Genomic DNA, 236,378 nt, shown 5'->3' with positions numbered 1-236,378 from the left:
AGTGACCTTTACCACCAACTTCAAACAGTCAAGGCAGTTCTGACAAAAATCTGTTGCTTCTAGAATATTCAGTCACATTATCCCCGCAAGCTAAAATTATAGGCTTGAAAAACAAGGACAAAAAAAGGGAAACCTGTGACGCTGAAGAGCTGACATTCGGAAGTGAACTTCAGCCTGACTTATCACCTGTGAAACCGTCAAAGGGGAAAATGAATGATGACGAGCTTTATTCTCATGCTGGCAAACTGTCCTTGACTTAAACACTCGCTTTGCATTGTTGTCAAAGTCTGACGGATGAAGGCTGTTGCAGGAAATCAGGCCCAGCAACCTTTGTCTTTAACAATAAAATATATTAGTTATTATTCTTCCTACTTTCTGCTCATTGACTTTGCTTGATTATTTTGTCTACCTTCTCAGAGCTGGCCATTGAAATTGTTCCCTCCGGTGGTGCACCTGCAATCTATTTGCTAATTGACTCTGTTCCTCTGTATGCTAAATATCTGCTTGTTCCACTTCATGTCTGAAACTGTTTGTAGCTTAACAAACAAACAATCAAGACCATCAATCAAGGCATTTATTCTACATCACTTTTGTACAGTTAAATGAATCACATAATGCTTACAAAATAATATTTGAAAATATCACTTTAAAAAAACGGTTAGGACTGTTTTCCCTCCCCTCTGGAATGACCATTTTTTGATGTGGTGCAATTCTTCTGGTGGATATTCTGAACAACTGATATCTTGAACTGTGATAAGCCCCTGGGGGTTGGGCTGTTACAATTTAGTCTGACAAGAGTGTCTGTTCTTTGTCTTTTTGGATTCATGAAGATACTCAGGAAGTGGGATTTTTAGGAATCTAAAAGACAGTAAAGACATTTGTTATTCCTAAATTATGTCTATTCTAGACAGCAGTTGTTGCAGTTTATTTTAAAGTGAACAGAAAGTTTCAGCTCTCAGGGCTAACAAACCGTTTCATAAACAAAACTCTGCATAAAGACAGATTTGATCAGGAAACATTTTAACTGACTTCTGCATTTGTCTGTCTGTAACAGTGCATGCTAATTTCTGGTGGCAATGAATGCAAGTTAAAAAGTTAGTTTTGAGCAAAAAGAAGAACTTAAAAACACCTTTATGGTCCAATTTGTGTAGTTTTTCGAGCCAAATTCTATATATTCCCACAAAACCATGTTTTCTAACGAAAAAAACAGCTGCCAAGGGAAACAACTGTGTTGGCTTTTTTTGTACTGACCTATTATAAATATATATGTGACCGTATATAAAAATATATCTGCTGGATTCACAAAACGGAAAGACCTGCACCTGCAGAACATTTCAAAAACCCCAGCCTTTCTACATGCTCAAATAATGTGAAGACTTAAAGAAATGGAAATTAGAACGGCAGGTGTGACTTATGTTGTATGTTTAATGCTGCATGTGCGTGTGTGTGATGTTACTTCATGAAAACGTTGTGACAAATGGTTGTAGAAAGACAGGAAGTGATAAAATAAAATAGGTACAGTATGTTGACCTCTGAGCCATTTTAAATAAATAATATTGCTCTTAACCCTTGTGCTATCTTAGATGACCCCACCCTTGCATTGACGTGTTCTCCCTACCATGACAAAGGTGGATAAAGGTGGAAAGATTTCATGTAATCCATGAAAGAAGAAAGAAGAAAAAAGGTTCAGAGCACTGTCTAGTGGGTCTAGATGACCCAACAGCCAATGGTAAAGTGCCTAGGATAGCACAAGGGTTACGTTGAATTTTTAATGAAATCCACTTTTCTTATGTTTTTAACTCACACCTGGGGTTGAAATAGAATTAGATGACAAGCCATAACATATCGTTATGCAAAAATGAGGAAAGTGCGCACCAAAATCCCATTCAAACTCAAGGCAGGAGTTACATGAAGAACAGGAGTTTCTGTGAGGCATACTATTAAAAAAACACACGCACACGCAAATGATGCTGCATGCAGAGTCTCAATTTCGTGAGACTCAACTTATCAAATTTGTTTTCGATATTTTTAAAAAGTGCATGAAGTGCCTTGAGCAGACGACTGATTGCTTTTCTTTTTTAAGGGAGGAGAAGACTTAATGAGAGAAGCTGCTTCATTATGTGGAGGAATAAGCGGGAGCCGCATGAGTGGACTGTGTTGTTTTGAGCTGCACACTAAAGTTCTCGCTAAAGTGTCACATTATGTTCAAAACGTGTTCACAACTGATATGCCCAGAGCGTCCCATTTCATTTTACATTCCCCAGTCACTTCAATTAAAGAAAAACACTTTGCCATTACAAGTCCTTGTTATTATTCTTTTGTTTCTCTCTTTCCGTCATCAGTTTATTTCAAACATCCAATCTCCTTTTTATCCTCTTCTTGAGCCTCAGCTCACCTTATTAAAATGTATATTTTCAAATTATTCTTCAAAAGGCAAACACTTTTCCCAAAGAAAAAAAAATATCCCCATGTAACAGAAAATTGCATTTTGAATGAGCATGACCAGATAGAGCACACATGCTTTTTTTCATGATTTGTTTGAAAACTGTTGCACAACTGCAAATTAAACACTTTATTCATTACTTTATCGTTTTTCCTTGGTCTTTTTCCAGTTCTGAGACATTTATGCAACAAAATATTCAAGAAAGACATTCTCTGTCATTTTTAGAAACACTGATCTCTACACCTGGATCCAGAACAAAATGAATATTTCTACAAAAGACTGCTATTTGAACAACAAGAGTTTTGACAGGGAGACCCACTTAATGAAACTTTTTTGCTCCACACTTGGACTGTTTGTTTAAGACCCAAAGTCTGCTCTGTCGGCATGATAACTAACTCATTTGCAATGATAACACACTCAAGACCCCAAAACGAGGCCATTCGCTGCGGCTACGCTAATAGAGGACGAAGAACTCAGAGGCTGTAACTTGTTTGACTTTGATGTCCAATTAAGAGTCAACTCACCAAGGCCTGACACACATCAAAATGCCCCCCTGGGCCAAATCAGTGATTGACAGAGCGGGATAATCCTACGCAAGAAGTGCCGAGAAAATTGTTTGTGTTTAATCACAATTAGTCCCTCTAACTATGTCAAATATTCAAATGATCAAAGAAGTACAACAACACAAAACTGAAAATGTGTGGTTTTATTTTTTATAGGTTTTGGGTTTCATCCAGCTGTGTACCAAACGTAAATATGGCTTCAAAACACATGTGACCCAAGCCACTGATCATCATCAGCATCATCCGATCTCTTGTGCACCCCAAAAGAAAAGCAGCTTAAACGGTGGGACCTTGCTATAGTTTGACTGCAACAAAGGGGATGTGTGAAGTACCCAGTGGGCCTGTGCTTTTTGGCTCACAGCTTTACATATAAAACAGGCTGGCCTATCTGTCTCTGCACAGGCTGTGCCTGCAAAGTCTGCTTTGCTGGCTTTTAGCACTCTGAGGATCTTCACTCTGGAGTTCTGCACACGAAGAGATTAACAACAAACACTAAACATGAACCTTCTGTTCAGTTCTCACACAAGAAGGAATGTAAATCATCAAGAATTTGGGTTAGAGAAGGCAGAGCAAATCTGCAGGCACATTAGTCAAAGCTTTGGAAGAACCCTCCCTTAATCCTTCCCCAATGTTTGTGTGCATTTTTTGTTTATGCTAATCTAAATTCTTCTGCAACTATGTCACCAGTTATTGTGGCAGCCACCTATGCAGCAGAGGAAAATGTATACATTTAGGCAGAGCATCTGGACTTCATGAGGGGAAATGGTTTTCCAAAGGCTCTGACATGCGCACATACTGACATCTAGAGCATGCTCCAGGAAGTTACACTCTAAAAAGTCTTAAGTTTCCCCAAAAACAGGACATTGTTTGGCCAATCCTGAACAGTTCCCACATTGTTTTGCAACACCATCTTTCCTCCACATCAGCGGGTCATTTACCCTGCTTTATGCCTTCTCCTAACACTTTGGTTATGTCTAAATTTCTTCATTACTCAATACATAGTGCACTATATGGTGTGTTCACCATTTTGTCGGGGTGTCTGAATCTGCAATTCCAAAATCCAGTGCCCTAGAAATTCCCCAGAAGTCTCTGAAAAAACAGTGTGCATTAATGCGCATTAGATTGGCAAATGTAGACCACAATGCATTGATTTGTATGATTTTTGTGGAAAAAAATATTGTCATTTATTCTTTATGTACCATCCAAGCTTTCATTTTCAGTGGATTCTTAAGTAGTGTTCGTAAAATGTATTAGGATTTTACTTCGGTAAAGTGATGATGTCATATTTGCTGTTTCAAAAAAGTAGGTAACACCATGTCCAAATTGCTTTTAAAATCCAGGGCTGGCCTTGAGGGCCAGCCTCGTGCTGGTTTTACAGAAATCCTGCCTTACCTGCTGCTGATTACCTGGATCGTGTGTATTTTGCCAAGAAGAAGCTACAATGGCAGGTTAATTGGAAAACAGGTAGGCCCCGGTCTCTGAGGCAGTTTGACACTTTTACACTAGAAAGCCCCCCACTATAAAGTTTTTTTAGAATATAAGGAGTAAGAAGAGAATTCAGACATAGCCTTCATCTTTCTATTTATTTACTCTGTCCTATAAAGAATGAGAAAAAACACCCCCCCCCCCCCCCAGGCTGAGCCTCCATTCTTATTTCAGTTTCAAATTTCCTGAACAGCTATCTAATTAGTTCTTCACACAAATATTAGTCTACAATAAATCCTTTATTTCATTTGCATGGTATTGGCTGTATGTGGCAGCTATGTGGCTAGTCAACTGACACTGTTTGAAGTACTGTATACAGATAATTAATCTACCATAGTGATAACAAAACACTAATTTAATTGTGCATCTTTTTCTCAAGAGGTAAAGCTACCTGCTCCACTATTGCTGGTTTTAACGGTTTTTCCAAGTTGTGACCAAAGTTTTTTTGTTTTTCAAAGAAAGAAACTACATTTTCGCTTTTATGCCATCATATTTGTCCAATTTTCAACCACACACTTTGATACTAATACACTTCTTAGGCTAATGGTTACAATAAGTACAGACAAAGAGCGTGACAAAGGTCTTGGATTATTACAGACTTCTTTTAGCATTAATTGCCTTATTCTGTAACTGAATTTACTGAAACAGCCGGTTCCACAAAGTGGCAATTTTCTGAAATTACTGCTGTTTGAAGATAATTGCATTTAGAGAGTAATGATGCATTCCAATAACAAGTGCTTAAAAAAAAAAGCTCATAACAATGCTTCATTTGGACGAATGAACAATTTGCCTTTTTGTTAAATAAGACTTAATAATGACTGGTTGAAAAACAAAAGCTCTTATTTCTTCATTTGCTTCTGATTTAATGTTTTTTTTTCCTGTAGTAATTTCATCAAATAAATTGTTTTTATTTTTTTATTTTTTAATATCTTACACCAAGGTGCTTAAGAGTTAAGGCTTGGATATGATGGGCTATATAATTTTAAATAAGAAAAAAAGTTGCATATAGTTGAAGCTGGTAATGCATAAGAATCACCTTAACTTCTTGGCAGCAATGCATTTCTGGAGATTGGCATTTAGTCTGTTGCATAGTTAGGTAATAGCGCTCCAATTTCATTCACTGTTCTGACATCTAGTGGATATTTGAGTGCACTTCATGTCAGTCTAAATCAAATCAAACTTTATTTATATAGCACTTTTTCTATAAAACATAACACAAAGTGTTCTGGGCCTTTTGATTATTTGATTGATTGTTCACTGTTTTTAAATAGGAAAATGATCTCTACAGAAATTGATGTATGACAAAATGCACCGCTCAACTGAAAGTATCGTTTTAAAGATGCTTAGAGTCACGTTAAAACATCTCTGTCAAAAACTGTCTAAAGTGCTACAATGTGACTAGCTGTGTGCAAAATAAAGGGTGAGACTTAAACAACCTCAACTGTCTAAATCTGTGATAAGAACATTTACTGTTGTTCTAACTGATTTACATGTCAAAACTATATTTACAAAAGCAAATCAAATGACGTTAGGTCAAATAAAGAGTTTTATTATTGGCAATACTTTGATGATTCCTCTTGTCAGGATTTGAAATTTATAGAGCCTTATTGTCAAGTTCTGTCATGTGGGGAAAAACGTGTTCTCTTCTCTGAGGTTTTTTCGAATATGTTCTAAGTCAGGCAGCTACTTTAGAAACCTTCCAACATTACTTCCTCCAAAGATTATGTGATTATTTAACCCTTGTGCTATCTTAGATGACCCACCCTTACATTGTTGTGTTCTCCCTACCATGACAAAGGTGGATAAAGGTGGAAAGATTTCATGTAATCCATGGACACCAGTGAAAATCACAAATCATTGAAGAAAAAAGGTTCAGCGCACTGTCTAGTGGGTCTAGATGACCCAACTCCCAATGTTAAAGAACCCAGGATAGTACAAGGGTTTAACAAAGAACGTGTCCTCCTTTTGTCCATGGTAAATATGAAATAAGTAACAATTACAAAAAGAAGTATCACCACAAACGTAAAAAACCAACTCACTGTTTCAAAATAAAACAAACTCGTGACGCATGCATGTTATTAAAATTACAAAAACATTATTTACTAAGAAAGTGTATAATGGTTAAAGTGCAAAAGTAATGACTGCTAAATAAATGAACAAACTATTATATTCAGAACAGGAAGATAGATAATCAAATCCTTACACTTCAAAGACAAATGCGCATAACAATTTATGTTCTGTCTGGCTGTTATAGCTCACCTAGTTACTGGAATGTGTATATATCTATGCCAATATGTTAAGCAAGAAAGCAAAACGTAAAGAAAATGTTTTTTTTTCCTTAAATTGTGCACAGCTCTACCCTCCTGCATGGACAAGACATAACATTAGACTTAATGTGTCTTTGACTCACTTGATATTTTAGTCATTTTATATAACCACTAGATGGTGACAAAAATGTTAACCATAATCTATTACACTACAACCACCACAAGATTCAAATGTACATTTAGAATTCAGTCTCAGTCCAAAATTAAAAAATAAATGATCTTGTGATCACCAGTTGAAAGGGACAGCTGCTCAGCTACAAGATAGCAGGTTGTTGTGTAGCGTGTGCATTAATGTGTGTGGCTTGTAGTGTTGTTGTCAGGTGAATGATCACAGCCAAACAGAGGTGGTGAATCTCAGTGAGAGAAAGGTGAGAGAACAGAACAGATGGTGCTCAGGAGGGTAGAAGGAGATGGTGTAATAGTTGAGCAGGAGAGCCCAACATGAGCAAAATATTAGTTTGCTCATTATATACAAGACCTTGAAGGCAGACAATGTGACTTGTTATGCTGCCAGTGTCAGCACAAACCTGCAAACTTGTAATGCGATGTAATGATTGCTGCTTCAGTTTAGGGGAGCGGCTGTCTCATGCTGTTTCACTGTCATGGCTTTCTGGCTTTGGTTCAAACTGAGTCACCATGATCTCCAACTGTGCTTCACCCGCTGCAATGAGTCAAAAATGTCTGGTGTGGTCTAAACAAACACACACCTTGACGTGATGAAAATGAGAAAATGAGATCTCTTCGTACGCAGCAATTAAACATAAACACTGAACTTTTCATCAGAATATCATTTATTGTTCATTCTACATCCGCTGCTCATTAGACAAAACTGCCTCCAACCAATTCATAGTTTTTAGGATACATTTATGACCAAAAAACACATTTCACACTGCTACAGACTGACAGAACTGCCATATCGAATGTTAAGATATTTATTTACTGTCATGCTGATTGTTTTTATCAGTAGTATTCACTCACTGATGCTGTTGCTGCTGCTAGTGTGGCATCTGGCAAAAATAATGGCGTCTAAAAGCCCCAATGATTGAACATTCCGTATTATCGTCCCCCCATGGTAGGATTTAGCACTGTAATTTACAGTTTAATGAAACGGGACTTTTTTGATCCAGCTTTTAAGAATTTAATAATAAACAGTGTAACATGTTGACCATTTATTAAAAAAAAAATTAAAAAAATAAAGAAAGAAAGAAAAAAAAGCTCTATGCATTGACATGTTAAACAGTCTTCTTGTTGATTAGTTGTGCTGTTGTTTGGAAATAGTAAACAGCTATGATCCTACAGAGATTTCTATGCAAATATAGCGTTGTATATCCATGTGTTTATGAGAGTTATTATAGTCAACCTGTATCTAATTTCATGATTATACTGAATATAAAAAAAGACCTTTTTATGAATGACACATCTGTACATGGACATTTTTTGTTGTTCTTTTGTACATAGCTGTTACAATTATCTTTCTTTTTTTCACATTTCTCTCAGTCTCTCACCATATTTTATGGCAACTTCTTTGTAGCTTCACTTTGGCAGTCAGTTCCAGTGTTGTATGTGGAGGACCCCACTGCCCCCCTTGTTCAAGCAAGTGTCTCAGATGAGTCGTTGCATCCCGGAACCCGCATTCCTGCCGCGTCCTCAGACGGGCCGTCTTGTGCAGCATAGTTCCTTGTGTAGTCTCTTAGAGTCTGTTGTTAGTGCTTCTGCAGCTAACAAATGTTGTGCTAGTTTGTAAAACCCCTCCCTTTTGTCTGGCTACTCTCTAAAAGGCAATTTCACAGTAAAGTTGCAAGCAGCAGTCTTGTTCAGGGGTGGGGTGAGAGCCAGCACAGGGCCAGAAAGGTTAATCCATTCACTCCAGCCAAATGCTAGACCAGCGGTTCCACATATTTTTCTTGTTTTTCTTTTTCTTACTCCCAGAGGCCTCCAGCTTTCTTTACTTTGTGCCATGTCTGATTGCTAAAACCCAAGCAAAACCCCTTCTGATCATATTTGGAAACACCGTGCTAGCCCTTGTAGGCCAGCTTATCAGGGCATGCAGCTAATAAAGCTATCTCAGCTAAAAAACAGTGAGTTTGAAGTTTCAGTTTCTTGCAGCAGTATTGCACAAAGGGGACTGTATTGAAAGCTGGAGAGATGATGTTGACGATGGGTGCTTGTAATGGGACACTTGCGAGTCATGTGATACATACACAAGCTGGAGCGTCTGAGTTAGCCATATTAGCTACAGCTGCAGGCCTCTTTTTTTATTTTATTTTTTTAATGGCTGGCAGGGATAAAGACATCTATACACTTCAGGGCCCCAAGGCTGTCACTGACCTTTGAGGAAAGGTCAGTTAGCCTGCAGCGGGAGAGGCGTGGACATCCAATGAAGATGCATGTCAAGGGAAAAAGAAGAAAAAGTATCCAGCCACGGCTCTGCATTTACTTGAAGTAGTTAAGACTTAGGTTTTCACATGAACAGGCAAAGTTGTCATTTTGTAGAACGAAGATTCAGTGGAAGATACTTTCTCACTCTTGCGGTCACTTGCTCCCCCCTCCCCCCGTAGCCATGCTTCTCAGCTTTCATCTCTCCCCATTGTCCTCGGACTCCTCCTCCGTTACAGGCTGTTTTTGTCCGGCAACTCTGCCTCTGGACTGCGGGGAAAGTAGACGGTGGCTTTGTGTTCCTCGTAGCGGTCGATGTGCTTAAGGTGCACCACCATGTGGAGGGCATAGGCTAAAACCAGGAGCAAAATTAAAGATGTGACCAGGCCCATCAGGATGGCTGGTGTCAGGAATGTGGCACAGTCACTGGGCGATGCAAACTTGTCTGACTGCACATTGAAGGCCTGGATCTGGAAGGAGGCGGAAAGAAAAGATTAGGCTCAAGTAAATAGGACAAGTTGCTCTTAGTTAATAAAACAAATGCAAACACCAGACAGATGGACAGGTTGAGATGTCTCAACACATGGGTAAACAGAGACAGACAGACAGACTGCAGAACAGATGGCAGACAGACTGAAGGAGTGATAGGCAAACAGATCAGACACAAAAAGAAATACCTGCCAAGCAACCATGCACACACCTTCTAGATGTGTGCATGGAGAAACAGCAAACATGCAGAACTTTTAGGAGCTTTTACACTGCAAATTCTGTGCCCGGTGTACCTGGAAATCAGTGAACGTGATGTGCCAGTTAGCGGATGTGTCAGTGTGGGAGCTGGGCACGAGCAGGGTGTCATATTTGTGCAGGCTGCTGACGTGCTGGCAATGGTAGGATGAGGTGGCAGGAGCGTAGACCTTGCTGGCGTTGAAAATAGCCTCTTGAGTCCAGTTGTAGTGGATGTGAACGCTGTCTAGTGTGAACCAGTTTTGACCCGCTGCCTCATAAAAAGTGTTAGACATCTGAAGCCTGGTGGAGGGAAGAGTGCATTCAGTTACATGTGTGCAAGCTTCAGCATGTGCTGTAGGGTGATAAATGAAGGGTTTGGTGGCATGTGTATATCTTTTTTTTAAGACTGAATTGCCAGGTGAATTTTACCTGATTACTAGCCCACGCAAGTCTTCCACATCCCCAAACTTTAATGAAAGCCTGTAGCAAAAACAGAAATAGGACATTTCAAACATAAATAGAAAATAATGAGCTAATATTGCCTTTCATGGAACCAAGTTTATTATTTAAAGTGTTTTGTATTTAAAGTCCCACTCCGATCATCTTTTGATCTATTTTTAAAGCATTTCCAGTGGTCTTTTAAAAAAACATTATGACGTTTTCAGGCAAAATCTAAAAACCTGTGTCGTTTCATAGGACATAGTTTCTGAAGAGCGGCAGGAGTTCATTAGAAATTCACCTCTGACTTGTTGGCAGAACTGTTAGCACTGAGTAAACCCATTTCCCATCATCCATCTGTTTACACCCGCTCCTGCTAGCTTTCAGCCCATCACAAACTCAACCTAACATTACCAGTGCAAAATCGGAGCTATCCAGCTGTTTAGTTTTGAGCCTGATACCAGATCAGACGAGGAAAACAAAGATGTACACGAATCTAGTTGTGTACAAGTGAATGCATCAGAATGGAGCCGAGCAGGAAGCTTGGGGCCCACCATAGTGGCTTCTACGTCACACTTAAAAGTACTTTTAAAATTAATTTTCTTAAGATATGTCATTCATCATGAGAGAAATACTACAAGAACATGTTAAAAACACCAAAAACATGATTGTCATGGGAGAGGGTCTTAAACACAAAGCCAAAAATGTCACTTTTTACGTACGTAGCTTTCTCCTTGGTGCAGATTGAACCTTTGGTGTCCACAGGTGAGTTGGGGTTAAAGACCCTCTCAGTCAGATCAATAAATGTATGGTTTCTGTAACGGATAGCAAGGCGCTTTGCCTTGAACAGAATGCAAGTCTTCCCGTTGTAAGATACACTGAGAGGGCCATAAGGCCCCATCAAAGACTGGAGCAGCTTCCTTTTGCTGAGAGCCATCCCAGGATGATACCATTTGAAAGGCTGCAAACACACAAAGGCAGGATACAATTTGAAATACCAGACAAATACAGCAAAACTGAATGCAAGACAAGTGTGAGTTACGACAACTTAGTATTATATGACAGCAATAGAGTTTTTTATATCAAATTTAAATTTCTAAATTAGAAAGATGCATTGTTAAAATATCATATCCAGACAGGTTTCCTGACTCTAAAATCCTATCAACAATGTGTTCATGCTTTAAATTTTTGAGCATACATATCAAGTTATGTTCTCTTTTTGAATCAACTTAACATGTACCAATAATACTGTTATGAAATAAAATTGTATCCATCATATATTCATTATAAATTATTTGTAGCTTTTATTTATGTCTGTTCTTGAACAGAAACAATATTTATGGGTACTACTACAATTCCCATTTTTAACTAGAAATGTGTCATGATGAGCTTTGTATACCCATTTAAATTGTGCACGCGAAATAATTGTCTTTAGAAAGAGAGATAAAAGAATGACTCTGACGAGCATGAATCAGAATTTTACACCAAATGTTTTGTAGTTTTGAAATTTCAAACATTTAGTAAGCTCTCCACAGTGCCATTTTATGCACGCCGTGATATTTCATTTCAAAGGTCATTTTGTTTTAAGCCTTTGGTGGTGATCACAAAATCAGCTTTGTGTAAAGTTCAGTGTTCCACCGTCCATTTGAATCTCAAATGAGAAGAGAGAAGCAGAAAAAAAAGAGAGTTCAGAATTTGCACATACAGACTTTTTTCAAAAAAATGGAATGGTGATTGATTTGAAGGATTTGAATATTTATTGATTTGATGTGATCATAATCTCTGTCTAACAAAAACTGAGAAGTAATGTTGATTTTTCCAGAGTATTCCAATTTTCTAAAATCCTGTTTTCATGGGTTTTATGAGCTGAAACTCCAATTTATGTAGAAATAAACAAATAAATCGTTGAAATCAATGAAATAGTGTGCCCTGAATGTATGTATTGTATATAAGTGTTTCATTTTTTCAAAGAAATTATTCAAATGAATACAGTCTACCATGATATTCTATTTTTTTAAGTGGTGTGCGGTGACATCAGATACTGTTTGTCAAGGCAACGACTATACTTTAAGAGCTTGGTCTTGAGGATGTTTGCTGCTCATCCAAGAAGCCTTTTCTTGTGAGTTAACCACCACCTTTGAGCCACACCAAGATCCCCCACTAAATCAGACGTTAGTTTACCATGCTGGTAAGCACTGGATCGTAGATATTTGCATTTGCTCATGACAAGCTGCTGTCTAACTTTAGTTTTTTTTAAACACACTACTGAAGTATTTGTGGCCCATAAATAAAGTAAAGTCTCCATCAGCAATTAGATGATGGAGAATGAGCTACTGAGATAATCAGCTAAATGTCTCCAAGATCAAACTTTAAAGCCTGGGTGTCCTGAAGTATCTTGCATAGCCTGAACCGTGTGACAGCAGTAATAAATGTCCCTTTTTTATCCATTTTACTCTAAAACTGTAGTGTAAGCAACACCTTATAGGAGATTTTACAGCTGTAAAGTTTTAACATTTGTGTTTGTTATAAAAAACAGAATGAATAAAATAAATAAAAATGAAAAAATAAAGAAATAATGAAAATACTTGCTAAAATAATGCCAATAAATGATAAATAGTAGTTACACACAACAGTAATTGTGGCTGAGATCATACACACACAGAAATATTTACAAGTTAATAAAATAATAATGCAAGTAGTCATTATATCTGCTGGAAATAGATGCAACTCTGGCTGGTTGCTGATGAAGCATACTGCAGGGCACTTAATCTTCACTCACACCATGTGTGTATGCGCATGTGCATGCATGTGTGTGGGGGATGTTGCAAAGATGTTTTACCTCTGGTGAATCTGAGACCAATATTACTCCTCCATACAAGGTCATGCATTGTGGCTGAGTGAGCATGCTCAGTTTTATTTGTGTGTTTCTGTGTGCGTGCATTTGCCCTGGCTACAGGCTGGTGGCACATACAGCAAAGGAAGAACAGAGACACAGTACCTGCAGTATTCTCCTAAGTGGGTTTTCATCTTCAGGCGTCAAGATAACCTCCTCGCTTATCAAACCGTACTCGCCATCTTGCCCTGAGAACACATTTACAACGGATTAGTTTACATAAAAAGTAACCCGGCTGCAGGGTTGAAGTTCAGAGCATTGCAATGCATATGGACATAAACACGATGCACGAAGAGAGCGTGCACAAATCTTGCGTAGGCTCATATTTCCAGTAGTTCTGCGTCATCACACTGACTCATCTGCAGATTACTTTGCAGCCATGGTAGGTTTGTTCTTTGTTTACAAATTCTCATCTTCTCACTCTAGAAATTACACTGTGACAGTGTAGAAAATGTTCACTTAGAATGTTCCATGATGTTACCAATATGCACGTATGAAGTCACAGATCCTGTTAAAGTGTTTAAATGGCATGCCTGCAAGTCAGATCAAATTGAAAATACAGCAAAGATGTCTGACTTTTCAAAGTGAAATGTCTTCATCTGGTCCATCAAACACATTAGTGTCACAAATACTGTGACCGTTTTGATTGAATCAGGTCTTGTGTCACAGCAGATTTGTTACTTACGTGATGTGACTCTTGTTGCTTGATGGGGAGTTTCTTTGCTGTGGAAAGAACAGAACACGTAATTGGGATTGATGACCTTAAAGGTGCAGATAGAACACCATAAGCAATGGCATGTACACAAGGATATTAAATGTGCACCTGAAAATTAGAGAAATTATTCAACATCTACTATTAAACAGAAAAAGTGTTTTAAAACAATTTTCATATAATATTGTATTAAAAAAAATTTGAATTATTATTTTTTGCATGACAATCAGTTGGTTTTGACAGTGTAGGCTTTACATTGTGGTTGTAAACATCAAGCAAAAACGTCATACGTTAACCCCTTGATGCCAATTAATGCGAATATGCATCAAACTGCTTCCGCTCCAAGCTTAACTTTAGAATCCACTTGAAAGCAATATGATAACTGGATTTTTTTCTTTGGAAAAAAATTCCGGCATTAATGCAGTGCAGCAGAGGCAAAACAGAGACATGGGCAACATTTTGGAAATTTCTGAACAAGCTTTATACTTTACAGGCAATGCGACCTATTTTGTCAAAAACTGTGGTGAGAGAATATTTTAAAAAATAGATTTTTATTAAATCACACCTATGCTGTTAAGTAAGGGAATCACATGACAGATACATGAGAACATCTATCTGCCCTCAAAAGTACCATCAATAAAAAATATAAAAACAAATTCTGTAGACAAGACTGAGGTGTTGTTTACATTCCTTGATCCAAAAAAATTATACTATGGGCATGTTGCCATGAAATGACAGAAAATAGCATGGTAATAGTAATAAGGATATCATTGTCCAGTAGAGGTGGCACCACCTTAATGCGATAACAGCTCTAGACTGATCGTCATGGCAACACTATTTACATCCCCTGACAAGTCCTCTTGACTTGAAATAAGCAACCAGCCAATGAATGCTAATGAAACAATGCCTTACACAAAAACATGTCACAGAAAAACACCACTCTGTAGTCATGTCTGACTGAATCTATGAGGATTCTTAATGTTGACCTCTAATTAACAGAAGATAATTTCTTTAACTTACTGGCTCACAGTGAGAGTTTTCTCATATCTTAACGATTTTTGTTTGTTTTTTATCTTGAAACTGTGTCTTTGATTGTGCATCTGACCCACATTTGTGCACATGGGACAGAGGACAAACTGCTTCTACACATTTGTCTGGGTTGTCCTGGTCTTGGGCTAAACCATCTGTAGCCTTGAAGCTAATCTTAATCCTTTTTTAACTATCTAATCACATACACATGTGCAATTGGGCTTGCTGGGCAGAGCTAACAGAGTCAGTTTTCCATGTTTGGATGGTCCACTCCTTGCTCTGTCTGGGTAGCTTGCTCTGACCTGGCTTTCATGATCTAGGCCCGCTGCCTTATCCCCTCACAGCAGTCAGTTATAATGAGATTGTGAAGGGTAAACCCCTAAGACCGGTGGGACTGAGAATGACAATTAGGTTCTTGCTCACATGTCACCGCGCATCTCTAGAGTCTGATTCAGGCTTTGATGCAATGATTTCCTTTGGATCAACAATCCCCAATTTAGAGTTCATTTCAGAAACGTCTTTTGTGCTGACAGTGTAACCCTAATAATGAAATAATAGTTATAAAATTGCTTTTTCAAAAACTAACAAAAGAAGCTGTCTCAGATGGTACATCCAAACAAATTGGGATAACCCCGTTCACGGAAGTTCTGGTGTTTTTGAAGAACAAAAATAAACACAAAGACATAAATGGTTTTCTCTTTATTTTTTTGGTGCGGTGAATAAAAATAAAAGATCCATTACTCAAAATCTACATTATTTATTTATGTGCACTTGGAACAAACAGGTTCTGCATACATAGCTATGGAAGATTAAATAAACTGCCAGGGACAGCAGCCTGGACTATTTATCTGCCTGCATGGGGCAGTTTCCACCTGTGCAATATTGTGTAGTTTAATGCCAGATGGATTAGGATTACTGGTCAGGAAAGGACAGGTCCAACTGAAACCAAAGATGGAGCGACATTAGCCCTAAACAAGGAAGGAGATTAAAGCTTGATGTCAGAACCTACAATAGTCTAGACAGCTCAGGTGGTCATGCATCTGTTGTGGCGTTTGAATTCCCTGTTTGGAGGTCTGGTACATGTAAACCTTGACAATGACAATTAAGTTTCAGTCTATTTCAGATCTGTTTGTTTAAGTTTTGAACAATTTATTTGACTGGTTCTTTGCAATTTTGGGCTTAATCTAAGATTGATTTCTTGTTTATTGATACGATTAATATTAATTGAAACTTGGAGAAAAAAAGACCTGCCATGGGATCATTTAAAGGTGGATGACATAAAAGCGGTGCTCTTACAGCTGTATGCTAATAAGATGCCCCTTCACAGGGAATCAGGGCCATTACCATTTAGACTAAGTCCACTCAAACAGGTCATAGTGGCTTTATAATGACATTGCAAAGATGTGAATGGGTAAGTAATCATCTGGAAGGTAGTATGGCGTCATTCCCTGCATTTAAGCTCTTTGGCTCTCATTCCAGCATGCATGTGCCAACTTTAACGTCAGCGCCATGATTAGCTAAACACACGGCGTCCTGGGAGACGTGGGTCTAACTCATGTGTTCAGAGGGTTCTTTCTTTGCGCATTGGTTTCTTTAGGTTTTGATCAGATCAGTTCCAAAAAAAACTATTTTTTTGTACAATATTTGAATAATATTGCTATCAATCCACTTATAAAAATGTTTTTTGAAAAGATCAAAGCAACAATTCTATACTTTAAGGAATAGAAGGAATTTCAGAAAGAAAAATTAAGAACTGCATTTAAAAATTTAGCATAGCATTAATAGAAGTAAAAACTTGGAAAACACTTCACCTAAATATAAAGTCTAATCATCTATAAGTCTAAACATCAGTCACTTTAAAAATAGGTAAGCAACCAAAAGCAAGCAAAAAAAGGAAGAAAAAACATATTAATTAATATTTGATCATTCTATTATAGTAAATGACCACAGTAGCATCAGTAACTTTGGTATTTAAAGTGATAATAATGACAATAATTAACCCAAATGGGGATTTAAGTAATATGTATGACAATGATAACAAACAATCTTTTAATTGTTGTTTTTATGGACGTGCAGAGATGTGTTAAAACAGATGATAACAGCAACAAATATAGAAGAAGATATGTGATTAGTCTTATAAGTATGTTAACATGTGCATTTCCGTCAGTGCAAATAGTCACACGTCCTTTTTGTATTAAATATATGAATAAAATGATTAATTTTATACATGAGGGTTTGGCCTTTATAAGCTTTACAGCTGCCTGTTTATGATGGTGCATGGTTTATTAATAGTGCTGTTCATCTGTAGTAGATGTTTTCTCTTTTGTTTTCTTTTGTCTGTCTTTAAAGTTGTCCTTTTTTCTCATTCATTGCCATATTTACTTAAGATGTTTTTAAAAAATTACACATTAAAAAAACTTTAGGCAAATGTAATGCTAGTCATTTCACAAGTGAATTCTGGGTAAGAATGGAAACAAAAAGACGTGAGCCACTTCACTCATGTCGCAAGTTTGAAATACTGGGTTATTTTATGGATTCCATTTTCAGTTTAAACACTGATTTCATCAGAGATCAACAAAAAAACTGACAGCTATTATTATTTGACTGTCTTGAGCTTATTTGAGTGAATAAACACTGCAACCTGCGCACCGACTGGACCTCATCTGGTTGATATCAGCTACAGGACTCTGTGAGAGCATGACTCTGAGTGCTAACATAAAGCTCAGCCATTTGTTTCGTGCCAGTTTTGCGAGATCAGCAACCCAGGGCCTGCTGCGGCCCCATCATTGTTTTTTTTGCCTGTCACACGGGCCTTGAGTGCTGAGCATTCCCTGTGTAAAATCAAAGCCCAGCCAGAGCCACTCCTTGGCTCAACTCCCTGCTGCCACGTATATCCATAAATATGTATGCTTCTGTGCAGACATCACATGGCAAATGTCTACATAACAGAAATCATTGAAATCTAGGAAGTAGCACTAAGGAAATGTGATATACCAAGATTTTTGGGGTTTAGGATAGGACATAAGGCTATTCTTCACATCCTGGTCACCACATTTTGCGTTTTCTTTTACTCAACACATTCTCTGATGCACTCTGCGAAGGAGGATGAGTCAATCCTCTTCCCTGTGTGTTAACTATATCCCACAAAAAACCATTACATTGAGTTTCAATTGTTAGTTAATAAAAAGCAACTACAATTAAACTAATTCACGTTTCCATAGATCAAGCTAATGTACATTTTTAAGTCAAGCTATTAGAGGTTCAAAATGATTTTTTGAATTATGTTGATCTCCAGTTTTACTATTCTTATTATCTCATTTGATTAGTAGATCATCAAACAATTCAAATGATCAATAACATAACAGTGAGGCCTAACTTTGTTCAAACATGTGCAGGTAAGATTCTATAAATGGATTGATTAGTGCAGATTAAGCTTTAGGTGTTTTCTGAGGGCCCTGTCAGAGCCTTGCTTCCACTTCAGTATAGCTTTGATTGCAGCATCAAATTTGGCTTCGGCTTAAGCGCCTGACCTGTGCAAACCTTCCTGCTGCTTGGAACCCAAAGGGTTAAAGTCAGGTCACCTGAGCCGGCAGTTTAACATGACTGCAGTCTGACAGTCAGAACCAAACACATTGGTGTGCCTATTCCCTTTGACTTTAGCTTTTCTCATCTTTAATTTATGAAGAGAAATTTAGTAATATAAACCCAAATGAGTTGTTTGTCTTTTAACCCTTTAATCTCTCTGAAACAGAGATTACGGATCAATCTGACAAATGAAATCTGATACTTTGACCCACTTTTGGTGTCTATGTTTAGGTCACTTTGGTCAGAGATCACACGCAGCTGTGTAATGATTCCTTTAAGGAAACAATAGAATTCCTCAACAATTTCTTAACTTTTTCTTTCAACAACAACAACAGAGTATTTTAAGATGAACTGAATATTAAGCAACCAATCCGGATAATAAGCAATATACATAAGAAATGACAAACGTGATGAGCTTTTAGGCCTTTAACCCTTTAATCTTTCTTGAAATAGAAATCAAAGATCCATCTTCTCTGCAAATCCCACACCTTGACCTGTAATCCGTGTCTAAGTTTGTGAGAGTTTAACAGTTTTAAGATACTTTTAAGAGTGTGTTGACTATGTAATGCACTGGATTTAATGGTTTCCAAATAAGCTTTGGCACTTTGATGACACAATTTTACAATTCTATAGCAAAATGTGAGCAATGTCTGGATTTTTGGAGCAGTATTGTTATGCCCAGCCATATTTACCTCACTTGAATGTGTCAAAACTTGTTGTGTTCCTTAGCCCAATAATTCGGGTAAGAAATTGCAGACAATTGTGCAGTGGACAAAAAAATAGATGGCATAGCTTTATAGGAAGACTTGACATATAATCACTGAATTTTATGATGAGTACAACAGAGTTTGTACACATTAAATAACAGCTTGAAAAAAATTGTGTTTTTCTTCTAATTAAATTTACCTGCTGGTATGAAGTGAAATGTCTTTTTTTCCTTCTTTTCTCTATCTATGCTCAGAATGCACTCTACCCAAATGGATAAAGAAGTCGCGTCCGAAATGACAGCTTAGTCTTTTAGTCATTGCCCTGCAGGTTCCAAAAATGTGGACATCATTTTTTTTTCAGGGAAATGCATAATACTTTTTGAATGTTGCCAAGAAAATTTGCTAAATGCCTACTTATTTTTGCGGTTAGATTTCTGTTTTTTATTCTGACTGTAATATATGTATTTTTTATGCTCCTGAAGCTTTTGCAACTTTGTTTAGTAAAAGGTACATTTTTTTGGCATTTTACGGATTTAATGAATTTTTTTCAAGTTTTACAGTGTTGTTTTTTATTACTTGTGCTCACTTCACCTCAGTACATTTTCCCCTTACTACAACCCTTTAGCGCTCTGCACCCAATCAGTTTCCTGCAGCTTTTCATCACACAGCAGTAGAGGCCTGACACTCACAACCCTCCCAGCAACTGTTATGCTTCCTCCAAGGCTTCTGATTTTGAAGGCATGGAAGATCGGTATTATATAACAACGTGTTTGAGTGAGTCAGAGAGCAGAGACCGGAGCGGTGACTGGAGCTGTTACGCTGCAGAGTTACGCACAAAGTTTGATCCGGGGAATAAGCTCAGAACCCCAGGAGAAATCAGTGCAGCCTTACAGTGTCGGGGGGACCATGATCAGAGGTTGAGAGACCACTCTGTCAGAGTGTCACAAGCAGAAAACAAGCTGGAGTTTGTGCAAACTAATCAGAATTTGTGTATTGGGTTGTAATTTAGGTTAGTTGTGGGCTGAAAGTTTACACAAGTCTGCCGATGGGATTATTGAGACAGAAAAACTCATCGGTTTAAATTGATTGATGTTTAGAAGTTGAACCCCTTGGGAATTTTTTAACCAAAAAACCAGGAATCAGTGAGAAACTCCAGCGTATTATGGGTTTGAAGCATGTGGACACAGAGGATTGTGTGAGCCATCATGCATGGCATGGTTTCAAGAGCCTTACACAGCTTTGGCAGTGTTCTATAGCCATTTGCAGTGATGTCTCTGTAAACAGGCAGAAAGCCCCTGGCTGCCAGCTCAGACCTGTCCCTGCAAACTACCACAAGCATTGAACGTTTTATCCAGATTTGACCTGAAAGACTGGATGAGCATTACACAGATTTGGCCTGCTAGATTTACCTCCTAAGGACCACATCAGTAAACAGACCCTAACAGACCATCCTTTTCCTTTCCTCCCGCTCCTTGTTTACCTCCCTCTATTCTGCCTCCATCCTCTTTGCTTCCCCTCCACACCTCTACTCTGCAGACCCACTATCCCAGCCTTATTCAGCTCTTTCCTGCCAGACCAGCACTACTTTGTGGAAACAACGGCCCCATCTGTGATCAATGAGCAGCGTCTGATGCAGTCCCCAACATTGAGGCAAACCCTTTCTGCCCATCCCTCACTAACACACCAACACCACACGCATACACAATTTCAGACACATCCCAAGGTGAGCTGAGGGAAAAGAAGATGTCAGAGGAAGGAGGAAGAAAGCCACCCTAAGAGAGCGCATCAGCATCCCAGCATCCCTGCATCCGTCTCCCCGTACCCATCCCCCCGTCCCTACACCCCTCCTCTGTTCACTGGGTTAGAGAAGCTTGGGTTTACCTTCTGTCCAGGATCTCAGGCACTCCGTCATAGATAAGCCCAGGCTGAAATTCTTCATCGGACATAGACAGTCCGATCTGGCTGAGAGTGGACAGCAAGGCGAGGGAGCAGAGGAGGAATGCGTGTGCAGCCATGGAGACAACGAGAGGAGACTGCCGCTGGTTGAGCACCGCTTCATAATCTGCTCCTCCAGCAGAGCCTGAACCCCAGCTCCGCTGACTGGCAGTCGCTGTGGCAAATCAGCAGCGAGCAGAGGCGATCAGCGTGCGTCACACTGCAACCCTTCCTCCCCCTCTCCACTTCTCACCCTGCTCCATTCTCTGTCATCCTCAGTCTGCTCACCCTCCCACACCCACTCGTGTGCTGCTTTCCTCCCCTCTTTCATGCACACATAGCTACGGGTAAACCCCTAAGGGCGGACAATAGCTCATTCATTTCCATAAAGCATCCCATCATACCTGCACTGCCCGGAGACAAAGAGCGCATGGCCTACACATGCGCGCACTGAGCCTCTCAGCTATCACAGATACTCTCTCACACCTCTATGGAAAATCACCTGGGAATGTCAAGGTCAGACTGAGGAGGAGCCGGATGAGAGGCTGTTGTTGACAAGTCTTTAGGTGGCCGGAGAAAGAGGGAAAGAAAAAAAAATAGAGCAAGGACTACATGACCTAGATCTCCAATTTGCTGCCACAGGACCAGAATTAATTCAGCTGATGTGTTGTGAGCACTGAAAGGGCCCGCAGCTGAAGAAATTGTCCAGTGAGGCCGCAAATATGGATGACAGAAGCTGCTCTGCAGCCCAGGGTTAGGAAGAGACTGAGGGTTCAACTCTGACGACCATCACTGCCGATCCAGTTTCTTCCTCATTATTTAGCCTCTGTGCTGCCTGAGGATCTGGAGACAGCCTCTGAGATCAGTTATCAACTGATGTGATGGGTTTTTTTTTCCTTTTTTTTCGGAGCAGTGTAGGAAGAGCGGTTACATAACTAAATGTTGTTACCCACTATCATGTTCACATTGATGCGTGGTAATGAGTCATACCAACAGAGCGTAATTTTAGTAATATGTCTGTCTGCTTTCTCTCATTCAGCAGATAGCTGCACTAATTTGAAAAGTATTCAACCACCACTAGACCGGTAAACTTAGCCAGACGCTTAGAAGATGGATAATCTCCCAGCAAGTTATTACATTGGTGCAGTGACAAGCTTCTCATTCAATCATGTCTGAAGGCAAATCATGTGGGTGTAGAAACAGATTACTCTGTTTCAGAATAAAAGAATGTGCCCGAAGCAAACAAAATGCTTTCAACTAAACAACTTAGTGAAATGTAGCGATGTAGATGTTCTTGATTTTTTGGGTATTCTTTGTTAATTAAACAATGACAACAGCAAAACTATGTTTTTTTTAATTCTAAGACTATAACACCTACATAATATATTATAAAATATATTAAAATATGTTATAAAAGTTTTTCATGTGAGAAACTCCATCTATCCATCCATCCATCTATCTCCTTCCGCTCATCTGGGAACGGGTTGCAGTTGCAGCAATCTAAGCAAAGATGCCCTGATTTCCCTAGCCCCAGCCACTTCTTCCAGCTCCTCTGGGGAGACCCCGAGACTTTTCCAGTGAGAAAAGTTTTTCAAAATACTCTGGAATTTAACCCTCAGAAGTCCCTGACCACACCGGCGAGTTTGCCAATCACATCGGCTGTTAACGCAGGAATAAAACTGACCCTTTTAATAAGCATTGTCTTCATTAAAATTTAACGGAAGGTTTCTAAAAGTTTTTGGCTTTGAAACATTTAATTTAAAACAATCATAACAAGAGTTATGACACAAGTGCCAAAACCCTTGGAATAAATCATTGGAACTTCATAGTTCAGTGAAGTTTCACGTGTGTTTTTAGACATCGTTTAAAAGGTTTTGACATAGTCTATGCTTTGTTTGTGGATTTATACTTTTTTTGTCTCTACATGTTTGATCTTTTGTTCTAAAACTTAAAAACTGTTCACAAGTTTAATGATTTTTGCACCAAAAACATTAAAAATGTCCACTCAAAACTGAGATTTTGGACAGTTTCATGTTCTTGTGTATACTAACTACAAATATATACTGTATCTGTAAAAAAAAAAGAAGCTGTAAAACATTAAGCAAGTGAATGACATTAGCTTTACTAGGCAGAGAGCAATTAACTGAAACAGTAAAAGCTGCAGATGGTTGAAAAAGACATCTGGTGTGACTGAGGGAAAGCAAAGCATAACCTGAACACAAGACAAAGCATGACTTTAAAATCCCAGAAACTAAACAAAAGAAGCACAAATTCTCTTCAGATCAAACAAATTAATCTAATGCTAGACTTTTGGTTACTTATAAAGGCCCATATTTTAATACAATTATGACAAACTGACCTGTTTGGCATTGCCTGAAATGGACTATGCTGATCTAAAATGTTTATGACTTAGATCAGGGATCTGCAACCTGATGCTCTGCAGCCACATGCTTATCCCTCCATTGTGATTATTTGGCTTTAAAGAAAATGTTTTAACAAATTACATAGATAATGGGTTTGTAGTTTGGGTTAGTTTGCTTAGGTAAAGTTGTTATTTATGTTTAGATTTTTAAATAGTCTGATAAATGATGCACACAAAGATCTAATTCTGATTTTCTGCTAAACAAGTGTCCACTTGCTGTTCAGAGACAACTTTCTTAAAGTATATAATTGCATTTAAATGCACATATTAAGAAAAAAAGGATTTTGGACAGTAGCAGATCTGTGTCTGATTTTGACAAATTGTGTATTTTATCGTGAAAGGAACCTGTGGTAAAAGTAAATATGTTCCTTCAGCACTAAATTTATGTATCACTATCATTCAATGATTGTAAAAATTTTAAAAGATACATTTTAAATGAAAGGCTTAATGCTGAAGAAAACTTAAATAAAGTGTATTTTTCAAAATGGCTCTCACTGACTTTTGGTTTGTAGGTAGCTAGACCGAATGGCTCTTTTGTTGTGAAAGGTTGCAAACCTCTGACTTGAATGATAACATGTGCTTGACTAAATGTTATTTTTTTATTACTTTATAGAGAATCTGATCTTCTCAATATTTAATAAAGGAAAACCTGACATTAGTTATTGTAAATACCTCGTATGAATTATAACATTAAATTCTATTTAGTGTGTGTGTCTGCATTGAGTGTTGTGTGCTGTAAGGCCACAGAACTGCAGTGTGTGAAAGAGGTCAGCTGTGTCTCCTAAGCCAAACAGTAACAGGAGGTGACCAATGGCTGTATCAGCCATGTTCAGTGTGTCTGCCTGCAACGCCATCTTCAGCGGGCTGATGTGTCAGGCTGCTGGAGGAAAGGAAATTCTAGCCACTGCAGCCATCACTGTATGACAACATCCCAAAGGACGTGACCTCAAAAGATGATATTAGCCCTATCATGTCTTCTAACATTAGGTTTTTGTGGGAAGCAAAATATATCATGATCACAATTTTTTTTTACTTTTTTTTGTTTTTTTTATTAGGAGTTTTTGACACTGTGATCTTATGGAGAGTACACTTCAAATGTCATTTAAGTTGGTGTTTTTACCCTTTTTTAAAAGCCTTAGACCTGCAGTCTGAGGCTCCAGAGTCTCGTGTAGCTCCTAACCCCTCTATAGTGGCTCTCTGGTTTAAAAAAAATAAAATAACAATAGTTTTTACAAGAAGGGTTAGTTAATTAGCATTGATTGGTTATTAAATAGTTAGGTTTACAAATGTATGGGTAAGGTGCTACTAGAAGTAGGAGCTATGTAAAGGTTTTATACATCCCTGCTGACATCAAGAGGCCTTCCTTTCTCACTATATGCTTCCTACAATACAGAAATTTCAGATACTAAGCAAAACTATGGTAAAAAAAAAAAGTTTGATCTTTTCTGATTGCTCAGTTTATTTCATATATTTAATACACATTTCCTTATGCTACACAGTAAGGTAGCTGCTAAAACATTTCTCTTTATATGCTTTTATTCATGATAAATAAATCAGAATTGTAATTCCTATTTACTATAAAAATGAATTAATACAAAGCAGTATCAGATTTTCCTATGAGACTGCGGCCCTCGATAGCTTTTGATTAGTGAGAAACAGGCCCAAATGGCTCTTTACTGGTAAAGGTAGCAGACCCTGCATTAGATCATGTACTTCTTGTTGTCATCTGATGTTGCAGATTTGTCTAAAACTTCAGAAAGTTGAAAAAAACAAAAACAAAGAAACATGTAATGAGCATTTGAAACTTTTATAAGTACAGCCTTCACTTTACCCGTTTGTAATTTTGAACATCAGGGCCGTCGGTTGAGGTTGTTTGGCCCCCATCCGGGTGTCGTCACGGTAACTTCTTATCTGGTATGGGTAGTACTGTGCTGCGTTGGACCAGCCGTTACATAGGTTGACGTTTGCTTCCCTCCCTGTGAGTCATCCGGCATTTTGATTACGAAACACACTGAACACACAGAGCTGGGGGTTACAATCTCTTCGCAAAGAGGTCATATCCAACTTTCTAATCCAGCTCTGCGTCCACACAGAACATCAAGACCCGTAATGCTCAGTGTGACGTAACAGTGGAGCTGAAACTGCTGTATAGCATGTGTTTCTGCTAGTATATGGCTGCTAATCTATCAGCTTGGTGAGAGCATTTGATCTGTGCGCTGTTTGAACTGGAGCAGCACTAATCAGAATGCTAACCTACATTCATTAAGAGGCTTCAAGTGTTGTGAGAGGTGCATCCCGCATAAGCAAAGAGTATTTATAGAGCTGTGAGTGCTCATCATAGAAGGAATGCAAAGAAATGCGCATTTTTAGTACGTGTTTTATTGATATACAGTTATGTCACAACTTTGTCCTAAAGTGCATCATAACCCATAGCTGCTTTTTTTTTTTCGTTTTTTGCTGACTCGGTTCTGGACACACACGCAAAACGTCATCTTTAATTTTCAAGATATGCTCAGGAGATAAGGCGACCTAAAAAAAAAAGAAACTAAAAGAAAAAAGCAAACAAATCTAACATTTTATAAGCAAAGTGGTCTATTATTAGGATTTATGTGCCATGAAGTCGTTATGAGCAAATATCTCTGTCATCTTGGCGGATTTCCTGTCACATGCTAAATTAGTTTCAACAGAATATCATAACTTTAAACATTACAGTTGTAAAAGCTCCTTACAGATTTTGGATTTCACACCACATTATGCATCCAACACTCTGCAAGAGAATAAAAAGAAAAAAGGGACCTAATTATTAAATATGGAACAATTTCCAGGTAAGCAGAGGGTTTGCTGAATAATCTGCTCAGATTATATAAAGTTCTTAAAAGCTTTCAGTGTCACGTCATATAGGATTTGTCTCAGGCAATATCATAAATGAAGGAAATCTGTAAGCAATTAAATAATCACATTGCATAAAGCTTCAATATTAGGCTCTATCGTCTCTCTGAAAGTCATGTCATGACAATGTACACATCCCTCCATATTAATCAACATTTCTGAATAATCCTAGAATTTCTGAACTCCCCTGCTAACATTTCCATCAGAGGATAGAATTCTGAGATGTTCTATTCCTTTAAGCCGTCAGACTTAAGTCATGTGATACTGCGTTAGTGAGAAGCCCCCCCCCCTCAACGCAGTGCTGCAAAGAAGTGAGTGGCTGAATCCTGTGAATGGGGAATCTTTCTGCTTAGCATTCATGTCACAGCGCTGCAGCTTCATTCAGTCCTTGGCTCCTCTCAGCTCTGCCAGACTGTGTCAACCTGAGGCATCTGCAGAACATGTTTGACTCCCACGCTGATGTGGACCTGTGTTCACCAGGCACAACGCTGTACAAGAGAAATATAGAGATTAAAGTAAAGGGGAAAAAACAATCTGTTTCTGCAGTGGGTTTCAAAGTCTGCCTACTGAACTGCATCGGTGACACATTACACGGCCTCAATTCAAGTACATTCAAATGAAGCTCGTTTTGTACATTACCTATCAGTGTTACAGCGCTTCATTGTTGTTGTGCAGTTTCAGTCAGCAGGTCTAGTCTACAAGTGATCCAATTCAAGTCCTCAGCACTGATCAACCTATGTGCACAAACGCTGCTTAACATTAAACGATCCAAACAGCTGATTCTAACTCAGAAAGCTCATCTAGAAAAAAATGTTCATCAACTTAGTGTTTAATTAGACAGTTGGATCGAACAGCATATTTCATTCGATCTTTATTCCTAATCCCTTCTTGATCACTAAGACTGTCTTTAGTAAATGGGGAGGGACGCGATGAGGCAAACATTCAGCCACAGCTCTACATTGCACGTCGTCCGTCTAATTCGAAGCCACCAACAACCTAACACAGTGATTTTTTTTTTGCAACACCTCAGATATTAAAAAACTTTAAACTGGTTAATGAGTATTTGCATGCCTAAATATTACTTGCCCCTTAGCTTTTTTTTCTGTACCTGATATATCTCAAATTTAAAATAAATGAAATCAAACCACAGATAGAACATGTGTCAAGAATATAGTCAAACTAGACAACAAATATCATTCCAAGTTTATATCTGCCAGGCATGAATATTTTTCCTATGTGGTTGGATATTGAGTTAGCTCCCGTATAGTTTGATTGTCTATGAACTAAATGTCAGAGAGAGGCACCATACTGAAATGAAGAACAGTGAAACAAACTGGTACACAAATAAAGAAGTCTCTCTATATAAATATAAACTCTAAAATAGTCCAATAACTATGGAGTTGGTCAGTGATTGATCTGTGCATACATTAGAAAAACGGCAGTTCCTTCAGGTCTAGATTCATCATTAATGTTCCAACTTAATAACTCCGCCCACTCCCACCATCCCAGTGCAGATCTGCATCTAAAAGCAACTATACGGGTCTATAAAATGCGCATAAAAGACAGAAGGCACAGAAACACAAGCCCGCTGTAGACCGAGGTGGACTGACCACTGCAGCGCAGACGGGCGAAGCTGCGCGTCTGCAGGGGAGCAGCTAGAAACTTGCAATGCAGAGTTGGATTTATTCGCTGTATTGTCATTGATGCGTTCGTTAAGGGCTCCCGCAAACGAATGGCGGGGTTGTCCTTCACTCTCCCTGTGGGCCCCGTTACAGACGTAACCACAGACCTGTTCGGTCACAAGAGCCAGAGTCACATTCATGATGAGCTGGGAAGAGGGGGCTCAGCCGAGTTCCTGAGTGCACCCCCTGCAGGATAAACCTGCTTTCGCCCTTTTGATCTCAGGCCTAACTACCTTCAACGCAACTGATCTAAGCAGCTCTTTGATGTCACAGATGCCAGGCCTTCCTTCTTTCTTTCCGATATGCCTCTTCTTATTTCAGCTTTCCCTGTGTGGTCTGGTTTGTCGTCTTTGACGGAGGACTTTCCGCCTTTTGACCGATTTGCTTGGCCACAGTGTTATTTGTCATTGCGCTTCCTCCGGGCCTCTTCTCCTGTTCGCCCGCGGCTCTGGTCCTGCTGGTGCTGCGCTGGATAGAGAAGGTCGTTTTAATGGGGAGGAAGGCTTTGCCCCGCGGCGTACGGAGATCCTCTCCGATGTTAACAGTCAGGTTGGTGTAGAGAGGTTCCAGCTCTTTGGAGAGCAGCTCATAGGTCAGGGAGTTGAGGCCATCAGAGCGCCAGCTCAGCCTGGTCCTTTTCAGAAGGTCAAATCTAGAGCAGGAAATATATCGTGTCACATTTGTGAGCTTTTCAGCCATTAGACCTTAACATCAGAGATTTCCCCGGCAACGCCTATATAACGCATGCTCTTTGACACGCTGTAACTCTTCGACCATTTGTCGGCGTAAAAAACAAGTTTAAAAAGATTAAAGATAAAAGATTATAATGAATAAAATCAAAGACTAGGAAAAAAATTTGGTTAAATTAAGTTTGTTTGTTTATTACTGGAAAAATCCTCAGCAGCAAATCTCACAAAGTGTTTGTTTGTCAGTGTGAAAGGCCAAAAACATTTCTCAAAACATGGAAAATCCCCATCAGGTTCAGTTAAAAACAAACTCCAATGATTCTGAAGGTACCTGCGTGGATTCTGCTCATTGCCTTTGTCTCCTTTATGCTTTATCATCTTGTAATGACCAATGGCCACTGGGGGGCGCACAATCTTCATCCCAGACAGCCGGACTCTGAGTGATCAGCAACAGAAATGTCACAATAAACATCAACTATCAAGAATAAAAGCTGCAAAGCTTAATATACTGGAAACTGTTTGTGCTATTTTATGCCTGACCTAAAAGAAAAACAGACTACTCAGTCTATAAAGTAAGCAGAACAAGAAAAAAAGCAAACTTCTATTATCTTTCCATTCTTGCCCGTGCCCACATCTTTGATCCAAAGTACTCAAACATGATGCAACTGCATGGATTTAAAGAAGCAAACATTGTATGCAGACACGTTGAACTACTTGAGAAGGGTATACACTTTTTTAGGTGTATTTAGTTTCACAAAATATTTGCGAAATGTTACAGGAACCAAAAAATTATGAGATGGGAGCACAGAGAAGAAACGAGAAAAATGACAGAGATTGCAGTCTGTTTAGGAGGTGGCGTGAACCAAGCTGTGCAGACATACCCATGGAGCCCATTCCAACAGACTTAGAGCAAACTGATGGCGATGGAAGGAGATATGAAGATGACAGTTGACAGCAGAAAACGGGAATTAAAGTTCAAATTGAAAAAGAAGAAGTATGGAAAGTATGAGGATTAAAAAAGCGCAGAAAATGGAGATGAAAAGTGCAGGATGATAAAATAACATAGCAAGCCATTCGTGCAGACCTCTTGTGTTTATGATGCATTCTGTCATCTTGCAAGGCGTGCACCTTCGTCTGACTCTTCCACTTTACCTGGCAGCTATGTCGTCGTCTTCTCCGCCCCAGCCCCAGTACTGGTTAGGGAAGCCGTTCATCTTCATGTACTGGTCTGGGGTCACTGCAGACACCCCACCAAAATACTGTGGGTACGGCAGCCTGGCAGAGTCACATCATGTCCAATCTTGAAAATAATGTATTAGGGAAATGCATAGGAACTGAAGACCGCTCATGTGCTCTTTGGCCCGCCTGTCTTACCTGTATCTGAACTTATCCATGGCCACGGACAGATGCATGGGGAACTGCTTGTGACAGGTGTAGGTGTTGTGGTCGTTCTCAGGCAGCAAGTCAACATCGTGGAGGAAAATGCAGCTCCAGTCTTCATCTCGGAGAGCCTCCCGCACCCCGACGTTCAACAGTTTGGCCCGGTTAAAGGTACTGTTCCCCCACTGAAGACAGAGAAGCGTCGGCAGATTGAAAGATGGACACGCTCAGGTACTTCCACAGGAGCGAACACAATGCACTCTATGTAATCCCTTTAACACTTTATTTCATATCACCTTTGTTACACAACACTGGAGCAAGGTTTGACCCTAAATATGAACACCCTTTAGGATGATTGGTGGCTAAAGGCTTCCCTCCCCGCCAACAAAAGAGGATTATATCATTCTGCAGGATCCAACTGCTGATTAAAATCAAAATCGTCTTACTCAGTCTTACTAGTATCTTGCAAACACAGTAATTAAATAAGTAAAAAGTTTGCATTCAAATAATCTGGCTAAAAAATCTTTTTTTTATTTTTCAAAAAAATGTAAACACAGCATTTATAAATCAAAGCTTTATAAATGCTGTTGCAGCACAACTATGGAAGTTTTTTCTGTCATAATTTAAAGTAATATGCAATTCTCAATTGACAATTCTATATGCAATTCAGGTTTGGAATATGAAAATACACGTTGCAGTTCAGAATTCAGTATTAAGATTTACAATTCAATATGACAATAAAAAAATTAAATAAAAACAAAATCAATTATATTTTAAATGGGTCTTGGGTTTTTGATGTTATAATTCAAACAACAGTACATTTTGCAATTTACAATTCCACATTTAAAAAATGACATTTCCAAACATGGTTTGCTTTAAATTCATTTTAAAGTAACTTTAAGTCTATTTCATTGTAAAATGTCATGCTGTTTGTAAAACAGCGCCCCCTGCTGTAATGCATTTTCATTTGCAAAGCATTCCGCTTAATGTGTGTTCAACTTTCAAATTGAAATGCAAACTGTCAGACTCTCATCAGGGCGGGGCCTTCCACCCTCATTCATTTGCTAAATCCCTCCTCCACTTCTTTTGGTCGATCAATTAAAAAGACTCAACTAACCAATGAAATTATTCGGCATCTGAGGTTAGAGAAGAGAATCTGTATCTGCTAATGAATTAGCTTCTGTGTTTCTGACTACAACTGTGTTGCAGCTCTGAAGAGATTCTTTGCAGCACGTCTTTAGGGCTACTGTGTCCTTAAAGACACAGGTCCCCAACGCCCGGGTTGCAGACCAGGGGTCACCTGGTACCGGGCCACAAAACAGAAAAAACAAACAAATATGATAACAGATTCTTTCCGTATTGTTTATTTTCTGATCCTGAAGAAAGTTTTATTTTGAAAAAACTCCCAGATTCTGTTCAGCAAATCTGTCGGTCCAGTGACATGAAGCGGCTACTCCGCTAACTTAGTAGCCCAAAACTAAAAAGTTTACAAAAGCCAAACAATTAAAGGTTTTTAGAAAGTTTCTTTAGGAAGGAAGGATAGAGACAGAAAAAATAAAATCCCAGAAAAATAAAGCTGCTGTTTACAGACAAAACCCGGAGTCTTCCTCCTAATACGGATTTATTGAGACAAGCGCTCTCACGTAGCAGAAGCTGCTCAGTAATAATTTGTGTTGACTGATTCCACTGTTTCACACACGCAGAAAATAAAGTTGCAGACGAGGTGGATTCCCCAACTGCCTATCTAGTGCTGTTCAAATGCAATGCATTGTGGTCTATATTCACCAATCTAGTGAGCACAGACTTCTGTTTAGATCTAGATGGGTGACGGAAAAGGTTAGGTTTGTACAACAGACGTGTTTGGAGCTGAGAGGAGGAAAGCTCTTCTATCCTCAGCATTAGGATCTACATTTGAATTGTGACACCATAACAGCATAAAATGTATAATGCAATAGATTTTCAGGTACTTTAAAATGAATTTAAAGTGTCATTTTTAATATTGAACTGTAAAATGCAAAATGCATTGTTGTTTGAATTGAGACAATTTAAAATGCAATTGATTTTGTTTACATTTAATCCTTTTTATTGACATATATAATAGAAAATTTACATACTGAATTTCCAAATTGCAAAATATATTTTCATATTCCAAGCCTGAACTGCATTTTGAACTGTCAATTGAGAGTTACATCTTCTTCTTTCTCTTTCGGCTTTTCCCATCAGGGGTCGCCACAGCGAATCATCCTTTTCCACCTCACTCTATCATGGACATCTTCTACCCTAACATTAGCCAACTTCATGTCCTCTGTTAAGACATCCATATATCTCCTCTTTGGCCGTCCTCTTGCCCTCCGGCCAGGCAGCTCCATCTCCAACATCCTTCTACCAATATATCCACTATCCCTCCTCTGAACATGTCCAAACCATCTCAGTCTGGCTTCTCTGACTTTGTCGCTAACACAAGCAACATGAGCCGTCCCTCTGATGTACTCGTTCCTTATCCTGTCTAACCTGGTCACTCCTAAGGAGAACCTCAACATCTTCATCTCTGCTACCTCCATCTCAGCCTCTTGTCTCTGTCTCACTGCTACCGTCTCTAACCCATAGAGCAGAGCTGGTCTCACAACTGTCTTGTACACCTTTCCTTTGAGTCTTGCTGACACTCTTCTGTCACACAACACTCCTGACACTTTCCTCCACCCGCTCCAACCTGCCTGCACTCGCCTCTTCACCTCTTTTCCACACTCCCCATCACACTGAACTGTTGACCCCAAGTACTTAAACTCCTGCACCTTCTTCACCTCAGTCCCCTGTAACCTAACGCTTCTACCTTGATCCCTCTCGTTCAGACACATGTATTCTGTCTTACTACGACTGACCTTCATACCTCTTCTTTCCAGAGCAAACCTCCACCTCTCTAGCTGTTCCTCCACCTGCTCTCTACTCTCACTGCAAATTACAATGTCATCCGCAAACATCATTGTCCAGGGAGATTCCTGTCTTACCTCGTCTGTCAGCCTGTCCATCAGCATAGCAAACAAAAAAGGACTCAAAGCTGATCCTTGGTGTAGTCCCACCTCCACTTTGAACTCCTCTGTCTGACCTACAGCACATCTCACCACCGTCATACTTCTCTCATACATGTCCTGAACTACTCTGACATACTTCTCTGCCACTCCAGACGACCTCATACAGTACCACAGCTCCTCCCTCGGCACCCTGTCATACGCCTTCTCTAAATCTACGAACACACAATGCAGCTCCTTCCGACCTTCTCTGTACTTTTCCATCAACATTCTCAAAGCAAAAATGGCATCAGTGGTGCTCTTACGGGGCATGAAACCATACTGCTGCTCACAGATCTCCACCTTCTTCCTAAGCCTGGCTTCCACTACTCTTTCCCACAGCTTCATTGTGTGGCTCATCAACTTTATTCCTCTATAGTTGCTGCAGTTCTGCATGTCACCCTTGTTCTTAAAGATCGGGACCAGAACGCTTCTCCTCCATTCCTCAGGCATCTTCTCACTCTCTAGAATCCTATTGAACAACCTCGTTAGAAATTCCACTGCTGTCTCTCCTAAGCACTTCCATACCTCCACAGGTACGTCATCAGGACCAACGGCCTTTCCGCTCTTCATCCTTTTCAGAGCCTTCCTAACCTCATCCTTTCCAATCTCTGCTACTTCCTGCTCCACAACAACCACATCTTCCTCCCTTCTTTCCCTGTCATTTTCCTCGTTCATCAGCTCCTCAAAATACTCCTTCCATCTTTTCTGTACACTCTCTTGGGTTGTTAGCACCTTTCCATCTCTGTCCTTAATCACCCTTATCTGTTGCACGTCCTTCCCATCTCTGTCTCTCTGTCTGGCTAGTCTGTACAAGTCCTTCTCTCCTTCCTTTGTGTCTAACCTGTCATATAGCTCATCGTAAGCCTTCTGTTTGGCCTTTGCCACCTCTCTCTTCACTCTACGCTGCGCTTCCTTGTACTCCTGTCTGCCTTCCTCAGTCCTTTCTACATCCCACTTCCTTTTAGCCAACCTCTTCCTCTGGACGCATTCCTGTACTTCCTCATTCCACCACCAAGTCTCTTTACCGTCTTTCCTCTTTCCAGATGACACACCTAGCACCTTCCTACCTGTTTCCCTGATAATCTCTGCTGTAGTTTTCCAGTCCTCTGGAAGCTCATCCTGACCACCCAGGCCCTGCCTCAACTTCTGCCTAAATTCCTCACAAGTTTCTTCATTCTGTAGCTTCCACCACTTGGTCTTCTTTTCTGTTTTCCCTCTCTTCTTCTTCCTGACCTCGAGAGTCATCTTACACACCACCATGCGGTGCTGTCTGGCTACACTCTCTCCTACCACCACTTTGCAGTCATTAACCTCTCTCAAATGACCTCGTCTACATAGGATGTAGTCCACCTGAGTACTCCTACCTCCACTTCTGTATGTCACTCTATGTTCCTCTCTCTTCTGGAAGTAAGTGTTGACTACAGCCATTTCCATCCTCTTTGCAAAGTCCACCACCATCTGTCCCTCCAGATTCCTTTCCTTCACACCAAACCTGCCCATCACCTCCTCATCACCTCTGTTGCCCTCACCAACATGCCCATTAAAGTCTGCTCCAATAACAACTCTCTCTCCTCTGGGAAAACTCTCTATGACCTCATCCAACTCACTCCAGAATCTCTCCTTCACTTCTAACTCACAGCCAACCTGTGGCGCATACCCCCTGACTACATTCACCATCACCCCTTCAATTTCTAACTTTAGGCTCATCATCCTGTCTGAGACTCTTTTCACTTCTAGAACACTGTTTACAAACTCCCCCTTCAGAATCACTCCTACCCCGTTTCTCTTCCTATCAACACCATGATAGAACAGTTTGTATCCTCTTCCAATACTACGTGCCTTGCTGCCCTTCCACCTTGTCTCCTGCACACACAGTACATCTACCTTCCTTCTCTCCATCATGTCTGCCAGCTCTCTGCCTTTCCCTGTCATTGTGCCAACGTTAAGAGTCCCTATTCTCAAACCTATGTTCCTGCCTTTTCCCTTCTCTCTCTGGCCACGGACCCTTCTGCCTCCCCTCTTTCTTCGACCAACAGTAGTCAAATTTCCACCGACACCCTGTAGGTTAACAGCATCGGTGGCGGTCGTTGTTAACCCGGGCCTCGACCGATCCGGTATGTCTAAAGTGTTGTGGATGATTCGCATGGTTATTTTGGCAATTTTTACGCCGGATGCCCTTCCTGACGCAACCCTCTCTATTTATCCGGGCTTGGGACCGGCACAGAAGTAACTGGCTTGCAACCCCTGTGGCTAGATTAATTGAGAGTTACATATTACTTTGAATTATGACTACAAAAATAAAATTCCATACCCAACATTTTCATATTAAAATATATCATTTTAAAGCATATTAGAACAATAAAAACAAATTTTTTAGAATGCATCAAAATTCATTTATCTTTATAGTTTTTTTTCATATTTAGGCAAAAGATAATTATCTTTGTACAGTTGTTTTTTTTTCCTTTAGAAAACGTTCAGGATATGAAATGGACCTTGTTTGATTTTACTGCTGCTTCTGTCAGACATCCATTCATCTATAGTTCTCATTTTTACCTGCAACTGTGATTTCATTATAAAAGGTATGTCAGGGATTCTAGATGAAGAAACAAAATCACGTGAACTGTTTCTTTGAGGCCCATCAGACTTTCACTTTAAAGTGAAAAGCCGGGGGAAATTGTTTTCTTGTGGCCTTTTTATTACGATAGAGGACATTTATAAAGGAAATTAGGTTTAAATTGCATTTCTGAGTATTTCTTTATTCAAATTGTGAATCAGGAGCAGAGGAAACAAACGCAGTTGGGAAAAGCTTGTAGGTTTGACGTAGAAGTTACAGTCGCCGAGCCACAAGCTCTCTGCTCTGCCTTATTCTGTTGCATTCACTTGTAGACAAATAGATACATGTATGTCTTTGTTTTCCTCGTTTCCTCGGGGTGTGAGGGGCTGTAAGCTAGCGGGAGAGAGTGTAAACAGAGGGGCGATGGGGTTTGCTCCGTGCCAACAGTCACGCCCACAACTTGGAGGCAAATTTCTAATAACCTTCTGCCACTCTGTAGAAGCTATGTCCACGAAATCGACAAATGTTTAATTTATTTTGGTAAGAAACGGCATAATCATAATTAAAAGACTGCTGGAAATGCTTTTACAGAAGATCAAAAGATTATCAGAGTGGGACTTTAAGCAGATCCTTTACAGATTGACCTATGAACCAACAAATGGACCGACTACATTACTAGAATTTATTGCTTTTTTTTTCTGAAGCTAGGATGTTGTATCAGGCAAATCATGTCTAGTCTGGACTTCAGGTTCTCCACCCCTACTATAGCAGAAAGCACCCATGACATGAGCTGAAGAATCCTCTTTCAATGATCTTCAAATTAAGTTTCCTTTGAAAGTTCCAACTCCTTAATTATATCTTTGCAAAAAAAAAAAATGCCTAAGAAAATGCTCAAACCACAACAGAAGCATCCACATGACACGGATTTCACTCCAGCAAGAAACAAACTCAATGTAAAGATAATCTCATTGCTTGACTGAAAAGAGGAAAATCAAAACATTGTAAGGGATATTTAAAATGTTTTGATCATGCTGATTACAACTTGATGAGAGAAAAGAAAACCCTCCCACGCCATTTATTGATGGTCAAAACATCAATAAATGGCGTCATTTTACCATTATCTGAATGAATTCATCAGTATAACTTGCACATAACTCAACGATTCCTCCAAACAGGTAGTGTCTTTTATGTAGGTCAGTAATAACCTTAACATTTACATTTTAAGTCTTAATAATGATCCATTTTTGCTCATCTGCAGACACGCGCGCAGTCACTGACCTGCTGTACGATGTAGATGCTGTAGTGGATCTGCTGCCTCTGCAGGAAAGGGTGGAGGTGGTAGAGCAGGGCGCGGAGGTGGGTCTGCCGGTTTCGATAGGGCACAACTATCGCCGTGTGGTGTCGGGGTTCACAATCCGGAGGCCGATAGCGCCCCCCTGGCAGCACTAGTGGGTTTCTTAGTCGGATTTCCTCCAGCGATAGAGGAGAGGAAAGATGGACCGCAACAGGTCCAACTGCAACAGAGACGGAGAGGGAGGAAAAGCTTCAGGTTATGAATCTGTATAACATGCTATCGTCACGCATGTATGGGGCCTTTCTCTCACCCAGGAGGGGTGAAGGGATGGGGCAGTCTCTCAGTGGCGGCCCTGATGCAGAAATTCCAATGCCAGAGTTGCGAGGTGGGGGAGGAGGAACCCCTAGCTGGCTGAGGTTGGTGTAGACGTCATGAGGTCGAGAATAATCAAACTCAGGCTCTGTGCTGTGCACCAGAACAGACACTAAACCTCTGAAACCCCCGAGGGAAAAATACAGCACAAACGCAAACTGGAAGCTGATGAGCAGGGCGAGTGTGCACGGCGAGTCCAGGGAGCGCCCACAGCAAGCCATGCTAGGAAGACTGGAGAGGTTCAGTAGAACATCTGGTGAGGAAACTTGACGGAGGTGGAAGAGGAGGATCAGCTGACAGAGGGAGGTGCAGGGAGAGGAGTAAAACAGGCAGGGAAAGGCAGAAGGAGAGGAGGGGCCGGAGGCAGCCCAGAGTGCAGCTTCAGACACACAGGAGGTGAACATCCGTGTCCAGGTGTGAAGAGCAGTCGCAGGGATGCTCCATCAGCTCTGCCATCACCTTCAGACACTGTCAGAAGGAACAGAAGGCTGCGTTAGAGAATCCCTAGCGCTAAGACAATGATAGTCCTCAGCAAAAAGTAACCTGTAACTCTGGACGGTCTCTGCTCTACCGTCACCTGCTGTTCCAAAATCCAGCTGCCCTTCTTTTAACAGGGACCAGACGGTGTGAGCATATCTCTCCAATACTACGTTCTCTTCACTGGCTGCCTGTGTCTTTTAGATGTGTTTTGAAGATTTGACTTCTGGTTTTTACTGTGCTTGTCCAGCCCTGTGATGAAGATCAGAAGGTCTTGGTGGTTCCCAGGACTTGGCTTGTGTCTAAGGGTGACTTTAGAATGCTCTCCCCCTTTCTGTGAGGTCTGACAGACCCCTCAATGATTTGAAATCCCTTTAAGTAACGCATCCTCAGGCTTTTACCCCCGTGAGTAGATTTAGGAGGCCAGGGTGTTAGCTTTTTTATTGTATTTTATTGTTTTGTGTTTTTAACTTCATTTTTACTTACTTGTACAGCACTAATAACAAGTACACTATAGAGACCAAGTACACGGAGTTTAAGAATTTTACTAACTCCATGCTTTAAGTTTACGATATATTAATAGTAAATAAAAAGCTAACTTTAATTATACTGCGTCACTTTTAGTATAAACGAAGAATATTTGTATTATACTTAAAAATAAAACTTTTTGCTGAGGGACCCTCCAAAAACAAAAACATAAAAAAAAAAAAAAAAAAATGTTGTTGTTTTTTATCAATATTTTCGGAATCTGGTGTTTATTGATAAAGGTGGTCGAAACCCGCCATCACAGCAAAAAAAAGTAACTGCAAACAAACAAAAGAAACTTTGAAATGAAAGAAACGCTGCAAATGAAAAGAAATGCTGCTGCAAAAAAAAGCTACAAATAAAAAGAAATTACATTGCAAATAAAAGAAAAACTACAAATTAAAAGAACTGTTTCTACTGCAAAAAAAAGATGCAAATAGAAAAGCCACAACAAAAGCGGATTGTTGATGATTAATATTAGTATTACTGTGGTTGTTGTTTTTTCTATCAGTAATAATCATGCTAACAATAATCTAAGGTTAAGGTAACAGTTATTTGAATGAAGGTGAAGTTGTTGTTTTTTATTTGCAGAGTATTGCAGAGTTTTTTGTTGTTGTTGTTGTTGTTTGCAGTTACTTTTTTGCATGCGATGGCAGGTCTCAGTTGCCGTAATTTGAATATGTTTTGCCTGCATGTGATGGCTGCTTTGCTTCAAAACAAATCTTGGTAATGTGTTGTACTGTACAGAGTAAAAGCTCTTACGTGTAAATGATACCTTGTTTTGACTGGATCAGATTAAAATCTCTCCTTGATCAGAAAAAGGCTTCCTGCTCATCTCCATCTCTTCCTCCTTTCATCATCAGGCTTCCTGCTACAAAAAAAAAATGGAGAAGAAGAAAAGAAAAGAAAAGAGCAACTGAATGAGAACAGAATGTTAGCTAATGTCACTTGCCGTCTGTTGTGAGCTAAATTTGGTTTGGGAATGTCCGGCAGCTCAGATCAAAAGCGAATTGCTGCTTTGTTTAGAAAGGATATTTTAAGATGTGAAATTGATGTAGAAGTTTTATGCAAATGAGGTTTTTTTTTTTTTTAAAAAAAAAAAAGGTTCCCTCCTCTGCTCTAATTGCATTCCATGAAGATGCGTTCACTGCACTAGAAAAACTGGGAAACATGCTACATATTCTAATAAACGGCTACATCGTGTAAATAATTGTACTTGAAGAAACAGTAACGCTATCAGCACAGCAATCACTCAACTAGCTGATTAGCCTGTTTACCTTCATGATTTAGCCTTTGAGGGCTTTTGTGTGCGAAATGTAACGATAACAGAGAAAATAAGCAATTCGGCGATGAGGCTAACTACAAAACGTCTCACCCTGCCTGCTTTAGGTGTCTACAAATAAATATTAGCATTTTGGAGCTTCAGTGGCGTCCGGCTGTAGCGGCCGACTCACCAGCACATCCCTGCGACATGTCAAATCCAGCTCCCGGCTTCCGCGGAGAAAGGACGGGCCGCTCCTGCTGCCGAACACCACACAAAAATTGCCCAGAGGCAGATTTTTTTGCAGATGCTCGTCGATCCTCCCCCACCGAGCCACAGAACCTCTATTGTGCCGCTTATGTGGAGCTTCAAATGCTTTCACATGCAAGGGCATCGCCGCGTATCCGTCCTGTGTCAACACAGGCAAGGCAAGTGCACTCTCTCCCTGTGCCTCAAACGAACCACGGCCACGGATAGCGAGGCGCGCGGCGGTGACGCGCGCGGCGGCGCGTTTGAAAACGCAAAGAGAACGGCCTCTTTGCTGCCACGGATTTAGATTAAAAAAATGCTCAACTAACTCTTCATGAAAAAAATACCAAATTGTGATCTTTTTATATTTTAAAAAGGAGTCAAATTTGCAAGTCAAGATGAAAAAGGGTTGAAGTTGAGTCAATTAATTATTTTCCTAAAACATTTGGGGTGTTAAAGTTGATTCTCTTTTTTTACAGGTACATACCAATGTCAACATTTTTGTGTTTACTGAAATGCATTTGCTCATTTTGAATTAAGTTGTTTTTTAATCAACTTTATTTTATGTGGAGGCTGCATGTAGAGGCCAGGAAATCTTCAGCATCTAATTCTTCCATTTAGTCTGCAGTAGTGGTTCCCTCTAATTCACTTTGATCGACTGAAGGAGGCTCAGTCATGGTAATCAACATCAATCTGTACAATGTGAGCTGGAAAAACAAGCAGGGCAGAAGCTCCCGAGGAGCAGTTTGAGAGAGGTGGACTTAGCTGAAGCCATCCATTTATGATACTTCTTTTTGACATCAATTTTGTGTTTTCTTTTACTTTGGACAGGAATTATGATTTTTCATTGTGTCATGGTTAATCATTTTTCGTTTTAAGTAATTTTATGTCCAGATTCCATTTATCAGCTTGCAAGACATCCCTGCGTAGACATCAAGCTGAGCCAGTCTCAGCTGGAAACCAGCAATGGCACTAAAATGCATTGACGTTATTGTATATTCTGCTGAGGTGTTATTGTGAGCAGAGATCTCACCCCATCCCTGTAATGCCATTCATTGTTTGTCCAGAACTTATTGCTGAAGAAGCCACTTTTGTGACATAAAATCAAAAGATTAGGCTCACAGAGCATCCCCATAATGTGTAATTTCCGTGGATGTGTGATCTTGATAGGCTTATATTCAATATGATTGATATTTTGCTTATGTATGTGTATTTTTTTTATCTAAATTCTTCAATGAAATTGTACATTTCATGTTATGAAATGATATTACCAACCAACAGTTTCAGGAAAAAAAACTCAAAACTATTAAAAAGATTCAAATTATGACAAATGTATGGCTTCAGAACAGTGTTGTATTCAAAGATCATCAGCTAATAAAAATAAATATGTACAAGAGTTTAGGGATCATTCATTAAATGTTTTGCACTTGATTATACCATAAGGGCATCACCGGTCTCTGGCTGAATGCAGCAGGCTAAAATGTTTTATTCACATGCAGCAGCAGGATGCAAGATTACAGAAAAGAGACAGCACAACACAATAAAACTCAAAGTCGTTTTCTTTATGTCTATGTATGTAAACACGCAAATCCCTCACCCACCCACCTTTACTGAACCAGTAATGCACCCCTGAAGCAGAAAAACAACAGAAAAAACTGTGCAAAACAATGCAAATAAACTACTGCTGTGTGTAGCACATGTGTGAATGAAATACCTTCATTCTCTCCAAACACAGAGGATGTGTTCCAGGAGAGAATACATTATTAATGCAACAGATTACAGCTCAGGTGGCTAATATTTGCAAAGGCAGACAATAAACAGTAAGAATTTAACAAGAAAGTATGTTAGGCACCAAATGAGACAAAAAAAAAGGTAATTTTCTGAATTAACTGATAAAATGCCGAAGTGAGTATTCTATGATTTCTGTGATGTTGCAACAAAGCCCAGAGCAAAAGACCTTCCAAAAACCAGACTGCTTCTTATCCTCTGCTCATATTCTTAACCAAACTGTTTGCAGAAGAACAATTTCTGTCCAAAAAAATGAGTTCTAAGACACAAATCGGATAAAAGGCCTCACAAGTTGTTAGTCTACAGTTTTCATGAAGTAGAAAAAGAGGGGAAGAGGGGTCATAATCTTTCTTCTCAAACCTCTCCATGCTTCAGATTGAAAAACGTTTAAAATATTGATTTTAAAAATTGCTAAATCCCAGATAAAGTTCTACACAGGCTTTCATATCTGTTCACTTCAAGTTAAAATATTAGGTTTTCACTTTTTTTCAGTTTGTGGTCCTCATTGTGACTCATCATCTTCACAAAAAAACAATAAGAAAAAAATATCTCAAATATAAACTCCCTTTAAACCATCTCTAAAGTTTCAATTCTTTTTTTAAATTATTTATCTGCTCCCTTTTCTATTTATCAGCACTTTCTCCTCACTTTCATCTCCCAGTATCTCCCTTTTCTACTTCTTGTAGTTTCCAAACTGAATGGCATAGCGATCGTTGACGCAGCGGAAAGTTGCAGGCTGCACGTCCCAGTAGTTGACGGGGTTATCAAACAAGCTGATGCCGTTATAGAATGTCCTCTTCATCCCAAATCCTCGGGGGCAGAAGTCATCTACATCAACATGATTAATGCTGTTGGAATGAAGATACACCACCTAGAAAAAGACGTAGTAACATGACTCAGACACATTACTACATTACTGAGTGTGTTAAAATTCAACTAAAATCACTTGAAAATCGAAGGTTCATGGACTAACTTGTAAATATTTCATGGAAGGAAGGCCTTGCGGAATACGGGTGAGGCGGTTGTTCTCCAGGTGCAGCTCTCTCAGCATGGGCAGGTAGGACAGGCTGCCATTCTCTATGTTGCGGATGTTATTGAAGCCAAGCCCCAGTCTAACAAAAATAGAAACAGAATGTTAGAAAAAAGAAACACCTCATAAGTGATTCAAATTCAGATGAACGCCAAAGACATCTGACAATGTTCCTGTGACAATCAAGACAGAAAGGGAATGACCAGAGGATGTATAGGAAACCAAAAAAGTAGCAGTTTTCCTAATAAATTAAGATGCTGCTGACATTTGAGCTTGTAATGCAAAATAATATCTGTGTTGAGGATGACATGAGTGCATTTAGAATGACTTTTTTTAGAGCAAGCCAGCATTCCTGCTCCATCTACATGTGTGTAATTTGTATTCCTACCCTTGAGGGGCACTGCTGGCTGTAAAAAGGAGAGCTTAGAGGCAATGAACCCCAGAGCTTTTCCAGCATAATGTTTTAGAGAGGGGGCAGACCTGTAGAGATTTTTGTATCGACTCAGGTCCTCCAATTCCACCGCCTGGATCTGGTTGTGATCCAGATGAAGCTCGTGGAGACTGTCAGGGAGATCTACAAGCCAGAAAGCAAACACGTGAAGCCTCAGTTGAAATGGAAACTTGGATCATTTGCAGCAAACCATTTGGTGTTTTTACATCAAAGCTACACTTCAGTTTTTGGGTCATAAGTTTATTGCAATATTAATTAAAAAGCAAATAATATAGTTTTGTCAGAATTTTGAAAATAGAGAGAATCGTTTGATTCCTGTGCCTTAGTTATGTGGGTAAGCTCCTTTTAAAAAAGCTTCTATCCATTTTAGATCAGCAGAAAAAAGTGCATGATAGATAAAATAAGAAAACTCTTTATTTATTTCATAGTAGGGAAATTTCCATATCATACGGATAAAGAGAGAATAGAAGAAGGGGGGTAGATAATACGAACTTAATCTTAGTCTGTGATGTAACAGTTCCAGACAAATATAAATGCAACACTGCGTAACATATTTTCTAACCTGGGTGACCTTCAACAGGGTTTTGCTTGGTAATGAGGGGGTAAGGCAAATACATCCTTTATAAGCTCACAAAAGTATTGTTTTCCTCTTTGATTTATTTTGTTTCTATGTAAAACTAAAGAATGATACTGTTACATTGATAAAAAGCACAAAAAATGAAACATTCTGCTATTAATGGCCAGAAAACCTCACAAATATAATTCTTAGGTTTATATAACCACATTGCTCAGCTTCTTTTTTTACTGCAAGGTATCCCGCATTAAAACAGCTACATAAGTGAGCCTTTGGAATAAAATCTGACTCATCATACATTTAATTGCAAACATCTTAGCATTTTAGGCAGACAAGTGAGCTTTACCTTTTGGCACCCCGGTTAGTTTTGCCTCAGATAGGCGCAGAAAATTCAGTCTCAGGCCTTTAAATGCTCCTGGTTCAAAGCCACTGTTCTGGATGGGGTTTGCTCCCATTTCTGCAAAATAAAAATAAAACAAATAAAACAAACTTTTAGTGCCTACAAAATGTTCTTATTCTCTCCAGTTATTCACCTAAGTTATTCACAGTGGTAAAGACAATGTTAGCATGCAGCCTAGCATTTCTAACCTATGCAGTTCATGTTGGTCAGTCCTGAGAAGCTTCCAGCTCCAACTTTCCTGATGCGGTTCTCATGGATCCTCAATTCTATCAGAGATGCTGGCAAATTTTTTGGAATAGTTGAGAGCAGGTTCTTTGAAAAGTAGAGCTTCTGCATCCGTTTCAAAGGAACAAATGCTCTGGGGTGCACCTTGGAAATGATGTTATTCCTCACAGACAGAGCCTGAAAAAAATATGTACTTCAGAAAAATCAATACAATAGGCAAAATACAGTGAATACAGGTTCTTAATAGTTTCACTGTACATGTGTGAGTGGGTTAACAGTTCAAAGTTGGTCATCTCCCACCCTCGCACTAGATGGAGACACATGAAAGCAATGAACACCCTTTGAAAGAGACGTTTTATGTGTAATGTCCTGACATGGGTTTCCACAGATGCCAGACTTTATATTGCTTTCGGGTTAGTTCTCCTCAATGTGGGTCAGAGATGAGAACAGTTTTATTGCTAAGAGAGCTTGACCTCTCCCGTGTGGACTCCAGCTCAAACTGTAATACAATTAAAGCTCTCAGAGCAAGAAGGAGCCGAGTGAAAAAGAGAGGAAATGAAGCTCCCAACCCCAAAAGGAATCGTGGAATGAGATGACATCAGTAAAGCCAATGTCAGCTGCATGTGTGCCTTCTGCTTAGTTGATAGCGGGTGGAGCCTTCTATGTGTCTTCTGTGTTTCTTACATATAAGTCCGTAAGGCCTTTGAAGTCATTCTCTCTCAGCTCACTGATTTGGTTGTTCTGTAGGTCCAGGAACCTGGTGTCTGGGGGAATGTTTCTTGGCACCTCCGTCAAACCTGAATACAGCACCAAGAAATACAAAGGTTGGAGTCGTTCTCCACCCAAAGCCTCCAGGAGTGACAGTCAAGCAGCCCTTTAAAACCAGCTCATTTTCAGTTGGCAAGCTCTTAGGATATCCTCCTCAGACACAGACAAAATAAATAGTCACAGCTCCATCAGCCCTGAAAATCAAACCAGTGACCCTCCCACACAATCTCAAATTAGTACTTTGGTTCTCCTCATCTATTATTTCAATGAAAGGTGGAGGTAGACACAACTATGGAGGTTACACAGCGACGTCAATGTAGCATTAGAGGGAGGGGACACACACATATGCAAACTGTCAGAAATTCCTCTTAAACCAAATTGGGACACCAGATGTTTTCCCATCTGGTTACAATTGGACAGACGTCACAGAGGATGAGAAATATACCCTTACCAAATCACACATCAAGGAAAAAAGGAGGGCGTCATTTTGACACATACAAAAAATACAATCACAGTGTTTAAATATGAGTGGCAAAGCTGAGCTCAGTTTTGGATTCTTTGGGACTTGATACAGTTTTACTTTAGGAGAAATCTAAATCGGCTCCAACTAATAGTTTCAACCTTGTATTGTAGCAACCAGATATTAAAAGCTGACATGATGCCTCTTTTCAGAAACACCTGTGTTATGGCACTTGGTGAGGTTCAGGGAAATTACTCAAAACACTGAGCACAGTAGCCAACAGTTATTAACGGGTCCACATTATAGAGACGTGGTCAAGTGTGTCAGACGTGGTAAGTGGATGTGTAACTTGGTTCTGGACCAAGACCATAATTCAGCAAGACCCACTGGTAAGACAGCATCCGTTGTCCCACTGGGATCCAGTCAGCCGGCAACCACATCTAACCCTCTGAGCGCTGGAGCTGCACAGCAATAGTTAACCTTAGATGTGTGCTTTAGCCACCGCTGTGCCGCGCCCCACAGGAATAAACCCTCAGCAGTGTCTGACAGACCATAATGCTGAAAAAATGACAGCTTTGTTACAGAGATGATCAAGTTTGCCTGCAAATAAAAACCCAAAAAGATGATGGTAAAAAAATAAATTTTCCTTTTGGATATTTAGTCCTTATAATAAAATAAGCTTTTTTTCATGATTTTATTTTGTAAAAATTAAAAAAAAATTGCAGTGAAGTTCTTGAGTGTATAGAATATCAGCCAGTGGATTCATGGGGCAGGAAACATAGCCATCCAGTCTGCACCTGCACTGTTTGATGGGCCTCCTGCCTGCAGGAAACCTCCAAACCTGCACCTTGAGCCTTCATCACATCCAGGAGACGCCATGAACAATCTCGACAAAAGAAAGAGCTGTTCCTCAAGACTCTGATTAAGTAAATCCTTTAAATCCTCTAAACCCCAAGTCACAGTTCTTCACTCAAATCTGCCACAAATCTCACATTTTAACCACCAACTGACAACATTCGCACCCTCCAAAACCCCAGTTTGCTTCAATACAAATACTCAACATCATACTGGGATGCACACTACCAGGAGGCAGACGCCACTACCAAAATACATCTGTTCTAAATAGGCACTTGACATCTCCGAAATTATACGCTTCCACATTTGCCTGCCGCTAAAAGACCAGGGACAGTGAATATATAGAGCTAGTAGAATTATGATTTGACAGAATTATTATATCTAAACATAGGTCTCCTATTGGCGTCACACAGCACGTAAAACACTGAGAAACTTAAGACTTAAAGAGGAGTAATTTTAAGAGATTTAGTTTATATTCAATTCCTAAATTCTTTAAACATCATGGAAATTAAATCAGGTATGTTGCGTTATTATTATTAAGAAATGAGAAGTATATAATTGTCTTTTAAATTTTTAAACTTTGGTCGAAGGAAAACCATAAAAGTAGCAATCCTAATCCTGTATCCAAGTCCAGAAACTTTTTCATAATCTTTCCTGAGACTTTTTCCTGTGTTGCTACTTGACATTTTTTTGGGATTAAATGCATTTTTTCCTCTATCCTGGTTTCATAGTTTCTGTGTATGACTCGAAAGTAAAATAACCAATGAAATCCTCAGACTAAAAGCATAAGTGAATTTAGAATGGCCTCCCTAAAAATGATCCTATTGTACAAGTAGCTGTCACTTATACACCCATCTTTCTTTGTAGATTAAGCTCTTTCCTTCATCCTACTTTTCCCTCCTTGTATAGTTTCATTTTTCTCTCACACCATGTCTCCCACAAACAAAGTCTGGAACACAAAATCCCTCAAAGAGATTCTTCTCCTTGTCAAAACACACCAGCATTACCCCAAAGGAGAAGTTCCTCCCGTGGCTTACTTAGCAAAGGAGGACTTAACCCTCTCAGGCTACAAGGTTTGGGTTATCCGAGGTCTTCGGCCTACCTCCCACGCACTGTTACTAACCAAGGTCGGAGCACTGAACGACCTTCCGCTGGCAGTGGCAGCCAAAGGGGCACATGGGCATCCCGGGAGAGGGGGTTGGTTCCATGGCTGAACCTTCTTCCTCATCGTTCATCATTGCCATCTTCCCAATGTTCTCCATGCTGTCCAGAGAAAAATCCCAGAAGCCTCTCTGTTCAAAGGGCAAAGCAGAGGACGGAGCATGCAGCTGGAACAAACACAGCAGCAGCAGGGAGGAGCGAAGCAGCAACATCTTGGATGGAGACACCTAAGAAAACACCAGGACAGAGAAGCATCAGTTTCACCTCACAAAAATATCACATTCTATTAGATCTAACGGACAGTAATGCCCATGACCAAACAAATCACCAAGATTCTACATTGTTAGTGCTCTGAGTTATGAAAGACAACTGTATAGACATTTTTCATGGTTTGATTTGCATCTGCAGGATATTGAAGTTTGCTGTTATCTCCATGATATTTCAGTGCCTTATACAGTATCTGTGAAGTGGAGATGACTACAAATCTAGATGTTTTGTTTTTATTAAAGTAAGAAACACTGTGTCAAAGCAGGGCTAAGAGAACGAGAGCTAAGATTCAAACATCAAATAGAGGATACTCAACTGAAGCAACTATATGTGTCTCATTGGGAACTAGTATAAAAAAAGGAGAAAATGTAAACATAAAATGTCCTTTTATGAATCTCAGAGTCAAATTTTAAAAAGCATGCACAGAGCAGCAAAGTTGTTCATGAATGACAGTAGGCAATTTAATGGTTAATCTAACTATGTGGGTACAGTATTCAAAAAAAAATAATATGAAATGGTCTGCTTGTTCTTAATTACAAGGTCTTTCTGTTTATACCACACCTTAGAGGCAGACTGGAACTGGAGGCTGGTGAGGAGAAATGCACTCATTCCCCCGGTCACTTTTGCCAGGAATTGACTCTGAGAATAAAACCTCTTTAAACCACACCACAGTGTCCCCAAATGTGTGTCATATAACGATTTCTCAGAGTTGAGCAAAAAAGACATCACCTAAATGGGAAAAGTTTACTCCTGCAAAAAATCTTTGCAACAAAGCCACCATTGACATCTGAGTTTGCAAATGTAGCCACGAAGCACACGCACCATGATGTCACAGCCTTGCACAACACACACACACTTTTAGGTGTGTGCATGTGTTGTGTGGAGCTATCCTGACTGCACCAACCTGACAAATGGGTGCATAAACATCTTGATCCCCTCTAATTAACATCAATTCCAATAAAAATATCTACTTTTTTATATTGCAAGACTTTTGAGAAATTACATTTTTAAGTGATTTGGATTTCCTCATTCTCACTACAGATGTGCAAATAATTCCTTATCTTAAGTCAAATTCATTAAAAACATCCTTATAATGACATATTTATATATTTGCTGCAATAAGCTCATTCGGAAAGCACCTACATTTATAAAAATTGAAGTAATAATTTAAGGTTTATTAATAAAATTAATTTATTTATACATTTCATTCACAACTATGCATCTTAACAGATGCTTTTTTGAAGCAATCCACGGTGGTAGTTTAAATTATTTTTAAGCTTTAGTGGAAAAAAATAACACATCTATAGGTAACAAAACTGTCATTTTCCCCACACTTTTTAGTTTTAATTCGTGTGTCCTTAACATGCAGAACTGTTTTTTGTTGTTTTTTTTTGCTTTTCATTTTCGTGTTACGTAGTCTTCTCCTCATCAGGGGACATTTAAGACAGCACAGCTTGCTGTGTGCATGGTGTGAACCTGGCCTGGTATCTTAAAAACTGGCTTCAGCAGTCTGCTCCCTTTTACAAAAATAGCTGCAAAATTATACCATTTTGCAGTAAAGAAAAAAGCCCAGTTGGCCTTGGTTTGACCAGAAGAATGCAGCCGAAGGAGCAGAACTACAGCATATAGTGTCAGCATCACACAGTGACTGTCAACGCATGAAGAAACACAAAAAGACCCAGATTACACACAAAAGACACCACCAGACTTATTTATATACCTGTAATTGCTGCAGAATATACTTTGCATCGTTATGACAACTGTGCCAATCTAAAACTCCTGAGCTCTGACTTCAGATACTTTTTTACGTCTTTCTCTTTCAAAAAAATAACTCAGAACTGAAAGTGTGTCACCAGCAAAAGGTTTATCCAACATTAAGATGAAGCTAAATCCTACCACCAAGCAGCGTTTTACACAGTCCCAACCATGTTGATCAGGCTCTGCTGTTTGTATTCATGAATTCCTGTTTTTTCCCTTCAATTTAGCTCCAAGCTGTCAAACATCCGGGGCTGAGATAAAAACAAACCGAGAGCTTTGGTCTTAATTGTTGTTGTTTCTCCCACCCAAAGGCAAAGAGTGGTTTAATGGATGAATGAATGAATATGAGAATATTTTAGAGTGTCTGTGTCATTGTGAGTTCACAGGGTGCAGTAGGGCGTCAGACCAGGGGATGGAAAGAGAAAAAAAGATCGTAGAATGACAATTAAGAAGCAGACTCACAAAGATTGTGGGAGTTGGGTGTCAGCAGAGGCCAAAAGGTCCACATGGACAGTGACAGTGCATTTTCTGACACCTAGAGTCATCTTTATTCAGGTACTTTGTATTCTACCTTACTTAGTTTAGTAACTTAAGTACATTTTAGGAACTTTCATGGTAGTTTGTATTGTTGCCTGTCTGGAAAGGGATTAATCCATGCAAAGTAATGAGTTTACAAAACCTAATTATGTCTTGAAACTGATATTGTTCCTGTTTTAGTTCTAGAAAATATAGACAGCTACCTAAAACAGTAAAAAGTCAATCTGATGCCAAGGGTGTCAGTCCCTCTCACAGACACATTTCAAGATGGCTAAAACTGACAAAACCCACAACTTTAGGGGGCTTCATTTATGACTATTTTGTCTTCCTGCTTTACACAAGAACAATTAAAAACAGCATGCTACAGGCAAAAACAGAGACAATGAAGGCTATATAGGACTGACCAAACTACACAATAGTCTTTGTGAAGGCACCAACTTCAAAAAGAAACATTCTTCTCAAGTGTTTTTTTGTTCATGGGATTTCTGTGTGCACCATCCATCATGAACGCCCTGCATACACTAAGCTTCAGTGAAATGACGTAAAGGTTATAGTGAGACAGTTCAGACAACCTTTGTTAAGCTCGCCAAGTGCTAATTCAAACTATATAAACTATATAAAGTCTGCTCCTCCCAGATTGTGGTCAGAAGAAAGAAAACAAACCTTTGTTGTTGTTTTTTTTTTGTCTAAATGAACTGAGAATCAGAAAATAGTAAAATCATCTAAATCTTTATTAATCCTGCTTCATTGGTCCATGCCTCAATGCCTCACTGGGAGCGCTACAAACCCTCAAAGCTGCAGCTGACAAAATCCACCAGACCTGAAATTATTGATGAAGACATGCAAAGCTGCCTCGTTTTGTAGCAATTCGTACCACATGCTGTCTTCCTCACACTACTGGAAGAGTGTGGGCACAGCTGAGGTGGGGCAGGGAGCTTGCCACGTGCCAGCTGGCACCACAACACATATGTATTGGCAGCCGCCACGTCCACACTGACTCTGATCATCACGCGGGGCAAAGGCTGACTCTGCACAAAACACTGGACAATTCTTAATATAGTGTTGCAGGGATATGAAGACGTATTTGCACAAAATTCCAGGATGGAATAGTTTTGTTGCTCTGAGCTCAAAAAGTCCTGTAAGAAACTCTTATGAAAAAAGAAAAAAATGTATAAATCAGCTCAAATGTTACATCTGGAAGACATAATCTCATAAACAAGAAATGTGTCAATGGCCTAATAAACGTTTCTGCATGAAATTCTACCATCCCTTTCACAAAAGCATTTCTTTTTTGTGTGGGCCCTCTTCAGACTTAAAGACTGTTAGTGCTAGGCGGGTCCGGTAAGGGCACTCGGGTGGAGCTTAACTGCCCATACGGCTGTAATTTTGTGACTTGTCTCTAAAAAAAGGACCTGCTTGGCAGCCCCTGTTATGCCACTTAGCTTGGATGTGGTAACAAAGCGGCTCAGTGGTATCGAGATGAAACTGGACCAATGCTGAGCAGAGAAACAGACAAAGAGACGAAGTAAAAATCAAATCTTTTATAGAATCTGTGCCTACAGGTAGATGGGCCTCAGCCAAAAGATTTTAACGTTTGTTGACAGTTTGTGAGTAAAAAAAGAAAGAAACAATAGCATTTGATCAAGAATTTATTTTATTGGCACAGTGAAATTTGGGCAATAGTATAAAAATGCATCATTGTTAGGCTCCCACTTTAGCATTACCCAAAAATTCCTATGCCTGATCTAATGTGAAGTTGTTAGAACTGGCTGGAAAGGGTACCAGATAAAAAATAAGCCTCTCCAAAGGATCTGTTTGGGATCCAAAGCTAAATGCTCAAACCTGAAGTCACAACTAACCTGAACACTGCAGACTCTGAAGTGAACTTAGTAGCAAATTTTACTGAGATCATTTTCCAATTCTCTCCCCTGTAAATCATACTTGAGTGGCATTTGGACAGTATTACTGCCATCTAGTGTTCGTTTGGAAGAACACCATGCACGCAAGGATGCAACAAGTTAAATTAATATAAGATTACAGAATCATTATATGCAACCTTTTCATTCAGTGTCATGCTCGTGCATTATTTATGTCATTGCGCACCAAAACATTCATATCAATGTTTAAGCCAAATAAATATACCTAATCTTTTCTTTTCTCTCACATTTTTTTATTCTATGTACATAAGATGAGACAACAGAATTAAAATGTTTAATTCTTGCTCATTAGAATAAAAAATCACCAAAAAATGTTTTAAAGTTGCCTACCTTCTCAGTAGAAACAAGGTATTAATTCCAAAATCTTGCCCCCAAAAAAGTGAATTTCAGCGCCTTTTCCTGGATGGTCAGTTTATTTTTTGCACAACTGTCCTATAATCTCATTTAATTCAGGACAAAGTGGAATGAATCCCAGTGATCCCGGTACATCCACGCACAGCTCCTGCAGACCCGCGCTCTGCTCCGAAACGTGTCAGTGCGCGTCCCGGTCACGTCAAAGCCACGGCTGCGTGTCGTGGAGTTGAACCCACGAAGTTAACGATCCAGCTGCTCCTACTCTTTCTCGGATGGATGAAAAAGAGGAAGAGGAGGAGGTGGAGGAGAAGGAGGGGGAAACCGAAAAGCGCGTTTAATGAGTAAACAAATAGGCTAAATATTATGACAGTGACATATTTCCACTGCCTCACACATGTGTCTGGACTGAAACAACAAAACCAGTTCCAAAGTACAAAGATGGATGAATTCACTTCTATTTACCAAAAACTCAGACCAAAAAGCCATTTTCGGGTGTTTTTCGGATAAAACAGGCAAGAAAAGATCAAAACAGCAAATGATCATATAAAATCCATACAATTTGTGCATTTCCATTGAATAAATCCAAATCAGCTTAGTTAGTTTATCGTCTAATTCAGTTTTTTACATCTTAGCCCATTTAAAACCTTCAATTGTTATTTCTTATATGTACAAACAGTTAAACAAAAAGGTCATATTAAGTGACAGCCAATACAATATGCAGTAAAAGAGACTTATCTTTCCTTGATGATTTTTTATTTTTATTTTTTTTTACAAATGGTAGGCTCGGTAGACGTTTATCTACTTTTTGCTGCTATAAAAACAGAAATGTCCAGGCTAATAAAGTTCCGGCCTTAAGGACAAAAGGACATTATGCTCATTTTTGGGGTATTTTATTGTCATATTATCTTATTTTCTAAAAAATTTAAAGGCAAACATTTTGCAATGATTGCAGGCTTATCCTTTTAACCTGTCCTTCTTAGCTGTGCATTACTAAGCAAAAAGTGGGGAATTTAACAAACTTTCCATGTGTAGAGCACTGTTTTTCCTTGGTGAAGACTTTGAAATGCCTACTGTTTTTACAACTATATATTGCATAAAGAGCAAAATAACAAGAAAGCCACAAATCAAAATTCCAGGCATGTTTAAGCTTGAACCCTTCTCCGGAATTGTTGTTTTTGTCTTTTTATTTTCTGAGGGATTTTAAAAACATAAAATCTGTGTGTGTGTGTGTATTTCTAATTTGTTTTCTGCTAAGTCCTGTTCGGGCAGGATAAAGTGTTCTTTTCCAGTTACTGTCTTGCTTTTTCTCCTGCACTGCTGGCGAGCCACCTCATTTGGGAACAAGCTATTTAATATTTCTACAAATATTTAGAGATGTTCATGCTTTATCAATGGTACTGTGAGCACAAAATCCCATTAAATCACTTTAATTGCTGTTCAGATCAATATCATCTTCAACTTTATTTCTTTCTAAAAGTGCAGGATGACAGATGGGTAACACAGGACAAATAAATGTTCAGCAAGGGCAAAGATTTTGATATCATATTTTTTTTGCAGTTTTTATTGCCTTTTTCTCTGTTTCCTGTTTTTCTTTCATTTAGCGGATTCGATTTTTCTCTGTGTGCCCGTCTCCCTCTCGCTGTGGTTCACTTGATTATGGTGTTGGTCTGTAGCTCCAGGGCTTGGCATCCAAATTAAACTTTTTTTTCCCTACTTAAGTGTTGAGCTAACGTGTCTCAAGAGATTAGCACACCCACTTGCTTTTTTTATTTTTCAGTGACTGTGAGTATTCCCTGTGCCTGCATGTGAGCCAAAGAGAGGACACCAATCTGAACACGTGTTTCTTTAAGATCCTTATCAGGGTTCTAAGAGGAATCTCTTAGTACTTTTTCTTAATGGGATCTTAGTACTTTATATTTTATCAGTAAATTCCCAGCCCTCCAGTCCAATAACAAACACAGGAAGCTGCCGTCTCCGGGCAGAACAGACAGCACATGGGAGAAGTAAAGTTCGACATTAATTTAAGTTCAGCTGCTCATAAATGGGATCTGGCTAGGGTTTGTTGTGATGTAAAACATCTGCTGCGTGTGATGGGATGTCACTTTAACTGTTTATTCATGTCACAGACATTGTGATAGATGCCACTGAAGTGGCAGAGCTGCCAGATTGAAAATACCCCCTCTGATGAGCAGTTAAGAAGGGTTTTAGGGTGAAACATTAAGACTAATGCATCCATTTGTGCAGAAGTTGCAGAAAAAGAGACTGATGCAACTTGGAGGATTTTATTCGGAGTTTTAGCTTAACTCGTAACATGCCGGAACTCTGGAATCACTTTGACTGCAGAGCTTCTTAGACAGTAATGTGCTGTTTGCAAAATTACAGTACAATTATGGAGACTGCAAACTGCACCACATGCACAGGAATAAGAGCAGACAGCTAACACAAGATTACATCCCTGAGCACTTAGAGTGACACGAGTAAATCTCTTTGGATCTGTTCGAGCATTTTGTTTGAATTGTGCAAGCATGATGCAGCACATCATTCACTTGTGCTGCCACTTTTCCTCCTAATCTCTCAGCTTCACTGGATCTTCTGCATTTGTTCCTGAAACATTTGCAGGAGACCTCCTGTTCTTCACGTAGAGCTACAGAGATTCAACTCCCTGCAGAAACCTTGAGCCTTCAGTCAAACAGATTCTTGTCTGTAAATTTTGACTTTCTTCATAGTAATTATCATTTTAACAAACTGGTGAAGTGACACAACATGTAACTGTCTATTTTAGGGGATTCACTCCACCATTTAAGTTACCATTCAAGTAACTTGTACTTGCATGGGTACATTTAGTACTTTTGCCTTGATTTTAAATTCCCACTCTGATCATATTTTGATCTATTTTAAAAAGGTTCCCAGTGGCTTTTCGATTATGAATATGCTGTTTTTAAGCAAAATCAATAAACCTGTGTATTTTTTAAGACATTCTGCAAAGGAAGTAGTTCATTCAAAATTTGCCTCTGAGTTGGGGGCAGGACTGAGCGAAGTATGCCCACCCCCACTACCCATCACCCATCTGTTTACACTTTATCTTATAGCCCCTCACACCCCAAGCTAACATTAGCGGTGAAACAAAAATGGTGACCAATATTGGAACCTATCTAGCCATACGGTTTCAGCCAGATGCCAACTCAGACGAAAGCGTTTGTGGATCTATTTGTCTGCAAGTGGATGCTTCAGAATAGAGCAGAGCAGGGAGCTAGTGGCTTACCGATTGTAGCTTCTACAAACTTTGTCAAATGGTATTTATTTCGTCTACTCCTGATTCCCAACAATCTGAATTAAGTAATAATCAGAAATTCAATTTCAAGCTTAATGTTCTTATATATGTCCTACATCATGAGAAAAATGCCACAAGAACATGTTAAAAAAACAGTCTTTAACACCACACCATAACCAGATTCACATGTAAGCTATTTCTCAACAAATATCTGATAGCAAATACCACAATACATAGATAATCCCATGTTATACTGTGCTTTTGTCATGCTATATATGAATTGTTATAGGACATGCTCCTAATCATGTAGAAGACTTTACAGATCTATGCAATGTCAATGTCATTATAGATAGAGGAAGGTGCAAATTTCAGGTATGATGAGGGGGATCAACAACAACAAAGTGAAAAACATGTTAATCTACATTTAATTCCTGACATGGGACATGTTATAGGACTCTTTTTTTCTGGACATATTTCATTGAACTAAACTAAATGTCAACTGTATCTTTTTTTTAATGGTCAAGCCAGGGGACTTTCTGAGAACAATGGTTCACTTGTGCTGTGTTGTTCAACATGCAGCTCTACGTTTTCAGGAAATGTTCTTCATCTTTTTCTCATTTCCTCCACTGCAAGCCCGATTACTCTAAACAATCCTGCAGAGACTGATGTCACCTTTGAATGTTTGGAGGCCCTGACTGAGGCACTTTCACAGTCAGAGTCACAGTGTGTTTGCTAATGAGCTATTGGTGGATGTTTATGTTGGAGGTCATCTGGAGATAAAGCGCCAGCAGCATGTTTATGTTTCTCTTCCTCATGGAATCTTCAGATTCACATGTTTTTTTTTTCACAGATGTGTAAGGACGTCTGAGACTAGACTGCTTCATGACTCACTTGTGTATGTCACACCCCTAATTTATTTGACCTGATTAGAGGGCTCCTCCAGCAAACTCTGCAAGTACCTCAAATTTGGACTGAAGACATGCTAATTCTTTTCAGGAGTAAAATTCCCAACGTATCACTTGTTTCAACGAATAGACAGAGTAAAACCGTGTTTGAGCAGATGCAGATTCCACAGAGATGTAGCATTCTTTTGCATCTCCACCACAATTATTTGAAAATCCCAAATTTGTTTTATTGCACTAGAATGTACAACCACATAGTTACTCAAATATGACTTGTGTAGGGGAAAAAACGTTTAGTTTGCAGATTTAAAATAAAAATTCTGACTCACAAAGCAAGCATAATAAAAGTACTTCTTGCAAACAATAGTGATTACAAAAAAGGTCTAAAAACACAATTTCGAGAAAAAATGTTGTTTTATGTCATGTTCATGTAGAAATGCTGAGTTTGTTTGTTTGTTTGTTTGATCAAGTATTTTCATCCTTTTTGTACTGCTGTGGATAAAGGATCAGTCCCTTGGCATCAATGACACAGGAGAAAGCCTTTGGGGGAAGCGTCTCCACTTCAAGGAGATTATTTTCAAGGTGGACTGAAGCCAAAGATCCAGAATTACGAGGGTGGCACACTCCCCACGGTCTCATCAGCCTGAAACCACAGCATTTTTTACATTAAATGCAGGCAATGAACAGTGAACATCAATTAAGAAAAGGTTCTAGGAAGCTGTAGTACTAGATCTAATTTACATATACCTTATTTTATTGTTGTCCAGTCTGAGCATCTGCAGGTTCTTAAACTGCCTGATGCATGGAGGAACCTCTTCTAGGTAATTGTTGTCAAGCAGAAGCTCTTTCAGAGAGCGGTATGTTCCAACAAAAGCCCTTCGCCCTATCCCATTGTCTTTCAATGCGTTGTGAGATAGATGGAGGGCCTGCAGGCCCGGTTTTAGATGACGAAACGGGTATGCGGGGAGCTGACTGATGCGGTTATGTTGCAAGTTGAGTTTTCGAAGAGGACGTGGCAGATTAACTGGGATGGATGTCAGCTGGTTGTGGGACAAGTCCAAAGCTTCTAAAGACCTAAGGAAACGAAATAAATGAGATAAGAAAGTTGTGTTGGTTAATCAATAAGTCACTCTGTCATAGACTGACATGTCTTAAAGGCAGTCTGTAAAACTGCAATAACTTCTTTTTAATGCTAAAACAAAAAAAAATTCTAATTTTTGTAGTTGTCAACGTTATGAATTGCCCAACTCCTTAGAGTACGGCAGGGATGTGAGTACTTAATTATTTCCAGGTTTCCAGAATACAGTGCCTGAGCGTGTTCCTTGCAGATCCCAAGTTTTACAGTTGATGGACTCCTGCACAGCTCTGCTGGAGAGGTTGGAAAAACAATGCTGCTTGTATCAATATGGAGTAACAAAAAAAAAAAATAGAATCCAGGGGGGTGCAGTTAGAGTGCATGGTAGTTGGAGTGAGAGTTTGCAGCTAAGTGGCAGATAAGAACAATATAAATGTTTGGTTTGTAGCAAAAGTACATTGGGGATTGGGGGGATTGGTTCAGCGTTGTTGTTGGAGGATCCTGCACAGCTGTTGCGAGTTTCCAGAACAGTTCATAGCATGGGGGAATTCATAGTCTGTTCTCCTGCAGCATTAATAAGAAAGGCAAACCAATGTGTGACCCAAACTAATATAAAAAAAAGTAGGGATTATGGAAGATGGTAGTAAATTGCAAGATCTGTTTATCTTACATCCGATTTTCAGTCTATTATTGTTATATATTCTGGGAATACGATTTGCCTTTCAAGATGAAATATCTGTTTCGGGTCCCATATTTTGTTATATAAATTTCTTCCAAAAGTGTGACTCATATTTCAGTGTGACTTATATAATTGTTTTTTCTTTATTGTGTATTTTTTGAGCCCATAGTCTATTATAGTCCAAAAGATGAGGTAGTCAAAGCTAATACTCAGAGAGATCTTAGTAACAGAAGAAAAACATACCACAAAGCATAACAACACATTAGCAAGTGACCCAGAAAAACCTTTTGTTTTTTTCTTGCAGTGGCAGTTGGGAATTTCTGTTATAAGAAAATGTCAAAATGTCAGACTTGTGTGCTCGGGATTTGTACTTCTTCACTTTGCCAGGAACTCAGTGGCAGTTCTTCCCCGTGTAGATCTCCACGTGGTATTAATGAGCAGAGGGACACACAGTCCTCTCTTCTCAAAATCCCCCAACTTGTACACTCCCACTCCCACTGGCGCTTCAATGCAAATTCTCACTTTTGCACACAGGAATGACTGTGCATGTACGCAGGTTAATGTGATGCTCAGAAAGTATGGTCAATAAATGATCTCACATATAGTATTGTTAACACATATGTGGGGAAATACATCAATATAAAGAGCCTAACTTACCTTTAAAACTTTTATGTTTGGCAACAAATACTCTGTGATTAATTATAAAAGCTGCACCACCAGACATGACGCACTTACCCCTAATCAAATGCATCTGAGTCCTGTCTGTTTTGACCATGGCTTTATGCATCGAGTGGCCATCAAGCTGATGGCACAGCAACAATGATTAGAAACGCACAAAGCTCCATCTGTGCTGAGCCCACCTTGCCAGCACCACACATGCTGGATCAAGAACGTTGGCAGCCGAGTCAGAGTGTGCCAGACACAGGAGCCAAGCCAATGAGGCAGGAGAAACTACATTTGCCAGATTACCAAAGAAAGAAATTCTTTAACATCCAGCATGGATGGATGATGGTGGGTCATGCCTTTTCATTTATTAAAGCAACCTTTGCTTGTTCAGGCTCAATGAAATATTGATATTGACCAGCATCTGGAAGCCTTTTGGGCAATTTGTTAAATTTTTGGAAGCAGATTTGAATTCATGTAAAACTGGTGTCAGATCGTCAGTGCTGCTTATATAACTTGTATTTATTAAAAATAAATTGTGCCTTTTGTTTTTGTTGCGCTAACATGAGCCCATTTCGCCTGGGTTCTATGCAAAGTTTATTTCTGAGGGTTAAACTTATTTTTACGGTTCTACAGTGGGGGGGGGGGGGTATTCAATCCAATTGTGCAAGTTCTCCCACTTAAAAATCTGGTTTTAAATAATGTATTATTATATTATTATGGTGAAAAATAAATATTTTGCCATCTACAAACAAGCAAGATTTCGGCTCTCACAGACCTGTAACTTCATGTGCAAGAGGATGCTCCACTCATTTCCTGCATTAATGGCATCTGTTTGAACTGGTTAGCTATAGAAAAGACACCTGTCCACAACCTCTAACAGTCACACTCCAAACTCCACTATGGCCAAAACCAAAGACTTGCCTAAGGACACCAGAAACAAAATTGTTGACCTAAACCAGGCTGGGAATACTGAATCTGCAATCGGTAAGCAGCTTGGTGTGAAGAAATCAACAGTGGGTGCAATTAATAGAAAATGGAAGACATACTAGACCACTGATAATCTCCCTCCAAATGGGGGTCCTCACAAGATCTCAGCCTGTGGGGTCAAAATGATCACAAGATCGGTGAGCAAAATCAGTAACAAAGGAATGGCTTTGTAAGAAGCATTTCAAGATCCTGGAGAGGCCTAGCCAGTCTCCAGATCTCAACCCCAATGATCTAGAGGAGATCTGCATGGAAGAATGGGCCAAAAACACCAGCAACAGTTTGTGACAACCTTGTGAAGACTTACAGAAAATGTTTGAATGCTGTCATTGCCAACAAACGGTATATAACAAAGTATGGAGTTGAACTTTTGTTATTGACCAAATACCTATTTTCCACCATAATTTGAAAATAAATTCTTTCAAAATCAAAAATGTGATTTTGTGGATCTTTGTTTTCTCATTTTATCTCTCATACTTAAGGTATATCTATGATCAAAATTACAGGTCTTTCCCGTCTTTTTAAGTGGGAGAACCTGCACAATTGGTGGCTGACTAAATACTTTTTTGTCAGCCAGTTTTTTTTTTTTTGGCAGGAAAGAAATCCTTTCTGTCAATAGTAAACCCATAAAACCCTTACAAAGATAATAACTTAATGCTACAAGAGTGGCATTTACAGTACAGCTTGTTTTGCTGTCAGTAAAAACTAATCAAAGGAGCTTTGTGCTCTGCCATTTCATTACAGATTACAGAGAGACATGTCCCAACACACAAACACACATCTTGGGTGGGATGATCACCAAACCATTACTTTTATATCTTATAATTTATGAGTAATCTACACAGATGTCAAATGATGGCCTGTTTAGCTAAATTACATGATTAATCAAAGTAAAGAAGCAGAATGAGAATAAAATTAGTTCCTCCTACTCCATCACTCCCACGTACCCACGCGCACACTCACACATACACACACACATACAAAACATGATTTCATAGCAGTTATTCAGGAAAACGACTAGTGAACATTTTTCACAACAGACGGTCAGATTTAGAAATGAGGGCAAATGTGTGCACGTGGTCAGGTGTTTGCTTTATGAAGGTATACACAATACCCATGAGGAGAGCGACTGGATGGCTCAGTTGCCATGGGAAACCAGGGTTTGTTAACCAGGGGGCAAGATGAGCTTAATCCAGTGCGAGTACTTGGGCAAAACCCTTCACGCCACTGCCAAACTGTGTGGTCACAAGGGGATACAAGTCTGGGTCCCCCCGTGCCGGTCCCCAGCCCGGATAAATTACAGAGTTGTGTCTGTACCCTGATCATGACCTATCCACTTCTGTGATAACCAGTGAGGGGTTCTTCTGTTTCTAAAAAGGAAGGATGAAAATAAAATAAATAAATAAAACGGTAAAAACATGCATTGGTCAAATCTCTAAAATGGCTTCAGAAGAACAGATATGTCTTGCACATAGGTTCGTGAAACCACTGTCCTGGGTGCAAATTTATACTTTTTTTTATGCTATTAAATACCTCACAAAACTCGAAGATATATATAAAAACCTTTTTCTTTTAAACGGATCATCACTGGGAGAAAAACACAACCAATCAGCTGAGGCTCTGGTTAAGTCTTTCAGATGTTTTGATATCCGGTCAATTATTTTTAACCCTTTCATGTACTTGTTAAAATTACAATAAAATAATGAAAGAAAAAAGACATTTTTAAATGAAATACAAAATAGTGAGCAATAAAGCTAATTTTCATTGAGCCAGAAATTACCTCTTCCTGACATAGTAAGGAGGTACTTAAGCCCCACAGTACCTGCCAACTTTAAAACCCTCCAATAGAAAATAATAACACTGACTGTATCAAAGCAAAAAGAGGTAGTCAGTCCAATAATTACAACCGGCGCACCACATTAGGATGTTTACTTTCAGTCTTTGTTCTTCTGCGTTTCACTCTTTCACCACACACCTTGAATAAACTACTGGATGGAAATGGTTCTTTATAATGGCTACATGAGTTTTTATAAACTTTTTTTTTGTTCTATAAGTGGTTTCAAGTGCAACAAGTAAAAGACTTGGTTACGCTTATCAAATTGTAACTACAAGTTCTAAGAATTGTACAGGTTTTGTAGTCTGCATCTACCTAACTTTATTGCTGTGTCCTTTGTGTAGTTCACACAAATAATCCTCAAGTTATCTTGCACTGTTTCACAAAGTTTTCCTTCTTTCTTTTTTCCTATAAGCTTCCACTGTGGTTCACAGGGAGCACAAGGAGCAGAATAAAACCCAGAGCATTTACTATTTTTAAACACACAGACAAGCACACAGCCGCTTTGTAGCTCCCAATCATCTGCCTGCTGCTTGGTGTGCAGAGAAGCATAATTCAGTCAGAACATTTTATTTAAAAGGGACAGGCAGTATTAATCTAAGCTAAGCAATACCACCCTTGAAAAATTATAACAGGAACTGTACAAAGCTGTCAGAAAACGGTTTTGTCTTTCGGGGAAAATGTGATTTTATCAAAACCCAAAAGCTCCAAACATGAATTGATTTATCTCCCTATTGGAGCACACTGCTCTCTTGTGGTAAGCGGTGAAACTGCGGAACGTACTTCAGACGGATCCAGGCATCTGAAGCAATGGCTTGCTCGTAAATGTGGTTGTGACTCAGGTCCAGCTCTTTCAAATGAATGCAATCCCTCAGTGGTTCTCCTCTCACTTCATAGATCTGATTTTTCTTGATTTTGAGCACCTATGAAAATATGCAAGAACATGGGCAAAAAGCACAACTTGTTATTGTGGGTTAGCCATTGCACGTCTTGAAAAATGTGACTCTTTTAAGAGTATTCCAACTTTAAAAAGACATTCAAGTAAAAGCAACACACCCATTAAACAAGAGGAGAGCAGGGTTTTCAAATTCTTTAACTCTTTATTTTCATTGGCCAGCGTGCAGTTTATCGCAGCAAGTAACACATTTATCCATTAGTGGTGGTGGTTACACCTTATTTTCAGTGAGAAATTGTTTTCATGTGACTTTTTTTCAGAGGTCACACTAATAATAATAATAATTATTTATTATTAATAATAATTTATCTGCGCTTTTCAAGACACTCAAAGCGCTTACATTGTGTCCATTATTCATTCACTCCTCATTCATATCCTCATTCATACTTGGTGATGGTAAGCGCCTACGGCCCCTTTGACCATCACCGGGATCATCCATACACATTCACACACCAGTGGAGCCACACCGGAGGCAAGGAGGGTGAAGTGTCTTGCCCAAGGACACAACGACATTTTTTGGCTGGTGGGAGCGGGGATCGAACCGCCAACCCTTCGGTCATTGGACGACCCGCTCAACCACCTGAGCCACTGTCGCCCTAAAAACAACTGTTATATCCTGCCCCCTCTTCTCATAAGGTAACAGATTCTCTTAGCAAGATGTGACGGCAACACACCTGGAGAGAGGCTGGAAGGCCCCGTGGGATGGAACTGAAATGGTTTCTGTCCAGATGCAGGTACAAAAGGCTCTGCAGGGGACTGAATGCAGAAGGTGAAACACTGCCTTCATGAAGGATATTGTCCTGCAGCTCCAGATGCAACAGGTTTACAAGGCCTGAAATGAAACAATAAACATCAGTATCTTTACAGAAAACTGGCTTTTAGTTACTCACATTTGTGTTTTTACAAGAAAATCCTGTAATTCATTTTTAGCCTAAAAATAACATAACCTCTATCTAACACTTATAAAACCTTTTTTCACACAAAAGCTGAATTTATCCAGAGCCAAATGTCCTCGCAAAGCTTGTGGTCCTTGTTTGGTTAGAGATTCTACCTGAAATGGGCATGACAAGGACTATACAAATACACACACACATGCTTTAGATATACCTTTGAAGCAGTCAGGTGTGAGTCCACTGAGCTTGTTGTTGTTGATCCTGAGCTCCTCCAGGGACGGGGGTAGTGCAGGTACCCTAGTGATCCGATTGTCCGCTAGATTGAGTTTCTTCAAAGATGTCAGATTCTGTGAGATGAACATCACAAAATAAAGTTAATCAACAGAACAAGATTGAGTTCCCGTTTGTCTTATTTTTTTTATAATGACGTGTGTTTCAATACCGCCAGTATGGGCGGCTTTTCTATGACTTGCTGCATTGGACTCTGAATAAAAGCAGAGGACACGACGTTTGCTGTGTCCCTCTTGCCAGTCCACCAGTCCTCTATCATTATGTTCATGTTATGAGAAAAATTGAGAAAAAATATATATTCCTCCAAAAATAATTCCCTTTTATTCGTCACATCCTTGGTGCAGCTGTTTTCCAGCAGGCTCATCCAGCCGGCATGTGACAGTTTATCATCTGCGCCGCATGAGGGCTGGCCAGTGGCTGGTGGTTGCCTCAGAGTGGTCAAGATCTGACATTAGCCTGTGATCATTTAGATGTTATACCAGGGATATATTTAGCAGGGATTTGTTAATGCAGTTTTAGAACTTCTGTGTTATGCTTATAATTAAAGATTAAGTCCGCTATTTATTTTATTCAAAAACTTTTTTCCTAAGGAGGTCCATGTTGAACCAAAGTTTTTTGTATATGTTCCAAAAGACTGTGCTAAAGCTGGACTTAACTAGCAGTTACCGTCGATAAGACAAAGGCAGCCTAACTTTCAAAAACTAAAAGTTAATAATGTATATTAGATTAAAACATCTATAGAAACTACATGACTTTTTTCCTTTGTTGGGAAAAAGGGGAGAAGCTGTAATAACCAAAAGCCTTTTCTTTGTAAGACAATCTTTTTTTTCGCTTAAAGTATCAAGAAAGAAACCAAAGGTTACAGTTGCATTGTTCATAAACTGCAGGTAAAGCTGGCTGAACTGGAACTGCAGGTCTGAAACTGTCAGTTTAGAAAGCTGTGGGACTTACAAACAGCGGTTTTTGGCGGAATGACTCATCATCCAGATCATTCTGGCTCAGGTCCAATGTCTCCAGACGCGGCAGACCAAGGAAAGCTCGAGCAGTGACAATGCTGATGTTGTTCCCTTTGAAGAAAAAACGTAACAAATGACACAACTGTCCTGAAAGTCTAAGTGAAAGGATTGTAAAAGCGAATGTGATTTGTTTCTCCTTAAACTTGATGTGATTGCAGGTCAGTCTGTATTTAGCAGGTTTTTTGGGAGCAGGGATGTACAGTTACAGCTACAGTTAAAGATGGTTGATCTTTTATTGTTCCACTGAGCACAGACAAACTTCTTGATGCACACACCTGCAACATCCAGCTTTGTGGCCTCCGGGTTCTGGAGGACCGGCAGCTGAGTCAGGCCGACACCTCTGCAGCTGATTTCTTTTTCTGCAGTCTGACATTCAGCAGCAGGCCACGTCATGTTGGAGTTTGTCTCTGTTTGATTGCTGGGTGCTTCAGTTGCCTCCTCTTCTTCAGCCTCCTCTTCTTCTTCTCCCTCTCCTTCCTCCTCCTCTTCTTCTTCCTCCTGTTCCACACACACACACATAGCAGAAAATAAATCCATTCTATACATTTCTGCGTACTGAAAGGATAAATAGAAACGTTTGATAGTTGAAACCTCTTCTTCCTCCTCTTCGTCATCATCATCTTCTTCCTCTTCATCGTCATCATCTTCCTCTTCATCATCATCTTCTTCTTCCTCTTCCTTTTGGGTCATTCCAACATCCATTAGTGTTCTCTTGTGTGTGTGAAGCTCTTTCAGTGCAGCCATCAGCACACTCGTCTCCATCTCAGCTTTTCCGCGCTTTCTCCAGCCGCTCAGAGGTCGCCCCAGCCCTGCCTGCAAAGACAGTGATGTCATTAACCAAAGGCATGAACAAACAAAAATTAAAACAAAGTCATTACCCAAAAAGCTGTTTTCTTTTAATTCTATTTTTTTTTTTTGAGCCCTCACCATTCTGTATATGGCGCCCTCTACTGGAGCTGCATGGTATCTCCTGCCCCAAGCGCTTCTTCTCCCTCTGCTGGCCTCGGGACTTTTTAAATCTGTTTGCACCAGGTTCTCTGTATTTTCTGCATCATTTTGGAACTGCACATCTTCATTCTCTTCTTCTCCATGATGTCATCAGATTTTAGAAAACAATTGTAGATGTAGAAAATATAGTTATTATTATATTTGTAACCGGAAGGTTTTGTTCTTCTAAAATTGAGGAAAACATTTAAAAAACAAACCAAAGAAAAAATAAAAAACAGGATGAGAAAAAGCATCAATAAGAGAAATGTGTATTCTTCACAGGTTTTATGAAGATTGTAAGCAACAGAATAAATAAGAATATTTAAAAAATGTATAAAAACACAAGATAAAAATCATAAATATTCACCAAGTTTGTCCACTAGTTCCACTCTTGTATCAATCCCAGAGAAGAGAGCGTCGGCTTTTTCCACTTCAGGAGGCTTGGAGATTTCCAAGTTCATGTTCACATCATTTAAGGAGCCTAGCGTTACTAAAATGTGGCCACTAAGGCACAAAAGTAAAAACCAAATCTGCTGCATTTGTATTTTTTCCTTAGAGATATCTCAAACCTGAGGACTGTGACATTAAAGTAATCTAAAAAGTGCGGAGTATTAGTCCAAAAAAGCTGAAAAATAAGCTTTCACCGAAAACTGACAAAATAAAAGTGATGGTTGTCCTGCTCCTGGTCTATGACAGTGATCCTTCAGCTTATGTTACAGACTACTTTGAGGAAAAAGGATCCAATGAGGAAGAGGGTTGAGGAATATGTAGGAGGTGGAGAGGTGCAAAAAAATAAACTCTCAGTGCTAATAAAGGCCTTCGATCATCATAGCGTGAAATCCACAGACACGCCCCAACATTTCTCGTCTCCTTTCCCTGTCATGAGTGTCTGCTGAACTTGAATGGAAAGCCCTATTTTTGAGGGGATGATGAGATGCTGACAAAAAAGGGGAAAAGTAGAGGACAGTCGGTTCATGCTCATGTGAAAAATTCTAGTTGAGCATGTGTGTGTGGTAAGAACCATTAAGACTTTACTGATACTTTTTTTTTTTGACCTGACTGAGTCATGATGTTGCAAGTTTACATGGATCTTCTTCAGGAGGAGACAGGGTTGACAGTTCAGGTCAGAGTCAGGCATGTTTGGCATCTACATATGAAGATAAACATGAACTTGAGGGGAGAACAAAGGCGCCATTTCTACACTCTGTAGACATAAGATGATCCTGAACAGAATGCATGTCATGTGGAGCAAAAATGCGATTTCTTTTTTAATAAAACCAGCTAGACCCCTTTGTTCACTCAGAATACGCAGACTATTATGTCCAAAGCCACCATGCACTTTCATTTTCAGCCGAAGTACCAACCGAGACCTAAATCGACGATGTTTGTGAATGAAACTGCGGCCCAAAGAAGGGATTTGTTTTTCTGCACCTGACGTTGACAGAGACGGCACCTGAATCCAGACGTGCTCCAAATGGTGTACTGGACAACTTCACACCAAACACAGAAACCGTCAGCTCCTGATGTGCCCCTGCGAGGTGAACAGTCATATGTCCAAAGGTGATATATTTAACTGTTGACAGGAACGTGCAATTAACCGCTGAGCACATTCAACACACGCTGAAACCTCAGCCTGACAGCATTCGAATCCAGAGTCTAGGATTTTCCAAACACGTCTGACATTCTTGATTTTTCTGTCGGAATGTTAAGGGGGGAAAAAAAAAAAAGTTTTTTCAGGAAATTTCCCATGAATTGATGGAGTTTATTTGGACCACAGCAACCATCTGTGAGCAACAGCTCTACATTTAAAGACCACCAAGACGACAAATATCACCAAACTTGTTTTTTTATTCAGCACGTCACACAGCAACACAATGACTCTGGACACAAATGGAAATGTAAAACGGTTGGTTCGGTTTAAGCTGACCCTAAATGTTTTTCATCAGTTTTCTAGGAATGACAGGGAAGTGCTGGGAAAAGAAAAATGGAAAAGAAGGAATGTTGCAGACAGGGTGGCCTTTAAGTTTACTTAAGATAAAAGTTGAACTGTAATCCAGTGATGCTATAGTGCACACCTCCAGCAAAACTGGATGTTAGCATTTTAAAACAAAACTTAAAGAAGTGCAATCACCTCGGCAAAAGTAAAACTGGGTTAGTACACTACAGGTTTACGGTCACTGGGTGGCAGCGTAGAGGTGAGCGGGTATCGGGATTGTGAAAGGGTCATTTGCAGGGGAACTGGAATGAAAGCATGAAGGGGTCTTTAGTTTGCGAAGGTCTGGCGGACGGCGGCGACGATGTGTTTGGCGCTGATCCCAAATATGTCCAAGAGCTCTTGGGGCTTTCCACTGCGGGGAAGGCCTGTCACTGCCAGACGGGTCACAACAATTCCAGGCTCCTGACCCACTGCAGATAAGACTGCTTCACCCAGACCACCTTAAAAACAAAAAAACACAGAGGACACACTGACTTCCATGTGACAGTTTTGGCATCGTCAGCCATTTAGCTCAATTTAAAAATGAAAATATACAAAGAGTTTGCTGGTTTTCATGAAATCTACATAAGTAAATTACCCTATTTGAACTACTCAATGCCGTTCAACAGCAGTGTTTGTCAAACCGATTTTGTTCATGCATTTAACTTTGAACAGCTTTTGAAACTGTAATGTTGAGGCTAAAAGACTTTTTTTATAAAGTTCAAAGGAGACTTGAGATGAAGCCAAGATTGCAGGTGAAAGCTAGTAAAACAGGTGTGTAGGAAACCCTCCCGCAGTGAACCACAAAGACTACATCTGCTTACAACCTCATCTTTAAATGCTATTTATTTTACTTACAATTCATCAAAATGAACAAGGAAAAGGTGCATTCATTTTAAGGGTTGCAAACATCACAATAACATTCTATCATGATATTTTCAGTGATTAGAAACCGTAAAGCGCATAGGCCTACCCTCCTTGTAGTGATCCTCCACAGTGATGATCTGTCCGCCGGTGGCTCTGGCGCTGGCCAGAACAGTAGCTGCATCCAGGGGTTTGATGGTGAAGGGGTCAATCACACGGATGCTTTTTCCTATAGGAGAAAGAATCAAATGTAAACATGAATAAAGGAAATGTCCTCCACTCACACTACTACCAGCAGGGGGCAGTGCAGGCATACCTTCTTTCTTGAGCATCTCGGCAGCAGTCAGAGCTTCATGCAGAGTCACACCTGCACCAATGACAGTCGCCACGTCATTGTCAGACTGAAGCACCACCTATGGAATTAACAGAACAGTTCATAGCATATACTGGAACTCTACAGTCTTTACCAATAAAAGCATAACTTGAGAGAAAACAACAGTTGAACAGTTGTTACCTTGGCTTCTCCCACTTCAAACTTCTCATCTGGAGAGTAGATGATGGGAGTATCTGGTCTGCTGGTTCGAATAAAACAAATTCCCTGACGGTAGAGAAAGATGCACGTTACTTCATGACTTCTGTTGCAACATTTACTGGTTCCGCACAAGGCTGGTGCCTAACCTTTGTGTTGGCTGCCAGTTCAACGGCCTTCTCGGTTGACACGCCATCACAGGGATAAAAGACTGTGCACGATGGTATGGCGCGGAAAATGGCCAAGTCCTCCAGAGCCATCTGTGATGGGCCGTCCTCACCTGGAGGCACAATGACAAGCTGGGTTCCCTCTCTAATAGTCTACGGTTACTTCTAACATTATTTATTAGGGAACAGCCAAACAAACATTTTTCTCTCCCTTCTTTTGGACTAAATTGTGATTTTCATACTTCTTTTACACTCTTTATTTTTTTAAACAAACTTTACTATGAAGTTTCTGTAAAATGTTGGAATACTAAAAACAATCAGCAATGGCCCAATCCGAATAGTAGGGACATTTGGAAGGGTAAGCCTGTCCCAAATAGTTTCTTTTAGGGGCTAATAACCCTTGTGGCGGAGGGATGCCGACCCCTCTGCCGAGAGGGGATTCCGCATGTGCTGTGAAGGAGAAGCGCTTTTCTTCATGTGGTCGTGCTCTGATGCACTAAAGTTTACATTTAAAAGTAATGACTTTTTGTTTTAGCATGACCCTTTTAAAGTTATAAAATAAAACCGATGTTATGCACTTTCCAAGCCCCGACAGCTCCGCGCTAATGTAGCTGACCGGCAACTATTGATGATGTCCTCCAGTGGGAGTAACGTCCCAATTCGAATACACTATTTTTCCATAACTAACTAAATGTAAGGATTCGACCAATGTGTCCACTCAGTGTGGTGAAGAAGGGAAATTTTACCAATGGAGACTCCGCAGTGAGACCCCACCAGGTTGACATTGGTCTGAGAAATGGCTCCCATACGGATCTGATCATAGGCTCTGGAGAAGAACGCTGCAAAGGTGCTGGCAAATGCAACAGTGCGATCACGCGTAGCACAGCCGATAGCAACTCCTACCTGTAATGGAGACCGTATACAGTTCTATAGGTTAGAGTGGGAACAACAGAAGTAAAGCAGCCGGCTCAGTCTAGAGACTTAACTGTCACAAGTAAAAAAGGAAGCTGGAGACTCCAAAGCAGTTCAATGAACAGTGCCAGGTTGGATCAGATTCTGGCTGTTGACAGTGATGGGTAGGAGGCCAAGCACCGCGATGCTTACCATGTTCTGTTCAGCAATGAAACATTCGATGTAACGGTCAGGAAACTTCTTCTTAAAGAGCTCAGAGAAGGTGGAGTTCTTGGTGTCTCCATCGAGGGCGACCACTCTCTGGCTTGCCTGACCCAGTTTGGCCAGTGCATCGCCATATGCTCGCCTTGTTGCCACCTAGTACAAAACAGACATGTTAGTGAAATAAAATAAATAACATTTGTAGGACTACTTTTGTGATATAACTGCACCTTGTCTCCTTTTTTGTAAGAAGGGACAGACGGCATGACGATGGTGCTGAGGTCTGCAGGAGCTGCATCGTTATTGGGCGGTTTAGGACTAAGAGTCTTGTTGGGGACCTGGATTTGGGACTGGAGGTCCTTCAGGACATCATCCAACTTGTCTTTGGGAATGGGCTTTCCGTGCCAGTTTTCTTTGTCCTCAATGTCTAAAGACACAGACTGGAATTGTATAAATCCGATAAAACGTGAAGATATGAAAGTAACTGATGGTAAAATTATGTTTGGACTCACTTTTTAATCCTTTGCCTTTCAAAGTCCTAGCAACAATACAGGTGGGTTTATCTTTGACCTGCTGAGCTTGCCAGAAAGCTTTGCACAGCTCTTCTACATCGTGTCCCTCCACGACGTACGTGTTCCACCTGATGAATGAAGATGAATCAGATCACCTATTAATACAAAGTCTAAAGAAAAAAACGGACAAAGACCATCACGGTTAAGCTAAAGGAAAGGGATGTTAAGCACAACAGCCGCTAGAGCCTTTTGAGCATGATTCCAATATTGACCCCATTGATCTAAAATTCAATTAAAACTTTGGAAGACTCTTCCCAAATCCTACAATAAGTGATGATGTCATCAATAAAATCATTTTTTCATGTGGCTTCAACAGTGCAGAGGTGGAAGATGACGACATGTTACCGACCCGAAGGCCTCGCAGCGCTTGCGGTACGTCTCCATGTCATGCTGCAGAGGGGCAGGCTCGCTCTGTCCCAGTCGGTTAATGTCCAGGATCGCCACCAGGTTATCCAGCTTGTAGTAGGAGGCAAAGGCCATGGCCTCCCACACGGAGCCTTCTGAGCACTCCCCATCGCCCAGCATGCAGTACACACGGTAACTGCAGTGCAGAAAAAGACAGCTGATGAGCCATGAAGGCTTTATCCTCATCGATAGAATATGTGTATCGCAAAAGACTGCAAGAAATGGTTACTTTTAGTGTTTATACACATGCCAAAACAATCTCATGGCAGCTTGAAGCCCTTCACTCATTTGACCAATCGGATGGACCCCTTTCCATCGCTAACCAATGGACTCCTTTTATGTTAGATACCCACCTCCTATGTAGACCTGGGTCAATCGGAGTTTCCTTTAAGTTGATTTGACTTTTAGTTAAACAAAACGGTTGCCGTGAAATGGAAATGATGCATTAGCTATTTTTTTTTTGCCATTTGTTCATGTATCCCAAGTCATATTATCATAATATTGATCAATAATATTCCTCATACCATGCAGCCTGAGTGTGGAGTCTAAGGAAATGAAAGTGAAGATGCAGGTCTGGAGAATTGTTAGGTCACAAATGTTTAATTAAGGAACAAAACCACTTCTTATAATAGCCACAAAAGATTTACACTGACAGAAAACTAAAAGCAGTTTGTTCTGGTATTATACATCTCAAAAGTGCAGCCTTAGATTATCAGAACAATGATACTGTTGAATGAGCTCATTTAAAGAAATGTTTAGAGGTCGGATAACACCTCTGCACAGTGCTCCAAACCAAATATACACCTCAAAGAATCAAAAATGTCTCAATCAAACTTTTGCACATAGGTTTGGGATGTGAAATATGTTGGGAAAACTGGATGACGGCCCTGAAAACCCCAGAACATTCAAACAAACAACTAACCTTGATTTGTCAAAGTATTTGCCAGTGTAGGCCATTCCACACGCAGCACTAAGACCCTGTCCGAGGGACCCGGTTGCCACGTCAACAAACTCCAGTTTCTGTGTGAAAATGCCATGAATTATACGAGGAAGCCATCACAAATGAAAGCGGACAGCAGAAAGATCAAACTTACAGGGGTGGGGTGTCCCTCCAGGTCACTGTCAATCTTGCGCAGGTTAACCAGATCAGACTCTTTGACAAAACCTGCTTCTGCCCAGACAGCATACAGGATGGGCGCAGCGTGACCCTAACAGAAGTAAAAAAAAGAGCTTCAGGTCAGCTGCATGACAAGTATTTATAAAAAATGACGAAAAAAAACGAATTTTTCAAAACCTTGGAGAGAACAAAGCGGTCATTGCACTGGTTACGAGGATCGTCTGCTTTGTAGCGCATGGCGTGGAAGAAGAGCACAGACATAAGCTCTGCTGCACTGCAGCATGATGTTGGATGCCTGTGCAAAAAAATAAAATAAAGACAAAAAGACCATAAGTAACGGCTGAGAAAAAAACATTGGTACATTAGTAAAAAAAAAAAAAAGAGGAAAAAAAACATGCAAATACATGCCATAATGCATTGAAAACCTTTAAACGCTGCAATAAAACCTCTCGCTGTTCATCAAAAGCTTTTATTTTGCTGAACTGTTAGAGATTCAAGGTGACCAAGACAGTTTGACAAAGGACTACATCAGATAAAACTTTTGAAAAAGATTTCTTCTCTTTTGGGATTAGAAATATCACTTAGTATCAATAACTTGTTAATGTGTCGTACAATCACTTCAAGTTTCAACACTGGAAACAGAAAATCAGTCTTGTGAAAATGTTAGTTGCTGCATAAGTGATGTAACAAACACTTTAAGAAACCTTACTTCACCATTTCACGCTTCCCTCTGAGGTTAAATTACAAATAGCAGCATTTCAACCATGCTGGGAGGACATACGGTTACTATGCACACATTCGTCACAGTTTGTTTGCTTTTTCTTTCTACTTTTGACCAAAACCCTAGTTTACCACTACTTCTTCTGTGGAGGGATAAATTCCTGCAAAACAAAAATAAAGTTAATTCAGTCAATGAAAAAAAAGGGAGGTACAGGTGTAAGACACTGTTCTGCATTCCTCACAGATTCAGGAACAAAGGGTTGTGTATTTGCCGTCAAAACCATGTCACAACAGGTGTTTGACTTCCCAGACTTTCACAATACATTTACCCAATTTCCTTGTAAGAAAACATGAGGAAGTGATTAAAAAAAAAAGAAAAGTTGATTGAAAGCTTTGTTTCCTCTATTTGCCTCTCTAGAAAATCCATTTGAGTCCAATTGCAATCAACAGAAAACTGTTTCATTGATCATGAATGGAGTCAATCACAGGGTCAGAGTTTGCATGTCCTGGCTTATTGCAGGAGTTTGCTGATGAATGGGGTCGATAACTAGCAGCGTGTCTTCTGGCTGGACTTTCATTTCTGAACGTGCCGACAGGCAGTCGAGCAAAATCCACGTGAAAGCTCTGAAGGACAACCGGCATAAAAAAGCACTTCTATAAAATGAAGATTTCCGTTTGGACTTGGATCCATCTATAAACTCAAGTGGTTTATTATGAAAACACGATGTTTGAGTTGGTTTTTGACGCTGATCGGAAAACCCGATAAGGCTAAAGTCGGAGATAAAACAATGGCACAAGTGCTCGTTTTTAAACTTGACACATTGAACATTACATACATTTTAGAACAATAAAAAATAATTTAAAAACAAATAATCACAGCTGTAGAATCTACCGTGTTGTACTAACCACGGGACTCACCACAAGCATGTGATCTATTTGCTAATAAATAGCAATGGCGACTCGAAATGTCAGTATCATGCCTTCTATAGGTTTTTTATTGTCTGCATAGTAAAAAAATGTTAGCTGCATTGAGTTGAAATGTACGGCAAGTAAAAGCAGACAAACTGCATTCATTGAAACTTCACGCTAGCTTCTGCGAAGTTGCGCCGCGTGAAACTAATCCACCGCACGTGCAAACAGGCCCTCGCAGTTAAACGCCTTTACTCGGTAGTCACTTTTTCTTTCAAACGCAATACTTCATTAAACTCCAGAATTATTATTTTAAAAAAACTTACCCAGAGTTAGAGGCGCATGTTGCCTTAATGGAGTTGATCCGTAGCTTGTTAGCGACGTCTTTCAGCCCCTGCAGGGTCTTCTCGTCGGGCTTGTGATAGTTAGCCATGTTTATTTGGACTTGAAAGGGACGTTAATGAAAGTGAATTTAATGTGAGTTGTTTTAACTGCAGTGCGTCTCGGGTGTCGTGGGTTCAGTGCTACTCCACGCCGATGCTAGCTGCCCCAATGCGAGCCTGAGAGGAGGGGAGGGGACGACTGAAGGGGAGGGAGCAGAAAAAGGCAATCCTATTACGTCAAATCGCGCTTTATTTGAGAGGCTGTTACTTAACTCCTTAACTGTTCATCTTCAAAGACGTATTTAAAGTTTTATCGTTAAATTTCATGTTAGGAAATCTCAATAAATTCCACAGATAACAATAAGACCGGTGACAGATATACCATATGTACACAAATGCATCACGGTGCAGCGTGAAAATGTTATTGAAAACTGTCAAAACTGCAACAAATTAAACATATATATTATAATATAGCTGACATCCATTAAACAGTTAATTAGAACATGCAGGTTATGCATTAATAATGTTTCACATACGTTTTTTTTATGTTACTGTCCCTTTAAGGTCGCAGGTGGACGTCAGCCAACTAGGAAGTGCGGTCAGATTTTGCCCTCTCATTCTTACTCAGGGAAAAATGTATGACAATGCATGGATTATAAACCAGCCCCACCTTTAATCCTGCAACTACATGTTGTGTATGTGATTGTTCTTGTTAAGACAAAAAAAAAAAAAAAACACTTCACAAGGCAATTTTTTTATTGTAACAATTTGGAAAGAAAGCTTTTCTAAAATCAAACTTGATGTGCAATCACGATCATCATCTCTTGAAAGACCTGCTTTTTATGCCCAGCACTTCCTCTCACAAAGATCTTATGAAATCTTATGGCTCAGGTACTTCCTCTTCCTCGAGTTCCTGAAAAGATAGAAATGTCCTTTTTTTAAAAAAAAAAAAAAAAAAGGCCAGAATATGTGATCTGATCACACCACAAAAATATTAAGCATTTACTCTGATTCTCATCTGATTGTCACCCCTCTCCGCAGGTGTCACAGGCTCCTTGTCGAGTCTTTTCAGCTGCGGTAAAAGTGTCAACACATTGGGGCGATAGTCTGCTGTTGCCACCAGCGGGTTCTCAGAAAGAACCAATGCTTGCAGGCTTTTTGCCACAAGGCCAATGCTTTGCAAAGCTTTTTCCTCTGCAATTAAATTGCCTCTAAAAGATGGAAACAAACAGAAAATATGAACTCTTAGAATTTTTGTAGGTACCACAATGGGTCTCTCACCTTCTTACACATACCTGACATTTAGATACTGAAGACACTTCATGTTGGGACTGAGGCCTTCTAGAGTTTCTAATTTATTATCTCGAATATGAAGGATGGCGAGAGACTCTAACTTGTCTAGACCTTCAAGATGCTTGATCCCATTATCAGCCTATGAAAAAGGGGAAAAAAAGGTAATAGCAATTCTAATCAATATTTTGATATATTGTTGTAAGGAATAGTGGTACGGTATTGGAAGAGCATAATTTTAGTGATAAGAACTTTCACAGATATTAGTCATTTTAATAAAATAACAGCTTTTATGTACCAGATATAATCGTTGCAGATTTGGAAGGTTGAGGCCATCAGTGGTTTCCAAATGGTTTCCTCTCAGCTCCAGAGTAAGCAGATTTCCAAAGCAGCTAGTTTGAAAACAATGCAGCGACTGAATTTTGTTTCCTGAAAAAGAGGTCACTGTGTCACTTAAAATCTATACTAGGCTTTAAATGTTTAATATTTCCAAAAATGTGAGATAGAAAGTATTTTACATCGTAAATATAATTTTAAAATATATATATATATATATATAATTTTAAAAATTAGATTATTTTAAATTTTGGAATACAGATTAATCAATAACCTGTAAGATTGAGGCTCTCCAGGGCGGGCCCAACCAGGCCATCGGCATCATTTAACTGATTTGCTGCCATATTTAGCCTTTGCAGATAGATCAGCTCAGCAAACGGTTGTCCTCGGAAGCTCGCCACATCATTTTTGTCAACCTGCAGTTTGTCGATCATTAAGAATGTACAGACAACCCATTATAACTATTGGTGCTGTTTGAAGGACCATTTTAAAACCAGAGGCTCACCACTAAATCCTTTTACCTCTCAATCATAGAGGAAATTAGAAACAATTCAGCAATTAATGTCATTTCAAATGAATGAATCTGCCACAGAAATGATCAAGACAAATCTAAATAAAGTAGGCTACCTTCAGCCACAGGAGCTGCTTTAGGGAGGCCAGAGGAGAAAGATCAGTAAGGCTGTTGTTGGATAAATCCAATAAACGTATGTGAATGTAGCCGCTGATCGCAGCTAGATCATTTAATTTCCTGTGAAGTAGGTAGTAAAGAAAAATCCATTAGAAGCTGATTGGGTTAGTCAGTCCAGTTAAAATGTGTTTTGTCTGCTTACATGTTATTGAGGTTTAATTTAATAAAAGCATGTCCAAGTCTGTCTACTGTCCTGCACAATAATGAAAGTCCCTCTTTTATTATGTCTTTGGTCAATGTGTGTGCTTGAGCCTTTAAAAAAACAAAACAAAAAAGCTTTATTTTAATGAACAGAAGTTTTGAAATTCATTTCAGTAGCTGTCAATGCATTACTGTAGTTTACGAATGAACTTTTTTTTCCTCAGTTTCTGTAAAAATCAATGTGTGTTTTTTTTTTTTAACGGATTTTTGTGTACCTTATCGCCTTCTCCTTTCGCATTAGTTGTTTCCTCCTCATCTTCCAAGTCCGACAGTAGAATTTCTTCCTCCATAGCGGGATTGAACCGACTTTAAGCTAGCCAACAGGCTTCCAGCATTCGGTACGACGATAAGCAATAGTGCAGTTTTACGCGGAAATGAGTGGAAACACGAGCAATTCAAAGGCTCTATTTTCCGATAATATTTAACAAGGATTATGGTTAATTTGGGTATGGATGGTACGAGCTACACCGAACATACCAAATTCTAATAGCGTTACCATGGAAACTCCACAGCAACAACTAACCCCAACTTCGGGTAGGGCCAAACTTAATGACAAAAATTGTGAAATACTAGTAAACAAAAGTAGACGTTGGTCAAAATGTAACATTTTTTTTAATCTATTTTACACTTGCAGTATTTAATTTTTTGTAAGTGAAATTAAAAAGTTAGTTTAGCAACTGCGACTACCAAAAATATGAAATAAAAAAAGTATGTTCATATGTAACCAAAAAAAGAAAACATTGTTTGTAGAAAGCGACTTTTGCAGATACTCAACTTCTGCAAAAGAACGTTTTTTTTTCTGCACAACCAATTAAGTAAGTGATCATATTAAAAAAAAAAAAAAAAAAAAACAACAACACAGACACACAAAAGTGTTTCCGTAAAAACTTCTGAAATATACACAGTTTATGCTGGGACCCATCATTTATTAAATGACAGCATATTCTTAAAAAACAAATAAAACTATATGGTACAGTGACTGAAAATTCTCATTTCATGACATTTAGACCTGTGTAGAACTTTCCTTTTTCTGAAAGTAAGTGATTCTGAATTCACATGTTTAATTCACACAAACTGAAGCAAGAGGAAATCCTAAATCACACAAAAAACAAGCAAAAAGGTGCAATTTGTGCAATATCTTGACATGTACTGCTACAGGATCAGTCCAAAGAGGTGCTATGTTCTTCAGACTCTAGTATCGTCAGACCAAAATATATTTTTCTCTGTCTATGTAATGGGGAAGAGTGAAGTGTTTTGCAGGTGAGCTTGTCCTTTCTGGATCAGGAAATTTACATGTGAGAGGTCACTCTATTTCTGTATTATGCAGTAGAAGACTTCTTTTCACTCCTCCTTGCAACATTCGTGCTCCAAGACTAATGCCGGTGATGCCTTCACTATACAGACAAGGAAAGGATATAAAAAATTAGGCAACACACCTTAAAAAAGTTACATTATTTGTATTAAGTATTGAGCATCACTGACTTACAGAGGGTTAAACTTTCGCTTCCTAGAATCTGGAGGTTCAAGTCTCTGCAATGTCAAAACACAAGTAGAAACTGCATAAAACCACTCAATATTGAATGCATGTATTGTTGTACAATCCATGCACATGAACTGACCAACCTCTCTGCTTACAGCATCCAATTGTTTTTTTCTCTGCTCCAAATTTTGCTGTAAACAAAGATACAGACGCAGGACAAAATGTTCAAACGTGAAAATAAAGATTTTGGTCAATTTCTTTTTCTCATTTAGTACACGAAGACACGTGTAACAGACCAACGCTTTTTGTTGACTGTCTAAAATCTTTTGTTTCACATCTTTATTGGCATTAAAATGGAATAAACGTACCTTATGCAGTTCTGAGAGCTGCTGATGCCTTATGAGCGCCTCTTTGCTTGGAAACTGCCTCCTACATAGCAGACAGGCAAGTTTAACCCAGTCTGTCATTTTTCCCTCCTTATCTTCTTTATCTCCTTCTTCTTCGCTGTCAGTTTCTGCGCTGTAGGCTGGGACCAGGCCGTGCTGTTGAGGAGGCGATTGCTACACAAAGAGTCAAAATCAAGACTTTACGATGATGATGAAGTGCAAAGCAAATACATTGAATCTCTTAACTGTAAAAAACAAAATGACGTTATAAAAAGTATGATTAAACACTAGCAAATATTCTACATCATTGCTCTTACTTCTGTGCTTTGTCGCAGTTGGTCCAGAAAACTTTGAGGCCTTTCTGACAGTGCCCCCTGTAGGACAAAAAAGAAAATGTAAATAACCATCCAGTCTTAAGTCCAAATGCATTGTGACAGACATATCCCCTTAAGCCAAGTGTGTACGTTGGCCTCGTGCACCTTTTTCTCTAGTACAGCGTATCCTGCATCTGCACTTGCAGACTCCCTCTGATCATCCAAGCGACTGTGGCCTGGAGCCCGAGTGTATCCAGGTGGGAGAGAAGTGGACCCAACGGCAGACGAAGAACCAGATCGCATGTTCTCCTTTTGTCTATTGAGGCTTTTGGCCCAGCGTTCCATATCTTTTGCAATCTAAAAATGCAGACCACAAATACGTCAAAATCTTCTAAGATGTGTACGTCAGTTTGTATGTGATCTTATTGACGATATCATAAATAGATCGTTAAAAAGTAAAGGGAAGATAGAATATAAAAAGGAGTAAAATCTCCGAGCTAGTTCCATTTCTCCACAGTTGTGACTGGTCTTGAATGTACAGTACCTGTTGAGCAGTTTTGCTCTTTGGCTTTTCTTTCTTTTCCTTGCTTCCAGAGGTGGAAGACTGTGACTCTGCAGAAGCTGCATTCTCATTTTCAGTGTTTGACTGGTTAGCAGCAAGAACGTAGGTGTGTTTCTCCCCATCCCAGTACATGTACTGCTGAGAGTGGGGGTTGTAGTAGTACTGTCAAGAGAGGAGAGGCGTGCAGTAATGAATGAATGGAAAGGAATGGACATGCAAAATCAGCTACGGCCCAGTCTACCTGAGAATTTGGGTCATAGTAGAGTCCTGTGAATGGGTCATAATAGAAGCCAGAGCTGTCGTCATAATGATATGTAGACACATCTGGCACAGCTGGAATGATAGGCAACATCATGATTAGATAGAAATCCTAAGTCATCAATTGATAAAATAATTTTTTGAAAAAAATCATTTATTTTAAAAGCACTTCAATTGTTTGTTTATTCCTAATCATTACAAAGCTCCGGTGGCCGAAAGGGCTCAGACTACATACAACAGAAGCAACGCAACGGTATTACCTGAAGCACAACAAAATTACCGGCAACACAACGACATAAACCGCAGCAACAACATAGACTGCAGAACAATGGAAACAGAGGATATGAGGACTTTTTTTTTTTCCTACCCGCGGAAAAAAAATAATTCAGTTTCAAACTAATCGGTTCGAATGAGTTTTAGGGCCACCAAAAAAAAAAAAAAAAAGTACAATTACGAGATTTGAAAACAAAAAATTACGAGAAAAAAACTTGTAATTTTACAAGATTAAAGTGGAGGTGAGCATACACAGCAGCAGGTGGACGCCGCGCAGCACGCAGCAGAGCAGACCGAATGAACCCAACTGAACAGGTAAGCTGTTCATTGATAATGTTCCAAATGTTTGGAAGCTCATGTGCTTGATTTACGATTTATTAATGTTTTATTAATTGATGGGTGGTTTGCAGGGTCTCTACAGCCCATTGAAGGCGTCTGTGTCCCTGCAGATGTTCACCTGAATCCTTTCTTCCTCCACCAAAGACAAGATCTTTACGTTTGTGTGACGATTCTGTCTGAGGAAGAGGAGCACTTTTTTTGGGGGCATTTTCAACGTTCTAATGCTAATATAACAGACTATTTTCATTCATCTTTGTTGCTTTATGTTGAAACGGGACATTTCATCTGGAGGAGGGGGCATCTGTAACACTGTTTACTTCCGCATTGGTGTTGGGATGACAGGTTCATGACGTAATGAGACAGATGAACTTCAGGTTATTTGAATGAAAAGGAGAATATTTTCTCTTTTTCCGGTTTATGCTGTTGCTGCGGTTAATGTTGTTGTGTTGCGGGTAATGCCGTTGCGTTGTTTCTTTTGTGTGTAGTGTGAGCCCTGTCGGCCACCGTACAAAGCAGTTCAACTACCCAGAAGAACACTTGATGCATGAAGTCTTACGGTATTGCTTGAGTTCATGCTCTGTGCCCGGGGTGGCGGGTTGACTAGGAGTGGCTGGCTGCGGTTTTCCCACGATCTCAACCTGAAAAGAAGCAGGGTTCTTGTAAACAGGCCATTGGATATCGGCAGAAAGTATGAAAATCAAAGCACCTGTGTGATCAGCGCGGTGGCAGCTGGGGTGGACACGGTCGGTTTGTAAGGAAGAGTGTGCTGCGCAGCTGCTGGCCCAGATTTCACTGCCGCAGAGATGACAGCTTGAGGTGAACAGGAACACACATTTTAATACCAACGCAAAACTTCTAAAAACTCTGAATATGTTCACATTTAACCCGGGACTAGTCCTCAGGTGTACGCACCAGTCAACGGTGGTACGGTACTTGACAGGCTGGCAGCTCTTGCGTCTGCCTGGGACTTAAAAGTCGTGCCATCGAGTCCGGCGTACTCTTTCGCATCATGACTGTATGTTATTGCTGCCCCCTGCTGATATACAGCTGCATCTACATTTCCACCCAGTCCTTGTTGAATATTCTGGAAAATAATTCAATTCAAAACTACCGTATTTATCTAACAGGAAATGTGAGGAACAAACTAATAATAAGAGAAAAATGTTAGTTTACATGCATTTACTCTCCATTTTAGGAATCAGCAGCAGTTACCTGTGAGACAGCCCACTGTGCCGCAGCTATGGCCGTGCTGGCCACTGTCGCAGCGCTCACTCTGCTACCATCCGCCACAAACACATCACTAGTGTGAACAACAGACACAAAGACAAAATAAGGGATTTGGTGAAACGTGAAGTGTTCTGACTGCAGACAAATTTGGCTGGTGTCTTACCGTTTGGAACCTTTGGCAAACTCCACTACAATAGTCTTTCCTTCAATAGACAGAGGGGGTTGGAGCGCCTGCAGAATCTGAAGCAGCTGAGATGCTTCCTATTGCCAGAACACAGATCTTTGGGTTAATTATGAGTACATTCAGGAAAAACAAGGGAAACAAATATTTTTTTCTGTCACTCCATTCAAAAACTCTATTTTTATAGATGTTTTATTTTTTCACATGGATCGAAACAAATTCAAGGTTTTTTCTCTTTGTAATTTTGATGCTTATAACTTGCAGGTCTACCCTTGAACACTGTGAAAAAATTGAATGTTGAAAACTTATAGGCTGTGTCCAAATTCCCACCCTAAATCTTAACTACTAAAAAACTATATAATGCGGGGCTATCTAGTGCCCTGGATTTTAAAAGACATTTGGACACCATGCTCACTACTATTTTTTTTTAACAGTAAATATGACCATCGATTTCAGAAAGCAGAAATCTCATTGATATGAGCGTTTCGGACGACTGTGTTCTGAAGATAAAAAGGTTTATATTTTATTTAAAAATTACATTTGAATACATTTACTTTGCAAAATATGTTCAAATGCAATGCATTGGGGTCTATATTCGCCAATCTAGTGAGCATCAATGCACACTGGTTTTTCGCAGAGACTTCTGGGAAATTTCTAGGGCACTCAATTTTGAAATTCGGACAGCACAACAAAATGGCGACTGCACTATCTAGTCAGTAGGGAAGGAATTTGGTCAGAGCCGTAGTGTCCCACTAAATCATTGATTTTAACTGAAAACACCTGCAATGGTTTCCTCTGGTAATGGTAGATGCTTGTGGATCTATGAGGCCATGAAATCATGAATAAGAAGGCTGACTAGTCAAATGTCCAGAAGAAAGTGACTGACAGGTCAGTGCTGTATTCAATACTATCAACAGAAAACTGCGAGAAAGTCGACAGTGTGGCAGAAATAGGGAGAACTGCAGCTTTGAGAAGATTGTCAAGCAAAATTCCTTCCAGAATTTGTTGGAGCATCATAAGGAATGAACTAATGCAGGATACGCTGCAATATGGAGCTGTAACTTCCCCTGACATAGATAGCAAATGTCGCATTTCCCTCACGTTAAATCCCTCCTGAACCAAAATTACCATCAGAAATGAACAAATTAACATCATGGACAAAGGAGGAAAAGAACTGGACTGTTGCTTAATGGTTCCATTTCTTTTCAAATAAAAGTACATTTCTTCATTTCATTTAGAAATTGAGGTTCCAGAGTCTGGAGGAAGAGGGCAGAGGCTCAGAGTCCACATTGTTAGAAGTCCAGTGTGAAGTTCCCACAGTCATCGATGCTTTGTTGTCTGCTGGTTTTGGTCCACTGGCTTTCCTGAAGTCAATCCAGACATCTTCCTGGAAACTCTGAAGCCCTGCATGCTGCCTTCTGACAAACTCTATAGAACTGCTTTATTTACAAGCAGGACTTTGGACCAGTCCACACTGTCAAAGGTACCAAACGCTGCTTTAATGACCATAAATGGTCTTACTGTGCTTGATTTGCCAGCTAACTCGCCTGACCCGAGCTCTCTAGAAAATCCATTGGGTGTTGTCAGGAAAAAGATGAGACACCAGACCCAGCAATGCAGAAGACCTGACGGTAGCTGTCAAAGCAACCATTACATTTATCCAGGCTAATGCCCTCCGTGTCCCAGCGCACGAGGCAGAAATTCATGCAACAGGAAGACTGATCAAGTTCAGAGAAAGCAGAATGGTTTTCAGAAACCTAACATTTGGCTTGAAAACCTTTTTCTTTTTAAATAGTCAGATGTGATTTTCTAATTTCTTAAATGTTTGGTTTTCCTCATCTATAAGCCAAAATCACCAAAATTACAAAAACACCTATGCTTTAAATATATAGTACATATTTTATGAAAGATATTCCTATTTTTTTACTTAAACAATTTGAGTTGTATCTAAATAATCTAATTTTGTTTTAGAAATATATCTATCTCTTTACGACAAAGACAATTTATACTTTGTGAATTCCTATTATTAAAATTGGTCTGGTAGTGTGTGCGTACGTTTGGATTCTTACCACTATGGTGGAAAGCTGCAGAAAGGCAAAGCCCCTGTTGAGGTGTGTGTGCTTGTCCTTTATTAGGCGAATGTTGGAAGGAGTGAGAGTGGCAAAGGGGGCCAAAGCAGCCAGAATGCTTTCCAGTGAGGTATGCGGTCCAAGATTTCTAAGTATGAGTGCTGTTGGAAAACATATTTAGAAATTAACAAATACATAGACGGAAAAATTCTATTGACTTCTATTCATTGCATGATGTTTTCCATTGTTCAAGGCTTCAAGCATTAAAAAGGTATATTTTATACATAAAAACTCAAAAATATGCCATGGTATCATTAGAATAGGACTAGCCGGTACTTAGTGGTTCACCGTGGAATGGCAACATATCTTGATATGAATTTTAAACCAAAACTATGGGATAAGACTTATGATTTCAGATCTCAGATGCCAAATTCTTAGCTAAAACGTGCAAAACAAGCTGGATGTCGCTGAACAGCAGTTTTGCAACTTCCTTGTTTTGTTTTATTCATTTTTCCAGAATTTATAGTGGAATACCACCACAAAAAAGTACTACGTACTCGCTATAAATACATGTAAAATCATATTTAAGGTCTAGCAAGGCGATTCAGTCATTATTAGGGGGACAAAAGAGCCTTACTGTCATTGGCAACATCGGTTTGCTGTATCGCCTGCCCTGGGGTCACACTAACACCAGATGAGTGATAAGGAACTGGGAGGGGCAATAACCCTTGCCCCCCCTCCTTTTGAAGGCCAGCAGGCAGATCCCTCTGCATCTGTGGCAGCTTCAACTCAGCCTCTGCAAAAAGACCACCGCTTCTGTGTTAGCAATACAAAAGAAACATATTTTGGGTATTTATAGTCACCCCACTCCTTCTTACCCGATTTAGGTACACTGCATTTGAAGCACTTCTCCCTCCTTTTGAAGTTTTGCACACCACACTGTGAAGACAGTTACTGTTAGGAGATTTTGACCTGGAATAGAACTTCACATATAGACCAGACTGGATCCTTTAGGTGATGCACCTTGTTGCAGAGCCAGTCCTCATTGGCACGCGGTTTGGGGTTGCTGTAGTGCATCGACACTTTGTGTCCCAGAATCGACAGCGTTCCCTGAAGGAACAAGAGGGAGAGGGAAAAAAAAGAAAGAACAAAGAATAACTATCAGAGATAACTGGATCACAAAAGTCACAGGAGAGATGAGAGAAAAGGACAAAGACAGAGAGAGAGAGAGAACAGCTGGAGATGGAAAGAAAGATAACACCAGAGAATTGAAACCTTCAGCTTTAGGAAAATTCGGACGGACTGAGATGGTGTGTGTGTGTTGTTGTTTTAGTGGGCGTCCATTTTTTGTTCATTTGCATCAACCCTCCCCCCTTAAGGGGAAACCATCAAAGTTTTCCACACATCCCAAGCAAATGTCGGTTCCTTTCATCCCCTCAAAGAAACAATGGGTTTGTTTTAAAGGGCCAAAAGAAAATGTCATCAACAAAAAAAGTTAAGCATGGTGTAATTTCTGATGAAACACAGAGGTTGTGACACACTTTCCCAGAAGTGGGGCTGTAAACTTGGGACACAGATTGAGACAAATCCATTGGGAAGATTGATCCTTCTCGTAAAAGAGCAGGTCATACTGGAGATTGATGATCAAATGTGTGTCTACCAGGGTTCACTGAGGCTTTACACCTCCACCTTGGACAAACTGACTGCAGCATGAAGTCTGTTTGCTGTATATTTGCAGGAAAAAAAAAAAAAGATCTTACCTACCTCAAGCACAAATATGTTTTGTGCTGTACGTCCCATTACCCTATGCATCCCAACTGAGTGAATCTATATGTGTATTTGTGTCTGTGTAGGGGAGAGTGACCTGATTGGTCTCCATCCAGCTGGTGGCCTCCTGTATGAGATTAAACTCGACGAAGGCGAATCCTCGGCTCTGACCTGGACACCACCCAGCGCCATGGCAACCGAACAACAACAACATAACAACAACGCAGTGTTGGGGTTAGTGCTTCATGTACAGAGGAGAGAGAGGCCCTGTATCAGCACTAGAAGAACTTCATTGCATCTCCTTTCCTTCTTCAGCTAGCCGGCATGGGTGAGAGGATGCAATGTCAACGTCTCAACAGAGTCAAGGAAAGCGGAAGAGAGGAAGAACCCTACGGGCCCTTCCGTTTGAGCTCTTGAATTGAATAACGAAGCACCCAAGCACAAACGTATGCACAGCCACACACACATACAAAAAAAAAGCATACAACCATTGATAGGATTGTAGTTTGGGAACTGAACTTTTGTCATTGTAAATAAGAAAATATCCACTCCATTAGCTTCGTTTGGTGAATAGAAATACACAATGTAACCAGAGATTTTTAGCTCTCAACAATCTGTATGCTCTGCACTTAACACTTGAAGATCTAACCAAAATTACAGATTTAAAGTAAAAAACGTAATACAAGACAGAGAAGGGCAGCATAATGTTGAGATGTTTAAGGGTGAAAATACACATCTGGCAGAAAACAAGGCGTTTGACAAACTGATCGCAAAGAGAAGACCCGTGAAAAAATGACCTTGCTAAAGATGACGCACAGAAAACACAAATCTTTTTTGTTTTTTCCTAAAGGACACAAAGATGCTTCTATAGCTAAGCAACCGCTGATGCCTGTAAGCCCTGTCACTTTTAAAAACCCTTTTTCTGAAAATGTCCATTCAATTTAAACACTAGTGTGTTTCAACACAACCCCCTGCTCCAGATCAATGAAGCAGATTCACAAGAGTAAAGAAACTTTATAAAAGAAAGAATAGAGGGTAGAATTACTTGGTACCTTAGCTAAGAATAAACTGTTATAAGTATTAAAAATCAATGGTGACAATATAGGGAATAAAACTACAAGTGAACAAACGTGTTGCAGTAACAGCAAAAGTGAAATTTGATAAGAATTGAATTCACAGACAACTGATATAACTGATACAAAGACTCGCCGTTAAACATCTTCAACTTTAAAGTGTCCTTTTTGTAACTATAACTCCACATTTTAAGCTAAATGTTAAATATTTGTGGTTGTTATAAGTTTAGTTACTCAAAGTCAAGCATCATGAAAAACAGTCCCACAAACAGGAAGGAAATGGACGTTTAAACATCTCTTAAAGACAAAACAAAGCCCTTTTAAAGATCACAGAAATGGCTAAAGCTCCTAGTGGATGAGACCAATAAGAGAGCAGACGAGGTGAGGTACGACTAAGGCAAAACCTAAAAACATAGTGGACAGGATCTCACCTGAAGATTTGTTTCTCATTAGGCGCACCTCTCTTGGCTGGACCCCTTGTTCCAAAAGTTGAGCTCGAATCTGTAATTAGAGAAATAAAAAATGAATATTTTGTTTCAACTACATCCCGGCAAGGTCCATAAATCATCCCATTAGTGGTCTGTCTGAACATACTTCACTGGCAGTGGCAGTGGGTGGCAGCATTCGAAGCATGATGATGTTGCTTGGCCTCTGGTTCTGGTCCAAATCTACACGGTAGTCCTGATCCCTTGGATCAAACTCTTCAATGTCTGGGCCAGAGTTTCCTTGCTCTTCTATCCTCACGGGGAACGTCTGTATAAACCAAGCAGAAATTAACAACTAATGAAGTTTTCTTTTTTCTTCTGAGAAATGTGTAGGAAGTCACTCACTCTCCTCTTTGCTCCTCCACTTGAGAACCTGTCCTCTTCTCTCTGTCTACCCATTCCAAACTCCACCGATTCAGAGTGGGGAGCAGCATGATGCCAGCCCCCCTCCCGAAGTCCTAAATGTGAGGCACCGCTGTGAGGAAAACCTCTTCCACATCTTCCCCGACCTCTTTCCTGCAGACCAATTTGGAAGTGGTCAAACTCCTGCCTTGATCCGTCAACCTCTCTTTGCAGAATGGGCTCTGGAAACTCAGAGTGTGGCTGGGAGCAAGGGGACCACAGGAGACCTTTCCCCTCATGGCTCGGCTCCCCTCTGCCACCCCTTCTGTGGTGAAAGCCCGGTCGACTTTGGGGGAAACCCGGAGAGATGTCACGGACGCTTAGTGGCTGCTCGCCGCTGCTGTAGAAACTCTCTCCATCCATTCCAATGTCATGTTCTGCTTCCTCCTCCTCTTGTCCACAATCACGGTAGTCCACGTCCTGGAAGTTGTGATCATTGGGAAAGTTGCCATAACGACCGATGCGATCGCCTCTCCCACCTCTGCAGAGCATACAAAACAGATAAAAGCCCAGTGTAAGAAGAAAACACAGAGGGAAGGGTAAACATTTTAGGTTTACTCACCTCCGCTCATATTCCATGCTGACCAAGATTCTCTGCTCCAACTATTTTGTCTTTTGTCTCTGCACTTTTGGATGGGAAAGTTAGGAGAAAATTATCAAGTTAAAGAAGAGGACCCAAATATTCTTTCAAGTTCAACCACGCATTAAATATGACGTATAAGGAAACGTCAGTGAGAGTTCAACTACAGAGGCAGACTTCTTCAACTTTCAAACAAGAGATTAAAGTCAAAACAATAAACTGTACAACAAACCAAAAGTAGAAAAGAGCAGCAACGATAAAGAACTAATGAACCTAACTTAAGTAAAGCACGTGCACATCAAATATCAACATCCAACAATGACGTGTAGCGGTCATATCAGTTAGCAGCCAAGCTAACTCTTAGCTGCATGGTTGGCTAGCCACAACGCTGCACACAGCTGTCAGCCTTTAATCTAGCAAGCGAGGAAATGTTTTGTTTTTTCTAAAGCAAGGAAAAACACATACAAATACCTCATAAGCAAACTAGCAACACGTCTTTACATGGTAAGCTAAAATCCAGGCAAGAGGGGCGTTTTATTTGCAGTTAACCAAAGTGTAAAATGGCCACACCAAAACATGTCAGAAGGGGCGGGACCAAACTCCAGCCTTAGTCCTGATTGGTGCATGGAAAGCGGAAATATGACTCTAAACGATGATTGGACGAAACGAAGAGGTCACCTACCGGAGTCTTGAATTTTATTACTTTATTCACAAATCCTAACAAGGTGACAGTAAAAGCTCGCGATTCTTATATTTTCTTCAATTATTAATGTAAAATATGGGAATATGAACAATTAAATTATTACTTAGACACATTTCTGATTGAAAACCTTTAAAAAAACACTGGCATGAGAATTTTTAAAGGACTGCAGTTTTCATAAAAAAGCACAAGATAATTCAATGTTACAATTTTATAAATTTGTTATTTTCTTTTTTACCAACCTGTAAAGTGAAAATTTTAAGAAAACAGACTGCAATGGAAACTAACATTTTTTTCTGCATACAATTGCTCCCCATCAGATTAGTCTGTTATTTATGACCCCCCACCTAAAAAAAAAAGGCGACACAAAAACCGTTTTTCTGACAAGGGTTGTAGGAAGTAACGTAATTTAATGCTGAGTGAATGTGGAACATGATGTATGCAATCATTTTTGAGTATAGAACACATAAAAACACAAAACATTAATACAATTAAAGCCCCTGATGCCAGTTTCATTGAAGGAAAAATTATATCGATCTCTTTATGTCACTGCCCCCCACACACACAAAAGAAAGCTCTAACGACCACCTATATACCGTGATCAAACAAGGACAATACAATGATTAGTTTATATTTGAACTGGCACAAGATTGTAACAGCAGGACTAGCTAAAATAATAAAATATGATAGCAAAGAAATGAACCAAAATAGAAAAGTCAAGACATCATGAATCCTTAGAGCTTATACAAAGGTAACTGAACTCTTGTCATTTATAAGGCATTTGTATTTTAAACCTGCTCCAGTAATCCTAATTTGTGGGTCTACAAAGTATTAAAACCCAGTTAATTGAAAATTGAGAACATACACCATCATTCTGGATTTAAAAACAAAAAGACTATAATTTACAGGGGGGGGGGGGGGGGTACAGGTCAGGATAAGAAGCCAACCTAAAATACAAAGTTAACATCGAATTACAAGGTTCTGTCTGACATACAGCAAGTACATAATGGACAGAAATGACATCTACTGAAGATCTACATGAAAGAATACTTGATTGCATCATATATGTCCTAAAGAATTAACATAAATGAACGTAATATATGCACAATAATAAGGTCCCTAAAACATATTGAATCTGATTGTGCCTCAGGCTATAGTACATCTTCTAGTAAAATGAAGGTTTCTCTGTCACGCTTAAGTAACTGCAAATTCCATTACCCTCCAGAGCCAGGAAATGTGGCCATTGGGGGGGCAACTTTGGCATGGAGACAAAAGGTTACGTCCTTTTCAGGAGTACAGTACATGACACATTTGATAATACAAACAACCCCACAGATATACACACATTCAGGGCTGCATACACACTCTAAATACAGCTCAGTTGGTCAGTATGGGAAAAACAAAAATCATACAATGTAGTAGTTAGCCATGCCCCTGCATAGTGCCTGAGTCCTAAACAAAAGAGTCTAAAGGACAAGGACAGGAAAAGAGCTTTCAGAAGTTCATGGAAAACACATGAAAATGAAACAAAATAACTTATCAGAGGGATGATTTCTTGATTTTTAACTAACTTTTCTTGACCCCTGCTTTCAAGGCACTAAATGTAGGCATTGCTGTGTAAGAACCCACTTAAACATAACTCAAACCTGTGACATCTTTGACTTTTTTTATTTCTTTCTCATGCTTTCATTGTCTTTGGGACAATTAAAAAAAAAGCATTTTATTTTCTGTCTCTACTCCCTCATGTCAGAAAAATGAACCTCACCTCATTAAACACTCTTCTAAAATCAGATCTCTTTTTGATAATTGTCAGGCGAATAGCATAGAGCTTACTCCTTATAACCAAGAAGCAAAATGCAGAAGCTTGTGGACTCATTTCCAATTTGATTTGATTCAAAGACTATACACACACTCCCAGCTTCCCACCTCAAAAATCAATAGAAGCAGCCTGCTTCATCTGTGCTTAACAACAGCTCCCTCTTTACCAGGAGCCTATAACAGGATGCAGGCAGCCTTCTTTCTGTTTCGCTTAGCCTGCAGGGCTGCTCGTGTTGCCATCTCAAAAACTTCCCTCACCCCATCTTTGGTTTTGGCGGAACACTCCTGGTAGCCGTAGGCACTGATGCGGTTTGCCATTTCTCTTCCATCTTCAAATTTAACCGGCTCCTGGAGGGCAGATGAAGAGGAAGTTAGAGGCTTAACTGTTTTGCTAACAAGTGCATTTTAGGGAATATGTGAAATAAACCTGTTTCATTTTGGCGAGCTCTCGTCGGGCGTGCTCATCGTGGCGCAGATCTTTTTTGTTGCCCACCAGGATGATGGGAACATTGGGACAAAAATGTTTCACTTCAGGAGTCCACTTTTCGGGAATATTCTCTGCAGCGAGTAGAAGAGGAGAAGCCATGATAAACAACAGATTTCCAATGTGCAACTCAATGACAATTTAAGTGTTGCTCTTACCTAAACTGTCAGGACTGTCCACAGAGAAACACATTAGGATAACGTCAGTGTCTGGGTAGGACAGAGGCCTCAGTCGGTCATAGTCTTCTTGACCTGCTGTATCCCAAAGTGCCAGTTCAACCTAAGAAGATATATAAAAAAAAATTAGAAAATGACGGCCTTTTAAGAGTGACTTTTATTCTTCTTCTTTCTCTTTCGGCTTTTCCCATCAGGGGTCGCCACAGCGAATCATCCTTTTCCACCTCACTCTATCATGAACATCTTCTACCCTAACATTAGCCAACTTCATGTCCTCTGTCAAGACATCCATGTATCTCCTCTTTGGCCGTCCTCTTGCCCTCCTGCCAGGCAGCTCCATCTCCAACATCCTTCTACCAATATATCCACTATCCCTCCTCTGAACATGTCCAAACCATCTCAGTCTGGCTTCTCTGACTTTGTCGCTAACACAGGCAACATGAGCCGTCCCTCTGATGTACTCGTTCCTTATCCTGTCTAACCTGGTCACTCCTAAGGAGAACCTCAACATCTTCATCTCCGCTACCTCCATCTCAGCCTCTTGTCTCTGTCTCACTGCTACCGTCTCTAACCCATAGAGCAGAGCTGGTCTCACCACTGTCTTGTACACCTTTCCTTTGAGTCTTGCTGGCACTCTTCTGTCACACAACACTCCTGACACTTTCCTCCACCCGCTCCAACCTGCCTGCACTCGCCTCTTCACCTCTTTTCCACACTCCCCATCACACTGAACTGTTGACCCCAAGTACTTAAACTCCTGCACCTTCTTCACCTCAGCCCCCTGTAACCTAACGCTTCTACCTTGATCCCTCTCGTTCAGACACATGTATTCTGTCTTACTACGACTGACCTTCATGCCTCTTCTTTCCAGAGCAAACCTCCACCTCTCTAGCTGTTCCTCCACCTGCTCTCTACTCTCACTGCAAATTACAATGTCATCCGCAAACATCATTGTCCAGGGAGATTCCTGTCTTACCTCATCTGTCAGCCTGTCCATCAGCATAGCAAACAAAAAAGGACTCAAAGCTGATCCTTGGTGTAGTCCCACCTCCACCTTGAACTCCTCTGTCTGACCAACAGCACATCTCACCACCGTCATACTTCTCTCATACATGTCCTGAACTACTCTGACATACTTCTCTGCCACTCCAGACGACCTCATACAGTACCACAGCTCCTCCCTCGGCACCCTGTCATACGCCTTCTCTAAATCTACGAACACACAATGCAGCTCCTTCTGACCTTCTCTGTACTTTTCCATCAACATTCTCAAAGCAAAAATGGCATCAGTGGTGCTCTTACGGGGCATGAAACCATACTGCTGCTCACAAATCTCCACCTCTTTCCTAAGCCTGGCTTCCACTACTCTTTCCCACAGCTTCATTGTGTGGCTCATCAACTTTATTCCTCTATAGTTGCTGCAGTTCTGCATGTCACCCTTGTTCTTAAAGATCGGAACCAGAACGCTTCTCCTCCATTCCTCAGGCATCTTCTCACTCTCTAGAATCCTATTGAAAAAACTCGTTAGAAATTCCACTGCTGTCTCTCCTAAGCACTTCCATACCTCCACAGGTACGTCATCAGGACCAACGGCCTTTCCGCTCTTCATCCTTTTCAGAGCCTCCTAACCTCATCCTTTCCAATCTCTGCTACTTCCTGCTCCACAACAACCACATCTTCCTCCCTTCTTTCCCTGTCATTTTCCTCGTTCATCAGCTCCTCAAAATACTCCTTCCATCTTTTCTGTACACTCTCCTGGGTTGTTAGCACCTTTCCGTCTCTGTCCTTAATCACCCTTATCTGTTGCACGTCCTTCCCATCTCTGTCTCTCTGTCTGGCTAGCCTGTACAAGTCCTTCTCTCCTTCCTTTGTGTCTAACCTGTCATATAGCTCATCGTAAGCTTTCTGTTTGGCCTTTGCCACCTCTCTCTTCACTCTACGCTGCGCTTCCTTGTACTCCTGTCTACCTTCCTCAGTCCTTTCTACATCCCACTTCCTTTTAGCCAACCTCTTCCTCTGGACGCATTCCTGTACTTCCTCATTCCACCACCAAGTCTCTTTACCGTCTTTCCTCTTTCCAGATGACACACCTAGCACCTTCCTACCTGTTTCCCTGATAATCTCTGCTGTAGTTTCCCAGTCCTCTGGAAGCTCATCCTGACCACCCAGGACCTGCCTCAACTTCTGCCTAAATTCCTCACAAGTTTCTTCATTCTGTAGCTTCCACCACTTGGTCTTCTTTTCTGTTTTCCCTCTCTTCTTCTTCCTGACCTCCAGAGTCATCTTACACACCACCATGCGGTGCTGTCTGGCTACACTCTCTCCTACCACCACTTTGCAGTCATTAACCTCTCTCAAATGACCTCGTCTACATAGGATGTAGTCCACCTGAGTACTCCTACCTCCACTTCTGTATGTCACTCTATGTTCCTCTCTCTTCTGGAAGTAAGTGTTGACTACAGCCATTTCCATCCTCTTCGCAAAGTCCACCACCATCTGTCCCTCCAGATTCCTTTCCTTCACACCAAACCTGCCCATCACCTCCCCATCACCTCTGTTGCCCTCACCAACATGCCCATTAAAGTCTGCTCCAATAACAACTCTCTCTCCTCTGGGGATACCCTCTATGACCTCATCCAACTCACTCCAGAATCTCTCCTTCACTTCTAACTCACAGCCAACCTGTGGCGCATACCCACTGACTACATTCACCATCACCCCTTCAATTTCTAACTTTAGGCTCATCATCCTGTCTGAGACTCTTTTCACCTCTAGAACACTGTTTACAAACTCCCCCTTCAGAATCACACCTACCCCGTTTCTCTTCCTATCAACACCATGATAGAACAGTTTGTTTCCTCCTCCAATACTACGTGCCTTGCTGCCCTTCCACCTTGTCTCCTGCACACACAGTACATCTACCTTCCTTCTCTCCATCATGTCTGCCAGCTCTCTGCCTTTCCCTGTCATTGTGCCAACGTTAAGAGTCCCTATTCTCAAACCTATGTTCCTGCCTTTTCCCTTCTCTCTCTGGCCACGGACCCTTCTGCCTCCCCTCTTTCTTCGACCAACAGTAGTCAAATTTCCACCGACACCCTGTAGGTTAACAGCATCGGTGGCGGTCGTTGTTAACCCGGGCCTCGACCGATCCGGTATGTCAAAAGTGTTGTGGATGATTCGCATGGTTATTTTGGCAATTTTTACGCCGGATGCCCTTCCTGACGCAACCCTCTCTATTTATCCGGGCTTGGGACCGGCACAGAGGCAACTGGCTTGCAACCCCTGTGGCTAGATTTGTGACTTTTATTTTACTTTTACTTTTATGTGACTTTTATTACTTCATCACTTTAAAAAAAGGCAAATCAGAAAAACATGTTGTGGATTTTATTTATAATCATTAAAAAAGGTTTAACATACCTTCTGATTACAGTTTTCAATATGTATTATGCACATTAAACTTTATGATTTGTTTAAATGAAGCTTTACACACACGTATTCTAATCTTCTGCTGCACAGCAGTATCTAGTTGGTGTGCAGCAGACGATACTCAAGTTGGGAATTGATTTTACATGTATAAATAGATTTTAAAAAAGAACCAACCTTTTATGTTTAAGTTAAATAGTACAAGGAGAAACAGGACAATGGTGCTCCAAAGTCATAATGATAAAAAATATCGTGTTTGACTTGACTTTCTTGCTTTTTTAATCCGAGTAAATAAGCTCCAGATTAGGCCTGCACAATAAATCGCAAATGTATCGTTATCGGGATGTCAAGCTTTGCAATATGCATATCCCAAAAGTCGGCGAAAATTGCAATAAATGGTTACCTTAAATTTGCCAAAACAATCTTATGGCAGCTTGAAGTATTTAGCGAATCAAATAAATCCATTTATCCATTTGACCAGTCGGATGGACCCCTTTATATCATTAACCAGTCGGATGGACGCCTTTTATGCTAGATGCTCGTCTCCTATGTAGACAAGGGTCATTTGACTCTTATTTAAATTAAACAGTTGCAGTGAAATGGAAAAGATGTTTTTGATTGTTTTGCTATTTGGTCGTTTATCGTTAGTTATATATTGTCACCGCTATATTGATCAGTAATATGGGAAATTGCAAGTTTTCCTCATACCGAGCAGCCCTACTGCAGATGGAGGATCTTATTCGACAAAGGATATGTTTTATTTTTGAAAAGGAATATTTATGTGCTTCTGTCAAAAGTGAAAGAAGTTAAAATGGGTATTTATTTAAAAAAAATATATAACACTGTTATATATCAGTTGTTTAAATTATTTAAAGGCTTTATTTCATAAATAAATTGATTAAGGGCCACAAAAAGATTATTTTTTCCTAATGGTAAAGGGGTTTGTGGTGCATTTTGTTGAGTTTTGGTCAGTAAACAATTGGACCACTAGGCTCTTTTACTGTTAAAGGTTGCAGACTAAACAGAAACACAACTGATTGTTGTTGTTGTTATTATTATTATTTGGTATCTCTCACCTGTCTTCCATCCACCTCGATGTCTGCGACATAGTTCTCGAACACAGTGGGCACGTAGACTTCTGGAAATTGATCCTTGCTGAAAACAATGAGCAAACAAGTCTTCCCACAAGCACCATCCCCGACGATCACCAACTTCTTCCTGATTGCAGACATCCCTGGAAAAAGACAACATAACCTCAAGTCTCCAGACAGTCAGGTTTACTTTCAGATGATGCTGCCCATATTATTATTATGGCAACAGCCTTTGCTGCCTGAATTTCATTGTAGCCTTTAACACATCATTAATCTACGACGGAGTATTAGGGCCACCAAAAAAAAAAATTTAGAGCCACCAAAAAAAAAAAAGTAAAATTACGAGATTTTATCTCGTAAATTTAGGAGATAAAAACTCGTAAATTTAGGAGAAAAAAACTCGTAATTTTAGGAGATTACAGTGGAAGTTAGCATGCAGAGCAGCAGGTGAACGCCGTGCAGCCGCAGAGAAGACCGAGTAAACTTTGTTGAACAGGTGAGCTGAATGTTTATTGATAACGTTACAAATGTCTGGAAGGTCATTTGTTTGATTTACGATTCATTAAAGTTTTATTTATTGATGGTTGGTTTGCAGGATCTCTGCAGCCCGATGAAGCCGTCGTCGGTGTCCCTGCAGCTGTTCGCTTGAATCCTTTCTTCCTCCACCAAAGACAAGACTCTACGTCTGTGTGACGCTTCCGTCACACAAAAGGAGGAGCACTTTTTTTGGCATTTTCAACGTTCCAAAGCTAATATAAAACACTATTTTCATTCCTCTTTATTGTTTTATGCTGAAACGGGACATTTCATCTGCAGGAGGGGGCGTTTGTAACACTGTTTACTTCCGCATTGGTGTTGGGATGACAGGTTCATGACGTAATGAGACAAATGAACTTCAGGATATGTGAATGAAAAGGAGAATAAAGGCTGCAGCGATCATCTGCACCCAAACGTGTCTCTGAGCTCCTTATTTTACATATTAAACTCCGCTTTACTGACACTGAACCCCGGAAAGACTGCTACACGGAAAATAATCTGATTTTGAGTCGCCAAAAGGTTCAGAATCTCTTTGTTTTAAACCTATAATAATCCGGAAATGAAGCTTCACAAAAGGCTCCACATACTTCATCTTCAAGCTAGGTTCCGATAAACGGACAACTTCGGTGTTTTTTCCTTAATCTACGACTTTTTTCTCGTAAATTTATGAGATTTTAAGTCGTAAATTTATGAGATAAAAAGTCGTAAATTTACGAGTTTTTATCTCCTAAATTTACGAGATAAAATCTCGTAATTTTTTTTTTTTTTTTTTTTGATGGCTCTAATTTTTTTTTTTGGTGGCCCTAATACTCCGTCGTATTAATCCAACATAAGTTAAAACATGGAGACTACTATGCCGGGTTTTGGTCCGAGGCATTGATTGACATATGTCGGAGGTGAAACCCGTACAGCCTCATTTTCCCGTGTTTCGTTCCCACTCCTTGTGGGAGGCTGTACACTGCAGCTCGGGCCTGTCAAACCGGTAGGGGGGGTGTTGGCTAGCACAAAAGCTAACAGTTTCCATGTTTCACAACAGTGCCAAACAATGTATTTCTTTTTAAAATCATATACGCAGCATTCATCCCACAATCGTCAAGACTTTTTAGACAAACAAAGACCGACCGCTAGGTTTATAAGTTCTTAGTTTGCATTAAATTACCCGTTTCTCTGTCCGCCTTTCTCTCTTCCTGACCGACAGGACAATCTCCGCCCACCACGTTCACGCATGTGCAATCTCCTTCGTTTGTCAACACGCAGCGGCCAATGACTACGTAGAGGCACGTAGACAGCACGTGCCCACCATTTAAAAATGAAATGTTCGCGCGGAATAGAAGTTTTAAAACTAAATCAAGTTTAGCTAAACATTCTGTATGTGCATGCACATGCCCGAAAGAACTTTGGTCAGCTTGAGGATAACTTTATTTGTGAGCTCCAAGTTCTTGTTTGGTTCCACCTGCTGTAGTTTTTTTTTTAACGTTTATTTAAATTGGGAAAAGGCTAATACTACCGATCATAAATGCTGTTTTAATAATCAAATAGTTTCATTTAAACTGTTAAATCAAATTTATTCAGTTAACATAAAATAATTAAAATAAATACATGTTTTTTTTGTTGTTGTTTTTTTTTTGCTAAGAAGACACATTTTCATTTATTTGATAACTTTGCACACTAAGACATTTTGGTCTGTTTTGGAAGAATTTCTAATCACAAAATTGAATATAGATATCCAAATTAATATTTTTGATGTCATGTTATACTTTGAATTCCAGATTGAATAACATCTTTTTTTGTTCATATTAAATTACACAGTCACAAGTCTAAATGGTCCAATTCACAACCTTGGTTTAACTCATTCCATCTGGATTTCATCTGGGCAATCACATGAAAAAACAATGTAAAATTTTAAGGCTTTAAGAACATTTTATCTTTTAAAGGATCTTAAAAAATAGTTTTTCCATTTTATATTTAATAAAGTAAACCAAAGCTGTGGAGTGTAAATGCAGATTGTTGATCTGCAGGTATTTGTAGTTTTGTCTTTGCCTTTTGTCTTGTGTCTAGTTCTTTTTGAATTGCTATAAAGAAATTAAAAACACTTCTGATTTGGTCACGTGTCACTTTTCTTTTCATTTAATAGATTTGGAGACTAAAAAAATGTTTGTTTAGACTGGACTCTACGGTTTTCTTCCAAAAATCCAATAAGGGCAATTAAAAGATTATTTGATGTACTATGATCAATAGAAGTAAACATATGACACTTCTGGAAGTGCATTTAGATTATTTTAATTTGATCCAATCTACCAGATTTAGTGGAGAAGTTGGAATATCACAACTCTGATTGTGGGACTTATCAAACACAAAACATAAACAATAAAAAGTACATAAAAAAGAAAATAGCATTTTATTATTTGACTGCTGAAAGATTGTCATACATTAAAAAAAACATCACAAAGAAGTTTCATTTGAATCCTTTGCATCCAGTCATCCATCAAATGCATCCAGTCAAAACTTTTTTTTTCCAGCCCCTTTTTTTTTTAACATGAATTAGAAAGTAAAACACAGGCTCTATTGCCTGAGCATAACATTACTCTCTCCAGCCTGAGATCTATAGGGTAACTCCTTTGGCTACAGTTTTAACCGTCTCACTGAGCGGGTTCAAAAGCATTGTCAAAATTCAGTCCCACTTTAAGCGAGCATAGCTTCTCTTATATAATGTTCCCTGTGGTGAGATGGTGTTTCGTTAAGATTAAGAAGTTTCTTGTTTTTTTTCTGTTTTGCAGCTTCGAATTTGTTTCTGTGGACACTAAATCCAAGGTTGCTCTGATTGGCTGCCTGCCTGAGCCAGCAGCAGGTCTTGTTTCATTTTGTGGTGGTAGAGGTTTTCTTGCTGCGCTGGTAAAACAGTACATAGGCTTGATTGGTCTGAAGCTGGTTCTCTGAAAGTGCAGTCACACTGTAAGAAGGGGTAAATGTATAGACTCATTAGAAGATGTCACTGGCCTCTGTATACAAAGCTGTATCTGCATGAACAATACATTTTGTGACATGCAGTGCAATATTTGTTGATTGGTATAAATTGAGAAACTCACCTGCAATCATTGTAGAAACACCAGCCATTTTCATCTAAACAGCAGGCGGTGTAATGGCCCATGTTCACCGTCCCAGCATGATTACATATAGCATACAAATCATACAGAACCGGACCTGTAGAGTCAAATATAGATATGCAATTAAAAAAAACACCAGATAGAACTATTTACATTTGTTTTTTTAGAGCTTAACCGAAGACTCAAGCTCTTTTAGGGCTTCACAATCGGCAAATGCACATGCTACAAGGTCGAGGTAGGGGTTGTGATTTTTAGATGAAAGAAAGTTTTTGGGATTTATTCTAGCAAAAGAAAAATATTTGCCGACCAATTATGCCATTTTATCTTTGCTAAAAATCATGTCACAGGTATATATAGTCTTTTTTAACCCCTTGATCCCTGTAATTATTTCCAGCTATGCAATATATATATATATGAAAATGGTAAATCTTGTTATCTATTCTTTCATAAAAAATACCCTGCTGCTGCTAGCTTACAAGATTTTACATCTACTTCCATAACAATAAATAACTTTAAGCCTTTGAGCAACATTAACTTGATATATTGTTTCCACAATGTCTCATTCTCGTTCTTGTTTTCATTTATTTTAAAAAGTCCTAAGTATCTGAAAAACTACTACAATTCCACTTTGAACTGAAATTTATGTTCTAACAATTTGGTCTAAATAAATAAAAAAGAGATTTAACCATAACGGGTGATTTAAACTGAACAAAGGTAAAAGTTTCATGTAGATGTAAATTCTTAAGTCAAAAGGAACAACTGAAGGGATTTTTTGGACTGAAAGTCAGTTATTTAATGAACATTGAATGGCTTCCAGTAACCACATTTTTGAACCCATAACCCATTTTTAACCCATAATAATTAATCAGAATAACCAGAAAATAAAATCAAGCTTGTGTTACCACAGTCAGCTGGTCCATAAGGTCCAAGGTCCAGGTTAGTGATTGGGAAAGAGACATGCACTGTGCTCTTACTGATGGACCATCGGGATGTTGTGAAGCGATTCAGGTCTGATTCAGATTGTTAAGCGTGATCATCCAGCAGTTTTTATCCTATAAATACTATGTTTCTTTTTCTAGTTCATCTATGTAGGCTCAGTCGTTGCCAAGGATACGAATCACTAGAACCTGAGGGAACCTCTGGATGCTCAGCCGCTTGGTGCACTCCGTATGCCGGTTACATCTCTCACACATCTGGAAGACGTGAGAAAACACAAAGAGCAGAATTTGTTCAACAGATCCGATATGGACTAAATTCTGTAAAATATTATCTGGAAATTTCAACTTTGTTAAAAAATGACTTTATGACATCTAATAGATTCCAGATATGAAGAAAAGTGATTAAAAAGAATTTAGAAGGTGCTTTAATCCAAAGCCAATAGGGACAATGTAGGCTTGAGTATTTTTGTCAAGGACGTAGGTGTTGGTGGAGCATGGCAGTTTACCTTTAAACTAAACTAATTATGAAGAAAAATATATTTCCGTTTGATTTATACAGCCACATGCTTTGCAATGGGCTAGTACTAATTAATTGTTATGTTGCAAAATGATAAAGTCATCAACGTGCATTGAATATAGTTGGAGAAAAAAACTTGCAGCATTGCCAGCAGTATTCTTGAGCCACAAAGCATGTGCGCTCCGTGGTAACTCACTGGGGAATTCTCCTTGTCCAGTTTCTCCTCCTGGGAGAAGAGATCCAAACACTCCCACAGTGTGACCTCCCTTCCAGAGCTCCTCTTTGGGATGGGCAATGACAGATCACAGAACACGTCAAATGTGTTGGAGTAGTGAGAGCAGACCGAGCAATGCAGCGAGCTCCGCAGCTGGCCCGAGAAAAGCTCTGTTCGGAGGATGACACATGTTATTGTCGGTGGCACTCTGTCATCCAGTGAGGATGTCACCGATGAAGCAGTGTGGCTGGTTCTTCTTCTCACCTACTATTATGCTGTCATCTCTCTCCAAGTGCTTTTTCCACATGGCAGCTGCCTCCTCAGCAATCCTATTGGTGGTCAGAAAATGAAGAAACATCGAGGTCAAATTAGAAAGGAAAGGTTTCAAGGATGCATTTTTTAGATTTCTGCTTGCCGACCTGAATCTGGCATATTTCTGCTCAGGCTCCTTCCCTGTTTTTCTTACATTGGGTCTGCGGTTTATTTCAGTGTGCAGCTTGTCTAGTAGGAATCTGAGAAACTCCTGAGCATCCTGTTGACTGGAAGACATAAAAGAGTTGTGTTTTTTTATCTGCTTTTGTGTGTCTTCATAATAGAAACTATAAGTTTTACCTGTATCCACTGAAGTAAGGCACTGCATCTTTGAAAATACTGTAGAACTTGCGAGGATGTACAACAGTGTCTCCATCATTTACATCCCACAGACCTGACAGTACCTTAGAGAAAGCTGATGCAAAATAAAAAGCAAAAAACAACCCGTAATGAGACAAAGTGAAAAAAACAGGACATGGGAGAAGAGGGTAGCAGAGAAATAATACCTTCCATGAGCTTTGCATCCTCTTTGGAGAACTTCTCATGCTTGTAAGACTTTAGGAGGCTGTAGTTCCTCAGAGCACGTGTGTGAGACAGACACTGGACCACAGCATTCAGGAAACACTGAGGAACGATAATGATGAGTTTGTCGACGCTAAAGCAACTCAACACATCAGTATTCGAAAGATTTCTTGACACTCACTGTGTTGCCTATGTTCCTAAGACCGACCCTTCCACTTCCTAAGGCGAGTGGGTCTTTCTGGAAATTGAAAAGCACAATTGGAAATCAGCACCAATTCAATATTTACATTTTTAGTTTTTTTTATATGGGTCCTTGTATTTTCTCCTGTAGTCATGCTGGATGTGACTGTCTGAACCTTGCCCTGTTACAGTGTCTCTAACTTTGACAGGACAGATTTAGCCGTCTTATCTTGTTAGCATTACAAGAGAAGCTAAATTTAGGTCAGTCCTAAGCATTCATCCTATTAGAGAGCCACAGGGAGCGCTGACAGGTGTGTAAACACCTGAGTTGATGTGCACCATTTTAGAACTACCTTCATTTACATTTATGCCTTGAAAATCCAATTAAAGTCACATGAAGAAAAAAACAAGTAACATCTTAAAGGTTGGTTTAAGATGTTAATGGTTACCTCATTGTCAGTAACCAGCAGCAGACCCATCAGCGATGTGTAGAGAACAGACTGGGAGATGTCGGCTGTCTCTCTCTGAAGGCCTTTTTGAGACACGAGGGTTCGACAAAGAGCCTCGCAAGAGCCTTCCACATTGACACCACTGGAACCTGGCATCCTATTGAACCTAAAAACCTCTGAAGGAGCGATCAGAAGGGCTTTCTGAGGAAATGGGAGCCCTTGAGGTTTGCACCTGTGACCAAATGGGGCAAATCTTCTACTTTGCTTGTCATATACTCCAAAAGGTTAGCCGAATTGACAAGTGGAAGTTATCGGCAAAAGAATCAGTCCAACTTTTTAGGTACTTCTCTTCTGGTGCAGGAGAACCATGGAATGACACATCTGCAGACAAAACAAGTGCATCTTTGGATGAGGTTCTATTTGGGCAGATTCTGGTTGTTTACTTTAAATGATGACGTTGCACTTTACACTTCTCAGGGAAAACATTTTTGCATGAAGGAAATCGCTAAATTACGCCCTAGTGGAGGAACGTTTGCTTCAGGAGGCTCTTTACAGTTACATAACAAATATAGTTCATTTTAATTATTCAATTCATATCATAATTAGTGGTTGAGGATATGATTTATAGTTGATATTGTTTCATTTTGAACGATCAGATTCACTGACCTAAAATCGATCCAGGACATCTCTAGCCAAAAGTTCAACCAGTGTGACTCAGAGATACCAGAGTACTGAACAGTGCAGGTGAAGTTTTCCAGATTCCTTGTATTTTCTTACAAGATAATCAAGTGTAAATTAAATATTTGTACAAACAAACAAGTATACAAGAATTATTGCCAAATCCGTTTTTTTCTCATAAAGTTCCACCCACTGTCGTTTCTCCACATCATAATAATACAAACAGGACATTATTAGAACATTCTAGCACACTGTATGGTCACGTCTTTGCTAAATTCAAAGCGTTTCCACACATTCGACTGGAATGATGACTTGATCATTTTTTGCTGGTATCACGTGTGTGTTGTCCACTATGATGCACTTGGTCATTTTATGTTCTAGTCTTCCTCAATCCAAATGGTATTTTTCCATCATCAATCCTTATCGATTTACTTCATTATGAAACAATTTTATAATTATATATATAAAGAACTTTGCCCAGACAGATTCATCTGGTTAGATCATAGGAATATAATTATTACACCCCTAATAACAAAGTTTTCTCAGCTAACCTTCAGGAACGCATCTTCTCATCAAACTCGGTTACGTAAACCACTACAAATGACATGCTGCCAAAGTCAACTCAATGCTATTAAAGGTAAGCTCTTAAAAACCATAAAAGAATGTGAAGTATAAAGGAATTTGCAGAGTTTTGAACTCACCTCCTCTCTCTGTGGACAAACTGTCCCTATCAAACTGTTCCCATCATTTGCTGAGCTGTTAAAAATGCATAAGGAGAGGTCTACTGTTTCACAGTGTCCGTGGGCTAGAACTGAAAGTCTACCTCTCACTCTGTTGCCCTGCCACCAGTGTCAAAAGAGAGAGAGCTGGAGCCAGAGAAAGAGGGGAGGATAATCACCCCTAATCTTTTCTGTGCACTGTAGATCTCATTGTCTATACATAGCCTGGGGTTTTCATGCACTTTCTCCACAAGCAATTTGCCTCTTTTTTTGAGTGTCAGTTTATTGAAAAAAAAAAAAAGTTTTTCACAAAGAATTCACCACAAACTCTAATTCTTAACAAGTATATTAGTCAAATTTCTAGTCAAAATAGGCTTTTCACCAAATGTAAGATGCAGTAACTTCAATTGCAGCATTTCACAATAACACAATGGCTTTTTTTGTCTTAAAACCTTTAATATTCTGTTATAATAAAAAAAACTAGCAATATCTATAGTACAGTCCAAAAATAACAACTGTCTTCCTTAGTCAAATATTATTTGGAAAGTTATTACAGTTTACATCAAGTGTAAACATGCATTTGACTAGAAATTGGAAAAATATCAGTAAGACTATTTTTTCTTTTTTTACATTTCACATTAAGTGTGTTGCGACCAAAAAAAGCAAGAAAAGAAGCAACAGTGTGTGTTCGTATCAAATATCTTTTATAAAAAAAGTCCATATGACCGCTGCCTTTCCCGCCAACCCCAAAATGTCTTTGGTAAGTCCAGGTAATCCACCCAAAAGTCAGCGACTGGTGTGGTCTGCCATGTCTGTGTCTGAGCTAAGGCTGAGCTCAGCTATGTGACACAGGCCAGATTCAGGGTGAAGAGAGAGCTGCGACTGGCTGGTCTGAGCCGTTCTATCTCGCGACTGCACAATGGCTTGGCGCAGGCAAGTGATCCATTGCTGCTTGCAGAAGGAGTCATTGGCCTGCAGGATGTAAGGGTTGAATTTGGAGCGCCCCCTGCTGCTGACTCGGAAACAGTTCTTCACTATGGGAGAAAAAGAGAAAGGGGAAGAAAGGACACTGAGTGAAAGTTGTAGGACTCACTTCTGTGAATGTGGTATGAATGGTTTGCGGAATTCTTTTTTTTTTTTTTTTTTAAACAGCATGCTAAGTTTGAAGCTACAGGCATAAATAAATGCCAAAATAAATATTAAAGTATTCACTCAGCAAAATAACAGCTAAGAAATAAAGTAATTGAATCTCAAAGTAATCCAAAACAAAAATTTAAAATAAATTGAAATTTTCTATGACTATTTACAGGCATCTCTTTTAAATTAAAATCCAAATTTATTTTTTTAAATTTTTCTAAATCATCCAAAAAAATCATTTTTTTCAGATAAACAGGCTTTTTTTTAAAAATGTATTTCACTTAATCTATAAAACAGCTGTTAATCTGAAATCATCATGTGTGATACCTTTATCATTTCCTCCAGTGAATGCACCTCTGAATGTGCCTCCTCCACCTGCTTCCCCATCTGGAATCTCCTCCAGATTTATCAAAGCGTTGGGCAGCGGCTGTCTGTACACATTGAAGACGTGTCCGCCGTCTTTTTCCTCCCCTGGTTTCGTGAGCACCAGAGCCAGTTCAAACAGGAATACATGCAACCGCTGACACAGAGACACAAAACACAGGACAAACGTTTGTCAGGAAAAGTTCAAACAGCGAGATGGCACTTGGTTACTAAGTTGGTAGCAGATGAGGCCACAATAAATGTCAGATAGTGGCAAAAACAATTATTTGATAGTCACCTGTCCTTTGTTGTTCTTGAGCTCTCCGTGGCAGTAGATGAAGCGGGACTGTTGAATCTCAGGTAACCTTTGGCTGTCTTCAAGGTAGTGGAGACCTCGCCGATAAAACTGGCACTCTGCCTCTCCGGTCTTTTTGTTTACCTCAGCAACAATGTTCTGAATCAATTCCAACTGAAAATACAACAACCATGTTGTGCATATTTTATTAAAACCGAAAATATGACACATACTTAGATTCCATTTTGTATTTAAATTTGGATCTGACAGTTGTAATTGTAATGAATTGAAGCAAATAGCTGAACACACACTATTTTGTGAACAGAGGACAAAATGTCAGTGTGAATGTGCATAAACACACAACAGATGAACATACACTCACCGCGTCTGGTAAGTAGTCCTCATCGGGGTGCTCCGGAGGAGTGCACTTCTGTATTTCTTTCAGTAATAGAGGGTATTTGACCAAACGGGATCGAGGGAGATCCAGAAAGTTCCATAAGTCCAGTTTCCTGCTGAAGGAAGATTCCTGACAAAGCCGAAGAAAGTGTTCCACTCTTTTCTCGTTCTTCTTCTGATCCAGCAGAGCTTTGGCTCCCACCTGGTTACAGCAGTACGTAACATAGGCCTCGAGGCAAGGAAACTATGGAGAAAAGGACTAATAAGGGAAAATATCAAATAAATAAATACTGGGAACCCAGAGAATAAGGAGAAACTTACCCAGTTAAGCAGAGTGGGACCCACTTCTCCAACTGTCTTTTCTGATCCCCTCAAGCGTTCAAGGCGACTTAGAAGATCTAGTAGGATATTTGAAAAAAAGGTACACAAATCTTGGCAAATTGATCATCAGTGTTGCTACAACCCGATAGCATAAAGAGACACATAAATAACAAACTTCCTAAAAAAGTTTATTTTCTATTATTTATTAAATGAGCACAAACTTGTTTTAAAATGTATAACCCTGTGAAGACCACTGAATCTAAGAATTCAGTAATTTTTCCCCTTTCTAATTCAGATGTTTTTGATGATATCCTCTAAAAAATGTGCAATATAATTTTTTCTGCTAGATATGGATCGTATCAATTATGATACATTGAGTGATTTGGTAAGTTTTTGCCCACAACAATGTTAGTCTAAGATGAAATAATATTGACACTAGTGTATAAAAAGCACCCTATTTACCCACTGTCTCAAATATTTTCTAACATGGTGTAAATGTATTATAAAAAGTAGTTATCAACAAATTTTATAAAAAATCATATAAAAAGTAAATAACACTAGAGGACTTGTTCTCACCATAAAGTTTTGAAAACTAGCAAAACCTTTCCTACCAAAAGTGTTTTAGAGATGTAAAGCAGCAATCTTGAAATGATCACAAAAAACCTTTCTACTGCCCCTAGTGGAATGATGATGAACTACAGGCCAGAAAACATGAACCAAGTTAAAAATACAAAGGGTTTTTAAGGAACGTTTGGATCATACTGGTAAAATAGGGGGCTCAGAAAAGCTTGTACAAAATATGAATGTTTATATAAGGACAATTTTCCCCCCGAAAAAGAAAAAAGCTTCTATTGTGTCTTGGCAAGAATTCATGCCGAAAGATAATTTAGCAAGAATGCAATTTCAGCTTTTCTGGTTTGTATAGGTGTATTGGAAGACATTTTTACGCCAGATGCCCTTCCTGACACAACCCTGTATTTTCTACAGGCTAGGGACCAGCACTAGATCTGGGCTCCCTTGTGAATACATAGTTAGGCAGTAGCACAAAGGGTCTTGCCCAAGGGTCAACACTGGATGAAGCTCATCGTGGCCCCTGGGAAATGAACCCTGGTTTCCCACGCACCAGTTCTACACACAGCCAACTGAGCCATCCAGCCACTACCATAAATACTCATTTATGGTAGTGGCTGGTGGGTGTTAACACAACGTTAAGGAGGACAACCAGAAATAACGTGAGAGAAGCAAATATCACTGCCTGCCAATTTTGATCAATTTATTATAGATAATTATTTTTAATTATTGTTAATAATTAAAATTATATTTTTCAGAAGTAGGTAACCAATGCTATCCATAAAGATCTGTGTAATCTGCGGAGAAACTGACAAAAACAGTCTGAATTAGCCCTTATAAATGGTAAATGTAAGCCCTTAAGAGCATAGAAGCATAGCTCAGGTTTGAAAAGCATCCTTTGAATAAATCAAAGGATCTTTGAAACAATGTCCTTCACACAGACATGTTTGGTTATAACACTCCAACATCTGATACCAGAAGGAAGACAAAGTGGGGGAGGGCTATGAGGGTTGCTTTGCAGCCATCTGAGTTAAAGGTGAAAGTTAAATGTTAGGGCCTTAATCTAAACTAAACTGGGAACAGGGAAAAAACAAAACTCAACAACCAGCCAACAGAAAAGTCGACAGACAATTTAAAAAAGACTTAAGATGAAGATGTTTTTGGTGCCCAAAGTCCCAGCCATAACCCCCAATGAAGCAATTTAAAGCCTTTGCAGAGACGAATACCCACAAACCTCAATGACCTGTACCTACTTACCTACTTCATGAGACAAAAAGGCCCAAAAACCTAAAATAAATAGCCCTCAAGTATTTTTAAAAGATTGGAGAAGAGGATTTGCCTCAGATGGGATCGAGATGGGTGCAAATATGCTAATAATGAGAGAAATGTTACTTGGAAGATACCAATTGAGAGAATTTAACAGAGAATTTACCTGTATGGAGGGGAATGAGGGATTCCAGAGTCCCAAAGATCTGTCCAAGCTCACTCTCAGACATGATGTCCAACTTCAGCATGGGATCATAGTACACCTGACACCAAGGTCATATACAGATGAATATGTGTGAGGGAAAGTTTAAAGACTGCAACGTGCAAGTGTTTCCATGTTTAGCAACACAGGTGCAGCAATATGATGTACAAGTACCTTTTTCACTAAACTGAGGTCCTCTATAAGCTGCCTTTCTCCCTGAGTCAGCTCATAAATCACCTGCAGAGAAGTAAACCGTTCCATGACTGCAAACAGCCACTCAGACAAGTCAAAACACGTATGGAGTTGCATAAGAGGTTAATGGTGTACACAGCCAGCATCAGCTTTTCACAGCTGATGGTTTGGCAAAGGAAGTAGAGCCTCTAGTGCCAGCTCACATCCTCTTTCACAATACCCCACTGCGAAGCAGCTTCAGAGAAATGAAGAGAAGGTGCAGGGCACATCATACTCTGTTTTTAAGCACATATTCCACAGCGGTTTCAGAAATTCTTCTGGTTTCTGCAGCTGAACTAGAAAACGACCGTGCCTCACACCTCTTGGCGTTTGATTTCCTTGGCTGTGAGGTCGTGGCTCTCCACTGTGTCGCTCCAGCACTGGCTGTTGCGCCGACGTGGAAACGAAGAGGGTTTCTGGCGAGAACGGGGGAGAGCCGGGGGCAGAGGTCGAGCATCTGTACGAAAGCTAATAGATCGCTGTGAAAAGAAAAGATGGTGTTGACTGTCTGAACGGAAATGTAAGTGGTAAAAGCATGGGTGTATCTGAGCATCCTTACTGAAATAGACTGACTTAAGCGTTTCAGAGCCGGCGTCTTCATTTGGGGTAGGACGCCCGTGAGGCTGTTTGATTTCCCCACAGGTTTGACTCGTTTATTACTGGGCTCCTGAAAACCACATGAACTGAGCTTAAGCAGCTCAAAAAAAACATAAACAACATAAATATAAAATCTCCAAGAGCTGCAACTGACCTCTGAATCTTTCATGTGGTCAGGTGACATTTCCTCCTCCTCTTCTTCCTCTTCATCCTATTGGAAGTCATAATTGGGACTGAGTTAGAAAAAAAATGGAGTGGAAAAAGTTGAGGAAAACAGAGAGAAGGCAATGTTGAGAGGGTTAAAATGTTGCATGGTGCAGCCTTCTCATTTCCTGTGTGAGTCTTTCGAAGAGGAAGAAGGTTCAAAGCGTGCCTCTGTAGTTAAACAATAAAAATGACTGCCTTTTAACCTCCACATTTGCAGTGCAGCAGTGGTGAAATGCAGTTGGTCAAATAGGGATTTTTAAGGAAAGCAAATATGACGCAAGACAATAAAGTGGACAGACCACAAAAGCTCAAAGTGGGTTTTATATTTAAAAAAAAAAAAAAAAGTTCTGCTGAACACAATGCGCATTTCTTTGTCAGTTCAGCAGTCAGCATTGTGGTCACAAAGGTAAAGTTGACTAACTTCCGCCTCTTACTGAGAAACAGAGACGATTATGATAGGAAGCTGCTCGGCTTATTTCTCACCTCAATGATTCTTATCACAGCTTCGGGATCTTGTTTTCTCTTTTTCTGAAAGAAAAAAATATGATCAGCTTTTTCCCCCCCTTTTAATTTATAACTCAAATGAATGAATAAAGGCAGATTCTTACCCCAGCATGATCACAAACAAATGTGTGACTGTCGCCTGACATGTCAGACCTAAAAAGGAAAAAAGGTTCCCAAAGAAAAATAAAATTATTCAATCAAAAAGATTTAAAATAATCTAAAAGATCTCATTTCACCCTAAATTAGTTTGTGATTATACAACAAGAAACTGGTTCACTGATGATGCAGCAAGTATAGACTAAAAAAATAAATAAAATTACCCAAAAAACTCAAGTCACCCTGTTTTATCAATTAACAGATGGAACACAGAAGGAAAAAAAGTTGATCGTACCAGGAAGTCCTCGATTCATCAGTCGCCTCCACTTCCATGTTAGTTTCTTCAAAGCATCTTCACAATATCACTGGACATTTTGAACACGAGTGGCAATAATCCAGATTTGAGGTAGTTTCTGTGCAGGCCCGAACGCAACCTGTTTGCATTCGGGGTGTTAAAAGCTCAACACACTCCTTCCTCTTCACTTTCTTCCTCATCTTACAGCTTACCACATCCTTTAGGGGTTGCACAGAACTCGCATATCCGCTCTTCTCAGGGAGGAGTGCTCAAGCTTCACGCTAAGCTCATCACCGAAATCTCATTTCTCCTCCAAATGTTCACAAAAATTTGTTGTGGAAAAATTGTAAATTGCTGAAGTGAAATAATATTTGACGTAGAGTGTCATATTAGACTGTGGTTACCAACTGATCTAGTTTTAGAAAACTTAAATATCACATAACCTACAGACATTTTTTCCACAGTAAATAGTCAACCAGTCTTTTAGCTGGTGAAGCTTATTTCCTGCATGTGATGCTCCACTTCACTGCTGAGCAGCATAAACCAGACTAGACTCAATAACCAAAGCAGACAACACACATAATTAAAATCAACGTCACACATTTTTACTGAATCAACTGAAAAGAAAAGACAGACACACAGGCGAGTTTTTCCATGTTTATTCACTATAACACTAAGTGCTCCCATTCAAGATACATCTCAACGCTTCGCTCTTAGATTTAATTAATTTTGGAGTTAACAAAGTAGAAAGACAGTTTGATGATCTACCAACTGTGTGCCAAAACTCCTTCCAAACACCCCCCCCTCCCAGAAAATAAAATAAAATGGAACAAAACACATGACATGGAGAGCATCAAGAGAAAACTATTGTGGTGTGCAGCAGCCTGAAGAAAGCCAGAGTGCTGAAACGAGGCTTTGAGGGTGCTTCAAAGTGAAGGAAGGGAAGGAAATTCATCAGTTTGATGCTGTAATTCCATTTCCAGTTGAGGAACAAAAAATAAAGGGAGAATTGGGTTTTTACGTTGTTGAATAGCCTTGATTTAAAAAAAAAAAATCATGTATTAAAAAGTAACAGTATGAGGGGACAGATCTATTAGAAATGGGCTCCAGAAGAGAGGAGAGCAAGCAGGGTGTGTTTGAAAGCTCTGCTTCAGAATGATAGTTAGGTGTTATTGTACATACAGACTAGTTGGGCTTTGCAATGAGGGCACCGAGGCTTTTGAAGTTTAAAGGTTCTACTACAGAAAAACATTAGGATGTCCAATTTACATGCTCCCTCCCTCTCTCCAACAAATCTCCTCTTCCCACAGTCAAGCACAGAGTGGAACTGTAACACACAGACAGGTATCCTTCTGTCAGCTTACTGGGGCTATGTACAGTCAGGCACAGGTTTAAACAAACCACGGGCCTAAAAAAGGAAACCAATTGATCCAATAGAGCCGATCTGGATCAATCCACCCACCCTTTGTCACACCACTATTTCCCCACTAAGAACACCCCCATTCCTTGCATCCCCCCCTAGCAACTACCACCCTCCTGTGGGTGGTCTCCGGGTGAGGCTCAGCGAATGGTGTATCTGACGTAGGGCACTTCCACATCTTCATCTGAAGTATCGTTACAGCAGAGCTCGAACACCAGAGCTTTAACGTGCTTGCCCAGCTTCTTTTTGGACACCTTGGTCACAATCTCAGTCATCCTGCAGAAATCAGAACAGGAAAAACTCAGTTTGTGGAAGGAAAACGTAAAGAGGCTGGACTCTCGCGTATGCAGTTACTTACGGTAGGTCAAGCCTCTCTTTAAGCTTGGCAGCGGGCATGAAAAATGAATAGAGCATGGACACTCCCTGAGAAAGCATGGTGATCTCCAGCTGATGCTCGTTCTGCCAAACAGGGGAGAAAAAACAAAGTTACTCATTGCAAAAACAAAAAAAGTTGGAGAAGAAGCACCTAAATTTGCTGAACATACTTTAAAGTAATCCAGAAACTGGCGGAGTGTCATCTCTTCACCGTTGGCCTGCATTCCTGTTACTTCAAAGCGATCCCACAGACTCCATTCAGTTTCATAGTACTGGAAATAAATGAAAAATAAAGTTACAGCTACTGTAGGTAAAAAAAATAGACATCACACAGAGCTGCAACAATGCTATAAGCGCATATTTGGTAAACACGTCTCCTCAGCACACACTGATCACACCAGTGTGAGAAGGTGAGTTGAACTCACTTGCATCCAGTCAGAGTTAATGCAGCTGACTGATGCATCAGTATTAGCATGGCTGAATCATCACAGGAGCCAGAAGCAGACTAAAACTTTATCACTGTGTCACAATCGTCACACGTTTTATAATCTTTACAAACTTGTGGGATAAAACAGCAACACCTCACCTTATGTTTTGGAGCAGCAATGGGCTCAGAGTAGGCAAAGAAAGGCAGGGCTAAGTTCATGAAACCATTCTTGTACGTCTCAAGCTTCTTGTGTCCTTGCACGACCTTGATGAGCTCCAGGCAGACCAGGCCAACAACTGCAGCGGTGGTGGTGGCAATGGCAGGAATGATCTTGCCGGCAATCAGTTTGCTCTGGAAAGAACAGTAAACCAAAAGAGAAATTCACAATCGATCAGCTAATGAACGGAGGTTAAACAATGAATGAAAAACACTCACTTTGGTTTGCTTAACATTTCTAATTTATAAAAAACATACAGACCAAGTTTGAGGACGTTTTATATGTCACAATCACTCCTTCCAAGGTTAATTGGTTACTCTAAATTGTCTCTCACATAAGTGTGAATGTGAGAGTGCATGGGTGTGATTGGGGCCCTGCGACAGACTGGCGACCTGTCCAGAATGTCCCCAGCCTTCACCCGCAAGTGGCGGGATAGGCTCTGGCATCGCCGTGACCACAAAAGGGAATAAACAAATTAGAAGATGACCGAATGACTCCTCCCTTCACCAGTCCAGAAAAATTCAGACAGATACATTATTGAAAGAGAAAGAACAGGGGAAAAAAACTTAAAGTATTTCTGCCCAGAGGTTTTGCTATGCGAGAATCAAAAAAACAAAAAGACGCCCTTGTTAGTTGGCCAAATGAGGTCATGTGAATGTTTAGCCCACCTTGTGTCTGTCTGCAGGCGGAATGTCATAGTTCTCTGCTCTAAGGTTGGATGCGGCCACAATAAAGTCCATGTGGAAGTTGGTGTCATCATCCTGGAGGGGCAGAAATAAAACCATTTTTAAAACATTTCTTCTCGGGTGATCCATGTTCTTCCTACACTACAAAATAAATGAGGCTGTAGCAAGTAAAAGGGGGTAATTTAGTGATAAATAGAATGACATTTTCTAAATACAAACACACAACGGGGTTCATTTGCATAGAGAATCACGTTATTACGACATACAAACTAATAATGACATTCACGTTTCATTCATCTAGTAAATCGATTTTTACTTCTACGTTCCTGTATTATTTTGATGACAACAAAAAAATATACAGAATTACTTTTTACATTTTTTTTTAGAAATGACAAACATTTGTAACATGACGATCAAAGAAAGACTGATTATGTCTGACGTGAAAGAAATTGAGTACCTTTTCAAACTCGATGGGGTTTAATTTGAACTGGAAAGACTCTGGTGACGGCAATTTGGTTTTTAGTTCTTCCAGTTTAGAGTCATCTGCATTAAAGAGATCCATGTCACAATAGGCCTTCAGCAAAGACAATTATACACAAACATTTCTGAAAGATTTTCAATGCTGTCTTGTGCATAAATACGGTCTTACCAACAGAAGAGTTGCTCGATTGCAGCTCCTGGTCTGAGACGTGAATTTTAACCCCAGAACGGGGGGTAAAAGTGGGCACCTTGACCTCTTGCAAAATCTTGACCAGTCCTGCACGGTCGGTGCTACCTGGCAGACCATACATCTGCGCAAACAGGTTAGCAGCTGCCAAAACATAATCCATGTGCAAGTCCTGGAGACAAAGGCTAAATGTTAATAATTTGAATCTTTTTTTGAGGAGGAATACTTTTGAAGACGGTGAAAAGCGCATATTTACATTGCTAGTGCTGAATTCTAGGGGATGAGGACACCTCTTTGGGCCAGACCAGAAAGGTGCACCTGAGCTGGTGAGCTGCAAGACAAATATCTTCTTTAGACATATGGGACTCAAGATACATCTGAAAAAGTTTAGGAGCTCAATGTTTAGATTGGGTGCAACTTCATGAAGTAAAATGTAAACAGAAAAACAAGAAAATATAAAAAGAAGTCCCTGTAAAAGCATTTCCAGATATTTTTTCAGTCCGATTATGCGGTTTTTAGACAAAAATCAAGAAAACGGTTGTTTTCTAGGGCAGTTTCTGCAGAGCGGCAGGAGTTCAGTAGAAATTCACCTCTAAGCTGCGGACAGGGCTGTTGACGCGGAGTGAGCCTGACTCATTTCCCATCAACCCTTTGTTTACACCCTCTCCTGCTAGCTTACAACCTCTCACAACCCCAACCTAACATTACCAGTGCAACAAAATGGGGGCGCTTTATTAAGTCAGACTTTATTTATCCTCATTGAAATGTATTCACAACTCAAGTCCTTTCATTGATGACATATGTAATTCTGCCACAGAATGGTTAAAGATCTAGGGTCCAGATTGTTGTTTGCCTTTTATTTTAATTTATGCTGAAAGTTGTTTTTAATATTTTTTTATATATGTATAAATTTTTGTTTTCTTTTGTTCTTTGTTTTTGTGAAAAGCAGTGCCTTGCATCATTGTGTGGTTGTGTCTCCAAGAGTTTTGTAATGGTTATATTTTAATTAAAAAAAATAAAAAAATGTGGGCGCTTTTTAGAGCTATCCAGCCATACAGTTTTGCGCCAGACGCCAGCTGAGGAAAATGAGGACATTTGTCTGCATCAGAATGGGAGGGAACTTGTGGCCTGCCGACTGTATTTTGTATGGAACAACTGCGAGCTTTTTCAAATAGCAATTGTTAATCTGCTCATGATTCACTACAATTTAAATAAGGAAAAACTCAGGAATGCAGTTTTAAGCTTAATTTTCTTCATATACGTCCTTCACCATGACAAACATGCTACAAGAACACGTTAAACAACAACACAATTTTCATTTGGATGGCTGTGGTTTAAATAGGACATGAAAATATCAAGACAAAAAAAACCTCATAGTGTAGAAATGTTCTTCCATTTCCTACCATCTGTGAATAAAATTAAAAGTGCCCACAACAGGGGCGTTTACCTGATCAGGGGGGAAGTTGTGCAATAGCTGACGGATGTTGTTGCTGTACTGGCACTGCCAGTGGTTGCGCGCCCAAGCTACGCAGTCAGCCCAGCTGTGTGGACAGTCTGTGACAACGCACTTGTAAACTGCATCCAGTACTTCCAGTGGCTGAGCCCCAGGAAGCTTCAGTGTACGCTCCATGAACTTAGGATCTCTGCAGGAATCAGAAAAAACAAATACATGAAGTATTGAATTCCATAAAACATTCTTAAACTAAATAATGCTTTGCTCCCCCCCCCATTCTTTATAGTTTAATACATCAGAGTTTTTATGGACCTCATGACACTGTGGTAGATTAAATTTGAGTTCCAGTTAAAGAAATCTCTCTGCTGAATTGAAGTTAAGTTCTAGAGAACCAACTGTATTCTAACTTTGACCCTAACGTCATCAAACCACTGAGATACCATCATGTTTCACATTTATGTACACAAATATGGTCTGAAATGTAGTTCATGGTCAACTGCAAGCAGGGACAGAAGCAAAATCTCCTTAGCTGTGGTTGTGGTGTGCTTACACATGGTGTTTTCTCGTACAGTGCGGGCATGTTTTAGTTTGGGCTACGGGTATCGTTCTCAAGGTCTTGCAGAGTGAAATTAATGTATACAAGTTAAAGCTCCATAACCATGACGTTCTTTTTCTTGTAAACACTAACATTTTTGATAGGAAGGAATGTTTTCTTTGCCATGTATGATGTACATTTTAGTCTGCAGAAGGACTGAGTTTAGCTTTTAGTGGTTGTTTTATCATTCTTACATTCCCCTTCAGTGTTTTAGCACAAAAACAAATGCCATTTGGCAACTGGGCAAAACCTCTGGGACACCACAGCTTTAAAAACATTATACTTGCAGATGGACCAATAGGTTCAAGGGAGGAAGAGTGTCTAGCTTTCACAAAAGACTTCACTGTTCACCACTACATCTACGGTTTAGATTAACTATAGTTGCCTGCGGGGACAGCACTTTCATTTACAAGCTTTAAAAGACTGAAATGGTTCAGTATTCCCTCAAGGGGCAAATATTTTACTTAAAGTTAATTGTGTTTTGGACATTTTTTCTATTTCGTTTACTCTTTTCTTTGTAATTATTTTTGAGGTTTAAATACTTAAAACATCAACATTCAAGCATCTCATTAGAAAATCTATGTAAATATTTCAAAGAGGCTCGATCTTGTTAACATGGCCGGCTGCATGGGGAAAAAATTGTAGATTTTCTGTCTGAGGACTTAAGACAACTACTGTGTTTGACTGACAGGTAAAGTTATCAGCAGAAATTCAGACTTACGTGAGATACTGCATGGCGTTCTCTGGTGGCTGCTTGAACAGTCCCTCAAACTCATCACGAGCCCACTAAACAGAATATTGACAGAGTAAGTGGACATGCTCAAAAGACATTTTACACTATTAAATCAAGAACCATTTCAGAGCTTTTTAGTCATAAAAATTCTGCATGCTTAATGTAATTTTTTCACAACAACAATCACACATGTGTAGATTCTCATTCCAGGTGGATTCCAGTAGGTAAGAAAACTGGACTTGTTTTATTTTTTGAACAAATAAGACATTTCACCTCTTAAAAACTTTGCAGAGAAAAAGGGGAAAATGTGTTCTATAATAAAAGATAAACCAAGTCAAATTCGGTGCTTTTTAGACAAAAAAAACACAACATGTTTTTTACCAAAGACGTACTAATCCACTCATTTTGCACCACCAGATAAACAATTTAATGCTCGGCACTTGTAACAGCTTAATAATACCCAATATTACCAACTAGGGGTGTACTAATTGCAGTTTTCTGCCCTTTTTTTTTTGCCCTTTTTTTTTTCAAATTCTCCAAATTCTGCCAACACTAATTTATAAAGATACTTGCAGGCCATAAACTCCATAAGCTTCCCGATTGTAGCTTTGCTGTTTTTACAGCTCATAAAAGTCAACAGCGGCCCACTGTCTGCACCTGGACTTCTGCTAGCTTTAGCCTTTGCTTGATCACTAGCTTCAAATGTTGCATTCTAGGCTTTGTGGTAGTTTTTCACAAGATAAATACATTTTTGTGTAGTTGCAGGCCCTCCGAAACTTATTCGTATACTTTATTTATCCCTCAATGGGGAAATTCTTCTCCGCATTTGACCCATCCCCTGGGGGAGCGGTGAGCTGCAACTGAACTGCGCTCGGGAGGCGGTAGCGTTAAGGGCCTTGCCTAAGGACCCTCACTGAGTGATGTTAACTGCTCGTCATTGATATGGTAATTGCCCCCAGTACCATTGTTTCTTCCCCTCCGGGAATCGAACCCTGGATTCCTGCATGGTAGTTGCTCACCTTACCAACCGATTTCTTTGCTTAATATTTTGCTTAATATTTTTCGACAATTACCAAACCTACAAACATCACTGATAGAAACAGACGGTTGCTGTCCCTGTGCAGAAGGACACACAAAAATGGACACATGACCCCGTCAGTCGACCTTTCCTCAGGAAGGCTGGCTGATTTTAAGGTCTTTGAGTAAGCAGATCCGATTGGAGGACACGTGCGATTTCACGTGCAAGTATCTCGAAAATAAGAAAATAATCGATTGGTGCATTCCTACTAACAACTTCTATTAGTCTAAAGACGGTTACTTCATTTATACAGATGCAACATTTTTAGGATTATTAAAATAAAAATATTTTTGCAGCAGATGGGATTCAATAATTTTTTATGAACCTAATAAGTGATTCACCTTCTACTGCTGGCAAATATAGCCTGAAAGTTCAGTTTATCTGTGTTACTTTATGGGCACTCGCTAAATAAACAATGGACTCAAGCCTCAGAGCACATGTAGTTTTTTTTATTATCTTTGTAATAAGGCTTATAAAAACCATTCCTGTAGTAATTAAGTAGGAATTTAAACATTAATAAAAATGATCTACTGTACTACATCAGAGAAATTCACTTGTCTGGTCTTACTAACCTGCAATGTGTGTTCGATTGCATTTGGGAAGTTCTTGAGGGTACAGATGGGGATAGACTTCTCAGGTGGGTCTTGACTGGAGCTGTACGATTCTGTGAGGAAGGGGATCACAACCTGGACATTGCCTTTGGTACCTAAGGTACCGGACTCCAGTAGGGGTTTACGGTAGTAAACACAACGCCGGTCCATGTACATACCTAGGGATTAAAAACACAAAAATACCACAGATTTGAACAAGAAAAGCTCTAAAAAAAAAAACCAACATTATTTTTTCCCCTTTATTTAAACATGTTTCTTACGTGCATCAACGTTATCCAAAGCATTGGCAACTCCATCTAGGCTTTCAAAGAAGTCATCATCATAAACTCTCTCCGTTTCAGGGCCCACTCTGTTTTGATGGCCTGTGATCCTGATGGAGGGGTTCATCTGTTTCACTGCTGCAGCAGCTGTGTCACTCTTCATTTTCTGTCACGACAAACACAAAATCAATTACTAAATTGTTTCAGGAGAAAATTTTCTTGGTTTAAAAACATTTTTTAATAGCGAGATATGTTTTTTTTTAATTGAAAGACGTCATTAAGGAGATGCAAACACACAAGCATAAGCCCACAAGCATAAGACCCACAAGCATGACCGTCAACCGTGGGGTTTACTCTGGTTTATAGTTGATTAAAAACAGCAGATCTATTAGTTGGCCATAAAATCTGTAAGCACATTAAAGCACTTATAGCCTTTAATGTTGGTACAAGTAGTTCAGTTTGACATTAGAAATGTAAATTTACAAAAGGGGTCACAAAATATAAAACAAATCAATAAATAGAGAAGATGCATGTCTGCCTACTATTTGCTTGAAGCAAAGTTGGTAGTGCCTACCGTGACATCAGAAGGTCTGAACAAAAACTGTCTGTTGAGGTTAGATTTTTCAATGGTGTCCATGTCGGTCACAATGACCTCACCCTCTCCACTTGCCAGTCCTATCATAGCAAAGTTTTTTAACAGCTCACAGCCGATGGCGCCAGCTCCAACCTGGAAGGATTGCAGGATTTTTAGTCATTTTAATGGGTGGTGACACAATTTGCAATCATACTCTACTATATGACAGAATAAACATTAGATTTCAAATACATGTCAGGAATAGTCCAAACATACAGGATGCCAGACAGCTTAGAAGCTGATGAGTTTTGGTCCTCCGTATTCACAACACATCAACATTTTTTTGGTCCTACTCACCAGGAAGTAGCGCTGCCTGGCAAGCAGGTCTTGTAGTTTGGTACCAAACACTGCGATCTGCCCATCATACCGAGAGTTCCTCTAAAAGGAGAATACAGAAGATAAAAAGCCTTAGAGTTTGTGCCAATGGGAATTGGGATTAAGGAATCGTGTTTTGACTTGTTCGGAAACACCCACAGGAGCACACTCTTCCTCTGTGAGCTGGACTCCAGCATCTTCTGACAGGCACTCCAGCGCGTCAAAGTACAGCCACTGCATTATAGGCATGAATTTCCCTGTGCACGCCTGCAGGATTTAAGATCAAATAAGATTTTTAATGTATAAAAAATGGACGGTGAAATCTACAATACGTGTTATCACAGCAACCAAACTGCTCTTCATATTAAAACTCTCTAAACTTTTTTTTAAAAATCAAAGATTTCAGAAGTAAACAAAGTTCAAGATTTATTTTAGAGTCAAACAGCTGACATTTGTTAAATGTTTCCACTGACCTTCATCACTTCTTGTGCAGCCACACCCCCAATGAAGGCATTGATAGGAGAAAGATCCCCCGCAGCCAGAAACGAAACCTTTTTGATAAGATCTTCGTCCAGCTCCTCCACTTTGGCAGAACCTGTCTGAGCAGAGTTCACCTCTTTGGCCAAATTAAGCAGCTCATCCCCATCAGCCTGGAACAAAGGTCACCATTTAAAACCAAATGCAAACGTTAACATTTCAGAATTTATGGTTTATACTATATTAAATATTTATACCATTACACAACAAGAAAAAGGTGTGTGACAACAGTAACTGGTTACAGGCTTGACAAAGTTTAACTGTCATTCTGGATAATTTAAAAATGAGAAAAAAAAAAAGAAAATCTGGAAGAATATAGTTTAAAAAAATACCCTGTTCCAAGGTGCAGGAAGCCGGTTGTGCTTTTTCTGGAAGGTGTGAATAGCCTGGAAGCCCACATGCAGCTGTCCTGGACGATCAAACTTAGCAAAATCCGTCAACACAAACTCCGGCTCAGCCATGGAGGAGGACATGGATTTCTGTAACAGATGACATTTTATTGTCAGGTTGATTATATGCTCCATTGCTCCACATTGTAACAGAAATGACAAGACTTTAGGCATCTTTTCAAGAGACCTTTTGATTACTGGTATGTTATAGTTTCATATCAACAATATTGGCTACTTACAAATCCAATCTTCTTGGGCATCTTAACCTGAGAAACTATCCCTCCTCTAACATAGTCTGAAAAGCCAGTGGTGTCACAGATGCTGAATGTGTATGGACCTGTGGAACAGGGAGATGCCCCATTAACTCGAAGATACTTTAAAGCAAACAAAACATAGGGAAAAAAAGAGAAAGCCTTACCTAGAACTTTAATTTCCACTGGCTGACAGCCGTTGAGTTCTACCATGCCCTGAACCTCTGTGAAGGTGACGTAATCACCACTCTCAAAGCCATGACGAGCCTCATCCAGACACGTAACAACTCCTGCAGTATCCTACAGAAACCAGAAAACCTCATTCCCTCAGGAGAATGCTTAAAATGAAGAACAAACTTCTGAGGAGAACAATTCTGGATAAAACTAACCTTGGTGATCATGGAAATCATGGCACTAAGAGGCTGCTCTCCATTGGAGTCATACACAACCATTTCCTCTCCAAAGTCACAGAAAAGTTGACTTAAAAAACAAAACAAAAAAAGTATTAAAAAAACTCACCAAAAAACATATTTGTGAACATATATCAAAGTGTAAACAACAGGTCAGTCTTACCCAAAGAGCCCACGTGTGTCTGCAATTATGATCTTGATTCCTTTACTGTGGCAGAAATCTCCAAAATGTTTTTGCTCATCAAGAGTTGAGTTAGTAAGAACTACCACCTGGGTTTCAAAAAGACAACAAAAATAACCACGGGTAATCACATCTTCTCTGGCATTTTTTCTGAATAATGCAGTGATGAGAAACAAGCTGCATTTGTAGTCTTACCTGGAACTTGGTCAGGTAGTCCTCGGTCAGCGCTCCGGTATAGGCCGTCACGGGAACATAGTTGTTCAGTTCAGCCAAGCGGAGCTGGCTCATCTCGGCCCTGTTCTTACCCAAATCCTCCTCCCGGAGGTAAAACTAATACAAATCAAACAAAAAATAGTTTCTGGCTCAAAAAACAGAAGCCTGCATTATGTTACAAAAATAAAGGTTAATGGCCAACTCTACAGGACCATTATTTAAGACACTAAGTATACAAGAATTCAGTGTTAAATCCAGAACTTTTTTTTAAGTTATGAAAGCTGGTGAAGACAGAGCATTGAAACACAGCAATTTGCTTGACCAATTGTAGAACCTGTTGTTTGACCAGATAAATGCTTTGATGGCAAGGCTCATTTTATCCTCTAAAAATATATGATTGATCTTTTTCTTTTAACTGAACAGCAAATCAATTGTCATCTCAACTAAATTTACTTTTAAATTTAATGTGTGTTTTATTGTATACAGTGCACATTTGACAGTAAATTGATCTACCAGATTTTTGTTTCTATCAAAAACTATAGAAAGAAAGGAAACATATCTTGGACTTCTTTGGCATTAAATTAGAATTTACACATTACCCTGTGATCCCATCCCATACCCAGAAAACTATACCAAAGAGCTAAACCTGTCACAAACCAGCTAATATGTGATCTTCTCCACACACCTGAGAAGAAAGGTCTCTCCATTCTGCAACTCCTTGGTCGTGCACAGTGACACTTCTTACTCCTCCCAGGATGACATTTTTAGCAACCTCAACACCAAGACCTCTCATGCCAGAAATGAGGACATTGGAGTTCTGCATGCGCTTCATTGCTTCATGGCCCAAAACATAGCTAGAAAATGGGAAACAGTAATTAACCTGATGCCACAGAAGCAGGCAAAAAAAAGAAAATACACCAAAATCACTATTATAACGTAAAAAAAAAGGCTTACAGTTGTCTGGAGTACAGGCCTTCATCAATCTCAGCATCATTGCCATTCTTAGCCATGCCCTGAAAGTAGACAACAGGAGGTGCACATCAGTTCATGTTGGAGGTTGTATCTATTGAAAAGCTACAAACAGCAGCACCTTTATTTGTAATAGATATTGGATTTGTGCCCTTCATGGTGTATAGCTAAATTAAGTCTGGCAAAACGATGTACCACTTTAACTTGGAACTGTGAGTGCTTGTATTTTCTTTAAATGTGCAACTTCAGCGAATGCATGTGCTGCTGTTTATGCATGTCAAAACGTGTGAATGAAGACAACTGGAAGAACCAACATACGCTTGTCAACAGTAGGTGTGAACAGTGCCTGATTTGCATTACCTCACTAAACATTGTTATACCCTTTACCCAATCAGAGTTTTTGGTGCTTTTGATGGTTCAGTGACTTCAAACATACTTTTCAGGAAACACCCAGCTTGTTGATATCTCTGCACCATAAAACCTAAATGTTGTCTTTCCTGAATGGTTAGATATTTTTATGGGCTCAGTCTTTTGCTGTTTTTTTTTTTTATGCTGAACTCTCAAAGTCTAAAATAACAGGAACTGAATGTTAAGGCCGTTTGTGCACCTGTAGTATTTAGGTTTTATAGTTGTGACATGCCTGCTGCTCCAGTTGTTGATGTGACACATGTAAAACAAAAATCCACTATGTTTTAAGGCAATAAAAAAAAAAAAAAACGTTTGTTCTCAAATGTTCTAGTATGGGGCCATGTATCCTCTTACACTGTGAATCAATATTTTATGACATTTAAATATGTTTTAATTTAAATCAGAAATGGTCTGTTTGCACCTTAATGGAAGCAAAAGGTTCAAAATTGCCATATGAATTTCAAAAGGATTATTATAAGAAAACACAAGTAAAGAAACTTGGGACAAAAATATAACAGGACTTGCATCTAATCAGACTTATCACAAATCCTGTCCAGTTAAAAAAAAAAAGCCTAAAAACCAGACAAATATAAACTGTTGAAACAAAGAATCAGATGAAAGGCCTTGTCCTGCTTAAAGGGTTTAAACTCACGTTGGCAGGTGTGTGGGACAGATCTGTTCTGACAGAGTTAGAGGAGGAGCAGTGGGATCCCGTCTTCGTCTCTGTTCCTGACAAGCGGCGCTTCTTGGACAGCGGCGAGCTGGACATCTGAGATTTAAAAGAAAATACAGTTTAGAAGAAAGAAAAAAAGGAGAGAGAAAAATCTGTCCTATTTTTCCCGATCTATGTTGTGTTTATGAATCTATTTGCTCACAGGATCAAGGTGTTACATTTCAGACAAAGGTTCATTTTCAGGTTAGCATTTCATAAGTCAAAGATTACTATTAACAAAAAAGAGGCGAGCGGAAACTCAGTGTTAAAATGAGCTGGACTGACTGCTAGCGACGATGGAGTATTTATTAGGGCCACCATAAAAATAAATAAATTTAAGAATAACTGTGCATAATTGACAAAAAAAATTCATCAGTTTACAAGGAAAATCAATCTGTTTTTATTTAAATATAGGCTAGTTGGTTCTGTAAGCCTCCATCCACATTGTGTGTCGACTAAATCTATCAATGCAGCCATTTATGTTTTTTTGATCCTAGGAATCTGTGTCATTTTGAATTTAGACCTCTGCTGCGATGCAGTTTACGGCGTGGCACACCCGCCAGAAATTCACTCCTTTTGGGTCAAGAATCCTCTACTGAAGAGGCCCAGTTCCCTGCAAATTGTCCTTATTCTTATAACAAAACAATGTTGACTCACTAAAAGACAATTATCTATTTGTGAAACCAAAAATGAAGTAACTGCTTATTATGTGCTCTCCATCTACAAAACAAAATATTGGTTTATTTTGTTGTTTTTAATGTTTTTAGTAAACAGACTATTGCCTCATAAATGTTTGACTTTAATTTCGTAAAATCTTAATTTATAAAACTATGACTTTATTATCCTAAAATATTGAACCTTTTACTCAATTCTACTTGTTTATTCTTGTAAAATTGAAACTCTTTTCTCATAATTTTACATAGTCCCATAAATGTTTGACCTTTTCTCTTTTATTTAAAACTTTGTTCTCATAGTTTTACGACTTTATTCTTTTAATTTCTTTTACATTTTCACGGTGACCCTAATACTCGGTTGTTGGTAGTCAAATGCCAATTGGTTAGAAAAACATACTGAGCTATGAAGAGGAATGAATGGCTCCTTTGAGTTCCTTTCATTCAGGAAGACAACGCTAGTTTTTGTACACTTCCATTGTTTAGTACAAGTGTTTAAGGACGGCCAGTGTCCTTTTAACAAAAACAGCTGAATCATTAGTTTACTGCAGCAGAGAGAGAGCAAGGTCCATGGTGTTCTGCTTCCTCTAAATTCAGACAAAAAATGATTTAACTACACCCTAATACTATGACTGACCAAACTGCTGTACTGTCCGCATCAGTCCATAGGTGGGTGGAAACAGACCGCAGTGTTTTAGAACGTACTGACCCCTGCAGACAACAGACGGCTACAATTTCCGCATGGAGCGACTTCTTAACTCAGCCTTCACACAAAAAACTTAACATTTATCCGACGTGGAACTTCAAAACGTTTACAATGAGATAGAAATCGTTTGAAAGTCCACGAAAAATAAATAAATAAATAAAACGTCGTTTTAATTGCCGTGAGTCGATACCGTAAAAGAAAATGAAGCCATCCGGCATGATACAGCAAAGTATTACTGTACGTTGCAAAGCCTAAAAGCAAAACAGCCCTAATGTCATTCGAAGCGTTTAAACGGTGTGCCGCAAACACTATAAGAACCCGATTAGGTAGCTTTCGATAGCTTAATCAGTTAAGTGTTTTTTGGCAAGAGGACAGAATAGCGACATCAATAAGTTAGAAGGAAAAAAAACAACATCCTACACATTAGCAGCCTGGCCTAGGCCTAAACCACCGACAGTGCGGAACACAACTTTACAAGCTAGCAAAGGTTGCTACGATAGACTAGAGCCAAAGGGCTTGTTTGACAGTCAAACACGACTGTCCACACATATGAGGAAAAACCCTCGACTAACTCGTATTGAAAACACATTTTGTATTCATCGCCTTGTGAAAATGTAAGAAAAAATTAGCGACTACACCCGTGCTTCATTGATTTCTCTGATCTCTTACCAATAATCCTTCTCGGTGCCTTCCCTAAGCAAACCCGCTCCTCTCCCGCAGTCCACAGATGTCGGCGTTCACAACGATGGACTAATTCGACGGTTCGTAGAAACAAATGAAACGGGGGTGCGGGGTTAGGGCTGTCAGTGCTATACTGTCGAGTCACTATGTCGTTGAGAAGAGTCTCGTGTAACTGCGCTGCTGGCTTTGCGACTGCAGACGGGAACAAAACCAAAATGGCAGATGGGGCGAAAGAGGCGGAGGATCTGTGACGCAGGGGCTGAAATATTCAACAGGAAAGGGTGGCTCTAAAGCCGCTGCTCGGCCTGGCTCTCATTCTATTGGCTTCCAGCGTGCGTTCATTCCGCCTCCGGTACGAGAGGATGCATGCCGTGCATAATACAGTACAAAATTCTGGAAACCCGTTGTTCACCTATAAAAAACAACTTGCTATTCTTGTAAAAAAGCGACCAAGCCTTCTCAAATCCAAAACAACCCATCTAACATACACATTAAAGGGTGAACCAATTATTAAACCCAAGCTTGGCAGTTTATTTGTTTAATTGTCATTTAGCTAGAGGTATAATGGATTAAGATGAAATCCCATGCACGTCTTACACCGGACCTGCTGCAGCCCGTCGTGCAAAAACAATAATATTGACAAAATGTACAGAATCCAAACTTGCACTCCAACAGCGCACACAGTGCTGAGATTGCCCTCTGCCTTCCCTTCGACTTCTGCGGTTATTGTTTCTGTCTGGCAGGGGGATGTAGCGATGAGCCATACATGTAAACATCCAGCATGAAGCCTGCACGGAGAATGTAGATCCAGGCGCTTTAGTCACATTTGGGGTGAGCCTTCCTTGCAAATGAGTAATGGGGGAGGGGGTGTCTTGCAAATGACAAAGGCCTCGGGAAAAACTGGGCCGCTAATTCTCGGATCCATGTGTTGAAAAGGATCTCCTTCAGTTTTCACGTTAATAATTTAAAATAATACGAACTACCATTGTCTCTTCCGCGCATGTTAGAATGTGTCGCTATCAAATTGAATGCATACTAGGATGCATAACCTGCCAAGCTCAAGACCACTATAACGTTACTGTGGTAACATAAATAGTTGTGCTACCGTAACGCAGACCGACAATAAATAGCTATAAGCGAGAAGCAGGCTGTAATTTGCGTAAGACGAGTTGGCTGTACAGCACACATTTTCACTTTGCTCAAAAATATACTATTTATTTGTTGCATCTAGTGCACAATTCACACCTCCGCATTCAATAACAATTGTCCCGTGCACGTAAAACGTGCAAACGTTAATTTAACGCTAACAAGTAAGTGACAATGCTTGCACGCGTCGGTTAGCTAAACGGGCAGTTGAAAAGACAAAGTTCGCACGCGACAACGGACGTTAAGTACTTTCAATAAAGCAGTCCAAAAGACTGCGTAGTTGTTAGCTTGTGTGCAGCTAGCTTTAGAGCTATCTAGCCACCCAACGATTTTTTCGTACTTGTGCCGCTATGTTAGCAACTCAGCTAACACTAGCCAACTAGCTGGGGCTAACATTACTAACACGAGAGCTTACACAAGTGTGCTGAACTTACCACATCCGATATTACTCGGCCTGGTCTTTACTATTAAAAATGCTTCTGTTTAGCAAGAAACAATATGATAACCAAACAGTGCCGCTGCAGGCAAACTGAAAAGTGTGTCAGGCTGGCGGGCTCTCTGTGACTTTTTCCACTGGACGGTTGCCTGCCCGGCTGTTCCCGAAACGTTTCCCTCACTCTATGTCAGGTTTAAGCAAACCAAAGCAGCAACATGTGCACGTTACAGACAGAACCATTAGTCGACCCCTAGGGTTCGCTGAAAAGCGACTGGGACAATTTTATCATTTGGACATATTTTTAAAATTCTACCGTCATTTCTATTTGAACCTATAATTAGTTATGCACCAGATTTCGTGATACTATAGTGTTTATCCCAATCATAACCGATTTTAAATAAAAGTTTTTTCGTACCTATTGACTACAGAGTATGGTTTAATCCAGGGCACACGCAATGCCACATGGGGCTTGTAGTAAGCCAGTAATAACAGTCTTACTGTTAAAGTACGTATAACGGTACTTTCAGAACGTAACACAAACAAACTAACTAACTAGGTAACTAACTTAAACAATTTTTTACGTCTTTTATTGAAAGATTTGACAACACAGTATACATAAGGGCAGAATGCTGTCAGTTGGGATAATAGCACACAAGCTTTTATACATACACTCAAAAAGCAGAATTAAATTTATAAATACATTGTTGGATGATAAAAAGGATGTAATAGAAAGGAATGGATAATTTATATTAGTCTAGCAAAATAAATATGTAAACAAAACAGAGGGAAAATATAAACAGAGTTTGTTGGCCATACATCTTTTAAATACAATGTAAATGGTTTGGTGTGCTTTTGTGATGCCTATTTACATAGTTTTGCCACAAATGCCTCTCTCTTGCTCTCTTAAAATTTTAGAGCAACTCAAAATTCTTTTAAATGACAGTTAAAGTTTAACATTTAATTAAGTTAAAATCCCACCTACCAGTTGATAATTGCTTTACCATTTCAGACGCTCATCCTTCTGTAAGGGCTACAACTCTTGACTTTAAGCCAAACAGTACATAGTACTTAAGGGTTGAAAAATAATGACACATCATGAGCTGCTTTAAACAAGTATATGGCAATTAGGGCATTATGAAGTTTACTTAATGAGAAAAAAGAAAGAACTTTTTTTTGAATATATTGTATTTGCAGTCTATGGTACACAGTGAAAAATCAAACATCCATTCTTTTTTTTTCTTTTTTTCAATATTGACTCTTATCAGTGAAAAACTTTGAAATCCTGGAAAACCCAACTGTATTTTATGTTGTTCTGATCCTCCACGAACAAGTCAAAGTTTTAGATACAAACAAGCTTTTGAAATCCCAGTGTTTGCAACTTTCACATGATGTTGTGCTTTACTACTCTGAACCCAGCTATTGGAGCAATGGAACAACAAGAGGGGTTTCTCCTTAACAGTCATTCGTTAAGAATTTACAACCAAACAATACAATTTTAGAGGGTTCTTTTCTTGTTTCAGTTTTACCTCTTGATGAGGTATTAATCCCTTTTTTTATTTGAGCTCTAAAGCCAATACTCCAGTAGAATTGCTCTTGTGTATTTTGTCATGGACACTTGTCTCAAAGCCCACGGCCAAATCCACCCTTGGGTGATTGGCTAGTTTGAGTGACACTTTTCTGTCCCTCACCTTCGTCCGATTCTCCACCAGCATGTGGTGAATCTTGTGTGGGTGGTGAGGGTGGAGGGTAGGAAGGAGGTGGGATGGCAAGGTGAGGGAGAGAGGGCAGAGCAGGTCTTGGAGATGTGGGAAGTGGTGGAGGAGTTGTGGATGCTGAAGTTGAGGAGCGCTGTGTGGAATGTGTGCGGGAAGTGGAAGGAGAGGCATGTGTGCTTCTGGTACATAAGGATTCAGCAGGACAGTCACTTATTTGCTCGAGCAGTGAGGGCATGTCTCCCTCAATCTTTTCAAGTACGGCGGCCATTTGTTTCTCTATCTGCTCAATCACACTGTCCATCTGCCAGTCGGTTGTGGCACTGCTTACCCCTCCTCCGTGGTGAAGACCTGTTCCATACATCCCAACTCCTCCTCCACTTCCGTACAAGTGGGTGTACGGGCTCCCATAACTTCCTCCCATCCCTAACCCCACACCTACACTCTCTGGATTGTATGGTGTGGCATGCCGGCCCAAACTTGCAGAGCTCCCTGCAGTGTAACAGCCCTGTCCTGGCACAGCTCCTGTCCGGGCCATGCTGAACTCAGCACTATATCTGTCTGCTCTCTTGGCATCCCTATCCCTTCTGCTTGCAGGACTAACATCACCTCTTAGCCTAACTCCCAAGCCAGTATCTGCCCCAGCCCCTGGCCCCACCAATGGGGTACTCGTTACGACCACTGATTTCTCTGCCACTGCTTCAGGCACTTGTGTCTGACACCAGCTTCCATCACCTTCATCTCTCTGTACGCTTTGGGTTGCTGGTCTTTTCTCTGGCGATATTGAGGCGGCAGCAGCTCCTGTAGGCTGTGTGCCATGAACCTTTGCAGCCATTTTACATTTGCTGTTGGGATCAGGCAAAGTGGATGCATGTTTTAGCTCAAGATTAATACCTGAAAAACTTTCTCCTTGCTTTTGTGGATCACTGGAAACTGTCGAGGTTTGTTTGACCTCGGTAACAACTTTATTTTGACCAAAGTTAGCAGCAATTTTCCTGGTTCCATCCCCTGCTCCCTTCTTTATGCCCGCCTTGCTAGGCTCTACCTGTGTAGTTTTTGGGATGGAACAAGTCTGAATGATAGGGTCCCGAACATCCGACGGGGAAGTTCCAACAGTAGGGCCAACAGATATATTCACTGTCTCCTGTTTTTCTTTGACTTTGACGGTGCCCTCATCTTGACTCATGGCCGTGGATGTGTTTTCAACTGTAACTTCCAAGGACACGCTGCTTGATGTCACCCCTCCATCACTCGTCAATTTTTCTCCGTCATCACTCGTGCCCTGGGAGATGCCCCCTTCACCTTCTCCTGCCTCTGCACTGCTTTCAACTCCAGCCGAACTGTCAGTTAGGGCCTCTGTGTTCTTCAGTCGTTGCATGAACGTGGTCACACGGATTGCTTTCTGAAAAAAAAAAAAACAGAATAAAAGAAAGTGAGCAAATGCTGGATTGTATAATTAGGATTAAAACTCCAAATCTACATCTGTCATTCTATATAAAATCAACAAGTCCTGGCAAAAGTTCCCTCATGACCCTTTCTGATTTAGCTGTAATACTTTTGCACAAAAACTTCAACATCTGACATGAATTCTTACTATATTTCTCTTTGATCGGGTAAAAACTATTTAAATTAATGACTTTTGAAGTAGAAAAACATTTGTTTATTTCTTTCAAAATGATCCATGTAGTACAAACAGATCAACAGCTCTGTTAAAGACATTACAAGAACACTGCCATTCATAATGTCTGGCATCTATTTCCTTGAAGTCCCACTCCGACAGTCTGTTAATTATGATTATGCCTTTTAATCCAAAATATAAAAACTTGTGTCGTTTTCTAGGACACATTTTCTGCAGAGCGGCATTAGTTCATTAGAAATTCACCTCTGAGTTGTGGACGGGACTGTTGGTGCAGAGTAAACCTTCCCTCATTTCCCATAATCCCTCTGTTAACACTCTCTCCCGCTGGCTTACAACCTCTCACAACCCCAATCTAACTTTACCGGTGCAATGAAAATGGCGAGCAATATTGACACTATCCAGCCGTACAGTTTTGAGGCAAATGCTAGCTCGTATGAGGAAAACAAAGACATACATTAATCTAGTCACCTACAAGTGGATGCGTCAGAACGGAGCAGAACAGGGAGCTTGTAACCCGCCGACTGTAGCACCTACATCAATGCTACAGGCTTTTTCCAAAAGCTTTTTTTTGTCTGCTACTGATTTCTAATTATTCGAATAAAGAAATATAATTTTATCTTAACTTTTTTTATATATGTCCTCCATCATGAGAAAAATACTACAAGAACATGTTAATACACCAAAAACACATTTTTTATCGGAGTGGGTCTTTCAAGTATGCATGTGTGACTAGTAGAAATATGATCAGTGTGAAGATACCATTTTGGACAGTCATTAACTACTCATTAAGGCATGAGGGATAACGTATTGGTTATTAAAGTTAGGCCTAATCAAAGATCTTTGCTTTGTTCACATCCTGATAAAAAATAAACGTGTAGCAGGGAATTCTTCTGTGTCAATTTCTCATATTTCAACACACATTCTGTGATGTTTTCAGGTTCTATAAAAGAAAAGGCAACATGAAGTTAACGCTATGAGTTAACAATATTTACACAACAACTTTTAATATGATCAATTCGAATATGATCCTATTGAAATATTTACGTCTATCATATCCAGTTTGATCATATTGTTTTATTTACACATCAACATTTAAATATGTGTTTTAGTTTTTTCTGATAATTTTACATACAGATTTATACCATATATCATATTCATATTATTAAGATGACCATAGAATTATTAACACATCACCATTCATTATGACTGAAAGCTGATGTGTAAATAAATATGATAACTTTATGCCACTTTCTCCTCTATAGTACCTGTAAACACAAATATTTCAGGAGTCTTAACTGAAAGGTTTTACTTAAAAAATAAGAGTATTTCGGTTCATAACATACATTGTAGTCATTGTACAAAAAAAATCAGTAGAATCAGAAAGGGTTGTGCAGGAGAAATTTGATGAAAGTCTATGCAATAAAAAGCACTACAATGTGGCACACGTGAGTAAATGTAGGTATTAGTTCATGTCAAGATTTCTATGTGCTATAATATCTCAGAGAAACTCCTTGATTTCTTGTTGACTTTTAACACAAAAATGAATGAAGCTTTTGCAAAAACTACATTCTTTATTTATAGTCCACAAACACCAAAGAGTTATTAATAAAGAGCAGACCTAGCTTTGCTAATTCCAAACAGTAGGGGGAAATCCTACAAAGTTACTGCAGGTAAAAAAAAGCAACTGAACCCAGTATGTTGTTAAAGAACAGGCCTTGAATGCAACAACAGTAAATGAGTTGATGAGGACTTGAGTAGGATGAAGACCTGAGGACCTCGCCGTTCCCTGTCTGTCAGCTGTCAACAGTGGCTAACATCCCCTATCTCCATCTTCTATTTATAAATGAAATACCACAATCACAAAAGGTTGCTATCTTTTTATTAGAAAATGTATTACACAAACTAGTGCAGATGAGGAGAAGGAAAGGTGCGGGCCACTTTGAACATTTGAGTCATATTAAGTGATGAAAAACAGGGCAGAGTGGATGGATTTCTTCTGGGACAGGCAGAGTAGTAATGGACAGGCTCAGAGCTTGAGAAGAGCTTCATCGGCCAATACATGATCAATACACCTCAAGGCTCTCTCAAAGGGAAAAAAATTACCTGTAACTCCCCAAACTTAACCACACACCAACGTAGCTTTTCGCAATTAGAAAGACCTTGAGCTATTGAATCATGTAAGGTTAAACATGAGTTTCTCTCCTTGCTCTGTCCTTCAGATCACACTCAAGATGACAAAAACAATACCTTTAGCTCCTTGGAACCACATGGGAGAAAGAAAGAAGAGTTTGTAACTGTTACTCATTCTGTTAGGTAAGCACTGCCATCTTCCCCCTTTTGTCCTCAGCATCAAAACCTCTGGATCTCACATGTTGACGCCATTTTCTAACTAATAATCATATCTCAGAAGGGTTTTGTTCTGAGCTGCTAAACACCCCACGAGCATCGCATCACCATCCTCCTCCATCTGCTCCTTTTGATGTAATATTTTCAAACTTTATTCTGTTCCTATAAATACGGGAAAGCAAGTTCATACCCGCCATTTGGCCTTTGCAAAGTTCTTCTCAAACTGGGCACAGACACCATCCTTTAGATTCTTCTCTGAGGCACCATTCCCTGCAATCCTGCACAGAAACGATTGTCAGTACAAGATTAAAGGTGAGTGCTGTGCGCGTCTGCAAATCCTCTCAGTGCTTTTACCATTCATGGCCAAGGGCATCTTGCGCTGTGATTCTCAGCATTTGGTCCACCTCCATTAGACGACAGACAAGTTCCTTTGCTGAAATTGAGAGAGCAACAAGAAGGTAAATAGTTGGGCATTTTTGATGAAAGATCTAAACAGATCACCTTTAAGGATTTTTTTAGAAAGGCAGAAAAAGGAAATAAGGTCACTTATTTGAGCTTAACATGTCAACTTAAAGTACTATGATACCATAACCATTTAAATGTACTTGTTTAGACAAAAACAGCTTAAGGCTTTTACTACGAATTGTGTGAGTGAGTGTTTAGTGCCATCGTGTGGTGGAGAAAGGCACCTGCAGGTGAAATGTCATCCCAGTAAGGGGAATCGAACTCGAAGTCCCCAGCAACGATCCGGCAGAAGATGATGCGGTTGTGCAGATCAGTGTTCTCCTCCTCTGTTTCATCATAAAAAGGTGGATTACCAGATAAACTGCAAAAAAGAAAGAAAAAAGTAATAATTTTGACCAAGTCTAAATAACAATTGCTTTAAACAATTGTTTGCCCTGTCAGCTCAGTTAAAGTTTCAAAAATGAGTGCGGGAACTCACAGTATGAACGTGATCACACCCACAGCCCAGCAGTCCACCGGACGGCCATATCTGTGCCGAGCCACCACTTCAGGGGCTGACATTGAAAAACAGAGGAGACACTGACAGTGAGTGAGCTTCAGTGATCCAATATATATTGGCACTCCAGCATAATAATTCTACAAAATGCAGACAGCCTACCAAGATTAGTTCTTGTTTTTAGCCCTTTTCCATGTCCTCTTCTATTAGCTCATCAATTTTTTATTTACTGGCTTAATTGACAAACACTGTTTTATGAAAGTTGGTTCTTTTTTAAAGCCCTCTGGGTTGTAAAAGCACAGAGCAAGGCCAAAGCACACATTTTGTGCTTCAAGTTAGCCCAACATAAACTTGAAACAGACGGCAAGCAGGGAGATTTTACATCGAATTGGATTAATAAATACTTTTTGACACGATGCAAAGCTTAGGGTTTTAGGTTATTTTTTGTGCCCCTCTATCTTTGAAGAGAAAACCCTGAGCATTTATACATAAATAATACGTTTTAGAGAGTTTAGGGAAGCTTTTAGAGCATTACACATAATAGACGAAGAATACAAATCATCTTTCTCCTAATAGCTTTACACGGTCTGTACTTATCCTGTTAAAGCTCTGCGTTGGAGCTGATACAGCTAATTCGTAATGTTCCATTATGAAGACTGGAACATGTAAGTGATATTGCAGGAAGCCCTTAAAGTTGGTTGAAGTCATCATCATTCATATTGATTTCAGTTTATTTTGTAAGTCTTTGTTTGACACCATAGCCAGCAACATAGTGAAGAACCTGATCTACTCTGTTCACTTCAAAAGTTGTGGGAGGCAACGTTTTCAGCCATCAGGCTCCTCTAATGCAGAGACAGATCGTTGCTTAAATTGTGGAGGCAGAAACACTCCCAACTTTCAAGAATATATATAAACACTCACAGTCTCTAACTTCTTTATCATGTGGCATTTGTTTTTAGCTGTCCTAATCCCAACTGAGGCAGATGGCAAATTTGACCAAGTCTGGTTCTACTGGAGGTTTCTTATTGTTAGAGGGGAGTTATTCCTCTTCACTTCCCTCCACGCATGCCGAGTACTTTGGATTATTTCCAAAAATGTTTATGAGGCAATCTGTTGGTTTCACAACTAGGCTATGAAGAAAACTGTAACAATTTTCCTGAACTGGAGTGAATTCGAATGGATTAGATAAAAGCATTATTACTGGTATTTGATTTCATTTTTTGGCCTGTTGCTTTCTCTGTAGACCCAACATAAATGTTGGTTGCCAAATGGTATTATATAGCCTAAATTCCTTACATATAGAAAATTTTGAAGGGGTTTCAAACCTAATGATCTATTTTACTGTTTTTTTAGTGGGATTCAAAAGATTATCATCATTAAAATATAATCTAGAACAAAATTTAATCCTTAGGTATGCTCAAAGTTTATACTCACAACAAAAAGTATTACTTGAGTCTCAAAGAAAGACAAATAACAAAGATTAAAAAGAAAGAAAAAAAAGAGCACAATTTAAAGACAACCAACCCAGGTATTCCGGAGTTCCACATGGCTCAGTGATGGGTCCATTCTCAAATCTGGACAGGTAGAAGTCTCGCAGGACAACCTTGTTATGGTTATTTTCTGTGTAGTACATCAGATTTTCCAACTACATGTAAAAGTAAGAGGGTCAAAAGATTCGTATTTTCACAAAAAACACAGCAACCAAAACATTAAATTTCAGAAATCCACAAAACAAAAAAACAAAAAAAGAAAACAATAGAGTCAGACCTGCAATACCCTGACATTATAAGTTCCTGGATTTGGAGAAAACACTCCTATTTAGCAAGAAATCAAATGCGATCTCAAAGATAATAAACCACAACACAAATTTAGAGATGACCTCTAGTATTCAAATTGTTCCAAATGCCTCTCTATGCAAATATATATTTCAACTTTTTTTATTATTTAATTTACTATTTTTCAGTGAATATTTATGATATAGCCTGCTTTGCAAAAACAGTTTATATTTACTGTAATCAACCCAGCTAAACAACGTACTCCTATTTTACTGCAAATCTAATCAGTAAAGATGAAAGTAATTGTCCTTTTATACAATACCAACAGTTATAAGACGCTGTACTTTTAAATTCAAATTCTACATGTTTCATTTTGCTCATAAAGATCTTTGTAATCAATTCTCTTTAAACTAATAATAGTAAAAAAAACACAGAAACATTATTTTTGTTTACAAATTTTAAAATCTTATTTGTGATGCTAAGAATTTAGAAAATTCCGTTTATTTTAATAATAATTAGTTACCAGATGAGAAATTATAATAAACCAAGAAAAGAAAATGCCACATTGTTTTACTACTAAAATATACAAAAAGGATAAAACAATCAGTTTTGTTTTGCATAGTTAAAAATGAGAAAATGAACAAATTATAATTAAAATACCCTCAGTTTTCTACCAGTAGGGGGGGACTAAAGACAAGAAGATGAGGAAGTCGCATCTTAATAAGCTCATAATGAAGGATCCAGAAATGTCTAGGCATTGCTGGAGATTGAGCCATTAAGTCAATGTTTAGTCCCATGATAGAAACATCATCATGTGCAGTCAATAATTGAAATGGCAGAGCAATCTTTTATGTGTCTCTGCAGATAGACTAATGACCAAATACTAAGTATTGCTTTCTAGTATGTCTTGCCCCTCCTCAAACTGGTAATTTGTTCATTAAGTGTTAATATGTTGTACTTTTTCAAGTATTTCTAGACATAAGTCACACATTTATTTAAAGTTTGTTAGTATTTGGGCATACATAAACAGTAGGACAAAAATGTTTTAGACACCCTGCTGCTTTTAGATAGTTTTCTAATTCTGAATGCATGACCAAAGTGTTGCTTTATGATTAGATAAGTTGGGAAAAATCTAAACCAGGAGTCTGCAACCTTTGATATTAAAAGAGCCATTTGGTCCAGTTTCTTACTGACTGAGAGCCACCCCATAACTTTTTAGAAAAAATAAACTTTATTTATGTTTATGTGGCCATTAAGCCATTCATTTATAAAAGGTAGTAGTTAAATATTTACAATAATTGAATTATAAAAGTAAAAGTAAAAACAAATTTTTTTTTTGACAAATTATAACTTTAACATCTTTACTTTTGACAGCAGCACATACCGGTTCATTTCAAAATAAAATATACCTTGTGTCAAAGAAGAAACTGTTGGTGCAGCAGATTTATTTTCACTTAAAAATGCAAGAAAACCAGGTCAAACATGACATTTTCTATCAGTGTGACAACAACTAGGTGCTTTTGAGCAGCATAGATTAGAATATGTGCTTAACTTCATAATATTTATTCAAAGTGTTAGCATTTTTCTTTAAAACTAAAGAGATACGATGAAGTGATAAAAGAGCTGTATTTGGCTCCAGAGCCTCAGGTTGCAGACCCCTGATCTAAACAAAGCTCCACCAGCTTGTTCAGAGAGTGTTTGCAAATGAAATAAATACAACATGTGTTTTCTTCATTTTGTGGCTTCATGTTTTTTTAAAATATTTCTTGATCATGAGAAGATTCAACCCAGAACTACTTATGAGGATCTTGTCAAAGACCTTAATGCAGTATTGTTGATGTGGAGCAACCCCTGCCCCACTTCCCATAATTCGTGTGTTTACACTCTCTCCTGCTGACTTACAGCCCCTTACAACCCCAACCTAACATTACTGTGGCAACAAAAATGGCGCGCAGCTTGGACGAGGAAAATGAAGTACATGGATCCAGTCGTCTATAAGTGGATGCATCAGAATGGAGTTGCCTGCTTATTTTAACTTTTATGTCACACGTGCAAGCTTTTTCCAACTCATTTTTTGCGTCTGCTTCTAATTCACAATGATTTGAATAAAGAAATACTCAGAAATGCAAATTTAAGCTTAATTTTCATCATATATGTCCTACATCATCAGAAAAATACCACAAGAACATGTTAAAAACACCAAAAAACAGTACTAAAAAACAGGGCTTATCTTATCTTATCTTGGATAAGATAAGATAAGATAAGATCCTCTATTGATCCCAGCTTGGGAAGTTCAGTTGTTGCAGCGACCATATACAGTCTAAATAACAACCACACAAACTGAGTGACAATAGGGGAAGGAATCAGTCAGACAACAGCTATTAGAAAAACAAATATCAAATGAGTTTATATATGGCAAAATGATGATGAGTTCTAAAGTCCAACAGAGTGAGGTAGGAATGTAGGAATGATCTCCTGTAGCGGCTGGTGTGACAGTGAAGCTGCCTTAGCCTCTTGGAAAAGGTGCTCCACTGACCATCAAGTACAGGATGGAGAGGTTGCTCAGGATTATCCATGATGGATATGATCTTATTCAAAGTCCTCCTCTCCATCACAGCTTTGAAGGTTTCCATTTTGCACCAGATTACAGAGCCAGCCTTTCTAATCAGAGGGTCAAGAAGTGGGTCTTAGAAACCTGACACTAAAAGATGAATCTAACCTTTGAGATTTTGTCTTCACTTTCTAAACATCTTTTTTTTAAACTATCTAAAAATTATTTCACTCTTTGAAACGAGCTAATACACACTTTTTCCCAATATTTATATATTTATATATATTATTTTTCTGTTATTCTGTCTTTCAAAGATCAAATAAATAATTTCTATTAACATTTCAGAGTGATCATTAGTTTGTCAGTGGGAAAATGTGTAAAAGCAGCAAGAAGAAAAATGTTCTTTTTACTGCACACCTGATTCTGGTATTAGATTTTGTGATACATTGCATTCCCCTGTCTCTCACCCAAAGTCTGAAACCACCTACATTCCATCCATGTAAATTATTCCTCATCTGCAGGGCATTGACATTTGCACCTGTGGAAATTTACCTTTATTGTGAGTGGGTGTGGAGTTGGTGAGGACACCCTCTGACCTGTCACATTAGTGTGCACCAGCTCACAAAAATCATCATGCGTGTGATGGAGCGTACCTTCAGGTTCCTGTGAACGATGTTGAGAGAGTGCAGGTACGCCACAGCCTCAAGGACCTGTCTGATGACATTGGAAGCGTCTCTCTCGGTGTAATTTCCCTGGTCCAGAATCCAGTCAAAAACATCACCTCCTGTGGCTCTGCATTCAATCACACACAGCAAAAGATAATGGTCAAAATAAATCTTCATTTTTTTAAAATAGCATAACATTTCAAACTGTTGTTCCTTTTGTGTGATAGGAGGTTATGTCGCCTTTGCCCCCTAAGCTGCTGCTGTGGAACAATTAAAGTTAAAGAACTGGCCATTCCTCTTAAAGACTTGGTTAACTTTAGAAATAAACAATGGCAGTGTTAACCCCCTATTGCCCTCAGCGGGGCAATTACTGCAGTTGAGCAAAAGTTTGACTAACTCACAAACAGCTGAATGCAGCTGTAAAAGCAGATTACATTTCTTCCTGCAGTTGCCTCTGCATTTAAAGGGACAGGATCACTTTTTGAACTCATGTTGGAGTTTTCAAATCAGGCTGCAGAAACCAAACTGCACATGTTAGAAGTGATGTCTATTGACTTGGTGCTAGTGAATTGACCCCAAGCTCCCTGTAGAGACTCCCGTGTAGCAAAGCAGTGCTTCAGGGCCGCTGCTTCATGTTGAGTGCTACTGAAAGCAAATATCTCATCAAACAACACTTTACTCTGTTGCTGAGGGAGGAACCAGGGCATGCAGCCCCCCCCCCTTGGACTGAGAGGCTTGTGTGTTTTATAATACTGTACACCAATGAAGAATAAGAACAGACAAATATGCCCTTTCTTGAAAAGAAACAAGAAAAAAACACTCACAGTTCCTGGATGATTAAGTATTCTTTGCGTGTTTCAAACGTATCTATCAACTGAAGGATATTTGGGTGATGGACCCTGAAACAGACAAAAAAATAAAATAAACACTGTTCTCAGGCTGCAGGGTCTCATTAGGAGGTGAGGGTGCAAACAACTTCTTTCGTCTTTTTCTTCAAGCAAAAACAGAATAGACATTTTACAGCACTCTTAATTATCAAAAAGACCGTTCAGGGTGTGTTTGACTTTAAATAATCGATCTTATTTTTAAACAGATACACATCTACTAGCTGGTTCTCTTTCTTAAACAGCACAATCACACATCTACTACATCTGCTGACGGACTATGTGCATACAATTTCAGAATCATGATTTCGTTCTTGGCAGCCTTGCGGACTTTCCTGCCATCTTTCTTGAGGAATTTCTTGCAGACAAACACCTTGTCTGTTTGTCTGTCCTTTGCCAGGCACAGCTCACAAAACTCCTTCCTACGCAACGACAGAAAAGACAGACAGATTGAGAAAAGAGGACAAGATTAAAATATTGAAAGGACGGGTGAAAGATGAGGCTGTTTGTCAGAGTGAAACACATAAAATTGTTGTCAGCTGTTTCATCTTTTTTTTTCTATCGCATCTAAGAATAATGGCACAAGTGAGACTCAGTTCAACATTCAAATTAGAGCCAGAAAGAACACTGGCTGTGCTGGTGAAACACAATAAAAGAATTTAATTAGCAGGTGAATTGCTGTGTTGAATAAGTGGTTGTGAAAAAGGGGTTTGCTATGGAGCTAATGCCACCATGAGTATTGTGTGGTTTTGAATCACACTTAAGGCAAGTGGGTTATAGAAATGAGTCTTAATGATAATTTATGAATTCTCAATATGCGAACATCCCTGTTTACACGTTGGCATGCCATTTTAAACCATAGACAAAATAAAGCAACCCTATATTTGCTTTGTGGGGAGGCAAGAATAAAATATAGATATCAACAAATAAAAACTCTCAATAAAATATGCGACAATTACACAGACGTATTCCTTAATAAATAAAATAATTATTCAGTGTATGTTTGTGTGGTGGGAGTGTGTGTTTGTGTGTTATGTAAAAGATGAGCAGAAATCTCTCAGGCCAGATGCTGATGTTGCCATATGGCCTCTTACACTGATTGGTAGTTGCATGCAGAGTTCATGCATGAATTTGTGTGTCTCCAGTATTTTAAACCAGAATGGCAGAAAATGAAAATAGTCAGTTTATGGTCAGGATATATTTTCACAGATCTCCTGAAGTTAAGGTAAATATGCTATTAATCAATTAAATGTATAAAAACCTTTAGACAGTTGGCTTCCCCTAAACTGAGATATTTATGAGTCAGCAACTCCTGAACACGTCATTTTGGAAGCGTTATATTTTAGTCAAAGTTGGTTAAATCGAATTAATTTTTTCATTAACAGAGAATAAAATAATTTGCAAAGGGTGATATAAAGGCACGGATAAAGCTTTATAGTACTCACGCTCGAAGGATTTGTCCAAACTCATATTTGTCAGTGACATCAGATATGTTGTCGTAAGTCCGCCCATCTCGCAGGGCAAGGCATCCAAATGGCATGACGGCATTCACCTGAAAAAGCACAAAAAACAAGACATTTTTATCAATACATTATATAAAAAAAAGGTTGAGAAACACAAAGACATCTGAAACACAGGGCTTAGACCTGATTTCTACTTTTTCTAGGCCTTTAGGCAACACTCAGATGAAAGTTATTACAAAGAAGCAGGGGCAAGCATTTTAAAGAGAAATGGGTTTACTGATGAAAAATTGTGAAAGCCTTTCCTAGTTGAAGTCAAATACACAGCATTTGTGCACTCACTATTAGTCCTGATAACATTTGCCGGACAACACTAGACACAGCCAAAGCAATCGGTCACTTAATCTGGATACTAACACCTCTGGCAGCCTGCTTGCGTGCCAGTCTTGTCCACAGATACTAAGCCTCTCTCTAAGCTTCTCTCTGTTCCTCTAAAGTCTGTAGATTCTGTGCAACATCTGCACAAGTTTCAGTAAAATGTGCTTGAAATTTGTTTGTTCCACACATCCCCAAGCACAGATCTTTTCTGTTGGAACAACACGACTCACACACATGAAAATAGTGTTTTGGGTGTTTTTAGCATGTTCTTGTGGCGTTTTGGGTCATATATAAAGAAAATTAAGTTTAAAAATTGCATTTCTAAGTATTTCCTTTTTCAAATTTTGGCTGATCAGGAGCAGAAGAAAAAAAATGCAGTTAGAAAAAGCTTGCAGCAGTGACGTAGGTGCTACAATCGGCGGACTACAAGCACTCTGCCCTGTTCCATTCTGATGCATCCGCCTGCAGACAAAACTGTCTGGCTCAAAAGTGTACGGCTGGATAGCGTCATTCCTGCTCACCATTTTTGGTGCAACGGTAATGTTGGGTTGGAGTTGTGAGGAGCTGTAAACTAGCAGGAGAACACAAACAGAAGGATGGCGGGAAGTAGGGGCGAGCTTACTCTGCGCCAACAATCTCGCCCACAACTCAGAGGGAAATTTCTGATGAACTCGTGCTGCTTTACAGAAACTACGTCCCAAAAAACAACACAAGTCATTAGATTTTGGCAAAAATTGCAAAATCATAATTAAAAGACCACTGGGAACACTTTAATCATAGATCAAAAGATGATTAGAGAGGGACTTTAAAGAACATTGCCATCATTGATGATGGCACGTTTGTCTCTTTATTCTTTACAACCTTTAAACTTGTCGCAAACATAGTTTAAGATAACTTTACTGTAAGAAATACAAACAGCACATAATCACTAAAAAAACATGTGTGGCCCACTTGTCTTGTCATGGTCCACAAACACCTTTTCTTTTATTATGACTGCCCTAAAATAGTTTGTGAACCCACAGGAGCCTCCAAACACACAGGTAAAAAAATCGAGGATCAAGATAGTGAATCAGCAATCAATAAACCATCTCACCATGGCCCTCAGGCAATCTTCACCCACATCTTTAAAGCTCTCCATCTACTGCTGTAGACAGATTTCATGTAGGATTCAGCCATCCATCCTGAAAGGCCATCTTTTTAAATACTCAACTGTAGACCATTTTTCTTGATGTTTTTTATTTTCAGGATGTCTTCTGAGATGCCCACAGTTTGTCTTATGCCTGCATCAGCTTCAAGGTCAGAAAAATACAGCTTGGTGCAAATAACTAAGTTAGGAAATCATGTGACAAGAGAAAAAGGAGTTTGAGGTCAAAGAGTAAATTGAAAAAAGTAATTCTAAATAGAAAGAAACACAAGCAAGAAACGGAAAAAAGGAGAAAAAAATTAAACAATTTATAAAGGTTAAGGACTTTTTAAGTGCCAATTATGAGAAAAATGAAATATATCAACATTTTTGTGAATATTTTTAAGTAGGCAAGGCTGTAGTGGAGAAAAGAGCCTTTCCTATGATGGAGGAGGGGGCAGAGAGTGCTACATAATCCAAATGCAAAACCTAATCTCTAATCTGTACCCCTAATCCAGAGTGCCATTAGACACTGTGTGAATGTGCATGATCACAAGATTGTGTGTCTGAGAAAGTGAAAAGGTTTGGGGTTTGTCACATGCAAAAAGAGAATGTGAGCAGAAGGTGGAGTTTCTCGTTCTTTATTCTCAAAGGAGGGAAAAATTTCCCTTTGAGAATGCAGGAAAGTTGGGCAGTGGACTGCAAAGACCACTTTTTGACAGAACATTATGTAAGTGTGATCACATTCCCATGGCAATGCCCAAAACGGTAAAGGGTGAAGTTGACATGATGTTAGAGCAGCACCTCCGTTCCTGCGGGAACAAAATGTAGCTACAAGGAAGTCTGGTGGGCACAAGAATTGACAGTGAACACCTACAACTTTTGGCCTGCTGCTCTTCAAATTTCACTTGGATTTTAAAAAAAGAATGCATCTTTCACTTTTGTGTATTTTTGAACATTGAAAGGTTTGGTTCAAAACCTTGGTATGTATGTTTTGGCATTTTAAAATAAAACTTTGAAGCAAATGTGGGAGACATTTTTTACACTGGATCAGACTTGTTTCAGTCAAGGTTTTCAGTAGAAAATGTGGTAGTCTAAAGGCAATAGTAAAACGTCATTATACATATTGTTTGAACAGTCAGTACTGATCAATTTAATTAAAGCAATAAATTGGTTTTGTTCCAACAGAAAACCATATTTGTCATTGTGAATGATACCATCTTATTTGTTTGTTTAACTTGACATAGGCCTACTTTTAGATTTACAGGAATCTAAGAAAATGAACATTATCTTTCAGTCCCTATTCTGATGGTACCAGAGTGAAATACAGTTTTGCACTGACGAATTTACCTTATGGGTTTTGGAAAATCTGGGTCACTGGCCAATAAAACAATTCTTTTCTGCGTGAGTGTTCCTTCACCTGATCTACATTACATCCTCCACTTAGTTTAATGCAATGGACTCAAAAAGAAACCAAGCAGAAAACAAAAGGACAAAAACACTGCAATGTTTTCTCATATTGACTTAGTTAACCAATAAATAATTACGTTTTAAAAAAAAAACGGATGAGTCAGTAAATTTCCTTCATGGCTTTTGCAGAATGCAGAAAGCTTTATCTCTGAACATTTACCTGGAAAAAAAAGGGCTAATGGTGTTTATAGTAAGAGCAGTTTGCTGAATTTTGGCTTCACATTTCATATTAAAAGTCTTTTGACAGCTAAATTAACTCAATATAAAATGTGTTGGATGTTCTTCTGTCTGTCAAAAAGACTATTTGAGTAAGTAAGTAGTTTTGCTCTCTTGTCTTTTTATATATTTAGCCTTTTTCTTTTTACTGCCAAGAGTTATTGCTCTTCAGTCAGATCTTAAAAATGTAAACCTGCAGAATACTGAGTCAGTGTGAGCCTTGAAGTTCCCAGAGAGTAGGAGGATGTATGGGAGGACAGGAGAGAGATTTTGAGGAGAGGAAAAGAGGAAATAAAGATGGGAAGATGAGGTAAGACGTGTGAAATGGGAGGGCTGAGGTGAAGCCAACAGAGGCTATCTGAAAAGGTAGTTTAAAAACTAAACAAAACCACTGTACATGAGACCAGAAAAATTATTTTCTTAGAGAGCATGAGAATAATCACAGATTCAATAATTTACAATGTTCCATCCTAATATGTGAAGCTATTTCTATAACTGTTCTTGAAAAAATATTTAAAGTAGTTGCTCATTCTAATTCAAATCACAGCTCTCATAGAAAACAACTAAACAAACAATATCGAAGGCACATTGTTATTTTCAAGCTTGTATAGTTAAAAAGAAAAAAATATATAGATCTGGATTAGAAAGAAATTACATATTTATGCAATTTCAAGTTTAGGGGAAGACCTAATAGGACACATGAAGTGAAATAGTCAGATTGAAGCGAATTGAAGTACAGGTAGCAGTACAATACTGCAATGATCAGACTGTTGCCTTGTCTGACTTGTGGCCAGACAAGTTTTTCTGAGTAGATCAGGATGTTTTCTTGAGATATGTGTGGTACTCCAGTTTCTGCCCCATTAAAAAAGAAATCCATGTTAAGTTGATTGATAATTCTAACTCATAAAGAGTTGATTGTGAGTTTAAAATGCTGTTTCCCTCAAGTTTGTAAAAGCAGGTCCCTTGTCAAAAATTCCTACCCCATTGGTAAATTTTCCTCAAATGATAAAAAAAATAATAATAAAAAGGCAATAAAAAAACTGCAGAGTTGAGAAAAATGGTCTTAGCAAGATTTCAGATTTGAAGAAAACAAAAAATCTAGCCCCCAAGAAATGTTTTCTCAAACTAGGATTATATTGCTATTGTAAAACGTTCAAATGCTACAGTCACAAATACCAATGACACTGCGCAACAGCCAGACATTGGCAGAAATTGTTGATTTTTTTGAAAATCGTTGGCGTGGTCATGAGTGCAGCAGCTTTGATTGGCAGCCGTCCATGCTACCACCTGCCAGCCGCTCGGTAGCCCCGGGGATGTATAAAAGTGGGGCATTCTGCCTCTCACTGGACTGCCACTGCGCAACCTCCAAATGTGCTTTGGCGGCCACTGACCGATGTCAACGTATAGAGAAAAATTGTCGGGTCGCTGTAAAATATTTACATTTTCTTAAAACATCCTCGGCCATCACCACCTGCCAAATTCGCTGAAAAACATGCGTTTGGGTCTTCGCACGGTGGCATTTTGGGATATGTGGCCGTAGCATTAATAGGATTTTTTTTCTTGCAAGACAGAGAATAAGACAATTTTTCTTAAGATTCAATTTTTGCAGCGTCTTATACACAAAAAATTCCAACTGTGTCAATTAGGTGTCAGCCTGAAAGTTTAAGAAAATAAATAGACCAGTTGAAAATTTATTGAACTGGTTAACACCATGATCTATTTGCAGCTGACATCTTGAAGTTGAAATCTCCCTTGGAGCGTCTCACATCCTCAGATGCTACTTGAGTGGTAAGACGTTCCAAGGAAGAGGATACAATTTAGCTGTGACACAAAATGATGTAACAGGTACAACCACAGTTTTGCAAAGGTGAGCTAAAAAAAGAACTATCATTGATGGTTCTGCCAGTGCTGCTCTTGTTAATTGGCTGCTGCGTCACAAAAAGGTGGAACCTGGGAGGTCATGAATTTCCTAGAAAATATTTGTCACTTTGGGAGTGGTTGCTCGTGCACACCATTCAGCACACTCAGCAGGAAATCTGGGTTATCAGCAGACATGTCAGTTTGTACCCTTATTTTAAAACTGTGAAATTGTGTTTAAAATAACTTGCATGTTGGCAGGAGTGTAGTAATATTTAAGGATAAGGAGGCTCTTTTACTGCTGGCATGCACATCTAAATTAATTACTTGCAGTTTCACACCCACGTGCATGCAATGATCATACAATGTGTTACTTTATTATTTAAACTGGCTACCAATGCCTATAAAATGATCTCATGTGCAGACTTCTTGCTTTTCTTTTTTTTCCCAGAGATCCTGTGACATGAGTGCTCTCCCACCATCCCCCCATATCCAGGAGCTGTCAAACAGCAAAATGTACGTTTTGGATGCCAGCAAAGATGATGTATGAGATATTTATTTATATAAAATAGAAATAGGGAAGTTTGCAGCCTAAATGAATGCTCCTTTTCAGTCATTTCAGTGTTTTTTTGTGAGAATATTTTGCTTTGCTTATAGCTTTCGTACAGTTCTGTGGATTAGCATGTGTACTGTCAGCGCCTGCGGTGTTTTACTTTGTTTGTCATTTTGTTTGCCAGAGAAATGAAATTTCCCCATTGTGGGATTAATAAAGTCATCTATCTATCTATCTATCTTTAATAGGAATAATTAATTATTTTACATTCCATGTGCGTTATACGTTTTGGAGGAGTGATAGGCATCAACTCTATGTTTCAAATGATGACAAAGGCAATTGGTTGGGCTGGATAGCAGCTTTATCCAGCAATAGTTTTTAAAACAGTTCTTGTCAAAACATAACCGCTACTGTCAGTAGTGTAGGATGGTGGAGGACAAAACGTAGTGGCTTGGAGGAGCAGAAAGGTTATTTAAAAATAGAACTTATACAAAATATTAATAAAAACATGGCTAAGGAGGAGCAGCATGATGAGACAACGGGAGCAATTAATAGTAATAATAAAAAAAAAAGTTAAATACCCAAGGGGTTCATTTACGAAAACTTGAGAAACAGCTTTGATAAATGAAACTCATCTAAATCTAAAAGCAGAACATACCTGAACACAAATCTTAACTGAAGACAATAAAACTAAACTTGAAAAAAGCACAAATCTTCACAAATACAAGCCACACTGCAAAAACCGGAATATAGGTAAATGTCCCTCCTTTCGAGAAAAATTGTATTGTTGTCAATAACGTTTTTTTATTGGGCAAAAAAAATCATAGTTTATGAAAACATGACTTAGTGACTAGAACTTTTTTCTTAAATCAAGAATTCTTGTTGAGACAAGTTTTCTCACCTCATTAGCTGATTGTTTTGCTTATTAAAAGAATATCTGCCAGTAAGGTAGGAATTTTTGACTTATTTCAAAAGGGTTTGTTTTTACAGAGTACTTACTATTGCTACCCATAGTTTATTTAGTTCTCAACATCTAAGGTAAAGCCGCTTATTTTACCACGACAACTGCAGAATTTTATTTATGATTTTGGGAGTATTTTTAACACACGTTGACCTAATCATAAAGGTTGTTTTTAATATAACTGAATCAATAGTTGTATGACATTTTTCAATTAAAGTGCTGTGAGCTCCTTTTGCCATCCCATTTTCCCAACAATATAAAGTCCACTGTTATAAACTGAGAAAAAAGATTTGCAAGAGGGAAACATGCAATTTGCTCACCACTTTATGTTGCAAGATGTCCCAGAAAGTATACTCAAGAGAGGAACGAAAGCAATGTTTAAAGAAATTCCCAAAATAAACCCTCACAAGATTCATCCCAGCCTTTTAGTTTTTGTGTTAAATGTAAATACTCTTGACATGCGCAATTTAAAAATAATGCATACATGGCTGACTTTGTCATGTAAGGCAGAATGTAGTGCTTTTAGTAAGAAAAGCCCATTTCTGCAAAGGTTTATTAAAAAATTAAGTCTGAAACATTGAACAATATATGTAGTTAGTATATCAACATGGTTTATATAAAGAGATTAATTTAGATAATGTTTTGAATATTGAGTGTACAGAAATAACATGTTTCTGAGCATAAGCTGCCTCGTGCTTGTAACTTTACGTCCATTAACGGAGGTTCTTCTGGAAAAAAGTGTGCACTGCATGTTCTCGTTCAGAGGCTTGTTGGTAATGCAAAAAGAGGTTTTTACTGACAAATTTAATCCAGATAAACTCAGTTTCTCCCCTGTTTTATCTTGAATATGAATTATTCAGAATAGGAGCTCATTTTGTAATAATACATGTGTGCTAAAAATGTGGTGCAGGAGAAGGCTTATTGGTCAACTCTGGCACAGGGCAATCCGTGCATAAACAATAGTGAAAACTGTAAAGGCTGTAAAGAAAAATGAATTATTGGGTGACTCAAGATTCAGGGTGAAAGATTGGACACCCCGGTGTGAGGCAATTTGATCAATAGTAACATATTAATATCAGGCTATGCAGTGAGATTTCGAATGTCTCATTTATAAATATTTCCTTCTTTAAAATGTGCTATTTTATTCATTTTTTTGACAACAAATATGAAAGTATCTGATGATTTTTTTATTGTCGCTTGGTAAATAAATCAAATTTACAAGTTGTTCATTTCACCGTTGAAGCCTAAAAAAGTGCAGCGCTACATTCTCATAAATAAAAGTAAGAAAGTCCTGCTGCGCATTAGAAACAAAAATGTGTGACATCAGTGATGTTGCTCTGTCATTGTGATGATGGCTTTTAAATGTAAACCCATTAACACACAGCCACACACAGACTGGGCTCACTCCAACATCACACTCTGCTTCAGCACCTCCAATAAAACAAGCAGTGCATAACTCTGCATCTGTGGGAGTGTGTCCTTTCTCACAAGTGTTATGTTTAGACTGGAGTGGGGTTCAAATATGAATCAAATGCACAAGATATCTTTTTATCATCTCAGAAGGGAAGTGTTTTTTTATTTTTAGATCGTTGGCATTGTGGTTGTTCTGAAAGAATCTGCTAGATACTGGAACTCAGTTCTTGAGCCACTCTATATAAAAGCCACAGTCAGTACAACTGTGCACAAATAATCAAAAACCTCCCAGTTTTACCTTCATTTTAGCAACTGCAGCTAATGGATAAACTGATCTGAATATGTAGAAAAGCAGGTGTAACTGAGAAAGTTGCACCCATAACAATTTTACCCTATTGTCAGTGTGTCCTTGTCACTGTCAGACACATGCTTCACACAAACCCAAATCATAAAAGGAAGAATATTCAGGAAAGTTTAGAAAGCTGAGAAAAATATGAAACTATTTCCACATACCTGATGGTTTTAATTTTGAATTGGAAAGCATCAACTATATTTCAATTACCTATTTTCCTATCACCCTAATTTATTTCCACTACAGTTTTTTATATAATCTAATTCCTGAAACAACTGATCAAGAAAGTGGAACAAAGGTAATGTAGAGGTAATCTTATGATTTTGGACAGTCTTTTCTCCGACCAACTTCGTCCCACATTGTGGAGATGAGTGGCATTGTCACATCAATCGATATTTCTTATTGAAAAAATAAGCTTAACTAAAAAAAAAGAGAAGTATGAGTTATAATATATAAAAAAGTCAGGGTTGTGATGGCAAACAATGCTGCATTTCTGATGCAGAGTTTGGTTGCAGTTGCTGTGCACATAGATTCCTATCTAGGCTATAACGAGAAGATCCATTTGAGAATGTCCTCATCTCTTAACAAATATACCAATATTTGCTTCTGGACAAAAACTAGGGACAGTTTTCACTTCTCAGTATTAGAGATGACAGTGTCATGGTTTGAGTTTGTTGTGTCGTGTTTTTTCATTTTAGTTCTTGTTCTGTCTTGTTTGGTTCTGTTTCCTGTTTTATTTTGAAAGGTTTCCTGTCTTGTCTTGTTTCTTGTGCTTTACTTCCTTTGGTCCCCATCTGCCCTGATCGTGTTCACCTGTGTCTTGTCTGCCCTGTCTGTATTTAAGTCTTGTCTCTGCCTTCCTCCTGTGCTGGTCCATTAACTTCTGGTCGTGTGTTTAACGTCTTCATGTGTCTTCGTCCGTTCATGCCATGTTTCATGCCACGCCACGCCACAGTGAGTTTTTGTTTTGTCATCCTGCTCTGCAGCGCCTTTTGTTTGTTGTTTATTAAACCCCCTGGCCTTGGAACTGTTTGCCTCCCGCCTCTGCTTCTGGGTCCAACCGGCTCTCAAGCCACCCCCCTCACATGACAGACAGTCCTCTCATAGCTGGCTTTATATCAGCACTAACAACCCGTGCATGCATGCATGCACTCAGAAACACAATGCACAGATCAGTGCACTACACCTCATCTGCTAAACATATCTGCATCTCATTATGATGTGTAACTCAGCATGTCTCACTGCTGTGGACACAGGCATGTCATTGCATAACCACACAAGTTGGTGTCTACACATATCTACATTGACTTTTCTTTTACATTTTCTCTGTTAGTCTTATCTTTGATTGCATTTTGCTTTGCTAGTCTATGTTCATATAAATAAAAGTTTTTTTTTGTCATTTTGTCAGTTGGGCTTTGGTCCTCAGGATTGGTAAAAGGTGTCTGTCCTCGATCAAACATGCATTTTGCATTGGTTAGCACTGCCACAAATCAGCAACACACAGATTGGAACAAAGCAGCTTCTATTTACAGGTTAAAGGCATAATGCACATTTTAGAATTTTAATCGGCACACGTGCAGACTAATACGTCATGTTTTAGGCTACGCCAGAATTACCTCACTACTCCCCAACTACTAAAAAACTATAGTACAGGCTTATCTAGTGCCCTGGATGTTAAAAGCAATTCGGACACTACGCTTACTGCTTTCTTAAAATTTTTAATGGCGAATATGATGTCCCCAATTTGCTGAAGTAAAAACCCAATAAATATGAATATTTTCCTAAAATTATTTATAAATCCATTGTGCTCTGAAGATGAAAACTTAGGTGATTTATAAAAAACAAAATAAATACATTCTTTTAATGAAAAGTTGTTCAAACGGAATGCATTGTGGTCTTTAATCGCCAATAGTGAGCATTGATGAACACTGGTTTTTCGCAGAGAAGTCTGGAAAATTTCTAAGACAGTGGATTTTGGAATTGTAAACTTGGAAATGTCTACCAAAAGAGCAAGTGGCCTACATAGTACGCTAAAAAGTGAAGAAATTTGGACACAACTGCATGCTTTCACCCAGGATAGTGATATATCCTGGGTGTTTTCTTGTTGCTCTCTTATACAGTGACAGATAATTTAAGGTCCAGTCCTCTGTGAAAAAGAATATGCAGGTATAAACACTGGATGATTTAATAGAAAAAAATAACTACTGTGTTTTATGCACTGTAAGGCGCACTGCACTGGGTTATAAGGTGGATTAGATTGCAGAAAACACAATAATGCTTCTTAAAGCTTAAATGACAGATTCCTGTAAAGACTATACTGTGTTGTGGCCTATTTAGTGTGGGGTTTCCCATAATATTGTGCTGTATTTAATTGAAAAACAAAATCATACAAATCAACATAAGTGAGTAAATTCTCTTTTTTAATGAAGTTTGTCAAAGTTAACAACTTTCACACTTGTAATAACCTAAGCGGAAGAAGGTGGATTGCTTTTTAGTAGCATCAGGAAGCTGCATACACTTCATGTGTAATTCTTGCGTGCAAACGCTATTCATCTGTGCATAACAGGATGTAACAGTTTCAGCCTGTGCTTTATTGATCAACAAAGACCTCCTACGATGTACTTCACTTGACACAAGGAAAAAATAAATTTCAAAAGACTTTAATCGAGTGCCAGGAGTGCCTGGGGTTCAAAATCCTTCAGAGTCAATTTTATTAGATTCACAACATTGAGCAAGAATTGCACTGAGTGTAATTAGGAAATAATAACACAATCGATATTGCAGATGAACCTTGAAGCTATTTTATATTATCATTAATATCCTTTCAGCCTACAGAACACATCTCCAGAAAAATTGCAATTGAATTAAATAGAACAACAAAAGTTCACAGATTGACTCTGAACTCATCATTTCTTATTGACGGAAGCAGCTAGGTTATCCCCATTCAGGCCTTATCAGGATAAAGTTGCATGAAAGTTGGATGAAGAACTGAGATGTCAGGTCATGGTGGATGACTTAGAAAGAAGGAAAAGATAAAAAAAATTAAAATGAAAAGCAATTTAGGGAATAATTATTAGCATTCTTTGCTCGATAAAATTGAAAACTTCAGGATGCAAGTGTAATGCATAATCAAGTACCATACTAATGGCCTGTGTGTTTGTGTGTGTATGTGTTCCATCTAGCTGTGTTTCCACTACATCATTTCCAGTACGGGGTCTTCTTCAAGCTTGTTATAGACGCTAATTCCCTCATTGCTCACAGAGTGGCTCTCATCTAAGGCTTGTGAATGCGAGTGTGTTGGGGTGTGTGAGTGTGTAGCACTTCTGTGGTCTTGTGTGTGATTGTGAGGCACATACATGGCCAGAAACAAGCTTAAAAAGGAAACGATTTAATGAAAAAGTACCACATCTGCCCACAGAGACACAAAGGGACAAAAACCCATTTTCAAATGTGGAAACAGATGAAATCCACAAAAGTTCACATGTTTCACTCCTCTCACACCTAACACCACTTGATTCTGAAGAATGGGATGTATCTGTTTCAAAACCCTGCAGAACCATAGGCAATACTCCCATGTCACCCTTTCCTTCCTGCTCCTGTCTCTATTCTCTTTTTCCTGTCCCCTCATTAGAGGCTGGATCTGTGCAGGTGCAGGACTTCCTCACTAAGTGCATCCTAAGGGAGAAGGGCCACAGAGTAAATTTTGACAAACGTACAAATGTGTGTATGTCTGCATGAGTGTGAAGGACACTGAGTGTTTGCCAGTAGCTGACACAGAATTAAGGAGCATCAGACTGTCAGACTTTTTCCTTCTGACAACAGAATAGCCTGAGGTAGGTCTCGCAGGCCTGTGCACACTCACTACATGCACACATTGACTGAATGATGGCTGGCTAACTTAAAGAATAAACCTGCAACTCCTTGGGTAAGTTGTTCACAAACTACAAAGAGCAGACTCATTGATTGTAACCAGAAAAAAAACCCTCAGAGTTTAAAAACAGCCTGAGGCCTTTGTCACAATAAAAGATCGTTTCAGCTCTAGATCTTTTGAATTTCCACTTAAGTCTAAGTCATATTTTATAATATATAATTTATATGTACCACTTTGCACTTTACATGTCAAAATTTGGACAAAGCTGTCAATCAAAGAAGTGGGGTGAGACTACATTAGGGCGGTTTCACACAGGGGAAGTCCTGGAGCCACGGTTCCAACAGGCATACAACACGGAAACATTTTCCCAATTTCCGTTGATTTGGTTGCTTTACTGACCAAACCACCTGGAAATGTCAAGGAGTTACAACAGCATGAAACAAGCACTGACCAGAGAGTTGGGGAAAAGAAGCCACAGGGGAGGAAGTTGAATAGTTCCACTAGTCCTCTGACCATCAAATATTGATGAGTACCCTGACTTCCTTGCCACATCTCATTTTTTTAAGTTTCATGTGATACATCCTACTTGGGGTTCAGGTAGTGGGCACTTTTTGCTAATTTAATTCACTATTGCTTTTTTGGTCTAATATATAATCCGCCTGTAATCACACTGCTACAGTGTTTAGGGTTTGTTTGCAAGCAAACAGATACCCTTGTTTTCAGGGGCACCAGAATGCACTTGTTTGGTCCACACCAAAGCAGACGTGAGCTTTCTTAGTTGCTGCCTATTTTAGAAAATAAACTGTTGTGCGGACGAAACGGTCCAGTGTGAATGTGTGATGTCTAATTTTCACCTGTAGTTAAAATGCTTTTAAACATGTTGTGAAAATATGAGAATAATAAAAATTTAAAAGTTTATTACAAATAAATTTTCCCTCCTAATACATGCTTAGTCTTTGGCATCTGCATTGAATATGGGTGGGGTCACAAAGGGGCTACCAGATTCTAGGTCATGATAATGTTTTCTGCAGCCAAACCCAGCTGATGTGAGCTCTTCCACAGCAGAGTAAACAAAGGCATGACAGAAAAAGTTCCAGCTGACAACAAGAGAGCAAAAGAGTGACAGGAAAGTGGGAAGAGGGTTGAAAGCAAAAGAAAAAGAAATGATAAATAGATAATACATATCTGTTGCATAGATGCATTTACATGTTTATGACATTTCTTTCCCCATAAGAGACAACAGTGAAAAATATTTATGAAGAAAAGCATAAAAATGCACTTTTAAAACACTGAACCGCCTTGTTTTAGTGTGACGCATATTATTCAGTGAAAACAAATGCTGAAGCTGGTAATCTGATCAAAGGGTAGAAAACTTACTAAGAATGGGAAAATTGTAAACAAGAAATGGATACTTGGAAAAATAACCCTCTTTTCTACAAATAAGTCAGGGTTGCACATGTTTGACGTTTTCACGTACTTATGCAAAGACGCAAAAATGGGTCTTTCAGAATAACATTAAAAAGTTATTTTAAACATACAGCTTAGTAGTTTTTGTTTTCCTTTTCTTGATTTTTTTTCTCCTTTTAAGGAAAAGACACGTGGATTTGAACTGAAACAGCTCAGTAATTTAATCATTTGATTTTCTTCCGTAACCAAATAAGGCAAAAGATTAGTTTTAACAAGAGTCAGTGCACCTTTTTAAAGGAGAACAGGTTAAATGTTCATATCAAACATGACCAACAGGTCAATGATACACATGAAAAACAAAATGTAGAACTCTAAAGTTTTTTGCGAATGAAATTGAAACAATTAAACACGTTTTTGAACATCTATATGTTTAATGCATCTTTGTATAGTTGTTAATTAATCTTTATCTTTTGGCTCCTCCCTTCAGGGGTGGGCACCGTGAATCCATGTACACTTGCTATTGTTACTTCTAAATACAATTTAGATCAGGGGTGTCAAACTCATTTTTACTGAGGGCCACATCAGCATAGTGGCTGTCCTCAAAGGGCCGGATATAACATACATGTAACTGAATGTAATAAAAAATAAATGTAACTTCTTCTTCATGTTGAATAACTCATTATTTATTTATTATAACTTTTTAAAGTGACAATTACAGTTGCATAGAAAACATATGTTTGCTTGTTACTCTAGAATAAATACTTTTAAATTTGATTCTGTCAGGTTAGGTTACATGGACTGTGTTTAATTCCTAATGTATAGTTGCCCAATCCGATAGTTTAAGTTTTATTCCCCCTAGATGCGAATAAATACACAGCAATTTTTATTTTTTATTTTAATAAATTAAAAACGTCTATGCTTTTGCAGGCCACATAAAATGACATGGAGGGCCACATTTGGCCCCCAGGCCTTAAGTTTGACACATGTGATTTAGATACCCTGAAATTGCAGCATCCTGTAAAGTGAGTTCATTCAAAGGACTTCCAAGTTCTATATTTTTTTCTATGTTTAAGCTTTAGTAAGACTGAATATTTAAAACACTTATTCTAAATATATTAAACTTGTTTAGAGTAACATAAATAGACATGGTCATTCTTCTAGCTAATATTGGATGCTACCTCTTAAAAAGACTGATCAAAGTTAGCAAAACAACAACCAACTCGAAGAAAAAAAGGATACAAGTTTTTCTCAGTTCAAACTTTTGCTAGGATTAATTGTAACTCTTTATATGTGCCTGCAAAAGTTAAAATTCTTCTATGATGCTGTTATCCTGTGGTTTATGTTTCTAAATGGTACAGGGTAAAAGTATCATCTAATCGCTTTTATTAGGTTTTAATATATGCAGTCTGCATAATAGGTTCTGTACCATCGTCTATAAAAAACCCAAATTCCAAAATTATTGATCGACAGTTTTAATGTCACAGTGAAGCATTTGCATACTTTCAGTAATAAATGCTGTTTCCTCCATCACATATAGTTGGGCTGCAGTCATTTTGCTGCTTTGGCCCACTTTGGATCAGTGTCTGTTTCCTCCCCTTTAAATTTCCTTACTGCCTTTCTCCCTGCCTTCCAGACCGTTAGGCAAAGCCTCCTCGTCCCCATTCTCCACCTTTTTCTGCCCTTGAAAAGCATCAATCCCACAGACAGCATTTAGACTCTGGGGTATCTTCACCTACTGGTTCTGCACCTGATCTTGAGTTTGCCAGTCCTCTGTTGGAAATTACTCTATATCATTTTGTTTATTATATCCTCACTCATGTTTTACTAAGGTCTCTCCCTATTTATATTTATTGTGTTTTGCACACATGAAATTAAGCAAGTAACTCTTGATCTGTAAACCAATGCACCCTCAGGGACATTGTGTTTTACTGTGAAGCAAGGTCACATCTTATCAAGGTGAAACTGTGACTTGAATAGCAACAGGGCGGAGCACCACAAAACAAAATGACATGTCAGTTTCATGGTCCAACTTGTTCTCTGTTTGGAATATATATAAAAAACACTTTATTTTGGTGTTCAGTGCTTGCAAATGTGACATTTCTGGTACTTAGCAATTGACAGTCTTCTATTTAGGAAAGTGTGGTGGGTTTGTGAGAATACTGACGCATCACACTCATTTTCGGACTTACCTGAGTGCAGCTAAAAAAAATACAATCAGAAATGTGAAGCCAAACAGGAGTTGTCTCTTTGCTTTTGGTGATTTGTCTAAGTGTGCAATCACAGCTTTGTAAAACTTCAAATCAGACTTCAAACCAGTGCGGCACATTCTAATAATGACAATCACCCTCTTTACGACCTTAATAAAGTCAGTTAATAAAGCAGCACTGAAAACATTGAGACAAAACATTCTGCTCATGCTCAAGAGGATGAAGTGGAATTCTGCAGTGACCAAGTGGAGTGTGGGTTTTCTTTGTTTGTCAGCTCTGAAGAGGAGTTATGATGTAACAAAAAAGAGTTCGACACATGCTTGAATGTTTTCTTTAGTGTTGCTATGCAACTCTGCAGACGTCTCTTAAAACTGCCTACTTCCTTTTGATGGTGTTGAATCTGCATTTTTTTTTTATCTTCCCAGCATCTTTCAAGGTAAGGTAAAAAAAAATGACAGTTCTATTATAGTTGTAGTGAAACATTTATTTCTAACAAACGTATAAATATAAGATATACTGTATACATGTTTTTCGTCTGTCACGCATTTGGCTGCACAGAAGTAGATTTCGTGCAAAAGCTTTGTGGAGTGTAATGGATTGCTTTGCCAGGCGGCCAACTGTGTCACAAATGGTTCCGATGACAAATATACAAACGAGCAAACTAAAATCTAAAATCTTACGCCTGCAACATTACCATCAAGCTAAGTAATCCAAAGGCTTTCGGCACTCGTGGACTCTTGATTTTTTTTTTTTTTTTCCTTCACAGTGTATCAATGAAATGCATCCCCCTCCATGGCCATGAGATGATTCTACTTTTCCCTGCAAATTTAATTTCTGTGTGTGTGTTTGGGGGCACTTCTGGTTACACTTAATCTATTTTGAATCCTCTAGTGATACTTATGTAGACAAAGCTCTTTTTTGCTCGCACACACCTCACTGTTTCTTGGTCTCTGGCACATGCAGACACACTAATGCATCTTCCCATGCACAATCAACAGCCACACGCAAGCAAGTGCACATGTTGAGCCTCTGGAATAATTTTAGTATTCACATCGGAATAAATAAAACCTTGTTTCTTGATGTCCATTTCTTTGCTTTTGTGTGTGTGTGTGCGGTGTATATGGATGTGTTTGCGTTAACCGCCACTGATCACGATTCTATTGTGGCCAAACATGGCCTTGAGACCCACTGTGGAGAGCCTCTCCAACAGTTCAGTTGTCTTCACTTGAGAGGCTCAATCCACACCTAAGCCTGTATGGATCCACACACACACCCACACACAAAATAGGACAGAGTGAAACAAAGATAAATGTTTTCCAAGATTTGTCTTTCTTACACTGCTTCCCTTACAGTAGTGACTTTCTGGCCTGTCCAGCTCACAGCAAACTGTATATTTGCAAGAATTGGATTTCTGAGGGAGGCTTGAACTATAGAAATGTTTTAAAAAGTTCTTCATTTACTCAAGAGTTGGTGAGTTTTATCCTTATGCTACATTCACACCGGGTTTCAAGGCTACGGACCACTTCCAATGAAATCCCACATTAATGCATGTTTCGGGCTTTCATGTTTAAAACTCTTCCATACACCTATTGCTATGCAAGTTTCCATGACTGTTTTCAGGCTCTACATACAAACCGCACGATGACCATTGAAGGCACTTTAAAACTTAAAACAGATGACAGGTACCTAGATTTGGATGATGATGATGGTGACAAGCACCCTTATCAAAGCACGGAAGTGACAACTGTATGAAAAGTGATCATGAAGGAGAAAATAATAACTGTTTGTGCCAAAATTATATGACACCAAGTCTTTCATTGTCAGAATGAAGCTGTGAAATTAAAAGCCTGGAGCAAAATTCGCAAGACTTGCACTACTTCAACATTTCGTACCAAGCCTCTTCCAACTGTGAGTACATGCAGTAGTATCAAGTAGCGAAAGTCTAGTGTGAAATCCATATAGTAAAAGTGCGTTTAGGAGCCCGCGTTTAGTAGGTTCCTGAACACGACACACACGCCCAGTGAGTTAGCATTAAATGAAAGTGAACATGTTGCAACATTAACAAATCAAATCAAATATTATGTTTGATTTGATGGCTGGTTTCTTGAAACATTTGAAAATTATTTTAAAATTTCTTCTCTTATTTTTTGTCTTTTGCAAGTCATTGCAAATAGTTTAAGACAACTTTGTAAGAAGCTTGTGATCTATGAAAATAAAGTGTGACTGATTAAAGATTAAAAGAAAAAAACGTTAAAAAAAAAGTACCTATACTGGAACAAATGTCTTGCATGGCATATTTGAAATAAGGAGCCCTCACAACCTTCATACATTAAAATGTGATTCCAAGTGACGCTAATTTGCTAGCCTCAGAGAAACCCACAAAGTTGCTGTAGACCTCAGCGTGCAATCAACTGTCTGCCACTCAAAAGGCTGCAACCTATTTGACATTTTAATACTGGTTATGTCGCTGGCGATACCTAAATATCACACGTTCTTTGACAAACCTTCCAACGTTTACGCAATCAACGTGAATCAGCTGATTCTGAGAAAAGCTGCTTATGTTCGTAAGGTGTGGCGTAAATGTGCAAAGCTGCTTTTCTATGTGACAGAATCAGCCGATTTGGATGGATTGCATAAGCAATAACTAAAAAGTGTTGAATATAAATGCAAGGCTGCTGTTCTGTTCTTCAGAATCTGCTGGTATGTTAATTGCATCAACAGTTGAAGAGTTATGGTAGTTGAAAGGATGTAAACACTGGAACTAAAGCTCTGGTGGGAAAGGTTTTTTTTTTTTTTTAAAGAAGAGGTTATGTATTTCATTACAGTAAAGATTCATGAATATAAATTGTGGCCAAAGAAGTGAAGAAAGGTTTTACATATCTTTTTTTTTCAAATGAGCAATCCTCTTGGTTGTGAGCTGTCAGAATACAGTGAAAAACTCCCCAAAACACACGTTCATGTAATGTGTAAAGCAAACTCTTTGTCATCTCTGCACTGTTTCACTTTATTGTAATTCAATTCACCCAGTACTCACAACCAACACCCTTTCCTTTTGCCATACTTGTGTCTTACATGTCCAAGACAGAAAAGTCAGATATGATTCACAGCTCAAAGCCGCTGGACCCAAATGACCGAGTGCATGAGTTTGCTCTTGAACAAAAACTCTTATCAAGTAGACTGACAAAATCTACAGGTCAATACTGCAGAGGAGAATGTGGAAGACATGTCATGAAAAAGACAAAGAGGCTTGGGCAGTGTTCCAATAGAGTGACTGCTTTTTATATCACGCTTATATAAAAGCGCAAGGACACTATGGGTGGTTAAAGTTTGTCACCATCCCCTGGAGAGCCTGCATGTGGGTCTATCTTCCCCTTACTTGCTCACAAGAAAATTTGAATTCAAGCCAGAGATACTAAATATTTACAGTGCTGATATAAAATGTCCTTTATCAGCTTTACAAGTAAAAATAAAATGAAACATTTTCACTGATTTATTTTCTACGAAAAGCACAAAGGATACTGGTAATACATTTGTCATATGCTATAAATGATCCCCTTGGTTAGTTTAAACATCAGCAAGCGATTGAGAGTTTTTGTGAATTTTTGCCTGAAACAGTTTTTGGTGACATTATGCTTCAACAATCTGGTCTCAGCTGTTATTTTCATACATCGCATTTAGCCTAATGACCAAAATGACAGATTTCAGTGGATTTGCTGTTTACTATTAACAGCTTGACCTGTGTTGCATTAATAATAAAAAAGCTTTTGACTGTCAAAAGCAATTTTTTGGACATGCATCTGATTTAATAGGTGCTCCCACCCGGATCAACCATGTCTCATAGGTTTTGGAGACGGTTTAATTCTGCAGTGGATGTTTCTTGTACTTTACATTCACAAGAAAATATGTAATCTTGCAAAGGGATGAATATAAATATGAGGATGGAATTGGACTGAATAACTCAGAGATCAAAGGCAGAAGGTGAAGCATCCCACTTCATGAAGAAACATTTCAGCAGCTAAGAAAAATTATATTTGTGAATGATTACAAACAGAAACAAGATAATTAATCAGAATGCAACAAAGACACAAAGGTTTAATTTTATATTTTAGCAAATTCTAATTAAATAACCCACCAGAATGCAAATGGCTAAATTCTTCTTAAGTACATTCACTTTACTCCTGTAGAACAGAGCTAACACATTTGATTTATTGACCAAAAACTAAGCCCTCTGGCTGTTTTAATAATAGGCTTCCATTGTGCAGCTATAGCTTTTAATTTTAAAAGTTGCAGGAAAACATATTTTTAGAAGTAATAGCTCGATAAACATACTTTAATCGGAGGAATTTACATAAATATTTATTACATTCTCCTTCACTACCTGTAACCTGGCATCTCTTGGGTCATGGGGTTATTAATTTATCTGATTGAGTACCCTGGTCATGTGGAGAATTTATATAACAATTTACCACCTATGTCTCAAAATAACCGGCAGTCCTCGGTAGAGGACTCCAATGAAATTTTTTTTAACATGTTCTTTTAGCATGATGGAGGACATAAATGAAATATTTTATGAATTAGGAAAAAAAAAACATCTAATGAGGACTACAAAATCACAAAGTTTTGGATTAAATAGAATTATAATTATTTTGAGATTCCTATGTGAAATGCAGCTTAAATGAACCCAATCTGCCATTGAATTAAGTAAATTTAGTAGTAGTAAAGTTTTATTGTGCTAAAAAACACATTTTATCTCTTAATCTGTCTTGGTAATGTAATTTCCAAAAAAATAAAAAAAAGCTGGCAAACCATGGCAGGTATGACTCAATTGAAAGCTTTTATTGTGATGATTCACCACCTGAAGTTCAGGATGACAGCTGTGGATCAGAAGAAGTTGCAGTTAAAAACAAAATCTTCTTTTTAATACTAATACTAATTTTGTAAAGTTATGTGCATTGTGTTTAAATATGGTGTAAAACTGTCAAAGCTCGATTGTCAACAACAACTTTCTTACAAGACGGCAGGAAGGTGAAATTGTACATTTGGTGTCTTGCTTATGTCAATCAGTCAGTCAAGAGTATTACAAAATGTGAAACTGTGACAACTATGGCAGATAAGAAAGAGAATGACAGAACAGCATGGAACTGGATTTAACCTGCTGCATACGTTTATGTTTGAGTCTGGATATATTTGCCCTGCGTATGCACACCTGTAACCACACGGTTTTTCTTTACATATCTGATCATTAAAGCCTGTCAAATTATTTTCCAACAGATAACACAAAGGTACTAGTTGAATTTCCTTGTCTTTAAAGCATCTGACAAGTTCAGGAGAAGCAGGGTGAGTGTGAATTCTGGTGTCATAGCCTGGGGCTGCTGCTGAGGCATCTGTACACTCTGGGCTGGTGCAGCATGTTTAAAATAGTACAGACATCTGAAATGGGACTTTGCCATCTCCATTCGCAAGGCACCGTAAATCATTTCTGACTTTTATGATTGTCATTACAAGCAGACAGAGATGACATAAAAGTAAAGAAATGAAGTGGAATGCCAGGCACCTCATTATGCAGAGTTTCTGTGCAAGGGTGTGTTTCCGTGTATTTAGAGAACTTAGAGAGGTAATTGTGTTTTGTTCTTTCCTGCACCAGCGCCTCAGAGGTACTTCAAAGCACATAGGTAATCAAAATTTTTTGACTAACATTAATCATAAAACAGGCTATCTCATTTTCAAGGTGCAAAGCAGATTATTAAAACTCCAGGGTTGGAAAAGAGAGCAAAAACACACACAACTTGTGTAAAGATTCCTGAAGAGATTCCTGTGTAAAATGCAAAAAAACTAATTGCACTTTTATTAGTAGATTTGTATCCTGTAGGTACGACGGAGTATTAGGGCCACCAAAAAAAAAAATTAAGTAAAATTACGACATTTTATCTCGTAAATTTACGAGAAAAAAACTCGTAAATTTACGAGTTTTTTTTCTCGTAAATTTACGAGATAAAATCTCGTTAACAAGGAGAAAACACCGAAGTTGTCCGTTTATCGGAGCATCGCTTGAAGGTGAAAGATGTGGAGCCTTTTGTGAAACTTTATTTCCAGGTTTATTATAGGTTTAAAACAAAGAGATTCTTACCCTTTGGCGACTCAAAATCAGATTATTGTCAGTGGAGCCGGTTTTCCGGGGTTCAGTCTCAGTAAAGCGGAGTTTCATATGTAAAATAAGGAGCTCAGAGACACGTTTGGGTGCAGAGGATCGTTGCAGCTTTTATTCTCCTTTTCATTCACAAACCCTGAAGTTCATCTGTCACCTTACGTCATGAACCTGTCATCAGATCCGAACACCAATGCGGAAGTAAACGTCCCGTTATATCATCAAACAACAAAGATGAATGAAAATAGTCTATTATATTAGCATTAGAACATTGAAAATGCCAAAAAAGTGATCCTCCTCCTCAGACGGAAGCGTCACAGAAACGGAGAGATCTTGTTTTTGGTGGAGGAAGAAAGGATTGAAGTGGAAAGCTGCAGGGGCACCGATGGCTTCATCGGGCTGCAGGGATCCTGCAAACCAACCATCAATAAATAAAACATTAATAAATTGTAAATCAAACAAATGAGCTTCCAGATATTTGGAACGTTCAAGCTCATTCAGCTCACCTGTTCAACAAAGTTTAGTCGGTCTGCTCTGTTGCTGCGCGGCGTTCACCTACTGCTCTGCATGCTCACTTCCACTTAATATTGTAAATTTACGAGTTTTTTTCTCATAAATTTACGACTTAAAATCTTGTAAAATTACGAGTTTTTTCTCATAAATTTACGAGTTTTTATGTCCTAAATTTACGAGATAAAAACTCGTAATTTTACTTTTTTTTTTTTGGTGGCTTTTTTTTTTTGGGTGGCCCTAATACTCCGTCGTATGTAGGAAATTCTAGCAATGGTTGAGGAAAAAAAAATCTTTTTATATCAATCTGTACACTCAAATAAATAAAGTTTGGTCTTAAATAGCTAATCATGAAGCAGTTGGCAGCAAAAACTCAAGTGATTTCATAAAATCTAAATAATATAAAGCCACACTCTAATCATCTTTTAATTAAAAAAAAAAAAGTTCTTTGTGGTCTTTTAATTGTGATTATGCCATTGTTAGGCAAAATCCCAAAAGCTGTCTTGTTTTCTAGGACAAAGTTTCTGCAGAGCAGAAGTAGTTAATCAGAAATTCACCCCTGAGTTGTGGGCGGGTCTTTAGGCGAGGAGTAAGGCTGCCCTCATTTCCCACCATCCCTTTGTTTACACTCTCTCCCACCATCTTACAGCCTCTCAAACCCCAAACTTAACATTACTGGTGCAACAAGAATGGTGAGCAATATTGAAGCTATTCATCTGCAAAGATTTGAAAAAAGTAGATGCCATCTTGGAGAATTAAAACAAAGACCTACACTATACACAAATCAAAGCAAATCAAACTTTATTTGCAAGGAACTTTTTCAATCAATGTAACTCGTAGTGTTTTGCATAAAAACATTTTCCTAATTTAAAATCCAAAAGCAAAACAAACGGCTGTTAAAAAAAAAGTATGAAAACACCCCCCACAGACACTCATGCACACACAACATAAAAAAGCATAAATTGATTCAGTAATAAGACACAGAGAAAAATCTGGCTTGTACTGGAGTGAGGAAAAAATAATTTGGGGGCCTGTCCCGACCAGTCTAGGCTCCATGGATCTTTTTAGTGGATGCGTCAGAATGGAGCGGGGCAGGGAGCTTTTGGCTTCCCCAATTGTAGCTTCTATGTCACAACTACAAGCTTTTTCAAATGGTAATTTCTCATCTGATCCTGATTCACAGCAATTTGAATTAAGAAAAAAATTAATTTGAAGCTTAATTTTCTTTACATGTGTCCTCCATCATTAGGACATGTTCCCCAAGAACATGTCAAAAACAGCGAAAACACATTTTCCATTGGAGTGGGCCTTTAAGAACAATTTAATATACTTCCTCTTATCCTACATTAGTAGGATTTAACAGTTGGAGGCTAAGGAAGAATTCAAGGAAGAAAAATACAGGAGGTACAATATTTTTAGGGTGAAAACATTCGGGAGGGAAAAAACGCAGTGATGAGAAAAAGAAAGTGAGCACTTGTGCCACGCCGACAAAGATTAGCATTCAGAGGAAAAGAAAAGACTGAAATGAGGATGACAAGTGAAAAAAGAAAAATGAGGTGGTAAGATAAAGCACAGAAGACGACAGGCGTGAAGACTGTGAGGGAATCAAAGTGAGAAGTATTCTGTGAAAAAGTCAGATGTGTGTACGTGCGCTGGGAGAGGGGAAAAAAATGCTTTTGTGAAATGCTGAGTGTGATGGAAGACTTATAGAAGCTAAATCCCTTCCCTGGAGAGGGTGAGAGGAGAAGAAGAGAAAAGAGGAAGGCCAGAGAAGAGGAGGAGAAGGGAACAGTGATTGTAGTTTTGGATGGGCGTGATAAGGCTGGAGACTATTTCAACCGATAGGTCTCTGCTGTGAAGCTGTGTGTAGGACTTTCAGGGCCTCCTCTATTTTTACACTGTGTGGGTACACAGCTCACACCTTAAACTTCCAGTTTACCTGCAGAGCTGATTGGTGGAGAGTTGCCGAGGGAATATTTTCCTCCTTACAATTTGAGGGAAAATGTGCCCACAAATGTCAAATGATAAAATTTGTACTCAGAAAATAAGAATATTACTGCCTAATTTATGTAGTACTTATGTAACCATCTTTTTTTAACTTAATTGAAAAATTGCAATTTCACAATATTTTTATTCCATAAAATATTTAGCAATCGTTACGTGCTGACATCAGTAGTATGACTGATCATGTTTGCAGAAGCTCAACATGCCAGGTAATTTTTGTTCATGGTTTGTCCTAACTTTTGTTTTTTTAATTTATGTAAGGAAAGATTCTTGTTTCATCAAACTAACATTTACTTCAAGTCTCACTCTAATCATCTTTTAAACTGTTGTAAAATATTTCCAGTGGTCTTTTAATTATGCTGTTTTTAGCTTAAGAATAAAAGTAAAATAAAGAAACTAATTTTCTTAGTTTCCGCAGAGCAGCAGGGACTGTACGGTGTGTCTCCCACTTCCCATCATCCCTTCGTTACACTCTCCTGATAACTCACACACCCTCACCACCCCAACCTAATCAGTGCAACACAAATCGCATCAGCTGTACATTTTTGAGCCAGATGCTAGCTTAGATGAGGAAGATAAAGGCAAACATGGATCAAGTTGTCTGCAAGATTTGAGCAGAGCAGGGACCTCGTGGTTTGCCATTGTTGTCAGGAACTGGTGGAGTGGGACCCAAAATGCAGGAGACAAGAAATGGTGGCAAAAACTAAAACAATAACAAAATTAAAACGGGCCAAAAAACCCCACAGAAAAACAAACCAACAAAAAGGCCAACCAAGGCAAAAAAATGCAGCAAAGCAGAGCAGATGACCTGACAATGAAGAACTCAAAACCAGACATTTAAATACACTGAGGATCATAACACAAATAAATACAGCTGGGAATGATCTGCAGCCAAACCTGGTGCGACAATCAGAGGGAAAACATGACCAAAACCAAGAGCACAACGGAAAAACCAAACTAAAGCGCAGAATCCATACAATTGTAGGTTATATGTCACTCCTACAGGCTTTTTCAAACTGCATTTTTTTGTCTGCTCTTGATCCACATCAATGTGAATAAAGAAAATACTCAGTGATGTTTTAATGTTAATTTTCTTTGTATGTGTTCTCCATCATGAGAATATAGCTACAAAAACATCATAACCCCCCCCCCAAAAAAAAAAAAAAAAAAAGAAAAGATTTTTCATTGGAGTCTTTAAAGGCTGTGGTGTAAACCAAAAGAATAAATCATGGAAAAACTGTTGAAGTCTGTAATCCTTGACAGTCAAAATAGCCTCAATACAAATTGGAAAAAGCTTTCCAATGTGCTCCGCAATAAGTTCAGAATGTCACCAGATGTGTGACTTGTACTGAGGAAAAAAAGTTGCCCTTGAACTTCCATGTTGTATGGGAAATAAAAACCTACATTGGTTTGCGGCAAATGTTATGAAAGCTCTTGGTGACCCTGACTTTTTCTTTTTTTGTTCAGTCTTTGTTGGCTACTTGTGCTCTCGCTTTACTGCATGTTGCAACAAAGACAGAATATGAAAAACCATTCAGTCTCAATCTGTTTTGCTGGCAGGAATTACCTGTGCTGTGAGCTAGGGATGCTGTGTTAAAAAAACATATTTTTACAAGGACACATTTTTGCAACATGCAGGGATCATTCTTAAGGAATGAAGCTTGCTGTAGAAGACCTCCAAACTCCTAAGGACTGAGATACAGTCAAAATAAAAATAAAACAATACATTTACACACCACTTTAGATAAAAAAAAACATACCAAAAGCCAATTATTGCCATTATTCTTTCTTATATTGTCTTCTGGTAGCTCTTTCTTTGATGAGTCAGCCTCACACAACCCTGTTTTCCAACTGCCTGTAGACTCTCAGCTCAGTGCCATTTTTTTTTTTTTTTTTTTTCAGAAATAAGCAAAGAGACCACCTGTCACTGTTTCCACAGTGGGTTTGGACTTTGTTAAAAGATTACCCACCACTTTCAGTATAATGATGTATTTAGTGTAGACAGTAGATAGTATTTATCATAGACTAATATATGTGTAGAGTGAGATAATTTATGTTTATCTAGAAAACAAGCAGGTGTGTTTTTCATTTCAGTTACTTCCCTCATGGTTGCCACATGTGTTTTGCAGGGCTCGACATAGCCATTTGTCCGCTGGCCCGGTCCTGTTTTTCGAGCAGTGCGGACCACAAGACTTTACTTTTCACTTTTCCGCTCGGGCCACTAAAATATCTAGCGGTTTATATATTCTTCACCTTTTTCAATAAAGTAAATTTTGCGAAAACGTGTAGATTTACCTCGTCTTTATAATGTAGTTTTTCTGCTAGTCCTGTGTTCAGACTTCAAGGGTTTCTATGGGAAACCTTTGATCACTTCTCCTTCTCTCCCGCCTGAGCGCGCGCGGCTTTCACTGCCGAGCACCACGCGGCACGCGCTCACTACTTTTTTTTTCAAACTTTATTGAATGTAACAATTCAATACAAAACAATGTTAAACAGCATCAACGAAGGCACAAGCCAGTGGGTTATTATTACATTTAATTATAAATCCGACACCGTCACTGAAGAGAGACTGAAGCATGTCAGAGATGTGGAAGACATGGCAGGAATAGATAGGAATATGTTGGATGGAGTAGTGGGTATAATTAGTAGTATGGACAGCAAGATATTTAATGAATGCATTGAAGATGAAACTGTATCCACTAAGCTTTAAGCTGAATGTCAAAGAATCAAAGGCAACTCCAAATACCGGAATCTCAGACTCAAATGCAGTAGAATGTTAAACTACTTAATTTTGTTTTTCTGTACAACACTGTAAGCAGTAAGTATTTCTAGTTAGCTGAATGATCTCAGTTAGACCTGCACAATATGAGGAAAACTCGCGATATGCGATATCAGAGATTAAAATTGCGATAACGATATAATTTGCGGTATATAAACAAACAGCAAAATAACCAAATAACCATTCCCAGTTTAAAAATTATACTCCAAATGACCCACGTTGATATAGGTTACAAACATCTAACATAACAGGGCTCCATCTGATTGGTCAACAATGTGAAGGCGTCCATCCGATTGGTCAAATGCATTGAGGGATTTATTTGATTCGTTAAATGGTTCAAGCTGCCATTAGATTGTTTTAACACATTTAAAGTTTATGATTTATTGCGATATTTGCCGTTAGAAGCACCATGAAAACTTCTGAACTAGTGTTAACTACTACACTGCAGTGCTCTCTTCAAAACATCTGAAACAGACTAGAGCAGATTTAAATTTGATATGGTCTATTTTCAGTCATTGAAAAGTGTAGAAATAAGTGATGTCACCAGAATGCACCAAATTGCACCATATTAAAAGTTTCCGGGGGGGCATGCCCCCGGACCCCCCTAAAGTTGCAAGCACCTGCGGAGCGGCGGGTCCCGCTATGCGCGGTGTCGGGCCAGTAACTTTCAGGCAGGGCCAGTAAGTTTCAAAAACTACTGGCCCTGTGGGCCAGTGCAAATTTCTGGGCTATGTCAACCCCTGTTTTGGCTTTAGTTTTAGGACAGATGCCCTTTCTGACCCAGCTCTTTGCATTTATCCCAACTTGGGAACAGGCATATATATAATGACTGAATAAATAAATAGATAAAACAGTGAATTTTTGAGAGAAAAGCACAAGTTACTGTATATACATTTAGTAACATTTTGAACCAGGAACTAAAATATTTTTTTCTAATTGATGTTGCTATCTATATTAAGACTTTGTTACTGCTTCTAATTATTTCTTTAACAATAAAGAGTGAAACACAGATACTATTAAAATTATATTTTAAAGACTCACTCCTCTGGAGCCATAAAGGGACACTAAAGAAAAAAAAATTAAAGTCGAAAAGAAAGAAAAATGGAAGTAAAAAAAACAAAACTATGTTCTAGAAAACCAGACAGGTTTTTTGGCAAAACAACATAATCAGAAATAAAAGACCACTGGGAACCTTTTAAAATAGCTGAAAAGATTTTCAGAGTGGGTCTTTAAGTGTTTAACATCATTTATACCTACAACTGGCTGTTTTCAACAACTAAAAATCCTTTGATTTTTAGTTGTCATTTGAGGACAGTCCATTCGTTTTTTTGTATTTTTACAATAGGATCAAAGACGTCTTTGTATCAATTTTGTGCCAAAGCCAGACCATTCCAGTTTGTGATGGCAAATAGCATAAGGTGTGTAAATCTACAAAATGCATGAGTGAACAACTTCATCAGTGCAGATTTCTATTACTGCTAGCATCTTTGAAAAATCTGCTGATCCAGCTAAAAGCATTCAATAACTATTGATTGAAAATTGTTTATAGAGCTGCATGGGAGGACATAATAAAGATGGAGGAGACAGGAAGTGAAGAGAAGGTAAAGAATTGGTCAAGATGAAGCCAAATAAGAAGCACAGACTTATTTTTTTTTAAGATGACATCTTAAACACACAAAAAGAACCATTATAAGGAAATTGCTTGTTTGTTCCTAACCCTCTCAATATTAAACCCATCCATCCTAAGAGAGCAAAACACACAGGAGGGGCAAGATGAGAGAGACTGAGAAAATGTCTGCAGAGCAGTCATATTTCACCTGAAGCTTGCAGAGATCTTTGACTGCATAATATGACGGGAGGATCGAGCATCTTTATGACCAGTTGAGGCGATAAATCCAAATCAGTCTTGACCCTTCAACTCTCCCCCACCCCTGCGATTATCTTAGCCGGAGCAAGCTGGGAGGTGGTAATTTTTTTTTTATTGAGGGAAGCTCTTCAGTTGTGTCAAAAGATGCATTATGAGGCACACATCAAAAACTTTAAGAGCCTCTGGCTTTTCTGGAGGATATAAATAAATATATCAGCTCAATGCCTGCAAAGCCTCACTGGTGCATGAGGGACAGGAAAATGAAGTCTTCTGAAGATTGTAGACATGGACTTTAGACATGGACAATATCTGCGTTAATTCTAGTCTGTTCTTGTTAAACATTTTATGAGCTTGTGGTTGGTTGTATTTTCACAATAGAGCAGCTGTCGTGAGAAAATACGAGATGTTTTTGTTGTTTATCATTATTTTTGTCTCAGATTCAATCCCCCTTTCCTGAATCGGCTCTCATTTCCAAGAACATGTGGGAAAGCACTCTTTCATCTCCATTCACAGCTCACGTTCCCGCTTGTGTGGGTTTGGGATGTTTTCTATGTTGGCCCCTGAGCATACGCACTATGAAATAATCACAGATTAACATTTTATTGCTCTGATTTCACTGCTTTCTTGTCTCAGTGGGAGCGCTCTCCCCTCAATCAGAGCGGCTGCATTTTCTTGGCCAGCGTGGCTCGCGGTGCTTGTGTTTTCTCAGCTGAATGAAGCAGATTGAGAATATGAGTTTGAATGTTTTGTTTGAAATAATAACAATTCCCATGGCGCATCTTAAAGTTAACATGCTTTATGAGCTGTTGTGGTTATTGCATTTTGCTGTACGGCAAAGAGAACACAACTGCTGCCTCGATGAAACCACCCTAACAAGGACTCTTTTCGTCGGTCTTTCTTTAATTGTTAAAAGAGGAAACATTATTCTCTTTTTTAAAGAGTGAGCTTTTCATCTTCAGATCAATAATCATTGTTATCACATGTCAATTATGTGACTAAAGCTTTTAAATGTTTTGTAGTTCCTCAACTTTTCTTTCTCAGATCACTTTTGGATTAAATTTCAGATTTGAAAACTTCTATAAACTTTGTTTTTTAAAAATATTTTCCATCACAGAGAACTGCTCTGGAACGATGATTAGTTTTCTTAATGTTCCTCTGATGGGGGATAGTACTATCTATCAGCAGCAATCCTTACGACCGAGTAGGGAACTACATTGAAAGACTGATAAGGCAGTATACCTTGTTGGATCTATCTTTACAGTAGCTTGGGCTGTTGTATAAGGAGTGATGTAGTCAGGGCTGGAGGAGGATGTAAGAATGATGAATCCCAGTATCAAAATAACAGGTAAGCAATAAATGGCATTTGTCCCTTCAGTTCTTCTCACCTGGCTTTGATCAAAAAGGCATCCACAAGTTTGAGTGCAGCATTTCGTCGGTTATGTTTGCACTCTTAATGTCATTTTCTGATCTGTGCCCCTGCTTCTGTATGCTGGCCCAGATTGTAGCCCAGTTTTGACTTTTTTTTTTTTGCTGAACTCAATGAAACACTGAGCCAGAACAGCCAAGCGCTCCAGGATTAGCTCTGTTCAGTCTGCACCAGCATGAGGAAAAACCCCAATTTATAGGTAAGTCAGGAAAACTGGGCCATGTTGTGTATGTACGGCTGTGTTGCTCTGCCTCTAGAGAACTATTGGGAGGAAGAAAAAATACACTTGTCCAGTTTCATTGTCTCTCCTCGCTGTTCCAAAAGGCCAAAGCAGTTGCTTGCGCAAGTCTAATGGTGGAAATAAATAAATAGAGAGTGTATGACAGGACAGAAGCAGAGAAAAGTATATCCAATACAGGCAAACATATGAAAAGGTAGTGGAAGAGAAAAGATGAAAAACAGATGGAGCTATTGAGTCATAAAAGAAAGCACACATGGAATGGGGATGATTCTAAGCTGAATACTTTCTCTGTCTGTCGAGCTACCATCCTTCTGAACTATCTTTACTTTTTCATGTTTTCATGGTTTCCACTCTCTTTTTTGTATTCTTTTAACCTTGAGAATAGAAAAAAACTCATTATGAATTAATTATATCTTCAGGTTTATCAGGCCTGAACTATATGCTGATTAAACATACTCCAAACAACCTGAAACAACTGTATTTTTATTCATATATTTTTAGGATTTTATTCTTTGTCTGACTCGCATGATCTTTAATTATCTTTACTTTAAAAAACAAAACAAAACATTGATGCTAAATGTCAGGTAAAAATGCTCTCTAAAAATAACTTTTGTCCTTCCCAAAAATCCCTAGTTTAGATTGGAGAGTATTGCTGCTATTTATCTTTGTGTGTGTGTATGTGTGTGTATGCTTGTGTATACAGACATGTTTGCCGGTGTGGAGCTGACAGAGACGAGTCATCTACTCCTCAGAGCTCACAGTTCTGAACGTTCTCTCTGACTTTCTGCTCAAACACACCTAGCGTTCATTGATCGTCATTGTCAGTCCTCTGTACACTGACGAAGAGCTGACCCGGGTGTGTCTGTGCTGGAGGAGCAGGAGAATGTTCAGGGAGGTGGACCCCGAGGAGCACAGTTGGGGAAACATAATGGGACATGCTCAAATCTGTGCTGCTCACTTGATTGATGCTTAAGAGGGTGCAGGGAAAGGCAAATTGTCTGGGCACACCAAGCGGAGCCGTGGCATATAGCATAAATCAGGGATAAGCTCCATCTACAGCAGCACTTCCAGTTGCAGCAGCAGCACAGTAAACAGACGAGATGTCTATCTTTAGCGCAGAAGCACTGTGCTGCTTCTGGGACATTTCAAAAATGGGACAGTATATGTCTGCTGTGACCACCACACTCATTGACTAGAATTCACTACTCCTGACACACACCTATATCAACTGTCCTGTAACTTTATTTTAAATTAAATCATGGTTTAATACAGAGAAAAGTGACCCAAAATGTAAAAACCTATCAGGAACATCTGCAGTGGAAATGCATTCCTTCTCTATCCTTTTAGGAGAGGTTGCAATGTTACGATCTAACTGAATCTTGATTTCTTTACCTTTTTATTTTCCACCTCTACTGGTGGGTCACTACTTTTATTGTAGATTGTGTAAAATGATGTGTGAAATTCATGCATTCATACAGCATTGATTAAAGAAAATTGAAAATAGGTTTTTCATAGTTAAAAGTCCTTTAACATACTTTCTATACTTTTACTGTCCAAATGTGAGTTGCAATTGCAGAAGGGAGCCTGGAACCCAGCTGGGAATTCAGGGAGCAGCTGAGATGTGAGTGCTTGAGTGAGGGAAGGCAGTGGATGAACAACCAGGGCAGGACTCGAGAAACCTCTGGCACCCAACTTGGCTATGGAATAAAATAAATAAACACAAACATATGCTGCCTGTGCAGTTTGTCCTGAAGCACGTTATGTAACCTAACATGTGTGAAAACAGGCATGATTTTGACTTGCTGCCCTGACAAACTGTACTGTGTACTGACTTTGAATTTCTATGGTTAGACCAGCGTTTCGCTACAAATAACTTTCAATTGCTGACAATTTTCCAATACACTGCTGCAAAAATGAACCATTACTGCCCAATAAATGGCCACAAACACCCTCGGCCAAACTGGTCGATTGAACACGGTCACATTACGCCGAGGGTTCATCAAAAAGACGGTTTGATGAATTGATGAGCCTCTTAATCTCCTCCAACCATCTGTAACCTACGCTGGCTGCTGCGATGGAGCCTCTCTATGGTTGAGGACATGTTGGTTGAGGACAGCAAGCCTGAGGAATCACAGCGGGAGACATTCTGACACAACTTAATCAGAGGGCGTATACTGCACTCACTGGTAAAATGTGAAACGGATTATCATGGTGATCCAGCATTGAGACTGGCTCTATCATTTAATGAAAAAAAAAAAAAAATAGAGTTAGCCTTTTAAACTAACAGGGGGGATTGAAAACCATGGAGGCTGTGCTTCCTCTTCATTCTAATATTTCTTTAAAAACATTTTTTGTTGTGATAATTTATTATTTCCTTTTCACTCAAAAGCTCTTCAACTGCTCTTCAAATGTAAGGGGAATTCTTTAAACCTATTTACACTGGATTAGTGCCAGAATAACTGTAGCTGCAAGAAGTGATTATAAAGTTTAACTTTCTGTTTGTGTGTTTGTGCATGCACACAAAATATTACATCACAGAATGCATCACATAGTAAACACATTTAGGGCTCCTTAGTGCATCTTGTCAACACGTTTTAGCATTTTCACATGCAATTTTACAGCTGTGAGCCTAGAAATTCTCTGTACACACAGTTTAATCCGAACATTTGACTACACTATTTGGATTTCACATTGGACGATGTGCTTTTTTTATTCTTTGACAATAACTTTATGAGTTTCAAAGTGTATTTTAATACTCTTACGAACAATTACCTTTTATATTGGAAAAAAGTCTTGCATATTTTTTCATCTCAGACTACTAAAAAGTGTTTGTGCTAGATTGTTTCCCTGCATCCATTTTTAAATCTTTAAATGCATCCTAATGCATTTTTTGTTGATACAAGCTGATGTACTGTTTAGAATTCAACCTAAATATATTAAAAAACTATTTCTTTTATATAATTGATTCCAAACCATGGAAATGTGCAGTAAATGGCTTTTTTGCATAAAATACTTGACATTACCTCAACCTTTTTTTCACTTTGACCATTATTAAAACTATGTGAACTAAAAAGCATTCGATATTGAGTGTCAATAAAAACTGTATACAAACTCAGAACACAGAGGAAATAAACATGAAAGCATCATATTCCTCTAAATGTAAAGCTTCAGAGAAAGAATGTTTGAAAATGGTTCTGCCTTTCTAAAAAAGCACACTGAAAAACAATCACTATGCTTTTGCACTCAAGTCATAGTTTAATCCGAGATGCTCAAAAGGTCAAATGGGCCAAAATTATTCTAATGCACTAAAAGTGTATTTCTCCTCTCATAGATCCAAATCCAACATCTGAAAAAATACGTTTTTCTTTTTCTAAGAAATTTGATGAATTGCTTTTCTATAAATCCAACCAAATAGATTTGATAAAACCATAAAAGGCTTAAAGGGTTAAAAGGCATCTGTTTGAAAATGAGTATGTTTACTCAACAACAGCCTCTTATTGCATAACCAGCCGCACAAATCTTACAGCAATGTTATGTCATAGTCATCATTTCAGTGTAAGATTATTTTGTTTTGCATAACTTCTCCAAAGGCATTTGCCAGATGATTCTGATTAGATTGAATGCTTTCATATAGCATATAAGATGAGCTGTTTTCGTTTTCACAAGACATTGAAGTTGGAAATGTGAACATGTTACTTTCAACCTGGCCGTGGTGCAGTGGTAGGGCGGTCGACTCATGATCGTAAGATTGCAGGTTCGATTCCCGCCTTGCACGCCCATGTGCTGAAGTGTCCTTGGGCAAGACACTGAACCCCACCTTGCCTCTGGTGGGAGGTTGGCGCCAGTGTTTGGCAGCGGAGCCGCCATCAGTGTGTGAATGTGTGTGTGCATGGGTGAATGGGACTGTGACTGTAAAGCGCTTTGGGCCTTCGTAAGAAGGTAGAAAGCGCTATATAAGTATACGCCATTTACCATTTACCATTTCAACCTAAAATGCACAGTAAAGATGAATATTCAGTCAGTTCAGAGATCACTTAAACAAGTTCAGACCCCGCAAACAATATTTCTTTGTTTACATTGTCCTCAACTTCAGTAAATCACTGTTAAAATCTGAATAACACTAGTGAACAGCAGAAAAAGAAGTAGAAGCCCCTCCCTGCATGTCCAGTTTGAACACATTTGGCTAAAAGCAAATCCAAGAATGCATGTTGTTGAACACGCGTCAAATGCCCAGTGTGTCATAGCTTCACAAGCCACCTATTGGCTACTTTGTGAACTGACTTGACTCCAGTTACTTTTGTTTTTAATTGTGCAAGAGATAAGAAGGAAGTGTTGCAATTCGGCTGAGACCATCAATAACCACCAATAATTTTAGTGTAACTCAAGAATCAAGCTAATGTGGGGAAAACATGCACACTGCACATTTTCATGGCTTGGAATGAAAGACACCAAAAATGATTTACTTATTTATTTAGGTTCAATTCTTAACAATACATCCAATTTTCTCAACAAACAAATGGTCTCTGTAACGACAGAGATTACACGTATTTAGTGTATCACAGAAATCAACCTTGATTTCAGTGTGGTGTGCTGAAATCTTTAGGACAGCTACATGTATAATAACCGTCAGCAGTGGGACTTGAAGTGAAGAACCTCAAGTTGTTTTTGTTGAAAGACTTTTGTTCTCAAGGCTGCAGCCTTTCCATGAACTCTAAATAAGATCGTAAGAGATGACTTCAAAAGCAAAATCCTGCAACTGATGCATGGGCCGCTTTAAAGACATCAGGTTGAAGGGACAGAGGACAGAACGACATTAATTATCCAGACAGACAGATAGACAGATAGATAGATAGATAGATAGATAGATAGATAGATAGATAGATAGATAGATAGATAGATAGATAGATAGATAGATAGATAGATAGATAGATAGATAGATAGATAGATAGATAGATAGATAGATAGATAGATAGATAGATAGATAGATATCCAGCTGAAAATGAGTGCATATTGGGAAGCTGACAGCTCAACATGAACTTGTTAACTGTGTGAACTTCAGTTGCTGAAATATTGTCTAACAGAAGGTTTTTTGGCACCTTTTTTTTGTGTGTGCATAAAATCGAGGTATAAAAAATCTACAGGTTAAAGCAACTGGGATGAGAAATACACCTCAATTTTTTCCTTTTTTACAGCTCGCTCGCCTCCCTGCTCTCTCTTTCTCAGGGGTGCAGTGTGGTGTGCATGCACTGGATTTACTCTGATGTTTTGAAGCCAGGTAATGAGGCCCGTAGCAGGTGGTATTTGTGATCATGGCTAAAATGAAACCTCATCTACTTCAGAGTGTGGATTTTAAAAAGGGAAATGATCATTTTTGACATGTCTAATTGGGCAGTTTAAACTTTTGAATTTGATGCCACTTTTTCCCTTGCAGCAAACATTGATCTAACAGGTTAAAACATTTGTCTCAAACATTTCTCCCGGCTATGACAACATTTCACACCAAGACATTATTGGATATTTCAAATTATCACATAAAACCTAATAAAGAGTCCTGGCTTATTTAATGCTGTCGAAGTGAGTAGAAAGTACGAGGAGCAGTGCATTTATGTAATTTAATAAAAAAAATAACCTGTGAATAGTGGTATGTCTGAAGCTGGAAACATCTGTGCGTTTCTTGTCTTTGATAATCAGAATACTAAACCAAATATATCATCTTAAATTAAAACATTCCAAAGTAGGTTCCACTTATTATTTAGAAATTAAACAACCTGTTGGAGGATTCGACTGTCCATGCTTCATTATGAGTACGCTAAAAACTGTCTGGTCACATTTACTTCAAATAATTTGCCAGCTTTTGTTTTTTCATTCTTCCCGGTATGTCTAATCGGTTAAAGCTTGAAACTTGAGACACTTTTTGCGCTCCGCGTTTATTTTTGTTTTTTTTTACTGCATCTTTTTTTACGCGCGCTGGATGCGCATCACCTTACAGTGGCGCGTCAGGAAACCGTCTTAAATCTCAATCAGCTGCAGTAGACGACCAGCACGAAATTCAAGTTGCCAATGGTCTTATCTATTAAGTTCCGACTTTTCTTACCTTGAGTTGTCGCGGTTTTGTGGGAGAAACTCGCAGGCGCGTGACTTTTGCAGCTCCTTATCCAAATCGGGAAGTGTGCTCCTGCTTGGTGCTGAGGAGACGAAGACTCGCCACTGATGGTTCGTCGGTGCAGCGTCAGAGGTGGACTAACCGCAGCTCCCGCTCTGGCACGACTTGCTCTCCAGTTAGTTTGCGTCTGACCACCACCCTCCCCTCCCACTCACTCCCTCATTTACTGTCTCCTACCCAAGAGAAATAAATCATCTTTAATCTCTCTGTCTCTCCCGCTGCTTCACATTCTCTTTTCCTTAACAGATGGGCACCTTTGAATGTCAGATGTGCTCTATAGGCTCTTGGAAGCTCGGAGGTGCGTCCTCCTCTACCCTTCACATCATCTGCCTGTGCTCAAGGTTGGACAAGTCTGGTCTCTCCTGCTGGAAGAGTTTCTCAGGCCGTCCGGTGTGTGCAGAGAGCAGATTGGGAGTGGTTGGGATTAAACTGCGGGATTATAACTCAACGCTCATTTCATCCCACACAGTGAAGGCACACTGGTGGACAATGACATCAGTGTTTGGCACACCGATTCACGTGGGCAGAAACAGAGAAAGAGACCCCCCCAAAAAAGGTGCAAAAACAGAACGAATCAGCAAATGAGCAAACTTAATTGGTCCAAAGACTTGAAGCAGAATCCTCCATCTTGCATTGTAGAAAAGATCAACAGGGTGACATTTTTGTGTGTGAATGAAAGGAAAATGTGACTGCAAGCAGCTTGGTGTGTATTTGTGTGTTCTGATCAGTGGATATATGCACAAAGCCAAATCTGTATGTGTGCAGGCATGCTGACAGATGGCAACTGTAGTGACGCAGGAACTAAATACTGGATTTCTATGCGTCTGTGAGGTTGCATGTCGGCTTGTGTGTATCTGTGTTTGAGTGGGACAGAAACACACACGTGCACGCACGTGCACACACACACAGGTCTGTGGTTTGTGGCATTATGTCTTTTTTTTTCAGGTTCTTGCAGCCTCTCCCTGCGGATATTCACAGGAGACCTTGAATCTGTGGCAACTTTTATTTGCTGAAAACAGCCATGTGGAGTTGTGTATGTGTGTGTGAAGAGAAAGGTAGGGTCAGAAGGCAAGGAGAAAGGAAAATGTCAGAAAACACAATGTCTCATTAGACACATTCAAAGAGCTTCCTATGGCCTTCAGGGAAAAAAAAAGTTTTGATACCAGTGAATTTGAGTAAAGCAAAAAATGTTTAGCCTCTAAAAACTTATTGGAGCCATTTTTTTGTCGGCCCACAACATTGAGCCAAAAGCCTCCTTTTGGCAATAAAAATCATAAATCTAAATTTGCAGCCTTGAGGTAAATTCACTGTCGTTAATTCTGGACAGCTTGCTGACATTCAGTCATTGGTTCAGCAATGAATTTTGCATGATGTGAAGGAGCCCTTCAAATGACTGCAAAGGAATTATATGTGATGGAGCTGAACCAGATGTAAGAAAACCTAAACACACCATCATATCCTCCTAAAGTCACAAATGAAGATATGGGTATTAGGTGCTGAAGTTTTAGTTTTGGTGTTGTGGAGGGAAAAAAACACCTGACAAAGCACAGGCTTATTTATAGAAAAAGAGCAGTCCAACATTTACACAGGCAGATGTTAGATTCTGATGCATCATTAGGTTCATTTGGCTTATGCACAGTGCATGTGACATATGAGCCATTTTGCCACTAATGTGGCTGAAAAATCCTCGTGCTAATATTTAAACACCTTTACTTTATCTGTTGCCAAAACAAACAAACAAAAAAAAAAACAACCTCTAATTTTTGAAAAAGTACGTTGACTTTTGTACATTAATGTGTTCTCCTCTTTGTTAAGTTTGATCAAACGATATTGTGCACAGCCATTTAGAGATTCAGGATTTAGTTTGCTAAATGGTTTGCACAGAATCGAGATATGCAGGATAGATTTAATTATTTATCATCTTTGTGACTCGTGCCATCAGAAGTGATGAGTACTGACCTCCACTTCCATGAGTTCAAGACCAAACTAAAAACACTTTTTTTTTCTACCAACTATTAGAAGAAGTAAGAAGGTCATTCCAATAATGTTAAAGCAGAGCTAGTGCTTTGACTGGGGTAACAGTAAAATGGGTAATAGCTTTGAGGACTTTGAGTTAGCGTTTCTGTGCCAAATGTGCCATTCGGAGCTGGCAGGCTTCAAGGCCAACAGCCTTCAAGAGGGAGAGCTGTGCTCTGGCTCTTCTTCCCTCTTTGTCACTTTCTGCTAGTCTTTTTTCTCTCACCACACGGTGTTAACGTCATTGCTTTGCTCTATTTCTGCTCTCACTCTTTGCCACACTTGGCCCCAATTTATAGAGCCCATATGTGTGTGTGCGTGAATATAGATTTGAAATCTCAGAAAGGATTTTTTAAAACTCTGCACTCTTGAATAGGAAAACTGTTTTAATAATTGCAAGCAAACATCGCCGTGCCCACGTCTGCTCATCCCGATGATTTCCTGTGTAACCATTTTAATTTTCTTAATTTTCTACTCCCAGTCCTATTTATTTTAGTGTGTGGAGTATTGATCTGGTGGATAAAAACCACAAACAGCCTCCAATCTTGCCCTTTATATTTGAATTGTCCAGTGCAGTTGGTGCTGTGATCATGGCAGTCCTTAACCATAACCAATGCTCAGATCCATGCAGAAATACACACACCAAGATGCACTCACTCACCATGTGTTTTACTGGACTGCTTCCCACTTCCTTCTGTCGGAAGCTCACCCTCCCTTTCTCCCTGTGCCATCCTGCTCAGCCCCTGTCCTTTCATCTTGTCTGCACCCTGTTCATATTTTTTTCCAGTTTTGCCCACTTGGTCAATCGCCTTTTTTTTTCTTTTAATCATCTGTGTAAAATTTCTGCCATTGTTTGAACATTGACGTGTCTTTTTTTTTCTTTCCTGTTTTTGTTCTTTGTGGCCCCTCGCAAGTCCTCCCTGTCAGGCTTAAGGCCAATGTGGGTCAAAGGCAGGTTGTAATTACTCCTCCTCTGAAGGCAAAAGGAAGAGATGGAAATAAAAGGAAAGAATTAAAAGCATGCTGCCAAACTATTCCTCCATCCAGGACTTAACTAAACAACAACTAAATGAGATCATTTTTTGTCATCTCGGTAGCTGTTTCCATAGGAATCAAGCTCATCATCCTCTGATAGGAGAAACAACACAGTCTGACATGATAAATACATTTTACAATTTTTTCTCCTTACAAACGTTAAGGTGGCGTTCCAGAGCTGGCCTTAATTGGGGCTTCTATATTTGTAATGTAGGGCGGGCATTGCCTTCTTGACTTAAGGATTGGGTTAGGACAAATTAGCACCCTATTAAAAATCAATAGCAGCCAAAGAAACAGAATTTAACAAAATCTCAACACAAGCAGCTTGTCTTTTCGGTGCAACCTGGGTTATTTTAAAGTTTTAAATTTCTCCTTAAAATGGCAACTTAACTGGCAGGAGAGCTCATTAGTTAAAGGTTGTTACAGACAAAAAAGACTGGCGAGGTTTTTTTTTTTAACTGTCAGCTGGGTGCCTTTTGTGTGAACAGTGTTGATAATAACTCAAAGTGGTAGTAAGAAAGTCTTATTGTTGATTCCTGGCCAAACTGCTGAGGTTCATTTTTATTCCAAAGTGATCAAATGCAGATTTTTTTTTTCTAATGTCAAGACGAGGTTCAACATTTATGTGCAGGAAACAAGCTTTGTGACTTTTTCTTGTTCATTAAAAACACAGCTTTAGACACACACACACACACACTCACACCCACACACACACAGGTGGGTGAGTCACCTTGCACTTTGATCAAATCAGGAGTCGTGTGCTCGAGTGAGTCAACATCTAAAACAAGCTGACCAAAATAAGTTAGGCTTGAATTATTTGTTGAAGTAGACTTTAATAATGAAACAATCTAAAATTAGAATTTAGGGGTGTAACGATTCATTTTAACAACGATTCAATTCATTTTATAATTTGTGGTTGATGATATAATTCATAATCGCTATTGGTTGATTTTGAATGATCCGCTTCATTGATTTAAAATCGATTTATTTTCCAATATTAATTTCATAATGGTTTAGGTCGACTGGATTGCCAACTTGCCTCAGACAGATTGTTCTGGTTGGATCATGTGAAAATAAATTGATTCAATCGATGAAATCCATTAATCGTTACACCCCTACAAGAAATTTTAACCTAAAGATCAACCTAAAATAATTCAAGAAAAATGCTACTAAGCTGTTTGGGAATTTTTCTGAAGTGCCCATCATAAATAACTCTTTTCTCTACAGTAACATGTTACTGGTAAGCCCTCCTCCGCAACTAGGTTGATTATTTTAAGCACTGTGAGATTGATTTTGAGGCCCCAGTGGGGGCCTTGCGGGTCTGAGTGAGTGAGTGAAGGTGCTTGCAGACCAAAAAAGAAGTTAGGATTGGAGTTAGGACAAAGAAGATCAGAGAGCGAAAAAAAGAGCAGAATAGAGAGAACTAAAGGGGGTCTCCAGATTCCAGAGGTTATTAATAAAAGAGAGTGTCTTCAAGGACATCTGTAATGATTTGGGTCAAACTGTTTCCTTTTCCTTCTGAGGAGACCCAATGTCACATAAAAATGGTCCCAAAAACAGTCATGTCTGGAGGCTTTTATTGTTTGTAGAAAGCAGGCGAACTGGTCTATATGTTCATGATTTTTAAAGTGTTTAAAAACTGTGTGAAACATCAAAAAGGATTTAAAATATATATAAATAAAAGCAGGCCTTGGATGCTACCTGCTGCCCTTTTATTTACATTCATCATAGAGTTAGACTTTTTAATCAGAGACATTTTTTGTGGAGCTTTTTTTTTCATTATTGATGCCTCTGAATGTGAAGATGATCTTGGCTTGATCATTTAGTGCATTACAAAAGCAGCAGGAAAATGCCTGCAGTGTTCCTTGTGTGCAGCCTCCTCATTATAGTCTGAATTTCCTACATTTCAAAAAGCCCCTGCATGTGGATTTGGGATCAATTTCATTTGTGTACTAACTAGAATCAGACCATTTCACATTTAACATCATTTGTTCTAATTTAACTGTATCTTTGGGTTTTCACAAAAGCCTTTTGTATTTTTAGGAGGAAAAAACAAACTGTTTTCACCAAGACAGCCTATTCAGTGTGATTGTTATGCATGTGATTGTTAGTTTGTTTTTGAATGCCATCTAGTGGTCTTTATAACTCATAGCTGCATGCCTGAATGTGTTTTTATGTTAGACATGTATGTGTTCAGCCCATTCAAAACCAACATGGATTCTAATAGGTATTTATCATCATTTTCCGTTGTTTTTGTCTTTTTTTCAATTAACTTAAGTTGTCACGAGCATTTAAACATTCTTTTTAATTTTATATGTAAAGTTATATCCGTACGGTGGCGCAGTGGTTAGCGCTCTTGCCTCACAGCAAGAAGGCCCCCGGTTCAAGTCCCGGCTGGGGGACATGAAAAACACAACATCAATGGGGGACCTTTCTGTGTGGAGTTTGCATGTTCTCCCCATGCATGCGTGGGTTTTCTCCAGGATCTCTGGCTTCCTCCCACCGTCCAAAAAACATGCTACATAGGTTAATTGGCAACTCTAAATTGTCCATAGGTGTGAGTGTGAGAGTGAATGGATGTGTGATTGAGGATATTCTACCCTGCGACAGACTGGCGACCAGTCCAGGGTATCCCTTGCCTACGCCCAAGTGGCCGGGATAGGCTCCGGCAACCCCGTGACCCCGAAAGGGAATAAACGGTTAAGAAGATGAAAAAATGAATGAATGAAAAAAATTTATGTCCGTATGATTTTTTTTAAGCACATTTATTTCTAATTGTAGTGCTAAAAACATAATTTCTAGATTTTTTTTTTTTACATTTTGTAAACTTAAAATAAAAAAAGCTTTTAGTTTCAAAGAAAAAGTTTTACTTAAAAATATATTATTGCAGTTTATTTGACAACTTTTCAGCATAAAATAATCAGTGCTGTGAAACATTAAAGGTCATCTAAAAATAAAAAAATGTACTGGTTATAGTTTTCATCAAAGGTACAGATTTGGTTTGACTATGTATCAGAAGTCTTTACCAAATAATGTCTCTATTCATGATGCACCATTTCTACTATCCTGCGGCAGAATTTGGTTGTATATTATCAACTTAAACAGCAGGCCAAATGGGACATGAAGCACACTAAAATTGACAGCCTTTTGGATAAGAGGTGAAACGTCTTCAACTTTAAAAACCAAGTCCAGATGACAACCTTTAAACCTACTACTATGATGGAATCTACCTGGATGAATGAGAGTCTCCATAGACACCTTAAAAGGTTAATGTTTCAAAACTTCCTTCGGGAACTGTTCTTTTTACTTTAACCTAACTTGAACGTTGGATTGAAAAAGGCTTACACGTTTCCTTCAAAACAAAGCGTGTTCACATATCCGCCTGACCCACTTTCAGAGCCTTATCTGGGAGACGCAATTAAAACCTCAAACATCCGGCTGCAGAAATCATTATGATAACAGGCAGGGACAGAGTTGAATGAAGGGACAATCAAATGATTTCAACTTTAAGCTTTCCCAAATCTAATGAGTTTGGGAAAGTTTCTTGATTGAAAACCACAGCAAACAAACCTGCTTAAAAGTTATTTTGAGATAGTCCAACATGAGTGGTGTTGGAAAACTCAAATATTTAATTGATTTAATGGTATGGACAATTGTCTTATATTTTCTGTGTGATCTACTTGGATTTTTCAGTTTCTGTTACTGCTATCTTTCTTTTAATTTAAATAATTCCCTTTGAATTAAGTGTCTCCAACAGTGCAACAAACATTATCCTTTGTCTGTTGCAAGGCTGATAAAAATATAATATAATTGGGAAATTAAAGAGTGAATATTAAAGATTTTCTGATTAATTTCAGTAAAAAAAGGGTTAGCAGGATTTTTCACCACATTTGGATTAACCGATGAGATTTCTGGAAATAACAATGCATGACTCAGTCAAGTTTTGTGCCACAATGGTCAGTTATCTGGTTTCATTTAATTCATATACGGGTTTTTAAAAGTTTTAAAGTCCTTTGACAGCATTGCTCTGATATTTCTTTTTCTCCTTGAAATGTAAGTTAGAAGCTGGAATATTACACAAAAGATGATTTTATCATAAGAACAAACACACATATTTGGTTTTGTTTTATTTTCCTGGTGAACGCCATGGGGCAAAAAACTAGTACTTTACAGGTTAAAACTATCAATAAGTGTGCCAGAGAAGATGATTGATAGACTGTCCATAACCCAGTTTACTGTGGTTATCTGATGGCTCTGTTTGTTTATTGTGACCCACTGTGAGAAATGTGGAGCAAAAACATAAAGACAAACAGAAGGGCCAGGTCAGAAACACAAACAAACAAAAAAATCCTAAAACTTGTAATAAATTAGATGAAAAATAATGATATTTAGACTGAATAGCATGTCATTTGATCAATTCTGTTATTAAAAAAAAACGTAAGAATCTTTTCTCCTCACTGCAGACATTTAAACCAAAAAGGAAACTATTAACAAGAGAAAGTTAATTACTGTAGAGTGACATTTGCATAAATTGATTTATGTATTATCAATTCAAGAGAGAGATACATCCATCTTAAACAGATGTACACATTTGAACAAATGTCCTTGAAAAGTAGGACAATAATTATTATTTTCTTAATTTTTTTAACATGCATTTTTTGTGTTTTTGCTAATCTATCTGCTGGTTTTACTAGAGCTGTGGAAACAAGGTAATTTCACCTTTATGGGATCAATAAAGCTTTATTCTATACTATCCTTAAAGGGTAAAAATCCTGTTCACTGTAGACCGGTCAGATACACAGAAACTCCTACTTTAGGTTGTCAAATATATAATTTTAACATTTCATTTGATCAATTTTGTAGCTTTACAACTAAAAAGACACTTTCAGTTTGTTTTATTGTCAAAATGTTTAATTAGCAGTTAATTTATGAGGCTTTTATCGGTTTCTGAGCAGGAAAAGATCAGGGTACTGGGCTTTTACTGTGAGGAACAGATGGGAATTAAAGGAGTATTAAGGGCTTAGATAAGGAGGCTACAACCTTTTTGCTCAGGTAGTAGGACACAACTAAGGGAGTAGGCTGCTGACCCAGCACCAGCCATATGATAATAATTCTAATGACCCTTAAAGCTGAAATGTTTTGTAAATATTTAGAGAAAAAAAAAGACCAAAAAAGGCCTCTTAGGGGGAAGAAAGACGCCAAAATCACAGTTTGATTGCTGATTGACTGATAGAAACCAATCGAAAATTATGTTAAATGATTTTTAATTGCAATTAAAAAAAATAGGTTATTTTTTGGTCTCAAATGCTAGAAACACTTGTGACTGTTTTGATTCTCATTTTGTTTGTTTGATTAAGAAAAAACAGAAAAGTGAGGTATTCTTGCTATGAAGGTGAGCTTAAATTTGAGGAAAAGTATTGCGTATAAAAAAGTTTACAAATCATAATTTGGAACTTTTTGTTTTTCTTTTGAATAAATGCCTTTGTTGATTGATTTAATTGAGGACATTTTTTGATTGCAGTATACTAGTAAAATGTTTTAACCTCAATTAAGCTGCTAGAGTTTTCAAAAAAACTAAACTGGGCTTAAATTTCATTTAGCTGATATGATGCACTCGTAAAAAAGCAGTCATTGCCACGGTTAAATGTAATGTTACACCAAACACTTAAAAAAAAAAAAAAAGTATTGTTTTTATTGTTTTTTGGCGTCTTTGGATGCCAGAAACTGTAGTGTGGAAAACTGCATGAGACATGGTTTTGGGCAATAACTTATAATGCGTAATAAATAAAATTGAACACAAGCAAACTAAAAAAAAAAAGTTAAGCAAAAGATTGAGAGAGTGGAAATCCTGACAATCAAACACCAATGTACAGGAGATTACCTTAATTAGGATAGCTGTGGGTAATTAGGAAATGAAACCAGGTGTGGCTGTGAAAGGGAGAACACAAAACATAACAACCAAGAAAACACAACTAAAGTATTTTCTGTTTAGACTTATTTTACTAAGTATGTTCACATATATGTTCTCATATTTTCAGATCAAGTGTTATCTGTGTCCATTGTTAGTTTCTTTTTCAGTTTAATTTATTTACCTTGTAAAAGATGTTTATTTTTAATCTTAGAAAAATGTATCCTCTCGTGTTTAAAAAATACTTCAAAAGAACCAGACTTGTTCTCATCCCTAAACATTGTGCATTAAATATAGCTGTAGATCAAATCAGAGCAGCCACACGTACACACACCCTCCTGACCCACAGTGACCTTATTCATGATCAGTATCCGCTCCATTCTGCTCACTGAATGGTGAAACCTGTTTTATTTAGTGTGACCTGTGACAATGAACATTCATGATAAACACACATGTTCAAACACTGAATCAGCTGACATGATGTCTGAAAGGATATTGTGGACTGAAGTTCAGTGGGACACTCAGGTGGATTAAGGCTCCCATAAAAAGAGCATGGATGTCCCTGATAAGTTCAGACTTTCACAGACAAGACCCAGCGAACACTGAGAGAGACAGAGTTACTTCTACTTAAGATTATATTTCAAGGTTCTCTAGGACTTTTTCAATGCATCTTGCTGCTTTTTTCTGTGTTTTATTATTTCAGGCAGTCTCATTTCACTTCCCCTTGTGTTGTGACTTTTTCCAGCATGTCCTTGTTTATGTTGAAGAGCGCTCTGGTGTTGGCAGTGATGGCTGGAACGGTGTGCGCCTGTGTGCTGAAGAATCACACCATATGGGTCGAGAAGCAAAACTGCACCCAGTGCATTGCTATCAACACAACCATCTGCAGTGGCTACTGCTACTCAAGGGTGACAACTGCCACACACGTTTACACTTTTCATAGGAAAGCAACTCACCAGTCAGTGTGGGAGGTCATATTTAGAGCAAAAAATTTCAGTGGTTGACAATGCATTTGCCATTTCACAGTGGTAAAATGGTATTTTGTTGTACTTTTAACCATGTCTTACAAGCCTTCTTCCTCTTCTCCAGGATACCAATTTTAGAGGCCGGTTTGGGAGGACTTTTTTGATCCAGCGTAGCTGCATGCCTCTGTCCTTGGTGTACCGGGTTGCTCATATTCCTGGCTGCCCTCCGGATGTGAACGCAGAGCTGTATTACCCTGTGGCACACTGCTGCAGCTGCAGATGCTGTGACACTCGCACATACCACTGCGTCCAACCGAGACGCTTCTCCTATGACCAGTGCTCTGTAAAACTTGGCAGTGGGGGCCATCAGAATGAAAACTGCTTTGGAAACATTACAAACTGTTAAAACTATTTCATGCAAAAGTGTGTCAAAATATTAGAAGCTAATCGAGCCAATCACAAGTTTTGTTTCACAAATGTTGCTTTTCTACTGAGTTGTACGCACAAAAATGTATGTTTACTTGTGATCATGCACACAGTTTTCATGCACAAAGCAGATTGGAGCATGATTTTTTTTGCACTTAGAGCCTCTTTCATGGAAAAAAAAGGATTTGTCTCAGAGAATCAGCCTATGCTGAAAGATGTCTCACTTTATTGGCCTGCGGTCTTGGGTTCCATTATGTTTTATTCTTAATTTTTCCTTTGAATTTTTTCGAACTGAAACCCTTTTATTCGGTGCTTCGTTCATCTATCCTTGGGCATTTAATAAATCATCACATATAAACCAAATGACTAGCTTGAACATTTAGCATCGGGTAATTTTTATTTTTTAATATTTTTGTTTATTCTCATAAAATGTAATTTTGGTGATTGTCTGTGTTTTTCATTATCAGTATGAATGTGTTTCCTTAGGCTGAAAGTAATCAGACCCTTTGTTATTGCCTTGTGATGTGAGGTCACGGGTCGTTACGATTTTGTGCAATCTTCATTGTCTGTCTTGCTGCTAAAGGTCTAAATAAAAATATGAAAAACCATCACTTGTGGTATTTCTCTGATAATCCCAAAGGCTATGAGCTTGCGACCTGCTTAAATGAAAATTGTTTCTGCACATTGTGGGCTGGTGTATCCTTAGAAAGTGATTCCGGTTTGGTAGAACTCACGCAGACTCTGTTTCCTGGCACTTAGGGCTGTGGGTGGAAAATGATACCCGCTTTTTCTTTTAGTCTAAAGGGTTGGGCTTTTCTGTCTCTATATAACTCAGCACTCCTTCCTACTCTCGCCTTTGCCAGTGTCTCTCAGGGACCCTCGGACTGCTCCCTCATCTGTGGCCTCTTCCTCCGTTGACTTTTGCACTTAACAACCAAGAAACATGGCCCAGCATCAGCAGATTAGGTATGAACCTCCCCAGCATGTTTAAAAAAAATAACACAAGCTTATTCAGACCTTAACCCCTTTTAAAAAAAGAAAAAAAGAAAATATGTGTATTTTACCACAAACCAAGTGGACCACAGAATCCACTTCTGATATTTTTCTGTTACCCTAATGTCACCATGGGTTCTTCTGGGTTAAGATTTAATTTAAATAATTTAAAGTACAGTAGAGTTAAAATGTTGCACTGAATGTGTGGAAAGAATCTGCAGTTTAATCAAAGTAAGAGTTGAATGCAGCTGTGTTGTTTCCCACTTGTGTATGTGTTTTTCACCTAGGTCACAAGTTATTTTTAGATGACATGATCCCCAGAAGCAGTTTTCACCTCACCCTACTGCCTTAAACCCTTACATAGATGTACCCGCAAACTAATGCATGACTTACACAAGCTAAAAGTTATCTTCTTCCAGGTTCAGTTAGTGAGTTTATTAGGCTGATATAACACTGTCCTACTTTATCCAGTTGTAAAAATATTGTTAAAAAAAATATCTTACACTAACGCCTGCTGTGGCTTCTTGTGTAGCTTGCCCGCCAAACTGATCAATGGAGGGATTGCCGGCATAGTCGGAGTCACCTGTGTTTTTCCAATTGACCTGGCCAAGACCCGACTGCAGAACCAACGCAGTGGGCAACAACTGTACAAAAACATGTAAGGAAGATAGAATTAGGCAAAAGAAATAAGATATGAAAGAAACAAAAAACTCTTTTTTTTCATTTTAGGATGGATTGTCTCATTAAGACAGTTAGATCTGAGGGTTACTTTGGCATATACAGAGGTAAGACACCACATACAGAAAGTTATCAATGGACTTTAGTTGAAAGAGTGCATGTCATTACAAATGAACTGGACAAAGCACAGCATTGTGTTTTAACTTACAGAATTCGTAGTTTAAATAATTAAATGAGAATGGCTTGAGTTCTTGTAGAAAGTTCTTCATCTGGTAATATTGTTAGTGATGTTCTGTTACCCTTCATTGCTCGATCAAATTTCACACACACCAAATTTGTCAGTGGGTCAGTACTTCAAAGTGTAAAAAGATCTTTTCCAAATTCCAAAAATACAATATTTCAAACAAATGGGCACCTAGAGGGCAGGAAATATATTTTCAGATAAGGTGTGCATATACCTGTTGCATTTATTTACATCAAGAATCTTTGTTTGCTTCAGGAGCCGCAGTAAATCTTACCTTGGTAACTCCAGAGAAAGCCATAAAACTGGCAGCTAATGATTTCTTTCGTCACCAACTGAGCCAAGATGGGTGAGTAACTTCTAAAACAACTTCCCTGAATTTTGTTTAAAAAAATCTGATAATACCTTATTGTACTTTCCTTACCCTCAGGGCTAGGCTTACTGTTTTTAAAGAAATGTTGGCAGGATGCTGTGCAGGAATGTGCCAGGTCATCATCACCACACCAATGGAGATGCTCAAGATCCAGATGCAAGATGCAGGAAGGCTGGGTAAGACCATGTTTGGTTCCAATCAGTCCAAATAAGGACTTTAGTGGATTTAATTTATAAAAAAAAAAAAAAAAAATTAAACGTTGTTCTTTAATGTTCCAGTGGCCCAGCAGAGGGTGATGCCCAGTGTAGTGCCAACAATGAAAATGGGAGGAACCAGTACCGTCCTCAGCCGTTCCTACAACACCATACATGCACCTCAAGTCGTCCGCATGTCTGCCCTGCAGATCACCAAGGAGCTGCTGAGGACCAAAGGAATAATGGGTCTCTATAGAGGACTCGGGGCAACACTTATGAGGTTAGATAGCATTTAAAATATTCTCTTTTTTGATTGACCTTAATCTATGTTAAATAACTGTGGACGGCTTTTGTAATTCTTGTTTATTTGGTCTTTAGGGACATCCCATTCTCCGTTGTGTACTTCCCTCTTTTTGCACATCTGCACCAGCTTGGCCAACATTCATCTGAACATCCATCTGTTCCCTTCTACTGGTCCTTTATGTCTGGCTGCTTGGCTGGATCCATTGCTGCTGTAGCTGTGAGCCCGTGTGATGGTATGTTGCAAATGGTTTTTGGTGTTTAGGAGACCAGGCAGTTGATGTAAACATGAATGAAACAGACATTTTGAGATCTTTTCAACTCATTCTTTTTCTGCACAGTGGTCAAGACAAGGCTTCAGTCGCTCAGAAAAGGAGCTAATGAGGAGACCTACAACGGAGTTGTTGACTGTATCAGGTAGTTACAGAGCAGCATCAAACAATGTGCTCCTTTCTGTTCTGGTTGATGGGATTTGTTATCTTACTCTAAACTGCCTTTTGATTTGCAGAAAGATTTGGAGAAAAGAGGGTCCCAGAGCATTTCTTAAGGGAGCCAGCTGCCGGGCCCTCGTTATTGCCCCACTGTTTGGCATTGCGCAGGTTGTGTACTTTGTGGGAGTTGGAGAGTTCTTGCTGGGCTACAGCCCCTACAACATCTACTCTGCATAAACAAGCTGTTTTCAGGCCTTTCTGCTGGTTCATTAAACTAAGACAGGTATGCCCTGAGAGTAGCAATGGATCCAGATGTCTGTCTGTGTACTCTCTTTAAATAATTCAATTTAAAAGCAAATGCTAAAGGGACCAGAAAGTATTTTTCTTATAGTGCTATGTTTACAAAAGAAGAGCATTGCCTCTCTCACTGAGAGTCTCTTGTCTAGTCCATCACTGCCCTTCAGTCTGTGAAAAGCAAGTCGACTTTCTTTTCTCCGTTTTAGACCTTTAGCTCCATTTGAATCCAAATTAGTAACCCCCCCTCCCCAATATGCATCCTCCTAACAGACACCAAGTAATGATGGTGGTTTTTCGAAAGAGAGCCCTTTAAAAGCATCCCATCTGATTAAAAACTTGAATAAAAATCTTTTTGTTTTTTGGGTTGAATGTGAAACCAGGGCTTGGAACTTTCTTCTAGTTTATGTATATACTGTATATTTCTTTCTATTTTGTATTATTGTAAGTGGTTTCAAATGCTCAAGATACAGACTAAGATTACAGAAAGAGTGAAATTACTTCCAAATGTGTAATCTCTGAACCAACTGACTGGAAAAGTAGTTGGAGAACAGGTTTAAGGTTTCAATTATCAAGATTTCTATGATCTCTAATTTAAGGCACATGTCCCCCACCCTCATAAGACAGTTTTCAGTTTGAATAATAACTGAAGAGCGGCTCCATTTAAATGTAAACTGTGAATTTCTTTTGTGGCCACTTGCACAACCTTTGTACTCTGTGATAAAATAGAGGAAGCTTATGAACCTCAGAAAACTGTGTCTTTGTCTTTGATAAAGCGTGATTGCGTGATTGCTGCATAGAGAAATGATGTCCCTAAGGTGCAAATACAAATCACTCAACACAAGAACAAATTAAATGTCACAACAAAAAAATGTAAGGAAACATTTTGTAAAAACAAAAAGTAATTTCCAGAAATCAAAATGAATTGTTAGAAAAATAATCAAAATAAGAAACTGGAACAGTTAAGTATCATGGGACGTCACTGATTGGATGAGAATGTTTGTTCAGCTTTTCAACCTAAAATTATTTGGTCCAGTTAGATCTTCCAACAGACGATATTTCTTTAAGATTCTGGCCACAGCCACTGCAAAAATTCGATGACTGCTCATTAAGCTTAAACATCTTCATTCAGTCAGCGATGTCCTATAATGCATTTTCCAGTTTCTTTTTTTGTTATGTTTTTTAACATTTCATTTTGATTTCTAGAAGTTACTTTTGCTTTTCTGAAATGTTTTTTTTATTTTGTTTCTATTTTTTTGGTAATTATGTTTTGATTTTATTTTAAGAATTCAATTTTGTTTTGATACCTAAAAGTAATGTTTTTTATCATCTGTTTTGCTTTTTCAATGATTGTTGGGATCATCATTATGTTTTTGCGTTAAGTGATTTTGTTGATGTGATTTGCTCTTCAGGGCCACCGTATTTTAGGGATCAAGTTTTCTGGGCAAAAAAGTAGGCCCAGACCCATTCTATTGTCAGGATCCCTTGTAATATGAAACTGAAGCACCATTTAATTCATTTTTAGAAAGATAAACAAGGAAGTTAAATATAGAAGTAATTCACAAAATAAAGCTTTCTAAATTCCGAATGTATGTTTATGTGCATGGAATTTAAGAGCTTCCTGTAACAGTCTCTCGAGGGGCCACCAAAGGGTTCACTGTAAAGAGGATACTTTTTTCCTGATGCAAGATTGAAAAGTGCCCTTCTGATCCCCTTTCCACGCGCTGCAGGCATGCCTGCATGTTTGGCGTTGAAAGTGCTCAGGCTGCAGTTGTTGGGGTAACTGTAGCTTGGGGAATCCTAGATCCTGTGTAACTATCCCTTCAACTGAGCATTCAGCTGTGCTTCAAGCTCAAGAGCAGAAAGGTGAACCTCTGACATGAATCTGATGCAACAGAAAGGTCACCCTTGTCTGGGATGACACTGTTTGAGGAAGAATCGTTGAAGGTTTCCAAACTAAATATCCCTTGTGCTATCTTAGATGACCTCACCCTTACATTGACAAGTTCTCCCTACCATGACAAAGGTGGATAGAGGTGGAAAGATTTCATGTAATCCATGGACACCAGTGAGGTTCACAAATCATTGAAGAAAAAAGGTTCAGAGCACTGTCTAGTGGGTCTAAATGACCCAACTCCCAATGTTAAAGTGCCTAGGATAGCACAAGGGTTACAGGAACATAATTGGATATTAATATGTTAACTCATTAACTTGACATTTATATTTGATATCACTGGGAGTCTAAATTCAAAATGAAATGTAATTGTTTTTAAAAGATATAACATAAATGACAATTTGTATTCTATAATCAGCCATCTGATGAACTAGAGAAATTGCATTTGGTATATTTATATTTTCAGTCCTAATTCTGAAACACAGTTGAATTAGGATAAGAAAAAAACCTCATGGCAGCTTCACAAGAAAAACACGTCTGTAAACAAAGTTGAAAATATTGCAAAAAAAGGTAAAAAATTAATAAACATCAAGACGACAAACTCTCAAACTTTTATTAAACTTCAATCATCTATATTTCTGGAAACCAGGAAAAGAAAACAAATAAGTTAACAACTCTCTAAAAACACTCTAAAAAAATGTCTGACGTCTACTGATTTTCCTCACACAAAACAACTGCAGGGATGCAGCAGCAGCTTTTGTTGGTAACCATGACAACTCCACTGAGTCTCCACATAGTTGGATAACTTTATAAAAAAAAAAAAAACTGCCAGATGCCATTAAGGACTACTTTCCAGATCTTTGTTGTTAGATAATTTAGGTCATACTTAACTATCATAAAAGGAAAAATCATATCATAATCAACAAATGCTTATACTAATATTTGGATGATGGCTTACAGAACTATATTTTTTGGGTGTCAAAAGGCTTTTTACAACAAGAAAGTTGCTGCTTGCACATTTTCAGTTGTTTTATCTGAGGAGATGCAGTCAAGTGTATACATTTAAAACCACAATAAACAACAATGGCAAGCTGTGCATACTCATCGCATGATAGTTATTTGGAGGCCAACTGTACAAACAACAAAAATACAGCTACATCTCATTTAAATGTTCAAACAGTCTGAAATTTAAAGAAAGAAAGGCACATTTAAAGGCTTCTGTTGTTGTTTAGGATTTTTGTGTGGATCAATGCAAAACTGTCATAAAAGCAACAGAGTACAACTACAGCAAACACCTGTTTACGTACAGCATGTTAAATATTAACTATCAGATCAGCCACAAATAATGTACAACTAAAAAAAGAATAAAAACTGTATTTACATATTCGAGTCTTGACTCTTTAAATGAATGATACAGCATCAACAGCATTCCGATTTAAGCTTTATCCATGACAAAATCATTAAATAGTCCTTTTTTCCATCATGCTATAGTGAGTTCATTGAAATAAGAAGCGTTCCCGAATGATAATGGCTGGATTTTATGGACAAAGGAGAAAAAAAATGAAAGTGGGCGGGGTTAAATGCTCAGGTTGGATAGCTTGGATTCCCCTCCACAGCTGATACATATTTAGCCTGTGAACGCAACCATGTAATCAGAGTCACACTATACAGTCAACACAGACTAAATAGTATCTTCTCTTATGTAAGAACAGATATCATATATCGAGGTTGCAATTATGATAGTATGAACAACACTTCGTCACAAAGTTTTTGGCCCATGTGATGTTGTTCCAAAGTAAAAAATTTTAAACTACACTTCTAACTTTTTACTCATCTTTTTTATAGATTAAACCCATTCTAACCCATTAAAAGTACATTTCCTGCATTAAGTAGCATTAAAATTACTTTAAACTATACAGAACATTTAATATTTCTCAACTACATCAGATTAGTTTCATTTTAAAAAAAGTAATTTAACCTGAACCTACTTTAAAATATGCAAATAAATTACATTGCCTTAAGCTGTCAAGTTTACTCAAGGTAATGAGCTACATAGATACTCTAAAAGATGAAAAATGCATCAATAACCAGTAATCAGTAAACTGAAGCCCACTATATGAACAGAAGGGTTGGGGTGAGGGACCATTAAACAAACAGACTGTACTATGGAATTGATCTGTCTTTGTCAGCTACAGCTATTTCAATGCATGTATTGAAAAAAAGGCTATTGTGACTTTATTTTTATTTTTGCATGCTAAGTTGGTCAGTAACAATATGCCCTCCTTTGTTTACACCAAACCTATGTAGTCATGCTTTCGCGTGCCATGCTGTGGATCCAGGGACACAATGATGCTTAAATAAAAGAACATCTTTTTGGGTTCAAAATAGATTTTACCAAAAACTTTTTTTTTAATTAAAGAGAAGTATGTGGTATTTAAGTATCTTTCAAAAAAAGCGAGAGGTGGTCCTTGAGTAACATTTGAAAAACTTACCAGAATGTCCAAGATCTAATCAAGGAACCCACAAAAATGTTTTGTTTAGTTCTGGGCTCTCAGGAAATTGACTGTGTTTGTGCACTACTGTGTGTTGCAAAAGCAAACCTTTTTTTTTCTTCTGTTTTTGTACCTAAGGTGCATTTTTCTCACAGACAAGAGGTCAGTGTCAAAGCTGTGTGAAAAAGCACTGACGCTGCTGTAACAGCATGTGGGTGAAGATTCTGGTGGTGTCCAAATGGCAGAGAGGAAGAATTATTTGACAGAATGTCAGGTTAAAATAAACTAAAATGTTCTGCTTCAGGAATGGGAAAATCCCACACAGTAACAGAAATGGACAATGACACTGAAAACAGGAGGAAAAATGGATTTAAGGAAACAGGACAAAGCAGTGCATTGTAAAAAAAGAATTCTTTTCTTAAATTTCCTTGGTCCCTGTTTTGATTTCTGACAAGAACTGATGTTATATTCCAACTGCTGAAAAGTCTATTGAGAGAAATGGGAGTTACAAAAACGGGCTTAGATGACCTCCCTGGTGTTGTGGATGGCACAGCAGAGCACCATGCTGAAAATCATCCCAATGGTCTGTTGAAGGGAAAGCAGAAGTCAATTAGAAAGTATTTCCAAGATGATGTGTCTTTTTTTAATCTCCTGACTCACCATGACTCCAGCAATCCCGATGCCCACACAGCCAATGATGAAGAGTTTATTGCTGAGGAACTCTTTAATTTCTGTCTCACAGTTCTGGATGTAGGTCATAAAAGCAAAGGTAAACCACAACATTTATTATGACAAAATGACTCCATAAGCAAGCAAAGCAGTCTTATTCAATTGTTGCTCTAAGAATGTACCTTAGTATCAGGTTCAGAGTCTGGGCATGGGCTCTGTGCTGTTCCGCAACATTTCAGCTAAAGATAAAACCATATCAAGTCAGAGCAGGTTGATTGACCATATTTTCCGTATAGGTCTTTATTGTTTGTGACCTACCATATCTTGATAGATGGAGATCAGTGTGCTGTTGTTGTTCTCACTGTACTCTTTTTTGTAGAAGTTCTGAGCATCGTCAATTATCTGGGTGGGAGATAATAAACGAGCCTTCGCATTAAAAATATAATGGGAAAGATCCTGTAAAACTGACAGCTTGATCGTACCTTGTCTTTACTGAGGAAAGCAAATACCCCTGCAGCCACTTCAGACCCAAAGATGATCAAAAGACAAGCAAAGAACTGAAAGGGGGGGGGGGGGGGGGGGGTAATGAGAACAAAATAATAAATCAGAACAAAATTAGATATTGATATGTGTGATACTGGTACTTACTGAGCCCAGAAGGCACTGAGACTCTCTAACAGCTCCACAACATCCAAAGAAACCAACCATCATCACCAAACTGCCAGCACCAATCAGAATGTACACACCTAGAAAAGAAGAAAAAGGTAAAGCAGTTCAAACCAAATTGTCAACCTATTAAATGACTGTTTACTGTTCTCTGCATGACTGGATCCTGTACGCTTCAATGAGACCTTAATTCACTGGCATTAGCACAAGAGGGCAGCATTGAGCTAAAATTGAACAATTGAACTCTGTTCAGAGGGTGGCATCAGCTCCAAGACTGAACCACTGATGCCAAACTTTATTGTTTTGGAAAAAAAAATTTCAAGAGAGATCTGTTGCAGCGACATCTATGAGTTAGTCAGAGTTTTAAATGGCATGAGTGTGTTGAATCCAGGGTTTAATGCAGTTATGAACTGCATGAAAATGCAAAGGATAGATTGCTAAGGTCCACATTTAAAATGACCTGTAGGCCAGTAAAAAAAGCCAAAATGTTGACATGATGAGCATACTTACGAATATTGAACAAAGTTCTTCTAACTAATGTTTAGTGATGCTGTCAAAACACAGTTTCTTAGTTTAGATGTAAAACAAAGTGGTTTCTGTTTTGATTTTGTTTTCTGGAGTTATTTCCAGTTTTTTTTTTTTTAATCACATAATAAAACACAAAAAGGAGGTCTGTGTGTGAGCAACTGTCAGGTCCTCCCGACTGTTTCAGTGGACAGGCCTTTCGCTGTAGCAGCCATCTGCTGTGCGGTTTTCTTAGAAGAGCTGACAAAAAAACAACAACTCACCCATCCTCCATGAAATCACATTTGTTTTTTAGGCTGATGTCACTCTAACATAAATAGAGGTGATGACATGTTTTTTGCACTGAAAAGTATTTCAGTTCAAAAACAAAAGGTCTCTCAGGTGGACAAGTCTACCATTTGAAAACTTTAAAAGTACCAATCAGACACAGGAGGACGGCCTCTAGGGACTGAAACAGCCAGTGTAGTAAGTTTTACATAAACCATGTGTGGGAGAGCATGCAGTCATGCAATATACACTGTTTCATTTTCTTAGAGTAATAACTGCTATTGACGGTTTGTTTACACCTAAACAATCCACCCTATTATTACATTATCACATCTCTGGTCTTTTGTTTGCCCCAAAAACTTTTCACGCATCACTTTTATTTTCAGTACCGGTACTGTGAGACTTGTTTCCTGTTTCCTTCCATCAGTTTGAAGTTTGAAAGGTTTAGATTTAATTTACTTCAAATCAATATGTTCAAGAGCATCTTCCTATTCCTTAAAAAATGCATTTAGCTGTAATGAAAGTAAATTAAACTAAAGGGTAAGAAGGCATAAAAACATTCTTGTACCTTATTTGACATGGTGCAGAAGCACACTTGTATAATTCTACCTACACTTTTACCTTAGAAACAAACAGAGCAGTGCAAAAGTCTATGGAAACTTCTCATTTATACTTTGCTTTCCAGGCCTACTTTCATTTAAGTGGTCTTGATGACTCTCCAAAGGTTTTCTAATGACATGTCTACTTTAAAAAAAAAGTCCTTTTCCTTTCTGTCATTGCACTTCACCATCTTCAGAGGATTGCAAATTGGATCTTTGCACAATTTTCTCTTTTGCATGGACACCTTATCAATCCATGTCATTTTTTTAACCTTTATATTATTGATTCATTCATAGGCTTGTAATGCTTTAATCACCAATAAAAAGCTTTTAAAAAAGGAAATCTTCTGAAAGTGATATATTTTTTTTGTTGATTTTTCTCTTTTAACATTTTTTGAAATTCAAATGCTTAATAGCCAGGCTAATTTAAATAAGACATAGTTTAAGCCCAGAGTCAACAAAAGCGTTTAAAGTAAAACAAAACACATCTAATCACCTTTTAAGTGACAATTATAAGCTTTTTTTGTAACAAAACTTATGTTGAGTGGATGAAAACATTTTTTCTGAAACAGAGTTATTTTGTCACAGTTTGCCAACCATGGCTGTAAAAATCCACGAAGGGGTGGGAGTTACAACCCACCAATGAAAAAGGTGTCTGGAGCTCCGTTTCCAGTGAGCAGAGCAGCTGTTTTTGGGTCAAAACGCAGCCACAGTCCAACTGCAAGCACGAAGGATCCCATTAACTGGACAGAAACAAGAAAAAAAAGTTATGTTCCAGTACATGTTTGTTTCACTCATGTGTTTTTGTTTGATTTGAGATGGGAACATAACTGGCTTTAGAAATCAGTTACAACAATATTATATATATTTTTCAGTTTTACAGTAAAACATCATTATCACATGGTCTGAACATTGCAAAGCTGCCATCATTGTGGTACACTTTATCCACCAATCTGCAAGGTTAATAATATTCACTTTGGCCAAAAGCTGAAGCGTGGATGCAAATGTTATCTTTAACCGTTAGATGAATCGTTTTGCCTGTTCAAATACTCTCTTCAATTCACAGAACAGGCTGACACTTTGTACTGATCTGAATGTATGGATCCTGTCAGACCTTTGACAGACAGTTCTCCTCAACTGAAACTTCCGTTTTAAACACATTTTTAGTCATATTCGGCTGAGAAAAGGATCAGAAAAGTGGTTCAAAGTGTCCTTTAATAGCCTCTTCGTAAGTGTCAAAAAAATACTCATAAGATTTTGATTTTATTTCCATCGGACAACACCTCTTTAAAAACAAAGTTCTTCCAAGTGCTGATCTCCCTTTGCTGTTTGCTTCAAAGCAGAGACGCATTTACATCTTAAGGAAACGGATGAATCAATTGGGAGAGGTTTTAATAATTACTTAGTTGAAGGCCTCTTGGGATAATCCAGTCTTAAAACCTTTGAGCTGAGCTTCACAACAACACATTGTATATCTAGTGTATGTGTGAATGTGAAATGAGGTTTGAAAGCTGATTTATCTTAGCAGTGAACATGTGGGATGTTCTGTTACATGGTTTTACTCCCTTGTCTTCTAACCATGCACTTGGAGAAGCAATGCTTGTCTCCAAATTCCATCAAAAATCTTTAGTAATCGTGTTTAGTGCTCTCTGTGTGCTGTATTTTATCTTGCTTCCTGCAACGTCTCCAAACAATGTTTTGTTTTTACATCAATTTATGTAGCCTGAATTTGCAAAGAAGTAGCTCAGCTGTAAAGCATTTGAATGGCACAGGTGTTGGGGACGCCAGCTTCCTCCTAAACCCTGGATCCAGTGTCATGTGCTGTGATGTATGGGACAGCTGAACTCTCAGGATTTGGGGATTAGCAGGTCCAAAGTGATAAATAATGGGGAAGATTTCAGTCCCACAGATTTACTGAGCTGGGCTTTCTTTGTGTTGACAGAGTCTATTCAGCAGTGGTCACCTAAAGGTGGAGCATGAGGGATGTGCATGAAGATCTGCAGGAGCTAAGCCTTCCCAAGGCACCACACACATTGTGCTTGAGTGGTGGAGGAGCATGTTATTAGTTCATGTAGGACAAGAGCTTTGCATTTAGCCAAAAATCAATACTTTTATGGTTGCATTTAAAAGCCTTTTCAAAGCTTGCGGTGCCTGACATCCTAAATGCATCAAGAACACCCACACTAATAGCTGGACTATCCCTGACGTCCAATTATCACCCTCTCTGCTTTCTTCCTGCCTGCTTTCTGCCCCTCCTAACCCCCCCCCCCCCCATCTCTTCTTCTGCAGATCCTTGAAACAGGCCGCCCCCTGATTTGTCCACATAAATCTCCGTCGTTGAACCCACCTCACATCAGCCCTTCCCTCAATCTCCCCCCAAAAGACAAAGACCCACTGTCTTTACTGTGACTGCACAATAGGAGGGAAACAAATACCACATGAGAATATGAGCAAAGAGGTAGGATAGGATGAGGTAGAGTAAGCTGTTACGCCCCTTTCTGTGTCTAGGGGTACCTAGGGGGGCATAACATAAAAGTAAATTGTTTTGGCCACCAAATTTAAATGAACAAAAAAAAAAAACAAGAATTGCCTCCATAAAAATATAACAAATTTAGTTACAAATTAATGAACAACAAACACGAATAACTAAAAGTGAAGCAAAAAGACTTCAGGGTGAACCAAGGCCAAAATAACAAACAAACCCATACCTAACTGAAATCTGTTTTCTTACATGAACCAAAAGAAAAGGGAAAACAAAGACAAACACTATCCTCCCTAGATTTACAAAAACAGGAGAAAACAAGTACTAAAAAAATCGCAGTTCACCCCTACAGCTTCACTTAAACAAAATTAGACCGAACAGAACTACAGCGTGCAACACAAACTAAAACAAGTGGAGAAGCGCAAAACAAAATGGAGAAGAGGGCCAAGCTGCAGTAGAGACTGGTTGCAGCCAAGCTCCCTTCTCCCCGACTGGAGGTCCAAAAGGTGCTCCTGAAGGCTGTCTCCATCAGCCCGGGTCCAATTGGAGCCACGCCTTCATGCACCACACCTGAAAAGAATCAGACACACAAACACACACAAAGATCCACAAAAATAACAAGGTCCCACTCTGATACAAAAATACCATACACAAAATACAGAAGAACAGAATGAACAAAACCAAATACGGCCACAGCTGTAACAAAGCTGCTCATCGACCTTTTTCCTGTGGCCGAAAGCACAAATATAGGCCTATCTTCTTCAAAAAAACAACAAACCAAAAAGATCTTAACAAGAGGTGGGGGCAAGAGCAACAAAACTCCCCTGCATCAATTTTTCTCATCCACTATTTCTAAAGATTCAGTCAAGACCTATTTCTAAAGCCTTTTCTCCTACCTGGGTGCTTTTGGGTGGGGATGGAAATATCTGTGCTGAGGCTATATTGAGGTTATTTTTAAGTTTAAGACTTACTTTCAATGCTCCAGTTAAAGAGGGCATTTGTGAGGGGAATTTCCATGAGAACAGAGGCTCCACGGCTGACACATGGCTGTGGTCTTGGTCAAAGACACTCTGTGGCACTTGCAAAGTTGCAAACAATACAAGCCGACTTTTACAGTAAATTAAAGTGACCAAAATGTATGTGAAAACCAAACTGTTTGAAACCTCTTTGAATCCAGCCAAGTGACAAATAAGTCCAAACATTGAGCTCAGTTTGGAACATGTTTGGGAGAACCTTTTGGAGGAGGCCGATTTTTTTTCTTTAATGGACAGAAGGAGACTGTTTAAAAAGAGTGAGATAATTATGGGTGGAGTAAATCCTATTGTGCTCACCATCAGGTGGGTGTGGTAGAGCTAGAGACTCAGTTTATCCTCCAGATTAACATTTCTTGTGCCAAGTGACAGAGCAAAAATAATCAATAACTTACGAAACTTTCCTCAGTACAAAAAATCCTCCACATTTTTTATTTTTACTATTAAAAAGTGAACCAAACATATAATGAAAAGATGTAGCAGCAGAAGCAAAAGGAGGAATGTTTGTACAATTCAACAAATGACTTAATCTCAAAACAATTGCAGAGTCTTTTGTTCTTAAACGTTTAACTTGGAATATTTTGTTTTAAACAGATGTTGGTCTCAAACTGCTCAGCGGTCTTTGTTGTCATGCCAGGCTTTTCTTGCTTTTCTTCATAAACTTACAATGAAACCCATTTGCATAACGCCTCATGCAAGTTTACTGTAGCACATCTCAGACAAAGAAACACCTGCCTTGCCTGTTACTGCGTCTGCTGACCAATCAGAGCAGACCCAGCCTTAAGAGATGTCGGTGGAAAGGAGGTCCCTTTGCAGCATTGATTTGAGAGATGAAATCTGATTTCTACCTTTAAGGCATTTGATAATTAAACTTCCTTAACACTGAAGTACAATTACTACCAAAAAAACACAATACTGAACGTTTAGCCGATTCGATTTTTTTTATATCCTCTCCTGAAAAACAAGATAAATTAGGTTGGTACAAACTCTAAACTTTGTGAACTCACTAAATATAATATGGAATATAAAATAAAACAATTTGATTTCTTTTTTTTTCTATTTATCTCACAGTCTGAATAAAATTACATTAAGGAGAAACATCTTCATCTTTCCTACAATATTGCCACAAAAAGATAGAATAAATAAAACTCCATAAAGTTATATCTCCTAAAAATCTTAAATTGTATTGGGTTTTCCTATCTATTTTTTAAATACAGTGTTTGATTGTGGTTTGTTTCATTCTATAATGCAGCCAGGATCTAGCAGTTGCATTACTAGCTCACAGTACTAAGATTTAACCGAACAAAGTTCATAGTTTGTGTAATTTTTAACCTGAACTTGCTTGGAGTTAAACTCATGCCATGAATCAACCTAGAGCATATATTAGAAGCATAAGAAAGGCTAAAATATATAATGCACTGTTTGCCACTCTGCAACTGTAGCACACAAAACAAGGCCAACTGAAATTTCCTGTTGAACCAATAAACTAGTTATTTATTAATAGCAAAGAAATTTCACCTTTGAGCTGATCACAGAGAGCTCTTTCATAGAACATGGAGTGTTTTCAGGACATTTGGGAATAAAGATGTTAAAGTTTCCCCTCACAAAAAATGGGTCAATTACAAGCTTCTTAAAGCAACAAAATCCCCATGTTTAGGTCAGAAATATATGGTTACCTTCTACCTTAGTGACAGAGCTTTGACACTTTGAAGTTTCAGTGTCTCATATTTGCTCTTGATGTGCCAACATGAACAAAATCTCTGCTGTCCACTGGGATCGCCTCAATGCTTAGGGGAAATCCTAACTTCCCTTTCTCCTCTGTTATTGGAGAGTGTTAGTGTTAAAACTGGCTGGAAGGGGTGGGGGGTCCAGACCTTTATGGGGTGCCCAAACTGAAAGTATTGTTGAAGCTCTTTGAAATAAACAGTGTTCTATTTTATTAGTATCTGGGTCAAATTCCAGCCAACTGTCTCTCTTCTGCCCTGTGAGCGCGCAAACGCGCACATGCGGGAATATCCCTCTCAATCTCCCGATGACCCTTTTATTTCCTCTGACTGACGCCAACAGTTTTTTTTCTGTCACGGCGGTGTCATCCAACCATCTCTGTCATGCCCATTTTTGCCAGATCAGCATCACTCTCCATATTTCTGTTGTATTTGCGCGCAGACGCATCACACCAAAGATGTTCCAAACGAAGACAGGTCAAGTCAAGTCAGGGGGTGATGAGGCTCTGAGAGGCGCTGCAGAGCGCAGCAGCAGACACCCTATTGTCCCGCCATCACAATGGACCCGTTCACAGTCCAATCAGCGCCTGATCCACTCCACGCAAGCTACTTTACAAAATGTTTTTTACCCTTTCACGCACACATGCGCCCAATGAAACTCCTCAAAGGATGGTTATGAAAAGTTGTGGACAGCATCAACACAGGAAGATGGTTTTTAATGAGTACAAGCAAAACAAATTTGAGTTTAAATAAAATGTATGTGAGCAAAACTGCCTTTTTCCTCCCCCTTCTGAAAAGAGATTTAATATTTAGAAGGGGGAAGCTGATGAGCAGCTTTACGCTTATTGCGTTACTTTTAGAACAAATTGGTGCGAGAAGCCACGAGGTCGCATTCCATGCAGACTATAGACTCAAGCTCTCCCTTTCTGTCTTTTCATTCAGTCTTCCTTTCAAAAACATGCTTCCCCGGCAACAAGGGGGCGGGTTTTTCCTCTGTGGAAAATGTGATTTGCGTTGGTTAAGGCAAAACTAAAAAAAAAGAAAAAAAAAAGTAAACCTTTGACTGTCACTCGTTCTGCGCCGCGCAGGACAACTTCTCCCCTCCAGACTGCAGCGACATGAGTGAAATGTAAAGCCCCCTTGCTAAAGTCCCACGCGGAAGCGGCTGTTCGTTTGGAACTGCACTTGTTCAGGGCTTCGTTCGGCCTTTTACGCACGTCCCTGCATCACATCTCGCGTGCAGCAACAAACGTGAACTCACCCAGAAGATGAAGTTGAACCCGAATAAAAGGTATTTCACACATTTCATCCCTCCTTCCACCTTCCCCATGTCGGATGATCGGCGCTGAGTTTGTCAATGTAATCCAGCAGAAAGCTTCAAAAAGCTGCGCGCTGTGACAATAACGGACTACCCAGTTGCGCGACAAGGAGCGCCGTCCTCTCTGTCTCTTTCTCACTCCCTCCTACACGCACGCACACACACACGCACAGCCACACAAAACACTGCAGGATCCGCTTAGAGTCTTTCCACACCGCCCCTTTTATTATTATAATGAGGGACTTCAGGGTACCTGGCATACACTTGTTAGGGAGTCCCCCCCCCCCCCACTCGTTTTGTGATAAAACCCAAATTGACCCAAAATTATTATTATTTTAATTCCAAGACACTGGTTTTGTGCACACATTTTTACACACACATTATCCAAAGATCTTGTGTTGTGATGTACGGGGAAACTGTTTGCTGCCGTTCAGTGCAACTTCCTCTGACTAAAACCAAAGTGAGGAAATGAGATAAGTCTTTAAAGCTACAGTACAGCTTTACATAGAAGTTAGCAGAAGTTGGCTGTTCACATTAGATTTTTTTTTATAGGCAGATGATGGTCTCTGTGTGTTTAAATTCTAATGGCATCCTACCATGTTGCAGAAAATGACCAATTTGCTCCTACAGCAATCATATGGTGGGGCTGAATTATTTCTTTACAGTAATAGAAGCTTTAAAATAATCTTACATATCTAAACTTTGCAGAAATAGGAATTTTAATTTACATTTTATTTAATTAAAAAAACCTTCTTTGATAAACTTGTTTTCTGAAATTAACAACCCACATAAAATGTACAACTGTGCTTATAGGTCAGTCATAAACAAGTGAAATGATTTAACATAAAATGTAACATTTATAAGAGACATACAAATCCTAAAAAAATAGATTTTTAAGAGACTTTTTTTTAAGTATGGTAGACTGCATTTACTTATGTCAAAATGCAAATATTCAAATAAATTAGAACTACATTACTCAATTTTAACTGTGAATTTATTGGTTAGTGTAAGGTTTTTGCACTTGGATTTTTGTGATGTTCTGTCAGTCACACCATGTTTAGGCTGATGGTCATCCACAGCTGTCTTGATTTGTGTGAAAAACTCCAGTGTAATTGTCTAGTTTTCAGTTCTTTGTGGTTTTGAGTTCTTTGCTTTTCACCTGTTGTGGGTTTTTGTCATGTCTAAGTTTATGTATTAAATGTTAACATTTTTGCTACCAAGGCTAGCCTCCTGTATTTTGGGCCCTAGACCGCCAGCTCCTTTTTTGAAAACAACAAATTTTTTTCTAGTTTCAGCTATTCGGTAAAGCTTTTTTGTTGTCTTTAAAGTTTACTGTGGTCTAACACATTAACTGATCTACTTGAAATAATGTGAAAGTGCTTTATTATCTGTAGTTGGATGCAAACAAGGCGCTAATTAAAACTGAAAGAGCTGTTGGATTTCTGTCATCAGTGATGGGGAGTGCTTCCATGTTCAACATAAATATTTTCCGCACAACCACATTGAGGCAAATATCCAAAGAGCACTTAAGTTTTATCATTGGAAATTACACTAGACCATGGTCAGAAGACGTCCTTATAGAGGAACAAAGTGCTCTGCCAAGCTAAGTGATGGGGAGGGGCGGTGGAAGGAGGGTGTGACACAATGCAGGACGGAGAGAAAAAAAAGATCAGACAGGCCGGAGAGAATGCTCACATGATGTACCGTGATTGATCACTGCGTCTTTGTGGCTTTGTGTCCTTACTCAATAATTTATCACAACTTCATCTCTTTGCTCTGAGAGCCATCAGCGGTTCTGACCACAGACAGAGAGCAGAACTGTTTTGCTTGGACGCCACCCAGAACAGTACCAAAAGAGGTCAGGCTGATAAGTCCCGGCCTGTTGTTGGTGCCCCCTGTTGCTATGTTGGTCCAAGCATGCCAGACTAGAAAAATATGTGATGTCACAACCTTCATGGGAAATGTAAATAGTCTGCTATACAATTTACAGCTCATAGTGATGACACACAGTCTTAAGTGTGAGCTATAGTCAAGCTTTGCTAAGTATGGCCTTCTATTACTTTTAATGAAATTTATCTTATAAAAAAACATCTGATCAAATGGACCAAAAAAAAAAGGATAAAAAAGCAATGAGAAGAAAATAAAAAACTCCTGTGTATCAATGTAAACTTAAAGCACACTAAAGGTGACGGATGGGATTTCTTATCTTTAACAGCGTAGCACCCTCTGCTGGTCAGTGAGGGGAGTTTTTTTTTGTTCAAGTGCCACATACATTAGAAGAAAGTATATATATATATGTCTTGCTTATTTTTTTAAATCTGGGTATGTTTCTACACAATTAAAGTAATATATTTTCCATCTTGACAAATTAAAAAAAGTATAATTGTAAACTGTGGTCAATTAGTATCACAGCTGCTCTGGCAAAATGCAGTGGAAACACACCATTCAACAGCTTTCTGTTTCTGCCAGCGGAAGAGGTTAAATGAAGCCATGAAGAAAAAGCCTTTGATCAGACAGCCTTGGTGTCATGTGGTTTCCTGACAGCACACCCACACAGGATCTATGAGGCTGCAGGATCAGTGAAGGTAAGAGAGCAGCCAGAGCAGCATTTTTTTTTACAAGAGACAGGGTGACTGAGGGCAGCTTCCCTCCTGCAAAACCAAATATGATGTGATTTACAGTATCACACATTACCACAAGAGGGAGTGGCAGCGCCAATAAAGCTTTCTCGTAAATATGGAAAACCAAATGTGTTGTGAAACTTTCTGTCCATCTGATGGAGGCTGTGATGCTGATCTGTTGTGCTTAGGACTGTGGAGATAAAGCCAGCAGATACTGTAGGTCCCTTAAAAACTCTTTTGGCTCCATAGTTATTACATCAGTATCTTTAAAGCCTGTAAGTCAATCCTATTTTCACAATATTATTATCTAGTAGTAGATTTTTGACATGAAACAAGTTGCTTATTTGTACTGAGATAAACCATGACTGTATTATAGATCTGCAGCTGCACCCTGTTCTGCTCTTCACCCATTCAAAGCCTTTTTTTCTGCTGTAGGCAGATGAAAGATTAGGTTTTAGCCCAAAGATATGTCAAAACAGTCGGACAAAGCCAAGGATAGAACCATCAACCTGCTGATTAGCGGACCCCCATACTCACTCGGATAACAATCATTTGGAGCGCATACTCGTGACAGTGTTTGGCTGTGTACAATGTGTGGAAAAAAATCTGAACATGGAGCTACTCCTAAAAAGTTGAATTCTCATAAAAAGAATTGCATTTGTTTGCTGCACTAAAGTGGTTTTAGCATTTCTACTGTTGGAAAGTTAATTAAAAAACAGTTGGCTTTAAAAAAAATTGAAGACTGTGCTTTAGGCATTAAATGTTTATAATTTACTGATATGGATAATTTTTTGGATGGCAGTATTGTGTAGTTATCACCATAGATTGTGAAAGCTAAAATGCTAAGATTTTGTGATGTTTGGAGAGTAAAAAATGTTTTTTTCAAACAATCCCATTTCATGGAGAAGGAACAGGAAGTATGTATATAAATTGCTGCCTTTTGTTTGCGCTGACTGAATGTTTTTACTCTAATTGTTTGACTACAACATCACAATATAATACAAAATGCAATATACTGATTGAAACCAGTGGATTAAACACAGGGCAGTCCTGAACAATGTTCTGTCTCAAATCAAACTGAACTTGTAACTTTCTTTTTAAGTGTCTTTAGAGCACCAGGCAGTGAATTGACTGCTCTCATTCAGGAGAAATTGTGATGTTTCAACAAAACATCACTTCTGTATTAAATCCTGAAATTTAACTCTTCTTTTAAAAAAATGTAATTATCCACGTAGGAGCTGGCGTCCACATGCATGAACATCACATTACCACATTAGTTAAGTCTGATGAGCTGACTGAGGGTTTGCTCAATTATTAACCTCTAAAGAGGTTAAACTGGTTTGTGACCAAGAAGAATACAAATACAAATTGAGGAGGAATTGGCTGGCCCGGAACCAGAATCACAAATGTTGTTTCACCTTGTGGTGCAATGACTAAAGCATTCTTAAATCCTAAATTTCTATTTCCACACAAAAGGCAGACTAAATTACTTTGCAAGGTTTTGTTTCATATTCAACTTGACAGCTTTCTAAAATTGTTATAATATGAAGAACAGGTCTGTTTAAGAAGTATGCCACAAACATCAGCATTTCAATTTAAGTTTAGATTTCTACATTTTAAGCTTTTTGAGGTTTTTAGTCATGTTTTATTATTGTGTCTGTGGTTTTTTAACCCTTGTGTTATCCTAGGCACTTTAACAATGGGAGTGGGGTCATCTAGACCCCACCAGACAGTACGCTAAACCTTTTTACTTCAATTATTTGTGATCTTCACTGGTGTCCATGGATTCAATTCAATTCAATTCAATTTTATTTGTATAGCCCAAATTCACAACAACAGTCGTCTCAATGGGCTTCATAGGTAAGTGAAAAAGTTAAACATAAAATCAAAAGGATTATGAGTACATAGGATTCAATAGGAAAATACTAAATTAACTAACTAAACAGTCTAAACTAAACTGGACATCCCTGCCCTTAGACCCTCCTTCACGGTAAGGAAAAACTCCTGAAAAAAACGGATTCTGGAAAAAACAAAGAAACCTCAGGGGTGCCCACATGAAGGAGGGATCCTCCCCCAGGACGGACAGGCGATTACCAGAACTCATAGAGAAGAATTAACTTATCTAAATCTACAACTATTTAAAGTCCAGCAGACGAGCTTCATCCAGAGCCGGAGACAGGATCCACAGCCAGGTATAGGAGCAGGAGCACGGACAAAGTACACGGCCAGTGTACACAGCCAGAGGCAGGATCCACAGCCATGTGTAGAAGCAGTAGTAGGCGAGCCAGAGAAGAGGTAAACGGTCAGGTACAGGAGCACGGATGAGCCAACTGGAATCTGGAAGAATTCTCACTCTCCAGGAGCGGAGAGGGAAAGAAGGACAGTACATGAATCGCACTGCACCAAAAAGAGGCATGGAGAACTAAATGATGAATAATAATCAAGACTAGAGGAGAGAATGAGGGTAGAAGTAGATGAGAAAAGAGGACAGAACCCCAGTGCACCATGGTTACCCCAGCTTCAAACTTCTAGCAGCCTACTAAAAACTAATTGTTATTGTTATTAAGTTTAATTTAAACACATTAACATTAAGTGTAGGTGCCATTAAGTAATCTCAGAATACTAACTAGTCTGACAATACGCCTGTCCAAAGAGGAATGTTTTCAGTCTAACTTTGAATGTAGAAACTGTGTTTTGCTTTTTCAGAAATGGTTTAACAACTGCATATTTAAAAGACTTTGGCACACAATCCATTTCCAGAGAGGTATTTATTATTGTTAATATGGATTCATTAATTAGGGGGAAGGTTTCTTTGAAAAGTCTAGTGGGAATTGGGTCTAAGAGACAAGTTGAGGATTTGGAGGACGTAATAATTGATGTTATTTCCGCTTAATCCACAATAGTGAAGAAGAAAGAGCGAATTATCAGAAAAATGTCCAAATGAACCTAACCTTAGAAGTGAAAGTAATAAGTCAAAGGATAATTAAAAAATAATTTCTGAAACCGTTACAGAAAATGTTACAGATGTTTCTATGGATGCCTCCATTTCTACCGCTTCAGCCTGCTCTGGGCTGATAGTAGGAATAACGTGATTCAATTTATGTCTAATATTTGAGATTTTACTACCGAAAAATGTAAGAAAATCATCAGAGCTGAGAGAAACATGTGGTTCTACTGAGCTCTGACTGCGAGTTAATCTAGCAATAGTATTAAAAAGAAATCTTGGATTATTTCCATTCTCTGATATTAAGGTTGAATAGTACTGGCTTCTAGCTCTACGCAGAGCTTTTTTATAATTTAATAAGCTATGTTTCCAGGTATTCAGAGACTGTTCTGAACTGGAGCGGCGCCATTCTCTTTCCAACTTACAGGTTTCTTGTTTAAGAGAACGAGTTTCAGCGTTAAACCACGGTGCTACTCGGTTTTGTCGAACAAACTTAGGTTTCAGAGGGGCAACAACATCGGGTGTACTCCTGAGGTCTTGTAAGGCATCATTAACAAATTGGTCATATATACCAAGACTGATGCTATGGTGGCTGGTCTCAGAGTATTTGCTCAGAATGTTACTAAGTATTCGTTTAACTGTGAGGTTAAACTCAGACACAGAACGGTCAGATAATGTTCTTCTTAGCTGTTTCTTCCTCACTGGGGCAGCAGCATGTTCTAATGTAAACTGGAAGGTAATCAGAAAGTGATCAGAAATGATGGAGTTATGAGGAAGGACACTCAGCTGGCCAATCTCTATACCATGGGTTAAAACAAGGTCCAGGGTGTGCTTGTGACAGTGAGTGGTCTCATTTACATTTTGGGTGAAACCAATATGATCTAATCTTCTTTCTCTTTTGGCTTTTCCCATCAGGGGCCACAGCGAAACAACCTCTCTTTCGAGGATGAGTCGCATGGTTGAAGCTGCAAAAGTTTTTCCTAAACAGTCACTGGGGTCATCAACATGAGCATTAAAATCCCCTAATAATATAGTTTGATCATAATCTAAAATAGTAGTCAATAAATTACATGAAATAACACGATTACATGAAATCCTCTTCACCTTTATCCACCTTTGTCATGGTAGGGATAACACGTCAATGTAAGGATCGGGTCATCTGGACCTCATAGGATAGCACAAGGGTTAAGCTGTCATTCTAAAATATGCTTGTTAGAGCATTTTTTTCCCTACTAACGACAGGAGAGTTCTGCACAGGACTGGTAACCTGTTCTCAGAACCCCACCTGCTACCTGATGACAGCTGGAATCCATTGGGCTTCAGCTCTTTTTCCCTCGTTTTCTTTCATCTCCAAATGCTCCCTTCAACCCCCTTTCTTTCATCCTACCTCTCTACTCTCCATCTGTTGTTCCTCTAGCTGCATTCCCTCACCCACACCAGTACCCATACTCTTTTATGAACATCACTTTTCCTACTCCCTCAGCTTTTTTCTGACTTTGACATTTTTTTGCCCCATGTACTTTATCTTCTTTCACTTATTGTTCATAACTTCGTTGGAGGTTATCGTGCAGAAAAATTTTGACGACAAAAACCACAAAAGCGTTTTTCCCCCCTAATTTATTCTTCATCAGAGTGATCTCCCATCTTCATCTCTTTTCTCCACAACCCCAATTCTGAATTTCATTTCCCTTTCAAGAACACAATAACTGCATTTAAGTGTATTTTAAATAGTCTCCATTTATGTCTTTTCTAAGTAAAATAAAAAAATGTCCACGTTTTAACTTTAAACGTCAAAAATCTTTTGTAAAAGAATAAGCCAGAAGCAGGCAGGGAAAAAAACACCTTTTTAAAATTTTATAACTGTTCTCATCATGACACAAATTAAAATAGTTTGTTTTAATAAATCAGCTCTGAAGTCAATAGACAAATAAATAACAGCGCAAAGAGGAGAACTGACTACAAGAGTCTTTCTTGTTTGATCGAAACTTAGCAAATTCACAAGCAGTGTATGAAATACACACAGTTCAATAGCTTTTTACCCTTGTCCTATCTTAGATGACCCCACCCTTACATTGATGTGTTCTCCCTACCATGACAAAGGTGGATAAAGGTGGAAAGATTTCATGTCATCCATGGACACCAGTGAAGATCACAAATCATTGAAGAAAAAAGGTTCAGCGCACTGTCTAGTGGGGGTCTAGATGACCCAACTCCCAATGTTAAAATGCCTAGGATAGCACAAGGGTTAAACACACTTGAAATCAATAACAAAGTTATTATCTTTTTATGAGACTGTTGGCCTGGAACATGTTCTTCTGTAGTGCAGTGGTGATGTAGATCTGTCATGTTTAATGCAGTTCCTGACAGCAAACTGCTCAATTAAGCTGCTTTATATTTTTGCTTTTTTCATGTTTTGCTTTAAACATGAACAGCTGTTCTTTCTCAAAGATTAGTCGGAAATTAAACTGGTATAATTGAGCCCAGAACAGTGAGAGAAGACCAAGATAAAAGTATCATTTGGAGTAAAATTGTATAATTCTGATTTATTCTGACTAGCATTAAAAAATGAATTCCGTGCTAAATAATTTCTTTGACTTTTTATCTTACATTTTGTCCACCTTAGTGTGCGCCTGTCCTAGACTAAAGCTTTGTGATTTCTGAAACACTGGTGTCGTCTAAAAAACATATTTTTTTTCTGTGATTTTAAAACATTCTTTTAACGATGCATTCGAAGAGCTTGAAATGCAGCTTTAAGTGATGTGTCATCATTTGTGATGAACAGAAATGCAAGCACAAAAGAAGGGCGAAGTATCAGAAAAATGTCCAAACAAACCTAACCTTAGAAGTGAAAGTAATCAGTCAAAAGTAAATAAAAAATAATTTCTGAAACCGTTTACTAATGCTGTCACTAAAATGACAGAAAAATTTAAATGGACACAAAAACCAGGCAAGTACTGAGGTGTTTAATAAATAACAGCATTAACAACACAACAAAGACATAAACAATAAAGCATGAATTCATTTTTATATACACATACTGTAAATATTTTCATATTAGACTGTATAAACCATAAATATGACATGCAGTCCTCATAACTTAAAAACAACCAGGACTTTTTGACTGAGGTAGGGCTGGGGAGGAGGGATGACAGTACGTGTTCTTGTTGAGAGAGTGTGTGAAGATGTATGATCGGAAGTGGGCACCAAGGACTACAGTATTGGCAATGAAATGGCTGTTATCTGAAGTATGTGTGTGTGATTGGTTCATAGTTCGGTGGTCAAAAGTCCTTCCTGGTCAGGGCTTCTTATTTTTATTCCAATTCTTCCGACTGAGGACACACACACATGCTGCATTGATGCGGATGTAGCGCCATGCTGTCCGCCCCTCATATGTGGTCAGGGCACTAACAAATATATGTGTGTTGGTGCAGTAGGAGTTCCAGTGGCGACTGTCAATGCCAAGGCAGTCAGAGTTGTCTGATTTGGAGACTTGTTTGCCATTCCGGCCCCCAGCACGGCCCCCAGGACGTCCCCCACTTGCAACCCTGTGCGTGGGCGACGCACACGTGGTCTGGTAGAAAAACTGCTTCTTCACTACATTGTTGATTGTAACATTGGGTAGGACCGTCACTTCCTTCCCTGTAAGGTCTGTGGCTTTTGTCAGATTCCCCACCCAGATATTTTTGCTCTCACATACTGAGAACTCTCCGCGGTGTTTGGTCTGAAACTCTGCTCTGCGTTTTACCCTGATGCCCCTAATGCCATCAATGCCATAGCCCTCATCGTCCAGAGCATCGTGCGATGGAGGCACCTCGCTGAAGACCACACGGGGTGAGGGTCGGTAACGTTTCTTAGAGAAGATCTTGGGGTCCACCACCGGGCTGAAAGGGTCGGGGGAGCTGATGATGGAGCTTCCATCCTGTGTGTGTGAAGCTGCTCGGTGGGGCTTCTTGGTCTTGTGGTGGCTGGTCCTGTGATGGTGCTGTGAAGTCCGGTCTTCTGAAAGTTGGTCCTTCGCTGCTCTCTCCAGTTGTTGCGCTCTGTGATTGGCTGCTCTCTGCTGTCCTGTTTTGTGGCTGGATGCCCTGGTGGTTCGGTCCAATCCATCTCCCATGTTCAATACAGCCTGAACGCCAATCAGGAGGAGCAGGACCAGTGGTGACGACCTCATGGGCACACGTCCTAAGGCAAGATAACAAAAAAAAGGAATGTTTTCCATTTAAAGTTAAAGGTTTCATTAAAAATATTAATATTTCAGATTGTAAAACCAAGACTATCCAATCCCAATAGTCCTGCTTTTTCAAATATTTATGCTGCTGATGACATTAATCAGATGAGCTTTCTCAAAAAGAAACGACAAGAAACAGCAAGGTCAGGAAGGATAGAAAAGAAGCAGGACACAAACCCTTGAGGACTGCATTTAAACACTGTTGTATGAATGCTATGAAATCTCTGGTTTCTTTTGAGCAATGACTTTTAGGAAATTAAAGTATATGAAATTCAATTGAAAAACGCAAAAAGTGAGGTCTTTTTCTAACTCCTAGTTGCCAGATAAATATCAGCTGTTATTGCAAAAAATCTATCAGAATAATTCTTATCTTTATTAACATGTTGGTTAAGCGAATAACCCCACCGCCACTAAAAAGGTGTTTAAAAACAGAATTCCGAGATGCTACTCTTAGAGAATAATTTGGAAAAATTATTTGGAAAAATAAATAATAATTAATCATTTTCTCACTATGAAAGAAATTGATTGAACTATTGAAAATTAATCAAACATTGGCTTTTTGAAAACGTTTTTATTCTGAAGAGAAAATCAGACAGATTTGATGCAATGCAAGTCAAAGTGACCTTAAATTTCAACAGTTCATTCCAGTTCATAAATTAATAAGTCAATAATAATATTGACCAACATGCATTTGTGTAAGATGGTAATACTTTACTATCTAGAAAGAGGAGTGTGAGAAGACAATAGCCTTCAGTGTGTAGAATTAAGCCACCATTAAAATACAACACATCGGAGCTAAATGTAACATTGACATATACATGTATTATAACTTATTCATGAAATTTCATGTAAACACTTAATGGTAGAGGATGAACATTTGAGGATTTGACATGTTTTTTGTTTATTGCTCAGTTGAGTTACAAATGTTTTCTTCATTTGCAGTGCTGCAGTAACATCTGTGTTTGTGTCTTGGCTCGTATGCTACAGCAGAGGCTGTTTAAAGGCTATGCACCTTTGGAATGTGTCCTGTTGAAGTGTGGGCCCCCCGCGGACTCTACAGCCAGACTCCAGTGCAGGGCAGGCCCCTGGTGCCTGCCATCTGGACCCCCTGAACCACGGCTCTGTGAAACACAGACAGGAAGACTAAATACAATTTCACTTTCATTTATTCATTTATTCTTTTTCATCTGTATTTCATAATTAAGTAAGTCCTGGGTTATACTGGCGAAAAACAAACATGAAACTTGCTATATGTTTGAATGGAAAACCTTTGATAAATTATTGATTGCTACTTTTAATATTCACAGGCATTGTAAATTATCTGATCACCTTTATTATGCTCTATGATTTTGATTGTCCATTTTGAATGTTGAAAGAATGCTTCATTATGGGGCGACAGTGGCTCAGGTGGTTGAGCGGGTCGTCCAATGACCGAAGGGTTGGCGGTTCGATCCCCGCTCCCACCAGCCAAAATGTCGCTGTGTCCTTGGGCAAGACACTTCACCCTCCTTGCCTCCAGTGTGGCTCCACTGGTGTGTGAATGTGCATGAATGGTCCCGGTGATGGTCAGAGGGGCCGTAGGCGCAAACTGGCAGCCACGCCTCTGTCAGTCTGCCCCAGGGCAGCTTACCGTCCCCAAGTATGAATGAGGAGTGAATGAATAATGGACACAATGTAAGCACTTTGAGTGTCATGAAAAGCGCAGATAAATCCAATTATCCATTATTCATTGTACTTTTATATTGTGCCATTTTTATTTTTCAGCTGTGTAGTTTTGAAACCAAATAACAGTGGATGTACTCACATATACGGCCTTTATCAAATTTGTTTTAGGAATAAGGACAGGCATGTGATGATGGACGTAAAGTTGTTTCTGAGAATATAAGTTGTGCTTTGATGCCTTTTGCGCATATGCGGACAAAACTTTTTTCCATGCCAACCTGCATAAAGTACTAGAATTTGTATGAAATTTTTACATTATCTTGCTTTCATTTCTTTGCTATATTTTCTTGTAACTCATGCCAAGAAATGTTTTCTCAAGTTTATAGATTTTCACCATGGGTCCTTTGGCTTGATTTGAGCAGTTTAATATACACCTAATTACATATGTACAATAAAATATGACAATTTAAAATCAAACCTCTGTGATTAAAAAAGAAAACTTTTTTTTCACTTAAGTAGTATAACAAATTATAACCACAAGAGGTCAGTGTTGTGGCTTTGCCCTGTAAACAAGAATGCAGGAACACATTCAAGCAGCTGACACATTTCAAAATCTCTCTGACACTGTTCCCTCCAGAAATATCAACCCAACGGCGATAGAAAAATGCAGCAACTTCAATTTATGTTCAGGTATTTTCCAACAAGCTAAGAAGCTTCAAGGCTATTTTTTTCCCGGCATTCCACACGTTTTGGCTTGGATTTTCTGAGGCATGAACAAATAACCAAAGAAGGATTTGCAAGTGCATATTTTTCTTTTTAGAAATGCAGATTTAAAATAAAAAAGACACATCAGATTTACAGCAAATCATTTATTTTGTCTTAATAGATTGGACTTCCCATAGATGTCTTTAAACTCCCACAAACACCAGCTAAATGCATTTATCCACTCCAGCACATATGGTGATGGTCTGAACAGGCAGCTGATCCTTGGGCAGCTCAGTATTTACATTTACATTTACTGAAGGATCCAAATCTTAAAATATGTGGCTTTTGTTTAATACAAGAGGAGCCAGCATAAACAGTTCGGTGCAGAGCACAGGGGTCACAACCGTAGAGTGGTTTAACTCGCACAAATGGCGTACGGGATTACTTCAGCTCTGAATCAGGACCATGGCTGCAACTTGTCTGCACAGAACATCAATGCAAGAAATGTACAGCCAGCAATAAATTTCTTGTCAGCTGGATTAAACGTTGTAAACTTAATGATAAGAGCTAGAAAAACATCCTTATTCAGTTTAAAGCATATGCAAAATCGTTATTTTCTATTGGTCAATACAAGACGGTGCAGATTTCTGGAGCAGAGCAGTTGTTAGGCAGCATAAGAGGTAAACACTTCAGACAGAAAGGAAGAAGCCAAGGGCGTTGGAGCCCAGCCACACTCTTACTGGTACTGACGATATTGTGTTAACCAATTGTGGTTTCTAATGTGGTGTGCTTTTAAGCATTTCCACTTTATGTGGTTTATATACAATGAAAGCAACACCAGTTGGCCAGACCATGAAAAAAAGAAAAAAAAAGTGTTGCCTGTCATCCGGGTGAGGTTGGTTTACAGCTAGCAAGGGTTTCTTCCTATCAGCGGGACGCATTAGTCATTAGTTACAAGTCCTTGTCAAAAGACGAGCAGGAGTGCCATGTCAACAGTTCACTCAAACAAACACACATCTCTTAGAGTGATGAAAAGCATATTAGATTATGAGGGGGTGAGAAAGAGACACTGACAGTGAGAGGAAGAAATGAAACGGAGGGAGCCTGATGCAGGGGAAAAGAGGGAAAGATAAACAGTTTTTCTGTGTCTCTCATCAGCTCCGTCTAGTGCAGTTCCTCCCGCTGTCAACCACTGGAAATAATTTTCAAGCCGCAATGACCGCAAGGTCAGCTTGCTTTCATTTACTTATGAGTCTCAATTTCAGGAACCCCCCCCTACTTTAATTAAACATAAAAATTATCACCAAAAAACTGTAACTGCAGCAGAATTCTGGCTTTCACTTTTTATGGCAGAAATAGCAACTCCAACAACTTTCTGCTCTCATTCATTATTTTATTCACAATTGGAATGAGAGCTTCTCATCTGTGCAAAAAATGGCTGCCAGTACTTTAAAAGACTTGCCACGTGAAACTAATGCAACAGCCAACATACTGTTGTGAATTAAGCTTCTGGCATGTGAAATGATGTCATGCAATGTCTTGAAAGCCTAGTTAAGTTGAATTCTCCATAATGTTTTCCTGAGAAGTTTTCACTTTGCAGCCTCCTCCCGGAAAACATGTTAAAACTCATACTTGGAATGTAAAGAAGAGGTCAAGGAGCAGAAAAGAAAAGCAAAACAAAAATTTTTTTTACCTAAAATGCAAACTCTGAATCCTCACCTCAAATGTTAAAACTATAAGTCGTTTTTTTTCCTTCTTTCTTTTTCAAAAGCTATTCCATGTACTGCAAAACACCAACATACAGGGGGGTCTGGACCAACAGCTACATCACAACCCCTGATATAAAAGGCACCCAAAGTAAGAAATGTACAGTAAAAACACTGTCAGTGGGAAACATATCCAACTAGCGAGTGATTATTTGCTGATAAAGAAAATGCACTCTTCAATCCTGCAATGATTGTAGATTTTGTTTCATTTCTTTGTGTTAAAATATCTATAGTCTTTTTTGATACTATCTTTGTTTAAAGTTTCCGAATTCCCATTCTGTTATAAGCTGCTCCCCGTGTTTTGTTTTCCTTTCCGCTTGACTCCTCTAACCTGGGTTAAGTTGTGACAGTCTAGTCTTGTTAATTCCTTCTTAGGGTAGCTTCTTGGGTTTCAGCTAGTCTAGACTTGAAACCGTCAAGTCTTACTTAAAAGTGCAGTTCTGACCCATTTGTATGTTCCTAATTTTTCTCATCCTTGAGCTTTTTTTTTATAATAACACATACTTATAATACAAAACATATAATTACATCATCCTGCTTTAATTCTCTACATTATAGACCTGCACTACCAAGCACCAATGGATCTTCAGAGTTAGGGGCGATAGGACTATTAGAATTCATAATTTTACGATTAAATTTTGAAAATAAAAATTAAAAACGATACTTTAAGTAAAAGTAAAAAAATATTTCACAATATCAGATGTAAACAGAATAAAACACATTAGATTGATTTCTAGCAAGAATAAGCAAAAGAAGCTTAAGAATTGATCATAATTTAATGTCTTTTTTTGCTCAAATGATGGCAAATTTCTTCCAATGTTCAGTGAGCCGAACATTGACAATGTTAAGTTAGTTAAATGTGACTTGGTTTGGGAATTAATGTTAATTATGTTCAAATCCAAAGAAGACAAACTGATGTTACAACATAGTGTTGCAAATGTTTTTGTGTTGATATACATTATCAACATACTTAATTTTCTTTACATAGGAAAAACAAAATTATTTCAAAGAGTAAAAAAGAAACAACTTCACATTCAACACAGCTGCCAACTCATATGACTGATTTTTTTTTCTGATTACGACTATTTGAAATAGAACAATTCTTTATGGAATTTTTTTTTAAACTTTAAAGTTGATAAAATAATTCCATCATGGAATGTGGAAGGAAATGTCATTTATTTTCCAAAAAACAAGCCATTATGGTGAAATACTAAATTTCACCTACCGAGCAGCCAATGAACCCTTTTCACGACACAAGTCTAAAAGGAACTGCTGTATGTCTGGATTTTAAGTGTGCGGTTGTGAAAAAACGGGTCTGCAATAAAACTGCAAAATAACTGTGTGGGCTTAGAAAAATACTTTTACTGTAACAAACTGTACCAGGTAAAACATTAGACACACCTGCTCCTTTAAAATGAATAGGTAGCTGTGTCCGAACTCCGGCACTGTATGCCCCTCCCAAAATCCTAAACACACCCCCTTGTATTAACAGTGCTTTTGAATTTGTAGGTTTTTCTTAACTTTTGAGTTATTACCCTCAATCTGTCATTTTGACTGACTGAACACATCTGTCTCTAAAAAAAAAGAGGAATCCAACAGCTGCTTTAAAAATGTAAGCACTGTATTATTAGGAAGCTTTAACATGACTACCTGATCGATGGAAACTTTTTAAAATGTTGCAGCAGAAATAGAGGCCTTCATGTCTCTGCCTGCTGTTCCAAACCTTCGTTCATCTTCATCAGGATAGTTTCAGGGGTACCAGTGGTATTTTTTTCTGTTCAAAACTAGCAACAGTACAGAAAGTTGGTAGCATTTCTGCACTGCACTGTGAAGGAATAAGGGATTTCAAAGTACATGTAGAATTTCCAGGATCAAATTGACAAGAGAATCCCCAACAATATACCTTTTTGTAATGAGATTTTCTCACATCTGTGTCCCTCAAACCAGTGGTCCCTAATTGCAAATCCAACGTTTCTGGGTGCAGACTGGCACTGGTCTATGAGTCAACTGGCACCAGGCCACACAAAAGGAATCCTTGACTTACATTTTTCTGTTTTATTTTAGATTTGACTTAGAACAATGTTTTATTTTGGAAAATTACCCAATTGTTTCCACCGCATCTTCCCATGACTCACCCGTGATGCATGTCAAAACGATTGTCTCAGTCACATATCTTAGCTACATCCACTGCCTCCTTAACCCTTGTGCTATCTTAGATGACCCCACCCTTACATTGACGTGTTCTCCCTACCATGACAAAGGTGGATAAAGGTGGAAAGATTTCATGTAATCCATGGACACCAGTGAGGTTCACAAATCATTGAAGAAAAAAGGTTCAGCGCACTGTCTAGTGGGTTTAGATGACCCAACTCCCAATGTTAAAGTGCCTAGGATAGCACAAGGGTTAAAGGGGCTGCTGTGGCTGATAATACATTCTACAAACTGAACAAAAAACTAACGTCATTAAAAGGTTTTTTTGAGTCAGTAAGGAGACAAAAGAACTACTTGTGAGCTCCTCACCAGCCTACAAGCATTTGGAATGAAGTAGGGTAAAAAAAATCAACCCAATGACTGGTCAGAGTTGTGCACTAAGGATATACCGTATTTGTCAAATTCGTAACAATCTTAGCATAGAGCTGTTTTGGCCATGGTAAACAGAATTCATGACCTTCACTTTTAACACATTTACAGTTCAGTGTGCTGCAGAGTCAAACGTAACAGAAAATGATTTGTTTGTGACATAAACATTTAGTTTGATTTCATCATCACTTATTGTGAAATCACACACACGCCTGTCAGGAGCATCTGAGCGGTGTCAAAGAAGCATGGAGCCATAATGTGGAGCACATCTTCTTGATCCTTGTGTTTCAAGTCTTTACAGGTCCTGGATCTTTCCGTCGGTCTATCAGTTCTGTCACTCGCTGTTTTTGCCTTCTGGAATTGTACCTGCTGTTCCAAGTTCTTTTGGTTCATCATGCATTGGTCCCTGTTTACATTTAAAGCTTTATTTTCTGATGGCTTCCTAATGATACTGTCTTGTGCCTTTGTTTCCATTGCGGCCTCTAAAGACGGCTCTCACTGCAACGGACAAAAGAATTTCAGTTTCCCTTCCAAGAAATTTCAGCCTTAGAACTGGAATGACTGTTAGGCTTGTGTCTGCTTGTGTTGTTAACTTTACTCTCAGGATAATGCAAATACCGTCTGCGCCAAGAGCGAACAAGTGTTCAAGTGTAGTTTTTTTTTTTTTTTTTTAACAAAAATACTTGCTGATAAACATGTGAAATGACAGGTGGCAGTGGAAAAGCACAAAGTTACACCAATCCACTAAAAGCAACATTTCTTTTTTTTTTCCTCTCTAGAAAAAACAAACAAACAAACAAATAAATAAATAAATAAAAGCAACATTTCTTTTCTGCCTAGAAAACTGACACACAGTCTCAGGAGGCCTTGAAATTCCTTGTAGCCCTCAAGGCTGTAAACCGTTATTATCAGCTTTTGGGTTTAGAGTTTCATGGACCTGTTATGACCTAGAATCATGTGAGACATTTTTATGTTTTACATTACAAGTGGCTAAACCGTGAATCCACAGGAGCACACCACCTTACCATGTGTCAAGATTTGCCAGGTGTGAAAGGATTCAATCTGAGAGAAAGGAAAAGTGTGACAGTGCAGCGAGGCTTACATTTTTTCAGCATCGATCGTTAAGATAAAAATAAATTAATCCTCGTGATGGAAGTGTAAACACTTCAATTTTAACAACCTTTTATTTAACTTTTACTTTAGGACAAATTTCTTTGAAAATAAATGTTAAATAAGGTTTTCTTCATTTGTAGCCTTACAGTCTGATTCCAGAAAGAAAATTGTATTTCCATAAATGGTTATTTCGGAATGCAAAAAAACTTCTATTGTATTTAGGCTAAAATTAAATGAATAAACTAAAAAAAACTTGTGTAGTTTGATACAATGACATCTGATTCAACCTGATTTTCATACAGATGTCAAAATATCATTTAAAAAATGTCTCAGTACTACTGAGTCCTACAGAGTACTTTTATATTCAAGATGATTGCTTAAAGCTAACAACAATTTATAATCACCAAGCCTGGACACAGGCATCAAATGTTTACCTTACAGTCTGGAAAGTAACAGAATTTAAAAAACAGAGCCAGTACGGTGCAATGCATCACTGAGCTTAAATGATAAGCATGACCTGTTATGTGTATCAGGACCACACGTGTGGTCTAGGCACTAAAAAAAGAGGCAAACTGTGTATCATTTCTTATAAGGGACAAAACACAAACTTCCGACCTAAAGTTGGTTTATTTAGCAGTTAGATGAAGCCTCAGAAGCACAGTCGGGTCAATGAAAGGCACTTTCCTACTTCTTCCTCTCTATAATTGGACCCAGCCTCAGTCTCTCCCCCTGCTGTGTAGTTGTGGATGTGGGGGTGAGGGGGTATGCAGTCCTCCAGGCATTGAAGACAGGATGAACAAAATGATTAACATGTTTTCCAGACCCCTGGTTTTTATGACCTTGACATTCAACAATCTTCTCATGACAAGTGGTTAATCTTTTGGCATGTCCTTAATACAGTAACTCCCCCCTTCCTGGTGAGAATCGAAAATCCCACAGCAGGGAAGAAAGACGAGGACGGGCCAGATGCAAGAATGCCTGCCTGGCAACGAACAGGGATGACGACAGAAGGATGAAGAGGAGGGAATCAGACATCAAGGGATGGGGAGGCATAATGGGTTCTGGATGTTGGTATACAGATGGATGATAGAAGGATGTATAAAAAATTGCACAACACAGTCGATGAACATTCAAAAAACAGGGTTTCAGTTCAAGGTTGGAGGAGGAATGAAAGACTAAAGGGAATACAAAGTATGGAGCAATTTATAAAAAGATGCAATGTTTTGGCTTTGTTTTTTTTCCATCATTTGCGTGAACTGAATCAGGAAAAGTTATTCATGCATGAAAAACTAAAAGACGATAGTTGTGGATTCTTTACCCAGTGAAACCAAGTGTAACTTCAATACGCTTTTACAGATCCCAATCCTCATGTGAAAAGATCAGTCTGTGTGTTATATAACCTAAATTAAAAACAGTGAAATGAATGTGAGATGCATCGCTGAAACAGATTCCTCACTAATGTGAGTGTGAGTCATTTAACGCCCCCCCATTTCCCTCATGCTGAGCCTAACTTGACTCGTTTAACAACCTGACGGTGCTTTTAAAACATTTTGCTGCTCCTGGCGTATACATTTTTGTGTGATACGTCACACAAAATAGGTGCAGGAGTTCCCACACGTAAATCTCCGTGAGGCGTTGTAAATAAAAAAGCAGAATAGTAATAAACAGAGAGTCGCCCACCAGAAACATTTGCCTAAATTAGAATAAACATAGGCAGATATGCCTTCAAATGCTCTAGTTTTCCATTACGTCATATTTAAGCTGCTGTTATTTGATACCACAAGCATGGGTGTTGGTGTGCTGATGTAACTTAAGCATAGGTTGGGACAGATGTTAGCATTGTTTTGCTGGTAACCACAAAAGAAACAGAAATAATCTTTCTTCACATTTATTCTTATGACGATCGAGCAACTCCACTTGATATATGGTTACTGACACTTTTGTAATTGTCATCTTCTTATAAGTTAAAGAAAATGTGCAAAGCCTTTATTTTGATGACAAAATCCCAAGAATATACCCGCTAAAAAAGTTGCAATTAAGATAGAAGTTCAAATTGCTTTAGTTTTTTAAATGGCAAGGTCTTTTGGGGAAAAAATGCAGCTCGATGGATATGACAAAATTACACAATGTTTTAACCCTTTTATGCTACCAAAGTAATGCTTTTTTTTGGCCAAGAAACTACAATTCTGTTTTAAACATCTACCACATAAAAAAATAACTTGACAAACACAGCAAAAAGTTGCAGAAACTCATAGTTTCTAAAGGATGAGTTAAATATTGAATACAATTTTTAAATCAATTAAAATAAACCATCAATTGGACTTTGCATGTCTTGATTTGAATAAAACTTTAAAATGCTAAGTTGATGAACAGCTAGGGCTGTGGCTAATTCATTAAAAACAAATTGAGTCTTTGGTTAGAACAATATGACAATTTTTGTAAGTTAAAAAAAATAGCTGAGTAAAAAATAAAAATCAATGATTTATCTGAAATTTGAATGTACTGAGTGGAACTGAGAGTTGAATGTTTGAATCCCCAGTTGGGTCATTTTAAAAAGACTAAGAATGGGACCTCAGCATAAAGAGCTGGATTGAGGTCTTAAAACCACTCAATGGTTCCTGAGCGTGACTGTGACTGCAGCTCACTGCTCCCTGAGGGGATGGGTCAAAAGTGGAAAAGAGTTTTCACACACTCAGTTGAACGGCAACTAACGGGACTTTAACTTTGATATTTATGTATTTCTGTAATAATTTTGCACGTTGGGATAGGAAATACTCTGATGTTGTTACATTTCAATACTGAACTGGTAAAACTGACAACATGATTGGATTTCAATCATGGGTGATATGTGCTGCTTTCTGGAATGTTAGTCTCTGAGTCACTCAAAGAATATGAGCAGTGCAGTTAGTCGCTCAGCAATGACTGGTAAATGGCGTAAAGCCCTTTACAGTCACAGTCCCATTCATACAAACTCACACACTGATGGCGGCTCTTCTGATGAACACTGGTGGAACCTGTGACCACCAGAGGCAGAGTGGGATACAGTGTATTGCCCAAAGAAACTTTGACACATGTGCGGGCTAGGCGGCAATCAAACCTACGATCTTCTAAATCAGAGAGAAATCAGAGGTTGACCCATAATTCAAAACAAGTTAGGATGGGGGGGGGGTTCTGATTCCGCCCTGGCCCTGGCTCCTGCCGCCACGTCAGTCCGAAAGGGATTCCATGGATTGTGAAAACAGATGGATGGATTTCTGATTCCTAACTGTTGTGACAAAGGTTGTAACAAACATAACAGCAGGTCCAGATAACAAACTGGAGGAAAATCTCCTATTTAGTATGTAAAGTAGGGGTTGGGTTGGGGGTTAAACCACCAAATTGTTCCTGAGCACAGCTGTCTTTGCAGCTCACCGCTGTATGGGTCAAATGCGGAGAAGACATTTACAACTAATGGGACTTTAACTTTAAAACTGCTCCATTATGAGCCCTAAAGCAAACGTGGAATTGTTCATTTGTCACTGGGGTTTACTTTTTCCCAGTTACTCTCTAAACCTCAGGGCATATTCACAACCTCCTTGCTGCTTTTGTAGCCTTATGTCCAATTGCAGGTATTTAAACCGTAGTTTGGGTACTTCTGCAAAGAAACACAGGGTTAGAAACACCACTTTAAACCAGATTAGACCTAGGACTAAGTAGTGGCACATCCAGTGTGTCTGATATTTTGTTTTTTGCAAAAAAAAAAAAAAAAAATCAATAAATTGTTATTAATAAATGTTAAATTAAATATATTCCTAGTCTGAGAAGTGTGGAAAAAAAAAACGTTCAATGTTTTGATTAATGATGGTCTCACACACAGAATACTAAAGACACGGCCCTGGCATTTTCTATGTGTGGTCTCCACATCACTCCATCATCAATCTCTCTGTCTTTGCTTCTCTGCCTCTTCACCCCCCCCCCCCCCCCCCCAAACATAACACACACAAATACCCCCACCCCCACCCTACCTCCTCCTATGGCTGATGTCAACCACCTGTCTGTGTGGGACCTCCCAGGCCCATCCTCTGTCTGTTAGCAGCATGCCATGTTAAGTGTGTGAGCAGAGCTATGGTGAAAGAGATAAAGTGGCTACTTTCCAGTGCAGCTCCATATGTTTTCATGTCTGAAGGTGACCTGCTGTGAGAGTTCAGTTAAAGTTGCATTTACTGCTGTAAAAACTGTCAAATCATTATTTTTACTCAAAAGTTCCATAAATATAATAATTTAGCTCCAAAATTGACCTTAAAATGAATCTTGACAACAAATAGAAAATTCAGTTTTGTAGTCAGAGGTGAATAAAAAGATGCTTTTAGTTTGACATTTTCTGAATTTGTCCTTCTGGAGTATTTAGTCAGAAGCTTATCCTTCAGCATTCTGAGCATTCTCCTTTTTATGTAAGTGGAATTACTTCTAACCTTGAGCTTAAGGCTTGTGGACGTGTTTGATGGGTATCCAACACAAACAAACCTAAACATACATCTACTTACGTGAACATTGTACATGCACATGTACAAACCACATTCCTCAAGTGATGGTATTTTTTTTTCTATCTTATATTGATCAAATTTGTCAAAAACTGACGTTTTTGGAGCCAATAAGGCATTTTAACAAGCAAAACCAAAACCGATCCTTTAGTGTAAACTTAATAAATACAAAGGAAAATCAACTATTTTGTGCGGTCGATGGCAATAAGATGACGGATCTTCATGTCCAGACAGGCTGCGGTTTAACTACTATTTGGTATAAAGGGCTAAAAAAGTGAGACAAGACAGTGTCATCAAAAAAGTCCAGACTCAGACAGACAAAATGACTGGCAGTGAAACAATTCAAAACAGCAGATGTGCACTAAGTCAACAGATTAGGATCACTATACTGTTTTTTTTTGCAGTAACATAGGCCTCAGTATTTGGATGATTTATCAGCTAGTGTGTTTGTCTTGCGTGCATATGCTTGAAAAGATAGATCAGCCATAGCTGAAAGTCATAGAAGCATTGAATGCAGAATGAGCAGGCATGTCTACACATTTGTCACTTCATAAAGTGCACATAAGAAAAGGAACACACAGATGCAGGTAGCCCTTTGAAGTAACAACTGTCAGACCCATATTTTCAGCAATCTAAGTCTGGCTCACACAAATGTCAGTTTTTCAACATTTGGAAAAGTCAACAAACAGAAATGTATCATTTGTGATTTTGTAAAGCGCACAAAGATGAAAGACTACACAAAGAATCCCGCACGTGTCTGTCAGGAGTTCTGGCCAAAAGTTATGAATGTCAAACAAGGTTTGCTGGTATTTCTGCTGAAAAGACTTTCCTTCAAACAACACGAGATGTTGTTTACAAAGCAACGTCAACTGGAGTTACTGAGGAATGGAGATATCGCACGTTATCAATCCAGCATTGTTCTTCGCTTATCTGCATTAGGAATCAAGATTCCTCCTTTGCAATATTCCACATAAAGCTGGAGTTTTAATTTTATTTTGTTATCAAGCTAAAGCACATGACAAAGATGAAGAAAATTTACAAAAAAAGAGCCCTTAAATTTCATCATACTCCTACATGATGGCAATATTCTATACTATTCAATAGCAACCATAAATACAAAGCAATTGAGTGTTTTGAACATTGATTGTATTTACCATTATGTTTACCTCTGCATTTATATTTCAAACCACTGACATGCAGTGACAGCAGAGACCTGTTTTCTCCTGCATGCAGACATAAAACCCTGAGGATGAACTCTGCCCTTTTTTGCCTTTCCCACAAATTTCAGACAGACCATTCAAATGGGTTTATGTCACCAGATGTTCTTACTGCAAACTGTGCACTGACCCAAAAAGATGAACACAGTCATGGGTTTGTATTTGAACCTTGAAATACTCTCTCACAGTTTCACACAGTCTGAGCCTCCATACTTTTTATTGATCTTATCTTATTGATCTTTTTTCCCCTTTAAATAAAAACAGTGTCCTTCATTTATCTGTTTTGCTTAAAAAACGATATTGTTTAGCTTAAAATAAAATAATCCAACATAAGAAGAAATTTGCAAGGTTATGGTGAAAAGATTTCCAGGGATTAGACAACTTCAGTTCAAAGAACAAAGATAAAACAAACAAAAAAAAGATTAAAAAAAAAAAGCTGATTATTGCAACAGATAAAGCCAGGTGGTCTCATTTTAAGTCACACATTTTACACTACTAAAACTGAAGAACAATATCCACTTTTGACACATCCTATGAAGCAGTCATGCTTGGAAAAGTTAGCAAATAAAGGAGCCAAACATGAAATTATGGGGTATGAAAAATTAGCTTAAAATATTTTTTACAAAGCTCAATTTTATGCACGACAAATGATTGGAAGTTATTGTATGTTTTTTTTTTGCTTTTATTTAACAATGGCATCTTAATTAAAACATTGCAAAGTCAAGTTGATGGTACTTTCTAAAATGTGCTGTTCCATTTTTTTCTTAGATATGAAATAAATACAAACTGATAAAGCAGCATGGGATGTTATATAAAATATTTTATTGTTAATTTTCTTTCATCATAAACATTTTTTAAAGTCAAAATATGAGTTTTAGATACACAAGTCAAAAAGACTAAATTGAGCATTTAAGTCAAATGAGATCCGCTCCTCTCACTCTCTACTTCACTTTAGTGTAGACGGCTAATTGCTGTCATAAATGAACAATCTATTCCAAGCAGACAGTTTTATGAAAAAAAAAAAGTCTTATTCTTGTTTAATTGTTATCAGATTCACGCATATGGTTACTAAACAATTTTGTATTGTTCCATTATTTTTAATACTTGAAGAAAAACAATTTATGAAATCAATCAATTCTTTTAGATGCATTCACAAATAACCGAATCCACCTCTCTTTTAAGTCTCTTTACTGAGTGCGTTTTCTTTCATCTTTGCGGATTTAGTCAATATACAGTCAGGACCATAAATATTTGGACAGAGACACACTTTTTCTAATTTAGTTTCTGTGCATTACCACAGTGAATTTTAAATAAAACAACTCTGATGCCATTGAAGTGCAGACTTTCAGCTTTTATTCCATGGGTTGAACAAAAGATTGCATAAAAATGTGAAAAACTAAAGCATTTTTTTTAAACACAATCCCTTCATTTCATGGGCTTGTAAGTAACTGGACAAATGAAATAACTGAAAACAAAATGGTCATTACTAATATTTGGTTGAAAACTCTTTGTTGGCAATGACAGCCTGAAGTCTTGAACTCATGGACATCACCAGATGCTGGGTTTTCTCCTTCTGAATGCTCTGCCAGTCCTTAACTGCAGCGGCTTTCAGTTGCTGTTGGTTTATGCGCCTTTCTGTCTGAAGTTTAGTCTTTAACAAGTGAAATGCATGCTCATTTGGGTTAAGACCAGGTGACTGACTTGGCCATTCAAGAATATTCCACTTCTTTGCTTTAATGAACTCCTGAGTTGCTTTGGCTGTATGTTTTGGGTCGTTGTCCATCGGTATTATGAACGCCACCCAATCAGTTTGGCTGCATTCACCTGGATCTGCGCAGACAGAATGTCTCTGAACACCTCAGAATTCATAGGGCTGCTTCTGTCCTGTGTCACATCATCAATAAACACCAGTGTCCCAGTGCCACTAGCAGCCATGCACGCCCAGACCATCACACTGCCTCCACAGTGTTTTACTGAGGATGTAGTGTGCTTTGGATCATGAGCTTCTCCATACTTTTCTCTTACCATCATTCTGGTAGAGGTTTATTTTGGTTTCATCTGTCTAAAGAATGTTTTTCCAGAACTGTGCTGGCTTTTTTAGAGGCTTTTTAGCAAAGTCCAATCTACCTTCCCATTCTTGAGGCTTATGAGTGGCTTACATCTTGCAGTGTACCCTCTGTATCTACTTTCATGCAGTCTTCTTTTTATGGTAGACTTGGATATTGATACGCCTACCTCCTGGAGAGTGTTGTTCACTTGGTTGGCTGTTGTGAACGGGTTCCTCTTCACCATGGAAAGGATTCTGGGATCATCCACCACTGTTGTCTTCCGTGGACGTCCAGGTCTTTTTGCGTTGCTGAGTTCACCAGTGCTTTCCTTCTTTCTCAGGATGTACCACACTGTTGATTTTGCCACTCCTAATACTGTAGAAATTTCTAGCATGTTTTTTTCTGTTTTCTCAGCTTATTGATGGCTCTTTTCACCTGCATGGAGAGCTCCTTTGACTGCATGTTGTCCGTTCACAGCAAAATCTTCAAAATGCAAGCACGAGTCCTCTAATCAACTCCAGGCCTTTTATCTGCTTTACTCATAATGACATAACTAGGGAACTGCCCACACCTGCCCATGCAATAGCATGGAAGTCAATTGTCCAATTACTTACGAGCCCATGAAATGAAGGGATTGTGTTAAAAAAATGCTTTAGTTTTTCACATTTTTATGCAATCTTTTTGTTCAACCCATGGAATAAAAGGTGACAGTCTGCACTTCAATGGCATCTGAGTTGTTTTGTTTTCTTTTCTTTCTTTTTCTCTATCCCATACTTACTCACACACACTATATACACAATTGTGCCTGCAAATACACTGGAGCTAACATAGGGAAAGCTGTAACTCAACTTCAAAGGGAAACCTGAGAGGGTCATGAATAATCACAGACATCTTTGTCTGCAGGGGAAAACAGCACTGTCCATCTGCCCCCCATTCACATAGGAACACTAGTTTATACATCTTTTTTTAGCACTGGCCCTGCAAACACTATTTCAAATTGATACCAGGTACAGACAGAACCCTTTCTGAATCAGAAACATATGAGTAGCAAAGTAACAAAGTTAATGATATTTGCTGTCAGAATGTGAAAAATATGTCATATTTGTTTGCTGTCAGAGAAACAACCCCTGAGGTTATGTGACAAATGTCGCACTGACAGTGAAGGCAGCGCACCAGCCACGGCACAATGTGAACGGATTCAAACTTAATTCTGACAAAGGGAGAGGTCTGAATGACAGCTGTGGTTTCAGGGGAATGCTTTTGTTTTGTGTGAGGTAAACTCTGTATGAAAGAATTTAACGTGTGGAAAAAACTAATCAAATAGAATAAGTACTGTGGCTGGTGCAACTTTGTTGTAAAAGTGGTTTTTGCACATGATGGTGGTACAAGCTGAAAGTTAATCTTTTAACATAGATTTCCCATACAGATTACTGCAGACGCAGAACTTATTTAAGTTTATTTTTCTTTTTTTATCATTTAAAAAGTTGGTTCAAGCTAAAGCCTGGGATGGTTGCACACATTTTTAAACATTTGCCTTTATATGTACTCTATTTCACAAACTGTTATGAAAGTACACATTTTATTTGTTGTGATGGTAAACCTTTTGTTCCTTGCTTGCTGCGATTATGATCCTTTTTCTTGGGTCATGATTGTAAATGTGAAAAGGTTCTCATCTGACTTACCTGAATCTATAGGGGAATATTAACTATATTCTATTTGCAGATTTGTGAAAATTGGTGTCTTAAATCATCAATCATGCTTCGATCCATCAGCATGTCCACATTTTCTTCTAAATGATCTCAAATCCTCTAAAAGCAGCAGGAGTTACATGAGCTAATTGAATGTTAGTTTGTGCGTGTAAATGTTTATTCATCGTCACATCCACCCCCCCCGTCAAAGCCCGAAAGGAATTCCCTTGTAGGAGTGGCAGGCATGAAGTCTGTGTTTAGTACACATGCATGACTGCACACCCACAAACACACAATTGCAAAGTGTCCGATTAAACTCAAAAATTGATCAGAAGCACACCCATGAAAACAAGAGGCCCCTCCCTCAGAAAACCCCACCAACTTTTTTACTTGGGACATTGGAGCTCATCACAATCTACACGTCTTTAGAGGGTTGTGTAACATGAGAGGAGAGAAAGACAGCTAGAAAAAGACAAGGGGGAGAGAAACACAAGGTAACCCGATGTCCCTGGACTTTGCTGAGTAGTAAACGAGTTCCCACTGAAATTTGTAGAAACCACTTTTTTTACATACTAAAATCTTGCCTCTACTTTCTGTTTTCCCTTTGACTGCAACTTGACTCATTCAGAGGATTCCATATGCCTGAAAAATAATCATAACTCACTAAAAATCTTGAAAACTCTTGGCATCACAGACAAACTTGACCAAAATGATCTAAATCCACTTTTCACACCACTTCCTGTGTGTCAAAGCCAGCTGGAATGTTTTCCTCTCTTCATAGGACTAACTGCCTCCTTTCTAGCCTCAATCTCAGTTCAAAGGCTTCACTTTCACTAAATGACAGGTTTGGGAGAAAAAGGCAGTATTACAAAGATTAGATCCCTTGCTCTCCATCAACACATGTCAAGAGCTTTTGGAAGATTGAGTCTGTTTGTTTAATTCCACTTTTGAAAGAAAACACTTACCCCTCTCTGTAGCTCCTTCACTTTTCCTAATGAGGACACACTTCCACAAAAGGTGTTTATTTATATTCCACCTCTCTCTTGGCCGCTTAAGTCAGAGTTATCCCAAACTCTGAATCCTGCTCCCAATTTTCAGAGCTGTGCATCCAGGTCCTGGGCCATCCACTTCAGTCTGTCTCCCTCACACTCTCTTTGGGAAATGGATTGTTCTAAAAGTTTAAGAGAGGAGTCCCAAAGCTGCTTCCTCCCTGCTATGTGGCTCATAGTAGGTCCTAGTGCCGACCTTTTCCGCACACACATGTGAGAATGAGAAGTGCAATTTGCTGCTGCCATTCATAATCACTACATCCAAAGGTATTTGTTGTCAGAGACACAACGATCTGTTGATGTGAAAATTCATGTGGGGTCGAGGGTCTAAGGGTCAAGGTCAAGTCATTTTTTTTCCTCATGCAGAAAGACACTGGTAAATCTAAATTTATTTAAACAATGACTTACTTAAAACATGTTCAATGAAAATAAAATAAATCTTTTTTTTTTTTAGAAAACTATCAAACTGACTCTTCTCAAAAGCCGGTTTAGTTCCTGTTATGTTCTTGTAGATTTAACTGAAAATATGTGAAGCCCAGAAACAAACGTTTGCAAGAATAGATCTTTGATGGTCTGTTGCAACCAGGAATTCAGTTCTGCTACTTGACAGTTGCAAATGAAAGGAAAAGAGTGAGAAAAACAGAAAAACTTTGACGAAAAAAGAAAAAAAAAGCAAACCTCACAACTGTGATATTGAGTCTCTCTGGTACTTGGCAGCCACACCCAGCATTCAGCAGAGCCTCCAGGCTCTGGTATCACAACAGGACCTCTCAGACTGGTCTTCCTCTTTTTTTGTTTATGCATCTTTATTATTATCTCTTTGATTTTGCGTTCTTACCCAGTTTCTGACGTGGTGTCGGTCCCTCGGACCTGAGCCATATCGTTGTCAGGCCCCCTGGCAGCGAGGGCACATCCCATCACTGCCCTCCAACAAACAGGAGGGAAAAAGGACAAAATCAGAGAAAGGCAGGATTGTGTATCAGTTTCATCCTTTCTTTATGGGTGGGGGGTTAAATTCCTTTATTCCTTGCGAAAGTCAAAGCAATGTTGTGTCTTTTGAGAAAGTTCTTAAATTAGATTAAAGAAGAAAAGAAAACAAGTATGTCACATTTTAGGAAGGATCTTCCGTTTCCCAAGAAGTGTGATTCTCAGTGGAACATTTCTTTGAGATTAAATGCCTGTCTGCGCGTTTCAGTCACTGTCAAAAATGCTTGGTCCTTGTTATCGTTAATCTGGACGGGAAAACCCCAGGCAGAGGACCACAGCCCTGCACCGCATGCTGGGGGTGGTTAAAGCTGAGAAATGCTGAGGAGGGGTGAGCCCTTTGAGTGAAAGGGTGAAAAGAAGGTCAAAAGGTCACCAACATCCTCAGATGTCAGGCATTTTGACGTTGGAG

General features: G+C 38.8%; 16 protein-coding genes and 1 non-coding gene across 24 annotated transcripts; 2 read left to right on the top strand and 15 right to left on the bottom strand.

Annotated features, from left to right (window-relative positions):
* Window positions 1-7,588: 7,588 nt before the first annotated feature.
* Window positions 7,589-21,395, bottom strand: LOC101159585 (V-type proton ATPase subunit S1). The gene is made up of 7 exons (XM_011477164.3): window positions 21,166-21,395; window positions 13,937-13,974; window positions 13,357-13,439; window positions 11,081-11,319; window positions 10,350-10,400; window positions 9,977-10,220; window positions 7,589-9,664 (listed from the first exon to the last, which is right to left on the bottom strand). Exons 1-7 carry the CDS (start codon window positions 21,297-21,299, stop codon window positions 9,428-9,430), a joined length of 1,026 nt encoding a protein of 341 aa, XP_011475466.1. The 5' UTR covers window positions 21,300-21,395; the 3' UTR covers window positions 7,589-9,427.
* Window positions 21,396-26,000: 4,605 nt separating this feature from the next.
* On the bottom strand, window positions 26,001-40,334 carry b4galt3 (beta-1,4-galactosyltransferase 3). Of its 3 annotated transcripts, none has more exons than XM_011477163.3 (8): window positions 40,023-40,334; window positions 39,331-39,439; window positions 37,505-38,034; window positions 37,179-37,414; window positions 30,273-30,463; window positions 30,051-30,173; window positions 29,230-29,334; window positions 26,001-28,864 (listed from the first exon to the last, which is right to left on the bottom strand). In XM_011477163.3, exons 3-8 carry the CDS (start codon window positions 37,968-37,970, stop codon window positions 28,525-28,527), a joined length of 1,461 nt encoding a protein of 486 aa, XP_011475465.1. In that variant the 5' UTR covers window positions 37,971-38,034; window positions 39,331-39,439; window positions 40,023-40,334; the 3' UTR covers window positions 26,001-28,524. The 3 variants fall into 3 exon arrangements, with proteins under 3 accessions (XP_011475465.1, XP_011475464.1, XP_004070786.1); XM_011477162.3 differs by having other exon boundaries at window positions 39,344-39,439; XM_004070738.4 differs by having other exon boundaries at window positions 39,344-39,436.
* A 1,198-nt stretch (window positions 40,335-41,532) lies between these two features.
* On the bottom strand, window positions 41,533-52,915 carry bgn (biglycan). Its single transcript, XM_004070489.4, has 8 exons — window positions 52,620-52,915; window positions 47,753-48,017; window positions 45,231-45,343; window positions 44,510-44,723; window positions 44,268-44,378; window positions 43,377-43,470; window positions 42,840-42,978; window positions 41,533-42,737 (listed from the first exon to the last, which is right to left on the bottom strand). Exons 2-8 carry the CDS (start codon window positions 48,000-48,002, stop codon window positions 42,540-42,542), a joined length of 1,119 nt encoding a protein of 372 aa, XP_004070537.1. The 5' UTR covers window positions 48,003-48,017; window positions 52,620-52,915; the 3' UTR covers window positions 41,533-42,539.
* Window positions 52,916-57,259: 4,344 nt separating this feature from the next.
* On the bottom strand, window positions 57,260-67,312 carry LOC101159101 (extracellular matrix protein 2-like). Of its 2 annotated transcripts, XM_023956643.1 has the most exons (9): window positions 66,564-67,312; window positions 66,137-66,291; window positions 65,485-66,022; window positions 65,145-65,260; window positions 64,117-64,249; window positions 63,684-63,841; window positions 62,838-62,977; window positions 57,564-57,890; window positions 57,260-57,459 (listed from the first exon to the last, which is right to left on the bottom strand). In XM_023956643.1, exons 1-9 carry the CDS (start codon window positions 66,733-66,735, stop codon window positions 57,282-57,284), a joined length of 1,917 nt encoding a protein of 638 aa, XP_023812411.1. In that variant the 5' UTR covers window positions 66,736-67,312; the 3' UTR covers window positions 57,260-57,281. The 2 variants fall into 2 exon arrangements, with proteins under 2 accessions (XP_023812411.1, XP_004070785.3); XM_004070737.4 differs by having other exon boundaries at window positions 65,485-66,291.
* Window positions 67,313-68,024: 712 nt separating this feature from the next.
* On the bottom strand, window positions 68,025-75,170 carry LOC101158764 (transketolase). Its single transcript, XM_004070488.3, has 14 exons — window positions 74,894-75,170; window positions 73,116-73,233; window positions 72,916-73,029; window positions 72,744-72,841; window positions 71,766-71,957; window positions 71,357-71,484; window positions 71,075-71,271; window positions 70,836-71,000; window positions 70,478-70,634; window positions 69,714-69,844; window positions 69,550-69,633; window positions 69,352-69,448; window positions 69,145-69,264; window positions 68,025-68,632 (listed from the first exon to the last, which is right to left on the bottom strand). Exons 1-14 carry the CDS (start codon window positions 74,998-75,000, stop codon window positions 68,460-68,462), a joined length of 1,881 nt encoding a protein of 626 aa, XP_004070536.1. The 5' UTR covers window positions 75,001-75,170; the 3' UTR covers window positions 68,025-68,459.
* Window positions 75,171-75,688: 518 nt separating this feature from the next.
* On the bottom strand, window positions 75,689-78,020 carry lrrc23 (leucine rich repeat containing 23). 2 transcript variants are annotated; one of them, XM_023956635.1, is made up of 8 exons: window positions 77,681-78,020; window positions 77,407-77,516; window positions 77,204-77,324; window positions 76,851-76,992; window positions 76,539-76,669; window positions 76,246-76,382; window positions 75,957-76,161; window positions 75,689-75,863 (listed from the first exon to the last, which is right to left on the bottom strand). In XM_023956635.1, the coding sequence occupies exons 1-8, from the start codon at window positions 77,753-77,755 to the stop codon at window positions 75,831-75,833; spliced, it is 954 nt and encodes a 317-aa protein (XP_023812403.1). In that variant the 5' UTR covers window positions 77,756-78,020; the 3' UTR covers window positions 75,689-75,830. The 2 variants fall into 2 exon arrangements, with proteins under 2 accessions (XP_023812403.1, XP_023812404.1); XM_023956636.1 differs by lacking the exon at window positions 77,407-77,516 and having other exon boundaries at window positions 77,681-78,019.
* A 350-nt stretch (window positions 78,021-78,370) lies between these two features.
* Window positions 78,371-89,458, bottom strand: LOC101158854 (RNA-binding protein 10). Its single transcript, XM_011477160.3, has 23 exons — window positions 89,333-89,458; window positions 88,844-88,907; window positions 88,225-88,762; window positions 87,989-88,147; window positions 87,826-87,895; window positions 86,419-86,492; window positions 85,578-85,664; window positions 85,433-85,493; window positions 85,192-85,350; window positions 84,555-84,715; window positions 82,468-82,565; window positions 82,290-82,377; window positions 81,990-82,161; window positions 81,784-81,887; window positions 81,634-81,715; window positions 80,449-80,540; window positions 80,190-80,369; window positions 79,811-80,002; window positions 79,649-79,705; window positions 79,314-79,505; window positions 79,089-79,136; window positions 78,952-78,995; window positions 78,371-78,859 (listed from the first exon to the last, which is right to left on the bottom strand). The coding sequence occupies exons 2-23, from the start codon at window positions 88,858-88,860 to the stop codon at window positions 78,769-78,771; spliced, it is 2,766 nt and encodes a 921-aa protein (XP_011475462.2). The 5' UTR covers window positions 88,861-88,907; window positions 89,333-89,458; the 3' UTR covers window positions 78,371-78,768.
* A 493-nt stretch (window positions 89,459-89,951) lies between these two features.
* LOC101158607 (transforming protein RhoA-like) lies at window positions 89,952-98,357 on the bottom strand. Its single transcript, XM_023956640.1, has 5 exons — window positions 98,250-98,357; window positions 96,539-96,696; window positions 92,022-92,142; window positions 91,807-91,937; window positions 89,952-91,727 (listed from the first exon to the last, which is right to left on the bottom strand). The coding sequence occupies exons 2-5, from the start codon at window positions 96,692-96,694 to the stop codon at window positions 91,554-91,556; spliced, it is 582 nt and encodes a 193-aa protein (XP_023812408.1). The 5' UTR covers window positions 96,695-96,696; window positions 98,250-98,357; the 3' UTR covers window positions 89,952-91,553.
* Window positions 98,358-99,465: 1,108 nt separating this feature from the next.
* On the bottom strand, window positions 99,466-104,871 carry LOC101158356 (ubiquitin carboxyl-terminal hydrolase 21). 2 transcript variants are annotated; one of them, XM_004070734.4, is made up of 12 exons: window positions 104,706-104,870; window positions 103,327-103,707; window positions 102,879-102,935; window positions 102,682-102,799; window positions 102,476-102,590; window positions 102,283-102,402; window positions 102,128-102,192; window positions 101,846-102,033; window positions 101,309-101,387; window positions 101,097-101,204; window positions 100,177-100,291; window positions 99,466-100,040 (listed from the first exon to the last, which is right to left on the bottom strand). In XM_004070734.4, exons 2-12 carry the CDS (start codon window positions 103,480-103,482, stop codon window positions 99,947-99,949), a joined length of 1,215 nt encoding a protein of 404 aa, XP_004070782.1. In that variant the 5' UTR covers window positions 103,483-103,707; window positions 104,706-104,870; the 3' UTR covers window positions 99,466-99,946. The 2 variants fall into 2 exon arrangements, with proteins under 2 accessions (XP_004070782.1, XP_020560359.1); XM_020704700.2 differs by having other exon boundaries at window positions 102,128-102,402; window positions 104,706-104,871.
* A 117-nt stretch (window positions 104,872-104,988) lies between these two features.
* On the bottom strand, window positions 104,989-111,492 carry LOC101158107 (rho guanine nucleotide exchange factor 3). Its single transcript, XM_004070733.4, has 13 exons — window positions 111,204-111,492; window positions 110,917-110,965; window positions 110,792-110,836; window positions 110,256-110,312; window positions 110,064-110,171; window positions 109,825-109,983; window positions 109,448-109,510; window positions 109,238-109,334; window positions 107,236-107,312; window positions 106,901-107,158; window positions 106,522-106,692; window positions 106,188-106,380; window positions 104,989-105,757 (listed from the first exon to the last, which is right to left on the bottom strand). Exons 1-13 carry the CDS (start codon window positions 111,239-111,241, stop codon window positions 105,510-105,512), a joined length of 1,563 nt encoding a protein of 520 aa, XP_004070781.2. The 5' UTR covers window positions 111,242-111,492; the 3' UTR covers window positions 104,989-105,509.
* Window positions 111,493-111,846: 354 nt separating this feature from the next.
* uba1 (ubiquitin like modifier activating enzyme 1) lies at window positions 111,847-128,572 on the bottom strand. 2 transcript variants are annotated; one of them, XM_011477158.3, is made up of 26 exons: window positions 128,383-128,572; window positions 124,685-124,801; window positions 123,610-123,668; window positions 123,341-123,509; window positions 122,638-122,772; window positions 122,425-122,531; window positions 122,241-122,331; window positions 122,019-122,151; window positions 121,840-121,937; window positions 121,544-121,690; window positions 121,148-121,324; window positions 120,834-120,941; window positions 120,657-120,737; window positions 120,300-120,452; window positions 119,726-119,891; window positions 119,427-119,623; window positions 117,765-117,829; window positions 116,443-116,638; window positions 115,252-115,326; window positions 114,978-115,167; window positions 114,786-114,871; window positions 114,311-114,403; window positions 113,585-113,776; window positions 113,169-113,270; window positions 112,982-113,082; window positions 111,847-112,899 (listed from the first exon to the last, which is right to left on the bottom strand). In XM_011477158.3, exons 2-26 carry the CDS (start codon window positions 124,799-124,801, stop codon window positions 112,764-112,766), a joined length of 3,174 nt encoding a protein of 1,057 aa, XP_011475460.1. In that variant the 5' UTR covers window positions 128,383-128,572; the 3' UTR covers window positions 111,847-112,763. The 2 variants fall into 2 exon arrangements, with proteins under 2 accessions (XP_011475460.1, XP_020560358.1); XM_020704699.1 differs by lacking the exon at window positions 128,383-128,572 and adding an exon at window positions 126,791-127,035.
* LOC111947702 lies at window positions 113,372-113,492 on the bottom strand. The gene has a single exon (XR_002873594.1). It is a non-coding gene; the product is annotated as a small nucleolar RNA U6-53/MBII-28 (small nucleolar RNA).
* Window positions 128,573-128,952: 380 nt separating the features above from the next.
* LOC101157859 (caM kinase-like vesicle-associated protein) lies at window positions 128,953-180,013 on the bottom strand. 2 transcript variants are annotated; one of them, XM_011477366.3, is made up of 12 exons: window positions 179,252-180,013; window positions 142,363-142,469; window positions 141,208-141,339; window positions 140,858-140,932; window positions 140,022-140,160; window positions 136,567-136,687; window positions 135,025-135,100; window positions 134,771-134,907; window positions 134,436-134,514; window positions 134,272-134,359; window positions 133,983-133,991; window positions 128,953-131,498 (listed from the first exon to the last, which is right to left on the bottom strand). In XM_011477366.3, exons 2-12 carry the CDS (start codon window positions 142,455-142,457, stop codon window positions 130,005-130,007), a joined length of 2,445 nt encoding a protein of 814 aa, XP_011475668.1. In that variant the 5' UTR covers window positions 142,458-142,469; window positions 179,252-180,013; the 3' UTR covers window positions 128,953-130,004. The 2 variants fall into 2 exon arrangements, with proteins under 2 accessions (XP_011475668.1, XP_020560357.1); XM_020704698.2 differs by lacking the exon at window positions 133,983-133,991 and having other exon boundaries at window positions 179,252-180,008.
* A 5,535-nt stretch (window positions 180,014-185,548) lies between these two features.
* Window positions 185,549-190,281, top strand: LOC105354380 (thyrotropin subunit beta). The gene is made up of 3 exons (XM_011477157.2): window positions 185,549-185,637; window positions 189,025-189,187; window positions 189,369-190,281. Exons 1-3 carry the CDS (start codon window positions 185,564-185,566, stop codon window positions 189,648-189,650), a joined length of 519 nt encoding a protein of 172 aa, XP_011475459.1. The 5' UTR covers window positions 185,549-185,563; the 3' UTR covers window positions 189,651-190,281.
* Window positions 190,282-190,613: 332 nt separating this feature from the next.
* Window positions 190,614-193,927, top strand: LOC101158273 (mitochondrial glutamate carrier 1). Its single transcript, XM_004070486.3, has 9 exons — window positions 190,614-190,636; window positions 191,196-191,321; window positions 191,393-191,448; window positions 191,841-191,931; window positions 192,013-192,131; window positions 192,234-192,429; window positions 192,528-192,685; window positions 192,791-192,866; window positions 192,958-193,927. Exons 1-9 carry the CDS (start codon window positions 190,614-190,616, stop codon window positions 193,115-193,117), a joined length of 1,005 nt encoding a protein of 334 aa, XP_004070534.1. The 3' UTR covers window positions 193,118-193,927.
* Window positions 193,928-195,667: 1,740 nt separating this feature from the next.
* LOC101157617 (tetraspanin-2) lies at window positions 195,668-207,002 on the bottom strand. Its single transcript, XM_023956638.1, has 8 exons — window positions 206,785-207,002; window positions 200,927-201,029; window positions 198,878-198,975; window positions 198,712-198,786; window positions 198,548-198,631; window positions 198,412-198,468; window positions 198,221-198,304; window positions 195,668-198,145 (listed from the first exon to the last, which is right to left on the bottom strand). Exons 1-8 carry the CDS (start codon window positions 206,851-206,853, stop codon window positions 198,080-198,082), a joined length of 636 nt encoding a protein of 211 aa, XP_023812406.1. The 5' UTR covers window positions 206,854-207,002; the 3' UTR covers window positions 195,668-198,079.
* An 8,347-nt stretch (window positions 207,003-215,349) lies between these two features.
* On the bottom strand, window positions 215,350-235,605 carry LOC101157368 (nerve growth factor). Its single transcript, XM_004070730.4, has 3 exons — window positions 234,899-235,605; window positions 217,647-217,755; window positions 215,350-216,588 (listed from the first exon to the last, which is right to left on the bottom strand). The coding sequence occupies exon 3, from the start codon at window positions 216,575-216,577 to the stop codon at window positions 215,702-215,704; it is 876 nt and encodes a 291-aa protein (XP_004070778.1). The 5' UTR covers window positions 216,578-216,588; window positions 217,647-217,755; window positions 234,899-235,605; the 3' UTR covers window positions 215,350-215,701.
* Between the last annotated feature and the right edge of the window lie 773 nt (window positions 235,606-236,378).

Source organism: Oryzias latipes, chromosome 7, assembly GCF_002234675.1.
Source record: "Oryzias latipes chromosome 7, ASM223467v1".
NCBI lineage: Eukaryota > Metazoa > Chordata > Actinopteri > Beloniformes > Adrianichthyidae > Oryzias > Oryzias latipes.
The sequence above is the reverse complement of the archived record's forward strand: the minus strand, read 5'-3'. Positions and strand labels throughout refer to the sequence as shown.

Coding starts and splice junctions, on each gene's coding strand:
- LOC101157617 (XM_023956638.1), bottom strand. CDS start 206,853: ATGGGGAAGGTGGAAGGAGGGATGAAATGTGTGAAATACCTTTTATTC. Junction 198,632..198,711: donor CTTTCCTCAGTAAAGACAAG/GTACGATCAAGC, acceptor TCTCCCACCCAG/ATAATTGACGATGCTCAGAA. Junction 198,146..198,220: donor TCGGGATTGCTGGAGTCATG/GTGAGTCAGGAG, acceptor TCCCTTCAACAG/ACCATTGGGATGATTTTCAG.
- LOC101159101 (XM_004070737.4), bottom strand. CDS start 66,735: ATGCAGCAGATTTGGTTTTTACTTTTGTGCCTTAGTGGCCACATTTTA. Junction 66,292..66,563: donor GGAACTAGTGGACAAACTTG/GTGAATATTTAT, acceptor ATCATGGAGAAG/AAGAGAATGAAGATGTGCAG. Junction 57,891..62,837: donor GATGCCTGGATCCGTCTGAA/GTACGTTCCGCA, acceptor TCGTTTCCTTAG/GTCTTTAGAAGCTTTGGACT.
- LOC101158764 (XM_004070488.3), bottom strand. CDS start 75,000: ATGGCTAACTATCACAAGCCCGACGAGAAGACCCTGCAGGGGCTGAAA. Junction 73,030..73,115: donor ACCGCTTTGTTCTCTCCAAG/GTTTTGAAAAAT, acceptor TACTTCTGTTAG/GGTCACGCTGCGCCCATCCT. Junction 69,449..69,549: donor TTGAAGTGGGAGAAGCCAAG/GTAACAACTGTT, acceptor TTAATTCCATAG/GTGGTGCTTCAGTCTGACAA.
- LOC101159585 (XM_011477164.3), bottom strand. CDS start 21,299: ATGGCTGCACACGCATTCCTCCTCTGCTCCCTCGCCTTGCTGTCCACT. Junction 13,440..13,936: donor AGCAACAAGAGTCACATCAC/GTAAGTAACAAA, acceptor ATGTGTTCTCAG/GGCAAGATGGCGAGTACGGT. Junction 11,320..13,356: donor CACTTAGGAGAATACTGCAG/GTACTGTGTCTC, acceptor GTGTGTTTGCAG/CCTTTCAAATGGTATCATCC.
- LOC101158273 (XM_004070486.3), top strand. CDS start 190,614: ATGGCCCAGCATCAGCAGATTAG. Junction 192,132..192,233: donor GCAAGATGCAGGAAGGCTGG/GTAAGACCATGT, acceptor TTAATGTTCCAG/TGGCCCAGCAGAGGGTGATG. Junction 192,686..192,790: donor AGCTGTGAGCCCGTGTGATG/GTATGTTGCAAA, acceptor TTTTCTGCACAG/TGGTCAAGACAAGGCTTCAG.
- LOC101158107 (XM_004070733.4), bottom strand. CDS start 111,241: ATGGAAGTGGAGGCGACTGATGAATCGAGGACTTCCTG. Junction 110,313..110,791: donor CTGTGATAAGAATCATTGAG/GTGAGAAATAAG, acceptor GACTTCCAATAG/GATGAAGAGGAAGAAGAGGA. Junction 106,693..106,900: donor AGGACTACTTACCAGACGCG/GTGAGTGTATGT, acceptor TTGTATTTTCAG/TTGGAATTGATTCAGAACAT.
- LOC101157859 (XM_011477366.3), bottom strand. CDS start 142,457: ATGCCATTTGGATGCCTTGCCCTGCGAGATGGGCGGACTTACGACAAC. Junction 140,161..140,857: donor TACTTAATCATCCAGGAACT/GTGAGTGTTTTT, acceptor GATTGAATGCAG/AGCCACAGGAGGTGATGTTT. Junction 134,360..134,435: donor GATGCCCTTGGCCATGAATG/GTAAAAGCACTG, acceptor GTTTCTGTGCAG/GATTGCAGGGAATGGTGCCT.
- LOC101158607 (XM_023956640.1), bottom strand. CDS start 96,694: ATGTCTGCAATCAGGAAGAAGTTGGTGATCGTCGGGGATGGTGCTTGT. Junction 91,938..92,021: donor GGACAGTCCTGACAGTTTAG/GTAAGAGCAACA, acceptor TACTCGCTGCAG/AGAATATTCCCGAAAAGTGG. Junction 91,728..91,806: donor AGCTCGCCAAAATGAAACAG/GTTTATTTCACA, acceptor TCTGCCCTCCAG/GAGCCGGTTAAATTTGAAGA.
- b4galt3 (XM_011477163.3), bottom strand. CDS start 37,970: ATGTTCACCTCCTGTGTGTCTGAAGCTGCACTCTGGGCTGCCTCCGGC. Junction 29,335..30,050: donor GACGACGACATAGCTGCCAG/GTAAAGTGGAAG, acceptor CTGATCACTCAG/AGTCCGGCTGTCTGGGATGA. Junction 28,865..29,229: donor AATGAGCAGAATCCACGCAG/GTACCTTCAGAA, acceptor TTCCTGCTCTAG/ATTTGACCTTCTGAAAAGGA.
- LOC101157368 (XM_004070730.4), bottom strand. CDS start 216,577: ATGAGGTCGTCACCACTGGTCCTGCTCCTCCTGATTGGCGTTCAGGCT.
- LOC101158356 (XM_020704700.2), bottom strand. CDS start 103,482: ATGCCAGGTTCCAGTGGTGTCAATGTGGAAGGCTCTTGCGAGGCTCTT. Junction 102,800..102,878: donor TTAGGAACATAGGCAACACA/GTGAGTGTCAAG, acceptor ATCGTTCCTCAG/TGTTTCCTGAATGCTGTGGT. Junction 102,034..102,127: donor AGATGACAGCATAATAGTAG/GTGAGAAGAAGA, acceptor TCCTCCGAACAG/AGCTTTTCTCGGGCCAGCTG.
- lrrc23 (XM_023956635.1), bottom strand. CDS start 77,755: ATGGAGGAAGAAATTCTACTGTCGGACTTGGAAGATGAGGAGGAAACA. Junction 77,517..77,680: donor CGAAAGGAGAAGGCGATAAG/GTACACAAAAAT, acceptor GTTTTTTTAAAG/GCTCAAGCACACACATTGAC. Junction 76,162..76,245: donor CTTCAGTATCTAAATGTCAG/GTATGTGTAAGA, acceptor TCCATCTTTTAG/AGGCAATTTAATTGCAGAGG.
- LOC105354380 (XM_011477157.2), top strand. CDS start 185,564: ATGACAACCTTTAAACCTACTACTATGATGGAATCTACCTGGATGAAT. Junction 185,638..189,024: donor CTCCATAGACACCTTAAAAG/GTTAATGTTTCA, acceptor GACTTTTTCCAG/CATGTCCTTGTTTATGTTGA. Junction 189,188..189,368: donor GTGGCTACTGCTACTCAAGG/GTGACAACTGCC, acceptor CCTCTTCTCCAG/GATACCAATTTTAGAGGCCG.
- bgn (XM_004070489.4), bottom strand. CDS start 48,002: ATGTTGCTGCTTCGCTCCTCCCTGCTGCTGCTGTGTTTGTTCCAGCTG. Junction 45,344..47,752: donor CGTTCAGTGCTCCGACCTTG/GTTAGTAACAGT, acceptor TGCTGTATTCAG/GTTTGACGGAGGTGCCAAGA. Junction 42,738..42,839: donor CTTCCATGAAATATTTACAA/GTTAGTCCATGA, acceptor GTCTTTTTCTAG/GTGGTGTATCTTCATTCCAA.
- LOC101158854 (XM_011477160.3), bottom strand. Junction 85,494..85,577: donor AGGACTGGCTCTGCAACAAG/GTGCATCACCTA, acceptor CTGTCTTCACAG/TGTGGTGTGCAAAACTTCAA. Junction 81,716..81,783: donor CCACCGCGCTGATCACACAG/GTGCTTTGATTT, acceptor GCTTCTTTTCAG/GTTGAGATCGTGGGAAAACC.
- uba1 (XM_011477158.3), bottom strand. CDS start 124,801: ATGTCCAGCTCGCCGCTGTCCAAGAAGCGCCGCTTGTCAGGAACAGAG. Junction 116,639..117,764: donor AACGCCATGCAGTATCTCAC/GTAAGTCTGAAT, acceptor TGATTCCTGCAG/AGATCCTAAGTTCATGGAGC. Junction 112,900..112,981: donor AAAGAGAGGCTTGACCTACC/GTAAGTAACTGC, acceptor TGATTTCTGCAG/GATGACTGAGATTGTGACCA.